At 45.6% G+C, this 263,860-nt stretch overlaps 3 protein-coding genes across 5 annotated transcripts; all 3 read left to right on the top strand.

Annotated features, from left to right (window-relative positions):
• Positions 1-23,400: 23,400 nt before the first annotated feature.
• On the top strand, positions 23,401-133,496 carry COL27A1 (collagen type XXVII alpha 1 chain). The gene is made up of 61 exons (XM_063316305.1): positions 23,401-24,043; positions 27,495-27,565; positions 32,535-34,018; positions 41,130-41,183; positions 42,311-42,364; positions 47,169-47,222; positions 47,938-47,991; positions 50,668-50,712; positions 51,424-51,477; positions 53,340-53,384; positions 56,423-56,476; positions 58,114-58,158; positions 68,219-68,272; positions 72,288-72,332; positions 74,498-74,551; positions 74,931-74,975; positions 76,691-76,744; positions 77,829-77,882; positions 78,741-78,794; positions 82,437-82,490; positions 82,866-82,919; positions 83,209-83,253; positions 83,502-83,555; positions 86,069-86,113; positions 89,454-89,507; positions 90,010-90,063; positions 91,478-91,531; positions 91,886-91,939; positions 97,697-97,750; positions 98,648-98,692; positions 98,801-98,845; positions 99,437-99,490; positions 99,965-100,018; positions 100,360-100,413; positions 101,933-101,986; positions 102,346-102,399; positions 103,348-103,455; positions 110,801-110,854; positions 111,223-111,330; positions 112,056-112,109; positions 112,468-112,521; positions 116,188-116,244; positions 116,600-116,653; positions 117,585-117,638; positions 118,381-118,434; positions 119,159-119,212; positions 120,123-120,230; positions 120,436-120,543; positions 122,246-122,353; positions 122,842-122,895; positions 123,398-123,460; positions 124,273-124,326; positions 125,399-125,434; positions 125,574-125,591; positions 126,122-126,157; positions 126,436-126,462; positions 127,697-127,762; positions 127,907-128,075; positions 128,798-128,907; positions 129,822-130,031; positions 131,681-133,496. The coding sequence occupies exons 1-61, from the start codon at positions 23,991-23,993 to the stop codon at positions 131,825-131,827; spliced, it is 5,274 nt and encodes a 1,757-aa protein (XP_063172375.1). The 5' UTR covers positions 23,401-23,990; the 3' UTR covers positions 131,828-133,496.
• A 7,870-nt stretch (positions 133,497-141,366) lies between these two features.
• On the top strand, positions 141,367-166,117 carry MEGF9 (multiple EGF like domains 9). Its single transcript, XM_063316161.1, has 6 exons — positions 141,367-142,055; positions 158,899-159,097; positions 162,686-162,825; positions 163,214-163,357; positions 164,086-164,358; positions 164,612-166,117. The coding sequence occupies exons 1-6, from the start codon at positions 141,542-141,544 to the stop codon at positions 165,055-165,057; spliced, it is 1,716 nt and encodes a 571-aa protein (XP_063172231.1). The 5' UTR covers positions 141,367-141,541; the 3' UTR covers positions 165,058-166,117.
• Positions 166,118-171,182: 5,065 nt separating this feature from the next.
• Positions 171,183-232,959, top strand: CDK5RAP2 (CDK5 regulatory subunit associated protein 2). 3 transcript variants are annotated; one of them, XM_063316501.1, is made up of 36 exons: positions 171,183-171,285; positions 172,081-172,148; positions 173,118-173,185; positions 175,248-175,358; positions 176,216-176,292; positions 176,526-176,649; positions 177,709-177,863; positions 178,084-178,222; positions 179,193-179,312; positions 179,782-179,874; positions 180,531-180,749; positions 187,633-187,803; positions 188,108-188,281; positions 188,851-188,948; positions 190,738-190,865; positions 194,108-194,226; positions 194,789-194,917; positions 201,921-202,016; positions 203,377-203,558; positions 206,608-207,064; positions 208,509-208,749; positions 211,630-211,743; positions 213,111-213,672; positions 215,026-215,252; positions 217,755-217,803; positions 218,137-218,255; positions 220,206-220,331; positions 221,924-222,040; positions 222,757-222,967; positions 223,397-223,518; positions 224,662-224,910; positions 226,168-226,403; positions 227,610-227,744; positions 228,789-228,927; positions 230,912-230,958; positions 231,834-232,959. In XM_063316501.1, exons 1-36 carry the CDS (start codon positions 171,233-171,235, stop codon positions 231,888-231,890), a joined length of 5,532 nt encoding a protein of 1,843 aa, XP_063172571.1. In that variant the 5' UTR covers positions 171,183-171,232; the 3' UTR covers positions 231,891-232,959. The 3 variants fall into 3 exon arrangements, with proteins under 3 accessions (XP_063172571.1, XP_063172570.1, XP_063172569.1); XM_063316500.1 differs by having other exon boundaries at positions 171,184-171,285; positions 206,611-207,064; positions 222,754-222,967; XM_063316499.1 differs by having other exon boundaries at positions 171,184-171,285; positions 222,754-222,967.
• The last annotated feature ends 30,901 nt before the right edge of the window (positions 232,960-263,860 follow it).

The raw sequence follows: 263,860 nt of genomic DNA, 5'->3' as shown, positions 1-263,860 counted from the left end.
AACCTGGGTGCTCTGTTTAGTCGGGCTTTCAATGTTTTACCCCAAAGTTCTTGCCTGATTAACTCCACTCTATAATGTGTGTTGATAATTCAGGAGAACCACCACCTTTCTCCATGGTTCCATGCCTTTAGGATGACTAATGGAACGACTCCAGGTCACCTCTGGCAGCAAGTCGGGGGTGTCAAATGCCACTCCATCACCGCAAGGACAAGGACCTTCATTCTTTACAGAACAAATTCCCTTCGAATCCACCTCTGAGGCTGATGCTAAAGGTGGTGCAGTTCCGTGTGGATTGAAATGACAGAAGCTGATCTATTTCATTGGTGGTTTCTAGTCTGCTGAACGTGGGGAGGGAGGGAGGGAGTTGGTGTGCAAATATTTGGCTCTGAAAATGTGTGGATTTCCCTTAGGTGAACTTCTGATGAAAGAGGTCCAGTGTGTTTGAAAGTGGGCAACTTTGGCTGAAGCGTGAAGATTTCCACCTAAAGAGCTTCAGGAGGGTGACTGTAAAAGGGTGTAAAGCCAAGCGTTGTATCTCTGAAGGGCAGGCTGTAGTAAGAGGTTGGCCGGTCCCTCAAGAAAACATTTTACAGAATGCTCCGCTTGAAGGTGGTGCCTTGCTGCAGAGACTGCTGTGGTGGCAATCAGATGCTGCCTTTAGGTTGTCTGTTCTATGAAAGAAAAGGGATAGGGACTTCTAGTGATAGATGAGTGATATTTGGGGGGTTGCTTTATTTTCCTCTCCCCCAACAGTTGCTTCTGGCAAAATGAATTGGTTGGAGTTTCTTGGAGGCATCTACAGCAACCCACACGGCACTGCAGATGAAATCCATCATGGAATTCAGTTGGAGTGGAATGGTGCGATTCACCCAAAGCTTTGTCCGTGAAGGTTGAGCAACGACAAATGCTGTTTGCTGACATCTACCTTGACTGATCTCAAAAAAAGCTAAGTGGTCAGTACTTAGGGGCAGACTACCAAGAAATCTTAGGTCTGTGGGCTAGACTGGGTCAAAATCCTACACAAAAACAAGGGTAAAGCCCTAGTATTGTTGCTAAGAAAACTGCCCAAATGTGTCCGCGTAGTTACCAGAATTCATTTCAAGGAAGGCGTTATCTTTTGTTGTCTGTTGCCTTCCGCTTAGCAACTGGCATACACCCCCTCCCCAAAAGTGCACATACTGTACTGTGTTTTGAGAAAAATGCCTTCCCCAAAGGCATATATTTTGGGAAAGCTGAGAACAACTTGCATGCAAGAGATCATCCTGTTTTTCAACAGCACACCTCAGCTGTAATAGGGTTTTTCAAAAAAGCATCAGCAATATTCATCTTCTGGCATGCAAAACACGGTGTGTAGGCAAATTGAGCAATATTGACCAACGAGAATTTTTCATTTCACTCCCAGTCTTAGTAACCTCCTCCCAGATAGGATCAACACCTCTGGGAGAAAGTTTCCCTCTGTATACAAAATAATCTAGTGATCTCATTTCCTCTGTTTCCTTGCAAATTCCACTCTAAGGATTGTGTTATATTTGTTAGCCATGATGTCAGTCCCACCTGTGCTTACAAAAGGCTACCTTGAATGGCTCCTGTTTCTCAAAGGATCTCTGTAGTGATTAACCATCTTGGAGATGAGTTTTAAAACCACAGGGGTCTTTTCAAATAAATAGAAAATTGCATGAACAAACTACGAAGGCCTGGGGAGCTGTCAACAGAAAGGGTGGTCCACCAAGCTTGCAGTTTGGACAAACCATTTCAAATTGCATGGAAAGCAATGCCTTTTGTCACACTCCATCTGTCTGCCAGCAGCTTCCACAGGTACCACAATGAGCATGCATGCTCTTAGACCATCATCATCATCTCCTCTTTTGGAAATCGTTTTCCCTTGATTATATAAGTTTTGCTCCCTTGTTAGGACCCAAGAGGCAATATTTTTTAAAGAGATAGAGGCAACAGATAGAATTGATCCAATGTGGGAATTGAGTGGCTTTTAAAACATTCATTGGCAGTTCTTCTCTCTCTTGGATCTCCTTGCTGAGAAACACTGTTTAGCACTGCATAGAAATATTTCTTTGCCACAACCACTTCTAGCTGCATCAAATTGCTCCAGGAAGGTTGCTGTTCTGTAATTTGCCCCCTTCAGAAGTCTATAATAGACCACATGTCCCACTGCCCTTAGGTGGCACCAGTCAGAGATGATGGGAGTTTCAGTGTAAGAAAGAAGAATCAAGGGATCTGAAGACCAAAAAGATATGGTTTCCAGGGACTGAACTTTTTTCTCAATGATGTCATTGTGAACTGTATGTCCTCCTGTGTATGTCTATATCCTTATGGAGCACGTGATGTTAGCAAAACTTCTAGGTGGCCTCCATTCTTGATTGTCCTGCTCTAGATGAATAAAGTCAATTTCACAGAATGAGACTACATGTCCTATGCTTGCATTCTTGATATTTACTTGAGCTTTTGAGGAAGATGAGCTCTAGAGATCTTCTTTTGTAATCTAATGATATTGCTTATTTTCCCATTGCCTGATCTATATGTGGGCCCCGATATTCTCCATCCAACTCACATACGGTCCTTGGCACTTCCCCAAACATTGTGTACTCATGATCTAACAGCTATTCAAACAGTAAGACCCATGGCTATGTTCTTTTCTTGGGAAAGTGGGATCCTTGAGGGTGCATATTTGCTGAGTGAAAGTCTAGCTTGGACTAGATTCCTGGTTAACTGAGTCCTTGATCCAATTCAGCGAAGTCTTATTTTAGATCTCAAGAACTGTGTTGTCTCTCAATCTTTTCCTGCAAGGTCACACGGTTTGTAAGTTGGCATTGACAAGGCTAGATCATTCATCCCACATGCTCAGGCACCTTTTTTGGGCTGCATGAATTGGAACAAAGGGAGGTCAGATTTTGGAAACTGCTCTCACCAATTCAACAATATTTTCCCCTTTTTATATACCTGAGGGACCACCTCTTCCCTGCTTCATCAGCCCATCCCACCTGATCGTGCAGAGAGGGCATGCTACGGACCCCGTCGGTAAGACAATTCCATCTGGCGGGGTCCAGGAGGCGGGCCTTCTCCGCAGTGGCACCCGCCCTCTGGAACATCTTGCCCCCGGAGGTGAGGTTGGCCCCATCGCTCCTGGCCTTTCGGCGGAGCCTGAAGACCTGGCTCTGCCGCCTCGCTTGGGGCAGGGAGGAGAATAGTCATACCTGGGGCTGGGTAGTGCCTTGAAGTGCCCCTCCTATGCAAGGACTGAATGAGACCACAGCCATCTGGATTTTGTTATATTTGGTAGTTCTTAAAATTGTTTTAGTCTATATTTTATATTGGAATTTTATTATACATTTATTGTTTTATGTTGTAAACTGCCCAGAGTCCCTCCGGTCAGAGGAGATGGGTGGTGACAAATTTGACAAATAAATAAATAAGACATTTTCTCCCCTTTGTTCCAAAACAATTGCCTCTGTTGTATGGCCTTGGTGTTGCAGGCAGATCTTGCAATAGGGTAGCCTTCCATTTCCAACAAATGCCTGGGATGTGGCAATCTGTCCAGAAGAATTGACAAGGGAGTGGGAAACTTCCAAGACAAAACAAATAGTCGCCTTTTCATCTCCTATGCTGGTTTTGTCAGCTAGAATGGGCTATTTTCCTCTCCAGCAATGCATTTCTCTCTGCTATCTTGAAAATCAGAGTGTTCTCCCCGCCTCTAGTTCAAATAACCCTGTTTTGACAAGTATATGTTTGGAGGGAATGACCCTTCTGTACAATGATGTAGCGTTTGTCTGTGAGACCTCTTAGACTTCTATAAGATCAACACTGCAGTGCCACGTTTTTTTCTTGGACAAGCTTCCGCAAAAGGTGCTTAATTCCCCATAGCCAGATTGGTCTACTGCTGCTTGAGGTTGGAAATGACCATCGAGAGGGCAAACTTTGAAGTTGGGTTGAGTTGGGTGGGATAGTTTGGAAGAGAGAGTAACTTCAGAATGGATTTAAATGGGGGATGTAGGACCTTCTAATCCAGCTGGTTGAATTAACGACCTCCTTGACTTGTGTTCTGCTCCAGAAAAGAAAACTGTGCTGCTGCTGAGACATGTCCTTATCTCAATCTTCTTTCTACCCCTCCCTAAAACAGCTGGTCTTTTGTATGTGTGTTGAGATCTGAATTTTATTACTGGATGGGTCAAAGAAGAAAAAATAGAAGGCAAGAAAGTAGAAGCGCGCCAGATGCTGATAGAAAAGTGTGTGTAGAGCAGAGGAAGGTAACGGTGTCTTCAAGATGTTTTGGGGGACAATTCTCTGCAATTCCTTTTTTTGGACCACACTTCTGGGTCCGAAGGGAGTCAGGCAATGTCTTAGGTTGCTGCATGGATTCTTTGCTCTTCACTAAACATGGAAAAACTCTGGATATTGTTTCCATCACTTCCAAGCCACATGGAAAATTCCTAAAAGGATGTTAACAATTGGAGTACTCAAAAAGGTGAAAGATCTAGAAATCCAACCCCACAAGGAACAATAAAAAAACCTGGGGATGTTTTAGCCCACAGAAGAAAAGGATTAGAGAAGCTAAGAAGCTGCTTCCTAAATATTTGAAAGGTTGCCATGCAAAAGATGGGGTAGATGAGTTCTCCAGTGCTCCAGATTTTGATTAAAACCTTAGAAGAATCTTCTGAACATGAAGAACGCCTGCTCTTCAAAACCTGCAGCTCAGCTTCTCAGAAGTTTTCTTCCTTTACAAAAGCAGCTTCTGATTTCCTACCTTACTCCCAAAGTGCTTGAGAACATCTTCCCAGATTCTCTGTTTTCCGTGACACATTTTTCATCACCCTGAACCCCCTGGGCTACCCACACTTTCCAGTCTGAACAACCCCACCCCCCAGAAGAAGTTCCTTCTTGCTGGGATGCCAAGTAGGCTACTAACCTTGGGAGACATGATTGGATGACGTTTGTACACACCCCTTGATCCTCTGACCTGTGAATAAATGCAAGGACACCATAATCCACCCACAATCGTTTCTCCAAAGTTCTCTTTCCTTCTGAAAAAAATGTTTTGGAAGCAAATTGTTTGTCCTCACATTGAAGGGGAACGGAGGGGAGGAAATGCAAGAGAAATTTCCTGCTTCACCCTAGTGGGAACACCTACCCACCCCCTGCTTCCAACAGGATCTCCTTGTTGGAAAGCCCTTTATCAGGCATACTTCAGCAGTGAGATTCCAACTCTGAGCAGGGCTGAGGTTGAATGACCTCGGAGGTACCCCACAATTCCAGGCAAAGAGCAGAAGTTTATGCAGCACACACTACAAGAACGCAACTGGTAACCCTTCCAAATTTCCGATGACCAACCTCCTTCAACCAGGGACCTTTTCACTCTGCATTCCAGCCCCGTCATCCTCCAACTCTTCCCAGGGCATGAATAGAGGTCTTCATCCTTCTAAATGCAAGAGGACAACACTGCCTCTCACCCCAGAAACACCCACAGCAAAAAGTCCTCTCTAACTTGGTCGCCCCACACTGCTCTGCCTTTGCTATTTAGAGTGGTGACGGGGAGAATAAATATGTGCATTTTCCACCCGTTTTTCTGTATGGAGATCTGTTCAAATCTGAACAGGAAGCCGTGGAGAGAAAGCAAGCATATAGGTAGAAATATTAATGAGGGCATTTCCCCCCCGCCCCCCTCTGTCTGTTATAAAGGACTCCATTGAAAAGGTTTAAGGGAAAGGAAAATATGAGTCCTGTGGGACCAGGCATTTATCGGCCAAACCCAAAGAAACAGCATGAATTTTAAACACCGTTCAATTGAACAGTCTTGTCTAAGAGGCAGAAGCTGAGATGGCCAAGGGCACTGAGATACTTTTGAAATGGACAATGCAGTGAATGACTGGCATGTGGGTTGGAAGGGGGCTTCTCTTCGCTTAGGGGCAAAGATTCATTTTGTTCAGCCTCCGGTCAGCCAGAAAGAGGATGAGCGATCTCAGCTTCTATGAACCCCCTTGAGATATGGCTCCAGAGGTCCTCAATTGTTGAAGGACAGCTGTTGTGAGTGAAAGAGGGAGGCCTTTCTAGAATGGTACCAACATTTGTGAACAGATCAGTCTTTCAGGACAGATCCAACAGTCTCTCCCTCACATGCCCCCTTTTAAGTCCATTTTTTCCTCCCCAGGGTGAGTGTTGCTTTCAGAATTGGGGGTGACTTTGTTATTTTATTTTAATTTGTGGGTGTCTTTGGAAATGGGGAGGAGCTTGAGCTGAATCCATCTATTAATTTAAAATGAGACATACTAGAGGCTATCCACTCCCATCAGATGCTCCGTCCGGCTTCCAAGCATTGATTTTGCTGGTTGCAGTACCACAGTGATGATATCTCTGGGTTTTGTTTTGATACGTTTGTTTTTGGTGCTTCAGACTGGAAAGCACTGCAGGGTGTTCACTCTTCAGAAGGAGGTCGTTGATGTTAAAAAGAAATCAAGTCACAAGGCCCTTCAGGTCACTCCTGTGGCTCTGTGTTTGACTGATGGGAGGAAGAATTGGAACATCAATTGGGCAACCAAGAAGAGGTGAAGCTCCAATCACCTGCTAAAGATTCTTGAAGGAATCCAGATATCAGCCCTGAGATCAGGGCAGGTGCTAAGAATACTCATTGAAAAATGAGCGCATGTGTGTGACACCCCCCCACACATGCTACGCTATGTAACTTGTGGCCCCTCGGACTTCCCAAACTTCCATTAAATCTCAGAAGAAGTCCTGATGGAGGCAACAAGGACAAAGAGGGAGGCTGCAGTGCTATGAAGTGCTATTTAATAGGAAGCCACACCCCATGCGCACCTCTGTGACCCAGGGGGAGGCTGAAAAAGACATGCCAAACATTTTCAAAAGCACTTTGAGAATGAGATATAAAAACAGAAATCTTTTCTAGATTTCAGGGAACCGGAAAACCAGATTTGGCCACCATGTTTCTTGAAAGGTCCTCCAGAGATGCCCAGCTGTTGCCTTGTGATGCAAAGATAGACCTCATACGAAGTTCTCAAGGCTAGGTCCCCCTCTAAACCTCCGTCTTCCTATTCACAAGTTCTTTGGGGTGCAGCCCTGATGGTGTAATTTCTTTTGGTTCAAACAGAGGTACCTATTATAGCCAGGAATGTTGAATTAGAAATGGGCTGGACACCGTGTGGATTTCTTCTTGTGCTTCCCCCTTCCATGTTCCTTAAGAAAGATTTGACACCAAACTGCTGTTTGCTGAAAATTTGGGGGGAAAAAACCGACGAAATGAGAAAGAGTTCTCCAGGAATGTTCTTTTTAAACTCCAGTCCAAAAATGTTACAAGCATGCATGGTTAAAAATACTCCTAAAACAAGCAAAGACTGGTTGGTGCTCGCCATGTGCGTGTTTCTGTTTATAAAGAAAATTAAGGAATCATTAAGATACTTTTCTGATGACCAAAGATGAAAACGATTAGTCTTGTAAAACTAAATTTTCTTTTTCTTTTTTTTGCTGAGACAGCCAATGGAGGTGACTTTGGCTCTTTTAACAAGTCTTTCTTAGCCTGGCTGGTGATTTCTGCATAGATTTGGCATTATTCATCACATGTAGGTGTTCTATTGAAAAAGCCACCCTGAGGAAGGCAAATAAATATTCTCAAGGTTAGGATGAAAAAAACCAGGGAAAGACAAAATTGTCACTAGAAGTCTAGTGGGGGGAGATCAGACTGACTTCAACTAAGTTGAGGAATCTTGTTCCTTGTTTCTTTTTAAATTATTATTATGGTTGATTGCACAGTCAGCCAGATGTTTAGACTGGATTGGCATTTTTGCCCATCTATTGAGTCATTCCCAAGGACCTGGGATAGGCAGATGTTGTGGTTTAATAATATTAAAGGTATCATTGCAGGATGTCAGCTGTTCCAAGTAAAGCTGCCTTTGCAACTGATCGATGGTAATGTTGATGAAGAAGGTGACGATGATGATGGTTAAAATCTCCACAGGTCGCCAGTAGATTTTATACTTCTACAGCTGATTTGCAACATATAAACCCTTTTCATATTGTATTTATAGATATGGCAGCGGTGGAGAAATGATGATCCTCTGGATATTGATAGATTGCGACATCGGGCAGATGAACCCATCCCCAAAGATTCAAATGTTAGAAACCGTAAGCTAGCTCACAGGCTAAGGATAGTTATTAACCAAACCATGTTTTACCTTTTCTATAATTCTTGCATCTGAAAGGAGCAATCTTGTCTGCAGCAACAAATTAGAAGGAATGTCAAAGGACTTCAGGATCACTTCTCTGCTGAAAGCTTGTGAGAAATGGAAAAGTCCTGTGGAGATGCCATCATCAGCAAGAGTAGAAAACAGGGTAGCGTTTAGGGGTTGGTAAAAGCTGAAGTGAAATGTGTAAACATATGGGAGACAGCGAAGAGGGAAGGAAATTAAAGTTATTGGCCACACTGGGAGTGGCTGATGGGAGCGGGATTCCGAAATACTTGTAGGCTATCACCATGTCTACACTTCATGGCATCGAGGGAAGCCTTGGCAAAGTGACTGCTGATTGCTTTAAATGGTCTTCTTGGATCTCAAGATCTCTGATCATTTCTGACCTCCTTTTACAGAAGAAAGAAAGAACTATTACCTACCATCTAGCTCTACAGCCACTTTTCATCATTCTTTTCTTTTGGGGCAGGGTCTCAAGGAACACAGAAGTTGGAAGGGGGAGGCCAAGGTCGAGAATGTGGCAGTTCCAGAACAAGAGAGCCACTGGGTACACCTGGGTGGAGACCTCCTTCTAAATCAATCTCTGTTTTGGGATTATGGAGCATCCCACTAACCCAATGGCAGGAGGCCAAGGTCAACTAGGGAATGTTGCTTGTGTGATTCTTGGTATAGTGTATTTAAAGAGCCCTTTCCCCCCCCCATGGGCTCTCTCCCGGTTTAATGTGTTAATCTGGCACATAAGAAGTCACACTGTGATATCCCGTTCCTTGGGACGCGATGCCAACCCAGGTAGACTGTAGCTTTATTGTTCCCACTGTGGTCTGACTTGCTATAATTAGAAGAAGAGGGGAAAAAAGCTCATTTCTTGAATCCCCCAATTAATGGAGTGAAGCCACACCTCTTGAAAAGATGTGAAAGGAACTTCTGTGATGGATGGGAAGGAAAGAGAAGAATGAGGATATGAAAGAGAAAGATAATAGACAGTATGATGGAGGTTGAATTTATCAGTTTGTGTCTGATGTCCTTCCTTCCTTCTTTCCTTTCGGAGGACTTGCTTGTTTCAAAACTTGCAGTCTCAGATTTAGCTGCAATGTGGGACTGGTTTATACAAATATGGCAGCTGGGTCCATGGGTCCTACCGTTTCATTTTTTTCTTGCATCAAAAGAGGCACTTTTTAAAGTTTTTCAGCACAGATGTGCTGCATGGAATTCTTAAAGCTGGCCCAGAAGGAAGAACTGAGGCAACCGTCTTGCTGCAAGCTGGGAAGAATATTGCACACGGAACGTGAAATACTGGACAATAACAGCCATTTTATTTCAGACCGAGCTCTGCTTCCCTTTCGTACAAATTGCAAGATGTAAAAAATAGTGTCTTGGCACTGCCAGCTTCTGGCCAAACAACTTTAAATCTCTCAGGAAGGACAAAATAATTTTGAGGAATAAATCACATTTTTCACCTCTAGCACTTGCAAATTAAATATTTGGCTAATAGATGATTAAGAAAAAGCGATCTGCTTGTGAACCAAGCAAAAGGCAGTGATTTTCTAATATTTATGAGAAAAGGCTCTTGAGACAGCAAAATAATTTAGCTGGAGACTTAGAATTGCCCGCACAGTCATGCTGACTGAAAGGGAAGCTAAATTTGATCAAAGGTTAGGACCCTGGATGTACAGTCTATGTGTAATTTGTGCCTCTATGTGTAATTTGGGAAACTTGCTTTTAATCTTCGATCCAACCTATTTTCCTTTTCCTAAATAGTAATCCCTTGTGAGATAGGAGAATGCTTGGCCATGGAAGGATGCTGGATCTTTGGGGAGAGGGATCCTGAAACTGCATAAGTAAAAAATTGTTTTGCAAGAATAACTTTTTTTTCATGCTGCAGATCCGGCTGATGAGAAGAAAGGCAAGTTCCTGAGTACCCTCCTGATCTTCCCTTCTGCCTGGGTCTGCACATGGCAAAGGATGGAGCGGATTTCTTTCCAGGTAGGGAACATGGGCAACTGTATGTGCAGCTCTGTGGTGAGTTGGCAAAGGCTGGCAGCTGGAAGGCTGAAGTGGGATTTGTGTGCCGTGAAAGCACCTTTCATCTGGGCATCTGGGGTGGCAGCTGGCTGGCACCAAGGGTTTGGAAGCCAAAAACAATCTGGGCTTTGGTCAGCCCCCATCTCGGGTCAACAGGGAACACACAGAGTTGGTCTGCCAAGATGCCAGAGGGCGATCCAACATCTACAGTTGGGCAACGCCTTTATTCACACCCACCCAAATATTGCAAAGTAATCAGAAGGCGTATGCTTTGGAATTTTATTCGGGGAAAGAGAATGATTTGGGGAAGAGAAGATGTAAGCTTGGGGCAGCCCTCTTTTCTCTTCCTTTCTTCCTCTGCAAGACTGAATGCCTTAGTCAGACAGAATCACCCTAGCTAGCTTGTCTTCTGCATGTAAAAGGAAGTGGGTGTAAATCTGTAACAAAGACAAAGACAAAGCTTAAAATTTTCCAGTGTAACTGACTGGCAGAGAGTTTAGGAACAGTTATGGGGAAACTTTGTGGAATTCATGGCCAACACAAGGTGGCTGAATAAGATTCAATGAGAATAGTGCATGAAGTTGCTATGAAGTTCATTTTTATCCCCATGTCTTATGCAGCCATATATAGCATTGTGCTTCTGTGCACTGGTTGTCGGGGAACAGTGGCAAGAAATGGTCCTGTGTATCCTGTGCAGATTCCTGGACTAGATAGGACTTTGGTTTGATCCATTTATAGGCTGGCTTAGATTCTTTGTGTTGGAGAAGCAGAGGCCTGCACTTGGGACCTTTGGAAAACACATGTCCAGATATCAAATGTTGGCCCTTACTTGAATGAAGAAACTAAATTCAGAATGCTCAACCCACCCAACTCAAAGCTTATTTTAGAAAGCTGTCTTCAAGGCAGAATTTTAAGAGAGATTACAGATGTCAACAGACTAATCATAGCTGGTGGTTAAAGACCATATGGCATCCAGAGGTGTCTTGAAAATGGTTGATCCCTCAGTACAAGATGGGAGAAGTTAAACCAACTTGGGGAGGGCATCTTGGAAAGCTTTTTCAGACATGATCCCAAAATAAATAATTTGGGAAAAATAAAAATACCTAATATAAAGAAAAGCTATATATTTATGGTGCAATCAGATGGGGCATCCTATGAACATATATTAAAGAAATGACATAAAAAGGGGCAAAATCTCCTTGCCCCTCCTTGCTCATCTGATGCAGGGTTTTGATGATTCCCCCCCCCCCTTTTTGTTGTCACCAAGTGGCCCATTCTTTTGAATGGCTTGGACGGGGCTGAAAACATCAGTGCTAACTGAACCCATATGTCTGGGAGTCAGGAGGCAATCATTAAAGGCAGAGGTGGGAGAAAACCTGCCCCCTTTTATTAAACTTTCAGAAGCTAAATCTAATCTGGATGTTAACAAGGGTGAGAGTGGTTCTTTGATCTTGGCTGGTGTGTTTGTGTCACATGTTTATCAATATTTACAGTCCTCGCTTAACAGTCATTTGTTTAGTTACTGTTTGGACTTATGACGGTGCTGGAAAAAACCAACTTATGACCGGTCTTCACACTTATGACCTTTGCAGCCTCCCCCTGGTCATATGATCACAATTTGGCACTTGGCAACTTGTGCGCATTTATGACTGTCACAGCATCCCGCAGTCAGGTGATTGGCAAGCAAAATCAATGGGGAACTGCGTGATTTGCTTACCAGCCACCTGGTTTGCTTACCGCCCACAGTGATTCACTTTACGACTGCCAGAAAAAAGGTTGTAAAATCAGCTCAGATTAGCTTCACGACTGCTTTGCTGAACAACTGAAATTCCAGTCCAATTGTCATCAAGTGAGTTTTTTGGAAGGCCGAGTTAAGCGCTTGGCATGAGAATGCACTAATGTTCTGAAATGCTTGTACTCTTCCCATTGCAGGATCTTCGCAGGTCATGCGTCTGCAGTAATATCATCTCAATCCATGGTTATTGCATTGGCATAGAAAGAGAGATGTCTAGCTCACCTAGCTTATTTTTGTTCTAGCTGCCCATTTGTCTAATTTCTCTGACTTGGAGAAGAAACCTAATTTGGAGTTCTCTGGTGGGCAGAGCCCCTGTTTCAATTGCACAACGTCTCCCTTGCTCTGAGTTCTGTCCCAGAAATAGCATGCTGTGATTAATCTATTCCTAGCTTTGTTTTCCTTCTGACAAGGGGTGTTTGTCTATAAAGCAGCTTGTTTTCTTGCTTAGGAAGAAGTTCCTGCAGCCAATAAAACAAAAGAAATCCTAACAACCCACAAATAGCTCCGGCTGTGGAGAGATGGAGCTGATAGCTTGGCTGGCTCCTCGGGGATGCAAATGAACGCCATCTTGGTGAGCTAGCCTCGCATCTCCTGCCTGTTCTAAAAATGCTCAGGCCAAGATGTGGGATGTACCTAGTCTTGGTTCAGCAGAAGAAAAGAAAAGAAAAAATGGATGCAACTTTGGAGATCATCACCATCTCCCTTCCTTCTCTTCCTGCTTGCATAATGAAATGAGTTGAGGATGGTTAGGGGTGGGTCTGGTTTCACAACCCCCTTTCCTATGTTTGGCCGGTTCTCATCCAAAGAGCTTTTGGCAGATGAGCAAAGGGACCCAAATTCTTCAGCAAAGTCCTGTATCCGTAGTAACTCTAAGGAGCATTGGACCCAAGAATGTCAAGATGGGGAGGTCCTACACAGGCAGCTGTAGTCCAGGTTCTCAGATACTTTTCTCCCTCTTTATCCAGTCATCCCCAGTGTCAGAGATTGTCAGAAGACTGAGAAAGTAATGGGAGGAACATTAGGCCACCCACAGATGGAAGAGAAGATGCTTAGTAGCCAGGTTCATAAGTGGCAGCTCAGTTTGACCTGTAAAAGGCCCAGGAAGAAGAGATGCAAATGTCCAAAGAGACTCCACTTTAATGAACTCACTAAGAAAAGGGTTCATTAAAGTGGAGTCTCTTTGGACATTTGCATCTCTTCTTTCTGGGCCTTTTATCTCTATTTTATCCTACTGTATTTTATCGTATTTCATCTTGCCACAGTATATTTTATCTAATTTTACTGTATTTTAGCTGTTTTACGGTATCATATTTTATATTTTATATCTTATAGTGGCTGATGCCCAACTTTCTGATATGGTCATCTGACTAATCAATAAAGTTATTCATTCATTCCCTAAAAAAAGGCCGGCGTGTCCTGTTACAGATTCCAAGATTCCGGACTTTATCCCCAATCCTTGTATTAACATTCTTCACCAAAATCTGTGTGATTCTTTCTTCCTAAATCGTGCCCTGTGGCACAGGGCTTGACACCCGGGATGGGTAGAACGAATGAGATGATGGGTCAAACGCAAGGGTTGGAGCTGTTGACCAAGTCCTGGCTAGCTGTTGTTCTGTTGGAAGGAGAAGTTCATGTGAACATCATTCTGGACCAGGTTGGCTGAGACTGAACACTTCCTATACAGCTCTTCTCTCTGAACAGTACCCCTTCTGAAATAACATCACTTTCCTGGTTATCGTGCAGAGATCTGGATTTGGAAGCAGAGATCTGGATTGGCTCCGCAGATAAGACGAACCTCCCCCTTCCCTCAAGCAGCAGGGCTGCTTCACCCCACGTTTAAATTAGTAGAGCCTAGAAATCTCTGCCAAGATGGGGAGGTCCCAGCTCTACGTTCATCTGAATGCTCTGTTCTCCCTTTCTGAACTGGGGAAGGAAAGCGTTAAACAAAGGAAGCTTTTGTGACACTTGGTTCCAAGTCACCTTCTTAGATTTTGTCTTCTGGAGGTGCCCAGAAGCTACATCCAAGTCTCCAGTGAACTGGAAAACTCAGAGAAAGGTTTTCTAAAAACCAGCCATGAAGCAACCATGAAAACGCCCTTCCTAATTCTTTTGATCAAACTGGACAGGCTATATTTCGGCAAAGCCTGGGTGTACAGTGTCAGATCATCTGATCAGAGTGTTGGGACCAAGGGCACCTGAAATGCTAAAAATGCAAGATTCTCAAGTTTAAAAAACAAAGCTAGCTTTGGCTGAAAGTAAGCATGTGTAGGGTGTCCAGGTTTTTAAAAAAATTGAATTAAAATATCCTTTTTAAAAAAAACAGAGCTGGAAAGAGATAGCCACTTCTTTATCCCATACGATGTGCAGTGGGCAGCTTTGATAGAGCATCCTGTAGTGGAATTTAATAAGTAGCTCCCAGTTTTGCCTGATTTAATGTTGGGTTTTTCAGCTCCCTTTTACTTTGGTTTGTTATTTCTGGCAAAGTGAAGACTAACCCTTCCATGGATGTTTGGCGTGTCCGGAACTATAATTATATTTTTCTGTAGCTCTTTGCAAGCTTGGTGAGCTGTAATTTCTAGCCAACTGTCCCCAAATGTCAACTTTCCAGAGGGTGGCCTTCTATTAGAATGGCAAAAACCAGTTTGTAAGAGGAAACACCTTGAAAATCCATCAATAAATTGGTGATCCATTGGCGTGGCAACCTCATTCATACATTTCTGTTTTAATGACACCGATCGCTAGAGATTTGGGCTACAAAATGTTTTTTTTCCCTCGCTCCTCCAATTTTTCATGATGAAACGAGTCAGGATTGAGTTGAGGATGGTGAAAGAGGAAGGCCAATAAATGCAATATTATTTTGTTCATTGGTAGTCTACAAAAATACAGCATCTAGGGCAGGAAGTTGGTGTTTGCAATCAGCAGAGTGGAGATTAAAAGGAAATACTGTAGATGCCCAGGAAAACAATCTACTCATGATTTGGGGAACTTACCAAACATTGAAAAGGCAGATGAATATTGGCAGAGGATCTCATAAGGTTTAATGCCTCACTGCTTTTCCAAGCCTCGGAGTTTGCTTTCCTAAAATAATCATAAGAGAGCAATATTTAGCAGATACAGAATTCTGTTTGCTTGCTAACAAGGAAAAAAAAAAGTGGGGGTGGGGAGAACTAATCTGTTATCTATCCATATTTACTTGGTTCGTCCATATTCAACTGGGTGCACATAGACCACAGCCAGTAGATCCAGGATCAAGGGAAAAAGGAGACACATGCAGAAGGAGACCTTGGTCTAAGATCAAGGAACAGAGAAAACTCAGATATTTTAATGACATTTTCTGTGTTTGAATCCATGTTTTGCAATAAGAGGCAGGGCACTCGGTTTTCTTACAGAAGGACAGGTTCTATTTCTTGGCATCCCCAGGAAAACAACTTGGTAGTAGATGATGGATGCAATCTTTTCTTCCCGACCCTTTGAAACAGCTGCCAATCCAAGTAAGAGAGACACCGGCTTAGGCAGAGGAAAAAATCTAAGTTCCTTTTCCAAGAAAACTAGCATTCAGAGGAGTGATGAGATGAAGCCCTGCTCTTCCATTAGAAGGAATTGAACGGAGATAAAACTGTTCTATTCTCCAAGGGGCTGGGTCAAAGCAAGGAGACAAAAGTCTTGACTATCTGCTTTCTTGGGCTGAAATGCTGCTCAGCTTCCAGCTCTTACAGCTGTGGCCTGAAAAGTTTAATGGCATAAACTCAATTTGGGTTGCTTTATTTTACTGGTGGGCTTTTTTGCTCATGGTGGGCTTCAAATGGGCTGCTATGACTCGAATTTGGGCTTTGGGTAAGGGCCTCTTGAATTGCAAATGCCAGTTACCCCTTCTATAGAAGGTCTTAGGGATAGCTTCTTTCTATTCCACTGGTCCAGCAAAACTGTATTTTATACCAAGTTCAATAAAATTGTTCATTCATGGCTTCTCTAGTTGGGAAGTCACTTCCCTGCTGTGATTGACATACTGTAGGAATGATGTGGAGGCTTCCTTCCTTCCTTCCTTCCTTCTGAAATGATTATTTCATTCCCTTTCATATTTTCATTTTTCTGTCTTCTGGGGGAGGAAAAGTTCCTTTCTGTTGGGTACCCAAATATTGACTTAATGTATTGCCTTAAAAAAAAACAAAGGAGAATCCAGTTGTTCCTTATGTGCAGTCCAAACATCAGCAAAATGTATCCCTTGGTTCCCCTGATTCATCCTTCTCTGATCGCTTATGTATTTCCCAAAGGGGAAACGCTACTAATTCTGGTATTTGGGGGGTGAAGAGCGCTCTGGAGTATTATAAACACAGTGCAGAGAGCAAGGAAGATGATCTTGGCAGAGATATGCAAGAACCATTCCCTGGGCAAAAGGGACTGAAATATTTTTAAGTCCTGGGAAATGAGATAACATTCGGAAGCAGTTCAGGCAGACACCTCCCTAATTCACATGAGTATAAGAAGGGGGAGGAGGCCCAGCACAATCAGACTTGCAAGGTACTATTATTATAGTCAATCTCAATAAAAGGAGTTTCAGCCTTTCTGTGGAGCTGATTTCCTGGACTGGTCTACCTAGAGGGGCTGACCCACAGTTGTGTATTTGGTTCTTGATAATGATTCAAGCAGAGAACTCTGAAAAGAAACAGAAATTCCTTTAGCATGCAGCATTCCCCCCATCCCCCGCCTTCCCCTGGATCTTCTTTGAGATGAACACAAACATTTTCCCCAGTAATCCCATGTGCCCCCCGCAGAGGGCAGCAGCAACATGGAAATGTTCTCCTTGCATTTCCTCTGGTGCACCACAAGAGGCAGCAACATGAGCCCTGTAGGTTGCCACTGGCATCCAAGACATGCCATATAGCTTTTTCATCTGCCCTGAGTTTCCCCCCCCCCCCCCAGAGTGGCCGTTATCTGAGCCTGCGTTCCATCCCAATTACAAAATGAAATAAAAACCTATGCAGGCAAATCCTGGATCCCTGCTAAGTCCTGCCGTGATTTTTTAATGGCTTCTGTTATCCCGATGATGGCTGTTCCTGATGGCATGAATCAAAAGGGCGACAGTTTAATGCATACCAAGTTTGGCCTTTTTTTTTTTAATTGAAGCAAAAACTCCAGATTGGGGAAGATTAATAGAGCTGACTGTTTTGAATGGACTTTTTAGAAACACCAGATTGGTTTTCTTGTTCCAACCTTTTCCCAAGAAGCTTTGAGCAACTTACTCAATGCATCTTCCTAGTTTATCCTTCTAGTGGCCCTGTCAGGGGCATTAGGCTGACAAATAGTGGCCATCCTGATGGCATTCAACCAACCCTGGGGCCAAGAACAGCGCTTGATATTCTCGCTCCCAAATCTTTTACTAAGCTCTCAGTTCCTAACAAATTACCCCTTCCCTGGAGAGGTCCTGAATTATGGTTTGCTCCAAAGTAACCCTGACTTACTGCTTTCTGGAAGCATGTTAATTCATCTCCTTTATTGGTTAGACTTTGTCTAACCATCTAAATCTTCTTAGATTCTTATCCTGCCTTTTCTGCAGGAACTCAAAGCAGTTTCTATGGAAGGATCTCTTTTCCTTTTCTCCCTACAACAACGTCCCTGTATGGTATATTGGAGCTGAGGATGAACGACTGGCCCAAAGTTATCCAGTGGGTTTCCATGATTGAGGGCAGATTTGAACTTCGTCCAACACCTTAATTACTACTAACTTGGCAACAACTAGAAGAAAATACATTCTTCTGTGCATAAAAATGCTTCTTGTAAGGGCTGCTGTAACCTTTTCCAGAAGGATGGAATGACTGGATTTCAATTGCAGTTCCAATCTGATCTTGTAAGTGAATCACACCGCAAGAAGCTATTATAATTAAGGAATAAAACAATTTTGGAATCCATTTCATTTATAGCAATGCTTTCTCGGCAGATGAGCATCGGTTTTCCCCTGCCTGAAACTTTACACATCTCTGTGGCTGTAATCTATTAATCTGTGGAACAGCTCCTGTGATTCATCTGTGCAGAATTCTTTAATTGGGGCCAGCCCTTCTAATTAATAACAGCAGAAGATGGAGAAGAGGAAGAAGGCCTGGCCAGAACAGACTTCTGCAATTGACCTATCCAGTCTGGTGCAAGGGAAGCATCTTTTAAGGCTCCGAAAGCAACTTTCTCTTGGGTGGTGTCTCCTAACTTTGGTGGTCAAGGAACAAAGGCCTTGAGTGTTCTGGGAAAGAATGCAAAACATTTGACATCAAACAGTGGCAGGGTCGAAACATGTCACCACTGGCACAGCCCAAAATGGGCTGTGTAATTTGTCAAAAGCCCATTGAAATGTTTCAGGGGTGCTGGGGACGGGGAATGGCAGAGGGGACAGAAGCAAACAAATTCCACTTTGATCTCCCTGGCTTTCTTCTTCACCACTAATCTGGGGATCATCTAAGTTGTTCCATTTCTGAACATGGCACTAGCACAGGAGGAGATATTTCTTCGCCTCTGTTAAGAAGGAATCCATGGCCAATCTGACAGCCATCCTAAATCTGGAATTTTAGGGGAAGGAAATGACAGTCATTTATATCCTGAACACTAAAAGGTGCTTCTATCCTACAGATCCATGATGCCAAGATTAGCAAAGTGGGTGTCATGATTTGGGGGCAAATCATGTATCACCCAGATGTTTGTATGTCCAGTTTTACAAAAGTCAGCCCTTGCCTTGAGGAATTCCAGAAACCGGTTGCCTCAGGAACCTGAAAAAGAGAAAAGTGGTATTTGGATTGCTGGAGAAATACAACCTTCACTATTTGTCTGGCTCTGGCTTTTCCTAGAAGAATGTGAGGGAGGATTCCCAAAAACGCATCTGCAGATAGTATCTCCCAAAGTTATGTCAATTTGAGGAATGAGAGATTCCTCCTTTTTTGAGCTAGGACAGAATCTAAGGCAGCTTCTGATCTGTGGTGATCCAAATTCTAACACTCGGAGAGAGAGATAAGGATCCTCTTCATTCACTTTCTCCTTTCCAGGTATTTTAATAGAACCTCCAAATTCCTCCTTAGATGGCCCTTTCTAAATTTTTTGTTTAAATCTCTCTCCTTTCCCCCGCAAGATTCACCCATGAAGAATGATCCACCTATGAAGAATCACATGCTAATAAACCCAATCTTCTCTTCCTCATCCCTTCTCCACCACGGTGACCTCTTTTCTTCAGATAGGCACTGTCCATTCGATGCTTGCTTATCTTCTTTGTTGCTTCTCGTCTTTAAAATAGAAAACACCAGGGCCTTGAGAACCAGGCAATGAATCTTCACTATTTGACCAAGCTGGGCTAGGAGCGAGAGGTCATCAAGGACCACTTTCGATTGGAGAATATGCCAACCACTATGGTCTGGTTTGATGCCACAAACCTTTCTTCATCCCACATCTTGTGGTTGCTTCAACTGCATCTGAGAATCTGAATGAGGCACTTTGCCCAGTTTTCCCCAACAATGTGATATTTCAGGATGCCCGTCATTGTCCAGCTTTCTGGACATCTTCCAGGTTTACCTTTTTTTTTTTTAAAAAAAAAAGGTGACTTGTGATGACATTTTTTCCTAGGAGGGAAAGGAGAGGAATTCTCATGGTGCTTATTTCTAAGTTAGTTGCACCTAGAGCAGATAAGTCCCATCTCTTGTGCAATGTGATTGATTCAGATCTGAATTTCTAGGTCCTCTGTTCCTCTTCTTCCTCATGCAGTGCCTGGACACGTCCTCACTGAATTCTTTCCTTCATCTAAAAGCATAAGTAAATACACCATGATAGCAATGAATCAACGACATTCAAACCATGTTGTCAAAGGCTGTTAGCTTAGAACCTCGAAGAACTGCATCACCCAGATTCCCACAGCTCCAGGTCTGCTGAGAATCGTAGTTCAGTCACACCAACTGGTGCCTGATACAAATCTCTGAGCTACACAATTCTCTTTTTCCAGTTAGAAAAAAAAAAAAAGGGAAACTGTGATACTCTGTGTTGATGGAGTGTTCTTCCTTCTACACCTTTGGGAAGGCACTCTTGCTGGAGACTGTTTCTGAACTTCATTCATTCATTCATTCCAGGAGCCATTTCTCAAGGACCTGCAGTGTACCTCTGTGGTCAAGTTAGATGGCTACTTTTAGTGTCAACCTGTAATTTGTGGGCTCTATTTCTGAGATACGTTTATGAGCTCAGAGAGATTTTCAAGCAAATGGTAGAGATGCCAGCTTGCCCAGATGAATTCAGATGCAACTGGGGGCAGGTGTGTGTGTGTGAAAGATGCATGCATGAGACAACAACCTGCTTGTCAGTTCAGGCTATAGAATTCCCTTCTGTTTCCTTAGGAAGAGAAGATGTGGCCTTAGACCTGGGCACCATCACAGGAATCAGCTATGCAGAAAAGTTCACGGGTCACTCCTAAAAGGACAGTGAACATGATCAGGATGCAACCTGACATTCTATGCAAGAAGAGCAGGAAAGGGAATGAGTCCCTTCTGCTTATAAAAAGAGGTGGTAGAATAACATTTCATATTAAAACAAGGACAACAATAAGGATGCATTTAGGAAAAAACGAATCGCTCCACCTTTTTTTTTTTGCAGCAGCAGCAGCAAAGAAAAAATTTAATGAAGCTTTCCTGCCTGTTCACTTGTAGAAAGACAACTAACAATTTTCAAGCCATTTCAGAACCATTTTGAATTCCTGGCCTGCCCCAGAGCAACCTCCCTCCCTCCAAGTTTGTTTTACAATGGAACAGAGAGTCAAACTGGGACCACAGCAAATCCTCTCTTACTGCTCCTACTGTGTTTACTGATTGCTTAAGTGGAGCCTAACGTATGGATTCTGGTTTTTAAGCCATAACTTATGTCTGTTTGGGTCTACCCAACAATTGTGGCTTCTTGGGTAAACTATGGTTAAACAAGGTACAGCCCAGATCAGTGAGTTGTTTTTTTTGTTTTGACTTGATTGCATAGAATTTGGGAGATTCCATGATCAATTATCAGTGTTGTCCGCTCAAGACAGTCAGCCAGTCGTCCATCAGCCATCCATCCATCCACCAGAGTGAAAAGAGTGGACATCTAGGAGAGGGAGAAGTTTGGTGGCCCATCCTGTAGAGATAAAATCTTCTATTGAGCGAAGTGCTGGGTTGGATGACCTTCAAAGTCCCTTCAGTCATCTCTTGTCTGATGGCAGGGTGATCTTACATTCTTTGCCCACCTTCTGCCCCCCAACCGCACCTCCCTTCTTTTCATGGTGGGGCATTTGCACCTTAGCAAGGTAAAACAGAGCAAGGCAAAGACTCAGTTGGTTCCTTGCACAGCCTGCAATTTTCGAAGGAGGCTGAGCTGCTGCTTACAGGAAGCAGCCTTCATACTCTTTAGCTTGGAAAGCTCACAGAAACCAGACACCTGGTTTCATGAGGTCTTTTTTTTTTAAAGGAAGCAAAGTCCTTGCAGCTATTTAAAAGCAACAGGAGGCGCCAGAGAAGAACCATCTTTTTGCAGCAGCATTGCCACCCTCTTCCTTCATCAGCTCCCTGTCTCTGCATTTTTTCAGCATCCCTGGATTGTGGGGAGAAACTAACTGCACCTATCCAAGCAGGGGGCTCAGCACCACTTTTTCCCCTTTGTTGGCTGTCTGACAACAGACCAAACCTTTGCATTTTTCAAGGCTTTTTAGCTCAGGAATTGAAAAAAAGAAAAGACCCCCCAAGTCTCCCAAGAAGGAAGACTACGAGAGATTTTTCTTTACTTTTTAAAAAATATTTTTTCAGAGAAATGACTTCCTCATCTTACCTGGATAAAGCGTGAGTATATCCATGATCAAAAATCCCTCTTTCTGTGTTGCTTTAAAGAGGAGCAGGGCTTAAAGATTTAAAGAGAGTCCAGCTGTATAAAAGCTCCTTGGCAGGTGAACTGAAATCCATTCTCTGTTTTGCTAGTGCAAATATAGGTGTTTTAAACTTTAATGGTAAACTGTAAAGTTGTGTTTGTTGGAAGTGAATTTCTCCTCTGTTCGAAATTTTGATTTTTGGGTTTGTTTTTTTTTAAGGGCAGGAATGATCACTTCTACAGGGAGCTTGGGGAGGTGGGCAATACTATTTTTTTTAGTAGCTATATGTCAAGGGATGTTTTATAATGGGGAGAAAAAGCTGTCCTTGATGGGGTCAGGGCATGGATTCCTGGTCTGGTTGAATTAGTAAATCACTTTAGAGAGTGGCATTCCAGTGCTTAAAATATCCAGTCAGGATAACCATTGCATGACTGTGTTTTACTACCCTGCTTTATTTATAAATTGAATTTGAGAAAGCAAAGCCACCTACTCATCCATTTTATTTTAGATAGCTGGGGAAAATTTTAAATAGCAGGACAGAATTCCTTTCCTAACTTCTGTGTTGTAGAGCGAGTGTGACCAATGGCTTAATACCACAATTCCAGTCTTTTCCCTAGCCAATTGGAGAAGAAATCTGCATTTTGGAAAACCTGGCCCTCTACTTGATCATTTAGCGACCTCCATTCCAGGGGGAAAAACAGCTGTGGCAGAAAGATGGAAACTGAGCATTTATATTGGCATTCAACGTTAAACTGGCCTAAGTGTGCACTGGGATTCTGCTGTAAATTCTCATAGGGACTAGCAGCTTTTCCATCAGATGCATTGTTCATCAGCTGCAACCCATTTGGGCAGCGTTTAAGGATTGCTAAAAAGTCCCCTTTTGCCCCAGACCCTTTCTTTTTCAGTTAAGGGGGCAAATTAACTGGGAGAAAACTTTTCCATTAACTACCCTTCTGTCCCCTGCTCACCAGTGCATCTGATCATCCCATGAAACTAACCTCAGACTTCGCTAACCCAATTTTTTAAGCCGCACGGTTGTGTTAGTCGGCCGCAGCAAAGCCACAACAACCAGGCTGAATGAACACAATGAATCACGTTAACACCAACCCATGCCCAGTCGGGTTGAGTGTGTCCGTGACCCCAGAGGCTTAGGGCCTGATAAAACCCACCGCATGATCACACCCCTTTTTGCGGATCGCTGAAAAGAATCTTGAGCTCGTTTAACCAAGCGGGTCGAATCGAAGCTGATGCCCTTGGAAGCCCGAAGGGTGGTCTGATTCGGCCCAAGCGGACTTGCTCGGTGGTGGTGAGCTGAGCGCTGCAGCTTTGGATGTTGCAAAGAGTTTAATTTTCTGCCCCTTTTCCATCCTCCCCCCTCCCCACCTTGCCACGAAAGGAAAACCTTTGCTTTGATTTTCAGTTTTCCAACAAGTCCGCCAGAGAGCAGCAAAACGCAGCGCCGGCAGCCGGGCGCTCGGGGAAAAGTCCTTTTTTTTCCCCATTCGTTTTCTCCGTTTCTTCTCCTTCTCTTCCCCCTTTCCTTTCCTTTCCTCCCCTCTTCCCTCACCAAATCCAGAGGCGGTTTTTCTTGTGGCGGAAGAGCCGCGTCGGTAGGGCAGCGTTTGTAAGCGGGCGCTACCTTCTGAATCCCTGCAGCCCAAAACGGGGGCAAAGTTTGCAGTGAACGAGAGGTTAAGTCCCGCTTGGTTCTCCCTAACCGAGTCCTTATTTATTATTTTTTATTTTTTTGCAAAGAGGAATTTTATCCAGAGAGCGACCCACGTTTCTAGGCTTTGAACACCCAGGAGGGTGGCGGCGGCGGCGGCGGCGATCGCTTGGGTGGGTGGGCGAGCATGGAGCCACCCGGCTGCCCAACTTGCTTTTTCTCTCCCCCCCATTGCTGTCCCCCAAGGCACCCGCGAGCGGAGACTTAAATGGGATTCGAAAACCTTCTGCCGGCCGAGCCAGGACTCCGGAGGCGAGAGCAAAGCGCGGGGTGAGCCGAAAAAGAGACTTTCCAACCGGGCTGCGGCGCTGAACCCCTCGGGGGGCGGGCGGCTGGAGCGGAAGATGCACCCCCGAGCCAGCTTTCTGAGGCTTTGCCGCGAAAGAGCCATGCACTGAGAACGGGATGACGCTGGTATTAGGGCCGGTTGCAAGACTCAAAGCCGCCGCGCTAAGGGGGTAAGCCAGCGAGGGAGGGCGAGCTCCCGGGGCCCCTCCTACGGGCTCTGGGGGGGGGGAGGCTGGGGGCGCCTTGAGCGCAGGGGGGCAATCCAGATGTGGGAGCAGGCCTGGAAGGAGCCCAATTTTGCTCCGGTGGGGAATCCAAGGGAAGAAAGGGAAAGGCATGTCCCGGGCAAGGGGGCGGGGAGGGAGGAGAAAGAGAAAGTTTGGGGTGGAAGAAAGTGAGGGTTTCTTTAAAAGAAGGGGTTCTCTCCTCCCCCCTCCTGAAGGTGCAAGGGGGCTGTCTTTAAAGATGACCTGAATATATAATGGACAGAAATTGCCCCCTTTTTGGAAAGGGGGTGTGGTGGGGGAACAGGGCAGCTGCGAGGAAGGGGGGGAGGCCAGAGCACAGGCACCAGGGGAGTGAGTGAGTGAGTGAGTGAGTTTATAAAACGGATGTATATAGCTTCCCACCTCCCCAATGCGCAAAAACAATCAAGGAGCTCAGAATAAACTCATTCATTTCTTTCCCACTCATTCATTTCTGGTCCCTGTTGGGGGATGGAAGAATCAAGTGTGGGAGGGAGGGCGTTCAATGGGCAAGAGAAAGAGAAAGAAAGAAAGAAAGAAAGAAAGAAAGAAAGAAAGGAAAAACACTGTTGTCTCTCCAGTTCCCTCTCTTTTTCTCCTTCCCTCTGGCTCTGCCCCACTCCTCCCCCACAGCCGTCAGCAAGGGGTTAAGTGAGTGGGCTTGACCTACCGCTGGAGGGAGATGATCATGCTTTGCAGATGCTCCCTTGGTGGAAGTCTGGCTTGTGGGGGAGATGGGTGGGAGGCGAGGAAGCCGGCCGGCCCACCCCCAGCCATGCATCCTGTTAGATTGGATGGACCTGTGAAAATGGCTGGAAGTGGGCCTGTGTGTGCGGAATGGGGAAAGTCTGAGGTGCGCCAAGGCTGAAGCCATCTCTCCCCAGCTGTCGGTCTAGTTCTGTCTGGAGGGACCAGATCTTTGTGCAGCCCGGGGCAAGGGGTCTATCCAGGGCTCCTCCTGGCTGAAAGATTGTGGCTAGTGAGTAAGTTGGTTCTCCAGGACTTGGCCAGGAAGAAGAGCAATATTGGGACACCCATTGTACGCACCTTGGTGGTCTGGCCGCTCTCCAATTTTCAGAGCTGCCCTCCTTTGCAAAGCTCTTGAGCTTTAAACTGGTCTGGGAATGGATTGTCTTTCCAACAGAGCAGCCCAACATCTTGGGGATGTGGGGTGCTCCCTTGTCCACTGCCCTGCCTGCTGGGATAGAGGAGAATGGAAGTGTCAAGCAGCTGTTAGGTGGCCACATCTGGAGAGACATTTGCTGGGCGTCAGAGAGTGGTGATCTGGATGGGCCTTCAGGGATGGGTGGCTCCTTGGCCTCAGCCCACTGGCCAGTTCTGCCAGTGCTGCTGGCCCTTAGCCTGAGATCCTGGATGGCAAGAATTATTCAGCCAATGCCTGCCAACTGTCTTCCTTGCAGCCTGAGCAAGGAGATGGGAAGACAAATACCTGAAGCAGGAGCCCAGGTGTGTGTGCAGGCAACATCTGCCTTTTAATTATCAGCAGGTAGATTAGTCTGCAGACTCTCTCTCTCCTTGTGTTTATCTGTGACTTTTTGCCTGTCTGTTTGCTTCATTTCTCCATAAATGGATCTTTGCTTCATTAGGAGGGACACTGAATCCTGCCCTCTCTCTTTCTGTTGTTTCTAAACAAGTCAAAGATTTACCATCTCAGTAGAAAACTGAACCTAGATTGATATGGAACAGTAGCAGAGAGTCCCTTCCTTCCTTCCTTCCTTCCTTCCTTCCTTCCTTCCTTCCTTCCTTCCTTCCTTCCTTCCTTCCTTCCTAAATATCAGGTTCCTGGGAGGTTAGATTTATCCTAGGCCTCCTCTTGAGTGTCTTTCTAAAATCAGTTGGCTTTTTCTCTCATTTTTGAACCCTCACCCAATCTTCATCTTCTCCTGAGTCAGAAGCTCAACCTGGTTTCCTAGGAAAGGTGCCCAGATGGGATTTTTATCCTCTCAACTCTCTGCACTAATATGTTTAGTTTTGCAAGGAATCATGCAATCCGTATTTAGTTTCTAACTTGTAAAGCATGAAACAGAAAAGAGAGGAGGTGGATAACCCCTACATCTCTGCTATCCTAATTACCACTTAACGTACACATCTCTCTGTGTCATGTTTTGTAATCAAATAATTGATGTTTAAGTCAGTTGTTTCATATGAGGCAATTGTTTAAATAAACCAGTATGTGCAGTCCAATTTTTAAGCGGTCTCCAATCAGAACTCTTGGTGATAAAATGCTGCTTCAGCTATAGAAAGAGGGCTAAATTCTCCAGTTGAAATTCCTCCCTATACTGATAGGTGGCCACGTGACCATTTCCTAAGAAGTTTGGCACAGCTTAGGTCTCCCAGTTCTGCTGCTTGGAAGACCCGGAAGGGCTCCTTAAAGATCATTAAGTCCAACCACAGCTGGATGCAGGACATCCAGAGTTAGTACATGCCCCCAACATCTGTTTCTCTCGCCTTTATTAGTATATTTATTATGTAATTTTCCAACGTCTTTGAAATCAGCATGAACTTGCTCTTCACCTCCCCTATTTTCTGCACACACGCTCCCTGTAATGTAGGCTAAGCAGCAAAGCAGCAACTGGTTTAAGGTTGCCATGGAGAGGACGCTGCGCAGAGAATGGTCTGGCATTTCTGCAAGTAGAGGAATAACCCTTAATGGCACCAGCTGCAGACTTGGAAAGCTGTGTCTGCTTTTTCCATGAAAAGGGGATGCTTTTTCTCCATGCGTGTGTGTGTTTTGGCCACCAATACTTTTTGGCTTTGCTCCCTTTTAAAAAAGTTGCACACACTTCTTGGCAGCTTACAAAAACTGCACTTGGAAAACCTAGGGCCGGTTGGACCTTGTTTCTGACTCCGTCCTGATGGCCCTGCCTTTCAATTCCACAGAACTTAGCTTGGGCTGGAACGAAGTTGGTCTGGAGGGACCTGGGAAAATGGCCCATTTCAAATTGTGATCATGCCCCTGGGAGAGGAGAAGGCGTGTGGGGGTCACTGGGGAGATGTGAACTGAAGGTGGTACCTTCCAGGCCAGGACAAATCCAGACAAGTTTGTAGAAGTCTCTAAAAGAGGGTTGAGAATCACAGAACGGTTCGAGTTGGGCCCAGAATGATTTTTTTTTTTAGGTGGAGGGGAAGATAGCAGGAAAGTGGTGGTGGAAGGAAAGAGATCAAACAGAACTTTCTTTAGAAAGGCACAACAGCTTGGTTGAGACCCTCCACCACACCATTTCATGCTGTAACATGATGTTGTGGCCTCATTTCTCTGTTTTAATTTAGCAGGTGGCTTATGTCTTCTCCCGATTCTGTCTGGAAAGGAAGTAAGGAATTAACTGGTATGTTTCTCCTTTCTTTCCCCTTTTAGGGGGTTCCCTTCTCTCTGGACAGTTTTCTGTTTGACTTGCTTCCTTGGATTCACTCATGGAAATCCTGAAGGTAATTTTTCTCCTCTTGGTGCTCCACCCCCACGTCTTCTGGGGAAGGGTGAACGGCCTCCGTGCTGCCAAATCCAGAACTGGAGAGTTGAGAGAAAAGTTAGAGGAAGGATTGCAGTGAATCAGTCATGATGGGTATCAAGTAGAGACAATATTGTTTCAGATGTTGGGCCGGAGAGGCCCAAGTTGTGTTCATCCTCAACCATGGGAAATCCCTTGGTGACTTTCTCCTATTGCAGAGTAACACAGAGAGGGATCCCCACAGAAATGCCCTTTTGCTTCTGGAAAAAAAAAGTGATGGGATAGAAATCTAATCAGTAGAAAAGGAAGGGCGGTCCAAAGAGGCATTTAATGAGTCCACTTGGCAGGAGCACGGCCTCTTCCTCAAATTGTGAATTAATTCTGGCCTTAGAAGGCTCAGCATGGTGGCTTTGAAGATGATGGTCTGCCTCTTGTGCACACACAGCCCTTTCCACGGGAGGTCCAGTAAAGAGCGTGTTCAGGCAGGTTCAGGAACATCCTTTGCAACGTCCTTTGGCACTTCTGAAGTATCACGCCCTGAACCATCTCTGGTTAGCAGACAGACCTTCTCTCTTGGGAGGGCTCAGAGATGGAATAGCTGCAGGACTCTTGAGAACCTTGATGGCGCCCTCAGCAACAGAACCAGCATATGATTTTTGGAGAAGCAAACACAGCTGGACAATCTTGGCCTCTCTAGGTCAGAATTGGCAGTCCTGCTTCTCTTCTAGGCCTCAGGCAAGAGTTTTCCAGCTGCGTCTGCAAACCCCCTTCCCTTTCCACTTCTCCAGCCTTTCCGTTCAACTCCCTTTATGTTTAAGCTTGCATGAAGTGCATGGCCTTCAAAAATGATGTCCTGATGACATCTCAGATCTTAGCCATGACTGGATTGGGTGAAGAGCTACTGTACACTTGGGGTGCAGTAATGATAAACAGGATTTGGAGATGGGGTAAGAGAAAAAATAGTGTGCTGCTTTGAAATCTTTGGGTGACAAAGGAGGGTTGTGGAGGATGCGTATGGTCCATGAATCACTCCTGATTTTTGGATCAACGCTAGACTCATAGTATCCCAGCAATGATGGCTCTGCCTTGCCATAGTTCCAGCTTAATGACTGCATGATTATTTCAGCTCTAAAGCAGGGATGAGAGATTTCCTTTCACTGCCACAATGCTCAATTGTTTCATTGGCCAGCACTTCCATTCTGTATGCGCGTTGGACAGCTCACGGGAAGAGAGCGTGCCAACATCTTACATTGTTTCCAGCAATCCTGGGTGCACTGATGCCTAGGCCCCTCCGCTTGAATGATTTTCTCATCAGGATGGTTTTCAGATTCTGTCAATCTCTTTTGTGGCTCAGCCTACAAGGGCAGAACCCAAAGGTGCCATTTTGGAAGAAGGCTGTGCGCCTCAGTTCCCCTGACCATCAAGCCGGGCCAAGATTTTCCACTCAGCCAACAGCAATGTCCTAATGTGTTTTGTCTATCGGTGGCATTTCTCTTGAGGGTGGGTAGTGTGCCCAAGAAACATCTGGCTCTGCAATCTTTCAAAGGTCATTCCGTGGGCCTGGTTGAAAACACAGAGGAAAAATCCCCATGCTGATGACGTGACCAGCTTTCGTTGGCTGGTTTTAACTCTGAACAACTCTTGAGAAGGATAAGAAGGGGAAGCTCATGCTCTTCAGAGGCTTCAGATCCCTGGAAATATTCAGCTGGAGGGCAGCCCTGGAGTCAAATGTGAATGTGGCTTTTTATGCTAAGTTCTGAATTTCTGCATCCTTCGTATATTAACTTAGGAGGCCCATGAGCAATAGTTGGGTCCAAATCATCCCTCTCCCAAGTCTTATTTTTATGATGCGTCAGTTGCTTTCCAAACTCTTCAGGATAGCAGACGTGGCCTCTCATTGTTCCCTTGCAAGAACCTTATGGGGTAGGTCCAGATGGGACGTTATGAGCAGGCCAGGGTTGGGCCGTAAGTGAACTGTGGGCCAAAGCGTGATTAAAAAGCCGCTGCACTGCCATTGTCAAAAGATGCTTGAAAGTCTCTTGAGCAACTCGACGCTGAAGGGCTTTTGGCTCTGGATAGATGGAATTTGCAGTAATTGGTTGTTTAGACTTACGGTGAATGAACTCTCGGAGAGGGGACTCCAGTGACAAAAGTGAACCCCAAGACCTTCCCTTTTAAGGATGACCAAAAAGGATCATTAAGCTACTGCCACAGCTGCTTGGTTGGAAAGCCATGTGGCTTCGACATCTGCTTATTGGCAATGGCCTCCTCTCTCCTAAAATAGTGGAACTCCTTTCCCAGGGTTTCCTTTGAATGACTTCCGCTGCCATTAGCAGAATATTTCAAACTCTCCAACCTGCTGGCGATGATGGCTCTCCATCTGGATAGCTTGCAAGGGGTGGGGGCTTTAGGTGAGACCCTTCCTTAAATCATGAACTTGTGTTGTGAATTTGTGGCATGCCTGGCATGGCCAGGCCTAGACAACTATTTTAACTCCCCACAGTGTCCTGAAGTGGTCTTCCCTGAAGTCTTGTGGGAAAGTAAAAAAGGTGCTTCAGAATTACAGCTCTCCGTACAAAGGGGCACACAGTGAGGAATGATGGGTTTTGTCAGTCGGTAACACATGGGCAGATAAAAATTAGCCATCTCTGGGTTACAGCCTCTGGGAGAACTAGGCTGTTGATTGGTAGTTTCAAATCCAAGTCTTCCTCCAAGAAATTCAATGCCATCTTCTTAACTTTGTTTGACAATAATGTGGTGAGATCGGTTGGGATGGGAAAGAGTCCTTGGCCAAGCAAGTACCAAGGTCTGAGGAAAGGTCTAAAGAGAATTCTTGCTGGTCCTAGCTCTGCTTTGGCTTCACATGTTGTGTGCTTTGTAACCCAGGTGTAGGGACTGACAAACCACTTTGCTCAATAAACCACAGATCAGCCTTGGCTTAGTGCAATATGCCAGCCTAGCCTGAAATGTAACCACTAGAGCTGGCTTTTTTCCATCAAGCATGGGTTGGTTAAGGAAGGAGAAGGCATTCGCTGGTCCTTATCTCCTTTGATCTAATAAAACTCTAATAATAGCCTGTGGGGGCATTTCAGATTGTAGGATCCCACTTTCAGACAATGAATGGGAAGAAGGACGACCCAGAGGTATGTGTCTGCGGGGAAATGAAAACAACGGAAGTTTATTAAAGCTGACACAGCACTTAGTGGCTTGGTAGGAGAGCATTAAGAGAGGGGAAAAAGCAGATTAGCAGAACTTGTACCATTCAATATTATGTTCCATTCCTCCATTGCTGCTCCATTTATTAATTGCTCATATAAGAGGCGAACATCTGTTGGAATCGCTCAAGCAAACCATGCTCAAGCTGAGTTGCATGCTCACTTGGAAGGAAGGGAAGAGAAAGGAAGGGAAGGAGGAAAGGAAGGAAGGAAGGAATATTCTACCAGACAGAAGTACAATTTGCTAAATTCCTCAGTAATTTTTTCCCCACACACAGGGGAATGGTAGAACGCTCACATGTTTCTGGTTTGGCATATGCTCAGGCCATCCTTGCTAAGTTGATCTTCTTCTTCACATCTCCTTTCTCGCGCAGCAGGTTTTATCAGTGAAAAATCTGAAACAAGAATGGTAACCATAATGCAGGAAAAAAGGAGATAACATGACATCACCAGATAGAAGTGGAGAGTTTGGGGCCAGTGAAGGGCTTCATTTCTAAAATCTGTCTGGCCCTGCAGCTAATAACAGTTGATCTTCGAAAAGTAGAAGGGAAGTTTGAACATTAGCAGTTCTGAGTTTCCAACTCAAGGAAGCCTGCCAAAACTAGCTGGGTGATCATCCAGAGTTGTGAAGCCATAATAGAGAAAGCTTCCTTCCTGGTAGAGCTGGGTCAAGTGAAGGTGGCAAAGGGTCCTCCAGAAGTTTTGGACTACAACTCCCATTTGCCGTGGCCAGTGTTCAAGGACAGGCTGGCAGGCTGAGTTCTCTTTGAAATTGAACTCCTCTAAGGTTGGTGGGAGTTGACCTCTGTGGTCAGCATCCTAAATGTTTATCAACCAGATGTTGGGATAAATGAAAGCCAATCCCTTGAGATGGTGGCTGGGATGTTCTTGGCTGGGCAGCATCCAAATGAGCAGAACCTCGAAAAAAATCAAGGTTGATTTCTATAAAGACCCTTGCAGAGCTTGGTGGGAAGAATTCCCCCCCCAAAAGAGGACCACATATGCAGGAGGAACTTCAAATGTTAAATCGTGACCTGTTCTACCCCAGAGTTGCGGGAGTTGGGCAGTATATACATTTAAGAAATTATTATTATTATTAATTGTTATTCTGTCCAGCCTAAAAAAGTAATAGAGCAAATCTTTCCACGCTCCTTTCTTTTGACCTTGGAACATGTCGGTGATTTCTCTTGGGGTGGGAGAGTCCCAGAAAGATTTAATTGCCTTTTTATTATTTGTAATATCATACCAGGCTTGCCAAAAGGAGAAATCTTCACTCCTGTTGGCCTGAGGAGATGAAAAACATAAGTTCTCTTGCAGTTGGCTGTTCTTCTCATTTGTTCTTACTTCTTTCTTTCACAACGGTGGGAGAAATACAGGACACTGTATCAGAGAGAAGGAAGAAGAATGTCGCATGCCCTGAAATATTTTGGAAGACTCCTTAAAAATACCCTACTGTTAAATTTTAGTTTCACATCATCATAATAGTGCTGCTGGCTAGAGCCAGCTCTAGTAATAGGTAGAGACCGATGATGACTTTTGGCCATGATTTGGGGTTGCCACGTCAAAACGGTGGATTGTTTGGAAAGAAGGAAGCAACCTTCTGTTTTTGTAACCAACAAATTAAGCCTCTTGTTGCAAGGAATAATAATGGAAAAGGAGACTTGACTTGCTCTTAACCTTCTTTTTAATAATTGGACAATGGTCTACATAACTCCCCTTTTCTCCTTCTTCCAGATGTGGACGTCCTTCAGAGGTTGGGCCTGGTGGGACCAAGAACCTTGGGCTTGTCACACTCTGTTCCTCAGGGAGTTGTCCCCTTCAAGCTGGGAGTCATCCTCACCCGGCAGGCACGTATCGAGGTGCCCTTCAGCTCAATTATTCCTATCCCTGTTGGCACAGACATGACTATTGTGTTAAGCCTGTGCTCCCACCGTGTCAGCAACGCTTTTTTATTCACTGTAAAGAGTAAAAAGAAAAAATTACAACTGGGTGTTCAGTTTCTTCCTGGTAAGGTTGTCGTCTACGTAGGTCACAAGCGCTCTGTATATTTTGATTACAACGTCCATGACGGACAATGGCACAACCTTGCTATTGATATCCGAAGCAGAACGGTCTCCTTGATTACCTCTTGTGGGAAAGAAAGGGTTCATGCGGATCTGTATTATAAAAAAGATAAGACGTTGGATCTGGCAGGGTCTTTCCTCTTGGGGAAACTCAATCAGCACTCAGTCCGGTTTGAAGGCGCCCTGTGCCAGTTTGATATTTATCTTTCTACCAAGGCAGCTCATAATTACTGTAAGTATCTGAAAAAACAATGCAGACAAGTGGATACCTTCCAGCCAAGCATCCTGCCTTCTTCTCCATTGCTGTCCAAAGATCCAAGAGCTTCTGAAATGACTCCAAAGCAGTTGGACCTTTCAACGATGGGCTTGGTGAACCTGACCACTATGGGTCGTCCTCCATCAACACTCTTCAAGACCACCACTTCTCAGAGGGACTGGAGGTTGCAGGCAGTGTCCACCACTGTTAGAACTCCTAAGGCACTATCTGCAACACCAGCCATAAAAGTTAGGACCATGGTGGCATTGTCTCCCTCTCGGACAATCACAGAAGCACTGCAACCCATCAGCATTCTCCAACAGGCTGCCATAGTGGCACATCCGACTTCCAGAACAGCTCACCGGAGTACCACTGCAGGTTTAGGTGGGTCTCACTCCACTTCCAGTGAGGATAGACCTCTTTTATCACCCCGCCCAAATGTCCTTGCCTTCCCAAACTCAACTGTGAACTTTGGCATGGTTCTTGATAAGAAAGGGATTAGGAAAGCATCTAAGAAGCCAATTAGCCAAGGACCAACCATCAGGTCCTCTCAGATACCAAGTACCACAAAACCAATGATGAAGAACAGAGGGAACTCATCAAGTAGCCATTCTCCAATCACCACAAAGCACAAGTTGGAAAAGGTCACCAGTGGCCCTGCACTAAAGGAGGTAATGATCCGGCCAGCAGTGAAGAAATCCAGTCCTACCATTGCTGCTGTCTTGTATACCAAACCAGTGCTTGGAGATGCTTATCCTGTTTATCAAACAGATGGACAGAACTCAAATTTAATCACTCTGGCTGCTACAGATGGCTATCAGGACTTTAACCCTATGGGGCCCACCCTACTTCCATTTGTTATAGGTCTTCCTGGATGGAAAGGAGATCCAGGTCCTCCGGTAAGTCAATTTTTCTTTCAATTATTGCTTGTCCAGGTGTGTAGCTGGCTGTGGATTATGGGGTTTTGTAGACTCAACCCACTTGGAGAGCCCCAAGATGAGGAAGGCTGATCTAAGCCATCCGATAATGTTGGTGAGAACCTTTCAAGATGTCATGCAAACAATTTTGTCTTATGACTTTTACCTGGTGCTTTCTTTTAGCCCCTAGTCCCTGGTCTGGAAAGCCAAGCGCTAGCCTGAAAAACACAGGTAGCTTGGGGGCTTCCTCAACCCCAAACTGAAATAACTGAGTCAGTTTGGAGACTGGCCCTGCTGGTTTGTGAAGGCTGGTCTGGCTCCTGATGCAAGCTGGAACTGCAGGGAAATGCCTGGATCTGAAGGACCAGGACATGACCCTTTGTGTGTGAGTCACAAACAGGGTTTTGGACATGGATGATGCTGATTTCTCCACAGTCTGTGGAACATCTCCACTGCCGAGCATGAGCTAGCCAGCCTTTCTATAGTTTTGACCTCCTGGGTACGAAGGGAGCTCAGTGGTGAAGGAAAGATCAGCGCTGCCCTGGTCAGGTTCTTTGACCTCTGTGATGACTCATCAGGAAGAATTTCTTTCTTTCTCTGTAGTGCTTTGTTGGATGGAGAGCAAGACGACTTCTTGAGAAACATAACTGCCTAACATTTATTCAGCCAGACAAGTGTGTTTTCAGAATGGAAATGCTGATGATGACTTGTTCACTGGCTGACTAAGGGCTCTGGAATTGCCTCCATGCTCTGCCTCAGGCGCTGTGGAAGAATGTGGCTTTCCCAATCTTGCATGTTCTATCCCAGCTTGCCCATCTTGCTTTGGTCAAGGTAACCATGGCCTGCTCTCTACGGTGCTGGACTTTCTGTTCCTTGCTCTGCTGCTGCCTGCTTTCCAAAGGAAGGGGACCTTTTGAGAAGGAGAAAAAGTGAATGAAATCGAAAGTGACTTTGCTGTTTGGCCTTTGACCCTCCAGATGTTGCTGACAGTCCCAGTATACTTCCTCTTTGGCTGCTGTATGTTGTAGTTCAGCAGCTTCTGGAAGGCTGCAGTGGCTTAGAAAGTGTGGTCAAATTATGCCCCCGCTTAAAAGTAATCACAAATTCCTTCTTCAGCTCTGCCTCCTGAACAAATGAATTGGATCAGTGGGTCATAAATCCAGGAGAAGTCCTCTGCTATCTTCTCTTAACCATCTAAAGGAAAAGGGAGTAGGACTTTGAAAAGATGTGCACATGCTTCTGGCTGTTCAACCCCTTCTTTTCACACGTCTTTCTCCCTGGTTCCCTACACCAGCATTTCCCCCTCATGACCTTCAAGCGTGCAGGGACCAAGAGAGATGCAGACTCCCTTGTTGGATTAATGTCTCCTTGCAGGGCATGCCAATATGCCACTGGTGATGTGTAGCTCAGCCCTGCCAGAACTGGTGGGCCATGCTAGAAATTCAGTGGACGGGAACGCTTTCCTGCCACGTCTCGAGCTGTGGAGCGACATGTAAGGTTGTGCTCTGGAATGAGAAGACTCTCTGGGGCCATTCTGGTTCTGCTTGAGACTCTACTCTTTTTAGCCAATTTCCTGACATCTCCTTCTTCTCCACCACCACCACCATCTCCTTCTTCTCCACCACCACCACCATCTCCTTCTCCACCACCACCACCATCTCATTCTTCTCCACCACCACCACCATCTCCTTCTTCTCCACCACCACCACCATCTCCTTCTTCTCCACCACCACCACCATCTCCTTCTTCTCCACCACCACCACCATCTCCTTCTTCTCCACCACCACCACCATCTCCTTCTTCTCCACCACCACCACCACTATCTCCTCCTTCTCCTTCTTCTCCATCATCTCCATCATCTCCATCTCCTTTCATTGCAGCTTTAATTTTTTCTAAGCCACCTTCCTGAAGGACAGGAATCCGTAAACAAAATAAATACAATGTCTGTTGCAGTTTTGCTCACAGCCTCACATTCAGGCTTCTGGTACAGCCAGATGAGTCCATAGGATTAGTATTGGTTGAATGGCCTCGAAGGGCTTTATCATTCTCATCACTAAGTCAACACCTTTGGATTCCATGACCCATCGTTTGTAACAGCTTCCATATTGGGGTGGTTGTTTCAGTATTCTGCTCCGTTGGACTAACATTGTGGCCAACTGGCAGCCACAACACTGGGTTAGCTGTGGAGCTGGGCTTTGATAGTGAGCAGGTTTGAACTGCTGGATGGACAGTGCAGTAGCCTTGAATAAAACCTTAGGGTATCTGTGCCTTCCCCAAGTGGGGTAGCACCAGATCTATTAGATGACGCATTGAATCGCCTCCTGCCAGCTGCAAAGACTGGGCGAGAATTGAGCAAATCACAGGAACAGAGGAATTGGGGGGTGAGGATTGTGGTCCAACCTGGGGGAACGCTGTGCAAAGAAATGGTTCTAATGTGTTTCGGCTTCACGTGTGAATGCAATTCTCTTTTTCCTCCCCCTCCTCTTCCTTTTTGGCCTTTTCCTCAAAGGAGACATTGGTGAGTCAAGCCTCTAAGTGCTGACTAACCCCTCTTTCCTGCAGCTATTTCCAATGCCCTGCGAGCGGGTTTTGCAATGCGAATTGTAAACCATTACCAAGCTGGGCTAAAATTGGAGTTTTGCTGAGCAATGCAAGATCATATTGACTCCCGACAGCATTTAGGTGAAATGGTTTCATAACACTGGCAAGTAAGCAAGCCTTTCCATGAATAGCAGATGTCAAATTTTAACCTTTGTTTTCCCCCATTCAATGGATGGAGGGAACTTGGAGATGTAGGGAGTGTTCCCCAAGAAGCACTGTTTGCTGCCAGGCCCCTCTTCCTGTCTTCCCCCTGTGGGGTCTGGAGTTTCAAACCACACCTTGCTTAGAGGGAGGCAAAAGGGGGTGTCTTTAAACCCTTCGATGCCATGCAGTCAGTAAAAATAGGCAATGTAGGGCTTTATGACTATATGTGGTGATGAAGTGGCCTGTGGACATGCATCCAAGCATCCAAGCATCCTCCTATATTGTTGTTGTTTATTTGTTTAGTCACTTCCGACTCTTCGTGACTTCATGGACCAGCCCACGCCAGAGTTTCCTGTCGGTCGTCAACACCCCCAGCTCTCCCAGGGACGAGTCCGTCACCTCTAGAATATCATCCATCCACCTTGCCCTTGGTCGGCCCCTCTTCCTTTTGCCCCCCACTCTCCCCAGCATCAGCATCTTCTCCAGGGTGTCCTGTCTTCTCATTATGTGGCCAAAGTATTTCAGTTTTGCCTTTAATATCACTCCCTCAAGTCAGCAGTCTGGCTTTATTTCCTGGAGGATGGACTGGTTTGATCTTCTTGCAGTCCAAGGCACTCTCAGAATTTTCCTCCAACACCACAGTTCAAAAGCATCGATCTTCCTTTGCTCAGCCTATATATTGAGAGTTTCTGAGGGTTAGACCTGCTTAGTTTCAGAAACTGGAGGTGGGGTGGGAATCCACTGTCAGTGTCCACAAGGTTTGGAGAGCTGGCCTCACATTATGTTCCTTTCCTCTGCATTTTCAACTTCCCATTCCTCCCCACCCCCGCCAGTATGGGTCTTTGAATTCCAGTGCATGTGTGTTGGGGGGAAGTGGAAGAATAGGACCAGCATGTCAGATTACCTTGGGAAGACCTATTGAGCCCTGTCTTGATGGGACCATCCACTGTTGATGGGAGCTGCCATTGGTCCAAGTCATCAAAAGGGGAAACAGTGAACCCTGCCCTGAATCTTTTCTCCAGCTCCTTGAATTTATTGTCCACTTAATGCTCCTTTGCCCAGCTTTGAAACCCGGGGGCTGGCAGAGAGCTATTTTAATAGCCCCCAAAGTAGAGCGCTGAAGCCCTGAAGTAGAGATTGGAGAGACAGAGCTTGTGGTCTGGACAAGGATTTTATTGCTGTGACGGTCAAGAGCTCCACCAAGCCACGGTTGGTGAGCTAAAGAGAAAGGGTGATGGCTTGAAAACAGGCCATTGCTCCATCCTTCCCAGCCAAACGTTTTTCTCACACATGTAAGGATTAAGCAAGAACAGGGAGGTGGAATTTGGAACCTGAATATGCAGGGAAATTGTACTCTGCTTCTGTGTCTCAAGCTGAATGCCTTGTTTTGGAGGCTGGTCCACTAATGGCTTTAATTCTATTCCTGCTCAAAAATGGGAATACAGAGCCATTGGCTGCAAAGGAAACCTCTATGGTTCATCACTGTTCCAAACCAGCGTACTGGCTTTAAATTCCTGCAATCCACATGAGGCATGTTTAAGCCTTGGCTGGTCATCCCCATAACGGTCAGCAGCGTAGGTCATTCTTGATGCTTCCAGCAAACAGACGAGTTGATTCTTTGACCCAATTGGAGTCCAAGCGGTTAGGAAATAGAGCAGCTGGGATGATAGACAGAGGCAACTTCTTCAGTTGGTGTGGGTGTGTATGGTTGATAGCAGAATTCAGATCCTCTTAGCATTTCTTTCTTTCTTGATATAGGCATCTTCCTTTTTCTTAGGATTACAATTTCTTACAGTAGGTAGAAGAAGCAAGTGTCTTTACAGATGTGGCTGAACTTCAACTCCCATCAATCACAGCGACGTAGCATTCCCAGCCAATCAGGAGGCTGCAGGGACAACAAATATCAGTCTGTATGAAGTCCTGGGCAGTTTGACTAACCCCACCTGCCTTGGTCTTTCCATCTCAGTGTGCAGATTCAAAGTCAAATACACACACACAAAGTTGTTTTGGTGTGGGTTAAAGTCCCCCACGGCCACTTTTTTTGGGGATGCAGTTTTCCCTGAACAACATTTTCCATTTTCTATCCCCTCTAAATATAACACAACACAACACAACACAACACAAATATACAATACAATCTTTTCTGAGTTGCAATTTTGCCCCAAGAGCTATGTGGCAAGGCTTGGAGATGTGTGCAATGCACAGAATTAATCTGGCCTGTTCATCATGTTAGTTTTGAAAGTCAGTTGGCTTAAAAATGCAACTCCAGTGCAAGTCTCCCAAATCCACTGAATCGGAGGCTGGATCCAACTGAACCCATTTCGAAAGGTAGAGAGTAAACTTTTTCAACCTGATCTCTCCAGCTATCAATCTACACCTTGGGCATTGTTCATTCTGCTTGTGGATGATGGGATTTGTACTCTAGAATCCTGGAGATCAGCACTGGGAAGGGCAAATGCAGAGGACTGAAAATGGGCAATTCATCAGAAGTTGCTGGAAAAAGGTTTGAACCCAGGACCGGAGACCTTTTCTTGCCTGAGCAAGACAATTCCTGGCTTAGCTATGCCCACTTGTTAATTTTGGCCCTGTACACACCTGCTGCCTTGACGATTGCAGCCACTTTTAGAATCAAGGTCCACTTTTGGTAAAAGCTGCCTGGTCTCTCTGGAGATGTGAGGGCCAGCTTCCAAGCATTCTTGAGTCTTCTGCTCTCTCTCACTGAGTCTCTCCTCTTACAAAGGAAAAATACCATCATTCACAATGAGCTACTTGATCATCAATCTTGCAGGAGACACCTTAGTTTATTCTCAGTGCTGAGGCTGCCAAAAGAGTAGAGGAGAAAATTCAAGAATAATTAAGACTCCAGTAGTTTTTCAAGAGATTTGGACATTCTGGTGCAGCTGGAAAGCCTAAACCTGAAGAATTTAACTGTTTGACCTCGGACATCCTTAAGCCTTCAGATGTGTAAATTTTTAAGCTAGCCTTGAACTGCTCCCCAAACTGTGCAAATAAATAGCTGGGGGATCACGTCACTGGGAGAGGGATTATTTCCCAGCCAGGCAAATCATGTAGGGGTCAACTCTGCCCTTCCACATTATCCTGTCTGCTTTTTAAAGCAGGGGGTGGACACTGTTGGGTAGGAGAGCAATATATACAGCTAGAAGTCCAGCCTAGGGAAATGTTACAGGATGATAGTAGGTCAAAAGTCCCATTTGGCTTTTCCACCAATGCAGAGAATGGCATCTTATGCTGCTTTCACACTGGAGGTCCACTTGGAGCATGGAGAGAGTGGTGCAATGAAGGCAATGTAGGAGGGTGGTGCAATGCAGTAATTTTAGGATGGGTGAGTCCCTCACAATATCACTTCCCCTCTGCCCATTTGGATATCCTGTCTCTCATTCTGCTGCATTGGAGTCCCAGACTGGTTGGTGTCTCAAAATCCAACTGTTTGGCACCACTGTGTAGATAGAAGGAAGGGGACTAATGCTTTGCTCTAAGACTGCTTGATGTAGAGTTCTATTTTGTGGCTAACTTGCCATCGATTGGCTCATGTTGGATACAGAACAGATGCTTCTGCTGATGATTCACTCATGCCTTGGTCACTTCCTGCTTGGACTACTGCAACACAATCCACATGGGGCTGCCCTGGAAGACCACCAGGAAGTTACAACAGGTCCAGAATGCGGCAGTGCACGCAGTGATGGGTGCCCCTAGGTTCACCCATGTTACACCCCTGTTGTGCATGCTGCACTGGCTCCCAGTTTCCTTCCAGGTGCAATTCAAGGTGCTGGTTATCACCTTTAAAGCCCTAAATGGCCTGGGACCAGGTTATCTGCAGGACTGCTTCCCCCTAAGGATATCTGCCCATCTTACCAGATTGGATAGGGTGGGCACGCTCCTAGGCCCCTCCCTTAAATGATGTCATCTTATGGAACCTAGGAAGTGTGCCTTTTCTGTGGCAGCCCCGTCCTATGGAAGACCCTTCCCTCTGGAGTTCGGCAGCCCCTCCCCATGTTTAACCTTCTAAAAAGCACTCAAGTCTGGGCATGTTCCCCCAAGCACTGGGATCGGGTGAGCTCTGTGAGATGAACCTGTTGTGGGCTGTGTGGGAAGGCTTAGCTGTGATGTCTTTTTGTTCTAATGTTTTTGGTTTTCACCCAGCTAGAGTTGGGAATGCAACTTTCAGAATTCTGAACTGTGGATATTGCAGTTCCAAAACTGGGTGAAAGTGGATCAGACAAGGCTTCTCTTAGAGCAGTAGTCCTGGGAAGCTATGTGCTCATGTCTGTTTTAACATTAAGCAATTTGTATTCTTCCTTCCTTCCTTCCTTCCTTCCTTCCTTCCTAGGGTCCCCCTGGTTTGCCTGGGATCCTGGGCCTTCCTGGCAAGCGAGGACCACGGGTAAGTCCAAGTTCCATGGGCAATGGAGAGGAGGAAGGGGAGGTGGAACAGCAACCGTATCCTCAGGCCAGGGGGACATTGAGCTTCCCATGTGTCCAGCACCCTCTACTTTTTGCTGTTGAATGTTCTGCAGAGTCAGAAAGGCAGGCGTGGAGGGGAAGGACTGTGGACAGTGGGGTGTGTATGTGAAAAGGGCTCTATTTCTCACTGGCATTTTCCAGCACCCCCAGTTGGAAATTCTGGGCTTGGTAGCCCAACGCTTGGCCGAGGCCAGACTGGAGAAGGTGGCTGTTTATTTGGCTTGCCCTCAGTGGAGCTGCTCCTTCTCCAGCCAGCCCGAGGTCAGGGTGAGGTCCCTAAAGGGAAAAGAGGAAAGCTGCCATTCCTTCTGCAAATGAAGGACCCTTTTTGAGACAAGGGAGGTAGACATAGTTTGCCTGCTGGCTGCTGCCTCTCTCTCCTCGGTGGTATTCCACCCGGACTGTGAACTCCAGCACTTTTGGAATTGTTTTCCTTTTCCTACTTTTCCTACTGAACAGACTGTGGGCTTGTTCTTTCTCTCTCTTTCTCTTTCTTTCTTTCTCTTGCTTCCCTATCAACTTTGGTGTCCAGTGGCTTCTTGAGATAAAACTTTCAAGGTACAAATGGCAACCCCAGTTTTGGAAGGGTGGTTTTCACTCACGGTGTTGTAGCCCTGCTAAAGCCCGTTAAGTCAGGGACCGTCTTCCATCAGGCCCGACCCCAGTCTTGCCCAGATGTGTTGGGACTGCTACTCCCATCACGAACTGGAGTGCCAACCTTGGAGGCCGCCTTCTTGTCTAGATGGTGCCTTTTTGGCAACACAAATCAGCACCCACAGCCCCACCCTTGGAAATCAAGGGGCAATGCTCTCATCCCTAGGAAAGTAGGAATCACGGTGGCATAACCTATGGCCCTTTATGGAGAAGAAGAGTCTCTTCTCAGCTTGGAAGCCGCACTTCTTTCAACCATAGATCGCCTTCTGAAGTCCCCCCATGTTGGCTGAGGATAGCAGTTCCTGTGCATTACCAGGTTCCAGAAGATAGGGCTGAGGTCACACGCTTGCTGCAAGCTCAGCACATCTTCACCCAGACTTTGTCTTTTTTTAGGGACCTCCCGGACCCCACGGAAACCCTGGCCGCTCTGGACCACCTGGCTCAAAGGTAAGGGAGAAAACGCCCAGGTGGGGTAGACTTGAGTATCTGCTGCAGCATTGCTAATGAAGAGCGAAGGCTTCCGTTCCAAGGTTGAGGTGGGGTGTACCATGGAGGTGGGTGGTGATCACCCACATGGGCTGCTTCTCTGCTTCCATCATTAATAAGACATTTATGACGAGATCCACCCAAGAGAAGATTGCTATGGATGCTGCAGGTTCTCTGGAAGTTCTTAAAAGGCTGGTCAGTTGCACATGACCTGGTTCTATTTGTTTTCCTGCACACTGCAAAGGGTTGGACTAGCTGATCCTCTTGGGCGCTTCCAACTCCACAATTCCGGGATTTGTTTAAGAACAACTGAGTGAGCTGCTTCTGCCAACAAAGTAGAAGTCTTGCAAATTTGGGACCAAGGAGACGAAAGCAATATTTTTTCTTAGCAGCCTTCCTTCCTTCCTTTTCCGTTCCTGTCCTTTCTTCCTCCCCTCCCTTCTTCGTTTCCCTCTAACTGTGTGATGTCTTCAGTGCTCTTGATGATTTTGGAAAAAGATTTCCACTAATCTGGCTTCTTGCCTCTCGCCTGATTGAGAATTAGGCGCGAGAGAGATGGGTTGGCAGGCGGAGAGCTGTGCTGTACTTAAAGGAACAGTTACAGAGTTTGAAGAAGAGAGGCCGTTAAAAAAAACCCAGCCTTCTAAACTCTTGCATGTATATTTATGTTTTTTGGCAAGGCCTTCCAGCTCACACTTTCTCATGCGGTTTCTTTTTTTTAAAGTATCCCCTCGAAAGTCAAAAGCTTTAAACTTCACTCCTGGCTCTGTAAATCCCACCTGGCATTTCTCAAAAAAGGGGAGAGGTATGCAACATTTGGGTTAACCTGCCAGGTATTGGTCAGGGGTCTTAATGGAAAAAGACAGCTAAGATGAAAAATAAACTCCCCCCCCCCTTTTGGACCTAGGAGAAAGTGGGAGTGGGGACGACAACTGGAAAAGGGACATCAAAATGCTTTACATTTAAAGAGCAGCACTGGAGGGGATAGAAAAGGAAGAAGGAATTTATCATTGGATCTTTTTGAAATACACACCTATTCTATTCCTGAACTAGACAGCTTAGGAAAAGTGCATTGTTCTCTCGGGCTGGAGAGGCAGTCTTGACGTCCACCCCACCATCCAGGTCTTATTGAACTGGGTTCCCATCAGCCCATCCTTAACTGGAAGTGATGGAAAATGCAAGGGTGTGTTAGCTGCATGCTGGGCATGCAGGTTGAAATCCTTCAGAACTGCCAGGTTGCAGGTTTCACTGTTGGGTGAACATCTGGCTATGAATTGGGTGCACATTTCCCCCAGGTTGAACTTCCTAGTATGTTCACTGCATTGAATGGTTGCATCTGGGCTTTCTTCGAATGCAGGACCCAGAAGACTGGTAGGAGACCACTGTTGGGGAAGGGGTTATTTGGGGGGGGATTTTTTTTTTATTGCTGTGGTTTAGGTCTGGCTCACATGTCTGGTTGCTCTTTGTCACCCCACTTCCAAACTGCTTGGTTGTTGTGGGTCTCTCTTCTTCCCATTGGTGACTTCTCGCAGCCTTATGTCCTGGGGGTTTTGTGCAGCATCTGAGTTTTAAATTGGAACATCTGCTGGAGTCTGAGATGGGCTTTCCTGCTGATGAGTTGCGAGGAAGGAAGAGCTTTGCTTCTGGAAAGCCCCACCGAGTGAGGAAGGTCCATCTTGGGGATGCAAACTTCTCTGCTACTGAGAAAGGAACAGCTGCAGGGACTAAATTTATGATTCCTCTGTAGATGCCTCAAATCACTCCTCCTTGGCTTTTTGGTGGCGAGGAGTATGACGTTTTCAACCAGCTTTGGAATTAGCATGTTTTAGATTCCCGAGTTCCTTTCCAGAGGAAGACAATTCTCCAGGGAAACACCAGGGGATTGGGAGAATGCCTCTTTCAGAAGCTTGGATGCTATTTTGAGGACAGAAGTGGGAGTCCTCACAAGAGAAGGTCGAACATGTTGCATGAAAACAAAGCTGAGTGATCTTGTAGCAAATACTTATAGCTCAGCGGCATGGCTAGCCAAGACCCCAATGCAAGGAAATAAAAAGAAAATCTAACTTAGCTCAAAGCTCTTTATTTGGTTCGAGGCAGAAATAGTATAGAAGGTTAAGTTGCCCTTGTTTGTTAAAGGCATGAAAGAATAGAGAACCAATTTCCATTCCATAAAGTGAGGACAGCTGGGAAAGAAAACCTCAAGGCTGAAGTAATCATTCCCCAGCTTGGTGTGCTCCAAAATATTGGATTATCATTCCTGTTGTCTGGCCCATCTCTGCCTGGGGAAGGTTGATATTTTGCCCTTGCAGGTTTTCCATTGAAGATGGGGGTCCATTTTGGGACTTTAGAAAAACACCCCAAATTTCATCTCGGAAACTTATCGGAAACCGATGTGGCCAGTTTTATAAGCCAAGTGCCATCCAGGGGCTCAGCTACCCTTTCAGGACAGATGTTGTTTCTTCACCCTTTAATCCTGGGGAAAAATGACCTGCCAAAGATGCTTGGTAGCAACAAATGTGAGAAGATCCATCACATATGCCTTTTTAGAACTCCAGATTCAAGTGCTCTTTAAACTGGCTTCCCCAGAGGGAGTGGATCCTTGGAGATCCATGCGTATCTGGATTGGTTTTGCAAATGTCTCCCTTCCCAGGGCCCTTCCCTCCCAATTCTGAACATTTTCCTGCTGTTTCTGGATCCAGCCCAGCCAGCAATTTGGTGCTGCTGAACAGAGATCTGCCTTTGACAATAGCTGCAGAGTGAAATTATCAGCACGGCTTCATCTAGCGCTTGGCCTTGCTGGTCCATCTTCATTCAGAAATTGGGCAGTCATGTCTGTGCTGAATCCCCAGGGTTCTTGGCCATCTTCTGCCAAGAATTTTCCCCAGCTAACTGATCTCCACTTGGCCGGGATTAGTGTGTGTGCATGTGTCACTGTATAAAGAGTGGGATGCACCGATAAAAATGGGAGAATACATGGGAAGCGGAAGGAAATATGAACCAAAGGCAAACTGAGATGGCATCACCACACATGCAGCTGGTGCTGTCTCCCACCACCCACTGTTGGAGAAGCTGTCATTTTTGACTGATGCCCCCAAGCAGAGTCAGACCAGGTTCCTGTGGGATGTGAGACCACCAATTAATCCTGGGATGGTAAACTAGGAAGTTAAAAAAAAAACAACACCCAGGGGAAACACCAATAACAGAAGAAGTCTGGTGGCTCATGAAATGTATGCCTTTTAATAAAATTTGTTAGGCTGAAAAGGTGCTCTCAGACTCTGTAGACCAGTGTTTCTCAACCTTGGCAACCTTAAGATGTGTGGGCTTCAATTCCCAGAATTCCCCAGTGACTGGAGAAGATCCAATAATTGTGTTATTATTTCTACAGTTAGTAGGTTGTAGTGAGTCATTGGTTTCTTGCACTCAGATGAGCCCCCAGATTAAACAGATCTTATACAGAATGGTGACCAAAGATGGTTCAAGCAAGCAGGCCTCTATAGAGACTCCAAATACAGGAGAAGATGTAAGCCGGCCAGAAGGGAGACACGGGGATCACTCATCTGCAGAAGCTAACTGCAGAAAGAGGAGTCACAAGGAAGCATCACCACACAGCCTTGCGGCCCTTCACTAAATACATACATTCTGCAGGGATCATGAGAACCATTTTGGTCTGGTGGCCAACACACTGGACTAGGAGCAGGAGACCTGAGTTCTAGGCCTGCCTTAAGCTCAGTAGCCAAAAGCGTGAGCTGGAGCCAGTCTCTCAGCTCTAGGAAGAAGGCAAGGGCAAACCACTTCCTAAAAATGTTGTCTAGAAAATTGCATGGACTTGTTCTTGTACTTGCTAGGAATCAAGGCTGATTCAAAGGCAAAAAAAAATTGGAGTCATCAAAAGAACATTGGCACAACTATAAAGAATCCTACAATTAGATGAACACATGACACTTTGGTCACATGTTCTAAAGTAAACTACAACGATGAAGTTAACTACTAAAACATGCTTAACTCATTTTAGTCTTGTAGAGTCTTATTTCATCCCTCCACGTTGAAGAAGGCAACGGCAAGCCATTTCCATACTGTTGCCAAGAAATCTCGATGAGTCCATGAAGTCACCGGGAGTTTATTTGATGGACTTTGCTTTTTTGGCTAAACAGAGAGAGGGAGAAAAAAAAAGGGGCAGATCTTCCCAAGTATAGAGGAGAGCTGGATTACCCACCCGGCATAATTGGCACTGTGCCCAAGACCTAGAAAGCTGCTAAAGGCATATTTAAAAGTTTTAGGTGTTGAAAACTTACATTGGAAAGCTCTCTAATTATATTATGGGATCTATATATGTTTAAGGCAGGAATATTTAACTGTAGAGCTCTCTTGGAAGCCAACAAGGATGAGAGAACCCAACTGTAATCCAACGCTGGCAGAGAAGCGACAAGCCAACATTGCTGGGCCAAAAATGTTTCTTCTGTTGCTCTTCCTCCCTTGCTGGCTGGGGAATTCTGGGAGTTGAAGTCCACACATCTGAAAGTGGCCAAGGTTGAGAAACACTGCTATAAATTGTTGATTCCTTCACTTAGTGAAAAAAGAAATCTACAGGCCAAGAAGTGTGTATGCATTCTTCCTGGAAGCCAGTGTAGGCCCTACAATTCATTTGTTCAGCTTGGTCTACTGAGAGAAGGTCAACGTTTTAGAAAACATCTCCCAGTTGCTCAAACATCCTTGCAGCATTCTGTATTCCCTTGCAGTGGAGCTAAGTTTTGTTCTGTGTTTTCAGGGTCAGAAAGGGGATCCTGGATTATCGCCTGGAAAAGCACGGAATGGTCAGAAGGTAAACCGGTGCTCAGTCTTGGATTTAGTGTGGCTACGGTGTGGGACAGTGCCCTGTGCCACGAGGATTTTGCATCCCTCCTCCCCTGTTCTGAATGAAGTAGGAAAAATCAGAAATATTTATGATAGTTAGCTTGATTTATATGCTGTTGGGCTGTTCCAAGCTATCCAGCCCTCAGTGGAAATGGAAGAAAATTCTGCTTCTCTTCTGACCTTCGGAATGTGCCAGAAACTCAGAAGAGAGGACAAGGTCTTTGGCAATTGTAGACAAACACCAGATTAGCTAACATTTAGAGAGCCATGCTTAAATAGTCACCAGGGATTAGCGTGGGGTGGGAATGCTCCTGGAAATTATCTGACATTAGTTTATGATGTTTCTAATCCTCCCAATGGCAGATGTTTTCTGCTGTTACCTTGTACAAAAATATCAAACGAAGGAAGTCAGTCTGCCTATTATACAAGGAAAATCAGTGCACACAAATGCCTAGAAGCCATCTTCCTGATGTAATATGGGTAGCCAACATGTCAAAATTGAATGACAAAAAAGGAGAAGCTCAGTTGGCTTTGCAATCACTATCCTTCACTCTCTTCCCTATTACCATGGGAGGTCTCTGAGATGACCTTTGCAGTCGTGAAGACTAGCCGTGTGAAGTTCATTCATGCTAAGATTTCTGGTGGCCGGACCAAATAAAATCCAGTCATTCTTCTGGTTACAGGGTGATGTGGGTTTACCTGGGTTGACAGGACTTCCTGGATCACCTGGTAGGAAGGTAAGCACTTTTTATTCTGGGTTGGATCCTACTGGGTGGTTCTTCTGAGATAGAGTGGAGATAACGTCAGTTGATGTTTCTGCCCTTCAACCCAAGAACTGCCTGAGAAATGCAGTAATTCTTTAGCCTTTAATTATACGGCTTCATCCGTGTATCCTGGAAGAGATTTCTCAAGAACAATTTCAGTAGATACTCCAGCTGTTTCATCATTATGCTGCAGGAACATTGACTGGTTGGAAATATTATTCTGCCCCTACAAAGCAGCCTATGTCCTCTACCTTTGGCCCAACTTTACGTGATAGGCCCCAGAACAAGGGTGTTGATCCTGTGGTACCTATATAGAGATGGTTGAATGTCAACTTCCAACTGCCCCACTGGATGCTGGGAGTTGTAGTTCAGTAGCATCAACAGGAGACCAGGTTGTCCATCCTGTTATGGAAGCTAAATCAGTAATTTTTCAAAAAGGTTCATGGGAAGGGTAGCGGTCACTGTACAGACTCCTAAATTCAAAGAGAGAGAGAGAATGTGTATGGAAATTTGGGAATGGAAGGTTGTAACTTCTCTGTTGGCATTGCCCTACTGCAAACACCTTTGGTTTAGAAACACTTCTCTATTTTCCTATATGCTTTTTGGAAGTGAGACTAATAAAAGCCAAAAGTGTGGGGAACTGATGTTCTTTGGGAGAAGGCTAGAAAGGGGCCTCCTGTCCTACAAAGCAATCTTAGAAGTGTTGCGTGGCAAGGCAGGAGCACTGTTGGGTCACGTTTTGGCATAATTGGACAACTGCCAAGGCCCACGTCTCCCTAGCTCATGAGTTGGCTGTGCGCGTATTTTCTGCTGCTAATGCTGAGACACGAGTCCAGTTTTCCTCCAGCTCTTTGGGTTTTATGAGACAAGGGAAATAGAAGAAAAAGTCACACTCTCTGTGCTACAGTTCACACCCTGTGACTTCTTCAGATCTTTGTTCCAGCCAGGAATTTACCCACAGTGCCTTGAGAAGGGTATCTGAAACAGCTGACCAAACCATGCAGAGATGTCTTCAAAACGGACCTCAATTTCAGCAGTTGCTTCTGGTGGCAGTTGGTTGGTCTGCTGTTTCAATAGCCATCCTTCAACATCTTCACCAGATGTGGGAGGATTAGCACCATGAAGTTGCACGTGGGCCGTTGTGTGTGAACCACCTAAAAATGGATCACCTTTGCCATTGCATCTGGTAAGCAGGATTCTCCCTGCTGATGTAGCCCAGGAACAGTTCAGTTATGGGTCTGAACCTGAAGAACCCAGTGGTGTCTGGAACAAAGTTGCCAACAACTGCTCTGTAGGAATCTGCAAGTAGGTTTTTCCCGAGTTGGAGGCGCCTGACCCTTTTTGTGTTGTCAGAACTGCAAAGTACTTTTTTGGATCTCAATCAACTCCTGGAAAGTTTTCAGCTCACTATTAAACAAGGCTGCGTTTGCGGTCTTTAGTCCTTGGCGGGGGTACAGGGCTGTTTGCCTTGGTCATCATTTCCTCCCTTCTGGTCTGTCATTCTGGCCATCAGGTGGGGGATTAAGCCTGCCACCTGAGATGAGAGATTAGTTCTATAAAGTGTCCTCCTCTTCCAGGAGAAAGCTGGTTTGTGATTGAGAGCCCTGGAATTCCCCGGAAGCTTATGAAAGAGAGTGAACCCAGATGGTAGTTCTCCTCCTGTCTCTTGTCATTTCCAGCTCTGCTTGAAGAGACTCCCCCACGGAGGCCCATGGGAATGTCTATCAGCATTGCTTAAAACCTGATTTGCCCTCCCCTCTTCATCACGGTCCCATCTTCCTTTGGCAACGCAAGGCTGCCGTTGCTTGTTAATTAAAAAAAAAAGCATGGTTAAATCAAGCAGCCTAGGGGATGGTTAAGTTTGCCTAAAGTTTTTCAGGGTGATCTGAACAAATTGTGGGACAGTTATGTGGATGGACAAGAGGTGGGTGGTCTGATTGGGGAGCAAAAGCTGCAATTGCAATGAATCAAGCTTGGCACTGACTTTAGGATTGACTGAGGGAACCTTCTGCTAAGATGAGATTGGGCTCTGGAAACGTGGGGGTGAGGTTAGCAAAATCTACATTGGTTCAGCCAGATGTGCTGTGCTTCTATGCTAAGCAAGGTCAGAAGCCACATGCTCAATTAGGCAACTGGCCTATCCAACTGCAGAATTATCTGTTGTGATTGACAGCTGGCCTGTCTCCTGGGCATAAAGAAAGAATCTGGCACATGAGGAGGCAAAGGATGGGCTTCACTTCTGTTTCATACATTTCTTATGCTGCTTAAGAGGATAAAGCCATATGCAGTGTAACCACAGAAGGAATCACCAATGATTCCTTCCATGGCAATTTTTTAGTAGTGGAAACTGGCAAAAAAACGTACTTTGGTATATGGCAGCTCCACCTCACCCAAGATGGTCTGGACTTCTCCTTCTGCTGTCCTCACTCAACACAAAGAAGGCTTGCTTGCTTGCTTATTTATTTATATCCCACCTTTATTATTTTTATACAGTAAATACCTAGTGAGCCATAATACTCCTGCTTTGTCATCTCAGCAGGTTAAATCATATTGCTCCTGGTCTGAATCTACCTTCTTGCATTTTGAGGATGACTGTTCCCTAGATAAATGAATAAATATTTATATGTGCATGTTTATTCTTTTATACAGGGGCAGAAAGGATATCTGGGCCCAACAGGCCATCCTGGAGACCCGGTGAGTGTGTGTCCTGGTTTTCAGATTTTCATAAATCTAGGGTGGGATGTCCAGCCTGTGGCTGGCTCAGAAGTGAACCGCCTTCTGCTCTCTGACTCAGAAGTGGGGGGTACCTTAGCAATTCCTGGGGTGGTCCAAATTTCCTACTGAAATAGGCAGGTGCACCTCTATCGAGTTGATACAAGAAGGTCATTGAAAGTGCAATTCTGTGTGTACTGGCCTAGATGAAAGTCCCTTGAAGTTCATTGGGATGTAATTTTCAGTAGACATGCTGATGAGGAGGCAAGTCTCGTGAGAGAGGCAATCACAACTGCACGTCCTCAAGGAAATGGGCTTCCAGGACACGAGGATAATTTCAGTGATCTGAGCAAAGTGGGAAGAAATCAGGGAGATCTGTGAGAAGCACGGGATAGGAATTGCCTGGGCCATGGGAAAATAGGCAGGAAAGATAACCAGGATGGAAATCAAGGAAAATTGGATGTCACGAGGTGGTGAGTTTCGCTGTTGGAGAAGGGGGCCAGCAGAACAGGACAGCGGGAAAGACAAGGCTGTCTTAATTGGATGGATGGAAAAATCGCACGCTCTCTGTTGAAATCTCAGGTCTTCACCAGCATGGCAGCCATCCTGCCAAGACCATTTATGATTTATGAACTGGGCTTAACTCTGTCCACTCTCCCCCCCCCTTCCTCTTTGTGTTTTCATTTTGGACAGGGTGAACGAGGAGCGCAGGGAAACCCAGGCGCCAAAGGTTATCCTGGCAGGCAGGTGCAGTAAATCTTTTATTGTGCTGAACGCAGCACAGGGTAGGGGGAAAGGCTGGTAGGTGATCTGGATCTATCAGGAGGGGTTTGAAGGTGGGGCAGTTGCCTCTTCCTTTCTTCTCTGCATGGAGAAAGCTAGCAGGTCAGGGAGAAGGCCTTCCAACCCTAAGCTTCTTCCTGAGATGCTATGCTTCCAGGGACGAGGCAATGCCCAGATCATGTTTGACATGCAAAGTGATTTGATCAGGTGAGTTCCTGTCTCACACCAAATTCCCGAATCTTGGGTGTCTGGCACCATCCTTCATACTTTTGCAAGGTTTTAAATGTCTTTGGGACTCGGGAAGGTGCCTTTGGTCAATGCATGGTGGGGGGACTTGTCTATGTGAGAAGATCTAACCATTTCTAGCAACTTCCCTTGATTCAGGGCAGAACCCGTTCGATGTGTTTTTCTCTGCCTGAACGGAAAAAAGTTTGCGTGTGCACATCTGCGTGCAAATAAACCTCATTTCATGCGGGGAAGGGGCGACATCAAGCCAACATTTGGTAGAGCGCAGGCAGCCATAGGGATCTGCTGCAAATTTTTTCTACAAGGAAAAAGAAGGATCATTTCACAGTGGCTCAAACCCTGAACTGATTCTTTTGCATGGAAAAAGAGGATGGAGAAATCCTGTCTTAGATTTAAAAGAAAGAAAAGAACCAAGATTTTTTTTCTTTTTCTTTTTTTAAAAAAACTGTTATTCGCATAAAGTTTTCAACCTTGTGGATTCTGCCAGAGGTAAATCCTTCAGAATCAACAGGCTGGGGAAGGTAAACCTGTTCTCTGCCTGGCTGGTGAGTGCCCATCCCCGCTGCAGTGGGAAAATACTCCAATGCACCGGTTTGCCTGCTGTGACATCCTTGCGGAGTTTACTTTTCTTTGAACCGGGTCTGGAGTTGCCCCTTGGCGAGATGAGTGGGGCCAATTATCTATCGATTTGCTTCTGTTTTTTTTTTTGTTCAGGGCAAACAGCTCTGCCTTTCTATAAAAACCAGAGCCGAAGCACAGTAAAACATGGTGAGCTCTCTAGTTATGAAAAACACACGGGGGAAAACATAAATAATTTTTCTAGATCCATCACTGTCTCTCCAACGGGGGCTGGCCAGATTCTTCTGACGTTCAGTCAGCCAGGACTTGTGAGCAAAGAATCAGGCTGGACCGAAAGCTTTACAGCCTTTCCAAGTTGCAGGGAGAGCCAACTAGAAGCCCTGCGGGCGCTGGTTTGGAAACCATGTTGGCACGGCAGCTTTGTACCCTCTAGCTCTCCCCCCATGAGAAGGCAATGCTTAGCTTCTGCCTTCCTGTTCTGGATCCAGGGGCTGCCAACCTCTGCCAAACAGGGAAGGTCTCGTCAAAAGTTCAAAAAGTTCCCAATAAGAGCGATTGATAAGTGGGTCACATCTTGGCCAGAGGTTTCAGGGCACCTGTATTTTCAAGTAAGAGGGCAAATGACTTCTAACCTGTTGGATCCTGGCAGTGGGGCTGTGCTTTGGGATTTCAGGATGCCTTCTCCTCTGGTCCCTGGGCAGCTGTTTTGGATTGAAGTTGGGACAAACGCCTGAGAGCACAGACGGATTTTTTTGCGGAGTCATCTCCCTCCAGCAATTAGCTGATTCGTGTTAGGATGCCTATTATGTTTTAGATTTTTGAAAATTATTATTATTTGCCTCCCCTCGCCTTTTGAAATTCCTTTCTAACGCTTCCTTGGCCAGCCTGCCAACTCACAGCGGCGTGCCCCCCTCTCCTTTGCAAAGATGCACCAAGCCTGAACGTCTCCAAATTGATCTGTCTTTTGTTTGTTTCTCTCTCTCTTCCCTCTTGTATTTTAGGGATTACCTGGACCTATAGGGGAACCTGGGCCAAAAGGGAACCGGGTAAGTGGGTGGGAAAGTCTTTCCTTTGCCAGTCTGTGTTTTGAGTTAGAAGCTGCAAGTGTGTTAGCACAGCTGCTGTTCTGCTCTTTCTCTCTTTTAATTAAGATGCAGGGGAAGAGATCAGACCTGAGGGGGGCAAAATGGGGGAGAGGGGCTTAACTCCATCTCTGCCACCTGGTAAGCTCACCTAATTCTCCAGACATCACTTGGGTCTCGGTGGTGAGGCTAAGCAGAGAACCCATGGACTTCCCTCCTTGTGTTTGTGCCCAAACTTGCCCTAGGCCCTTCTGATATACCCAGATCCTTTATCTGTTCCTCACAGGACCTCCTTTCCAGACCCATTACAATCTTGGTCCCCCTCCTCTGAATTTTTCCAGTTTCTCACTGTCCGTCTTGAACGATGGTACCCAAAATGGGACACAGTCCTCCAAGTGAGGTCTAATGAAAGCAGAATAGAGTGGAACAATTACTTCTGGAGATCCAGACTCTGTGCTTCTGTTAATGCACCCCTGGGTAGCATTTGCCTTTTTAGCAGCTGCTTCATGTTCCTGGCTCATGTTTACCTTATGGTCTTTTTTCTTGGATAGGCCGAGTTTGATTTTGTAAGGTGGTAGAGATCATCCTCATCCTCATCATTTCCATTTGTACCTCTTACCTTTGCTGTGCAATCTCCCTACTTCCACTTCTAAAAGAAGCAAATGCCCTGGTTATCTCAAAATGTAGGGAGGAATCAGAAGTAGCCCCCCTCCCCAAGAGGGATAAAAATCAGTGGCAGAATGAAGCATAAAGAAACTAAGATTAACAATCCTTCCCCATGGAGACACTAGGAAGGACTCTAGGAAGGGGTCTTCACTATTTTTTTTAAATGAAGATAGGTGAACTTCCTGCAGTTAGGATTTCCTAACACTTGGAGTAACTACTAAAATGCCCTGGATTTATTCTCTTCAGTTCAGTGGCAGTCTTCACAAATCAGACATCCAATGGACCTCTGTGTCACAAGGTTTGATGGCTGTGACCTGCTTCACACGTGCAGCTGATTTAAGGCCCTTTGCTGGTGTGAAGTTTCTCCCAGTTTGATTTACAACGAGGCAGTTTTCCCTGCTGTAGCTGAACATTCAAATATATGTTCTCCTCCCCTTTTCTTACCTGAAACTGAATTCAGCCCATTTTTAGATGGGTAAGAATTGGAGGTACCTCAATATCCAAAAATCTGATGTACCAGGATTAACATATTGAACAGCCACCATGTAGCTGTGCCCAGTTTTGGAGATGGGTATAAATCACAGTGACAGTTGCCACTCTGTTTACATACTGAGGACTGCTGTTCCATGAAAAAGCTGCAAAGCTTGGAGATTTTGCTCAGATTTCCTTCTCTAGCTTGAGTGCTTGAAGCCTCCTTTTCCCCCCCTGAGATTCCTTCTCCTTTTTCCCCTCCTTCTATCTCCATTTTCTTCCTCGTATTTTGCCCAAATAAGTCAGACTGCAGGATCATTACCTTGTCCTGCTCCTCTTCCTTCTCTCCATCTTCAGTCATAAATCACAGCAATGCTCTGCGCCAGTAAATCCACCTCCTCTCTCTTGTAATGTGCTCTATTCCTTTTGAGCAGTAAAAAGCTACTAGCAGGGTTTTATTGCCAGGAAACTTGTGAGCAATAAACAAAAAGTTAACCTGGCAGCAGTTTTTATATAGTGCATGGGGAAAAGATGGGGGTGGGGGTACAAATGGGTCAGCTTGCTAATAGCTTGCAGCAGTAGGCTCAAGCTGTAACAGAGCCTGTCCCCTCTTGAGAGCCCTTTGGAAAACCCTAAGTCTCAAAGAGTTCCATTTCCATTCCATAGGGATTGGAGGAAATGGTTGTTACTTTACAAAAGCCACCAGGTTCCTTACAGCATATTCGCAGAGGGGAGGGGGCATTATTCAGTATTGGTAAAAAATGAATTTTGCACACTTGTTTTTTTTTAAATGTTCTTGCTTCTTCTAACTGGGGTGGTAAGTGTAAAGAAGATTGGAGGCTTTGGCAAACAAGAGGGTGGTACGGGGAATGGTAACATTTGCAGAAGTACCCCCCTCCCCAAATCTATTGAAAATAAATAAAGCCAGAAGGATCTGTTTGCACAACCATGGGTGACCAGGTCTGTTAGAGATTTAGGGGCTGCATTCATACCACCTGCTAAGCTGGATTAGATTATTTTGTGCTTAGTGTGAAGTGCTTAGCTTATGGTTCCACGCATAGAATAAAACCAGAAAATGGATTAATTCAGTACCGAGTTAAATGTGTTATCAGAATGCAGCCAGGAATACCTAATGAGAGTGTTGACAAGGAAATGTGGAAGTGATGGAAACAAGAAGAGGCTAATTGGCTATTAATATTATTATTATTATTATCATTATCATTATTAGCCAAATTGGTTACATTGATTCCAAACACTTCTCCTGCCAACATCAAATAGCACAGCAAAGGAAACTGCATTGGAGGAACAAATATGTGTGTGCGTGCACACACACACGCACGCACGCACACACACACACAGATGCTTAACCTATACAGCCAAGCCAGACTGTTGGGTTGATTGACCAGAAACGGATTCTAGACTCTCAAGTTGCCAGTCCTTTTTGGCTCCTTGGATCTTCCATAGCTGCCGAGGTTATGATGCCAATGCTATTACTGGTAGGAAACCTTGTTTTTTTTTTAAAAAAAAAACACAACTGGACCAAGCTCCACGATGCTTCTGCTGCCCCCCGAGCCAGGTGAGGACACCGTCTGTCTGTCTGTCTGTCTGTCTGTCTGTCTGTCTGTCTGTCTGTCTGTCTGTCGGTGCCTCCTCCCTGCAAAGCACGCGATCCCTGGTGTGAGGGTATGTGCCCCTGGACTACATCGTGGAAAATGTCACCATGCAGTCCATGGGCATATACACTTGCCCCAAGGTTTCTTTCATCATGGCCGCCTAGACCCAGCGCTGGACAGTGACCTGCTCTGGCCCCCCCACCTTCCGAAGACACAAAATGCTCTTTGTTTTTCTCTCCATGCTTCCCGCAGGGGTACATTGGCCCACCAGGATTGTTGGGAATGCCAGGGGCTGATGGGGAAAGAGTGAGTATTAGCGACTCTTGCTTTATTGTTGTGGGGTCTGGGTTTGGGGGCCTCCCCTTTGTTGCAAAGAGGAACACGGCTTGACCGCGGAGCTCATTTCTCCTTCCCATCTTTGCACCCTTCTGGTCTTGCTGTAGAGGTGGGCAACCCAACTCTACGTACACCTTCATCTGTTAGATCAGCGTCTTGCATTTCACTCAAGGGGTCCAGCTAGAGAAAGCTGGGCTCCTCCTCCTCATCTTGTCCCCCCAACAACAACCCTGAGAGGTATAGGCCGGGGGGTGGGGAAAAAGAAGGTGATGGGCTTCCAGTCATCTTGTGAGCTTCCAGGGTAGAAGATGACTCTCTAGATTCTGGCCCAGCATAGCCTCATCTTTACACCATGGTGGTGTTCATCATGGTTGATAGTTGAACTACCTGCAGTCTCTTGCATGAGATCCATTGAGTGGTGGGTGGGGATGAAGCAAGCTGTGGGTAGGGTCCTAAGTCTCCGAAGTGGATAGAGCCACCCATTCTTGAACTTCCTCCCTCCCCAGAAGATGGAAGATGGTGGGAAACGGAGATCTAACATGTTCATTTCCAGGAAGCTTTTGAACTTGAGAATGAGAACAGCTTATGCCTGTAAGATTGCAACTGGCCCACCCCTCTTGTTTCCCTTCTTATAAAACCAGTGTGCAGGAATAAATGATTTCACCTCACTTCCATTGGCTTTCCCTATTTTCTAATCCATTAGCAATGAGGTCAGGGCTGAACCGTCAGCAGCTGGAGGGTCAAACTGGGGCCAGAAAAGTCTACCACTGGCCAACCAAAACAGGAAACTGATTGAGTTCTTCCTGTACAGTTGGGAGCTTTGATGAAGAGAGCGCCACTGAGATTAGAGCTAAATCTGTGTACTGTATATGCTTCCTTTCTTCCCCTAAGAGACTTCAGACAGGGTACACAGCCCAGGCCCTTGTATATCTGAAAAAGTTCCTGCCCCTTTCCCACCTCCCAGACACTCCCTTGAGACAGGAGAACAAGCCCCAGGCTCATCATGATCCAGAAGGCTTCATGGCCAAGCAAGATTGGACTTTGAGTCTCTGTAGGCTTCACTAGAAAGCTCTCTCCATGGCCCCAACTCCGCCCTGCTGAGCCAGCTCCTCTGCTCTGGGCTGTTGGCAGTTCCTAGACATCTTGCAAGATGACACAGCCTGTGACTGTCTGTGTATATATTACAAGAGGAATGTGCTAATGCTTGGGAGATGCTAATTTAAGGTTTGTGTGTAACCAGATCAGAAATATAAACAGAGGTTCTCCAGCAAGCCCTGCTGGCTTGAATCTCCCCTTGGTTCCAGATCAGTAGCTTAATTATCCCTCCGGCTAAGCGCTGACTCCAATTCCTGGACTTGGTTGGGGACAAGCCTTGAGGGTGTGTGTGTGTGTCTTCCTGAGACTCAAGAAGGAAAGGATTTCAGGGCAGAACTGAGCTCTTTCCCATTTCCCCTTGCTCTCACATGCTGACATTCTGGCCCACCACCCTCCTGAGTTGTTCCACATTTTGATTTCTCTTTTTTGTTTAGGTTCAGATTTCTCCTTTCTGGCCATCTAGCCTTTCTCCAGTTTTTAATTTTTTTCTCCTTTTTCTCTTTGTTTTGTAGGGAATCCCCGGAGTTCCTGGGAAGAAGGGCAAGATGGGTAGGCCGGTAAAGTTTTTCCTTGTCTATTATGCAGACTTTGTTCAAAATTAAACAGGAGAGGGATGGCAGTGGTGGTGGTGGGGACATTCAAAGTGGGATCTTGAGAACTTTGTAGTTCTTGATTGTGCCTCTCTCTTTTGGTTGATTGATGATGTGCCGTCAAGTTGTTGACTCTTAGTGGCCACACAGATAGATTTTCTCCATGATGACCTGACCTGGTCCCTCAGCTCTTCCGATGGTGCACTCATCCCCACTGTAACTGAGTCCATCCACCTTGCTGCTGGTCATCCCCTTTCCTTCCACCTTACCCACCACTGGAGCCTTCTCCAGACAGCTAGGTCTTCACTTAACATGTCTGAAGTAGGATAATTTGAGCCTGGTCATTCATGTCTTGAGTGAAAACTCTGAGTTGAGTTGTTCAATGATCCATTGGTTTGTTTTCTTGGATGTCTATGGTATGCTTAGAAGTCTTCTCCAACACCAGAGTTCAAAAGCGTCAATACTCTTCCATCCTGCTTCTTCAAAGTCTAACTTGTGCCTCTCTCTAGTGTATCTAATACAGGTAGTCCTCGGTTAATGACCACTGGAATTTTGGTCGCTAAGCTATGCGATTGTTAAGCAAATCCAACCCAATTTTATGATCATTTTTGCAGCAGTTAAGCAAAGCACCATGGTTGTTAAGTGAATCACATGGCTGTTATGTGAACCACATGGTTTTTAAGCAAATCATGTGGTTCCCGATTGATTTTGCTTGTCAGAAGCTGGTTGGGAAGGTCAAAAATGGCGATCATGTGACTGCGGGATGCTATGACAGTTGTAAACGTGAACCAGTGGCCAAGTACCAGAATCGCTATCACCTGACTGTGGGGATGCTGTGACGATCGTAAGTGCGAGGATCAGTCACAAGTTGAGTTTTAGCACCATTGTAAGTCCGAATTGTTGCTAAATGTATGGTTGTTAAGTGAGGACTACCTGTATATGATAGCATTACCCCATCTAGTGGGACTTGGGGCTTGTTCCCCAAGTATTAAACACAGTAAGCCCTTGATTTAACAGATGCATGAAGGGAAGGGCTATCTGTTAGACCTGAACATGCATTAAACAGAAAATAGGATTTTATGCAGGTGAATCCAACATTAGCATAAAACAGCGAACGGATTTTGTCCGCCGTGGCTGAAATCCACTAAACTCAACCCCTGGTGTACGAGATAGCGCAAACCCATCCAATGCTGCTTTTTAAAAAAATTATTTATTTCTTAAAATCTTTCCCACAGTGAGTGAGCACTGCCAATGCACTTTATGTTTTATCATTTGAAAAGGAAACTGGTTACAACTCCCAGAGTTGGTAATTGCTGGTTACATGACAGACTTTATGTTCATAACTCTTAAAAAAAAAAAAAAGGCAAAAGGGAGGTTTGTGATCCAAAAATGAACTAAACAAAGCAACGGTTGTTAAGTATAGCAGTCTGGTTGGGGATTTTGATGCAGCTTCACATATATTGTAGCATTGCTCCCAATGTTTTCCAGCTGTTTCAGTCTCACAGTCTTCCACTCCAAAACCTCGTAGTTCCCTCCTCTTTTCCGTATAGCCCTTACTTTGATTTTCTTTTCTTTTTTATGGAATCACCCCCCTCCGAAAGAGAAGGGCGTGATTCTCTGTTGCAAATATTCCTCGCTCACGTTGGGATTTTCTGCGCAAACAAATCAAACCAAACTTTCCATTTCTAAACCATTCACATTACAGCGTAAAAAAACACAGAACCATAACCTGCAATTAAAGGCAACCCGTTACAAATATTTTAGACGGCTTTTGAGTACGCTTAATCTTAGCGTGCGTTTGCTGAGGGATATAATTACAGGAGAAAGCCTGTAGTGGAAAATAAACTAGGAGGGGTGGGGGCGGAAGCCCATGTTTCCCCAGATTGGTGGCATCAGTCCGATTTGCTCAGGATGGATTGGCCGGTGATTGTGCCATTCAGAGGACTGACTTCCCCTCTATGGAAGGTATTGACAGAATGAAAATAGAAGAAGAGAAAAAAAAATTAGGGGAGAAATGGATGCTCAGGCTGGCTAGTACAGCAAGCTGATTGTTGCCACTGTGATGTTTCTACTTTAATGTTCAGTTTGCCAAGTTTTTCAGTTTCTTGACCATTCATTTTGTTGTTTATTTGTTCAGTCGCTTCCGATCATAGATCTGAAAAAATGTGTTACTTATAACTGGGTGTCCTCAGATTAGGATTATGTTAATCAGAGAGTGGTTTAGGAGCCTTCCTTCCTTCATAAATGGTTGGCCTCCAGATTATAGGTAGTCGTCACTTAATGACCACAACTGAGACTGACATTTTGGTTGCTAAGCGAAGCAGTCATTAAGTGAATCCAAACAAATTTTTACAACCTTTTTTGCAGTGTTCATTAAGTGAATCACTGAGGCTGTGAAGTGAACCGGGGGCCCGAGTTTTAAGAAGTGGAAAATTCAGCTCTTGTGACTTGAGACTTTTTGACTCACATGATTTGGTCAAGTCCTGTCGTGGCTCCCTTTTGGTTTCCAGTTACAGTATATGCTCATATAGTCTTGAGGACAAGAAAATAATGCAGTGTTGAATTATACTCCCAAAGATAGAAACTGGACATTTGATGAAGGGCCTTATCAAGCCTGGTTAATAATCCCAAGGCAGAGCTTTGATAGCCCGGATATCAGATGTACCTTAAGAACAGCTGCAACAGTGTTCTGGAGACTGACTTACCTGTATCCCTTGATCAGCATTTGGTCCATGTGCCAGATCTTTTGAAATGCTGTCTAAGCAAGTCTGTCTCTATAAAAGGATTGATGGGGGTCTCTCAAAGCAGATGTTTCTACATCTGGGCTTTCAATTGCTGCAAAGCCTCCTTCCATGAAGCCATGGATGAATGGATGGATGGATGGATAGATAGATAGAGAGAGAGATTTCATTTGCTCCATTGTGTAGGCCTCCTGGAATGATGTAAGAATGTTAAAAAAAGGAGGGGATTAAAATAGATGTGCTGGACGTGAGTCAGACCTTGAAACCCTTCCAAGGGAGCTCAGCTCAGCAGGGGCGGGAAGGGAACACGATGAATCGGTGTTGGAAATGGACTTTTGACAATTCCACTCCTCGTCCATGCTGCTCTCTTCCAATGAATCCAAGGCACAAAGCTGCATGGGGAAGTGGTGATTGGAAGGCAGTAGCAAGTGGGGTAGTGCGTCAGTAGGAAGGAGGTCTATCTCACCCTTCTATAAGCTGTGGGAAATCCTGGGTAATGTTGACCCATTCCAGAGGGAGAATTAAGATGCTTAGGGTGTGAAAGAAATCTTTTACAAAAGAGCACACTGTTGAGGGACCCAGGAGAAACACCCCCCCCCCATCCACATAAGACGTCATTCAGTCCTTGGCCCAGTTGGTTGAGCTCCACGCTTTGGCACAGAACACACTTGGTTGCAGGCCACACTGAGCTGAAATCTCTCTGATTTCCCCCACTTTTTTCCCCCCTCCCTGCAGAGCCAACTTCTGTTTTCCTTCTTCATGCTCAAAGTGATTTAGAACCTCCGTCGGTGGTGTCTATGAACAGACTGGTCACATGATGGTGGCATGATGCCATTGCTGTCACTTCTATTCTTGTTCTAAGTCTCTCCCTTACTTTCCACCCTGCCCACCAACCCAGATGTCCCTGTTTGAAAAAGCCACATGGAGGGCAGCTCTCTGGGGTATTCCCTTGGGGTTGAAGAGAAAGGTGGGAAGCCATGGAGGCAGCAGATCATGGCAGGGAGATTGCGCAATAGAAGACAGGATCTTTACATGCTTTTCAGCCATCTCATAACCAAGAACTCCAGTTTTCATAAGAGTTCCATTTTGGGGGCGGCGGGGGGGGGGGGGGGGAGAGCTAAATTGCACCTCCAAACAAATGAAACATGGAATGTCTAAAAAAATGCAGAATATCCGAAATCCTAGCTCCACTGCTAGACCATGTGGTACGCTCCATAGTTGGGTGGGAATGAGAACTTTAGTAGAAGAACATTTAAGGTTCAGAAAGCCCTTGGTTCTCCAAAAGTCATTTATCTTTCTGCAATCTGTCATTTGGAAGAGAAGATATGCTTTGCCCAGGTTCCATGTGACTTTTTCAGAGCTTCCCAGTTGGCAAAGCTTGGAGGCAAAAGAAGGCTCTTGGGTGACTGCCGTTCCTTAGCCACCCTGCTCTGTGTTTGTCAACTTCTGGACCAAACCAATGCCTAACCCAGGGAAAGGAAACATGTACAGTAGTAGTCCTCTGTGTGACTTGGACTACAACTCCCATCAACCCAGCCTGAAAAGATGCTGGGGGGTGTAGTCTCTCAACAAGCAAGAATGGGGCATCACCAGCTCCATAACATCTGAATCAGGTCTTGCCCCATCAAAGGACTATTTCCCACCCCTTTCTGAGTTTTGAAGATCTCGTCTTTGGACAAGGCATTCCCAAGGCAGCGCGGTCAGGTTACAGATGTAGAGGTCTGTCTCTCAATGAAAGGGCTGCGTGAATGGATCTCGCACTTGTTGGCTATGGCTTTCTGCTCGGCGTTTGTGCAGAGCGTTCGTAGCATCCCAAGCTCCAGCTGGCTGTGGACTGCTCTCTCCTGACCACCCCTTTTTAATTTGGCAAGGCAGAAAGAGACGTTGATTCACAGTGCAGGATTTCCAAGATCTCAGCAGCCAACATAAATTTTAGGAGTGGGTTGCTCGGTTTATTTCTCCTCTGTCTCCCTCTATCCCCCTCACATTTCTGCTTTAAATGAATCCTGACTTGATGCCCCTTCTGCAATTTTTCTTTCCTTTTCTTGTGCGTGTGAGTTTTTTAAAAGATTTGATTTGCAAATCCTTCACCCATTGGGAACATCCCCCCCAGGCACTGGTTCACCTGTTTGGAGCCAATTTCTCTGAGCTTTTCTCAAACAAGGACTTAAGACTGAGCATCAACACTTGAGCCAAGAGGAAAATAAAGGAAAAAAAAAAACCTTATTTTTGGAGAGCGCGCCAAATGGCTGGAAAATTCCTTTCCACGATGGTTGGAGGTATTTGCCAGATAGTCTCTTTTACTCTAGCAAAGAAAAAAAAGCTTTAAGTAGGATTCAGATGCTTCAGCTCTGCCTGAGCATCATTTTTTTGAAGATCCTAAACCATTTCATTGCTATTCACTTGGCTTTTCTGTTTGGGAGGCATGTTGCCCACCCTGCATATGTGGCCATCTGTGTTTCCTCCAGTCCTGGTGAAAAATAGTATTTTCTCAAGGATGGTGAGAGTAGAGCTGCCAGACTGAGAGAAGATGTACTCCTGATTATCAGATGCCCACAAGCAGCAAGGAGAAAAAAGAAAGTAATTGGTGCAAAACGTATCACTTTAGTTCTGCAATCTACCACGCTTGGAGAATAGAGCTGGGAAATGGTTTATCTTCAGCACAGAATCAGAATTAGGAAGTGGGATGGGCCCTCTGAGGTCATTTAATCTATCCCCCATCCAGTGCTAGGCTATTGCAACTGATCCATGACTGATAGCTGGCCATTTGGCCTCTGTTTACACATTTCCATGAAGGACAGGCCACCACCTCCTGATGGTCCATATCCGACCATCCATGATCAACTGCTTGGGCCTCCTCTATAAGATACAAATTATGATTTTAGGTCAGACTCTGGACGTCCCCGCAAATTTCTTGTTCCCTTTTTGACAAGTGTGGTCAATACAATATGAGGTTTCCTTGACGTGGGGAAGACATGGCTTGCCACTCGCTCTCTTATTCCACGATGCCCTGTTGAGAAGCTGCCTAGCTTTCCTCTTTGCAGCAAAATGCAGAATCCTGCAGAAGCTGGACCTAAAAAAGCAGGCGTTTAGTTTCTTCCTGCCAGTGCACCACAGGAGGAGAACAAACATTGCTGAAATGTTTGGAATGTCAGCCTCAGTGGTCACAATTGTTGTGAGGCCAGCTGTTGGCCGAATCGGTAAACAAGGGACAGATTTGTGAGAGGAGATGGATTGGGGCTGCAAGGTAAAAAGAGGGTTCTCTGAGGTGGCTTGTAGCAGGAGACTTCTGACCTGGAACCCTGGATAAAAAATAGTCCACATTTTCCCATCTCGCTCACTGTCGCCATTCCCAACTGCAAGCTTCTAATGTGTTTCCCATCATCTCTCTCTGTTTCTTTTAACTGGAGGACTTAATTAGGAACTTAAATTCTTCTTGCATGCAGAGCATCTACTGCATCTTCAAAAATGTCCTCACCACAACACTTCCCTTCTTCCTTTCTTCACTCTCCTCTGTTCACTCCCCAAGACTGCTTCCTACAATTTTCCTCTCCTTTCACTGCCTTCCTCTGGGGCCTTTTTAAGACTCAGAGAAGTTCTGAGTCAGGAACTTCCTTTGATCTCCTGCGCTGGTGTCTTCTTATTGCGTCCTGGGTCAATGTCACGTCTTCCTCCATTTCTCTTTTCCATTGAGGTCTCCGTCCCCATAAATGGGAGGGCAAAATATTTGGAAGGGTTCATGGGCTTTCATTTGACCTGATCAGTTGAACTCCCTTAGATGAAAATAATATACATTTTATGCATTGTTCCAAATTCTTTGCCATATGATGGACGGGTCCCTTCCAGTGCCTCTGCTTCTCCTCTAAAAAGGGCTTTTCTTTAAAAGGTGAAAGAGGCAGATTTCATGCAGCCTCAGAGGGTAATCCTACGCTGAGAGTTTGGCTCCTGAGTTATCTTCATACACACCTTCTTCTCTGTCTTGTATATTAATTTTAATGCATGTGAAAATGGTGTGGAATCAAAGCCAAATACTTTCTCTCTCACAGATCTGGAACAATGCACTTTAAGTGGGCTGATATATTGGGTGAGGTGAGCCAGACCAAAAAATAAATAAACGAACACTCTTGATTAAATCCAACAGTGTAATATTGTGTTGAATTATGTTCCAAGTTGAACAAATCACAACTGTTTGTTCAATGTCAATGAATGCTGGAATTAAACAATTCTTGATGATCATTCAAGTTTTTAAAACCCAGTTCCCAGGTTAGACTCTCCAGATTACAATACTCATTGCGTTCAGTTTGGTCTAGTGGTTAAGGTGCTGGGCTAGAAACCAGGAGTCTGTGAGTTCTAGTCCCGCCTTAGGCATGACAGCCGGCTGGGTGACCTTGGGCCAGTCCCTCTCTCTCACCCCAAGAGCCAATCAGGCGTGGTTTGAGAGTTCTAGTCCCGCCTTAGGCATGACAGCCGGCTGGGTGACCTTGGGCCGGTCCCTCTCTCTCAGCCCAAGAGCCAATCAGGCGTGGTTTGAGAGTTCTAGTCCCGCCTTAGGCATGACAGCCGGCTGGGTGACCTTGGGCCGGTCCCTCTCTCTCAGCCCAAGAGCCAATCAGGCGTGGTTTGAGAGTTCTAGTCCCGCCTTAGGCATGACAGCCGGCTGGGTGACCTTGGGCCGGTCCCTCTCTCTCAGCCCAAGAGCCAATCAGGCGTGGTTTGAGAGTTCTAGTCCCGCCTTAGGCATGACAGCTGGCTGGGTGACCTTGGGCCGGTCCCTCTCTCTCAGCCCAAGAGCCAATCAGGCGTGGTTTGAGAGTTCTAGTCCCGCCTTAGGCATGACAGCCGGCTGGGTGACCTTGAGCCAGTCACTCCCTCTCAGCCCAACTCAGTGCAATGTAGACTAGCCTCCTTGTGGTGCCCCCCGGGCAACGTGACTTGTCATGGCTAAATAGTCTACACATCTGGCTGCTGGACCTCACAAGGATTTCCCAGCAAGAAAAAGCAGCATGAACACTGAACTGCTATGCCATACGATTAAAAAAAAAACTGTGTTCAGAGATGACAGGAGGGCTAGGAGGGCGATGAGGTTAAACAAACGAACAGAATTGGAAGATGGTTCATTCAAGGTGGTAGAACCTCCCAAGGATGAAATCTGATGAGATAGTCTGTTAGGAAGGTGATGTTAATGTGAATTCTCAACTTTAGATCTTTTACAGAGCAGCTGTATGAAAGAGGGAGACTATCATTATTTTGATAGTCAAAAGCCATCTTCAGCTGAGAACATCATGAAATGTAGCATAGTTAGCAACCAGAGGCTGAACCATGTTGGAAGTAAGGGTAATCTTCATTAGGGGTGCGCAGAACATTTTGAATTTAAATGTTTGAATTGTTCTGATTGTTCCAGAAGTATTTTGAGCTTGGAACAGCCTCACAGGTTCACCTTAGAGCTGAACCACCTAGTTAAGGGCACGGGATGGAGTTCCTGTGCCCTTCCAAAAGCTGTTGGAGGACACTTCCCAATAGAGTTGTCTCCCCAGCTTCAAAAGTGTTGAATCAGTGGCTCCTGTGCTGTTGTAGATTTCCTGACTTTGCCCTAATTTTAAAAAAAGTACCTAAACCGTGCCAGGGAAGAATCGCTTTGATGAGACAGTTAACCAAATGACTCATAATTCAAGTCGGTAGATCCTGCTGGAAGCTCCTGCTAATTCCATGGAGCTGGAATGTTTAATTGGCTTTGAGGCTGGAGCTAAAAGCCCAGTGAAGCTGGGATTCTATCTGAATGTTGAGAAAGCAGAGCATGCTGAGGACCCTGTCCTTAAGAGAATTCCACCTGGCGGGGTCCAGGAGGCGGGCCTTCTCTGCAGCAGCTCCCGCCCTCTGGAACATCCTTCCCCCGGAAGTGAGGTTAGCCCCCTCCCTCCTGGACTTCAGAAAACAGCTGAAGACCTGGTTTTGCCACCAGGCTTGCAGTGGGGAGGGGAAGAGCCATTCTTGGGGCTGGTTGATTCCCTAGCTCTGCGGGGATCCGTTTTATGCCCTTACGGTTTGAATTAGATCCGCCATGGCTTGGATTTTATTGCATTTTATGCTGACTGATTAACGGTGGTGTTTATGATTTCATTGAAATTTTAATTGCTTTTATCGTGAACCGCCCAGGGCCCCCCATGTGGGGAGATGGGTGGCGATAAAAATTTGGTAGATAAATAAATAAATAAAGCAAACCGGATTCCGATGATCGCATCTCACTGCCTCAGTGCGGAGCACGTGCTATTCCTATCTCTAAGAAAGGTGACCAAATCCATTCCAGTAGCTTGGTGGCCTGACAGCTTGGTTGACACCACTGATAATATGATATCATCATATTATCATGTATCACGGAGGCATGATTGATTCATGTATCTGTGACAAAGACTGCATTTTGGTCCACAAGACCAACTTCAAGAAGCAGGCCAGGCGTAAATCGTCCTTCCCCTTGCACAATGGATGATGCGTTCACACTTGCTTGCCTGATTAAAGAAAAGATTACTTGCCTGCATTAGTCTGAATGTTGCTTTTAATTCTATAGAAATGTGATAAACTCTGAGCAAAGCGTCAAAACTCTAATCTTGGTTGCGGATCATCCTCGTTGAGTTGGCAACCTGTCAGTCAAAATCCTTTTGGGACTGCTTTTCCCTAAAATCTCTGCAAAAAGTCTACATGGCTTCTGGGTGTAGGAGAAGTAGTCCATGGGTCATATCTGAGATAGCCATCTTTCTCCTTTCCTTCTTCCAGTTAGCCTTCTGTGGACATGAGGTAAGGAGGCTCAGGCTGTGCAGAAAAGGGCTGTGGGAACCAGGCGGATCCTTATAGGGCAATGTTGCGTACATGAGCAGAATTGTGCACATGGGATGCACAAAAGGAGCTGGGGTTCCTTATGGTATGCATAGAGATACTTTACATTCACATAACTCCATGATTCATGATGCTTATGAGTGAATTACTATGGCATGACTGTAGTCCCAGCCTCATCCCATTGAATTATCTTTTTCTCAGTCTTTGTAATTGTTTGATTTACAGTTTAGGGTGTGAACTGCCTGGAAATGCGTGATAGGGAAGGTGAATTAGCAAATGATGCTCATTGATACTCAGGGAAAATCACTCTTTACGCATCCAGGTTCTTTCCCTTTTGTGAAAGGGAGCCAGACCTTTTAATGCAATGCATTTACCTCCTGAAACATATTCTGTTCTTGTCCTGCCTTGCCACAGAAAAATAATGGATTTTTTTTTTCCTCCTTTCCTCCACCCCTCAGGGTTTTCTGGGCGAAATGGGGGAACGTGGACCACCAGGTATTGATGGCAACCCGGTAAGTTGGTAGAACATCTTTCTTGTGGGTTTTGGATTGGCATCCTGCAAACAGCCACTGGTTTCTACTGGGGTTTGATGTTCCTCTTGAAATTAAGCCCGTCTCTTTTGTAAAGTGTGCAAAACCCTTGAGGAGCAAGGGGGGTGGGTGGGTAAGATCCACTTTCTTTCTCCTCTTTGGTTTCATGGCAGCCCTGCCAAGGATCTTATTGGCTGGAGGGAGCAATGGTGTGTTGCTTATAGCCCTCATGCCAACTTCTCCATCCCAAAGTAGATATATTCCCTTCATGTCTAGGATGGAGCAACCAAGCGCCAATGTTCTGTTCTGTTCAGTTCAATTTTATTACGGTCACTGACCAGTACCTGATACAATTCTATAAAGATATACACATTAGCCTTAAAATATGAACCATCTGATCTGAAATAATTTTAAATCTGAATGTACAAGTTCCAATTAAATATTAAAATACGTTTAGATCACAATGTAAATGAGCCCCTTCATCAAATTTAAAAACAATCCTATTAATTTACATTATCATGACTAATAGTCTATCAAATACAAGTATCTATAAAAATATGATACGTAAACTATTTAAAAGAGTAATAACAAGAGTAAAATATGATATATAGACCACTTAAAGTTATTACAAGGGGTACATTGAACTGAACTGAACACCAATGCTCTGTTGTTGGAAAGGTTTTATTCTGGAAGGAAGTCCTGAGGGGTAGGATCATCATACATTTTGGACTTGCCTTGCACCCCTCATTGAATCTTCAAAATGGTTAGTGCAAGGATCAAAGTATTCCTTGTTCTATTTTTTTCCTCCCCCTTTTTATTTATGCACAGATAGCCTTCACTGCTCTCAGTAAAGTCACAGCTTCCCTGTGTAAGTGTGATTTGGGGTCCAAAAATTCCGTTTACTGTTCAAGAGACAAGCCTTCCCAGTTGACCGAGGGTTTCCTGCACTTCAGCCCATCAGTTTGTTTTTATGGATTTTATTAAACATAAAAAATTCCAAGCCCAAGTTTCCCTAATGTATGGATGGAGAAGGTGTGGTCTTCTGATAGGGCTGACCTGCATTTCTTAGCAGTCCTGCTGACATGGTCAATTATCATGGATGCTTGGAGTTGAGCCATATCTGGAGGCCCCAGGTTTCTCATTCCTGCCCGGATGTATGTAGATATTAATGTAAACATCACTACACATTTTCTCTTTTAGCACACATTTCTTCAATATAGGTCTTGGCAACGTAAATTCCCCTTATGCAGGCTTTTAAAAAATGCACTTTCCCCCCAGGCCACATTCTCTTTTATTTCACCAATCTACTTTCAAAAACATGCATTCTTTTTTCAGATGCATATTTTATAAAGGATTGCTTTTTTTTTTTTAAAAAAAAGGATTTTGACCAGAGAGGAATGGATTATATTGGATGCCATCCTGTGGTACTGTCTAGGTTCCTTGTCAGTTCAAAGAATGGTGGTGGTCAGCAGAGGGTTGGACGGAAGGCAGAAGATCAAAAGATGGTCTCCAAGGCTTGGCTGGAGTGGAGAGGGCTAAATTAAGCAGTTGTCTTCTCTGTGGAAACGTGACGAGGCAGATGTACCCTCTGTTTTGTCATCCAGATGATTCCAGCTGTTGATGTTGATCCCAACGATATCCCAGAATTGTTACACTGGGGCAGGATAAAAATTAGGTCGATAAATAATAAATAATATGGACAAATGAATAGGATTGAGACATGCTTTGGAATCAGATCAGTTCTGCTGAAGGATTGCCAAAAGCGTCCAGAACCACATGATTTGCTTGAGATAGCACGGATTTTTTTCACCAACCTACATGGAATTTTTTCCACCAACCTACAACAGAAGTTAATAATCAGGATGTAGAGGCATCATGCCTGGATCAGTTCACAGGAGGCAAAATGCTGTCATGATTTCAAATATAGACTGTTCCATGGGAACTACAGGTAGTCCTCACTTAACAACCATTCATTTAGTGATGGTTCAGACTTACGAAAGTGCTGGAAAAATGACTTACGACTGATCCTCACACTTGCGACCATCGCAGTGTCCCCACAGTTCCATGATCATGATTTGATCACTTGGCAACCAGTTCGCATTTATGGCCATCACAGCATCCCGTGGTCACATGATCACCATTTTCAACCTTCCTGGCTGGCTTCTGACAAGCAAAATCAGTGGGGAAACCTCGTAATTCACTTAATGACCACATGGTTCGCTTAACACCCATGGTGATTTGCTTAACGATGCCACAGAAAAGGTCGTGAAATCAGGTCGGATTTGCTTAATGACCGCTTTGCTTAGCAACCGAAATTCTCATCCCAATTGTGGTCGTTAAGTGAGGACTACCTGTAATGTTGAGAAAGCCAAGACTATGTGGAATTTCTTTTCATTTCCCCAATTTCAAGGTTCCCAAGAATCAGATTCCCCCCACCCCCCAATTCCCCCTGAAACATCTTGGGCTCATTAAAAAAAACAAAAAAAAGGAGATTAACCCAATGCAGAGCTCGAGGTCAGTTTTTGGAAGATCTTTTTGAGAAAACAGGAGATGGGACTTTTCCCTTGAAACGGCTTCATTTGGTTTTTTTCACGGCCCCCGTGTGCCGAATAAAAACAGAAGGTCCCAGCTTGTTTGAAAAGGAGACGTTCGGCAGGGGCGAGGAAGGAGCCCCTGACGGAGCAAATTCCAGGAGAGGAACATGGATGGAACGGAGTCTGAATGTCTAAGGGGGAGGCGTGCTCGAAAGAGCAGCAGTTAACCCAGAGCCAGCCCTGCCAAACAGGGTGCCCGCTTTGGCGTCGCTGCCTTCTCCTGTTGAGGGTGGGCAGGGAAGGTTATCTGTGTCTGGTCAGTCTGGGGACAAGGCACTCCCCTGCCAGGGATATTTCTTCTCCCAAGCCATTCAGGGGCAGAGTGTTTCACTTCATCCACCACCGGCTTGTTTTTCTCATGGCAGGCTGGGTCCCATCCAAGTCATCCCCCACCCACCCTTGGATGGTGTCCATCGAGGTTAATAGTCCAATAAAACCCAACCGTGGTGGGAACAAGAAGGGAGCAAAGTACTTGTGAGGACTTCATTTTCATGGATTTGAGCGACCTCCCCTCCCACCGCCTCCCATAAGGCAGTATTCTGGTTGCGCACACACACCTTTTTTAACGAGGTACCTTCAGAAGGTTCCCTAAAACCAACTGGCACAGCAACTTGCTGTCCAAATGTTTCCTTAATGGATGGAGGGTTTTGATATCCTTTTTTTCCCCCAAACCTGTAAGATCCTGAGGTCATGTCCATGTTCTCGCTTCCCTGTAGATGCCAATTTCTCCAGAGGAAAGCTGTTTTGTTTTATGTCACAACCCTAATATTTACGTGCTGTGTGTGTATGTGTGTAGATAAGCATATTTCCTCCCACACCCCCTCCTCTCTCCATTACAAATCTGGCATCATTTCTTGGTCTCAGTTGGGTGAAAAGGTCCAGTTTCCAAGCTCTACCTGGGAAACAAATACCTGGCAGTTGTCCTCATTCAGCCCCAGTTCTGGAGTCTCTAAAAGGGGTGCAGGAACAGCTGCTTTGTAGGGTTGTGTTGAACTCAAGAAGAGATATTGGATGGAAGGGCAGGAATGACACTGCTTTCTTCTCTCTCTCTCTTTCATTCCCATTGCTATTTCCTCCCCTCCCCTTCCTTTCCCTTTCCCCCTTTGCTTCTCCTTCCTCCCTCCCTCCCTTCCCTTCCCTCTGTTTCTCCCTTTCCCCCCTTCCTGGCATATGGAATTCCTCCTTCGCTCCTGCCATTTCCTGGGAGGGTGGGGGAGGACCACTTTCAGCCTTTCTGCTTAGCTGGCACGGTGAGAACAAGCCATCTGGGGTTTGCAAGGTGCCCCTGCTGCTGCTTTTCTGGCCCCGAGCGATAACCACCGGTCCTGGCCACGCCGAGGGTCTCTGCCCCAGCCTCGCCCTGCAAATAGGCCTTAACCGTGTTGATCTTTCTTTCCATTTAGGGAGCCCTGGGAGCCCTCGGTCCCCCTGGAGTCCCTGGCCTCCTTGTAAGTACCGAAAGGCAGACAATCCTTTCATCCCACTTCCAAGAGGAAGCCTTTTGCTCTTTCCAAGGAACAATGAAGCTACTATGCATGTATTCAGCTGCTGGGGTTGGGGAGGGGGCAGTGGGACAAGAAGGCAGAATCACCACCCAGCCTCTCCTGAATCAAAGGTGGCCAGGGGCAGGTGCTCTGTTCTTCTAAACGAAGATGAGGCTATGCCACATTCCACCGATGACTTCCCTGAGATGAGGCTATGCCACATTCCATGATGACTTCCCTGTGTCTGGGCTGGGCCCCTTTTGACTGTGGTTGGGGGCTTCCTAGAACAAATTCCCTTTTCGGTGCTGAAGATCCTTTCCTTCCAAACATCATGTGAAGCCTTCCTGCGTGCAATGCAGGCATGTGATGTTTAATATTTTACACTCGCTGAGTTGAAAAAGTATCCTGTTGTGTGGTCTGGTGTTGTATAAACCATGCTGTGTTTCGGAGGGGAGGGGAGGGGCGTGGGGCAGCTCTCCGGAAGCTGATCTCTTTGGGGGAAGGTGGGGAGGAAAATCCAGGAGAGAGGAGATTCCACGTTGCCAGCACTTTCTGATAAAGGGTCCCAGAAAAGAACTCCAAGGAACTGGAGGAGGAATGATTCCCATGCTCATAGTGGCAGATGCAGTTGTAGGGCCCTATTTTAATTGAAAATCTCATAATCTACAGCCTCCAGTCTCCACGTGCCTCTAAGACTTCTCTGCCCGCTTGACTAGCCTGCAACGGTGGATCCAGGCTGGAGGCAATCTTTCAGAAAGTGTATCATTAACTAAGTGGGGTTTGAGAGAACCACGTGATCTATGCGGATCAGGGCCTGCCCATTTTCCCCGACGTGGTTCCTCCTGGACATATATGTCCATATATTAAAAAAAAACAAACAGCTGCTGAGTAGCTGAAGGACGGGCCCTTTTCGTCCAGAGCCCCAAGGATCACTTCTCACCGAAACAGGCAGAGGTGTTGGGTTTCAACTCCCATAATCCCCAGCCAGAATGGCCAGCAGGTTAGGGAGAGCTGTCCTACGCTCTTTTCCTATGTTACATGTTATTTTATAAACGTGGTTCTCTTGTTCCAAGACCCTGAGCTACATCTCCCCATTCTGTTCCCTCCTGATGTGGTGGACTCTACCTTCCAGAATTACTCTTGGCTGTGCCAGTGGGGCATTCTGGGAGATGAAGCTCCCCATATCTGGAGAGCCCCCAAGAACAAGGGCTGTCCATTTTCTTCACAACGCACCTGGTTTCTAGCGCTTTTCCTAATCTAAAAGCCGCAAGGATTGCATGCTTCTCTGTTACTGCAAAGTCTTCTGGCCCCCAAGTCATGTGGGCTGTCTTCTTCTGCCCTTCTTGAAGCCCTGTGCTATCTATTCTGAGCTCAACTACATCACTCTTCCCAAAATGAAATTGTCTGAACTTATGTCCGTGCCTTTTTGCATCCGACAGCCATGGGTAATCTGAACGTCTTCAGAGTGTGCCCCCTCTCTTCCTGAAAAATATTTAGACATTCACTGCAATACCCCACCGGATGAGTTCCCCCATTTCCTCCTCTTGAATCTGAATATCCCACTGGCTGTGGTTTGAGTTATATCTTTCCATGTGGGCATTCAGTATTGTTTGATCAGACCACGTGCTGTAACCTGAAACAGCCAGCTCTATTCTGGCTAATTTATCCCGGCCAGCTTCGTGAAGCGGACTCTTTCTTGCAAGGAGGCCTCTGTGAAAATTGCATGAAGAAAGGGTCTGTTCTTTGGAAGGCTGCAACTCAGTGTACACACAACACCTTCACCCACGTGACCTCCCCGTGTGAGAGTATCCTGTTTATTCATCCCAAGCTGGAGGCAATCTGAAGACGCAGAGTTAACTTGCTCCAGTCTGTGTGTGCAAGTGTGCATGTGTGGGAAAAGCAAGAAAGAGATTGCTTTGGTATTGAACTCTGGGAACTTTGCAGTGCTGTTCATACAATGCAGATCCCCAGGAGGGCCATTGCTTTGCAGCATGGAATAACCTAGATTTGTTATTGGGCAGTTCCACCTCAAAAAGATCTCACCTAGAAAAATTGGAAGGAGTAGCACTTGAAGGCACCAGAAGGTGTTTCTGTCTGTCCTCCAGCTTAAATCTCCTCTCTCTCGCCAGGGTGATATAGGTGTTCTTGGAGAAATGGGCTTCCCAGGACCCAAAGGACTCAAGGTGAGCAGAAGTCCTTTTTCCCAGCTGACTCCAGATCTGCTCTGGAGGAAACTCAGCAGTCTGAACCACAAAAACAACAGGAGCAATAACATGAAGCAGAATAGCAAGGGAAATCCAGTGCTACGTTCAGCCAAGAAGAGCCCATTCAGTTCCAAGTCCACATTTTTGAAGTCCAGCTGACCAGCTTTAATTCCGGTTGTGTCCTTGGCCAGTGGGTTGGATCTGAATTTCCCCCACGCTTAGGTGAAGCCCAAGCAACATTTCTGCTTGGATTCTGTTGTAGATTTGCTCACCTTTCCCCTCCAGGGAAGGGCTGCTAGAGATCTTGACAACTGGAGGGAAGGTTATATGAGATTCTTTCTCTTTTTTTTTTAATCAGGGGTTGATGGGAAATCCAGGAGAACATGGACTGAAAGGTGATAAGGTGATCTGAATATTCCCTTATTGTTTGTTGTGATTTCTTTGCACGCAAAATCTTGTTGCCGTCATATACTCCTGCTCTGTTCCCTCCCCTCCCCTCCCCTTCCCTAAATCGTCCCCTCTTTCTTTCCAGAGCTACAGCATGGATCTGCACATTTTCTACAACTAATATGCTCTTGGTTGTTCAGTAGCTGTTGGTGGCAAAAAAAAAAAGGGGGGGGGACATAAGTTTGGGGAGAAACCTGGGGTTTACCTCTACAGCTAAGATGCACCAACTTGGTTAAGTGGCTTCTGTGGTTGTGGCTGGTGGGAACTGAAGTGCAAACCATGTGGTGGCCACCAGGGTGTAAACCTCTGGGCTTGAGAAAGCTCAGGTGTCTCAGGATACATGAAGGCAGGAGGGTCTTCTGGAATCCCCCTTGTTCTGGGACAATTGGGGTTGGCATTTCTTCCTCCCCCTGCAAGAAGGGAGTCAGCCCTGGTGGCATCTGAAGCCCCCCGTCCTGCTTCAGATGGAGCAAGGCATGGCAATCCAGGTCCTGCTCTGTTGCCAAGGACTCAACCCATCCTGAAATACTAACTCAAATCAGATGAAAAGGCTTTTGCTGGACTGTAACATATTCTATCTGCTGCTTCTTGCTGACTTGCAAAATAGGAGGAGGAGGAGGGGGGGGGGGAGGAGGAGGAATGCTGTTGAAGGAATCCCATGGTGCCAGTCTCTCTCCTTGCCTTGGAGCACACCAGAGCTTTCCTTTGGTGATGAGCTCTGGAGATGTGACATCTTTAGGCATTTTTCCTAGCGCATGATGCCCATCCAAGTCAGTGGCCCTTATACAGGAGATGCACCCCTTTGATGCCCACATTTGTTTGGGTATGAGTTAGTTGAAGGGAAGGGGGAAGATAATGTTTTCAGTGCAATACCACTCTTGGAAATAACAACAGCAACAACAGTGATGGTGGTGTACAATATTTTAAACCATGATTTAATGAATATCCATATTGACTGGCATAACACTAATCCATAAATCATCGTTTACAAATCATGGCTCAAGCAGTTATTTTGACAACCTAGCCCTTCTGGTTCGTCAACTGTGCTTTATGGTTTAACATGGAGTTGAAACCCACCCTTTAGGATTATTCTATCAACCATGGTCAAAGGAAACCATGGCTTTGAAGCCAACTGGGTGGGGGGGAACAGATGGTCTTTGGTTGAGCTAACTCTTGAGGTGGCCTTGCTTCAGCTGCTTTAAACAGAGGTGTAAGACCTCAGTCCTGTTTTCATTAGTTGGGGTGCTTCAAAAGGACATTAAACTTCTCAGCTCCTTTGCACACCAGGTTTGCGGTGGCCTAGAAGTTCTGATAAATTCTGCCAAAATTGCAGCTATTTCCTTTCATGGTGTGTATTTTTGAGAATTAATGACTTCACATGCCCCATTCTTTCCAGCTAGTTACTCCTCCACCTTCATTTATTTGTATAAGATTAATTATATTTGTTGTGCAATAATCTAAAGTCCACAGATTCTGAAAAAACACACCTGATCCATCAACTATCCTTCCTGGTCATGTTCTAATCCTTTTTTTTTTGCCACCAATCCTGGCTGGGAAACAACCTGAAAAAGACCCACTTCCTTGTACCCTAAAATCCCTCTTGGGCCCTGGGCATGTGTTGTGTTCTTGGTGTGACACCTGTTGTAACTTTCTTTGATGATGTACATCCAGGGTGAGGAAGGCGTGGCAGGCATTCCTGGAGAAGTTGGTTTCCAAGGGGACAAGGTAAACCTGATGATTTTCCCTCCTCTCTCTCCCTTTCCACCCTGCGTATCTATGGAGGGCCTGTCTACATTTTTCAGATGATGTCTTGATTTTGTTTTGAGTGGATAAAGTGTGGATAAAGAGTGGTGGGAAAGCGAGACTTGTGAGATTGCTGTGGCAGATCATTGTCCAAACAATGCAGAAAGTGCAATTTGGCAGCCTACCAGATGGCCAAGGCAGATGTGGAACAATTGAACTTGGAGTGAGCAATCATCTGATGGAAAGGGATACATGGAAGATTCTTGGGAAGGAGACTGAAGGCTACAGGGGGTAGAGCAGAGGATGATCACATTTTGCCCATTTTGATTTTGAATAGTGTTAAACCAACATTATCCAGTTTCATGGCGCTTCTCCTCACAAAATAGTAGGAATCCACAGTGCCAATTTTTGTGTCCTTGCAAACATGGCCAGAATCCAAGACAAGGAGTCTAAGGTTCTGACATGGCTCCTTCATTTTTGGTCAAAATGTCTGGTTTGTTCTTGGTGGGTTTTCTTCCTAGATCTTTATTTGTTCCTGTTTGCAAAGTTTAAGATTTATGAAATTGGAGAGCAAACGAAGCCCCTTGGTGACCATGCTTGAGGCCCCATTCTTAGAGATTGTAGTTGACTCTACTCCCTGATGTGGCAGCTTCTGGAGGGTATAGGTATTTTTATTTATTTATTTTGAAGAAAGGAGCATTTGACCATGGGAGCTCCCTTCATGCAGCTAGGAGAAGGGCCACCTTAATAGTTGCACTTGTTCTTCTGCCATTACTTACCTTCACCAACCTTCACTTCATTTATTTTGAAATAGAGGAAACTGCACATGCTAGTAATTCTCCAGGGCCAAGAAATACCTTTCCCATAATCTGCTACCAGGCAGAACTTGTACTGTAGTTGCTGGGTGCCAACCATCCTCAGCACATAACTCCACGGAAGTGACGTTTGGCTAGATAATGTCATGTCTGGCTCATGCACTAAAAGTGTATTGGATCCAAGGCAATTTCTTGCATTTGGTCCTCTAGATGGCTTTACCGATTCTGAATTTTTCTGCTCCCTATTTCAGGGTAGCCAAGGATTGCCTGGGATACAAGGATTACGAGGAAAGCCAGGCCCAATGGTAAGTAATTGCTGAGTTCCACATTGTATTGGTTAGAGCAAGGAGGAGAAAGCTGAGGTCCTTCAGATCTTACTTGGATGCAACTCCTATCAACCATCAGCACAGCCAAAGGTGAAGGAAGTTGTAATTCAACACAGAAGCAGGACGTCCTGGGGAAGACCTTTCCCACTTTTAAAAATCAATTGTCCCCTTGAATCTCCATAAAAATGATTCATGAGTATTTGGAGGACCACATTGGTTGGAAGATCTGGTGAGGTCAGGGTTCAAATTCCCACTTGGACACAACATTACTGGGGTAAACGTAAGATTGCCCCATAGGATTGTTGTGAGAATGAAAAACAAGTAAGTAGAGAAGAATTGGAGATCTTGGTCAATTCCATGGAGGAAAAGTGAGGGTATAAATGCATTCAGGTTAATTAACAAAGAAGGTGCAATGTGTCTGGGAAAAACTGAAATAGATTCTGGCTGTTATCCATGATTGCTTTGTTATAAGCAAAACGTCTTTGGATCTTCTTGATGTAGCAATTAAGATGATAGATTAGGACTGGGACGGTCCATGTTCAAGTCCATTGATACCCACCAAAGCTCATATGGTGATACTGAGCTAGTCATTCTCTCAATCCCACAGAGGTGTTATGGTGGAGAAAACTGAGTAGGGAGTGCTGGGTAGGTTGCATTGACTTTCTGGAGAAAATACAAGATAGAAATCGAATGAATGAATGAACGAACGAATGAACCAACATGGCCAATGGAGAGGGGAGCTAGGAGATGGTTAGCCACATCTGGAGGATGTTATCTTCCATATTCCCTCCCTAGGCTGGATTAAGTCAGCCTCACACATGTGTTTGTTTTCTGCAGGGAAGGGTTGGTGACAAAGGTCCAGTCGGAATTCCAGGGCCACCTGGCCCAGAGGTAAGTTCTGGCCCCAACTTGGCTTCCTCCTTTGAAGACCCGTATTATTTAGAGGTGTGCAAACTATTTCAAGGCTGAAATATTCCAGACTCAGAATATGCCATTCCTTTATCAGAAGGAGCCATTCCAACTGTACCAAAAGTAGCATGCTTCCTCTCGAAAGTGAAACACTTCTTCTTTACCACCCTTCTCTTCTATCTATGAGGACTCTAAATACTACTACTACTACTACTACTAATAATAATAATAAAGCTTCATTTCTAAAACTCTAAATTGTCCTTCGAACCCATTTTGGTTTGCTGAGAAAACCCTTTCAATAACCCCTTACTTTCCACTCTTCCACGCAGAGACTCAGCACTAATAATGCATATCTGGGTCCAGACAAAAGGAAGTGGAAATTGTGGTAATGTTGGAAGCCTTCCCATCATGTGGATTGCATGTAATTCCTTCAGTTCGGGACTTAGCAACTTGTGTAAATCCAGCCAGTTGTGGCTTTTTGGCAAAATACGATGAAAACCGTGGTTTAATGCAGTAGATGAATCCAGTAAATCCAGACCATAGTGGTGACTTTCCAAGAGTGCTGGATATGGTTGTGTCAAGGGTGTTTTACTCACTGGTAAAATGCCTAAAATGTCCTAAATGGTCAATTCCTGGCAGCCCTTCCCAATGGGGTGGGAAAAACTGGAGATCTGGTGATATCTGGGATCGATGGGCAGATACTCTGACACGACAGATGGCAGTTTCTAAGAATAATGTTTTGTGAATACTGAATTCCATCAGAGGAAAGCCAGGGCTATTTAAGTACTTGGACCCTGTCATGATGGTTAAAGTAACATCCTACAAACTTGGCAAGAGAGGTGAGGGAGAAAAATGGGAGAAAGTATTGGTTGGTCTCCATCCGTTACGCACAGCAAAAACCATTTGTGTCCTAGTCAAAATGAGTGTTTTAAGAACTCGTGACGAGATTCTGGAATGAGTTGCAATGAATGAGCGATAACTTTTGGCACACCTTTTGGTCTTACTGCTTTCTCTTCCTTTGTTTCTGCTTACCTATCAGTCTGTCTAAGGACTGTTATCCATTGGGGTAAAGTTAAATAAAAAACTTTTTTTGAAAGAAAAAAAGCCACCATCCCTCTTTCTTCTGACAGAAGAACCAGTTCATTCTTTTTTCTGTTAGGATCATATAGTTAATCTGGGGGTTTCCTATTTTGTTGGCTAGATAGTGACAGACTTAGAGATAAGAAGAATCCCTGTGGTCTGGATTTAACTATACCACGTTTTTATTAATGGTGCAACACAAGAGGACATTTGCTGAATTGATCGCACACTCCAGTGTATACAGGTGTCTGATTTAAAGTACTCTGTTGCTTTCTAGTTTCCTTTGCAAATAAATGTGCAACTGAGATTTCTGCTCCCCAAATTCTTGACCAGCATAACTTTTGGCACTGTTGGAAGACCTGAAAGACCAGGTTAGCGATAGATCATCCTGGAGTGTATCTATCAATGTGGTCGCTAAGGTTTGACAATGACTTGGTGGCACATAATCCATCCCTCAGTGATTATTTGATGAAAATGCTGGGGATTATAGCCTTGGGACATCTGAAGGTGGCCATTGAGGATGACTCTAAAGACTCTGGAATTTGGATTCAGCCAATGGCCTAAAGGAAGCCCTCAACTGCATAACTAATACAAGGACCTCCAAACTTAGAAACGGTGGTTTCATAGCTTTCTAATTTATGGAGCATTACATTGGTCAAATGCTGTGAGCTGTGAGAACATAGTCCAAGGGGGCTTCAAACATTTTCAAGCCACGGAAGCTGTTAGTTGAGAAAGAATAATTCCTGGAGCTCCTGATCAAGAAGCAAAGCTCTAGAGATGGAAAAGTGGCTGTGCTGGAGCAAACTGTCTCATGCTCCATCCACTTCTCATGGAGCCCTAGGTTCAGCAGAACACAGTTTGAAAAGCTCTGACATTGGAGGGAAGAGGCCAACGACTAGGAACAAGAGCTGAGCACCTTTCTGGAGCTTTAGAAGAAGGGAGGTGATCCATCCTGGCCCAGTCTCTCTTCAGTGACTAAAGAAAGATGCGTGTCTAATTTGCAAGATTGCTGAAGATGGTGTTCTTCCTTACTCTCCACATCCTCGATCAGAGTTCTGGTATTCTCCTAATGCCTGGAACAGCTTTTGGTTGGATTGCCTTCTCTTAGTCATCTTTCCTCTTTGTTAACCTTGGACTGGACTGTGTCTCCCTTTGCTTCTTTAGCTGAATGGATTGTGGGTGGAAAGAACGGGTAGGTGTCCAATGTCAAATTGCTGAGGCTAAGCAGTATGTCGTCCACCTTTCCCTTCTTCATGCCAAGCTTGTTTCCCCCTTCAGTCAGGACTGCTGATTTATTTTCCCAGGAAAAAAGTGGTAGAGTGGCTGTCTCAGAAGTCATGGAGAACCACGCTGGGTGAAAACACCACATATTCTGACCCCAAGCCCATCCTTGGCTGGAGGGCAAAGAAAATTGCAATCCATAGCACCTCCTTTTCCTGCAACCATCTTTTCCCTTTGGATCCTTCCCCATCAGTTCATACGGCAGTTGAGCCCAAGTCCAATGGCAACACAATTAAGGTCGTATCTGGTTCCGTCTCTGCTTTTCCAGATTTCTGTTTTGTATGGTTATTTCCCTGAATGCAGCAGAGACCTGCTTTGTGTGTCCTTTGCAAATTCTGGGGAATGCCGATGGCAGCAGTACAACCAATAAGACTGTCTTAATGGAGATGCATAAGAAGAAAATTCTTTTGACAGAACCTGGAGAGATTGGAATTCTCTTATACTATATATTGTGGCCCTTATTCAGATTCAGTCATCAAAGCCTTGATTGATTGATTATGTGCTATTAAGTCAGTGACGACTCTCACACACCACATAGATGTTCTCCAGGACAATCTGCCCTGACCCTGGTCCTTCAGATCTTCTAACAGTGTACCTCTTGCTGCAAGAATCGAGTCCATCCACCTTGTGGCTGGTCATCTGCTTCTTCTCCTTCCTTCTACCTTTCCCAGCCTTATAGACTCCTCCAAAGAGCTAGGTCTTTACATAATCTGTTCAAAATATGATCATTTGAGCTTCAAAAGATCTTATATACAGTAAGTAACAAATGAAGCACAGGAGACCACAAGATGCGTTCTATGCCATTTAGTTCACCCAGAACTGGACAGCTCCTGAAATGGTTGGGTGTGGTGCCTCTGTTGCTCTGAATGTGATTGTCCCAGGCTGGTCATTTGGTCAATGGGTCAATTGTCCCCATTGCTAGGGTGCAGGAGAAGATGGGAATGGAAATGCGATAGGAGGAATCTGAATGCCCCACATCTGCATTCTCCCTTTGACACTTCAATCAGCAGTCTTACATCTGCTTGAGCGAATTCCCTCTTGGAAACAGGTTGTGCCTCGTATTAGGAGCCAACTTATCCTGGCTCAGTTTAGGCCTGAGAGTTGAATATGGTGCTAATTAAAGTCCAAAACAAAATCACAATCAACGCTTAGACATTTGGTGGGCCCCTTAAACTTTGCAGGAAACCATCTCTCTCCCTCCCAAGATTTGGCACTGGACTTCTGCCTTGTCACTTATTCCCCTCTCCATTTGATTTTCTCCAGGGCTTCCCAGGCAGCATCGGCCTTCCGGGAGAAAACGGCCCCGAAGGTATTAAGGTGAGGGGTGCTGGAAAGAGACGGCCTTGGGTTGGTTTGGCAGCTGTCAATAAAAGAGGTAAAGGAAACTGGGAGGGCAGGGAGGGAGAGAGAGAAACCCAGGAGATCCCTGCGGATAATTCTGGCCCACATGCCGGCTTTAAGATTTCATTTGGATTGCAACACCTCCAAAAACTGGAGTTCCTTTCTCTATTTCTTTTTGTGTGTGTGTGCTGTTGTTCTCCCCCCATTCCCTTCTGCAATAGAATTGATGTTGGACGCTCTCCCACAGCAGCACATGCTGGCAGGAGCCTTTTGTTCCGTGTTTTGTAGGCCCACCGTAGTCTGTCTGCCTCTCTGTTTTGCTGAGCCTTTTCTCCTTCTGCCCCGTTTCAGGGAAAGCCTGGCGCGAGGGGTTTGCCTGGTCCCAGAGGAATGCCTGGCCAAGAGGTGAGAGGTGGGCTAGGGAAGCAAAGGACGGGGCCCGGGTTGAAGCAAGCACCTTGGATGCTGCTCCCTCAATGTGCATCTTTTTAAAAAAATGTATTTTAGAGAAGATTACAAAGATTAATTTCCAATAAGGCACTGCCTGACTCACTTGCAGATTAAGTCTGTTCATGAATGGATTAAAATTGTCTTAGGCACCGGCTGGGGTTCTTTCTCCTGACTGGGCAAAAGCTTTGTATTAAATGTGTCTTTCTTTCTTCCCTCCCTCCGTCCCTCCCTCCCTCCCTTCCAGGGCGATGAAGGACCAGTGGGCCCCTATGGTCCTCCAGGGGAAGAGGTAAGAGGGGGAAAGCAGGTTGTGCTTCTGGAGGGGAGCGTTGCCTATTGTGCTGCCATGCTGCTCCCCATCTTGAATTTTGCCAGTTCCCCCCTTGCAGCCCCATCTCAAGTTCCCTTCTGGAAGAAGAACTTGGGGACAGGTCTAGCGAATTTGTCCACACCTTTTGCCCAAGTCTGGTTCAGCTTCCTGCTCTTGAGGACAGTTTCCTTCCCTATGATGTCTACATGCATTTTTTCTCTTTCTAGGGTCCTCAGGGACAAAAGGGGTTTCCTGGCAAACCGGGCCCGGAGGGTTTAAAGGTAAGGAGATACAACGGTGTGGGATTCAAACCTGTTGTAAAACTCGCCTGGTTTTGGTTTTCCCAAGCTGTGAATCTGAAAAGTGGTATTTTCGCTCACTTTTCTGAAACTCTTTTTTTCCTCCCCTTCTTTTTGCTCTGGAAATTCCGACTCACGGTGGTTGCTGGGGCAGAAAGAACGATGTGCATACTTTTGCAAACCACAGCGAATTTTATTATTAACCAGTCCCCCTTGCTTGTTCCTTTCTGTCAAAAATTGGTTAATTGTCTGATAGAGGACAGCCCTCCAGAGAGAGAGAAAGAGAGAGGAAAGGAGAAAACTCATGGAACATTATGCAATTGGAAAAGCTGCTAAAAGCTGTAGAGGGCCTTCCCCACCCCCCACGCCCCGACCCCCACACACAAACAGCTCAGAAATGCCACATGTTAATGCACCTCTTTTCTGAATTTGAGATGAAACTGCCTCTTCTTTCCCTCCCTGTTTGTCTTTGGCCTAATTGGCTGCAGTATCACTAAACAGTATTGGTTTTGCCACTCCCTCCAGCCGGCCATTCTTTCAAAAGTTTCTTCTTTTCTTTTCTTTTCTTTTCTTTTCTTTTCTTTTCTTTTCTTTTCTTTTCTTTTTTAATGCACTTTTGAAGCTGAGACACCACAAATGTCCACACAGCCCAGGAGTAACTTTGCGATGCAGCATCGGAGAGAAGGCAGCTGTTTCTGACCCAGACTTCTTCCTTTCCCCCCGCCGTCCCCCGCCCCTCCATTGCCAGAATATTGTGTGCAAATGTTTTGCTCCTTGGATGCTATTCTGCAGCCAAAGCTTCCTTCCCTTGTATGTTTTCCTCCTGACTGCCTTCTCCTTCTCCATGGCCCGATGCATTATTGCACAAGGTGGCTAGCTTGGCGTTGCCTGAATCTAACCCATCCTGGCTTATGCAGCAAACTACCTCTCACAAAGAAAGATTTAGTGTCCTTTGCAATCCATCCCAGCCCCAAATTGGAAAAGGGCTGAGAAATGCAACAATTATTCAGTTCAACAATTGGGGAACAATTCAACCGTTTTTCAGTTCAACAATTGGGGAACAATTCAACCATTTTTCAATTCCACCCTGAGCCCTTGTGGGAATCTCACGGCCTTTTGCAGATCCCAAGAGAATCAAGAAGTTGGGCCCCTGGCTCTCAAATGTTACCCACTGTGTGGCTGTACCTAATTGATCTTTACTGCCTGCCCACCATTCATCATTTGTTCAGTTCAGATGTCACATCCATCTGTCGCTGGGGGGTGGCTGCCAACCATGCCAGGTTTTACATGAGGATGTAAAGCATGGTTTACATCAATCACCATTCTTTGTGATGTCTAAATCAAGCAACTGATTTCTGTGCATTGCTTTGGCTCTGTGGTCAAAGATTTTGGACCAGAAACGAGGAGTGAAACTGTCTTCTTTAACCATGTTTTGCCTAAGGGTTTCACTGCCAAATGTAGATTTTAAAAATAAAAAATCCCCTTCTTGAGGTATTTGTGTGAGAAATTGTAAGGCTCTTCCCCACTCCAAAAAGATCCACAAAGGAAATTTCAGACTGAGAGGGTACCCTTATAGGTTTCAGCTTTATGGTTTTCCTTTTTAGATATTTTTGCATGCAGGCTTAGCTGGTGGAATTAGCTCTTCTGCTACATGTCCATCATCAGATTTTTACAGAAGTTACTATTAGTTACATGGTTTAGATATTCAGTAAAGATGGAGGAAACCCATCTGTGTTGTGGAAGCAAATGGTCCTGTCTGGAGAAGATGAGACCTTGAGAAAAAAAACCAGTCACCACCGTGGGAAGAACTTTTGTGCAGCTGAAGACAACTGAACGCCTTCAATTCCTATTTGTTCTGCTACCCACAGTCTATTTGGACGTGATCTGAGGTTAATCCGTTAATTAACAAGCTTGAAACAAACCTAAAAACATTCCTATATGGGTTGCTCCTTGCCCAACCTCTTTACAAAACTTAGAGCCTTCTCCAACCCAGCCCTCTCCAGATGTCTTGGATTACATCTCCCATCATCCATACCCATTGGCCTCCCTTTACTGGTTTTGCTGGGATTTGTAACCTCCACATTTGAAGAGGATCATGTTGGACAAGGCAAGAAAGAAAAAGAAGGGAAATGAAAGGGGGGGGATTAATGAAGTAGACAACCTGGTGCCCCCCAGATGTTTTGAACCATAGCTCCCATAAATTCCAGTGAACATGCTCCTGATAGGCTTTGTGTTCCAAATATCTAGAGGGCTCTTGGTTATTCACTTCTCCTCAAGTCTTGGGAATGATGAATTTGACTTGAAATGAAGTGGAGCAAACTAGAAGTTTGGACAAGTTAAGATTCATGGCCTCAGGTCTTCTACCTGTAGAACAGGACCATCTCTGGCTTTTTTGAGGGCAAATTAAGAAGTTGATATGCACATCGCAAAACTGCAGGGACTATGTCACGAGCAAGCCATAAGCATGTACTGGGATTGTTCTCTGTTTCACGCAGGGTGAACCAGGAAATCGAGGACGGCCAGGAAAAGTTGGCGAAGAGGTAACCCCCCATCACTTCTGTCCTTCTTTTATATGATCACCTTTGTCCTTGCTGACTGATACCTGCCAGCAGTGGGACTTCCTTTGTCCAAGGTAACTTTGACCACTGCTGGCATCCCTCTTTCTGGATTTGCGGTCCCTCCTTTGTTACAGCCATTCCCCAAAGGGTAGAAAATTCTCTTTCAAAGATGTTCATGTGCAGATGGAAGGACTCATATATCAGAAAACATTACGATTATTGTCAATGCACTTCATAGTTCTGGACCTGGATGAATGCCAGCGTGCCTGGATGATACCAGGTGGGGCCCACAGGCCAGTTTCCACGTTAGTTGCTGTTCCAGCATAGTTTTGGCAACTTCTCTGCCTTGCAATGCCTGGTGAGATTCTGTAGGAAGAACCCACTGCTCTGGGAAATACGGGAAGAAGAATCAGACTCACCTCCCTTGAAATACGCCCCAAATCGTCAAACTGACCAATGTGGTGTGACCTCAAAGCTTCCATATGTTTATCTCATTCCTGAATGACCACACGGGACAGCACTGGTGGCTTCGGCTAGACCAATCTTGGTCTCCTCAATTGTTGGCTAAGAGGCCCACAACCCCTCCTGAAAATCTCTTTCCTAGCTCTTTCCTTGGCAGGCATTGCTCTTTTATGGACTGCACATTTTTATTATTATTATAGTCTAGCCTAGAGCTAGGTATCCAAAGGGGCCCTTGAAATCCCCTCCTTGTGGGCAGAAAAATTGAGAGGACATTTCAGTGCATTATTTTTCCTCTGGAGGAGGAGAAATTCTCCAGAGTATTTATTGAGACAGCATGTGCTGATCAAGACTCTTCGAATAGTCTCCATTTTTCCCTAAAACTTTTTTTTAAAGTGATTTTTGGGTGCGGGCACCAGTGACAGTCGAAGCAATGGCGTTTGGTGGCCTGCTTGTCATTTCATATTCTCCACAATGTCCAGAAGAAGTGGTAGTGACTTCCTCCTTGTCCTGGGGAAACATTTGGGGGAAATCCTGCATAATAGCCTTCTTTTCCTAGAAGGGGGAGAAATCAGGAGAATCCCACACATTTCCTTAGGAAAATTGAAAAACATTGCCTCAGCTGAAGTTCTTTTAATTCCATCCACCAGAGATCCCAACTCCCCCCAGTTTCTGTAGGAAAGGCAGTATGATCTGCCTTTCTTTAGCACTTATTCATTATATTAATTTCACTATTTGGATTTGCCATCGCTGAACAGCCTGGAGCTAAATTCCACTCCATTGGCCCAGGTTGAGAATGTGAGAATATTAAGGGACCCGATTAGTTGCTGTTATTTCTTTTTCCCCTTAGCTACTCCAGACATACTCTGAGCAGGAAACTGGGTCCCGGTGGGATTGAAAGAAAACACAACCGGTCCTTTCACCACCCTTTGCCAATGGCCTGGGCCAGAAGAACATTAGGCTCTCTTATTTTTATTCTGCTCGTTTCTGCCTAGAAATATTGCCGTGGAAGATTTCCATCTCGTCGCCAATTATGCCATTAGAAAAAGAACCCTGTGCCAGCCATCAGGGAAACATCTTCCCTCTTCTTTTCTCCCACTCTGCACCATTGCAGGATCTGTGCTTGCTTTTAGTTATCCTGGAGATTTGGAAAATATCAGCATCAAGAAGCAATTTCCATATAGATAGGGAGAGTTGTATTCCAGAGCAGGACTGTTCAGACTGTGTACTGCGGAAAGGTTCCTTGAGAACTGAATGGGGTTCCATGGAAATCTGGGTGGGGTGGGGGGGAGTTCAAACATGAATAGCTTTCTATCGCAAGAGCTTTGCCCCTTGATCAGGGACTCCAGATCTTTTTCGTCTTCTTCTTGAGGTTAACTAACAGGTTCCATGATCTGAAAAAGTTTGAAACCCCCTGGTCTAGATCATCAGAGGCCCTTGGTCCACTGAGGTCAGGAGAGGGCAGCTCAAGGTATCCATTTTATAGAGGTTCACCATCAATCAAGATAACCACTTTCTGCTATTCTGTGGCAGGGAATGATGGTTTGCTCTAAGCACCAAAATACAAGTTAGCTTCTAGGTAGGTAGGAGGGTGGATGGATGGATGGATGGATGGATGGATGGACGGATGGATGGGTGGATGGATAGAATAGATGATAGATGATAGATGATAGATGATAGATGTATTTATTTATTATTCAAATTTAATTACCACCCATCTCCCCCAAAAGAGGGGAGATGATAGATGATAGATGATAGAAAGACAGACAGACATTTAGATAGATATAGTTAGGTAGGTAGGTAGGTAGGTAGGTAGGTAGATAGATAGATAGATAGATAGATAGATAGATAGGATGGAAGATAGATGGATGGATGGAAGATGGATGGATGGATAGATGGATAGATCTTTACTGCAGTCTTAAACCAGTACAAATAAGACAATAAAAGCAACGGATCCCATTTACCCACCAGGTCACAGTTAAAATGCAGTAGAAGTGCCAGGCCTTTATGCCCTACTATGGGCTGGAATGCACAAAGCAGTAGAAAACATCCAGAGCTGGGGGGGAGGGGCTCTGTGAAAGTTAAAAGGGAATGAGCCTAAAACTGATACAGCAACAAAAGAAAGGGAAGTGTGTAATCAATGTATTTAACTAGTGCCATGTTCAGTTCGCACCTGCCAAATTTGGCAAGCAGCTGCGCAGAATCTTGTGATGTTGGCTTAAAAAAAAAAACTCTCCAAAATTGGGGGTGGGGTGTTGAAAATCCTGACTCTACTTGTCCTGCTTGCATGGCAGCATTGTCTCAATCCTCTGGGATTCTCTTCCAGCTGCCAAAACCTCCTGGTTTAGATTTTTGGCAATGGCAAGGCTGGATTGCAGTCTTGGCTCTTGTGTCCTTGAAGCAGGGCCTCCAGCTTCTTGACCAGAGCATCACCCAAGGTCTAGTCTACATGGTCCTCAGTAAAGCACCTTTTTCTGCTTAAGACAGTTTTGGAACCCATCCAATTGTGTTGTTCTTCCCCCCCACATTTTGCTTTTGCTCTAAGCTGGGAGGAGACTGGAGGAAAAGGTCACAGGGGAAGGTCCTAAATGTTAGCTCTCTCTCTGACCTTCACATCACGGGGTTGTCTGTAATTTGTTCCTGGGTTGGGATCACTTTGAAGTGTCAGGCTTCAAAGTCCCATGTGTGGTTTTACAACAGAGAACAGCTCCTTGCTCTGGGGAGGCCCAATCTGTAAGCCAGGAAGACATTCTGGGCAGTTTGCAGAAGATGCTGGTCCTAATTCAGCCAACAAGGAAATACCTTCTTCTTTCTCTGCTGCTTTGAGGCAAATAAATTCAGCTCTTTTTCTCTCTCTTTCCAGGGTCTGACAGGTTTTATTGGTCCAATTGGGGAGCCTGGAAGTGTCGGGGAGAAGGTACGAAGAGATGGCAAGATGGATTAAGTTGAGGAGACTTTCTACTAAGAGCCTTCAGGATTTGTGGGGGGCTATCACACAGAGAAAGTCCCAAAGTAATCCCTTGCAAGTTCTGATGGTCACCTTTTGTTCAGAACTTCCCTCATCCCTCTGCTGCATCTTTTTCTGGGATCCCTTAGCAGCTGCATTGGGCAACCATGAGATCCTTGGAAAAGACTTGATTGCTTCCCGGAGTTGCTTGCAACCTCAAGCAAAGTTTCTCAGCTATTTCAGTCCTAATATTTACACACTGCATACAGTTTACCTCCTCCGCTTTTGTCCTCGCAGCCATCCTATAAGGTGGGCAAGCTTGAGAAATCACAGTTGGCCCAAGTTTGCTTCAAGCAAGTGGCACTGAGGGCTGGTGGGTCACCCAGTTGCATGACTTCTCTGCAATGACGTGGCACATGTTTTGTGAATGGGATGGTTTACTTCTGCTTCTGTGCACGATTCTGTCTCCTAGGGGGACCGGGGCACAGTTGGATCACCGGGACCAATGGGCATCAAGGGGTCGATGGTAAGGAGTAAGTCTGCATTCCCTCGCTCCTCCTTTGCCTTGAGAAACTCTGTTCTCACTGCTATTTAGATGACATTTCTGTTCTACTCAGTGATCTCACTTTTCCCCTCCTTCTCCTTCTCCTTCTCCTTCTCCTTCTCCTTCTCCTCCTTCTCCTCCTTCTCCTCCTTCTCCTTCTCCTTCTCCTTCTCCTTCTCCTTCTCCTTCTCCTTCTCCTTCTCCTTCTCCATCAACATCAACATCATCCCTTCTTCTCCTTCTCCTTCTCCTTCTCCTTCTCCTTCTCCTTCTCCTTCTCCTTCTCCTTCTCCTTCTCTATCAACATCATCCCTTCTCCTTCTCCTTCTCCTACTCCTTCTCCCCTCCTTCTCCCCTCCTTCTCCTTCTCCTTCTCCTTCTCTATCAACATCATCCCTTCTTCTCCTTCTCCTTCTCCTTCTCCTTCTCTATCAACATCATCCCTTCTTCTCCTTCTCCTTCTCCTACTCCTTCTCCCCTCCTTCTCCCCTCCTTCTCCTTCTCCTTCTCCTTCTCCTTCTCCATCAACATCATCCCTTCTTCTCCTTCTCCTTCTCCTTCTCCATCAACATCATCCCTTCTTCTCCTTCTCCTTCTCCTACTCCTTCTCCCCTCCTTCTCCCCTCCTTCTCCTTCTCCTTCTCCTTCTTCTCCCCCTTCTCCCCCTCCTCCCCCTCCTCCTTTTTTGCCTTTCTTTGCTTGACCTAAAGTCAAATTGTAATAACTTCACACTCATCTCCCCAGAGCAGAATTAAGCGCCTACTGTCTACCTTCCCAGTCTGCCTTCCCAATCACAGCAGCTTGGCAAGCCTGAGAAAAACATTGTTTGTCTTTGATTAGGCCAGCTTTGAAGTTTCTCTGTGGGCCATTTTAAGGTCATTAACCATGAATGGCCACCACTTACTGCCTGGTTTTCTCATAAGGTGGTCAGAAAAATGTGGGGGCTCCTCCATAGAAAAACAAGGAAAGGCCCTGGGGCAAAAGGAGAAAGCGAATTCAGTGATGCAAGCTAACACTTTCCATCCTGAAGTTGCACCACCCAAAGTTTAGCACTTGAGAGAGAATGAGGCCAAATGTTTGCAATTTTTCTCAACCCGCCCCCCAACCCCATGGTATGAATTTTACCATGTAACAGATTGGGAAGCAATTGTCTCTGTTTAGAAATGGTCTCAAGGCTTCTTTTAAATAACTGTAGCTCAGGGGTGAACCTTTAATTTGCCTGCATTTTATACCAAGTGAGCCAATGCGTTCCATGTTAAAGATCCTTTGGGCATGTTCTGAGTGCAATGCATCTACCTAGAAAATTCATAGTGTTTGTCTTGGTGAAGGTGATTATTTTGGTTGCATTTGCATAAGAAAGGAGGCCCTTTTCATTGATCATCCTTTGATGTTGCAGGGCCATCCTGGAATATCAGGAGAAGTTGGCACACCTGGGCCCCCTGGCCCACCAGTAAGTGACATCCTTTTTCCTTGCAACAGCCCAAAGTCTTCTCACTCCGTTTTTGATACCCACTAATCGTATTCAAAGGGATAAAACTCTGTCCAGGATAGAGTGAATCTTGGAGAACATGGCTTGTGAATTAGTTTCCCCGTGCCGTATAAAAGTAAAATCTCACCAATTAAAAAAAAGTTTATTAAGGAAGATGCCTAATGTGTTTCCCTAAAGCCTTGTTCAGTTTCTTTTGACTTTGCCAACTAGAGGTCACCTCTGAATGAACTTCCCAGTCAAATCACCTGAAAAATCCCATCTCACAAGACCTGATTGTGAGTCCCAAGTTAAGGACGTTGTCTTATCATTTTCAAGGGACCACTAGGAGTTCGTGGCCCTCCAGGAATAAGAGGCCCAAAAGGTCGCCGGGTAAGTGAAATTTACTATATTTTCTACAGGATTTCGAGCAGAATCAATCCTTTGCTGTTTGAAATGGAACTGTTAACCATCATCTCATAAGGCCAACACTGTATTGTTATTCCTGGTGAGACATGGAGCAAAGTTTTGGTGACTTCTTTCTTTTTTACAAGGGAAAGAGGCAGTCCCTTAAATATCCTGATATAAAACTGCTTAAATTTAGGCTGGCCTGCAAACCTAATTAGGCATGAAGAGGTACCCATTCTGCCCTACCAGCAGCATAGGAAGCCTCAACCTCCCCTTCTGATGCCTTCTCTACTAGAGATGTGATACCAATTTTGGAATCTCCTGATGCTTGAGGGGCTACAGAACCAATGGCTAGGACTGTTGATGAAACAACCCCCAACAGAATTTAAAAATGCAGCGCGGCGTTGACCCATCTCTGTAGCTTTGAACTATTCGTTCTAGTTCTGTTCTAGTTCTTTGAACTATTTTTTCTAGCTTGAGAATTCTCATGGGTAGTTGTGACAACTGCCACTTCAAACCATCCACAGCAAAAGCCATTAAAGTTTAAAAAATCTGGATGTTCCGGCTGCTTCTGTGCTGGTCTTCCATGTTTCACTTTGGCCTTCTAGAGGTTAAAGCCCACCCAGTTTGAACTTCACCCTGCTGGTACGAGGCCCCGTATTCCATTAAACCCAAAGCTGGAACTGTTAAAGAAGGAGGGTTGGTTGGAACAGAGGGAAATAACCATGGGAGGGCCTTAAAACACGCTTTCCGCACAGCCGGTTGGCTGAGATTTTGCAGTTGCCAATCAGAAACTGAACAAGTTTATTTATTTATTAATCAAATTTATCACCGCCCATCTCCCCGGAAAAGGGACTCTGGGCGGTTTACAATGGAACATAGATAAAAGACATAAAACTATAGAATACACACACACACACACATACATACAGACATACATATAAATATATACTGTATATAAATAAAGTTATTGATTGGTGGGAGGTCTCAGGGCCGCAACTGGGGTGGGGGGCAAGCAGGGCATGTGCCCCGGGCGCCATGCTGGGGGGGGGGGCGCTAAAATGGGTGCTGGTGGTGTCATGAGTGAGGACAGGTGAGGTGCCAAAATGGGCGCGGAATCCATGTTTGCCCCGGGTGACACAGAACCAAGTTGCGGCCCTGGGAGGTCTTGTGCACAGCCGGTTGCCTTGGTTCTTGATTATTTTTTTTAGAAAAGGGAGATGCCCAGTTTATTCCCCCTACCATCAGAGCATTGAGCATCATGATGTAGTCAGGGGCTTTCCCCTCATATTCCCAGCATCTGGAAGAACTACGTTGGAGGAATGAATGACAGAGAGGAACCCAGATCTGTGGAGCAGGGATTCATGGAAAAAATATTCTGCCGCAAATCCACCCGGGCCAAGAATCATCTCTGTTCAATGACGTTTAAAACTTGAGTATTTTTCACCACAAAGAGGTAGTGGAGCCAGAAGGAAGCCTCTCTTTGGCTCCTGTTTGCTCGCTCTGTTCCCTTCCTTTTTAATAACTCTTCCCCCCCAGAGCCAAGTCTGTATTTCCAGCAGCAACTTTTCTGCAACTGTGTTTTTTTCCGGCAACTTCTCTGCCAAACGTTCCCAACTGTGTACAGCTCCTGTGCTTGGCTTCCCTTCCCATGGAGCTGGGACGAAGCGGTCCAGGGCCGAGGCATGGCGCCGGTGGCAATGTTTCCCAGCTGCCCTCACCCCAAAAGTTTTGGAAAATTGGTTTTAATAAGGTAGAAATAAGACCCAGCGGGTGTCTGCCTTGGTGTGGGGTAACAGGCTGGATTCTAAACAAGCACGGCATTTTGGCTTTTTGGATCATCAACTCTGCTTTAGTCTACAGCAGACCAAGGTTTCTGGAGACCCCCCCACAATTCAGCAAAGACCTTTGGGAATTGCTCTGCATTTATCAATTGAGGCCAGACGACGCACTGAAGGCCAAACTCCATACACCACAGTCTTTCCATATGCTTCAATTAATCACTATTATTTTGAAGGAAAGAATTGGAAGTCTTCCCCCATCATCCCAACTCCCTGTTGGAAACTGCTGTCTTCTTTCCCACTTTTGAATACCCTGGGATTTTCAAAACGAGATCCTCTGAGCAGGCTGGCCCTTCCTTGCCTCTGAACGGCTCCATGTTGGCTCTAATTCCACCTGCATTTGTGATCCGAGTGCATTTTTTTTCAAGAACTTGGGTCTCCTGCTTATGAGACCCCTTAAGCATCAACGAATGCTTCCTTGTGCCTCATCAAAATATTGTCTGCCATTTTTGGAGAGGGGTGATGGAAAAAAATAATACTGGGTTAAGGCTTTGTTTAGATTAAATATAACGAACGAATGCATTCATCGATCGGGGAAAAGACCCATCGATTTCACTCACTTTAGAGGTAGGAATGCTCTTGGTTGCTGCTGAAATGAAGAAGAAGAGGAAGAGGAAGAGGAAGAGGAAGAAGAAGAAGAAACAACGGATGAAACCCTGCCCATTCCTGATTCGGACTAATATAGTTGATCCTGACTGGCATTGTCCTCTAGGCTTTCAGACAATGGTTTTTTGCAGTCCTTCTTGAAATCCTTTCTAAATCTTTGCCAGGACATTGTGCAACATTGCCTTTCCCATCTCTGTATAGATTCTGCCATGGTTCCCAAAAATGATTTTCTTGGATTGCTGGATTTCCCACGGACCCTGAAGGGTTATGTATGGGTTTCCACGTCAGTGGAGAACAGCTGAACTTGTGGCTTTGGCCAGTCACTTGCCCTTTTCAGAAACAGCATTCCCTGCAGAGCATCCCCCAACTTGGGGCATTAGGGAAAATTTAAAGGTATCCTCTTTTTAAGTCACCCTATACATTTCCTACAATTCCCCTAAGAGAGCGACGTCTGTCTGTGCCTTGTGGGTAATTAAGATGGCAGGAGGCTGGCTGGAACCAGCCAACCTGAGATAGTTCCAGCCTATTCTGTTCTTGAATTTATATTTTCCTGTCACTCGGAAAAGAATTGCATAAGTCTTTTCCAACGGGCACCCAAATGGCTCTCTTTGACCCACCCTTTGTGTAATTATCTCATGAGAACAAGTCCTTAATTTTATTGACATTCCTCTTCCCCCCCCCTTCTTTTTGGTTTTGTTAAGTTTCTGAGGAAATAAGCCTCCAGCTATAATTTTAGATCCTGTCGCTCTCTGCCTGCCCTCTGTGTCTGATCTTGCATCCAAAAACATAATTCAAGTCAGAATGGAAAGACGTTCCTCTTGTTTCTTTTCTTGCTGCTGTTGTTGCCGTTGATCCCACGTTGCGCTCTTTCGTAGTCTTTTCAATTTTAGAAGGCAAAAGGATGACTAATCTGGTTCTGATTCAGAAGCACTGTTGTGATTTATGAGGGTCTCAAATTTAGCAATTATAGTGTTGGGATGGAAAAGGCTCCATGTCAACTTCTGGGGGAAAAAAACCCAACCCAAACTAAAAACAGACTTTTTAGATCACTCTTCCTCCTGGGTCAAAAATGGAACTTGGTTCTCATTTAGCCTGCATCCTATTTCTTGTGTGTTTGCACCATGGAGGGATGTTTGTTGTTCAGTCCTTTGCAAGTTGTCATTTGTAATGAGCCCTTGATTTTTTTTTTGGGTGCATGGATTTTAATCCCCCAAATTAATTCCCAACACACGCGAAAGATTGTGCATTGTTCAACATGGGTTCTTTGCTTATGTATTGTAGTCTCAGCGCAATTAAATCCATGTGCTTGGAAAATGTTACCCAGTCATTGCAGGATCAGTTCCTTTGCTGGATAGAAACCTGGGTTGCTCTGCTGGCAGGATAAGAACTCTGTCAAACTGACAAAAGTCAGATGGGCTGAAGACACTCATGGAACTCACATACATCACCCCACCCTGGAGAACTTCTTTTAAGTTGTGCTTTTCGAACCGTTGAGCAGACAGAAGACAGTGTGAAGAAACCATTTGGTGTGGCGGCTTTTTGCCAGAAAGAGCTGTAGTCCACTTCAACTGCAAGGCCTCCATTTCCTGTTGTGGATTGATTGATTGATTGCTGATTGATCAATCACATGCCATCAAGTTAGTGTCGTCTCTTAGTGACCACACAGATAGAACTTCTCCAGGAGGATCTGTCCCCAGCCTGGCCCTTCTGGCCTTCTAATGGTGTACCCATCCATGCTGTACAGGTAGTCCTCACTTAACAACTATTTGTTTAGTGATGGTTTGGACTTATGACAGTGCTGGAAAAACCAGTCCTCACACCTACGACCATCACAGCATCACGTGGTCATGTGATCACCATTATCGACCTTCCCAGCCAGCTTCTGGTGAACAAAATCACCACAATTGATTGTTGTAAACAGCCCAGAGTCCCCCAATGGGAGGAGATGGGCGGGGATAAATTAGATAAATAAATAAATAAAATCAATGGGGAACTGCATGATGTGCTTAATGCCTGCAGTGATTCGCTTAACGCCTGCTGCATAAAAGATTGTAAAATTGGGTCAGGTTCGCTTCATGAGCACTTCACTTAGCAACCACAATTCTGGTCCCAATTGTGGTCGTTAAGCGAGGACTGCCTGTAATCCAATCCATCCACCTTGCTCTGGCTCATCTCTTCTTCTATTCCTTCAACCCTTCCCAGCGTTAAAGGAGATTTTGCTCTTCAGTTATTTAATTATTTGGCATTGCTGCTGCTGAGTTCTTGACTCCAGCTGCCAGCGAGTGGATGAATAATCCCAGGAGGAAACCAAGAGGAAATGATGAGATGACAGGCAGTAGGTTTCTGATTGCCAAAATGGAGCTGCAAGTCAGGGTTTTGCTTGTTTTAGCAAGCTGGTGCTCTTCTCCCATGTCCTAAACCATCCCTCTGCTGCTCCGCACTCTCCCTTTCTCTCTCTCCCACCCTTCAGCAAATTTGGTCAAACGCTGATGTTCAGATCATTTTCTGGCTCCGAACTTGAGCCCTGTCTAGGAAACCTGGTTCTGTCTCCTCCTTCCCTGCAGGCCAGTCTCTACATTAATAGTTTGCCAGGTTCTAAACGCTGGCTGAGAAGCCTCCTTCCATGAAAGGGGCCATCTGGGAAGAAGACGCTGCAGGAACTTGCTGAGGGAGAAGACATTCTGCTCTTAGAACCCATAAGGGCTGATATAGCTCATTTCCTTTACTCTGGATAATGTTGTGACTGAACTTTTGGACTCCTGGGGGACTGGATTCAAAGGCCCTCTTGACCAGGATGCCCATGGGGGATTCTGGGCTGCTTTCTCTGTACCTAATGCAGCTCACGTAGACAAGAGGGAGCCTTCAGCTTTCAAGAGGGAAATGCAGGATAGAAGTGGAATATTAAAGGAATACGTAGAAGGAAAAAAGGGGCTGCAAGTGCTCCCCAATTCAGACTGCCAGTAAAAGGAGGTTGCCAATATAAAATAGGTGGGTTAAGGTTCTGGTGGGCTTAATATACCTATAAAATGTTGCAGCATGGTAGACCCATTCAAAATGGAAAAAAAGGTGAAAATCTCCCTTCTTCCCTTTGGTGATATTGAACGGTCATTGCATGGCAGCCAGATGTTGATGGTGATAGTAGTAGTAATCAGCATCAGCATCTCATAGCCAGTTAACAACCTGGATTAGATTTCTAGCAACTACCTGTTGTTAGACTTCCTTTGTTCCTTTTTCTTTCTGGCATGTGAAGGGTATGCTTATGTCTGTGTCATGGGTGTTTTTCCTACCCCTCAAGGGCGCTCGAGGTCTTGATGGCACAGCGGGTGAAGCAGGACCCCAAGGTCCCAAGGTGAGTGCCCCCAAGTCAAAAATGCAACCATTGTGGCAGGATCATTCTTGGGCATGTGCTGCGGTTGGCCCATTGCATTGCTGGAAAGCAGGGACCAGACATTTTCCAGGTTTCTGTGCCAGACCACTGGAATCATCCACAGGAAGTGTGAACATCAAGTGTCTTTGCTACTCCAGCCATTCCATGAGCGATGATTTGATTCTACTGCTAAGTTCTGATGAGGCTTTGAATCGACTTGAGGGGTGGGCAAAGCCAGTCAAATTTGACTCAGGGTTGAATCATCATCAGGTCTGAATCATCTCTCCAATTCAGAGGCATCAGATTCAATGAGTCAGTCTGAAGGATCAGTCTGATTTGGAAAGTTGATTCAGTCTGGAGATTTGATTGAACTGCCTTCAAATCGGATCTCTGAATCAATGTGTCCCAAAGCCCTATGAGACAAGGATAACGTTCCAGATACTCCTACATAGCATGGACAATTAGGAAGTCTTTGAGGAAGAGGTTTAGCATTTCCTTCCACGCAGGAAGAGGAATCAGTCACTGAGCACAGACTGGCCCATATTATTAATACAGCTTCCCATTTCTGTATATGGTCCATTAGAGAGATGACTGGCCCAGAACTCAACTCCCTGACGTTCTAATTTTTTGCATGAAGGCAAGTCGAGATAGAGGGTTCTAGGTACTACATTTGTCCTCTAGCCTTTGGCCAACTGGGAGAATTCCACCATGTGTCCCTTTCCCCCATGGCCTTTAATTGTAGAGTGGATCTTCTCTTCTGCTTTTGGGAAGATAGAAGCATGTGCCTTGTAACCTGTAAATGGCTGAGAGGACAGGTGAAGAAAGTGAACCTTTCTTGCATTTTTTAAAGTTTCCCTTTTGTTATAATTTTATTAACAGGGCCTTCCAGGAGATCCAGGTAAACCAGGACTGGATGGTCAAGAGGTATGTTCAATACTTTTGGAGGAATCCAAAAGTGTCTGAGATGTTTTGCGATATCTTGGCAGGACTCATACTGACCTTCCATCTGAATTCAAGCCTTTGTATTTGTAGGGAAAGATCGGTGAAATGGGAGAGACCGGTTCTAATGGCTTCCTTGTAAGTCCCTCCTGCATCTTGCTTCATACCAAGAACAATTAATATTTTGTCAGAGACAGCAGTGGAGAGAATCCATAGGAGACGATTCCCACTTCTTATGGACTTACCAATTCAGGGGAAATATTTTCCCCTCCTTTTTTATTGCTATTTTTCTGATTTTTAATTCTTCTTTTTCTTCCCCTGGGCCTTGCTGGTAGTGTCTGTGAGTTTCAGTTTTACCCCATTTCTGATTTCCACCATCTTTGAAAAGCTTCTTTCATCCCACCTCCATATTAGTTTGGATTTTTTTTTAAAGTTCTCACTAAGTTTTGTGCACATTTCTCTGATCAGTTTTGCCTTACATGTGAAGATTTTGAAAGCAAATTTCCCTGATGATATAATTCATTTTTATGCATTATTTTAATTGTGGTGGTGGCTAGCTCTTTGAAAACTCATTCATTTTTCCCCCTCTCTTCTTCCCTCTCTCACACACAATTATAAAGCTGAATTATTTCATTTGGAGAAGTGGAAATATTGAAGGGCAACCAAATTTATGAGAGAGGTTGCGTCTAGTTTGGAGTTTGGACTCTTCATGGACTTGTTTAATTGCAGGGCCTCCAAGGATCTTCTGGACCACAAGGAGCAAAAGGACCCCCAGGAGATTTGGCAAGTAACACAAGCAAATTTCTGCCTTTGTATCCACTCCTGTCCACTCCTCAATCCCTCTCTTGACCTCCTATCTGAGCCGCTTGGAGAGAGGCCATGTGGAGGAACACGAGAAGTCTTCTTCAAATGAGCCACCGTGTTGATGCATCTCTGTCCGCCTTGTCCACTCCCTTAGCTCTTTGGACAAAATGGGGTCTTCCCTGAAGATGCCAGGGTTGAACCCAGGTCCTGTATTTGATATAATTTGATGAAAAGCAATGAATTAAATACAGTTATTATGATAAACTGAAACTGCAATTTGACTGGAAGTTTTGGAGGGATGGCCAGAAATGTTTCTTTGTATGTTGAATCTCCAGGCAACTAGGAACTTAGGCCAATCACTCAACCAACTCACCAATCATATACATTTAAGATCCTGGCCTAGTCTAGAAAGATGCTTTGTATGTTTTTAACTTTGTGTGTCTGTCTTTTCAGGGACCTCAAGGTCCACCAGGTCCACCCGGCCCTTTGGGAGAAATTGGACATAAGGTAGGATATGATCCCCCCCCTCGCTTTCATTTTTGTACAATGCTGTTAGAATTTTCTGGAATCCACCCAGCTTTTGGGAATCCCCAAAAGTCTGAACTGGGGGATGCACCCTGGATTAGAAAGTCAGGGAGGACAGAAGGTGGTTGATATCAGGAGAAGGTTTCCAGAGCAGAAAACCATCATAACAAACCTGAAAGTTTTATTATCCTGGAAATGAAAGATTTGCTTTTTGGCTCTTTTTATCTTAAATCTGGGTAAAAAGAAGCAATCTCGTTGCTCCTTTCCAGCATGTCCTGACCTGGATTGTTTTCTCCATTTATTTTTCTTCCATCCTCCTTCAGGGACCACCTGGTGCAGCAGGGCAGCGAGGACTTCCAGGGGAACCTGGCATGAAGGTAAGGGAGAGAGAAGATCATCCCTTCTCTTTAGGTGACCATGACTCTGCTATCCCGGCTAATGCTGGGTTTGTTGTTGCTGATGACTGTATGAAGGTAGGGGATCTCATATCTCATTTATGGGCCAAGATCTCATCCAAGAATTTGATCCATTTTTTAATGTAAATCAGGGATGGATTGGGCGGAAGGAAGGAAGGAAGGAAGGAAGGAAGGAAGGGCTATTGCTATTGTTCTTCTCTCTCTTAAGTGACAAAAGGTATTATCAAGCGCATCAGCCCAAAGATGGGTAGGAATTTCAAGGCAGACTGATAGAATCCTAGGATTGGGAAGTAGTGGTTAGTGTCTGGGAAGTAGTCTGGACTGGGACCTGCTAATGTATTGCTGGAGAGAGTTTTACAGTAAAAGATAGGATGACCCAGATATATTCATACAACTTGGTCCCCCAGTGTTATGTAAAATGCCAGTGCCGTGCAGCTTAATCATGAGATCCCATCCCATCCCATCCCATCCCATCCCATCCCATCCCATTCTTAGGAATTAAATTCAGTTTTCTTTCAGCTTCTTGTGTCTTCTCATCCATCTGGTCTGTTTGCTTTGGAAAGCCTTCCAAGGCATTGCTGGAGCTACTGTGTCTTCAGACCTCTGAGGGTCTCTCTCTCTTTTAATCTCCACTGGTCCTGCCTGAAGTTTGGCCACCCCCTCCTTTGCCATCTCAGGAATGAAAAAACCCCTTTATCTGCCTGGCTTTCTGACTTTTCTAGCAGACTCCTGGGGAGTGAGCTCATGTTTCAAGCAGGAAGAGGATTCTGCATCTGCTGGAGAAGTCTTCAGCCGTGCTCCTAAAAATGGTGTGCCCAAGGTTAGGATTAGCTGAACAGCTGCTCCTTCAAGGAACTGCATTTTGGAGGTGGGGGGGGGGAAGAGAAACTTATTAAAAGAAAGCATTGAAGCAAACAAACCATTTTTACATCTCCCAAGATGGTCACAACTTCATTCTACATTGGTCAGATGATCCCTTCCACCTTCCCAGCACGGCCACTTGCCCGGTCAATTTCCTTTGGATGTGCCTTCTTTATTTCTTCATTTAACTTATGACATTCCTGTCCTATTGCAGCAGCTAAATCAGTCTTCAGTTCTTGTATTTTGCGATATGAAAAGATGTATCTTTGCTTTTATCACACAAAAATGAGGGATTTAGCTTCTCTTAGAGTTTCAAGGAGAAATGAGGACGTTTCAGAGTGAGGGTCCAGAAGCAAGGATGGCATGGTTTGACTTGGATGTAAGTCCATTTTTGCTACATGGCAGACTTTAGTTTGCCCTTTGATTATCAGTTGCACCCTCTTATATTATAGGCTGCATCACTGTCTTATAGGTTCTACCCCTTGTATTATAGGCCCCACCTCTTATGCCAAGAATCTGACATTCTGAGATCCTTGCAGTTGTGCTTCATACAATTTCCTCACTCTTCTTGTTTCTAAAGCTAACTTCAAATATCTCTTCTCCTTTTTGCTGTTCCTAGGGTGATCTTGGTCCACTTGGGGTTCCTGGAGAACAAGGGTTGATTGGTCAACGGGTAAGTACAAACCCACCCATGTCTCCCTCTCTCTGGCTGCATGGGCGTATTGACATTTATTGTCCCAATAAGGTATATAGATTCCATGACAATTCTGAAATAAGCTCCCTGCTCCTGCCAAATTTGATTTCAGCCCTGGGGGCAGGTTGAGAAATGCTGGTCTTTTTTTTTTTTTTGGCATTGAAGGACATTGAGGGCAAGACTGACCTAAACTAGGAATGTTACAAGTAGGTTCCAAACAAATGAAACTTTGGGGTTTGCTAATGTAGAACCTGTCATGGTGAGAACTTCAAGACTTGAGATTATGTCTTGTTGTAGATGATGGCGCCTCCCAATGATCTTTCTATGTTTCTTTCTAGGGAGAGCCTGGCCTTGAAGGAGACAGTGGTCCAGCAGGGCCAGATGGGCTCAAGGTACATTGCATTCTTCCATTCTTATTATCTGTTTAGAACCATATCCTGTTTCTCTGACTCTCACTTTCCCAGGGCCTTTCTTCTCTAGGAGGGATCTGAAGAAATCCTCTTCTTAGAAAGGGTCGCTCTAGAATGCATGGGTATCTGTTGCTCTGTGCTGTTTCCATTTTTGTTGGATTAGAGGAACTGAGCAGCTCCATTCCAGGGGGGGAAAAAAGTCAGTTTACAACATCCTGCCCAATAAATTAAAAAAAAGAAAAGAAATTCCTTCAGTAGCATGTTATGTTACTCCATCCAGGTCTTTTGCTGTTCTATCACTGAAGGTTAGACCAAGAGAAAATCCCTTTTTAAGAGAATTTTCTATTTTTGCTTTTTTCCCCCTTCCGTTCAAATGGATTTCATCTGTGAATGTCCCTGCAGGTAGAAAAACTGGCGTCTCAAGGAGAGAAAAGATCTACCCATGTGTACCTTTTTTATTTTACACTTGCAGGGAGTTTTTACTTTCCATTATTTTGCTGAGCCTGTAGACCAGTGTTTGCCAACCTTGGCAACTTTCAGACGTGTGGACTTCAACTCCCAGAATTCCCCATGCTGGCTGGGGGATTCTGGGAGTTGAAGTCCACACATCTGAAAGTTGCAAAGGTTGGCCAATACTGCTGTAGACCCAGCGGTCAAATCTCCTTTGCTGTCATATACATTTTGTGGTAGGGATGCGAGAATTCCCTGTTTTTGCTCTTAAATCCTTCTCATCTCTCTATGCACATGTAAAGGAGAAAGTGGTCGATTCAGAGGAAGAGAAAAGCTTTCCCATTTCCTTTCCTGCTTCCTCCTCCACCCTGTTCCTCCCCCAGCTCCATTGCTTTCTAGCTCAGCTGCGAGATCGTACTGTGGTTCTCATTGTTATTCCCGAGCCAACGGGAAAGCGTGTTACCCATTTGTCTCTTTCAGGGAGACAAAGGACAACCCGGCCTGGAAGGAGAACGTGGGGACAAGGGGCAAGAGGGGGTCCAAGGAAAAGAAGGGCACCCTGGCGATCCTGGAGTCACAGGCATCCGAGTGAGTTTGAAATGTTGGTTGATGTTCCTTCTGCCTTGTTGAACTGGCATTGACCCTTGCGGGAGATGCCATGCTGCTGTTTGTGACTCTGGGGATTTTGCAAGCCTAGCAAAGGGAGATCATGCTAGGGAGACTTGCTTGGGTAGCATGAGATACAACGCTGTCTTTGCCTCTAAGATTGTCCTAACAGCCAGGAACCACCCTGAGATGAGGAGCAGGTCTCTAGTGTTTATTACTGCTACATAAGACCGAAAATCCTAACAAACTGAAGAAGCGTGGGAAAAACCCAGACAGATAAACCCCAAAAGTCAAGGCGGGTCTGATCTGTGTCTCTTTGAATGGCTGCTTAATTCCTCACTACTACGCATGCGTTTTCCCCCCTGGATAGGGGCCCCCTCCTGCTCGCCATCAGTACTCATGACAAAGATAGAGGTTGCGTGACATGCAACTCACATCAGCATATGTGCGAGGAGTGGTAACTCATAGACCCAGCCTAAGTGGTGGAAGATAGCTCTCTTGAGGCAAATCCTTTTTTATTAAACTGATCTCTGCTGGAGTTGGGGGAATCTCCCATTGCTTCCTTGGACATTTATTATTTGTGGTTTGATCTACTGATCTAAACCAGGGTTCTCCAAAGTGGTCAGCATCGACCCCTAAGGGTTGATGAGACCATCTAAGGGGCTGATAAATGTCTGGGGGTCAAAAGGGGCTCAGTAAATGTTTGGGGGTCAATAGGGGGTTGATAAATGATGGAAGATCAATTGGAGCCAATCTTTTGGGGTTCTTTTGGGGTTCCTAGTCCCTAGTCCTAAAGGCTAGCAGCGAGACAGTGTTACCCAGGTTTAGATGGTCAGCTTCCAGTGAGAGTGACCTTGAGTTGTCATTATTATTGTTGTTGTTATTAGTACTATTAGTTGAAGTGGTATTTATTAAATTTATTTTCATATAATAAATGTTTGGGGGGTCGATGAACGATCTGAAACTTCATGAAGGGGTTGATAAGCAGAAGAGTTTGGGGACCCCTGATCTAAACTATAAGTTTAGACTAAATCTCCCCAGTTTCTACAGGTCACAAAACTTGAGTTTTGCAAGGGGCAGATTTGTGTCTCTGGCCCGGGGCCATCTTTTTGCCTTTTTATCCAATCATTGTGCAGTCACAATAAAATATGCGCCTATTCAGATCTGGATGCAGCTCTTTAGAACTCTAATCTGGATCGCGGGAAGCGCCACCCACGTGAACAGCTACTCCCCATGTGGATTCGGGGCTGAGAAGAAACCAAGTCACAGGCAGACAGGCTCCCTCCACCTTTTTTCCGAGAGCCAAGACAAGGAATGCTTCAAAACATACATGCATACGACTTTAAGTTAGATTGAGTTATACAGCCTTATTCAAGCGGCTTGAATGGATGCTGTGTCCCCTCTGCCAAGCTGAGTGGTGCCGTGGCATGCATCTAATTTCATTTTTAAATGCAAAAAGGAGCCAATATAATTTTGCTGGCTCGCAATCGCTTTCTTCTGCTATTATTTTTGGTGGGGTTACAGCACCATCTCCAATTTCAGGATAGAACGTTGAAAAGGAAAAGCACGCAGGCCAGCATGCAAGCATGCTAAACAATAAGGACGATTCCTGGTGATTTCAGATGATGTCCATGTCATTTTTAAAGCAATAACATGGAACCACTTTGCCGTTGTTTGAAACTTCCTGATGGTCTCCCATCCAAGTACCAGTCAGAAGTAAAGCCTTCGATCCCTCACATGGCTCTGGGTGACTTCAGGGGCCCATGCGTGTAGCTTTCTTGGCCATAAAACTGGCTGGCCACGATCTTCTTCCAGAATATTTTTCAACTTCCCAGTCTACCTGCAATCTTGAGATATCCTGGTGGACACATGTATCCTGATGAAACACTGATCCAGGCTGGATCTGTTGTAACTGGTGCAGGTTGCTTTCTGCATCGCAACACACACTTGCAAACATGTCTTCTGGTTTCAGCATCATGTCCTTTGCAACCTCCTCCCTTTTCATCCCCATTTCCCAATTCTGTCCTTGCTTTGCAGGAGTTGGTCATTTGGCCACAGATTCCACCTCCAATCCCTCCCTCCCTCTGTGTTGTTTCCTTCTTTCTGGATTCCCGTGGACGGTCTGGAGCCAGAAATGGGTTACCTGGGATGGCTGTGGCCTCTGTGGGCACTGCTATTCCTTTTGATCCAAACATTGGAGAGATATTTGATCAGCAAGACTGGAGAAAAAGAGGGAAGAAGGAAGAAACAGGGTGGAGGGGGAAGACCAGGAAGAATTAAGGAGGCAAAAAGCTGAAGAGGAGGAGAAAGAGAAGTAAAGGTGGAAGAGGAGAATGGAATAATAGAGAAGGAGGAAGTAAGTACAGGCAGAAGAAGAATTAGAGAAGGATGACAGAAAAAGTAGAGGAGGAGGAGGAGAGAGGAAGGATTTTGAAGAGAAGGAAGGGGAAGAGGAGAGATGGCCAGCTCAGCTGAAAGTCTGGATGCCATGCAGAAGTTATGATGAGCCTTTACAGGAGGAGATATGGAGAGATGATTGAACTTAGCTGGTGGGCCACCTTGACTACAAGCATGCCTATCTCGGCTCCATCCTCTGCAGAATCCTCAGCAGCGATTCATTCACGGTCCCACGGTCAAGATCAACCAAAGAGTCCATTCTACACCCATCAGTGACTTGCCAGCTGCCAGATCCAGCCCACCAGGGGCCACTAGATGTTTCTCCATAAATCTTGCTGCAAGGGGGCAAGTCTTTCATGTTACTCCCTCTGTAGTAGATTCGGGGAGCCAGGAGTTGTGCGCCGAGGGGTGCCAACTGGCAAACCCAGGCTGAAGGCTTTTCAATGGCTCTCTGTTGCTGAGCACTGTGGTTTTTTCGTAATGTGCTGCCTTTCGTATGCCGTGAGTATGAACTAAGCCGACTTTTGCCGTCCCAAGAAAGCAATTGTGGAGCCTGTCTGTAATGAAACACATCATGCCGGGGAAAATAACAGTTCCTTGACTTGGTCGCAAGGAAGGGAGCTCAGTTCTTCCTTTTTAAATGGCTTCTCTCATCTTCCTCGCCGTGTATTTAAGGAACATTTCATAATTGACCCTACCATCAGCTGGAGCTCTTTGATACTAGAGGAGCTGCAAGATCATCTGGGCATCTTCAGCTGTGGAGATTCGCAAGTTTCTGGTCTTCCCCGCTGCGCTTCTTTTCAAGGCACAGAGGCTCCTTGTGATGGAAAACGTCGCCACGGCTTGGCAAGGCATGTTGGCAGCAAGAGCTGTGGTTTACAAAAGATAATTTCTGTTTTGCCATCTGTGGTTTGGGGTGATGAATGGACAAGCAGAGCTATGTCTTAGTGGAGACAGGAGTCAAATTATGCAGCTGAGAGTGAAGGGGCAAAGTCAACTTTGAAGTCTCTTCCTGTTTCCAGCCCGGAGCATTCTCCTTTGCGTTCCTTTTTATTATAGATTTATTTTCTGCCTTTTCTTCCCTTTTTTATAATGCACATTTTGGTCCACGTTTTAGGCTCGCCTGAGAATCTTCATGTGCATTTTATCTTCCAAACAGGCTCATTAACTGGAAATCTGCATTTTTCTCTTATCTATGGATTTATTTATTTTTTTTGGTCAAGTACTGTTAGCAGAACATTTGGATAATGTTGGACATTTGCACAAGTCAATGATCATGGTGATCCCATCTGCATATTATTTGCGGAAGTGTACTTTGGGTTGGTTCCCGTGAAAATGGGGAAGAAATTAAATCTTTTGGGCATCCCTAGCCAGGATGGGTGTAATAAGATGTTGAACTTGGGTTCTTGACAACCTCATGTTTGTGGAAGAATAGGAGCCAAATAATAGTTAAGTCTGAGACACGAGTGAGCCAAATCTCTCTCTTTTTACCATTTCTGTGTGAAGTGTGCATAGAGTCTAGGGAAGATTGAAGGCCATCAAGAAAACAGTCTTTTTCATGTCTTCAGTAGGCGTTAAAAGTCTTGGTGAAGGTGTCCTGACCTTCTCCAACCCGAAACATCCTTCCGATGTGTTAGATAACAATGGCGAGATTCTGGGAACCATCATACCGCCCATCTCGAAGGCCACAAATTGTGGGAGATAGCTTTATCTTCTGCCCATCCATGAAATGTAAACTTTGGAGACTTATGGAAAGTTTCCTAGGTGATAAATCCACGGGATATATGAGGGGAAAAAAAACTATATTATTAATGGAACTGAACTCCATTGCACTCTAGCAACTCTATTTTTTTTTTAATCCGAAATGTTTGGCTTTCGTCTCTGATCTTAGGATGAGCAACTTTTTTATGACAGCGTTGATTTTTCATCTTGGTCAGCTGTTTCGGCCCTTGTGACTCACTCTTCAGTCCATTCAGTGCGTTTTGATCTGCTGAATAGAAATTAGTTTCTCCCCCCTGCCCCCCCGCCGTCTGGGGCCCACCCTTGTGGCAGGCGTCCTGTAGCAATTCATGAGAATTCTCCAGAGGGAACTCCCAAGAATTTGTTGAACAAATTAAAAATGGCTCCTAAATAAATAAATAAGACATCCTTCTGTGAATGGGGCTGGGAAATCTTCCTTTAGCAATACAGAGGAGGAGAAAATGGCCATAGCACTTCTTCCTTCGGTGTTTAATTGGCAGGAGTTTTTGCTTGTTCGACATTTGGGATGGCGAGCTTCATCCAGCTGGCATTTGGTTTTGAATTAATTCAAGCTGGAAGGAGAACAAATCTGAAATGAATCTGTAAGATTTAGCATGTCCTCTCCATGGATTCCAATGTAAGGGTCCCTGTCTTTTTCTCCCTGTCCCCAAATTCCTGGAAGGAGACAATGATCTAGAATTAGTGTAAGGAAGGCGGTAAATGATTGGCCTTGAACAGAATTGTATGTGCACAATTTCCCAGGACAGTGACTTTATCTCCGTTAAATCCGTTCTCCATCCCACTGAAATCCGAAGGAAAGATTAAAGGTCCATGTCATAGTTTTCTTGGAGAGCTGCTACCATTGTAGGCATTATCAGATTGGAGAAGCAAATGGTCTGATCTGCTCTGGCATCTTCAGTCTTCTTAGGGTCTTCCAGGACTTAGAACCATGTTGAGGTTTTCTGCCGAATTTGATCAAAGTATGAAGGACCAATTCTAGATTTTTTCCTCTTCCTGTTTTGGATAATCCTCCTTTCTATGACTCTCTCAGTCCAGATCCTCATGAGTCTTAGATGGCTTTGATTATTAGATGGACCATCATCTTCTAGGGACAGAGAAGATCTTATGTGTTGCCTCTTATTTATTGTACTGGAGATTGCTTCTCCTTTGAGGAGCACATACAGTCTCCTCTTATTCTCCTGGTAGGTTTCCCATCTGCTTCTTGTGTGCTCAAAAGAAGCCCATCTGTGTTTCTCCTATAAACACCCATTCTCTTTTTAGAAATGTTGGGAACTTATCTCCTAGTGTCTCCTTATCTAGAGATTAAATGGTCAATAGCGAGGACTGGCGCTTGCTATGATTTTGTAGGAAAACCACTGGTAGAAATTTCCTTGGTGTATTTTCCTCCATGTAACAATGGCTTCGGATGTCCCACCCTTCCAATTTCCTTTGACTGCATATGGAAACACTGGAAGTGAATTGGGAATTGGACACAAGAGACTATTGCAAGCACTGGAGCTAAGGACCTTGGTACTGAAGGGGGAAGAAGCTCTTCTACTGAGTTAAGCTGGCTGGGAATTTTGGAAGTTGGAGTCCAAACATTTGGAGGGTGCCCAGTTGGGGAAGGCTGTTCAGTGTCTTGAGGATTCATATGGCCACAGTGGAATAAGTACTTCCCACATTCAGCAATTGCATTTTTTTCCTTTCCCATCTGAAGTTATGAATCCTTAATTCCCCACCGAGGGCTTAGTCAGAGTGAGTGAGAGAATGCAGATGAAATGTGTTTCTGATAAGTTGGAAAGGACTTAGATAATTGGGGGCCAGCTCTCTAATTCTGCAAATTTCCTGGAGACATTCTAGCTGTCATCTGTGTGGCCAAGGGTTTTTCTTGGACAGTCTTTGATTAAGGGATGTTCTTCTAGGACTGGCTGGAATGTCATAGAAAATGACAGGGAATCTGGTGAGCATCTCCTTGTATCTGTATTTATGTTGACTACATGGATGCTTTACATGAGCCCCTTTCTTTGTTCAGGTGTCAGTAATACATCCAGATCTTACATTTGTGATTGCAACGTGTTCCTGTATCTTGGGTCCTTCTAAGCATTCTCTCTGGACTTGCTTCCTCCCATTGTCCCATATCTTACCCATGTCTAGTCTAGAACTGCAGAAGGTTCTCCCATCCAGACAGACGTATCTGGAGATAAACCAAGTGTAAGTTTCCTCAGCATCTGTCTTCCGCTTCTAAAATCAAGAGATCTGAAGAAGAGCAAGGTTTTGCCCAATGGGATAACATAAAAGCCCTCTTGAAAGATCCAGCTCCTCGTCTGCAAGAACATTGTATAAATTCGTTATTTCGTCTACTCTCCAGCAGCTGTTGTGCTCTGTCCCACCAATTCCTTGGCCCCGCGCCTGAGGACTGCAGGACTCATCATGAAACAGAGGCCCTTGGCTTCCCTATTCAAAGTGATGAAATGGAGATGAGTCATCTCACATCCCTGGGAAAATACCTAGCAGCTTTCCCTCTCTTCTTCCCTCCCCCCATTTTTTTTTTTTTTTTTTTGCTTCAGGGCATTTGTGCACACGTTTGCTGGTGGAAATTGGGCGTTATCTGGACCTATTCTCTCACTTCCCCGATCATGGAGGAACCTTTGTAATCTTGTTTCCTTTTTGCTTTATTTTTAAGTGGATCCGTTGTATCCCTTACTTAATTCCTAAATAGTATAAGCCTAAGTAACACAAATTAAAATGATAAATTAGGGGGATTTCTCACTAATCCCCAGATGTCCTGAATGGGAATAAATAATGAGGTGGAAGGAAACTTTTAGTTAAAGGCACAGTTGCACCAGAAAGTCTCAGTAATGCTTCATCTGTCCACATCAGATAAGCTGGTTCTGTAACTGCTTTCTGCTGAGCAGGGAAAAAATGTATTGCAACATTTGGGCAGTGTGGGACTGGAAAGAGCCTTGTGTTCCAGCTCTCAAAGTAACCGTGGAAATATATACTGTACTAGATTACTGTATTTTGCTTTGAAATGTGAGTCAAGGTAGAAAGGTGGTAGCAGGACTGCAGATAGTAATCCCAGTGATAAAAAAACATGGTGGTGTGAAATGGGTTCTAGTGCGAAAAAGCCTGTCTAATAAAACTCTTGACTTTGGGAGGTCTTGAACTTTGATGTCCCACTTCTTCTCAGGGCCCAGAAGGAAAACCAGGCCATCAAGGAGAAAGGGGCAAAACTGGACTTAAGGTATGGACGACTCCATGTTTTTCATTCCTATGATAATCTCCTGTGCTTTCTGTTGGGCCTTTTCTCACGGAGTTGACAGCCTGGGAGGATTCAGATGATAGCAGTGGATTAATTGAATTGTTTCATATAGAAGCATCCTCAGAATGCAGAGAACAAGCCTTTCAAGGAGAGATCTCAGCTGGCTTCTTCTGTGACATGTTAAATATTCCTTTTTTCTAAAAAGTAAGAATTAATTTGTGTTGCTTTGTTGGGAGAAGCTTTCTGACCTGTGCTCTCCTCCCCTTTCAGTTTAATGGAATAGTCATGGCCTAGACAAAAGTTTAGGGATTTGCATGGTTTCAATCGCTGACGTGTCTGCTCTTTTTCAGGGCAGCAAAGGTCACGAGGGACAACTTGGAGAGACTGGCCCACCAGGACCTTTGGGCTCAAAGGGGACTCAAGGCCCCAAAGGATCAAGAGGTACCCTTGGACCTACGGTGAGAGTTAGCACTTTAATTAATTTAATTAACTTAACTCTTGAGGCATAATCCATTAAAACTTTTTTTTCCCCAGTTACCTGTGATCTACCCAGTCATTTTTTTTTTTTTTTTTGCCTTGGGGAATCTCTCACTTGTTTGGGTCTCTTCCCATCCCGTCACCCAAATGGGATCTTTTGTAAGCCTCAGGGCAGGGTTGTACCAGATGACTCAATCAGTCAGGTGCTGATTGTTCAGAGGCAAGGTTTTATTGATATATTCTAATAAAATACAATAAACCACATTCTTTCCCCTCTCTACCTACCTGAGCACTGAAGTAATATTACTTTGACTCACCAATCTCAGGGTACCAATGTAAGTTGGGTTCCCTTCTTAAGGGTCAAAGATGATCATATGTTTTGTCTAGGAGTAGCCTGAGGTTCAGTCCAGTTGGTGATGAGCCTCAATGAGACAAGGTGTTTTTTTCCCCCCATTATTGGGACCACTGTGAGAATGAGATGCTGGTCTAGAAAAGCCCCAGGTCCTCTTGGGTATCATCCCTCTGGATTCTGAAATCCAGGTTCCCCAGGGAAAAGCCTTGAGAATATGAATATTTAGAGGCTAAAAACAGAGCTTTAAAGAGGGTGGATGGAGAAGAAATAAAGAAAAAACATTTTCCCTAGTAGAAATTCTGGACCAATGCTAGGAAGAACAAGGATGGAACTGTCCCTCTGTTGTCTTTGCAGGGAGCTCCTGGCCGAATGGGTGTCCAAGGAGAGATGGGATTAAAAGGATATCAGGTAACCATTGTTTGGGACTGTCTTGGCTACACTAGACTACCTTTTAACAGCCATACAGTGGTCTCTGTGTTATTTACCTTGCTGCCTTTTGGTAATCAGCAGCTGATTTTTTGCTTGGGACATCCCACCTTTTTCTCAAATTTGCCCCCTTTCTCCACCACTGGAGCTTCAAAACCCATAGGATGAGGGGTGGGATGGAGTACGGGGAGGTAGGTGGGAGTCCTGGAGTCCAGGAACAGATGGCCAAATCAGGCCATTGGTCCGTGTTGCTGAAGACCATTTGCTAAGGCCCCTGTGCCAGGGTAGACTTCCATGAAGGATGGGATTTCATTGTCATTCCCTTTCTTCTCTTCTGCAGGGACACCCAGGATCACCAGGCCCCATTGGGTTCCCTGGGGCTAAGGGGGAAAAGGTAAATGGGCAGAATGGATGCTGTGTAGGAGAGTTCAAAAGAAGGGAAGGGGATTAATATGGTCCATCTTGGAAACACTTCCTTTGTTGCGATGAGCATTCGATAGAGCTATTTTTCACTCTGCCTTTTAAGCCTGGCAATTTCTACACTGGCATCATCCAACCATTGCTGTGGTGAGATATCAGGAATGAAGGAGATAGGCAGGTATTATAACAATAGTGGCTGGGTGGTCAATCACTAGTGAGGAAATAATTAGGGTTTCAGGCAGGGACCCTTTTTCTGGGCTGGGAAGCTAAGCAGGGTCAGACCTGGTCATCCTTGGATGGGAGGGCTGTCAACTAGACTGTGAAGTGGAACAAACATCTCAGAAGAAGATGGTGGCAAGCTACTTCTGTACTGGTGCCAGGAGAACAACACTGAGGTTTCCACAGAGCTGCCAGAAGTCAAACTTGACTTAAGGGCATCTTCACCTTCTTTGCACACAATTGTTTAAGTGGGGGACGGGGACACTGTCTCAGACAAACGTTGCCAACCATCTGGTGCTCCTCAGATTTTTTTTGCAGTGGAATGCATCCTTCCTCTGCTAACCTCCTCCTCAAAATCTCGAGCTCCACACCTGCTTCTGTAGGGAGTCCATGCCAGTTGGGTGTTTTCTTCTTCTTCCCTCATGCTCCAGCCCCAGACTTTTGCTTCATTGATTGAACAGTAACCAAGTCCAGAACCACTCAGTGACTCGTATTTTTTCCCTCCTGCTTTTCAATGGCATCTTGTCCAGAGCTTGGGGACAATTCCCAGCAACTTTTGGGTTTCTACTTGTGCTTTTGAGGGAACCCAACTTCTTTTCTTGACTTTCTCAGTGTGGGAGGAAAGAAGAAAGGAGACACACAGATGTTCAGGGCAGAACCTGCAGTTGTGAATCTGTTCACTGCATGGAATGGCTTCCTGCACCATCAGGAGTCCCAGCCATGTGCGGCATCTTGGATGCTCCTTTTCAGAGGTCACACAGAAAGGATGGACAGACAGCAAGGGTGAAGCATCACCCATGCCTTTGAGACAGGGCCCAGCTGGACACTCCATTTCTTCCTTCCCCATGCATTTGGAAAAAGTTTGAAGAAAGGCCAGATCGTTGTTTTCCTCATGTTTTCATCGCTTTTATTACACATCCCTTTATCCTTTCTTCCAAGGGCACCATGCCCACCCCACCGATTACTCTCCCAACCATCCAAGGGTGGCTAAGCTGTGAAAGTATAAGAGTGTATATTAGATTTATAATATGGGGTAGGTGGGTGGGGAATTTGAACCCAACTCTTTCCCAGCTACTTTCTTTGATACATTGTCCTGACTTTCTCAGAATACACACCAGGCTTCCCCGTGCTGGTTGGGAATTATGGTAGCTGTAGTACCAACCATTCTGGAGGCTCCCTAGGAGGAGGATGTCCAACAGACCCTTTTGGGAAAGAACCAAAGAGAATGTCTTCATGCAGATACAAACAGGGAACTTCATGAGTTAAAATATCAAGGGATTAGATACTTCAGTGTCCTAGAGAGACGGTTTGTTCTTGGCTAGCTGATCCTCCCAACGTTGGCATGTTGTAGTGCTGTGGTGTATCCCAGTCAACGATTCTTCTTGGATTAGTATATCTGCAGCTCTTTAAACGGTCCTTGCCAAGCAAAGGGATTGTCCAGCTGGAAATCCACATTTTTCTCTCTTCCAGACTGCAGAATGATGCTTCCCACCCCTATCCTTTTCCATTTATAGCTGCTTCAGGTTCCTGATCCTGGACTTTTTTTTTCCCCATTAACTTTTCAAAACATGTAACTTATTCTTTAGGCCAGTGGGGAGCTGATACCGAGACATGGAGGTGGGGTCCACGTTGAGAGAGTTAAATCCATCCTTTCACACATGCCTTCTTCAGACATACACCCTCAATTTCACCCCCAGTTTACATATTTGCACTGCACAGGCTGGGGTGTTCTGCAATAGTAAGTCAAAACAGGGGCAAAAGCGTTTTCTTTTCCGTGAGATGATGGAATCTCACCATACTCCCAAATACGCATCACAGTTCCTTTTGTGCTGGGGGGAAAAAAATGGCTCGCTTTCCTTTTTAAGGCTGATCCGATGCCAAAACTTCCAGTTTTCCGCCACCCTACTCCGAATCATTAAAGGCAAAACTGAAATACTTTGGCCACATAATGAGAAGACAGGACACCCTGGAGAAGATGCTGATGCTGGGGAGAGTGGGAGGCAAAAGGAAGAGGGGCCGACCAAGGGCAAGGTGGATGGATGATATTCTAGAGGTGATGGGCTCATCCCTGGGGAAGCTGGGGGTGTCAACAACCGACAGGAAGCTCTGGCGTGGCTGGTCCATGTAGTCACGAAGAGTCGGAAGCGACTAAACGAATAAACAACAACAAAACTCCGAATCAAATGGCTCTTCTGCTTTCCATTATTCTCGTGTACACTTAAGCCATTATCAATTCATTGGACGCCTTATTTTGAGAAGAAGATAACGTGGGGAAAAGACCACAGGAAGAAGAATGGAATGGCATACAGTAGGTGTGGAAAACTGGGTGAGGAACAGGAGAACTTTCCTGAACGATAGCGTGGCGTGGTTTTAGAGGCTGTGCCTGCAACTCTGCCGTGATCTGTCGCAATGGCAAGGCAGGAGTGTAATTGTTTTCAGGACTGGCTTGTCTTCGTAGAAAGGAAGTGTGCGTGATTCTGACTTTATTAGTTTTTCTCAAAGCACCTTCAGCAAATTTTTTCCCCCTGCCAACCTGCCTTTTATGAGAAGTGTGGTCAGCTGGCCTTTCTGATCTCTCTCGCAAACAGCTGCTACGTCTAGTCTTGCAGCCTGATTCATTTTTTTTTCCTATATATTTTGGAGCATCGCTTTCTGCTTTAAATTCTTTTTGGACCCAGCCCAAAGGTGTCCTTTTACTCCAGCTGGTGTTGGGTATTGGATTATACGAGCGACAACAGCATTTTTGTTTGCTGCTTTTAATGGTCGCTATTGTTTGCGAGACTTCCCCCCCCCTTAAACTGCATTTTCTTTTATAAACTTGCTTTTTCTAATTGAGCAAGCTCTGCTCCCATTCTGAATAGAGCACGCTGTGCAATTATTGGTTGTAGAGGGGGGGGGGGAGTGTTTGCAATAAGAAGTTAGCCACCATGGTCATTGTATTGATAATAAAATAGTTATAGGAAAAATGCCATGTCCCATTCTGTTTTCTGCATTTTAAGCAGTGTTCAAGCTTGAGCAGGGAAGAGCAGTAAGGATGATCAGGGAATCAGAGATGAAGAGATCAAAGCAAAGGAGGATGTCTGAGTTGGGGAACTTGGGCCAGAGCAGTGCTCTTCAAACAGGGGGATGGATGTCTTACAGAAAACCAGTTCTCCATTGTTCTTGAATGCAAGTCAGGGAAAGGTGGATGTATGTTCAAAGAAGGCAGGTGCTGATGGGATGCTAGGAAAAAATGCAAGTGTTCCACATCCCTAGAGGTGCTGGGGTCCTCCTCCCTGGATGTGTTCAAGGAAGGGTAAGATGGCCATTGGTTGGGGGTGCATGGATTTGGATTCCAGTTGTGTGAGTCTTTACATCCATGCTGATCTAGCAATCTTTGGCAGGCGACCTGTCCTGTAAACCAAGTGTTTCCTGTTTGCAGGGAGAACAAGGCGATGATGGGAAGATGGAGGGACCTCCTGGAGCCCCTGGAGAGAGAGTAAGCTATCTGTTCTTCTCAGGGTTACTTATAAATTGGAGGTCTTCCCAAGGCAAACCAAAGTCTTGTGGCCATTGGTGGGCCTGTGCATGCAGGTGACTGAAAGCCTAACAGGTGGTCAGATGGACTTCCCACCTTGGGAAGAAGAGAAGGGATGGAACCAGCTGGACCTCTCTTGAGAGATACTTCATTAACTGGAGGGCATCACCCCAAAGTCCTTGCTCCTCTTGATAGTTATGGCCTCACCGTGAATGAAAACATGAAGCAAGAATTTGAAACACAAGGAGATATCTCATGTGGAACACAAGGGTGTATCTCATGTGGCTTTTGCATTTTTCTCACACTCTCTTTTTAGGGTCCCATTGGCAACCAGGGAGATCGTGGGGAGTCTGGAGACCCTGGTTATCCTGTGAGTCCTTCTCCAAATACCTGGTTAGGAAATTACCCATCTTGGGAATAGTCCTTGCTTCTCTCTGCAACCTTCTCTAGTAGCCTTGATCATGAGCAGCCTCTACTTGTTCCAACAAGATGCCAGTCCATTGCGGTCTACAAGTCCCATCATTGCCATTGACCATGATGGCTGGGGATGATGGGAATTCTAACCCAACACTTCTGGAGAGGGCCTGTTTGGGGGAAGGATAGTTTTGACATAGCTTAGCAGAAGAGCGGTGGCAGAAGGATGGAGGGACTGAGTGAGGAAAGAGTCACTGTTGCATTGAGTCATCCATCACATGTGCTGGAAGTATAGCGCTTGAAGCTTTCTCTGGGCATGGAAGCAGCAATTAGATGATGCAGCATCCCACTGTTCCTGGTCTTGCATTTTTGCCTATGATGGCTTTTTTCTATTACAGCTCATAATCTCTGGAGGCTTTCTCTCCTCCTTCTAATCATTTACATAGATGCTAATATAAATTAACCAAGGAACTTTTTTTTTTAAAGCTAAGCCAACCTGCTTTTATTCTTTGACACATTTTCCCCAGGGTAGACTTGTAAAATGCAGATGCCCCTGGTGTAATTCCTTTTTTAAAATGCAGTTCACTGCTGTTTGCATGGAATCTTCTGAGTGTACCTTTTCTCGAAAGCCTCTTTCACCAGAGGCACCAGGACTGTGTTTTATGCTAACACCCCCTCACACCCACACTGCAACATGGGGGGGGGGGGGGAGGGATCAGAATGCCCAAACTGACTTCCAGCAGATTTCATGGGGTGGGGCAGAAGAAGTTCCTTTACTCTTCTAGCAAGGGCAGAAGATAAGAGGGCAAGGGAAACTCTGCTTTGGGAAACATTCAAGTTTGTTGAATGAATAATTCACTTGGATTCTCTACGTGGTTTTCCTTTAGGGCCAGGAAGGACTTGATGGAGAACGAGGAAAACCTGGTCAGCAAGGCTTGCCTGTAAGGAAGTCCCTGTTGTTGTTGTTTTTGCTCCTCTACTGGGGGTCACAGTGGCATCCAAGGAGAGACTCCAGAATCCAAATTCCTTCTCACGCTGTGCTGACACTTCCTTTTCCTTCCCGGGGATCAGAGATGTAAAAGATGGTTTGCAATTCTGGAATCAGTTCTGACATGCTGGTGGTGCCACTGAGGTTCAGCAGGAGCTAGTGACTCTCCCACCTCCGGCCGAGTGGGGAATGCAAAGACTGTTCTTCCCCTAAGTGGCTCCCTCCAACTACAGGTAGTTCTCGACTTACGACCACAACCGGGACTGGAACTTCCATTGCTAACCAAGACAGTTGTTAAGTGAGTCATGCTCAATTTTATGACCTTTTTGGCTGTGGTCGTTAAGCGAATCCAGCTTCTCCCCATTGACTTTGCTTGTTGGAAGTTGGCTGGGAAGGTTGCAAATGACAATCACCTGACCCTGGAATGCCGTAACCATCGTAAGAGCGAGCCGGTTGCCAAGCACCTGAATTTTGATAATATGACCACAGGGATGCTGCGACAGTTGTTAAGTGTGAGGACCAGGTGTAAGTCACTTTTTCCAGCACCATCGTAACTTCGAACAGTCGCTAAATGAATGGTTGTAAGTCGAGGACTACCTGTAGTGTCCTGCTCAGCTCAGTCTTGGTGCTCTGTGAAAGATATTCGCCAGAGAGGTGTTTTCAAGGGTATAGTTTTTGTTCTTTTCTTTTCTCAGGGACATCCAGGACCGCCAGGCCGCCCTGGACCAAAAGGATCCAAAGGCAATCCAGTATGTTTGGAAAGCAGACGTGGCTAGTGGCTTTCTTGTGGCAGTTCTGATTTAGTGGGAGAGATAGTTATCTTGGACTCTGCTGTATCGCTTGGCTGAAGGCTACTTAACATCTGTTAAAAAAAAAAAGGCAGTCTCTGCATGCAGAATTTTAGCATACCTATGATCTGCTACATGTCTATGTCAGGAGATTTTTATTACTTATTTGTTTATAGCATGGAGGCATATTCAGCCTTGTAGACTTAGAGTGGGTGAGTTCAAGAGCAAGCTGTGTTTTCACCTTGGTCAGGAAAGATCTGAAGTCTCAACTGAAGGATGGTACCAGTTGGTTCTGGGCAAGTGCGCATTGAAGAACCTCAGTAGCTGAGGGACTATTGGGTGGATGAGGGAACTGGGGGACTCCAAGGAAGGGTTGGGCAGAAGGATAATCAGGGATGAATGGGAATTCCATTCCCGTTTTAGCGAGACCTTTCCCAATTTGCCTGCTCTAAATGTCTATACAAAGCAGGATCCACTTTGCACTGCAATCTGCCCCTTTTCGATATTTTTCAATTCATTAAAGACACAAGTACCCCCAAACACACCATAAACAAATGCGGAGATGGGGCAGGACAAATTTAACATTGGCAAAGATGAGAATCTGAGATCAGCTCTGCCTGACAGGGAGGTACTGCATGTTGAAATGATCTTTGTGTCTTTCCTTTTTTTCTTTTTTCCTTCTAAGGGTCAGAAAGGAAAACAGGCGCTGCGGGGTGCCAGAGGAAGTCGAGGGTCACCGGTAGGTGATCAATGGATTGCGTATACTGATCTGGGATAGCAGGTAGCCACCATATACCCACCACCTGCTGTGCATTTGCTGCACCTGATTACACCTCCCGAAAGGTCCAAGATCTTCCATCATACAGAATCCTAGAGCTGAGATGGTCCATTAAGTCCAACCCTCTGTTCAGGGCAAGAATCTAAATGAAGCTGTCTCAGACAGATGATTCTCCAACCTCCACTTGAACATGTATAGTGAAAAGAAGTCCACCACCTTTCTAGATGATTAATACTACTACTGAATTGTCCTTACTGGGAGCTGGTGGTCCCTAAGAGGTCTTGATCCTCTTGTGGACAACATCCTTTCAAGTACTCCAAAGATGCTACCAGGTTTATTTATTTATTTATTTATATTTCAAATTTCTATTACCGCCCATCTCTCCCCAAAGTGGGACTCTGGGCGGTTTACAATAAAATCAAAATTAAAAGCATATAAATTACAATGCAACAGACCAATAAATAAAGATAAAATAGATATAAAATCCAAGAGGTGAAGATCTTATTCGTTGGGGAGAGATCTATGGTACTAGCCACCCCCAAGAAGAACTGATGCCCCTCCTACCCCAAGCCTTCCCTTCCTGAGGCTCCAGAATCCATCACCCTCTCATCATCAGACTAATTTTAAACTCTCCAATCATCTTTGTAGCCTTTTTCTACACCTGTCCCAGTTTGTCTGGAATTCTTCTGAAAATGGGACACCTAGAATTAGACACAGTTCACCCTGACCCCAACCAGTGTAGGATGAAGTGGAACAATTACTTCCCGCAGTTCAGAAGCTGTATTGTTGATGCAGCCACATTGGCCCTGTTTTGCAGCCACGTTACACTGCCGACCCATGTCCACTTTGTAACCAAGCCCTGTTCTCGTAGGGTTCTCTTGGCCTGCCAGGTCCCCGAGGAGTCATCGGGCGAGAGGGACAAGAAGGCGCTCCTGGTGTTGATGGGATTCCTGGGAAAGATGGCAGCAGTGGGCAAAAAGTAAGCGCAAGGTTTTGGAGAGCAGCTTGTGGAAATATGGCTGTGGTCTAGTGGCACTGGTAGAAGTACCGCCATAACGATTCACCACTATCATGCTCATTGATAGGAACTCAACTCCTGCTATGATGAATATAGTAAGCGTAATAACAGCATGCAGTATATGTACCTACATCGATGTTCTTTCTCCTCTCCTCCCCCAAATTAGGGTGAACAAGGTGAAGATGGGGAAGAAGGCACCCCAGGAATGCCAGGGAAAAGAGGGAATCTCGGGGTCTCTGGCTTACCTGGAGCACAAGGCCCCACAGGATTTAAGGTTGGCTCCCCCTACTCTTTGTCAGCAGAGTATTTACAGCCTGGAGTCTGTGCACCAACATTCTTGGAATGTTCATTAACATATTTTATTTTTCACAAAGTACCCATTTTTCTGCCATATATTCTGGCTTGAACTGAGCGCCTTGGCATGCACCTTTATCATCAAACACCTCTTTCTGCATTCATTTTAAGCTAACATATGTATCTTTCTGTATGGGCTTGGAGGTGTTCTTGGAGCCAAGAAACGTGTCACAAGTGGAGATGGGTCCAATGCCCATGTCTGAAGCCCTGTGTTAGCCCAAGAACTGCAAAATAGATCCTAGATAGATCCTAACATTGGGTCTTGAAAATGCTGAGGCCAACAAACTACTCAGCACCATACTTCAGATTAAAGCATCCCTGACAGGTGGTTATCCATCTTCTTCTTGAATGCATATCTCAAAGGAGAGCCCACCATATCTCCTTCACCCCATGAGGTTCCACTGTTGAACTGCTCTTCCTGTTAGGAAGTTCTTCCTAACATTCATGGATGCTACATCCATGGAGAGGGATGCGCTCCTCCTTGCCAAATGCAATAAATAGGTGTGTGGAAAAGCGGGGTCTTTTCAGCAGTGGGCCCATCTCTGAAGAGCTCCATTCCATGGGACATATGTTTTTTCAACCTGCCTTAAAGACCTAGTTATTCCAAGTTTACCTGCTGGCGGTGGTTAGGAGCTGAAAAATGGTGAGGGAGGGGGTGATGAGTTTTTTCCCTCCGCTAGTGTGGATTGAGGGCATTCTGATGCTCCTGTCTTGCATTCAGATTTCAAATTCTTTTGATGACGTTGGGTAGATGGTTTGAAAATGTATTTTATGTTTGAGTTACTGCCATGAACCATTTGGTGAAGGCAGTGTGCCTTCAATCAATCGTTTCAGCTGGCAACATCCCATCACTGCAAGCCTTAAAAGCAAGCAGAACCCTCCTCCCCACCAACACATCTACTGGGAAGCATTGGAAAAGACTTTCAACATTGATGACCCTCCAGAGTTTCAGAGAACGGTTCAGTCTTTTTTGGAAATGCTGCAGATTGAATGTCCTCAGAGCTGGTGGCTTAGAGGTTCATGGCCTGAAGGCAGACCTTGTCATGTCTGCTTTTCTTTGGTTCTTTTGCTTGCATTTTGTTAAAAAAAAAAAAAAAACTTGCTAAGAAGAGAGATGCCAAGTAGGTTGTAGAACAGTTGGGGGCTGGGTGAATAGGGATCTAATTATCCCTCAATGAGGGATGCTTCAATTGACCATCACTGCCCCCTAATGACCAGAGTTGAGAATGACAGGCTGGTCTAGGATGATGCAAATCTTGCCAGCTTTACCAGGGAAGATGCCCTTTTCCAGGTTAAGTTTAGAATCAATCCTACTCTGGAAGGGGAGGTTGAGGATGTGGCATTTTTGAAGCTCCTGCCCCTTTCTTGGTACACCAGTCTCAAATTAAGCATGTAGCCTGGAGTGGTGAGGTTTTCACATGGGGGACACAGCATGCCTCTTTTTTTTTTTTAATGGCACCATCTAAAGGTTGCAGATGTTGGTGATGGCAGCAAAATCTTTGTCCTTTTCTCAGATTTTTGGAGATTTGGGTTAAAAAGAAGGATGGCAAAGAACTTCAGTCTAGGTGGCTGGAGGACTTCTGGAATCTGGACGTTGATGGAATATTTTGGTGGCTTTTTAGGGAGAAAGAGGTTTGCCTGGGCAGGCTGGCCCATTGGGGAAAAGAGGTCCTCAAGGTGGAATGGGACTCCCTGGAAGCTCCGGTGATCCAGGGCCCAAAGGGCAGCCGGTGAGTAGATGCTGAGCTGGTTGCTGAAATCAGTTGGTTGAGACTCCGGCCAAGAAAAGACAGTCCATTCAGAGTCCTCTGCAGTGTAACTGATGCAGCAGGCATGGGGAATTGGCCTGTCAAACATCTGAGCTTCTGCATTCAATTGCCTGAAGTAACTTGGCTGGCTGTGCCAGGTTCCTTCTTCAGCTATTCCTGGAGACTAACCTCTGCCAAATAGGCTCAAATTAAGACATCAAGTGCAGCAAAACTCATTGTTCTTCAGGAGCTGGAAGAGAGGAGCAAACATATGTACAAGCCAAGCTACAATGGAGGAAAAGGAGATGATTTTGTTCTGAGAGCTAAAATCTATCTGGGTTTCTCTGGCTCTTTTTCTTTTGCAAATTTCACAAAGGATGAAAGGGGAGGGAAGTTCATGCTGTTCCTTCCCCCTCCCCCTCATCTCTGTATTGTTGTTTCTGCTTCTCCTCTTTGAAAAAACTTTCTAGGGAGACTTTGGTGAATCAGGATTTCCAGGGATTGCTGGAGTCTTTGGCCCAAAGGTGAGATTGTGGCAGCCCTAACATTGTCATGCAAAGGTTCTTTAAATCGGAGACAGGCCATATTTTGGCGGCAGCTGTGTTGAGCATGCGTGATGGGCCCTCTCACAAAATGGCAGCTGCAGATGGCTGATCGGTGCACAGGTTGGGTGGGACCAGTCGTGAACTACCTCCCATCGTCTAGCGATGGGCTTCATCTGCTTCCTGCCGCCTGCTTCTGGCACAGCTTTAATTTCCCATTTTTGTTTTGTTCTGAGGCAGGGCACAATTCAGAAGAAACCCTTTTTATTTTTGAGCAATGTCCCTTGGGCCAACAATGGGGAAGCTGAGAAAACTAACAGCGGGGTGTAGGGCTTCATCATCCCGCTTCTGGATCTTTTTAAAATACTATTGAAATTGTTTTACTTTTTAAAATAGCCATGTTATGGCAGAAGGAGATGAAGCCCAGTGGGTGGATAGCGATCTTACCTGACGTTTTTGCCCAATATTTTTTCTCTCTCAATAGGGACCGCCTGGAGATCTTGGCTTCAAAGGCATCCAGGGCCCCAAAGGGCCCCAGGGACTCTGGGTGAGTGTAAAGATCTTGACTTCACCATCCTTGTCTTGATCTTCAGCTCTCTGAAGCTGGATTCTCCTCAGCTAAAAGATGGTGAGCAGCATCTAGCCCCTCACCGGTGTCTTCTACGCAGCCCAGGATTGAGCTGCTGAAATTGGGCAGCGAAAGGTCCAAATTTTGGCCAGTTCGGTGGTAATGATGACGGAGACAGCTTTCCTCTTGGAGGCCAAAACATTTTGCCATATCCTACCAGGTAGTCTCCACTTCACCACATCCCTCCATTCTGTCCCATCCAGCCCTTCAGTGTTGCTTGCTTTGGGCTAAGCTGTCAGCCTTGAGTGCTGGAATCAGTCTAAAGAATCAGCATAAGAGTAAGTGGTCTGCTGAGGAAGCAGGAGGTTTAGGCCAAGAGATGGGTTGGTAGGAAGTGGGTGGCCGTCTTCTCCACCTGCCTTACCTGAAAACCTTTCCTCTACCCAGAAAAGATGAAATGCTTGGAATGACAAACAGCTCCTATTCTGGGTCTGGTGACCTTTGCTGAGCCAGCTGAGATTAAAATCTGCATGCCTTAGGTTGCTCCTGCTGTGAACTTCTGAATATGAGGAAGCTCTTTGATACTCATCTGGTGCTATTAGTTAAAAGGCAAGGTGGCATTGTTTCAGCCTCATCTGGACTCAGAAGCTAGGGAGGACTGGAACTGGCTAGAAGCTGGAGGGACATCACCAGGAAAATTCAGGGCTGGGAAAGGGAAGTAGAAGTTCTTGGTGGTGGTATGTCATGTACTATCCGTTGAATGAATGTGCAACCCTGTTTTCTTTTTGTAGGGCAAAGAAGGCGCTATTGGCCCACTTGGGATGCTAGGTCCACCAGGAAACCCCGTAGGTGTCTCTCCTGCTCCTTCACTCCTCTTCTAAAGATTAGCAGCTTTCTCCCAAGCTCTTCCCATGGAATTTCCCAGGGCCACTGGCAGGTTCTTGTCACTCAGCTATCCCTGACGTGGACATGCCCCTTTGTAAAAAACTAAACAAAACCCAAAATCCACATGCGTTCTCCACTTAGCTTGAGACTGTGACTGCTCTGCTCTAATGAAAGTGGACTCTCTTCAGAAGCTGGTTCAGGAGGAAAGGTTTAAATCCCCTTACAGCTAAGCTCAGCATGATCCAGGAGACCCCACCACTGTGGCTCTGATTCACTGGTTTCTTTCATTATTGCAACCACAGGAGTCAATGACTTCGATGTTGCATTGCCTTTGGATCCCCTATGGTGGTGCCCTGATGCAACTGCGCAACCTGAGAAAGGCATTCCCAGGAAGATCTTGATCATGCACAGCTTGGGGTCCTTATATTTCAGAACTAGGGTTTGATCATTGGTCCATTTGGACACTGAAACTAAGGCCAAGATTTTCCCTCTGGGCTTCATTACCTGCACGTAGAAAAGAAATATTTACACTAGGGATGGGCACCTTGAAGCCTACAGATGTTCTGGACAACAGTCTCTTGATACTGGGCCAAGCTGTTGGAGGTGATATGAGCTGAAGCCCAAACATCTGGAAGGCACCATTTTCCCTGCTTCTCAGTCAGCAAAGTTGGCCAACTTGACTTTGTCGCCAGAGTCCTCTTTTCACGAGAGTGTTTTCTAGACAAATTTTAACCCTTCAGTCCAGGGCCGCAACTAGGGTCTGTGTCACCCGGGGCAAACATGGATTCCACGCCCATTTTGGTGCCCCCCTCAGCGTGGTGCCCAGGGCACATGCCCTGGTTGTCCCCCCCCCCCCCCAGTTGCGGCCCTGCTTCAGTCCAGCAACTTACTGCCTGCATCTCCCAGAAGGATAATTCTCTTTCTCTCACTGATTCACACATGCTTCAGTGAGTTTTGAGTTTTTCATTGTACTGGAATGTGCAGATGTCATGCACCGTGTAATAGGTGTGCATGTCCCCCCTTCCTTTTCAGGGCCCTAAAGGAGAAAAAGGCAGCCGGGGTGAAACGGTGAGTGTTGCACATCCCGTACAATGGGTGTGAAAATCATTCTAGATCCCACTCGCTTAGATCTCAAGTCTTCTGTGAAGGATCTATTTGCATCTCCTTTTTCTTTTAAATAAAATAAAAATTTCTTTTAATATTCCAGGGTCTCCAAGGTCCAAGGGTAAGTATGTTTGTGCTCCCATCAAGACTGCTCCTTCCACCCTGTAATTTGAAAACTGCTCTGCCGTTCTTAAAGAAAAGTTTCCTGTATTGGGGAAAAAAACCTTTTAAGTCACAGTCCAAATGTTGAAGCTAAAACCAGACGTGCATAAAGTTGCTCAGATTAAATGGTGGGAATCAAACCGTTCTGATTTTGCCTTTGGGAAGTGCAAATTGGGAATTAACACATCCGTGTGAAAATGTGGAGCTTGTTTTAAGAGAATGAAGTGGAACATTTTACCCCTCCTCCAAGGGCTTTTGCTGACTGCCAGGGAACAGAATAACAGGTGCAGTGCAGAGATGAAAGGGCCTTGGAAACCTAGTGAAAAAAGTCTGTGTGTGTGTGTGTGTGTGTGTGTGTGTAAAAAGGAGGAAAAGAGCTTGGGAAAAGATCCCCCCCCCACTGTTTTAGGTTTTTGCATCTCCAGTTCAGCCACCGGCTGTTCAGATTAAAGGACCATTCTTGGTTTATCTTGACCCTTGTCTTCCTAGGGTTTCCCAGGGCCCCGAGGACCTCCTGGCCTTCCGGTATGTATTTAGAACATTATTATTTGGGCTTTGTTGTGTTTGTCTTTAAAAAAAAAAAACACCAAACAATGATGGTCTAACCCTTTCTGCATCTGGACTGTACAGTGCGGAAGCTGAATGCAAAAAATGCCCTTTCTTTACAAACTAAAGCATCGGGCAGAGAGATTTTCACTTAGCCTTTTACTTGACAGGCTAATCATCTATGGTTACCAATAGCCAGGAATTTGCTGTTGATTTAACTTACCTAATGTGTTATATCCCATCTCTTATCTTTACAGGGCCCACCAGGAATTCAAGCTGCGTTTGTAAGTTTACTGGAGCTTCATTTACCTTAGAATTCGGCAGATTTGGGGACTTAGCTGAGAGAAAACATGGGAGATTGTGTGACAGTAGACAGTACAGTTCTTATTTCACTTTAGTATCACAAACTCCACTTTGGTTGCCTTGAAGGTTGAAAGAGAGAAACACAACTACTTATAGGTAGTCCTCGCTTAACGACCACAATTGGGACCAGAATTTCAGTTGCTAAGCAAAGCAGTCATTAAGCGAATCCAACCCAAATTTATGACCTTTTTTGCAGTGGTTGTTAAGTGAAACACATGGTTCCCCATTGATTTTGCTTGCCAGAAGCCAGCCGGGAAGGTTGAAAATGGTGATCACATGACCATGGGATGCTGCGACGGTCATAAATGTGAACTGGTTGCCAAGTGGCCAAATTGTGATCTGTGGTGATACTGTGACAGTCACGAGTTCCGGTCATAAGTTGTTTTTTTCAGCACTTTTGTAAGTCCAAACCATCACTAAATGAATGGTTGTTAAGCGAGGACTACCTGTAAATGTCTCTCTTAACACGTAACTCTGCCTTTCCAGCAAATTACCGCTTTATTTCACTCCATTCAAAGGGCAAAGAAGCAGAAACAATGTATGGAAATGTATTGCCTTGTAACATGCAGGATCTTTCCCCTTCTGGATTTTTATGTAAACGAGATCTTGAATCCTCACCTTGATGGACCCTAACCAAAACTCTGGTCTATCCAGCTAAGAGTACCATATCTCAGCACTGTGCCCAGGTTGGAATATACAGTGGAGTTGACTCCCTCATTGTGGTGGTGGTGATGGTGGTGGTGGTGATGATGATGATAGGGTGAGCTTTAGAGTTAAGGCAAAGGGGCACGTGGGCATTTTAGCTGAATTTTGTTAAGCTAGGGTGCTTGGGAGAAAGGCCTACTGAGAAAGGCCCAATAGGAGCAACGCTGGAGGCAGAGGAACGATTTCAACCCTTAGCCCATGCCAAAGTTGGTGACCTTCATTCCTTTGCAAATAGCAAGGGGGAATCCCAAACATGAATGGAAATGTGGCTCTTCAGCTGACTCCCCTCAGTTCCTAACCCTAACCCTTTCTTCCTGAGATCAGGTGTGCATCACCAAACTAGTTACCAATGTGTGACATGGTTGCATCGTCAGCACTGGTTTTGTAGAGAGACAGAGCAAGTATTTGGTATGGACTTTCTCCGACCATTTCTATTTCTTCTCTCCCCAGGGGCGAGATGATTTTGGAGCAGCATTCCACTCCATGACGAGCGCCAGTGCTGTCTTCAGGTCTGAGGTGAGCCGTGGGAGCTTCTGAAACCTTTAAGGAGATTTTCCAAAATATCTATGGGAAAAAGGATCAGCCCCTGCAGGGAATCCATCAGTGGGCTGTTGATGGATTACTTGACTTTCATTCCTCTTTCTCCTTTTTCCTGGGCAGAGCTATCAACAGATGGATCTTCCAGTGATGGACCCAGGAGGGGAGATCTTTAAGACTCTGCACTACCTCAGTGACCTCATCCAGAGCATCAAGAGACCCATGGGAACAAAGGAGAACCCTACCCGCATTTGTAGAGACCTCATGAACTGTGAACAAAAGATGCAGGATGGTAAGCCCTCATCTGCTCCAGGATGGACAGGCAGCAGATAAATGTCCTCCAAGATTGTACATCTACCATGATGCATTACAAGAGGAGGAGGAGGATGGATTTCATGCTCTATCTAAATGTTCATCTATTTGGGCCAAAGCTGAACAAAGCATGAGGCCTAGATTTCATTCCTTCATGAAATTTCTGCCCAAATCTAACTACTCTTGACAGTACGCAGAAGAATCTTAACATGAGGCATCTCCTGGTAAACAGAAAAAAAAAAAAGAACAAAACAATAGAGAAAAACAACAACAATAGAGTTGGGTAAGATGGCCACTTGCCCCTTCCTTATTAGGTGTCAATGTAATCAAAGACCCATCTAAAGAAAATTTTGACTACTCTCCTAAAAGCCGTGGGCAACAGGTCCATCAGATCTCCATGATCAGCCTATTCCACAATGTTCTGGTCTTTCACCTCCCTCTTCACATGGGGGTGAGACCTCAAGCAGGCCTTCTCTAGATGATCTGAGAGGATGGACAGAATCATTCTGGAACTGAAGTTGTAAATACAAGGACCCTGATAGCTAGTGCTCAAAGTTGGAGCAAAAGAGGACTAATCTTGGAGGTCTGCGTGATGGTGGTTCCCATACTGTTCTTCTCCAGAACATCAATGGAATTCTCAGAGTTATCACTATGGCTGGATTTGGTTTCACTTGCTGTTCCTCTCTCACCTTTTTCTTTCAGGCGTGTACTGGATTGACCCAAATCTTGGCTGTTCTTCAGATAGCATTCAGGTCACCTGCAACTTCACCCAAGGGGGTCAAACTTGCCTCAACCCTGTCACAGCATCAAAGGTACAGTAAGAACACATGCTGTTTCCGGGAAATACCCTGGAATGTGACATTTCACGTGTGTAGCCCATTGAATGGCTAAAAAAAACACTTTTTATTTTCTGAGAATGCCTGTGGTTCTTCATGGGGCACAGACATTCTTAGAAAGACAGATAATGTATCTGGGGCTTGGCTGCACAGCTTCCCATTTAATTGTTTTAATTAAAAAAAAAATCTTTGCAAAAATTAAAGACAGGCGGATAGGGAGCTCAAGCGCCCAGAAGCGACACGTTGCTTATCCTTGTCTTAAGAACTATGTTCCAAACTGTTCTAAGCTTCTAAAAATAAGAAACAGCATCTTAAGCTGAGCCTGGAAGTGAAGAAATAGCTAATGACATTTTTTAAAGGCTGGAGTCATGTTTTGGCCTGGCTGAAAATGATGCCTTCTTTTCAGGGGTAACCTCAGGCAACTGCAGTCTTGCCTGGAGGAAAACATTATGTGAGTCAGCACGGCCATCATTTTCTGTCTGAACAGAATTGGGATCAAGAATTTGAGGTTCTGCTGATGCAAGTTATTGCCCAGAATTTCAGGCACGTCATCTCTCTTTCCAAGGATCAAGCAGCAAGTAATGCCTCCATTTTTGTGAATGAGTTTTGTTGGTTTTGTAGCCAGAGCAAAAGACCCATTCACAAAAATGGAGGCATTACCAAGGTTGGCTGCAGGAAGCTATTTTCTCCATGCGAAGGGTGACTCTTAGTGCAAATTCTGTGCTGATCTGTAATTTTGTAGTTTTGTATATCTCCTGTGCATGGCTGCTTAGGTGTTCTTGAAGGTCTCTGGAATGGTTATGATTTATGCATGAAGGTTGCAAGATGTTTCTCCTGGCCTCAGTGTGGAGTCCAGTCTTTATCCTAAATTTGTCCTTCTCCTTAACCAGCTGGACTTCGATGTCGGAAGAGTACAGATGAATTTCCTTCATCTCCTGAGCTCTGAAGTTGTTCAGAACATCACCGTCCATTGCTTGAACATGCCGATATGGCCAGAAGGACCATCCGAAGGGGCCACTGTACGCTTCAAGGCCTGGAACGGGCAGTTCTTTGAACAAGGAGGGCAGCTCACACCGGATGTTGTGGTGAACAATTGTAAGGTATGGAAACTGCCCATGATGTTCTCCAGGAAAAAGAGTTGGAAGCGTTGAAGACAGCCCCTCTCCATGAGCCTTATATTTTTCTGCTGTTTTATTTTGACTTCATGTCTTAAATATTGCTGCTTCCTGTGAAAAATAAGGAGGTGGTTTACAAAACTAAGGTACTACCACCACATGATGAAGACAGCAGAGTTGCATAATCAATAGCTGGAAGCGTCCGCTTGAATACACACGTTTTGACAGATCTCCTTCCCCAGACTGCAGATGTTTACATGTTGAATTTGATTTCGCCTTGGAGTAGTTTTATTATCCAGAGCAGAGGTGGGCAACTCAGTTTCAAACCCCGGTAACCCAAATCAGCATGGCCAGTTGCAAAAAAATTGTGGGAGCTGTAACCTAAAACATCTGCATGGCCTCAGGTTGTCCACCTGTGATGCCAAGAAGTGGAGATAAGACTTTTTGATAAAAGCAAAAGCGCCCCCTGCTGGTAGTTTGAATGAACTGAATGCCCCGCTCAGCTCTAAAAATGAAATTTGATATGATGCAAGAGATCTGTTTGCGTCTGTTGTTGTTGTTGTTTATTTAATTTTTATCCCACCTTTATTATTTTTATAAATAACTCAAGGCAGCGAACATACCTAATACTCCTTCCTCCTCCTATTCTATTACTGTTGTCGTTACTACCTCGCTACTTACTGTTATACATTAAGCATCTTGGGGGAGTAAGTTTGACTAGCGTATGGGAGCAACAGATCTGTAGCATTTTTTCTCTTCTGTTTGTATGTGTTTGATTTCAATCACTAGCAACTTTGGGAGGGGAAGAACAGATCCTCCCCACCCAGGTAAACATGGCTGCTCCAAGAAAGAGACAGTGAGGTGCAATGGCTAAGCCGTTTGGTCCTTGCACTGCCTTGCCTCAAGGCTTTCTGGATGATGGCCGAACTCATCAGCTGCCTTTGGTATAAGTCACCTTGCAGGATTTTTATCAGGAGAAAGGAATAGGGAGGCGGAGAGAGGAGAGGAGAGACGTGTAAATGGAGTATCTGTGGTTCTGTGGATCACAGGGTCAACTTTAAGGCTGTTTAGGCTGCCAGGAAAATTGGTGGAACTCAGGATCATTGTGGACACTACCTTAGCCTTCATGTGGACCCTCATGTTGGAACTTTTGATTGATTGATTGATTGATTGATTATGCACCATCAAGTCATTGTTGATTCTTCGTGGCCACTTAGATAGATTTTCTCCAGGAGGATCTGTCCCCAACCTGGTCCTTCAGATCTTCCAACAGTGCCCCCATCGCCACCATAATCAGGTCCCCCCCCTTCCTGCTGGTCACCCTTTTCTTCTCCTTCCTTCCATCTTTCCCAGCATCACGGCCTTCCCCAGAGTGATTCTTCGACAATTGGTCCTTAATGTGACAATTAGAGCCTGGTCATTTGTGCCTCAAGGGAGGACTTCTGGGTTGAGTTGTTGGATGATCCTCTTGGGGGCAGAGGGCAGAAGGAAACATTTGTCGGGGAAAACAAAAAGAGGGAGGGGTTTTGCAATGAGTTTTCCATTTTTTCCTCCTTTTTGGGAGGGCTGAGTCTTCCTGTCTCCAGCCCCACCCGATGGCGAGGACATAAGCCTTTTGTTTCCTTTTCGGTCAGATTCAAGACGGCCAGTGGCATCACACCCTGTTTACTTTCCGGACACATGACGTCCAGCGGCTGCCAATCATCGGCATCTATAACCTTCCACCGAGCAAGCCAGGGAAGGAATACCTCCTTGAGGTTGGACCAGTGTGTTTTCTCTAGCAGGCAGCTTCCTCGGTGCTCCAGACTTTGGCTTCCTTCGGAATAGAGGCCGCATCTTTGGCTGGGCTACTTGGCCACCTGAACCTCTTTCAGACCCAATATCCGGGGCTTCAGCACCAGGACCCCGTCAAACGGGGAGCATCTGCAGATCCAGCAGCCTCTCATTCTTGGTGCAGAGAGAAAACGGCGTCCGTTTCAGAAGACCGAGGGGGCAATGGGTGGGCCTGAAGCAACTGCAGAGGCGGCCAGCTGAACTGGACAGTTTCTACCCAAGGGTGTACTCATTCCCCCTCTTCTTTGGCCAAAGAAAACGTTACTGTATTGCTTGCAAAAAACCCAAATCTTTCGTGCAGTTTTTGGGTGACCAAGCGTGGCATTCCGTGAACCCAGGTCATTTAAACAGGCAGAGGTTTTGCTGGACAAGACAAGGAAGGTGACTTGGAAAAACAACTTTGCCGTCTTATTATTATTAATATGATATTAATTATTTTTTATCTGCTCACTGTTCTGGAACAGAAAGGATTTTGATGTGCAATATTAGAGAGAGAGAGAGAGAGAGAGAAATATAGATACAGATATATATATATATATATTATTTAAGGCACTAGATAAATAAATAAATAAAAGCAAGTGAGATTCTTCTTCCTTTTGGAAATGAAAACATCCCTTTGGATGTTGGGTGTTAAGGGAGATATCCCCCCCAAAGAGGAAAGGGGTGAGTGAAGTTTGGTGCTAAATAGATGAAAAGAGAGAAAAAGAGAGAGAGAGAGAGAGGGACAGGCCTTTTCAATTTGATTCTACCTCTCGCTATGAAAATACTTGGTGCTCTTTTATTTTTTAAAGAAGTTGTAATTATATATATGAGTAAAACTATTTAAAAATTCTCAGAGGTGCTCTAATGTCTCTTAAGAGACCCCACTTCGCCCTGAACCCTCCGTTTTGGCGCATTTCCTTTGCAGGAAGAGACGGCAGGGCACGATCTGGGTATTGGTACAGCAATGCCAAGCCAAGGCTTAATTTAAAAGCACATTAAATATTCTCCAGATTTTTCTTTGGGCCTCCTTTGGAATCCTGGTTTCATTACCAACTTATGCCTGCGGGGGGTGGGGGGGAGGTAGGGTGTAAAAATGAAGAGTAGTTTTTAGTGAACACACGTGTGTGTGTGTGTGTGTGTGTGTGTGCAAGTGTATTTGGGCTTTGGGGTTTTCTCAAGCAAGACCAGAGCTTATACCAAAAAGAGGAAAGAAGTGGGTATCTCTGTGAGTGCATGCGTTGGGCCAGCTTCCTCACCAGGACTCTCGGCCGCAAGGACACCATGATGGAAGAAAGATGTTTTCAAAAGTAAGCCGATCTGCTGTAGCTTTTCTGTAGATAGGGGGACCGCGTTTCGGCATGGACTCTGGGTCGGTCAACGGGGCCTTGGGATTTTTGAACAGGAGGAAGAAAAACCAGACCAAGATCAGAGGTATATTGGAGTCATTGACATCCACTTCGTCTTGGATTTTGTTGTTGTTGTTGTTGTTGTTGTTGTTGCTGTTTCTCGTTTTGTGCGTTGTGTTCTGTAGAAAGCCAGACTCTGTATATGTAAATTTGGAACTTAAAGAAACAGGAGGGTTGATAATATGGTAACCGTTTTCTTCTATATAAAGAATGTCGTATTGATGTAAGCAAGGTCACGCTGTCTTGTGCTTGTTGACTTTTCCCGTTTTTCCTAAGAGAAGAGACATAGGAGACCGATGTGTGTTTTTTGGAAGGGGGGGAGGGAAAAGCCATCTCCTGCTCCTGGTTCAATGAGCAAAAAGGTAATTTGAGCTTGTTGCCAAGGCTTCCTCTTTCTTTTTTCTTTTTCTGTGCCAAGTCCAAATTTTGCAATTGAGCGAACCCAGTATAAATTACCTTTCTCCAGCCTCGTGCATCCTATATAGGATTCCAGCCATATAGGATTCCAGCTTCTAGCGTTCCCCATAGGGATTGTTGGCTCATTGCAGTTTCAAGATGCCACGTTGAAGAGGGTTCTGCCCATGTGTAAAATCTTCCCTGGGTCACCTCCCTTTCCTTCTCAAGCGCCATCCAGCCCTTCCTTCTAACCATGCAGCAAGGCTTTGAAAGCCCTGCCTCTCCTGGTCTCCTGGTGCCTTTGCAGACCAAGACAATGAAGCAAACATGTGGCATGAATTCTCCAGGGCGTGGCAACAGCTGACTCCCATTGACAAAAATCAAAGGCACACACAGAATCCTCCCAAGCTTCCTCTGCCAAGACGTGACACAGCTTGTTCTCATCGCAAAGACCAGCACAACGGGTGGGCAACGAATGGGGAAAGCTGCAAAAGCACGGAGGGAATTCCAGTCTGAATTGCACCGGGTTCCAATAGATTGTCCCCTGCACTGGAGAATAATCAGATCACCCACCGTTATGTTTCTTTCATTAAACATAAAGAACCCCCTGCTGGATCATACCAAAGACCCATATTTATTCATTTATTTATTTATCGAATTTTGCCACTGCCCATCTCCCCCCAAAGGGGGGACTCTGGGCACTTTACAACCAGAATAAAACATTAAAATACCATAAAAAATATAAATACAAATATAATAAAATAAATAAATACAATATGAAATCCAGAAGCTGAGGCGAGTTGGAACATCGGTCACATATACCTAAGAGGCCATTTGGGGTGCTAACCATCTCCAGGAGTGATTACTCCCCCTCCCGCCCCAAGCGAGGTGGCAAAGCCAGGTTTTTAGTTGTTTACGAAAAGCCACCAGAGATGGAACCTGCCTTATCTCTGGGGGAAGAATGTTCCAAAGGGCGGGCACCCCTGCAGAGACGGCATGCTTCCTGGACCCCGCCAGATGGAATTCTTTTAAAGATGGGGTCCGTAACTTGCCCTCTGCATGATTGGGTGGGACAGGTTGATGCAATGGGATGAGACGGTCCCTCAGGTATCCTGGCCCCATGCCATGAAGGGCTCTAAAGGTGATAACCATATGGCCTAGCATTCAGGGAGTAAGATGCATTTGGGAAGCTGGCAGAAATGGAAAAGAGGTGGATGCTTTCTAGTAAGTCATTATCATTACTGGTGAGTCAATATCAATCTGAGCTCAATTCAATTCCCATCCAAAGGTCTTCATACTATTTATAAAACAGGGTTGCTGCTAAATGAAGATAGTAAGGAAGACACAGCACCCTGGTGGTCTTCCAGAGATGACCTATTTCTTCAACCCCGTTAACCAGATGGATGATCAGTCTCTCCTCATTTGCTGAGATGAAAATGGAGCCGGGCCAAGGATTAGGTTAAATGGGACCCGAGGGCCTTCCGTTGCCAAACAGTGAATCAGCATTTTTATAGGGCTCCTGAACATCATAAAGGGTGGATAAATGTGTACTTATGAAAAGAAAGAAGCTGTTGATTTAGCAAAATGGAAGCCCAAAGGAACAAAAACAAACCAGCCAAATTGGGGGAGGGGGGATTGAATTATTACCACAAAGTTTGGGTGATTGTTCGTGGAATTTGGGAAGATGGTTATTGTATTAATCAGCCCAGAAGCAGGCATGAGATTTTGAGAAAGAAGAAGGTACATTACTTGCATTTCTCCTAATCGATTCTCCAGTGATTTCCCTTTCCACTTCTTTATTTTTTCTGTGTAGCCAGTAGCTCTCACCAGGGGGCAATAAAAGCATGACTAAAAAATCCAGCCCTCCATTGCATTTCCAGTTGTAGTCCATAAATGTTATTTCTCCCACCCCTTCTTTTCTCAGCTTTGTGCCATTTTCCCGTGGGGTGTTTCAAGCTGCAACCCCCTTAGCTGGGAGCAAGTCCTGTTAATAAATCTCATCAGGCCCTACCTGTGAGTAGACATAATTTCCATCTTCCTCTCCCAGCTGATGGACCCCAACTCTGGCATCTGGCATTAATTCAAAGAAGCAATCAAGCCAGGTTTCAAGAACTGAATCGATTTTGGATATGTGTCTTACTCTTCCTAAAAACGATAATAAAAAAGCATAGTTTGCATGCTTTCCCCTGAATACCTGCCCATTTCTTTAAAACAGCTGCTTTTCTCTGCTCTCATGACTTCCCAGAACACGTAAGTTTATGTGATGATGGGAATGCAAAATAGAAACATGGAATTCTAGGTAATCTGCTCTGGCTACCAGCTGAGGAGGTGGAGGAGGAGAAATGATGATGATAATGATGATGATGGAGGAAGAGAAGGAGGACAAAGGATGATGATCATGATCATGATGAAGGAGGAGGAGGAGGAGGGGGAGAGAAAACTATTGCCATTGCCTGGAAAAAGACCTCCACCCAAAATTGTGGGAGAATTTCTCTCCTCTTTGACAGCTTATCTTCCTTCCCCTTGATCTTATAGCCCAAAGGTTGAGAAGTAATATTATTTCCATTGCCACTTTGCAACCCAACAGTTGAAGCAATCCATTCCAGAATATGTTCTTTGGTTCAGTGTGGCTGCCTAAAGTACCTGGGGACTACAACTCCCATCACTGGAGAGCTCTGGACATGCTGGTCAGGGATGATGGGAATGGTCGTTCAAAGCCTTGGAAACAACACCAGCTTCCCAACACTGCTGACGTGATTAATTTAACAGCTTTGCTTACTCGAGTTATCTTTAAGGAAGCTGGTACTGAAATAGGTTCTTCGATGCCCATCTCAGGACTTCAGCACTTAGTTTTTACCACCAGCTTGTGGAAGGGAATGCCCTTTCCTTCCTAGAAACCAGAAAACCTCATCTAGAAAAAAATGGTGTCGAAGGATTTGCCACATCCCTTGCCTTGGCCAATCTGTGCTATGCCCAACCAGAAATTTGGAGCTTGGGCTGGTATGGAGCGAGGGAGAGAGAAAAAAATTGAACTATCCAAGGCAAAATCTGCTTCTGAAATTCCCTGCTGTTCAACTAATGTTTAGTTTGTATGCAACCTTAATTATAGCTCGTAGGCATATTGCAAGAGAGAATCGTTCTGAACCGTTTTGCTGGACTGGTAAGTGATAGTTACGTTTGTCAACGATGGGAATGCAAAGACTCGCTTCTCCTGGCTTCTGTCTCGATTGATTTTCGTTTCTCATGGCAAGGGCAGCTGATGACTGCAGTACTCTATATTTAAGCTGTTCGGCTTTTGCAAAGCTGCAAGAAAGATCTGGAAATGTCGAACGTGCAAAAGAAAAAAAAAAGACTTGGTTTTTCCTTTAATTATAAGCATTAAGGCACTTCTTTGAATGGTGCCATTTTCTCCGACCTGGGAGCTAGATTTCATTTCCCAGAGTGCCCTAGCTTGGCTCCAGACCATCTGGAGGGCGCTAACTTAGGGGCTGGGAAAACTTTCCACCACAGAGTTCCCTTGCCCGTTTCTTGCAGAAAGAACACAGAAACCCCCCACTGAACAGAGGACCCGAGTTTGGTGGCCCTGTGTAATGTGGTCAACAACCACATTAGTTGTGCAGTAGCGGAAGGGAGGGGGGAGAAGGGCAAGATGCAACTCCATCCCAAATTCTCTGTAATTTGAGGCTCAGCCATTCGCTTGGCTTTCTAAAAGCAATCATTAAGAGGCCCCAGCAAATTGCAAGCGGGGGGGGGGGGGCAGCCTCTTTTTTGAGTGTCCTGGCAAGCTGAGTATTGAGTTGGAAATGTTATCGCGGTCTTCCGAACTAGCCGGGACGTTATTTCGCTCTTGCCTTGAGAAACCCTAACTTCCCAAGATTTTAAAGACCAATGTACAGTGGAAACCAGAGGCTTTTCTCTGGGGATTAATGGACAGACAGCTGAAAAAAAGTCATGGAACTTTGTTTTTATATAGGGCAACTGCAGCAAGATTATTATAGGCTCAAAAGCGGAAAGATCTGGCACTCCCCACAACGGAGCGATGGTTGGTGAAGGTGATGGAGCTTTCAGAGATGGCTAAATTGGCTTTCTTGATTGGAGAAAAGGCAATATCTACGTTTATGGCTGACTGGAAACCCCTTATGGACTTTTTTGTGGAAAACAGAAAAAAAACAGACTCATGATTTATGATTTGGATGATTAGAAAATATTTGATAATAGAAAAAACATTTTTTTTTTGGTAACTATGGAGTAAGATAATTTTGTAATCATAGTTGCATTGGCTGCAAAGGAAATCAGAAGCCCCTTCTTTCTATTTCTATTTCTTTTTATCTTTTCTTTCTGCACTTTTTTCGCTCTTTTTTCCTTTATTTTCTCTCTTCACTTTATAGTATTTTTTGTTAGTTTCTAATCTTCTTTTTAATACTTTTACAGGTAGCCCTTGCTTAACAACCATTCGTTTAGTAGCGGTTCAGACTCACGACAGTGCTGAAACCATCGCAGTGTCCCTGCAGTCATGTGATCACGATTTGAGTGCTTGGCAACTGGTTCACATTTATGACCGTGGTCATATGATCGCCACTTTCGACTTTCCAAGATGGCTTCTGGCAAGAAAATCAATGAGGAATTGCATGATTCGCTTAACGACCACATAGTTCACTTAACACCTGTGGCTATTTGCTTAATGACTGCTGCAAAAAAGGTCGTAAAATTGGGTCATATTTACTTAATGACTGCTTCACTTAGCAACCAAAATTCCGGTCTCAACTGTGGTCATTAAGCGAGGACTACCTGGAATAAAAAAAGAGAAACCATAACTCCCAGATAGAATATGGCAGCTTCCCACAAGTGAAGTGAGGCCCTCTGAACACATCGGACTCGAATTTCTGGCTACGTATAATGGCCACGATAGTTAAACACATCGGGGGCACCTAGTTGGGGAAGGCTGGTGTTCAGCAAAAGTGGGCAGACTGTGGCTGTGTGGATTTTCTCTTTGTTTCCTGGAAATGGAGACCAAATACTGTCGCACCTTGTGATGCTGAACCCCGCAGTCCAGATACTAGGAAGACAAGTGACTATAGACCAAGAATTCTAACACAGAATTCATGACCCAACATGCTGAACTGTGGCTTCCCTTTCTTGCATAAACAACGGCCTGGCTTCATACAAGACGTTACACCACAGACCTTGGTTGCCATACCACACCACCTCAGGAGGGCTGCCCGAAGACGTCTGACTCAAGGAAGAGTGAAAATGCGGCTGCAGAAGTAACCACCACCCAACGGCTGCATTCACAGAGCATGTCTGCTTACGGTTAAGTGAATCATGGTTTATTCAAGCAACCCAGGATTATTTGGGTGGGCGGGGGCTGTACACCTCCATGAACCGAACAGAGAGGCTGGATTAACACAACATGCTGGGCTAAACTGTGAGGAAGTGCATTTTTCTCTCCACCCAATTATTTATTCATTTGGCCCCAGAAGTACGATTTTGCAGGGAAAGACTAGTTAAAGGCCTCCAGCCGAAGGCTTCAGTAAACTTTAGCGTGGGCCTCCAGGGTTCAAGCAGCCAAACAGTTCTGACTACAGTCTCCAGAAGCCCCAGCCAAGGTGGCCTGTGGTCACGGATGCTGGGAACTTGGCCGGGCTCCAGTGGGGGAAGGCTGTTCCAAAGACTGATTTTCAAAATAAAGAGTGGTTAGCTTGACTCCCTCGGTTAGCTATGGTTAAAAATGATGGCCTGGGGACAATCCAGGCAAAAATTGTCAGAATCCAACCCTGCTACCTGCAGAATTCCCTTCCTACTGTTTCTCAGGCTGGGGCTGCTGAGAATTCCAGTTCCTTGGAATCTGGACATCTGCACATCCTCCCTGTCTTTGCCTTGTTCTCGGACAACAGCAGACAGACTGATTTAGAACAGAGAGGGAGCGTTATGCCAGGCCCCATCTGATTGTTCCTGCCCTCTATAATCCAGCATTATCAAAACTGGCTTCTGCCACAGGCTGGGAGTTCCGGAGTACTGGTGGAAAAGAAGAAGTGGAAAAAAAAAAAAACTTGCATTGCATGTTTGTTGATTCACCTTGGATATTTCCATCTGGCCCTGCCAACGAGATTCTCCGGTTGATTCTCCCGTTATCTTCCGGAAACAACTGCATCATTACCCTTGGCCTCCGATGGTTGGCAGCCTGCCGTGAGATCACAGTCACTGGCCACACCCAGCTGGCCTTCAAAGCCAGGTCTGTCTAGCTAACCGGCTGGGCACACCTGGGAATCCCAACCACCTACTTCCGAGGGATGTTTTCTTGGCAGGTGACAAAGGAGAAGAAAGCTGTGGGCGTCTCTGCTGGGCTGTGCGTCCAGTCCCTGCATCACCGCCTTGCAAGGAAAGAAATGGGAATGGAGATACGAAATTGGGCTGTCTGAATATCTCAGTGAAACCCGAGGCTGTCCCGTTGCGGTGTAATGAGAAATAAGGCTTCTGTCGATACTGCAACCTAATTCTAAAAAGATGATTTGTTGGAAAGCCCTCCATCCCTGTAGGCTTGCTAATATTTTGCAGAGGTTAAACTAGAACCATAAAAGGACAAATTACTTCAACAGTTGCGTTCTCTGTGTCTGTTTCACTCAATGTCACCCCAGAATTTCTAACAAGCTTTCATTCATTAGGAGGTCCTCTGAAGAACCACCATCTCTTGGTTCACATGTCTAGGCCACCAGGAACCCAAATCTGGGGGGCATGCCCAGTTGTCCCATGTGCATCCCATGGCCATAACACATCCCAGCAAATCAATCAATCAAATCAATCAATCTGCTGGTCTTTGACTGTATTAAAGATTGGATTGATCATCTCAGCCAAGGGACTTGGTGTGGATGACCCAATATTCTAGGCTTCTCAGGAGACCACCCCACCCCACAATCTGGCTTCCCCAACACGGGAGGCTGAAATGTGATCGGCCACATGCCCAGCCTAGCCACCCCCAGCCACCTTTCTTAACTTGGCGTCCATCATAAACACTTTTGGGAATCTACCACCCCAAGAGACCTCTGGCTGCCACCACGACAGACGGGGCCACCTCATCCTCTGGCGGCGAGCCTCCGTGGTTTCTTCTAAGCATGGGCAGAGTGGCTTCCTCCCCAGAAGAAAGTGGTGGGGAGAGAGCTTTCCGTGATCTCGGGAGGACTGCTAGAAGGAACCCAACTCCCGCAGAGAGGCACAGGTTGCCGCGTTGGGCTCCCCCCTTCTCCAAAGGCGGATTGCAATTGAAGCGATGCGGGGGGCGGGGGGTCGGCGGCGAGCGAGCCCTGGGCGCGATCCTCCTTTGTTTGCTGCCGCCGCCGCCGTTCACGCCGCTGGGGCGAGCATCTCCTGGTCGCTCGGGAAACGCACCGTGCGGGCACCCCCTTCCTCCAGCTGTTGGAGACCCGGGAGAGGCGGGCCTTGGCCCTCCCAACCCTGTCGTCATTGGCCGAGCGGGGCCCCCAGGAGCCCGGTCGGCCCTGTCACGTGGGCCAGCCGGCTTCCCATTGGCTCGGCCCCGTCCGTTCCCTTTCACTCCTTCTTTTCGCCTGCTTCTTTCTCTCGCTTTTCTTGCGCTGCCTGGGCGGGGGGCGGCCGCTCGCCCTCATTGTTGTTCTGGGCTCCGAGCGGGCGGGGGAGGAGGAGGAGGAGGAGGAGGAGGAGGAGGAGGAGGCGCGCTTCTCCTGTCCATGGAGGAAAAGATGCGATGGTGCCCCCCGCTCGCCTTCTGCCTGGAAGCCGGTTCCCTGCTCGCGGCAGCCCGCGCCTAAGCCAGCCGGAGGGACGCGCCTCCCACCAGCACCAGCAGCCCCCGCCGCGGCGAGGCTCGCGGGCTCCCCGGCTGGCTAGGCGGCCGGTGGATGGATGGCTGGATGGACGGGCGGCGGCCGAGCCATGATGCCCGGGGAACCCTCCCGGCGGCGGCTGCCGCTGCCGCCGCTGCTGCTGCTGCTCTGGCTGGGCTCGGCGGGCGCCCTGCAGCCCCGGAACGCCACCGCCGGCTCCGAGCAGGGGGCCCGCGCCTCCCCCGCGCCTACGGCCGCTCCCGCCTGGCCCCGGCGAGGCGAGGGCAGCGGCGAGAACGACCTGGCAGCCTGGGCGCCCAACGCCACGCGCCCGCCCCCGGATGAGCCGCGGGCCGCCCCCGCGCTGCCGGGGGCGCGGGGCACCGGGAGCGGACCCGGCCCGGCCGTCACCCTCACCCTCACCCGGCCGCCTCCGGCCCCTTCCTCGCCGCCGCCCTCTCCGGCCACCGCCGCCACCGCCTCGCCTGCCCCGCAGGAGGCGACCCCCGGCGCCAGCTACGGCCCCCCGACCGCTGGCCCTCCCTCGCCGGCGGAGGAGGAGGAGGAGGACGCGCCGGTCCACAGCGGAGCAGGTGAGCTGAGGCGAGAGCTACGCCGGCGCGCCGGTTGGGGATGGGGGCAGCCAGGTTGTGTGAGCGAAGTGTCAAGGCGATCCGGCTGCCCAGTCGCCGTAAGGGGTGGGTGGGCTGTAAGCTGAAGGCGTGTGGGTGGGTGTGGGTGGGTGTGTGGCAGGATTGTGCCACGCTTGGTCCGCCTCGGCTGCTTCCCCCATCCTCCGCGGCCGACGTGAGCTATGGGAGAATGGCAACGGCAGGCCGGCACGTCTGGAGGAATTCTGGATGGGGAGGCCGGAGGCTGCCTCTCTGGCCGACTCTGCTCGCGAAGGGCCCTTTTGTATTTGGGGGGGGGAACTCGGGTGGGGAAAAGCACTCCCTGGAGAATGAGGCCAGCAAGAGGCTTTGACGTGCTAGCTTTCTGCATGCAGCGCTGCAGGTTGGGAAACGCCTGGCTTAGCCCAGCTCCGACCTTTGTGTGGAGAAAGACTTTGCACGTTGGTTCGCTGGGCCAGGCTTCCAAGGCCAGGGACTTCTTCTTCGTTTGGGGCATCTGCTTGGAAAAGGGGAGCTCTGCTGCATTCCCCAGTTGTGTCCTCCAGATGTGTCCAGCTCCAAATCGCACCATCCCCAGTGGAGCTGTGGCCCAACATAACTGAAGGGCGCCAGGTTGGAGAAATACTGGTTTGGAGGCTTGAGTGTGGAAAGGTCATGGAGACATATTTCATCTGGTGGGGCTGCATTTCCACATGCATGGAGTTATTGTCTTTTCTTCCATTAAGGAACCGTGGGGTACAACACTGTTGATGCCTGGCAGCTTCAATAGCCGTGGACACTTGGACTTGTAGTCCAATATAAGTGGATAGCCAGACTTGCTTCCCATATGCCCAGAATCATCTTGAAAACTTTCAAGGGGGAGCAAGGGGGATGAAGAATTGCTCACCCTTGGGGTTATAACTTCAGGAGCTACCCCAACATCTCTGAAGGATGGCAAAGATTGGACCGAAAGGCAGGCCAGATGGAAACATTTGAGTTGGCCTCTTAGCTTGGCACACACAAGGTTGAGCCATCCAGTGTGTTGCTCTTTTCAACATCTGCATCAGTACAATTAATGTATCCATTTGCATTTCTCCTGTAATTGTTCTTAATTACTGTAGCTTGGTTTATTTGGGGTTGAACCTGAAGGAAACAAGATGATGGGAAGGTGAGATCATCTTCCCTTTGGCCCAGAAGGATCTTCTAGGTGAGCTAGACTTCCTGCTTCCATAATTGCCAACTAGCACCACCCTTGCAGGCAGGGAATTATGGGAGCTGAGGTTCAACACAACCAGGCTAGGGTAATTAGGGGGTGCAGATCTTGTTATGCCTTTTGGTTGCCGTTTGACAGCTCCGTTTAGGAAGCCATTCAGAAGCAGGGCCCATCAAAAAAGAAAAACAGAAAGCAGAAGTGAAACTGAAGATAGTTTTCTGAGTGATGGATTTTGTATAGGATACTGCGGTGACCCATCTTGTCTGTCCTGTCACATTTGGCCTCATCTTCCAGTGCATTCTTTTTCATCTTAAGTCACTTCCCTTCCTTTTGCAATTCTGGTTTCTTTCTGACACCGGCACAGCTCATAGCTGGTTCGATAAGATTATTATTACTCAGGACTGGTGATTATTTATGAGGTATGAAGAAGAATCACCACCCAGCAGAAGGCTCTTACAATGGCCTGGGCCATTAGATAAACACACACCTTCAGACAGGACTGTAAGATTTTACCCAACTTTCATCTGATGCCTTAAGCAATTAAAAGTGGTTGGCTAAAGTGTTTCCTTCAGGTTTTGTCCTGTGAGTGGCAGATGGAAAATTTAGGCGGGGTACCCTCTTTCCTCTCTCCTACAAGAGAGAACCCTTTTGCTAAGTCACGGCAACTGTGATGGATGCCATCTGAAAGTATACTTTCCCCCCTTTAGAACCAGGGTTTTATTAGTGGCCCAATTGAAGAGGGCTCCTTCTATGAAAATGACATTCTTAATCACCTGCTTCCTGTGGACCGGATGGCAGATTGGGAGTGAAGGAATGGCTCCCTCCCCCTTTCATCGTGCTAAGTCATAGTGTTTTAACTCTGGTTTGTTGTATAAGCCACAGTTGGTGGTTCTGCACATGACACATTATGCCTCAGAGAACTGTTTATAGAAGTGGGTGGTTTTTGTTTCTGTTTTTTTAATGCTTTCTCTTGCCATCACTTCTGTTTATGATAAATGAACGTTCTTAAGGAAACCTCAACCCCAAGGATGCATTTAAAGCTCAGGACAGCTGTTTGATCTTCTGGGACCTTAGAAAATAATAAATGTGAGTGATGCTGAACTTGATGGCAGTGAGCATTTTTGCTGACAGCAGGTGGGAGCTCAGACGTTTTTAAGAATGAAAGATGTTCTCATTGCTCTCTTATATTAATTTGAAATTCACTTGGATGTGGCAGCCACAGGCTTTTCCACCCCTAGTATCTATCTTCTTCTTCCTTTTCAATAATGGCTTCATAATTAGTCTTATTACAAAATGAATCAAATGTGGTTAATTCGTTTTTAAGCAGATCCTCTGTATTTTGTGATTGTTAGATCCAGGCTTACGTGTGACTTAATTTTGAAGATTTTTGTGCACCTAACCTACCAAACATGGCCAAGTGTTGGCTTTCTTTGTTTCCCTGTTTTCCTTCTGCAACACGACATGCAGCCGTTGCATTTTAAGAGAAGCATCACATTCTGCAGGTGCACATCTGGAATTCACATTGGACCAGTTGCTCTTTGTTCTGACTTCCCTCCTTTGTATTAATTTGGCACTGAGACAAAGGCAATCGTATTTTTATCTATCTCACCTGTTGTACTGGCTTCTGGAAACACAACTGACCCTTTTTTAATGTGGCTCTAATGTCACTGACTCTGACTTGTTGGTCAGTCTTGCAAAGCCTCTATGATGCTTTCTCTCCTAGGATATTGACCATTTCTGACCCTTGATTTCAGATTTATTCTCCCACTCCTAAATACTTCCCTGTCCATATTTATTTATTTATTTGTTTGTTTCCCACTCATATTTCTACACCGCCCATCTTGCAAGCGACTCTGGGCGGTATGCAATTCATATATCTGCTCCTGTAACTTTGAAACCTCTCTTAAGAATGAAACTGACTCAATCAGAGACCAGGGCTTCTCCCTGGTTTCAAGTAAGGCTTTTTAAAAAAAATAGTTATAGCGGTCAAATGTCTTCCTTTCCTCATTAGTTGGTTATTACTGGGGTAGACTTTTTGGATTGGAACTTACTGATGTGTCCCGTCCCCCCCAATTCTTTGGAATGCCAGCTTTTCTTGCTTAAACATTTGGCTGTTTTGAGAAGCTGATGCTTTTGCATTCTTCAGTCCTACCTTTACTTCTTTGTTTTCCGCGTTTTTTTTTTTAAGTTTATGCTGCTTCTGCTTCAGGCAGGTTAGACATGCTGTTTCTCTGACTGTTCCCTCACACAGAACCCTCCACCCCCACGGAATCATATGGAATTGTGGTTTGTGCAGCTAAAACCACAGTTGATCTCCATCTTTCGCTTTCGTTGTGATCTGAACGCACGGCAAAGATGCATTCGAAGGAGAAGGGGAAATTGAAATTGAAATTGGATTGAGTCAACATCCAACCGGCCTTGGACTATTTAATTTTGTAGGAAAGGGATCCTGTTGAGCTCCTTCTCCCTTGCAAATGCTGTACACCCCATGCCTGATAATACCTCCTCTGTACACACAGCTCAGGGGCTGCTAACATTTGAGCTACGCGAAGATGTTGGGAACAGAAAACCAGACGCAGATGAGGCTGTTGAGAAAGTAGGCGAGGGGCTATTTAATTAATGCCATAAATCAGCCCCGGCGTATGGAGGAAGAATCTGGCCGACATACAAGATGCCATACGGATGGAGGAGTGTCTTACTTTTGATTAGAAACCTAGGAAACGGCAGGTTATATATAGGCCTTGAGCCAGATTGTGGTAGGCGTCCCTCAAAGAGGAGAACGAGAAGGCTTCCAGCTCATCTGAAGGCCTCTCTGATCAAGAGGATGAGCAATAGCTGGCTGTCTGCTTCACAACTGTTGTGGTGGGGGGCCCGGAGAAGGTTTCATGGATGTCCTCACAAAATTGCTGCCATGTCTCAGAAAGTGACTGGTGGGGTTTGTACTAGCCTGGTTTAACTGGTGCTTCACCTCTTGGCTCCTTACAGCGGAGGTCCCAAGGGGCTAATCACCAATGCAATTGGGAGGGAATGGCCATGATTCTTCCCCAGGCATTTAATTCAGTTTCTTCTTCATGCAAGGTGGGGCCATCACACCTGGTGTGATGTATCAACAACCTAGAGGCCTCTCTAAGAATTCTGAGAACACCATGCTGTCTAATCTCAGCCTGCATACACATGAGGGCTGAAATCTTCTCTCCCCCATATTGCTGCCCAAAACTCCATGCAATGTCTGTGTAGTCAGTCACGCATGATTTGAGGGAATCTTGAAAATGTACAGATACAAGTTTGCAGTTTTTTTTTTAATGGAGTGATTTCTCACTGGGGGCAATATAAAGGGGGGAAAAATGGTGCACACTCTCTGGCAAGGCCAGTGGTTCAGCCACCAGCAGCCCATTGGAGTCCCCTTGAATTTATTTGTGAAGTGTAACCCCTGAAGGAACTAAATTTCCGCATTTTTGGCATGCATATAGGTATGCACGGACACACACATACACTTTTGCAGGGTGCTGGTTTGCGACACCGTTTTTCTTCATCTGGATTTCTAAGAGAAAGGATTCTGAAATGTGAGATGCCATGCCAGATGCATCGGGACGTTGGCTGACTCGTTTTGTGGTGATGGATGATGCCAGCAGCCAGGATCATTTGATAGCATCAGCCTTTTATTTTATCTTATTGATCTTATTCATTTACAGGATTTATAGCTTCCTTTCATTGGGAGCATCCTCACCGTGGCTCACAGCCATGAAACACTAAATGCACAATGGTAAAAACAGCAGTAAATTACATAATAGGGGAAAAAAGGACACAAAGAGGAACTAGAAATCTTAGAATTTGGGGAAATAGTTCAGGGTGTGACAGACTAAACCACCTTGTGCCTAAATGACACAGAGAAAAGTGCATATATTTAGAGGGGAAGCAGGACAAGGAATCTGTGGAGATGCTCAGCAGCTTATCACTGGCAAGTGTGTCCCTTGCTTTGGCTGGTATGAGATAGCCCAAGCGTACAGTAGAAATAGCCTCCCCCAGATCTTCTGCCACTTTCTTACTTAAGAAGATTCCTTGTCAAAGTTCCTGCCGCTCTTTGAAGTTTAGAAATGCTAATTACAATGATTAATGCCCATCTGTGCTTGATGCTGGTTAACTCTACTTTGACTCCTTGCCAAGGAGGACATGATCAGCTTGCTGAAGCTCTGGATGCCTGAGGAGGCTTCTTGGAAACCTCATGAATCTTGTTCTGACTCTTCACCGATTTGAGTAGTTTCATTTCTGAAGTGGAAGGAAGGTGCTGAGAATCTCCCCTAGTGCCCTTCTTTCTTTCAGAAGCCCAAATTCTGACAGTGTTGTACCTGTGTTAGAGCTTGTGATTTCCACCGGTTGCCCGTGTCACCTTCTCCATGGCTGATGAATAATCTGCTAAGCAATCCTCAAGGCCACTCTAGAAGTGATGGCACTGAAATGCTTTGGGTGTGGTCCTTTGTCAATGCTCCATATTTCTTGTAGTCTCTGCTATAGAGCCCATGATGTGGAGTCACCTGGAAGTTGCTGAGAAATTTGCCTTCTCTTTGGTGGCATCCACTCCCTGGAATGCTCTATCCCTTGGTATTTCAGAGGTGCCAACTCTGACGTGTTTAGTGCCTATAAAAAGGCTTCATCAAGACTTTGACAGGACACATTTAGGTTCTCTCTGTTGCCCTCTAGCCAATATTTTTGAGTGAATCATCTCTCAGAAGATATGCCAAGAGTCCTCTTTAGTTGTACAAGGAATGCAATCTTGTTGACTTATATAATATAGTAGGTGTTGTTTAGGAACGCCCAAGCCTATCTTCAGAATCTCTTGTTCATAATTCATACCTTTTCTTATACAGCAGGCCCGTGCATGCTTACTTCAAGGTGAGCCCTTTTTAATTCAGTGAGAATGCCATGGATAGCCAAGGAAACAAACCAATGGATCATCAAACAAATCAGTCCAGAGTCCTGACTCAAGGCACAAATGTCCAGCCTCCCATTATCATCGTCTGGACACATTACGCAAAGGCCTGGAGAAGTCTATAGTGCTGGGAAAATATATTGTGAAGGTTTGACAGAGCTCGGAGAAGCCCTGTGGATGCTTTTTCCAACCTGGCCTCTTCCAGATGTGTTGGGATGGCAGTTTACAGAACCCCAGATGAGATGACATTGGGAACAAGATTGCCGCCATTTTCCCCCTTGGGTGGGTCCACCTATGGTTAAGAAGAAACGATTCATCCCGGGACTGTTGGAGCTGTCAGTTGTTGATATGAGGACCATCTCTGCATTACAAAGGCAGAGGGGATTGAGAGGCTCCTGAACAGTTGGGTCCGGTCCTACATGGCTGCCACTTCCTCTCAGGTGTTTTCCAAGCTCAGGGAAGCTTTGTAAACATTTTCCAGGCAAGTGCAAGGAACCCAAGTGGTCTTGGTGTGAGAGATTCCTTTTTACTGAAACCACGAGCTGATGGGCTCTTACAAATCGACAGCCTCTTTCATGGAAGCAGCTGGCTGCCTCTTACAACACAGGGCTGAATGCAGCTGCACCGAAGCGTCTTACAAAGGTCACCGGGGGAAAGGAACGCACCCTTGCAATAAGCAACCTGCGCTGCTAAGAGCAAAATGCACTCAGGCTGTCAGTGTGTTTGCACGAGTCATTGTTTGCAGACGGGCCCACATGACGTTAGTGGGAAGTCATGCCAGCCACGCTTTTTTTTAATCATCTCCCTCCCCACCCCCTTAGGTAGAGAATGCCACTGTTCGGGTTGGGCACCACGTGCACCAACAAGCCAAGCTTTTCTCTGACCCTCAAGGGAGCAAATTTCTCAATGGGAGGGTTGTGGAAGAGGCCGGCTTGCACGGTTCGGTCCTGCCGTGACCTGTGCCGAAATATGTGTTTGCTTACCATGCTGTTCCCTACAAGAATAGTCCTCTTGTCCAAATTGTTCTGCCTGTCAGTTAAGGCCTTCTGGGGAGATTCTACTTGACTGGCCAACAGCAAATGAGAAGAATCTCCTCTCTCTAATTTTCACAGTTGCACAGAAAAGAGAAAAAGAGAACCCTGCAACACTTGTGTGGGATCAGGCTAAAGGCCTTCAGCATCTCCTCCGCATTCTGATTCTGTAGTAGAATGTGGTGCCTCTTGGGAGACTCACAAGCAAGACAACAGATTTTTCTGTTCCCCAGCAACCTGCTTTGGTTCCAAGAAGTCACAACGAGCTTGCTTGTTTAGTCACTGATTTATTTGATTTATGTGGCTGCCCAACTCACGAATAGTGATTCAGGCCAGCTAACGTAGGGTTAGAAATGTCAAAACATAACAACAACAAAGACACGCCATGATATAACACAACGGGGGCCGAACCACGAACATATTCCAATCTAAAAACCATTACAAGACGGGCACATCCAACCCTTTGGTCTAATGGAGATAACCCAGATTTTAAGACCTAATGAAAGGCCAACAGGGTCAAGATGATACGAATTTTGGGGTCATGGGTATGCTGTTCCCAAGGGCAATTGAAGTGACAGAGAAGGGCCCAAACTGTAGTTGATAATTATAGGTATGCCTGCCAGAAATGTCTCTAATTGCCTTTTAAAGCTATTGGGGCACTTCCATTGTAATGCCGTACCCAACATTGCTCTCAGGTTCCCTGAAAGCCTATCGTGTTCTCAAGGTATCCCAGAATGTCGTTCCTTCTGGAGGTGCTATGGAATAAGTGGAAGACACCAGACTTCACTTAGGAGAATGTTACCAAGATTTCTCTGTTTTCAGGGAGAGGAGGATTCAAAGGTGTTTTTCCTACCAAATGGTTAAAGAATATGCAGAATATTTTTCCCCTGTACAATTCTGATACCCACAGGTTGCCAAACATCCTATCTCAGTTGCCGTTGGCACCCTAGAAGAGAATTCATTGGACGCTGGCGATGAAAGGACGAATTTGTATGTCGGAATAAGATGGGGGAAAGGGAACTTCCAGATGGCAGTTGGCTGCAAGGGTACATCTCAACTGCAAGTTTCAAAATGCCCTTCCTCATTTGATCACTTCTGCAAACATCGGAAGCCTGTTGCTGTGAGTTGGAAAATCCTTGGCAAGGAGTCCTTGGCTCATTCCTTTAATCTGAGAGTCATTAAAATAGGTTTATCCTTCTGGGTTGTCCAGAAGGGAGGCAAAGATCCTACCTGTAAACTGCTCTCTGTAGATGTGGTGCAAGTGCCAGGCAGAAATGTTTCTTGAGAAGGCATTCCAGAAGGCGATGCTGTTGATCCTATATGCTATGTATGTCCTAATTATTTTTAAGTGAGGAATCGGATTCGTTGCCCAATGAACCACAGGGCTTTGTGAAATCCTAAGGTTTACAAAAAAGCTTTAGAGTGCGCTGAGGGAGAGAAGCTCTCACCACCGTGGGTGGAATTGTGTAGCTGGGAACAGGCGCTCAGTACAGGCCCTCTGACTTCAGCAGGTACATTCCTATCTGTGGAGGCATCAGAATGAAAAAACAAAACAAAGCAAGGGAGATTCAGGAAATGCAAAACACCTTTCGCAATGGGTGACCCATGTTAGATCACCCTCCCCCGGACCTGAATCTTCAGAATTCTCAGTGATGGCCCTGCTGGTGGGTTATGGCAGGCTACCTTAGATGTGCAGACAGAAACAATGGTTTATTTTAGTTACTGTAATTGGGGTTATCAAGCCTCACGTGGTGCAGAGTGGTAGGCGGCAGTATTGCAGTCGAAACTCTCCCCACAACCCGAGTTCGATCCCAGGGGAAGCTGGATTCTCTCTCGGGCAGCCGGCTCAGGTCGACCCATCCTTCCATCCTTCCAAGGTCGGTAAAATGAGCACCCGGCTTGCTGGGGAAGGTGGCGACTGGGGAAGGCAATGGCAAACCACCCCGCTCTATAGTCTGCCAAGAAAATGTCGCAAAAGCGGCGTCCCCCCAAAGGGTCAGACTTGACTTGGTGCTGGCACAGGGGACCTTTCAGCTTTTTGCAATTGGGGTTAGGGTGTCAAGGCAAGGCCCTGAGGTGGTTTGCTCCTTCCTAGACTTATTCCAGCCCCTTTTTCTGCCCAAGAAAGTTTTAGGGTATCTTCTTTATGAATACCGTGGAGGCTTTTAAAATATACCCTTGAATGCTGCTTCAACGTTATCTGTCCAGTTTGGCTGACCTCTGCCTGCTTGACCGGTTAATCTTCCTTAACCAGTTATTACCCCACCCCTCTCATTTTAAACTCTACAGCATCCAGCCTTGTTTCTGCTGCCTGCCTAATGTTAACCGATAACTTTATTGTGCGTGTTTTGATTGTGATTTACGAAAAACAAGTAAGGCTGTGTGAATGATACATGCTTGATTGACTTGCTTTTTAGCAGTGTGATCTCTGCTGAATTTTGCTGTTGCTGTTCCAGCCTTTTTTTTTTTTTTTCAAAAAAAGCTCATTTGTATGTCCCCCTCCCTCTGGAGTTAATTTCACATACCACACAACTTCTCGTTGTTGTTGTCGGATGCAGAATGGCTTTCTTACAATGCTTGATGAGGGTGTATATATCTGCCAACTGAAGAACAGCACACGCCCCACCCAACACAGTGACCCTTGGACCAGGGCTGATTAGCACAATTAAGTCACAGCCTAGAGTACCTTTTTACAATCTTGGACGGAGAATCCAAGAAAATCAGGTCACAAAGCAGAGCTTGGTGCTGATCATGAAATCCAAGCCAAACTCTATAGCTTCTTCCAATTTGAACTAAATCACGTCTTCATGTCTCCATTTTTTCGTCCCTTTCAACGCAACTAAATCAACAGGAGTCAGGTGGCATATACATTTAAAATTATTATTATTATTATTATTATTATTATTATTATTATTGACACACATGGGTTTTTCATCCTTACAGATAATACGAAACTGATTTCAGTTATGCATATAGAGAGTAAATTAGCAAGGGTTTTTTTTTTTTGGTATCCTATTTTGCTAGAACAAGATTTTGCTACAGCCTTTACACGCAGCAATGGCTTTCTCAATTAATTGAAACAGACACTTCTGGATTCTTGGGGCCACTGAAATGAACCGCCTTGACTTCTCACGCATACGGTTGTCTTTTAAGGCAGGCCACATTAGAACGAGCAGCTTTCATAATCAATAGTTAATGATTTAGGATGTTCTCTCTGGCTCCAATGGTTCTGTTTTGAAACATACTGTCTTGGGAGCTTTGAGTATCCTGGCCTCTCCCAAAACAACATTTTCTTGTCTGTTATGGGTGACCTTGTTTGTTCTCTATCAGTCTTCATATACGCCAGTCATCCCCAAGCCGTGTTTTTCAGATGTCTTGGACTACAACTCCCATTACTTCAAGCCAGAATGGCTGGTTGGCCTGAACTATTTCTGTAAATAATAGGACTGTGCAGCTCTTTGGATCTGAGGAATCCCTTCGCTGCAGCTCTTTAAAGCAGCTGCATCTTCTCTGGGATCATGAAAGGTACAAATTCCAAGCTATAGATGGTGGCTGCAGAAGTGCTGTTGGTTCTGCCACAGACATTTTTGCACCAGTGAACGGATTAACACAGGAAGGGGGAATAAGGAATGGAAAAGTTCCCTGCTGAAACAGAATTTCAGCCCAAGGCTGCTCCAGGCTTAAGCCAATGTCTGTTTGCACGCCAGGCTCTGGTTTAGACCAAGAATGCTAGAAGATAAACTGTGAATGTGTGGAGAAGAAGACCACTTCCTGACCATTCACTTGACCAAATTGTTTTTTTCCCCCGATAGCCAGATGTCTCTGTGTATTCTGAACCCAAAGCTTTCCTTGTTTCAGCTGGACCTTGATGCCAATGCCTTTTCCTCCACCCGACTTGGTTCCTATGTAAATGTAAAAAAAAAGCTTATGTATGTATGTATGTATGTATGTATTTATTTATCAAATTTCATCACCACCCATCTCCCCCCAAAGAGGGACTTGCATGATATACAACATGAGTTATTTTTTTCCCATGGTTACTGGATGAATGGCCTCTCATAAATTATATGGGGGCAAAGATGAGGCATGTCCTGCCCACCCCCCGATGTAAAATTAAACATCTCAGCTACTTCTAATGGAAATCTGAAGGTAAATGTATCGGTGTGCTTCTTCAGTGCCTTGGAAAAAAACAAAACAGTTTAGGTCTGGGCCACTGGGGAGACCTAGTGTCTATAAATAGGAAAAAAGGGCTCTAGGGAAGAAGCAGGAGATATTAGAACAAAGGGGAAAGAAAGTGGAACAAGCCAACAGGTCTGTTCAGGAACTTTTGTTCACCAAGTTGTGAAAACAGAACTGTTTTTCTTTCCTGGAGCCTTTTGTTGAAAGGTTAAAGTGAAAACGCTTGATAAACGGATAAACCCAATCCCACGCCCCTTTAATCTCAGAGTTTTGGAAAGACATCCAAGGGTGGCAAGAATTAAGGAAGAGGGAAGTGCTATAAAGAAGGGTTGTTTGGCCTGCATTGGCTTCCGTGGTGTATAGAACCCATGCGATTTAGGAGTCTCCCGTTTCCTTTCCCTGCATTAGAATTGCCGCTTTACCACTTTTCCAACTGGATTTCTTTTCTTAACCTATGATCTGACCACGTGCTCAGTTGTGATCCTCTTCTTCGCCTGGTTGATGAAAAGGATGAGCAGAGAAAAACTGCCCTTGCTGGTGGAGGATGGGGAGGCAGTTGTTGGCCAGCAGATCTGAAAGGCTCTGGGGTTGAGAATGTTGGTATAGAACTGTCCGCTGTTCCTGGATATAAGGAACATCCTGGTTGGTTGTATACATTGCTGGACATATAGCTTTTTTAGTTTTATATTGGCACTGCCTGGCGGGAGTTTTCCCAGCCAAACACCTATTGGCTCTACCACTAAGCTATTGCTTTTGTTCCTGGTTACTGAAATTAGTGCATTGTAAATTTATTTATTCATTCATTCATTCATTCATTCATTCATTCATTCATTCATTCATTCACATTTTTAACACCACCCATCTCCCCCCACAAGGAGGGACTCCTTTGTGCTAAGGACAAAAATCCTTAGCGACTAGCAGAACATCCATTGATTTTCATGACCAAAGGGAAGCAGGGAGTGGGCCCAACGTTTTGCAAAAATGGCCTTTTTCCTGGTCTTGCAGATGGCTGAGTGGAGTTCAGTGTGCAAATGTTGAACGCAGAAGTTCATTTGGTTGCCTTCGGTGGGATCACAATGTCTTGCGCCTCAAGGTTCTGTGCTGTGCTGGAATCACTGGTGGAGTCCAGCAGATGCATCCGAGCATCGTAAGATGAGAGAGAATCAAGTCTTTGAGACACAATGTAGCCCATTGTATTTCCTGAGAGGGGATGTGGCAGCTGATCCTTAATGGAGAGCTGGTGTGATACAGATTAGAGCAATGGGCTTCAGCAGGTTTTGGCCTGTTCCACCCAGTTCTTCAGTTTTCCCCTGAAGACTAGGATTGTGTGTGTGTGTGTGTGTGTGTGTGAGATCCAACCCTCCCAAGCTTTGAAGCTTGTTAGATGACCTTGAGCCTTTGCCACCTCTCGGCCTGACTTCTTCCCAAGGCTAGTATGAGAATGAAATGAGGACTCCTGTGTATCACTCTGGACTTCTTGGAAGAAGCTGAGATTTCCTGGGAACAGAGGCCAAAGATGGACATTCTTCTGACTGCAAACATTAGCTTTGGACTTCAGGGGAGGAGGGAAGAGTGAAGCCTCATTCCCTGCTCCTTCTGAAGAAGGATCCACCCTACAGTTTGGATGACAGAAGGCTTGGCACTTTGATGGCAGGGATATAGTTAACCCCCATGCATTTCACTGGATCCTGTAATTGCCAGGAGCCGTTGTTTGTGGGTACACAAAGCTAGAAAATGCCAATCATTTCCCAGGGAGGAGCATCTCTGGTCAATCTGAACCTGTCTGTAGCAGCTGCCACCATTCAAGCCTCCTTTTACGGGTGGAACAGAGAAGAAACCGGGAATCATTTAAAGCAATGTCTTTGATAAGAAAATCCACAAGAGGAAGGACTTAGATTTTCTATCAGTTGGTAACTTCCGTCTGCAAAGGCTGTCAATGCATTTTTGTGTTATCTTTCTTGAAGGGCAAGTTGGCTACCCCAGGTAGTAGCTGAATGTTGCCACTCAAGGCTCACAACTGCAAATAATGAGGTGTGTGTGTGTGTGTGTGTGGTCTGATCTGAAGTATGTTCTCTGGGCATTCCCCCCTCGCCCTTGTCTCTCGCCTTAGGAGGCCTTGATTTCCTAGAAGTTTATGACTGCTTGACAGCCAAACACATTCTGACATTTGTAAATTCCCTTTGGTGTCAGTCTGATTTGTGTGCTTTCGCCCCCACAACCTTTCAGCACTTGCCTTTTCCAGAGGCTTTTTTGCGCCAAGAATGGGGGGGGGGGGACATGATAGTAAAAATGAACTCCTTAGGAAAAAAAAAAAAGGTAGCCGCACAGTTCTGGGAAGATAACTGAGCCTGTCATGGCCACTTACATCTCAGGCAGGAGAAGAGGACCAAAGGAAGAGCAGGATGGAAGGATGACCTCAAGCTTCATAAATTGGGCTCTCTTAATGCTCTTGTCCAATGCCCCAGGGAAGAGGCAGGTTTTTGATGCCTTGTGAAAGGTCAGCAGTCCTTTGTTCCAGAAGGCGTGCCACTCAATGGTCCCCCAAATTTGCCTTGCCTTGGCAGACACTTTTGAGTGCCAGTGCAGAACTGTATTTCACCTTGTGGAGGCGATGCTGTTTGTGTCCTTTAGATGAAGCAATGAAGGATTCCCCTTATTGAGGTGTTTTGCTTAGCTGTTGTGTCCTCTGACACTTCTAGTGACTGGAAGAGGCTTCTGGAGATGTCCACCTGGGACTTCTGGAGAGGCCATCAGAATGATGTGAAGCATCACGGCAGCTTTGCAGGCGTGCTTCACCCGAAGCATCTCCAACCGGTCGGGGACTCCAGACCAACTTTATATGGAAGTGCTGGCTTGTAGATATGCATGAATCTTTGTTAAAAGGGAACCACAGCCTTGTGGGGTTGTGTTTCCTTTGAAGTTAGCAAGGACCTAGGAGGGGCGAAGGAGACACACTGTCCCTGGACCTTGCCTCCACTCTCAGCCAGCAGCCAGGCTTGGCTCACTGTGCAAAACAATGCTGGCAGAGCTGTTCTGGCACAGGCATCCATCCAAGGAGAGGACAGCGTTGCAGAAAGGGAAGCAAGCGATGATGCTGCTGTTGGTAGACCACAGACTGACATTGAGGGAGCAGTGCTGTGGGCATAATTAGAGGATAGATGCCCACCAAACCACCGTCTGTGGCTTTCCAAAAGTCCGTGTTAATCAGCGAGAGGGCTGCACTGTGGAGAGGGCATCAAAAATTTTGTTTGGCATCATGTGGTGAGCCAGACTTGCATAACTAGCTTTTCTGGTCCTTGGGTTTGCTTAGGGATTCACAACTGATGAACAAAACAGATTTGACAGGGACGTCCTGGATTAGTTGGCTAGTTGGAAAAAATATATATTAAATGACGGAGAAGCCTGGTGGATGGGTTGTGGAAAGATTTCAGCTGAAAGGACATAGGAAGAAGCAATCCTGGCAAATAGGTTTTTAGGTGGACCTTTAAGGTGGATTCCTTTCCGTCTCCCCAAAAGTCAGAATAGGGCATCTCAGCTTACCAGGAGAACCGTATTCTCACAGTTTCAAAGTAAGGTTAATCTTGTCCCCAGAAGTGCTAGTTCTTTGATATAATCTAGTTCAGCCTCAAGCAGGAGGAAAATCTTGAAGATCATCCCCGTTTCCGCTTCCTTCAAGGTCGCTTCATTTATATCACCCCAGATTTTTCCCCCCTCGATCTATTCCACCTCTTTCCTCCCTACTGTTCTACCTCTGACTCTTTCTAGCCATCGGGTCCCACATCTTCTAGTATCTGTCCCCTGCTTGTCTTTCCCAATAGCTGCTACCACAGGACTTGGCTCGAGGTTTTCATCCCAGTCAAGAAGACGATTGGCTTCTCATTTTCTTAAATAAGTTGAGGGCAAGCAGACTGCTTGGCTCACTAAGTATCATCCCGTGGAGTTGCCCCACCAACCTGTGGCAAAAGCATTAGTGTCTCTGCTCATCATACAACATGGTAATGCACGGCCAAGGCTGGTTTAAGCTGCTTGCATTTCCGTATGCTGCTCAGAACTTTTCAAAGATGAGCAGGAAAAAGTATTGTATTAGGTTTACAAAGACCTGGAAATCCAGACTGGGATTTCACCTGCTGGGATCAATTCCTGGCCACCACACTTTTCCTACAGCAGAGAAGTTGAACATTGGAAAGTGTCTTCATTGAGCAACAAGGCTGCTCAACAACACAGCCATGTTCTCCAGGCAAAAAAACATATAGGGCAGCGGTAGATAAGAGAATCCCTATTTCATCTCCTTTCTCCAGACAAGAAATATAATCCTTCTAGAGCGCCAGTTGGTTTGAGTAAGCTAGCATCAGACCTTCCTTGTTTTGAAAGCTTGGTTTAATAGCCAAAGCATTTCAGAATCACTGCAATGGTGGAACTGGTTGGTTATGACCAACAGGATGGCTTTTTCAGTGCAGAGATGATGGCGATGGACACTGGAAACCCTGGGGCAGAAGAGCAGATCCTGTTCCCTTGGAAGAGAAGCCCTTGGATGAGTCTCTTAGGATGCAGGGAGTTCCCTTGCTGGTGCCATCCTGTTAACTTAGTCATGTGCCCCTCCCAGGGAGGGTAGGCAGCAGAGAAAAAAGCATAGTCTCATCAGACAGGTGGTGCTCTGCTTACAATAAGGGTGTCCTTATACGTAAGAACATTCCAAGACAACTGGGTGGAACAAGAGAGTCCCTTCTTGAAAAATCTTGGTTTCAGGGTTCCGGGGATAGGCAAAGCATTTGCTTCTCAGAGTTGTACCTGGGCTTCCCCAGCTGGGTCTCTTTTCTTGATGGACGTCCAGTGCTTCGTTTTGAGTTTTTGCTGATCACGCGCATCTTTGTCCCTAGGCAAAACAATGGGGTTTGGAGCTGATGGCAGGGCGCTTTTTGAGCAGGCATGCCAGGGGATGAATTTTTGAATCTATCCTTCTTCTGCACGGGCCGGGCCCCCCAGGCTGAGTTTTGCTGGCGCTCCTGGATATACTGGGCAGGCCCATTCTGGACAGTAAGGAAGGAATTCGGCACTACGTTGCCTCTGAGTATGTTCCCTTCTTGTAGAATTGTGGGGTATTTTTAGGAAGGGCCGTTTAATTTTCCCCCCTTTTATTTTCCCCCCAGCTTTCCCCGATATTAGGGAAATACTTCTGCAGGCCCAGAAACATTTCCCTCATCCAAACCGGTTGGGTGGTTCGGAGTTGGACGCTTCAAGTCAACTCGCTAATTTGGTGCAGACCTCCAAGTTGGAGATTTGATCGAACCGCCGTTCTTCAAATTCGCGTTCTGATCTGAGCCTTTCGACGCTGTCCAAATTTATGTCTGAGGCAGCGTGTGTTGCCTGCAATTACTTGATGGAAGGGAGGGGGAAGGAAATACGATCCCCCTTTTTACTATCCGCCCGTAATTAATTCCAGGTTTCCTTTTCTTTTGCTTTTAACTTCTCTTGCAGACGTCTTCTGTAATTGCAGCTCTGTTGGAAGCACAAGCCTGAGTGAGTGCAACGCAACGGGTCACTGTCAGTGCCACCCAGGTTACACGGGCCCCTCCTGTGACAGATGCGGAGACGGCTATTACCTCAGTCTACCCCACAGACGTTGCCTGCCTTGTGACTGTGACCCCGAGGACTCGGTCTCTTCGTCCTGCGACAAGTAAGGAGCGTGCCTTTAAATGCTTGCTGTGTTCCTTGTCCTTCGCTCGCCAGGGCTGTTGGGAATTGTAGTTCTGGGAAATGTGACCTGTCAGCTTGCTTGCTCTTGCCATCCAAGCATTTGGCAGGGCCCCAAATGCAGCACCGACCCACAGGTTGCCCAGTTTTGTGGCTGAGAATTGGACAAATGCAACCCCATCAGGCATGAATGGAGACCACTTGCCCATTTTGTTTTTAGGGGTGTCCTTTTGGTGACACTCCCCCCTCCCTGCTTCCCCAGTCTTGGCCAGTATGCAATAATACAGTGGTCGATGGATTTTTGTTCTCCGTTTGCAAAACTCCACTCAAACCCTGCAAGCTGCATAGGCATTTCTGGATGGCCAGGCTGTTGGTCCAGGAAGCCTGATGGGGCCTGCGATGCATCCAGAATGGAAGGGATGGTCTTGTGAAGGCGTTGCGATGGGGGCCAGATGTGCTTGGCACTTTGACATTTCGCCCAGTGCCTCTTTGGAGTTCTTGAAGGTTTTGGCCCCTGCTGGAGATTTCATGCAGACAGATCCCATTTGCAAGCATGGAGTGAGGAATGTGGCATGCACAATGCGCCAGTGTTTGGGGGGAAGAAAGCTCTCATTTTCCTCCTCCACTTCCCACCACAGAGGGGGCTTTGCTGGCATTGCGTAATGGAGACGGTGGTTACCAAGATGCTGGAATGGGGTGGGGGGTGGGGGGTGGCGCTGTGCAGTGGCGACTTCCTCAGAACACAGAAGCCGTTATTAAATTCAGAGTTTCAAGATGGGCCTGGGAGAAACAATATGAAATTGAAACATTTTGCTAACGGGCATTTCTGCCTCTTGATTTCCCCATCTCCTAATGTCTAGATTAATTGAGCTGAAAATCAACATATAGGTTATGATGTCTTCACTCGAGCTCGGTTGAAAGGTTGGCGGATATGGATGGTGATGGCTCCCCATGGAACCATCTTGTATGGTTGTTTCTCTGCGGTCTCGTTGAACCCTTTTGTAAGGCTGATGGAAGGAAAGTTAAAAAAAAAAAAGGGACTGTTTCAGGCATTAAATCCTATTGAATGGATTTTTTTTTTAAAAAAATGTGCTGCTTCAGTATAGGACATTGCTGTCTTTGTCCAACACATGCAAGGACTAAGGTGGGGTGAAAATGTGCATCGCACAGAAGGAGGGCATCACACTTCTCATGGCCCAAAGGCAAAACAGGAGCAAAACCCCCTAAAAATGAAAAATTAAGGGAATGAGAGAAAATGAATTTACTTTTATGTTCTGCCGGTCTCTGAGCCACCGTTCCATGATTAATTGACCACGGTTTACTCAATTAACCCAATTCTTTGGGTCTGTACACCACAGTGAGCCATAAGCTAATCCCATAGGCTGGTTTTCACTCTGCACTTGGCTGAAATGTGACAGGCTGAGGCTCATTTGTGGTTCATTGTGTTGTGTGAGCAGAGCTGTTTCGTTGACAGAGTCAGTCCCTCCATTTTTACACACAGTTTCTTTCTACCAAGGTGAAAAAAAATAGAGCCCGCATCAGATCGAGAACGAGTGTTACTGCTGACTTGGTTTTTCAGAATATCCAAGGCAGGCCAATGCCAGGTCAATGAATACAGAATAATCTAGGTGGTGCTTTGCTTCCAGCATTTTGTAATAGGGAGGGACACAGGGGGAGGGTTGGACAATGGGCTTGGGCTGTGAAAGGAGAGAATTTCATTGGGGTGATAATAAATGGTGCCATCAATAAATGCGTGTCCCAGTTGCCATTCAAGTCTTTGCTGCCTTGTTGTTTTCTGCTTTCGTTCAGAAAACAGAGTATCGGCAGCCGCTGGGAAGCACCATTATTCCCTTTGTGAAGAATATTTTGTGTCCCAGTTCGGCTGGACTTCAACACAAAGGGCTCCTGCTCTCCAGAATTGTTCCAGTCCTCAGCTGGTCTTTGGCCTTGTGCTCTGGGTGGCTCTCTTTCCACCCTCCTGTTTTGCTGGTTGGACTTGATTTTGGCTTCTCCCCTAGTTGCTGGCTCGCTTCGGAGTGACGCCTGTGGCTTAGGTTACCATTGTGAGGCGTTTGCTAGGGGCCATGTCAAAAAGGCGCCAGTGACCGTCTCTCAGGCTCCTGTCTCTATGACCTGTTTGTCTGATGACTCCAAAGAAGTGTGAGGTGAGATCTGTCCAATGGAAGAGTAGAAGCCACCATCAGAACTGTCCCCAAGACCTGGAAGGGAAGGGGTGATGGGCCCTTAGCTGTCCATGTACCCGCATGCCATCTCTCCTGCTTCGACCAAAAATGTGTCTGCAAGTAAGGCATGCCATTTCCTCTTATTCTGGCAGGATGGTACCTCTGACCTTCTCTTGCAGTTCATTCATGCTTTGGATTTAGAGCATCTCGATGCCTGTTCTCCTACCTGCCTAGAACTTGAACCCCGTAGGCTGCATCACACCCAACGTGGGAACTTGTCCTAGATCTCATCACCTGTACAGGTCGTGTGGCCAGCAGGGATGCCCTCACCTGGCAGCAGCAGCTCTCTGGATATCTCTGCAGTTTTTTAGACCAGAGGCCGGAGGAGAAGGCTTGAAGTCTCCCGAAAGAGAAAGGGAGCCTGTAATCTTGCAGAAAAGGGGCACGTACCACAGAAAGAAGAACGTTCGGAGGGCTTTGGGGTCTCAAATTGAAATAGCTTAGTCATCAAGGGACAAAATTGTCAGCCCTCCCTCCCTCCCTCCCTTTTCTCATATCTGTCCTGTTCCCCAATTCTCCTTTCCTTCTCTGTGGCCTTATACCCTCCCTCCCTTCCTAAAGGGATATAATCATTTTTGGACAGCCCTATGTGTATATGATCTGAGCTTGTTTAAATTGTTGAGCTTTTGCTGCGGCGGTGGTGGTGGGGGGGGGGGAGAAGCATTAATTGAGAAGCTTTTGAGATATGGGAGCTGTGAAAGAGGATTTTGTAATACGCTTCATTCTATAGAGGCATTGAGCAGAGGCAAAGTGAGGATTTCTCTCTCTGATGAAAGATCTCATTCTCGCGCGGGCCTGGCCCATGGCTTCAAGCCATCTGTATTGAATTGAACATCCTGCCAGACCGGCATTAAATTCGAACTTTCAGGCACCCAAATTCCCTTTAAAATGCTTAATAACTTCCTTCCCTGCTCTGTGTCAACTGAGAAGTTAAGAATTTGGAAGCACAGAAAGCCAGAGGGGGCCTCCTACGGATGGAAGATTTTGGAAGTCTGATTTCTAGCAGGATGCCCGTATCACGTTAAGCCAAAGCTTGCCCTCCCTTCCCTTCAGCTTGTGGAATAAACTATAGTTTAGTCTACAAGCTGTACTCTGCTAAACAATTAATGTTGGGGCTTCTTTAGAGCATTTCTCTCCCTCTTTTTTTTAAGGAAGCCCTTAACCCCAGAGAAATAGTGGGATATAAACACCAGTCTGAATTCTTTATCTTTGAGGCCACAAGTCTAATCCTAACCCTAACCCAAATTCAATTTATCGAAATAATGTTGCTTTGGAAGGAGCCTCCGCAATGCCTCCTGCGTGAGCCGTCATTCTGTGTTTCCAAACAGCCTTGGAAGATGTGAGTGCAAAGCCGGAGCCACGGGGATTAAATGTGCCCAGTGCCGGGAAGGGTCCTACAAGTTCAACGGGACCACCTGCCAGCCCTGTCAGTGCAATAATCATTCTCTGCAGTGTGATCCTTTGACAGGTAAAATGGGGATGCCATGGAGGGGTGTCCATGTGGGGAAGGGCTACCCAGGAGCAACGACTACAGGGCAAAATCTGAGTGTGCTGGCCCAGATCATAGAGGAGGAGAGGGGCCTGGTGGGAAGCAGGACCATCCTTCCTTTGGTCACTGGACGTCTATCTCACCATCCTCTGACAGAACCTAAGGCAGCTTAGATTGCCCAGGTCACCTGACCAGGAGCTTAACTTGAGGAAGCATGCTGCTTTGTGCATCTTCGACTCACTAACCCAAACCCAAGTTCAGAGATGCGCAGTTTGATCTCAAACTTGTCCACACGAAGCGTTGCTTCTTCTCCGTTCTGCTTCACCGTTTCTGCCTTGTTTGTTTGTTTGTTTGTTTTTGCATACAGGCACTTGCCTCAACTGTCAAGGCAACACAGAAGGCACTTACTGTGAGAAATGCAAAGGGCAATTTTATCGAAACAACTCCCAGCTGCAGGAGTGCCTCCGCTGCCCATGCTCCACTGCATCTTCCAGCGGGAGCTGTCAAATAAGTAAGGCGGTTTTCTTGAAAGGCTGAAGAGCAGTGGGGTGCTATCACTCTCCTATCCAGTTGGCATCTGGTGAGAGTTGTGCTGGCGGTGACGGGCTTTGGGTCTGATCTAGTCTGAGCTTATAGAAACTAGGAAGACGCAGCTACTCTCTGGTTATTGATCAACCCAGGATGGGGAAGTGGCAGGTAAAGTTCTGTAGGCAAGTTAGTCCTTGCTCAACAGAGTAGTTGAAGCGGCTCGTTGGGTCTGCGACTCCCTCTGCTGGCCACTTGCTTTGGTTGCGCTGACCGATAGCAGGGTTCACCCTTGATGGAGAAATGTCTCCCTCTTCTGGCCAGCCAGCTCAGCTGTGTGGGGAATGATCACCCCCAACTGGGCTGCTGAGACCCTGCAGAACCAGCTAGTTTCTGCCCAGATGCCTCCTGAGGACCAATCTCTTGTCTGTTATCTCAAGATCTGCATTTAACTGGAGGTACATGCATGCACATCAAAGCATCAAGTACATATACAGATATGGCCTTGGACTTTTCAGTTGACTTCTCCTTCTCCTTCTCCCCCATTCCACATTCCTCCTTCTCCTTCTCACTGCACCTTCCCAACTGGTAACACTAGAACTTAGATATTCTGCTTGGTTGACCATGGAATTCAGCAGGAGGTGCTGGAGACATGCAGCATTCATGTAGCAAATGTTGGCGATTGAACTAACTAATATCGTCTTCCCCAATCAGAGCCCGGTCAGCAGACACCAACCTGTGACAAGTGCCGACCTGGCTATATTGGCCCTCTCTGTAACCAATGTGACGATGGCTACTTTAGCTCTGATAGCGTCTGCATCAAATGCCAATGCAACGGGAATGTTGACCCAGCCCGTTCACCAAGAGTCTGCAGGGCAGATACAGGGGAATGCATCGGCTGTCTGTATCACACAGCAGGGTTTCATTGTGGGGAATGTCGAGAAGGATACGTCACACTTGTGGAAGGAGGGAACTGCACCAAGGAAGGTATGTATTTTCTCCAGTTGGACTCACACGTTCTAGTCGTGTGCTTAACTCACCACTTGGTTCGATGGGTTGAATAAGCTACAGTGGTTTGATTCCAAACAACAATGGCTTAGACCAAGCAATACTTTAATGTGATTTGTGAACCTGGTCACTGAACGCGAATTGATACCCTTACACTGAAGAGCTGAATTTAGTGTTGAGTTACCTGCATAGTCTAATAACATTTAACTCTGCTATGTTTTTTAAAATATAGAGTATACGCCAACCCCAAGGCTCATCCCTTCAGCTCCAAACATTAATGTGTCCACCACTTCACCCACGGTGGCCTTCAACAGCACGTTGGCACAGACAACAGTAGAGACGGCTTTCCCAGGCACGCCCTCTGACAACAGCACGTCGCCTTTCGCTGATGTCTCATGGGCCCAGTTCAACATCATCATTCTCACAGTGATCATTATCCTGATTGTCCTGCTGATGGGCTTTGTAGGGGCAGTCTATATGTACCGTGAGTATCAAAACCGGAAGCTGAATGCTCCCTTTTGGACCATTGAACTTAAGGAGGACAACATTAGTTTCAGCAGCTACCACGACAGCATCCCCAACGCAGACATCTCTGGCTTGTTAGAAGATGATGGAAATGAGGTGGCGCCCAACGGCCAGTTGACACTGGCAACTCCCATGCACAACTACAAAGCGTGACCAATCCAGGGAGGAACTGACTGCAAGCTTTCTGACTTGAACAAATCAGTGCAGGGCCCTTTGGGGGAATACTGGACGATTCCTGTGTTTCAGGAATAAGGTACTAGATACTTTTCCTGCGTTCGCCTAGCTTCGTGTCAATTGTCCAGGAAGATGAGCATCAGGCAATGACAGTAACAGAGGCGAGTCAAGTAAAATTGTGGGTTGGATTCAGCTCACCATTTCTGATGCCACAGTGGATATCCACTTGTATTTTTTTAAAAAAAGCAGCCGCTTTGAATATATATTTTTGTATGGAACAATGGAGAAGTAACTAAGAAATCATCTCATTGCTACTCAGAAAACCTAGGCTGACACTGGAACTGAATTTTTAAGCTCACGTTGGAGAAGCGATCGGCGATGTAGGACAGAGTGGTAAAAATGGATCTCTGGTTTTGGAAAAGAAGGATAAACCGTGTTTCTTGTTCTGAGTTCTGCTTTTTAAAACGATTTGTGGATTGGCTGGAGATACAGACTGACGGCTACCAAAGTTTTTCGTAACTCCTTCTTGTTCCTCTCTTTATTTTTGAGAAAGCTTTCCTCCTTTTGGTGAACGCTTCCTCCCAAGCTGGTGACGATATTTAAAACTTAGAAATGGCTTTTTATTTTCCTACCTTTCTTGAACCTAGATTCATTCCCCTATAGGGAACGCAAGAGATGTTTTAAGGTATCTTTCAGGAGCCTCCTATCCAGTGCAGAAATGGTATGTATATATACAGAATGTAAACAGAGATTCATTAGCACTGTGTTTGGAGCTCTTTGTACAAAGTATCAGGTGTCGAATTTTAACTGCTGAGATTTTTATCTGTACAGGGGTTCATGGCACTGTAAAAACAAGGCCAAACCAAGCCAAACTCAAACTAAAAAATGGGTGGGTGGGTGGGGGGAAGCAACTATTGTATTAAAGTGCTGTAAATTCAGAGGGCGATATCTGGAGCTGGGTCTCCAGCAAAAAAAAAAGAAAAAAAAAGTGTGTTGCTAATTTCCCCTCTTCTAACAATACACACCGTTCGCATCTTAAGTTTTTCCTGCTTGTTATTTCAAGTATTTACAGGTTTTCTTGCCCCCTAACAAATCCTTCCCAAGATTTTGTGATTTTTATTTTTGGCAAGTATATGGGATACTGGGACAGATTTGGTTCATAGGACTATTCCCCGGAACACAAAGATGGTCTCGGAAATGGGAGGGGAATATAGATTTCTCCAGGACTAATTATAGAATCTGGATTAAATTTGGAACCCCGCCCTCTTGCCAACTCTATCTCTTATTTGGGAGTAGGAACGTCTTGGTTGCATAAAAACCCACTAATCAAACAAAACACCTTGAAATAGGAATAATAACAATAACAACAACAACAACAACAACAACAACAATAATAATAATAATAAATGATAAGCCAGGAGGGGGGCATCCCGCTTTCCGCTATCATTTCAGATACTGATATTGATCACTGCACTTGTCATCTGCCGTTTTCTGGGTGGTAACCTAGAGCTGGCTTGGATTTCTAGCAGTTCCTTGCTTTAAAAAAAATGAGGGCATCCTCCTCTTTCAAATATTCCTTGTTCCACGTAGGCAGGACATACGCATTACACCTTCCTGGCCTGAAGTTCTAGACCAGGATGTCCTTATGATGATGGTTAGAACGTCTGTAGAACATGGTCTAGAAGAAGTATACAGAGGTTGCTGTTAGAATGGGGGTATTAAGGACTTCCTGCTGAACAGCTGTCAAGACTGTAGTGCTCTCCAGATGTGGCTCTGTTCGGACTGGTTCCTCACAGTATTTCTATCAGCTGGCGAGCCAGGATCAAAAGGCTATGAACATTCTTCTCCAAAAGGTCGGTGCATCTCTCCAAACGACTGCGTTCAACATCATTTTGAGCAGGAGTTGGAAAGCTGATACCTTGCAGGGTTGGAAAGGACAATGTCCCAGGAACTCACACCAACTAAAACACCCACCGGTGTTTTATGTCCTTTACTGAAAGGTTTTTTAATAGCTGTTGCCTTGTTCTGCTTCCTCCTGAAGCCAGGAGTCCTGAGTGAATTTGCACATCAGAGTCGTGTTTGTTCCACGTGCACATCTTGTTAACTTTTCATTAGCCTTCAGGGGCAGAGGAATTGCAGAACCGTGGGTCGCTGATGGCTTGGAGAGGGAAATGGTGTGAAATCACTCGCAGCACAATGTAACACTTATCTGACAAAGGAAAAGCAACTGTCAGAGACACAGTTGGTATAGAAAGGGACTGCACTGTAGGCTGAGTGGAATTTGATACTTGGAGCATTTGCAGGTTGGCTGGATTTTAGTTGACTGAGCAAGAAGCAAAACAGAACTGAACAAAAATAAAACCATACTCTTGGGCTTTGATTTTTTTAAATAGTAGATCAGAGGAAGGAATCTCTTCTCAGCACTTGGAGGCTTGCAGAGTGGCTAAGATACGTTATCCTGGAAAGGATGACAGTCCCCAAGTGGGACAATTCATACCAAGAGTATTTTTGGCCTGCAATTTCAGCGTCTGCTGAACTGAACCTGGATTCCTGTTTAGAGCACTTTTTGGTTTTAAAGTCAGTGGCTATCGTCGGTCAAATGTTGCGCATTACTCCACAGGCACAGCATATTTGCTTTCCATGGTTAAAATTGCCTCATTTTTTGTCCTGAGCAGCTTTGCCCAGTCATACCTGCTCCTTTTGACCACCCCAATGCTGTGATGACTCATGAGATAGTATGTGGGTGACATCCCTTCCAAATTTAGGTGCATGGGGCTGGGTGGTAACAACTGTATCAAAAGTCCTTATTTTTTGCAAAAGAAGGGTGAGGCAGCTTTGTGCAGGAGGTAGATGCTGAACGCTGTCATTTAGGAGGATTTGGAAGAAGAAGGGTCTCCATCATTGAATGAAGTCCCCAAGCTGTCCTGCTATCCTCAGCTGCAGTTGAGAGAACATATGTTTATTGGGTACGATGTTTTATTTAGCCCCAAGAAAGGCAGGATGAAAAACTCCTTTCTTCAAAAGACTTCGACAGGCTCCTAAAGCAGCCGACAAGCTTGAGAGTGTGCCCTTTTTGAAAGTCTTGGAATGGTGTGTAAAGCTTTTTAAGTTTAACACCCTAAGTAATCTTGAATGAGTCTCACGCAGAGGAGTCATGTATGGGTTTATCCCCACGGGATCAAAGAGTCAAAGAGTAGGTGATGCCTCTGCGGTGTAAAAACTGTCACAGTTCCTTAAAAGAGCCCGTGGAAAATTAAATCACTTGGATTTGGAGCGGAGATGTGTCCCCGAGGGGTGCCAGTAGATATGTGTTCAAGGAAATGCACATGAAGTAGAAACAGATAGGTAAGCTATGATTTAAACCACATCAATGAGAATTGTGAGCGATTTCAATCCCTGACCTTCTGGGTTGAACAATGGTGACCTTCACGCTACAGTGTTGAGCAGCTGGCCTTTACAAAAAATATTGTTCAAAAGGTAATTTTTATGATTCTGAGAAGCGGGCCAGTTAAGGCACGAACTGGCAATGCCGCTCCACAGCCACCTGGGAAACACTTGCGTCCAAACATAAATAGAGAGGCTTTGTGTATGTGTGTGTGCGTGTGCGCGTGTGATTTTTTTTTTTTAAAAAACTTAAATCTAATGAAGAACCATAGCTAGAAATAATTGCATGAAGTTTAACTGTAGAGAGATGGCATGAATTGTATAATGAAATAGGAACCCTGTTGCACCAGGCAAAATAATATGTTTAAATTTATGAAGCAAGTATGATGGTTTTAGCATGATTTGACAAGCCCTTTGGACTCTTAAGCATATGTGAGGTATAGCATACATCCAACAGACATAATCCAATTAAAAGAAGATTGAAGCCTGAAATACATATCTGTTAAATGCAGCACTCTAAATGTGTCATAATCTCCAACATTTGTGCCTCTGACTCTTTGAATTAAGATCTGGACTTACAATTTGAATACAAGTTATATGCGTTCTAACATGACATGCCAACTATGTTTTAGGGCCTTTTATCCTAAGCCTATGTTAAGCTTATGAAATGCATTTATTTGGGGGAAAAATGTCCCTGTGAGTGAGCGTGTGTGTGTGTGAGGGGTGAATGTATGATCTGAATTTATCTGGAATTTATACTGAAGAATGTTATTTAAAATCAAATAAAATGTAGATAATTTGTATTTATCCCAGTTTGGCTGTTCATAATTTATTTTATGGCATGCAACTTTGTCATCATCCCTCATTTCTATAGAAAACCGTAAACCACGTGCAGAGAATTAATATAACCCATGAGAAAGAGGCAAATGAAAAATAGCATGGGTCTCCAGCTGTTAAAAAAAAGCATTGATTCTGCCCGTTACTTTAGATCTACAGGGAGTCCTTGTTTAACGACCACAATTGGGACTGGCAACTTGGTTGCTAAGCAAAGTGGTTGCTAAGTGAAACCACCACTGTGCTTACCATCTTACTTCAGCTTTATTTTATTTTATAGACCTGCGAAGGTCATAAATGCAAGGATTGGTTGCAAAGTCACTTTTTCGTCACTGCCGTAACTGCGAACAGTCACTAAATGAGGCAGTGGCTAAGAGAGGTCTACCTGTGTTTCCCTCTTAAAAAGTGGTACCTAGGATCAGTCAGTAACTCCACCCTTTGCTTGCATATTCCCTTTTGAATGCAATGAGGTAGAGGTTCACAGTATTCCCTAACACATCTCTCCCTAAGTGTAAACTTTTACAGTTTGCATCTGCCCATTATATAACATTCTTCTTGCCACTGAAAGATTTAAGAAGGCTGCAATGGCCAGCTCATTAAGAAAAGGCTGAACAAAGCTAACCTGATTAGGGATGTCTAAGCTGATTAGGGAAGTCTTTCATGGCCTCAAAAAAAAAGTTCTTTGTTATCTAATGTCTTACAGGTACTCTTATAGGTATAAATCTCCATAGCAAGTATAGTAATGGGTTTTCCAAGGCTTTTGGACTTCTACCATCTCTGGCTGATTGGGGTTGGTGGGATTTGGAGGCCAAAACATCGTTCATTCATTCATTCATTCATTCATTCATTCATTCATTCATTCATTCAGGACCTGCCCAACTTTGGGTGGCTTACAACTTTAAAAGCAAGAAACTAACAACCAGAACGCAGAACATGAGCGACTAGAAGAAGGCAAGATGGATCTCTGGGTTAGAATTAGGAGGGAGCCTGTCACAGAAATGTGCTAGGCGTACAAGGAACACAGATCTGGAAGGCCACAAGGTCCTCCTTTCTGGTTCATGAGAAATGGAGACGGATGTGATCAACAGCGGTAGGATGGAACTGCGTAGCTGGGATGCAGTTATGTGGAGAACAGTGCCTCTAGGCATGTAAAGAGTACCTTGGCCGCCTACAATACCAGCTCTTCTTGTAGGCAGTCAGGAGGTGGGATGTCTTAGAGGAGAAGAAGCCAAAACTGGGCTTGTTTCTTGTACCCAGCTGGCTTTGTAGCCCCAAGGACAAGGAGCGTTCTTCCAATCTGGAGAGGAGAGAAGCATTCACATGAAATAGTGGAAAGTTACATGGACTCCAACTCCCATCAGCTAAGCAACAGGAGTGGAGAATGGGAGTTGTGGTCCAGCCCTATCCATCCTGATGGAGCTGACCTACCCCAATCGTTTTGGAGAGCTACCCTCATCCAACGCAACTTTATTTTGCATCTCCACCGCCCGTTCCCAAAGGGTTTTAATTGGCCCATCCTTTCCTCCCTCCTTCCCAATCTTGGGTACCAAGGAGGCCTCCCAAGCCCCGCCCCTGCCCGAGGAACATGGCGCCCGCCGCGCCGCCCTCACTCCCTCTCACTGCGCAGGCGCGCCAGGAGTCCACCGGACTGCCCCACCCCGCCGCCGGCCGTGCCACATCTCTTCCCTCGACCAAGATGGCGCCCGGACAGGCTTCGCGGCGCGCTTCCCCGGCCCAAGATGGCGCCCGCGCGCTGGGCCGCGCACGGCGCTCGGCGCCTGCCCTTCTCCGGGCGGCTTCGTCGGCGTCGCCAAGATGGCCGCGCGGGCGGCCGGAGCGCTCGCTGCGGCCGTTTAAATTCCGAGCCAGCCGCCAAACTCGGCGAAGAAGAGCTTGCGCCGCCTCCCGCCCTCCCGCTCCCTCCCCGGGCCGCGCCATGGACTCGATGCCGGGGGAAGACCCCACCTTGCCGCTGGAGCTGAACAGCAGGTGCCGCGGCGCGGGCGGCCGTTGGGGCCGTTGGCGGGAGGGGAGGGGAGGGGAGGGGAGGGGAGGGGAGGGGGGTTAACCCCTTCCCGGCCGTGCGCGGGCGGACAAAGCGCAAGCCTCCCCAAGGGGGCGGGGCCAGGAGCGCATCTCCCCCTCGCCCCTCCCTCCCTCCCTCCCGCGGTGGAGCCTCCAGCGCCCGGGGCAGTTTATCCGAGGACGGCCCGCGGGTGGGCAGCGCGTTCCCCGAGCCGTGCCTGCCTTTGCCGATCCCATGGGCGACCCTGCAGCAGGAGGGTCGTCACAGAGGGGTCGGCGGGGAAGGTGCTCGGAGCAGACTTGGGGTGCCTTTTCCCAGCTAGCTCGGAACGGGGGGGGCCTTCAGCAGACCAGGCTGGGGGCGTGGGGGGGCCCTCCTTCATCCTGAGGAGGGGGCACTACGACTCCCATCCTCGGAGGCAGGACAGCGGGAGTCAGCTGAGATTTCCCCACCCTGGCTGTGCACCCTTCTCCCCTCCGCTTAGCAGCTTGCCTTGGACTACAGGTCCCATCACTCGCCTTGACGGTGCGGGTGGGGGATGCAAAAGGCCCCCAGAGGCTGGGGGAAAGTGCACGGAGGAAGGACGACGGGGGGCATGACTGAGACTGGGTGAGCCCCCTGTGTCAGACTCTAAATCCCATTGGCTCCACCGCTGATGATGGGAGATGGAGTCCCACACCCTTGGGGGCTGTAAAGGGGGCACATCCTACCGGCTTGGGGCCCCGAGGCTGAACTTCTCAAAACTTGCTTCCTCCCAGCGTCGATGTTTCCCGGCTTCCAGATGTCTCGGGAGATGAGATTCGCAATCGAGTGGGAGGTGGTGGAGGTAAAACCCCCTTTTTAAAAAATCCCCTAAATGCAAATTAAATCCACCTTTACGACCCTCCTATCATGGCATAAATACATTGTTGCCTTTCAAACCACAAAGGTTTGACTAAGTAGAAAAAACAAAACAAATAGTTGGAAAAGAGAAAAAGAAGCAACTAAAACCCCAACCGAAACTTTGTTGCCTTCCAAGTTTCTTTCTGTAAGTGATTCCAAAGCCCGTTGAAGAAGGGGGGGGGGAAAATCATCTGAGAATTGGACTCTCTCTTCAAACCACAAAGAATTTGTTTGTTTCCCCCAAACCCTATTTTTGTGCCCCCCAGAATTATTCTCCAACTGTATTTGTTGAAAATGGATGGTGATTTTGTGTGTGTGTGTGTGTTTTCAGCCTGGAAACAAATGAAAAAATTACGTACAACTAACATAGTTTAAACCCAAGCCTAGGCTTAATGTGGTTTATTAGCATTTTCCCCAAACCCAGGGAAAGAAAAACAAAACTCTTATGGGGGAGTTTGATTCAGCTCCAACATAATTGTTGCTTTGCCAAATCGCCCCAGAGTTCCCTGCCTTTGATTGAACTGTGTATTTCTGTACGGTGAAGAATATTGGGCGCTTGCTAATCTGAGAAACACAGGGCACCACTTAATCCTTCCTAACAAGCAACTGCTTTCTAAATCTGAAATGCTTATATATTTGTGGGTACTTTAAAAACAGGTTGTGAAAATGGCTGGAGAGAAAAAAGAAAAAAAAAAGTGGATTTATTTGGCCTATCCATGCTGAGTCCCCCTCTTTAGATCTTGCTGTTCCAAATTTTAAAATGTTCTAAATTTAAAATAATGTTGCTGCTGCTGCTTGGGCACCCCCTCTTTCTTTTTCAGAATGGGGTGTAAATCATTTCTCCCCCCCGCCATAGTTAGCGCAGCATGAGTTTTTATGCAAAGGTTTACTGTTTATTTGGATTGCTTTGTAGTATTACCTGAGGTGGCAGAAGACACCGTTTCACCAACCAGAGCGCGGACCATGAAGGATTTTGAAAACGTAAGTTTTGGGGGCATGGCTGCGAGAAAAGGATTGTGACTAGAAGCGTGCGCCGTTTGGATCTGGATCGGGCACAGTTTGTTTGGGTTTTTTTTAGCAAAGTTTAGAAATGGCCTATTAAATGTAACGCAGGACAGTTCATAAGATGAATCCCCGAGGGTTGCAGAATTAAATATTGTGCTGCGGAGCTGTTCGGCTTGCGTATAAAACTTGAAAGGACTGCGATGCACCCTAAATTCTCATATGTGATTGATTTCATGTGGTTATGAGTTACTATATAGGTAAAGGTGTTGCTTGGGAGATAGTGATGGATGGGGATATTAACAGCCCAATGTTAATAATAATAATAATAATAATAATAATAATAATAATAATAATAATTTTATTAAACGTATATGCCACCTGACTCCCAGCAATTCTGGGACTTGCAGTTGGCCAGCCTCTGTTAGCACTCTTGGTCCCATTTTGATAGCATCCTTACATCCATGACCTCAAGCAACTGATCCCTAGAGCCACTGTGTTTGATCCTGAGGATCCCACAGAGCCTCCGGTCGCCGAGGGCTGCTTTTTCCTTTACAAATCTACTCGACTTTCTTTTGAAACCAAGTTGGCAGCTGTTCCGCCATCCCTGTGGAGACTCTTTGGAAGGCTGAAACTTTCCCCGAGGGGATCCAACGAGCTCACTGTTTGGGAAGTTGTACGGCTGATGCTGCTTCGGTTGAGTTCTTGCAGGCACATGCTTGTTTACCTGGGAGAAAAGCTGGGTGTACATGTAGGTCTGCAACTTTTCTTGCTTGTAAGTTGAGTAGCTGATCCATCCTTTCATTCTACAAAGACACAAGCATCAATATTTTATTAGCCCCGTATGAGATTTCTCCAGGCTGGCAAAGGTGGGCAGGTGGTGGGTGGTGGATTGTGACAGCTGGTTTATTTGAATGAATATTCCATATTTGTTGCTTTTCCTGGGGGTGGGTTAAGTTGGAAGGTTGTGCAGGAAAATTGGACAACTTGTTTTCTTAGGGGTGCTGGCTGGGCCTTTAGCTACCAACAGTTGAAGTTTTGGGTTTTCAGACAAAAGATCAATTTACCTGCTGTAGGTTTTCTTCTTCCTGTGAATTTTCTGCCGTGTCTTCAAGTGGTTTTTGCTGGGCCTTGACAGGAAATCCGAGTCTCGTGACCAATTAGGTCTTGAAATGAGCTTTCTTAATTAGGAACAGCTTTGCTGAGTTTGGGGCAACTGCGGGGAGGGAATGGGAGATGAGGCTGAGGGAGAAAAAAAGTTGATTTTCTGTTCCCTAAATGCTACAATTGCCCAAGTATGATCCTGCTTTCGTTTTGTCAAACTTGCCGAGGTCATGCCACCAAAATTCACCATCAAAATTCCGAAAACCAGAGGTGGGATCTCTGCTTTCTAAAATAGAGCCTGTGAGTGGGATGGGTTGAATAGCTTCCCAGTGAGAAACAGCTAACATTTCACCCTCCTTTCCTTATAATGACATTGTGTCCCCTTCAGTTCCCGTCCAAATTCATCTTGGGCCAAAAATGGCTGACTGCCTGATGAATGTACGTGTCTGCGCAAAGCGTGTCTGTGTGATTTTGGCTTTGCTCACTATCTGCATGTTGTCTCTGGAAGGCTACTTCCAAGGGACTCTTTTGATAAAAAGCTTTCCAGCTGTAACTTAACGTAATGCCATGGTACAGATGTAACTCCATCGGTCTGGTAATACCATGTCATACAATACTTGCGAGCCCTATGTCTGGCATGTGGTCTCTGGCAGATTTCAAAGTGCTTGTAATGTGACATGCACTGTTTATTTTTCTCTCCAAACTCTTTCTGCTTAGGCAAAAGCCTGCAAGGGTTTTCCAGATTTAATGCTGACCTCATTCTGGCTTGCATTCAGAAAGCTGTTTCGGCCGAGCAGCCAGCTTCCTTCTTGACAGACAAACACGGTTTTGCTCTAATCGTGGCCCGCCAAAGTTTACTTTGGGGAACTGATTGCTGTTGTGTGAACCTGGCCTCCCCAGAGAACCGTTCACGTATCTTCTCCTCCTCTTTCACCAGCAAATCACTGAGCTGCGGAAAGAGAACTTCAACTTGAAGCTGCGAATCTATTTCTTGGAAGACCGTATGCAGCAGAAGTTTGATGGGCCGAACGACGACGTCTACCGGATTGTAAGTGTCGGGTGTCGCTGTGGTTCCTGGTCATTGTACAGGTACTTGGGCACACCGTGTTCCCAGTGTGTTCATCCCTTGCCTGCGAGTACTTCTGGGCCTGCTCGGAGGCTGACCCGCACAACGGAAGCCAAAGCTTGCCCTGTTGAGTGGTGAAGGAGAAAACTGGCATGCCAAGGTCCAGCTCAACCCCACTCCTCAAAAGTTCTGCAGTTGAGGCCTGGGACCCACCCCTTTTTCCTGGTAATCGATTGGCTGCTTTTTGAAAGCCCAGTACTGTCCATGAAAGCAGTAGCAGTTTTCTACTCCCCCCACCCCCAATATCCCTGGTACGTTGCCTCTAACGCCGATATTGAAAGTCTCTGAAAAAGGCTGCCCTGGGAGTGCAGCTCAATGGGGTGCAAAGCCTGGGGCGGGATCCGGGCTGAGGCCACAAAGCTAATGAAAGCCACCAGCGGTTGTGAGAACGGTGGCTTGGGTCCAAAGATGCGGCTTCTCTAATTCTTCTCTCCTATCTGTCTTCCTATCTGTCTTCCTATCTCTCTCTCTCTGTCATCCTATCCATCTACCTTCTTCTTCTTCCTCCCTATTCTATCCTATCCTATCCTATCCATCAGATTTGCACAGCCACACATCTTATGTAACATAACCCTGGGTGGCTCACAATTACAATTCAACAACAATAAAAAAAGCATAGGAGCCAACAAAAACAGAACGTTCCCCGCCCGGCGCCCCAGACACAGCGCACGCTCACCTCTGCATCCTCTAGAGCGTGTCCCCGGGCTCCGGCCTCGCACCGCCCTGAGGCTCGCGGGAAAAGGCCGGTCTTTACAGCGTTTTTTCTCTTCTCCCGTCAGAACATTGAGCTCAAAGTTGAACTGGAGAGCGTAAAGCGAGACCTGCAGGAGCGAGAGCAGCTGCTCAGGAAGGCGTCGTGAGTATCTCCCTGCTGCTGCGGGCGATGACCCTCCTCGTTCGGTCGCATTTGAGACGCACGGCTTGGCTTTCCTTCCGCAGGCCGGGTGGGGGGGGCCAGTGCCTCCACCCCGGGTGGGGTGGGTGGAGATGGGGGTTCTGGCCGGGCAGCGGCTCCATCGCTTGGTCCGCCTGCATAAGCCCCTCCGCTGCCTTTCTCCCCCCCGACGGACCGGCGTCCGGCCTTTGCAGGAAAGCGGTCGAAAGCCTGGCCCAGGGTGGTGACGCCGAGATCCAGCGCCTGAAGGAAGAGGCGCAGAAGAAAGTCCAGGAGGTGGAAGCGAGCTTGACCGGCAGGATCCGACTGTTAGAGGAGGCATGTCACGGGGTTTCCTGGGGTTCTTGGGAATGGTGGGCATGGCGGGAAGGTCCAGTTGGAGTTTGCCGGTGGTGGGAAAAACGTCGTTATCTGAGCTAGGAGGGCCAGATTCAAGAAAAGCCTCTCCTCTCCCGCCCCGCGTCGTGGGCACCAAGGCCGGGACAGTATCTAAGTACGCGGCTGTCGCCAGCTGCATGGGATCTTCTGCACAGCACACGACCTTTTTGCCCCGAGGGCCGTGCTTGACCTGAGAGGTGTGCCGGCTCCCAGCAACGGGCCGGGCAAATTTTGTTTTTATTGCTCTTTATGATGGTTGAGCTCTTAAGATTGCACTGCATGTGTTTGAAATTATATTATTTAGTCTACATAAGCTGTCCTAAGTCTTTGGATTGCGATGGAACAGAAATGCATTTAATAACGCCCCCCCCCCCCATACACACACACACAGGTGGTCCTCGACTTATGACCACAATTGGGACCGGAACTTCTGTTGCTAAGCAAGGCGGCTGTAAAGTCACGCCCAATTTTACGACCTTTTTTGCCGTGGCGGTTAAGTAAATCACATGGTCGTTAAGTGAATTCGGCTTCCCCCATTGACTTTGCTTGTCGGAAACTGGCTGGGAAGGTTGCAGATGGTGTTCATGTGACCCTGGGATGTCGCAACTGTCGTAAATACATGCCGGTTGCCAAGGGCCTGAATTTTGATCCCATGACGGTCACAAGTGCGAAGACCAGCCGTGAATCGCTGTTTCCAGCAGTGTCTTAACTTTGAGCAGTGGCTAAATGAACGGCCGTAAGTCGAGGACTGCCTGTATATAGGCCCTGGACTTTAGGTTTTATTTATTCATCATATTTCTTTACCTCCCAACTCGTATCGTTATATTATCGTTTTGTCTGGAGTTTGGGGAAAAGGGCTGGAACTATCTTCATGGTGGAGCCCACTCAGTATTGGGCGGGCACCTTTTCAGAGCTGAGCGGTGGAGCCTACGGGCTGGCTTTAAAGATGGTCTGACTGCCCCCCGGCCTCCGCGTCCCTCTTTTGCTTTCCAAACGCAGGATCTTAGAACAGCCCAGGAAGAAGCAGAGAAGGCGCTTGCTCTGACGGAGAGGGAGCAAGTCCAGAGGTTGGCCGCTGAGCAGCAGCTCTCCTTGATCATCGCTGCCCAGCCCAAGGATCTAGATGTCCCGGCAGTGCTGGAAGAAAAGGACAGGTTAGGCTGCTGCTCTTGACGCCCAGAGTTTGCTCTCTCTGGACCGGGTGGGTTTATCTGTCGTCCCCGATAAGGCCAGCTCGGGGCACCCACCCCACCGCCTGCCGACAGAGGCTGGAGAGCCATAATAAAGGAGCTCCCTCCTGAACGGGAATCGGCCTTCGGTCGCGCCTTGCTTTCTCCCTGCCTGGTCTGTAAGATGCTGGTGGTGTCCTTCTAGGTGCATAGAGCAACTGAGGCTCTCTTTGGAAAGGAGAAACGCTGCAATCCAGCACTTGGAGGATGCCCAGAGAAGAACATCAGAAGAAAGCCAAGACCCCACGGCTGCGCTGAATGATGAAAAGGAGAAGGCCTTCAGGGTGAGGGAAGCATGCGCTGAGAGGTTGCTAAGGACCATCTGTTCATTCATTCATTCGTTCAATTCTTATGGCCACCCATCTCACTATCGGTGACTCTGGGTGGTGAACAATCACAAAACAAACTAAAACAAGTTACCATCCCATTACAAAAATTAGAAGACATGCAGCAGCCGAGGAGGATATTATAATCCACAGCGAAGCATCTTGAAGGCATTTTGTTTTGCCTCCCTCTCTGTCCACTGTTAGACAGCTGGGGATGCCTGCATATCCTCCTCCCCCTTCCCACATTGATGGAATTGGTGAAGGGAGGCAGCTATAATCTCTTGAATCCTGGGATTTGTATTCCAAGATTCAAGTCCTCGTGAATTCACACATGGTTCTCTCCCTCCGCTCCCATTCCCTCGGTTTTTGCATGCTGATAAGCCGCGGTAGCGAAGAGGCATCTCTCGTTCTTTATTTTTTTAATGCTGAAGTTGAAACAAAAGCGTTCCTTGGAGATTCTCAGGACAGAATTCAGCAGTGAAAAAAAAGGCCTTGAAAAAAGGATTGAAATATGGCAATTTCAGTTGTTTTCCCTGCACTTAGAACCCCAGCATGTCTGGGAAGGGAATTCTAGGGGAGCGTTTTCCCTTACAAATCAGTTTTCCAGATGCAAGGAAAATAATTTTCTGGAGGCAGAGAAGCATTTAGCTGTGGGCAGGTCTTCTGCAGCCCAAAGAATTCTCCCCTGTCTTTTTTGGAGCAGTAAACCTGGAGAAACGATGCACCCCCGGGTCTTGTAAGACAAAATCCCCTGTAGTGGAAATTCCATAATCTGGATGCAGGTGGTAACGGAGGACAGATGCTGTAGCAATTTCCCCCCATTGTCTGCTTTTGTTTGACATTGGTGAAAGTATTCTAATACATACAGCCTGGGTGTGTTAAAATAGAGCTGCTGTGTGCATCTACATTTTTTGTTTTTAATCTTCAGCATCTCCAGGAGGATCTTCATGAACGGGAAACGGAGCTTTCTGCGGAAAAGAGAAACGCTCTGAAACGAGACAAAACTATCCAGGGATTAACCCTTGCTCTAAAAACCAAGGAAAACGAGGTACGTAGATAATTCCTCCTCCTGCCAGAAACAGATCTGAAGAAACCAAATGAAGTCTTGGGGCTGAAGAATATATCAAAACATAAAAGTCTGCCCTGCTGGATCAAACTGAAAGTTCCCCTTTCTACAGAGGCAGGCAATCTCCTTCAGAGAACTGACAGGCAGGAAGCTGAACACCTTTGTCTGATGCCATTGGTCTCTGAGGGCCAGGCTTAAGAAATCTGGACCTCCGTGTTCCTCCCTGCGGCCTTGTACGTTTTCCCCCCCGATCGTGCTAGAAAACCCAAGCGGGGTTCCTCTGTTGCTAAGAACAAAGATTAGCCCAACGCCGGCCTTTGCGAGAAGATGCCAAGGATGCTTTCCCCCAAAATGCCTTCTTTCTCTGGAGGAAGGTGCCCGCTCTGCCTCGTGATCACTGCTGGTTTGTACCTGTGCATAGTTTTTCTTTCTTTCTTTCGTCTTGTTCTAGAATGAAGAGCTCTCTTCTGAAATAGAAAGTCTGAAAGCACGGTTGGCCAAGGCTAGGGAGACCAGCCACAAAGCTCAGATGCAGAATTTAAAGGTTCGCTCTTGGGCCCTGGGCTAGGGGGTTGGACTGGAGGGGTCCCAAATACTTTCAACCCTTTCCTTTGCTTTAAGGGAAACACAGTGACCGAACACTGCCAAATCTTACAGAGGTGGACAACTTACGAGAGGGCTGTACCGCTTCGGAGTGTGGGAGAAGGTTGGGGTTGCAAGGCAGAATGTTTTGCCATGCATCTATAAACATGCTGCCACTGTTAAAAGCGAGTATAGATAGTCCTCATTTAACGACCACAATTGGGACCAGGAATTCAGTCATTAAGCAAATCTGACCTGATTTCACAACTTTTTTGTGGTGGTCGTTAAGTGAATCACTGCAGATGTTAAGTGAACCACATGGTCGTTAAGCAAATCATGTGGTTCCCCATTGATTTTGCTTGCCAGAAGCTGGCTGGGAAGGTCAAAAATGGCAACCCTGTGACTACAGGATTCCGTGATGGTCATAAATGCAAACTGGTTGCCAAGCACCCGAATTGTGATTACATGGCGATAGTTGTAAGTGTGAGGACTGGCCGCAAGTTGATTTTCCCAGCACTGTCATAAGTCTGAACCATCACTAAAGGAATGGTCATTAAGTGAGGACTACCTGTATATACGAGTGAAGGCTGATCTGGCCATTTTGTTTTCTTGTCCTAGGGCGCCGAAGATTCTCAGGAGATGTTGTTTGAGAAAGAGAGCCTCCTGGCAGACTTGCGTTCGCAGAACCTGACCAAGGACACGGAGAACAGGAAACTCCAGCGGAAGGTGAAGAGGATCGAACAAGAGCTGGGCGAGCTGCTTCTTGAGAAGGAGAAGCTGGTGGGAGAACTAGAGGAAGCTCAGCTGCAGAAAAGCAGGAGCGACAAAACCATCAACGTGAGCATGCCATTTTCTTGCCCTTCTAAGAAACAGGGTTGCTGGGGCGGGTAGCTAGCCGGTTTGAACGTTTTGGTACTTGGCGTTCGCTGCTCAGGGCCAGGCAGAAGGTCCAAGGCCTGCAGGGCAAAGGCTGGCAGTGAATTAGCGGTCCAGCTAATATCGTTGACACCCGAATTGCTGCTGAGGTTATCCCTGGCATCAATAGGCCTTTGTCCCACCAAAACATCATAACCCCCTTAGGGAGGGAGCGATTCAGGTGCCAAAGATATTAATCTTTGCCCGACGTGATTTTGGGCAAGACTGTCAGAATCATCCAGCATTTCTCTCCCTTAGCTATTTTACAACCTTGCAGCCTTTATCCACCCACCCACCTACCTACCTACACACTGTTCATAAATGAAATGTCTGTCATCGTTTCAGGCCTTGTCCCCTGGAATGATGACAAGTCTCCTTAAAGGCTGGCCGGGGAATTCTGGGAGTTGAAGTCCACACACCCGAAGTTGCTGAGGTTGAGAAACACTGGATTAGACATTCCCACGTTACGTGTGATTCAGGAGGACCCAGGCCAGCCTATAGGTTTCGTCCTGTAATATCACTTAAAGCCAGCAGAGGGGTGTCTCTCTCCACAAAGGGCCATGGCATTTTCACCCTCTTTTGCGTGACTAAATTACAGATGTGGTGCTCTCCCCCACCATTCCTCTGATTCTCCCCCCCTTCCCCCCCCGTTGGGGGAGCCTGCTAAAACCTATTGAGACGGTGTCTGCTATTCCTGCAGGTGTGGGCAACAGGAAAGCTCGCTCTGGCCTGGAGCTCATTTTCAGCATCTGTAATTAGCAGAGCCAGCGTGTGTGTCGATAGAGCGGGCCCCAAACTCTCCGGTTTTCCAGAATCATCTCCTTCTGGCTGTATTCTCTTCCGATGTTAAGAGCTTTCAGTTGTCCCTGGGTTGATGAACTTGGAAAAAAATTGTTATATATTTTTTAAAGAACTCCAGATGTATATAACATGAATTACTATTTTTCTGGTGGTTTTTAAGAAGAAACGGTCTGTATTAGGACCGAAGACCTGGGCTTATTTTTCCTGGGCAGATGCCCTGAGAAATAATGTCCAACTTTCTTGATTGGTCTGTGCAAAACAGCAGAACTAAGAGTCAGGCAGGATAGCTTGGGACAGAGGCCAAAAGTCTTGGGGCCAATTGAGGCTCCCCAGAAACATTTTGAGGGCTTCCAGATTTATAGATCTTCCAGATCTACTGCTTCTGGAATCCCACTGCTGAAACTGGGCAACGAAACTCAATTGCGTCTGCCTGATTTTTCCTCTTTTAAGAACACTTCCCCAATGAATCTCTGGAAAAGCGGGTTGAAGGTTTTGGCCCCCACCCCTCTGGACAAGTCATCATTTGGCCTTTGGTGGCCAAAAGTAATCGAAAACTGACAATAAAGTGCACCCCTCCTCCCCCTGCTGAAGAAACCTGCTTGTCCTTGGCTTGGAACCGCACCCAAACAGGGATTTCTGGTTTGTTGCTTCTCCTGGTTTGGCTTCCACATGCAGGATTATTAGAGGGGTGACAAGCCAGGTTGTGGTTGGGTTGTGACACTACCGCATTTCTGCCGTAGTATGTTCCTGATGAGATCAGTCCAGAGTTGGGGGACTGTTGGCCTCCTAGGTGTTGCTGATGTAGAGTCTGCAGCATCCTTCACTATTGGCCCCATTGACCTGGACTGTAGTATATTGCATTTAGGAACATCTGGAGAACCCCATGTTCCCATTTCCTCTTGTTTGCAAGAGGATCTAGATGAGAGTGATTGGATAGCCTGTTTGTTCTGGAGGAGGGAGTGAAGTGAGTGGGCCAGAGTCATCTTCAAATGTGTACAATATAATACAAGTGTATATTTGGAACATAGACACACTCTGTGTCTTCCTCTCCATCTTTCTTTGCGCTCTCTTCTGCGTTATGTCACTAGTGCCACCAGTTCAGCTCAGGCTGGCAAGCATCCAGCTGTGAACCCACTGCTGCTTGTTCCAGCCGAAGGTGTCCCTCACCTGACATCCCCGGCGTTTATTTTCTGCATTGGTCTTTTTATGAATTGTCAGCTGGCAGAAAGACGGATGCGTGGATGGCGTCTGGGCCAAGAGCACACCATAAAGCCGCTTCCGTGGGGAGCCAGCATGGTGCCACTGAGTTAGAATGGCTAATTCAATCCTATAGATTTTCAGCTGCCTCTCTTTGCGGCAGCAAAGTGGAAGTGGCTAAAGTTCAGTTTAAAAATAGCTTGAGGACCATCTTTGTGAGTCAGAGTTCACCCGGCCTGCTGAAGCGAGGATTGCTTTGTGGCATTACTTGTGTAAAACCAGGGAGTGGACTGAAAGCTTTTCCTCCTCTGTGGTGCTGCCTAGGAGAGGCTGTTCCAGTGTTCAGCAGACCTCTTGACTGGCAAATGGGTTGAACTGCATCTCCATCGTTCCCCACCAGCTTGCCTGTGCTGAATAGGGATGATGTGAGTTGTAATCTTGGTGCGATTCAAGGGGCTGGTCAGCATGGCCTTGGTCCAGGTTGGATCTGCCCGGCGAGGGCATTCCTGCAGAGAATGATGGGAGTGTGACAGAAGGAGATTCAGAGAGAGGTTCTTTTTGCTGTCTCTTCACTCCTACCATTTAGGAAGCGACTGACAGCTCACCCATTCCAATGAACGTTCAAGATGGCAGAGTGAAAGGTTGCCCCTGGAATGAACGGTGACTCCATCTGAACAAACACGGAATGGGATTATGGATTAGGATATTGGCTTTATATTCAGATAGTGTTCTTCTGACTTAGCTGAAGCGAATATTGTTTGAGGAGGGAGCTGTGTGGTGCTTAGAGTTATGTAACCGAAGGAGCATCAAAGCATCCAGTGGGAACATCCCCCATTGCTACTGTGTGCTGAATACAATCTTTGTTGCCCTGTCCATTTATGTCTCAGTGGGCGGTAGGCCTGTGAACTGCATTTAGCTAGATGGGCTGGATCGACCAAGCATTATGTATGCTGACTTAAATCCTTCTTGGGGGATCCTTCTTGGGAGAAACACCTACCCTCCCCACAGTCCTGGGACCCGATTCCAGATTTTGATCCTACTACAATACCTTCCTTTGTATTGTTATTTATCTCCTTATTTCACTAGCTTGCTGGAAGTAGCAAAACTTTGCTTTAAGGAGTGAAGTAGAAATAGAATCCTGAGTATTACTGACATAAGAGAGAAATCTCAGGTTGTCGATCGCAGTTCAGAAGGGGCCCAATCTTGCTGGTTTAAAGCCTGCAAAATATGTTTCATTAAGGCAAATGAAGCACTTGAGCTCCTGCCCCCACTAGTTCGTTTTCTAACGTTTTCCAATCCAGGACTCACATTTTTGTCCCTATCTTAAAATAATCAAACCCAATATTCGGTCCTGCTCTGTTTTTTTTCTTCTTGCTTGCCCGACTAATTAACCTGCTGTATTTTCAGAATTTGCCACCTTTGGTTCCTAACATTAAATACATTTCACCGGAGCCCTGGATGTAGAATCTTTGCCTGTCCAGCAGGCAAGGGGGAGTTAAAAGCACACAACAATATTTTCTTAGAGCAATCTATTTGGGGGCTGTGATTCAAAGCTTTTGTGAACGCGCTTAGCTGCTTTCCCATTCTATTAATGGGAGGCAAGAGACAGCTGCTCCGTTGGGTTGCCAGTCCATAAAAACTAACAAAATGAACTGTACCAATTTTTGCTTCTTTTTATCTAATTCAGAAGATGGAGGGAATAATCCAAACTACTGGCTGGGAAATTAAATGATCTCTAAAATAGAATAATGGTAGGGATGGCAGGCTCCATACATTGTTAGATAGCAAGAAGCTTCAATGAACAAGAAGCTCATGGGGATGCTAATGCCACCTGTGGTTTAATTGTGGGTAGCACTATGCGCATGCTCCCTTCGACGAGTCACATGTGGCTTTCCCTTGTTGAATGTCTTTGGCCACCTGAGCCGAGTAATGGAAGCTTTGTTTTGCTTAATACTGTTCTGGTTTATTTACTTGCCCGATTTCTATTCTACCTTTACTCCAGGAGTTACAGGCAGCATATATAGTGCTCCCTCCTCTCATTTTTCCCCACATCACAACTCTATGGGGCAGGTTAGGCTGAGAGAGGGACTGACCCAGATTAATTCCTAAGCTTCCACAGCTGAGAATGGACTTGACCCAATTTGTGTGCACTGCTCATGGGGAGCCATAGAGGCCTTTGGCTTCTACCCTTTCTTCAGCTCATGCTTATTTGTTTTGGCAATCAGCTGAGTGAGGGAGAGGACTGACAGGGGGTCCAGAAAATGACAGTATCCTCCTGTTGAGAAATAGACCCCAGCAGTGTCCTGCACCATCCAAACAGATGTCCTCAAAGTTGAGGTGTCCACTCAGGCAAACAGTGAGATAGCACGGCTGATGGCATACACAGGTTCAGCACCTTGGACAGCTGCCATAGCTTCAGGACTGAGGAAGCGAGTTTAGGGACAATAAAAAATAGGTATTCTAACTGGTTTGTAGAATTTGCAGAGTCTGGGCCATGAAAATCTTCCCAGGTGGACCACCACGCCAGATCCCGTACGCATGTTGTTGAAGCATTGGCACATCATCTTTGTAGTTTCTGACATTTTTGCGGGTGGTGAGCCAGGTCTCTGATGACTTGCACCCTCGTAGGGAATGCATTTCAGGATTTTCTGGGTGAATCTGACACCCACTCTTTAAAGTCAGATTGCAGATATCACCGAACCGGGGATTTATGTGGCCGTAGTCCAAAGGTATTAAACATTCCTCTTGCCCTCGCTCTTGCATGCTGGAAAATCCAGTGATGCCTATGTAAAACATCAGTAATAAAGAATTTTTAAAAAGCCACGCAAAAAGAGTGGATTTAATGTGCTGCCTGGAAAAAATGGCAGCAACTGTGCTCAGAGAAGAGAGGGGACTTGCCATTTGGAATGCCAATACCGAACAGGCACTGTCTTCAATACTTGGTTCATCCAGAGAAGAGTGTTGGGTGAAGTTCTTAATTAACGGGCTTGTTGCAGTTGTTTCCGGTGCTACAGAATAGCTTCATGAATCTGAACGTGAGTTTTCTCTTTCCCAATGCAACTCACATTGGCTTCATGAGTTCATCTCTCTTTCAGGCCACTATTAAAGTCCCATCTGTAAAAAAAAAAAAAAAAAAAGTAAGCTGGAAGGACTGTTGAGCATCTGGCTGTGTGTTTATCTAAAAAACCTGTTGTTGGCATTTCTTAATGTGCAAAAATGTTTTCGGTCTGAGGAGGACACATTTGATCTTACCAGACAGGTCCCCAAGTTTTGCAGATTTGACCCAGAACCACGATTCTCTAGGGCTACATCTGTGTGACATGTGGGAGATTATTTTTATTTTTCCTACTGCACTTGTTACATTTCAGGGCTTTCACCAGATTTCACACCTATTACGAAATCCCCAGACAGCCAGAAGCTAATACAGATTTCCAAATGAGATCAGGCTTCTCCGACAAAATGTTTACAAACTGAACAGGGAAATAAAGTGAATTTTTGAACGTATAGAATGTATGGAACAGAGATTTAGCTGTAGTCAACCCCTCAAATTCCAGACTTTTTCCAGGCTACCAAAATAATAATAATTCTTTTGTGACTTATTTCATCTTAACCTAAAGGTCTTTTAGGTGCATGTACTGGGAGATCATTGGGTCAAATTGGTCCCATTCTCAAATTTAAAAAGAAAGGGAGTTTTATGTTTTAATTATTCATCTTTGAGCGAAGAGGGAAGGGGCCATCTCTGACCCTCATCTGGCTTTTGTGAAGCCTGGCTTTCCTGTTCCTTTTCTAAGTCCAACAGTTATTAATCATTGCATAGTCCCCGAAGGACTATTTGATAGAAGCTATGCCTGAGTTGGAGAAAGGGGAATTGAAATGTACTGGACAGCATCACACTTCTTTCAAAGTGCTGTGACGGTGAATAGTTTGGGGTGCTCCACTCAAGTCCAACCCACGAGAAGAAAAAGAATCTTTCAGTTAAGACTAAATAGGAACTTGATGGAAGAAGCATCTGTGAAATCACTCGGATTGTTCAATCCTCTAATCCAGATTGTGTAGTTGGGATAAACCCATTATCTGTCAGGGCCCCGTCATTCTTCCATCATGGTGCCTGAAGTGTTGTATGTGGTGTTCCAGACAACTGCTGGTTCAGCGCAGTGCCATGGCTTAACTTGACTTACAGGCTATTATTTTATTTATTTATTTAAATGTATTGGCTGCCCAACTCCAGGGGATTCTTAACTGTACAATTAATGCCACCTAAGTCAGTGGATTCATTCAGGGACTGATTTAATGAGTGACGCTATGCTACAAGTTGGGGACGGTCTGCCTTTGAATCTTACTTATTGCAGTGCCCTGTCTAACATTTCTGGTAACTGTGAAGTCCTTATTAAAATAGCATCCAACGCTTGAATGTTTTTGATCTCCCAGATTTCTAAAGCTGTGATAAAGTTCACCTCATTGTGAGCTGGTGCTTGAAAAAGCAGCATTTTTGGACAATTTTCTTGATGTGGTATTTTCTTGATCTCTTTTATTTAAGTCACTTAGTGCTGTGCTTCCCAAACTTTTTTCCTACATTCCCCAAAACCGCTTATCAGAAAGTCCTTTTTACCAAATGTAGGTAAAGCACTTTAAGTCAATTTAAATGTCCCTGTTGTGATTGGGTAATGGGCTTGTGTGTTGTTACCCAAAGAAGAACCACTTTTACCCAAATTTGCGTAGTTTACCCAGGTTTGGGAAGCACGGAGTTAATGTATCTAGATCTCTTGCAAAGCGTTTAGTGTTCTCCATTTTTCCCTCCCCTGGTCAGGACCTTCGAAACCAGTTGGAAAAAACCCACAATGAGATGGCTGAGAAAGAAAAGGCGATTGAGCATCATTATGAGGTCCTCTTGAGCGAAGGGGATCGGAAGTTGCAGAACCAGGAACTGGTCATCGTGCGCCTGACAGACAGCGTTGCTCAGAAAGATGAGCTTCTCCAGGTAGGAGAACATGAGCTGAATGCAAGGCGGGGTGTCAGTAAAGAGGAAATGGCATTGTTTACTTTTTCCCCTTGTTGATTCAACCTTCCGGATTTTCTTGAGTGGTCCAAGGCTTTTGAAGATATTGCAAAGCTGTGGTGCATTTCACGAGGCTCCTTTCCTGGAGCTGTGAAGATGTGCCAAGGTTGACATCCATTATTTTGGTCTTCTCAAATAAAGACACAAAGAAAATGCCTTTCTTTTTAGAGATCTGTCTGCTAAATGCAAGTAACGCATTGGGATCGTTTGTTTTGTTTTTGCTCAGACCCTTGATGGGGTCGTTAAGGAAAAAGATCTGGCGCTGCAGGAATGGTCCGCTGAGTTTCAAAGCTTGGCAAAAGATAAAGAGAGTCTCCAGAGGCAGAATGAAATCTTGATTGAAGAAAAGTGCGCAGTCCAGTCTGAGCAGCTGGTGACCAAAACGATGAATGAACTGGAGGTAGGATTGACCTGTTTTGCTGAACTTCTCCCCAATTAAAAAACATTCCTGGGAAATCAGTGCCCAGTGTTGTATTTAGATGGTATTTTAGAGTTAGTCTTAAACCCTAAGCCCAGTGAGAAGATCCCCTAAATCAGAGGATTGCGATATCTTCTGAAGAACATATGACATCTCATTCTGCTGAGAGTCATATTTGATCACAGCGAGATATAATAAGTAAGTATGATATATCTCCATGGACTAGAGATATGATCTTCTTAAAAGTTCCCCATTCCATCTCGCGTGGCTGATTGGTTGACCTGCAGGGGTCTGACAGTGGTGTCCCCTGACTGTATTTACTCAGCCGGGGTTGCTGAATAAACCACAAGTAGCTGGGTTGGTGTTGTTGAAGGAAGGTGAGATGATGCTGTGGAGTTGACTGGTATTGTTCAGAGTGGTCCAGCTGGCGCATCCCTAGATTAGAACTGCCGTCCTTGTTGCATGTTGCAGATGGGCTGATTGAAACAGGAGCTCCCAAAAGCCATCAGTCATTTTGCTTAAGATAAACAGGCTGTATTTTTTTAACACAGAGAACAAAGGAATCCGAATATGCAGGTATGCTCGAAGCACTTCGAAAAGAGCATGATGTGTTTTCAACTCTGATCAAGTCCCTGAAGGATGCAAATGGGTGAGCATCCAGCTTTGCCTCTGAATGTAAAGATGGCAAGAGGTCCAGACTCACGTTGTGGGTGACATCCGGGCAATGCTTCCCACCACACACACACACACACACACACACACAGCCCACCCAAGAAGCCCCAGCAACAACAAAAGATAAAATACTGGCCTAACCTAATTTGCATTACCTCCCCCCCAACTTCAGTGTGGCCCTGGCCCCAAATGGCTGGTCTGCTCATTAAAGAAAGTGCTGAGCATCCCAAATATATCCAACTGGCCTTTACGGGTGAGAAAGGGTGGACTAGGTGGGCTGAAGACCTGTCCCAGAAGGACTCTTCTGATGTTCATGAGTGCTGGTCCTGCTAGGAAGACTTTCCTTTTTATTTCTCAATTCAGAAATAACCATGTTATTTGTTACAATTGTAAAGCAGGACCGTGGGAAGGAGGACAGAGGAACCTTCAGTGGCTCAACAGTATCTTGGTGAAGGTCATTAATTTGTCCACAATGTAGTGCTAAGCTTAAAGGACATCAGATTTTGTTCCTTTGTTTGGGACTGTCTCCCCTCCCCGTTGTGCCTCCATGTGATGGAGCAAATCTTGGGTGCAGCCTTTCTTTCCCAACTGTGCCTTCTGCCAAGAGCTGAATCCTACCAGCGTCACCTTTAATCAAGTAATGCCCTTCATTAAGGAAATGAATTTACAGCCTCTTGGCATTTAAGTATTTATGCACTTAACTCATTTTCCAAGCACTGCTCAGTTCTGGGATCTGCCATTTTTGGGCCCCTTCTTTTCTTTCCTTCCTTGACTCTCTCCTCCCAGATCTCCCTCCAAGCTGACCGGCTGTTACTTCAAACAACTGTTTTGGCTCGTTTCAAAAATAAAAGGGGGTGGGGAGGTTATTTCATGGAGGATCAGGAAGCAGGCTTTGAAAAATTGCCTTTGTGTTTGTTTTTTGAAAGAACTGAGCATTTAATGGTATTAAAAGTCCTTTGTGGTTTTTTTCCCCCCTTTCTAAAAATTTCTTCCCTGGATGAAGGAACTTTAGTTAAAAAGCGTCCCCAACAGCTGCTGTTTCCCCCCCCCCCCCGCCCCTTATCTGAAGAAGGCTGGGCAAACCCTTTAGGTATTTTAGCCTTTCATGTCTCTCCTTTGATTGTAGAAATGTGCATAACATCTAGAGGTTTGCCTACCAGCCTAAATTGCTGGCCGCAGTGGCCAAATCTATCTTCAGGGAGATGCGGGCAAATTCTCATTTGGTTGTAAAGCTTATTCAGCACATTGGGCTCTGCAATGCATCCTGGGTTTAACCTACCTCGCCCGATTGTTGTGAAGATAAAATAAATGAAGGAGAAAGGCTGAGATCTTGGAAGCCTGGGGAGAATATCAATGCTTTATCTGCTGAAAGAGATTAACTGATCTCCCCGAAGGCTTTAGAAATTCTAGACAGATTTATGTCAATGTGGTTTTCCTTGCTGGGAGAAAAATAAATCTGAAGCTAAGGATGTCATAAAAGTTTGAAAGATGCCACAATGGGGACAGGTGAAGCATTTGTTTCTAACTTTATTTTAATCTTCTATAAAGATTTGTTTATCCTGTCCTTTCAAGATGAGAGCATGGAATGCTTTAAAAGCGACTTTAGTTCTTTCTCCTTTGGAGCAAGTTCTTTTATGTATGAACAAATGGTGCCAGAGGTCCAGAGCAAAATTTTTCCAAATATTTGATGAGCTTTGTGCTTGGTCTCTTTCTGACTTCAATTAAAAAAAAATTCTCCTTTTTTTCTTTTCTTTTTAAAAAATTAGCATAAACAACCTGCAGGGGGAGCTGAACACCATCTTTGCCTTGCGCCAGCGGCTTGAAGAGGGCATCCTGGAGAACTGGAATTTGCGGAAAGCGTTGGAAGAGCAAGTCCGGGAGAACAGGAAAGGAGGTGAGCAGAAGAGGTGCCAGAGTACCCCTTTCCCTTTGAACAGAAAGCCACAGGTGAATGGCTGAGCTCCAGGTGGGCTGTGCAAAATGTAATTCGCATAACATTTAGGGTAATGTGTCAAAGCTGTCCTCAGCTCAGCAGGATAACTGAAGGCCCTTCGTATGAACGAGCTGCTGCCCTGGCGAGGTATGTCAGGAGAGCATTTTATGAGCGCCAGAAGAGCATTTTATGAAGTCCTCTTGGAGAGGAACCAAGGCAGCAAATCTCTTTCAGTGTTTGTTGTCTATTGGCTGGGCTTTGAAGAGTATCCCGCATCTGAATTTGGAGGTCTTATTCTTGGGATACAACACTTGTCTTACAAGTTTTGCTGCCCCTTTTTTGGGTGGGTGGGTATCAGGATGACTGACCATGCATCCTGTGGTAGCCATTTTGTGAAAGGGAAGCTTTCTGACTGCAACCAGAGAAGCCACTGTGCTAAGCCAGCATTGAGTGGATGATCTGCGCTACCAGTTGGCCTTGTTTGCTCCCTGGTTGTTCTGTATGAGTCTACATGAAGCAGCGATGGGATCCTCTTAGTTTCCTTCCATCCCTTTTCTGCCAAACAAGGCTGCTACCTTCCAGCTTCCCACCTGCCCTGATGTAGGGAAGACAGAACTGGTCCTTGCATCTCAGGAATTATGTTGTAGATCTGGAGAAGCTGCTGAAATGGTGAGGAAACTGGGATTTTGAGGCTTAGAATGCAGGTCAGAAGGAGACGGGCATAGTGTGGAAAGCACGGATGGAAGTTCCATTTTCTCCCTCTTTCATTGTGTAGGAACGCAAAACATTGATGTAAAATGCAGGTAGCTTTGGAACTAACAAATGGAAGATCTACTCTATCTAGAATCTGAATTGTGGAATTTGCTATCTTCACATGCAGGGCCTGCTGCCACATGGATAGTTTTCAAAGAGAATAGATAGATCCGTGGAGGAAGGGCTGCGCAGGGCTAACCATCTTCATGGCTGCATCGTAGGTAGCATCCATGCCATGTCACCCTCTTGTGAATTTCCTGGATGCATTTGGTCAGCCAGCTTGGGACAAAGAACACCAACCAGGTGGACCTTTGGCTTCATCGAGCAGGGCTGTGTCTTCTCAGCTGGCATATGCTTTATACGTCTGTTTGGAGGAGATACCCAAGGAGCTCACTGGCTTAGTGGTAGCCTCCACACCTTCTGGTTGCCCGGGCCTGGAGTTGTGAGACGAACTGGAAGTAGGAAAGAGATATTGAATAGAAAAATGGTAGATTGAAGAGTGGGCAGCTCAGATTAGTATAAATAGGGAGGACTGAGGAGTGGTGAAATTGCCAGTGGGGAAAAAAAATCTTTAGGATTTGGTGTCACGTAGCACCATTTGCCACCAGATGGATCCCCTGTAAAAGTACCTGTGGAAGATAGAAGATCTGCTCAACTAACTGGTTATTTTCTTGTGATCTGCTGGCTTCGCCGAGCTTGGTAACTAGAGATGGAAGGTCTTGCTAGTTTCCAGTCTCCTCTCCCTTCCCCCTTGCCTACGGAGCGTAATCTGGATTTGAAATAAGCTGCTTATGACAGGTTTCCTTCCCACAAATTGTCCTGTTAAGCAACATAAGCCACTCTTTTCGATTCAGTTCCTGCAGTCTGTTGTGCCAACAGCAAAATAAAAATTCGGCGCTGTTATTTAACCTGGCTTTCCCTTGTTCCCCTCGAGACCTTGGTCTCGTTTTCACAAAATCCAACTACAGAAGAATAATTCACATCTCCCTGTCTCGCGCTCTCCTCCGTGCCAACCCCCCGCTGTTTTTCTTGCACCTGCTTAAAAGTTATTTTAAAAACACAATGCTGTGTATGCAAATTACAATTCTGCATCGGATCCACAAGGCGTGCTGATGGCTAGTGGGAAAGCTTGTGGGTCTTCAGATGTCAGGAAGGGAAACAAAAAATCTGAAGGTAGAAGTTCTTTCACTTAAAGGGAACACATGGGTGGGATAGAAAAGGGAGCTGCTGTTTCCCCCGTTTTTGCAGTCTTTTTCATGTCTGCATTATTTTCAGGATGTATCAGCTAAATGCAGACCGTGTTGCTTCGTAAAAAATGAGAAACAAACAGCTTTTTGCCCGGCATGACTCAGAATCTAAAATAGAAAGGACCTCAAGGTGGTACCTTCTGAGCCAGTGTTTCTCAGCCTTGGCAACTTTAAGATGTATGGACTTAAACTCCCAGAATTCCCCAGCCAGCATGGCTGGCTGGGGAATTCTGGGAGTTGAAGTCCACACATCTTGAAGTTGCCAAGGCTGAGAAACCCTGTTTTAAGGTAATTGTCAAGTAGTGGATCGTAGACATGATTCCTGCTGGTCAGAGATTGAGGCAATGGGGTGAACTTGCTGCTTCCAGCTGTAGGATCATGAAGTTCCCTCAACTTCAGACTGAATCTGCTCAGGGCTCAGCCCTTGGTTCTTCTCCGAGTGCGAGCCTAGCCTGGGAAGAGCATCTCCGGTCGGAGGAGATGGGCGGTGACAAATTTGATAAATAAATAAATCTCCGTATCTGTTTAACTCACTCTGGGCAAATATCAAGCTTAGCTACGGGCCCTCAGATTCTGCTCAGTTCTCTGTGGAGCAAGCATCGGTAGTTAGCAGAAGGCAGCTTGGCTCAGCAGGTTTTCTTGTTCTCCCACCTGAGAAAAGGTTTTCCAGCTGAAAGGGGAAGCAGGGCCTTATTCTTCAGGCATTTGGCTTTGACACCTGGGCAACTCTGGTAGCGGGTCCTCCTACACCATGGAAGGTCCAAGGAGAAGATGTCCTCAGAGTGAGAGGAGATAGACAGAATCCTACCTTTAGGGGGGGAAATGCCAGTGGTATCTACTGCATTGGTGGTTCTGTCCTTATCGGAATCTTGAACAGAGTGGGCTTTTCCAAGATGCCTTCCAGCCACAAATCTGGGCAAATTTCTTCCCTCCTACCCAAGATTTCCTTATTTCTTTCTTGGTCTCTGTGCTCTGTGCAACGCCCGTGATGTTACTGAGAAGACAGGAAAGTGTCTTTCCCTCCAGCAACTGTGGTATTGCCAAGCCTCGATCATACAAATCTGACTGAGAGTCTGTGTGCTGTTTTAAAAGAAGTGCTGAATTCAGCATATAATTTCAAATGGGCAGGATCACATAGTGGCCTTTCCCATGAAAGTGTATGAATTCTGAAATAAACACTGTTCTTTCTTCTTTTTTCATTAGAAGAAACCCCTTTATCTTGGACCAATCAGACGTCCTACATGAGCATTTGTCTAAGAGACCAGGATCATCGGTGGGACTTTCAGGTAGACCAGCTGTCTCTGGAGGAGCTTAAAAAGAAGGTATGGTCATCTTGTTGCAGTCCTCTCTATACGTGGCTAAGAGGAAGCTCATTGACATCACTGGATCTTACTTTGGAGTAGCCATTTCTGAGATTGCACTGTCAGTACTGTTTTATGCCTGCCTGCCTTCTTGCAAGGAATCCAGATGTAGGAGATCTTTGGAGGAACAAGCCTGGGGTGACCTTCAGGATCCAAGCACCAGTTCTACAAGGTTCTATAAGAATCAAGAGAGATCAAGAGGAATGTCAGATTCTAGACTAAAAGAGCTCAAACATGTAGTCTACCTCATGCTTTGGATGGGACTAGTTCTCCCATCCTTTTCTAAGCCGCCTCTGCATGAAACTAGTAGCCTACCTAATTGTTTAGCACCCTGTTAACCCAGTGCCTGCAGATAGATAGATCGGATAGTCCTTTCCAACATGTATTTCCTGGGTTGTGGGAAAGATGAGAGTCAGGCAGTACAATTTGGCCATGTGCCACCAGTGCAAATTGGAGCCTGTGAACTTTGCGGAAGAATGTAAGGGTCCCACCAGTCTTTAAGGGCTTCTCTTCATGTTCTCAGTTTCTTGAACTCCTCGTGGTGGTGAAGGACATGCATTGGGTAATCCAAGAACTGAAAAAGAAGCCACTTGATTTCTCCATGTCGGATCCTTCAGGAAATGAAAAACAGAAATCGTTCAACACAAGCGAGGTGAGACTTGGGCTTCCTGTTCCTCTTAAAACTAACGTGATTCCCTGAAACGGAGGCAGTTCCAGATTTTATAGACAACTTGAAAACTGATTAGTAGATCAAGATTGTATTATCTGAGAGTTTTTAGAAAGTCAGGTATGAAATTGTTGATAGCATAACAGAAATAGGGGGCAATTTTCTAAAATCAGCTTCGGTCCCAAGGACTGGAATATGCCTTTTGGAAAAGGGGTCCATGGAAGAACCGGGAATCAGAAGTCTTCCTTTGTAGGGGAAATTAATGGAGATCAATAGTTAAGCATAAGTAAGTATTCCCAGCACATAGAAGGACAAGCCTTCATCAAGAATCATGGCTTCTTCCAAAGTTAATGCTGCTGACCCTTCTATAGCTTTTAAAGAGAGATTGGATTAACCCCCCAGTAAACACAGGGATGGGGTTAATCCTATACACGCTGCTTCCTTGGATTTCCGAAGCCCAAGATTGCTGCTGAAGGCTTCAGAAGAAAGTTTAGCAGCTACAAGTTAAGAAGAGAGGGCTTTTTGTAGATAAGGAACGGGTGGAAGAACTAAACGCAGAATACCAATGGCCAGTGGTAGTGAAGCTTACATATCAATGAATATTAAAAACGCAACAATTCCCAGTAATTCATTGTGCCCACTCAGATTGGTACATTGGCCTGCAGTTGGTGAGGGGATAAAGCAGCTGAACTGTTTGCACAGGCCTGCAGTTGGTGAATTTCTGAAATTCACCTACCTCCATTTTTGTTGGGTAGGCTTGGGCGGCCCTCCAAAATTTCAGATGGGGAGGCTTTCTCAACCTTATCTGGGGATGGGAAGATCTGGCCCTGGAACGCTTTGATGAGAAGTATGTTGTACTGCCTTTAAGTTCTTCCTTGAGGGATTTAACAAGTTGAGCTGTTGTTCTATCCCCTTGACTCCCCCCCCTCCATCTTTCTGGGCCTGTTTGCCCAGTTAGTCTGTTGGAAGTTTAGAGTTTGCTATTTTTTAAAGAGCAGTAGTTGGATTTTTCTTTTTCTGGATCAAAAACCAAGCGTGCAGCACAAGAATGACATTTTCCACCTTGTGTGCTTAAATTGGACTTCTGCCTCAGAGAGCTGGAAAATGAAATGTTTGCAGAACCTGATTTTTGTCTGTTTCTAGCAGATTCAGGGGCTGAGGGGATAAAGCAGCTGAACTGTTTGCACAGGCCTGATGAGGTGCACCTTTGTGCCTCTCTTGGCCCTCTGGCATTAAGGAGGCTGACAGTTCATGGGAAACAGAGGGAGGCACTGCCCTGGTGGTGCTTTTTAAAATTATTATTTCCCTGAGCAGATGTTTCAGAATTGCAGAAAGTTACCTGATCCAGGCGACATTGCAGGAAATTCTGTCTACAGGGTCTTCTGGCCGTCTTGTAAAAGCACCTGAAAAAAACAACCACTCACAGTCTTTGAAGTCCCGTGACTGCCAAAGGCCAAATCAGAGAATGCTTAATGCAGGGAAGCCTCTTCTGTCCATTGAAAAGGCCTTGAGCCCTTCTCTCAGTTAGATAGCAATGTTGACTCACCACTTGAACTCTAAGACAGGTTAAGAAATCCTGGGTTGCTCCGATTTCCAGTTGGAACGGTACCTAAAGGGCCCACGTTCTCATCCAGATAAGCTCCTTGGCTCCACCTGGTGAACTATGCGCTGTAGCTGCTGGAGGCAATTCAGGAACGAATGTTATGGCTCTTTGGTCTGGATTAGTCCATGGAGAGGCTAGAGGGCCAATGATTCTGAGAGAGAGGAGAGGATGGGAAGATTGGAGGCAAATTTTTCAGGACCTTGGACAGAACTCAAAGTGCACTAGAGTTGGTGCAATCCATCCTGCTCAGACCTTGTTTGGGGTAGAGCGGCACAAAAATATTAGCAGTCAATCTTTTTCCCTGGGACTATCAGGCACTGAGGGATGCAGAGACTTTAGTTTGAGGTCTTCTAGGACCCCATACTATATAAGGTACTTGCATTGGGGAGCGGATTTTGTAGAGTGTAAAGCCCCTTGGAGTGGGGAGAGAGCAGGCTGTTGGGTGGGGTTCCCTGGGCTGAAATTCATAACTGCTAGGTCTCTGACCTTTCTGTCCTGGGGACCAGGTTGATACCAACTATCAGAATCTTGACCTTATAAAAGCAAGTGGGCAAGTTAGAACTTTTGGGACGGTGGTGAGAAACCCACCCACCACTTGCCACCCAGTCTTCTCTTGGTGAATAGTATCAGTACGATGATTGGTTGGCAGGCAAGTTTTGAAAATATTTTAATGGAAACTGTAAGAGATGCCTCCCTCCCACTCCTGAATCCTACGCTGACTCAGAGTATGCTGTAATTGTGGATGTAAAATGACTTCCACAACGCATTCCAAAATACCACTTGACCTTTCTGGTATTGTTTTGTAACATTCTAATTTATGGACTTAAAAGATGTACGTGATTAGCCTGTGTGTTTGTGTGCCTGTGTGTTCGTGTGCTTAAAATAGGATTGCTGTTTTTTCAAAAGTTGGATCTGCCTTTTTCTTTGCATCTGCAGCAGAGAGAGAAAGGTGTTGTTGTTTTTTTTTGGTACAATTTGCATTGTTGTCTGCTAGAGGGAAACATTGATAAACATAATTAATAACAACAGATCCACCAGTAATGGATACAGCAGTTCTATCCTCATTGCACTTTTTTTTCCTTTTGGTAGAGAATGCATAGGTATGTAGCTGATACCAACTTGTTTTGCTCTGTGAGGCAAACTGGAATTCTGAGGCAGTTTTTTTAACAGGGACATCCTCTTCCTGACTAATCAAGTGCTATTAATATTACAGGAAAAAAAAATCAGTGCACTGTATGGTCTCGTCCCTTGAATCTTGCTTGCTCCTTGGTTGGAACATATTATCTGGCTTATAAAATTAAGATTCGAGCACTGAATTGTGGCAGGGCTCAGATAATGGGTTTTATTGGCCCTCTTCCAAAATTTCTTCACGTCCCTCATCTGGGACATGTTTTTCTATCAAGGCATCACAACCATGCCCAGGACGAGCTGTTTTCTCAACTGTTTTGAAGTACGCTGGTCCCACACGCTCCTTCCCACCCCACCACCCACTTTCTAGAAAGAGGCCACGGTAGCAGTCCTGTTCACCTCTCACCGTAAGTTCTTCTAACTTAGGTCTCCTTGGGGTCCCAGGACACCTGGAACAGCTGTGGACTTCGAAGAAACAGACTGAAAAGGCTTGCTTTTCTATTGTCCTCTGAACATCTGCTTTCAGCCTGAGAGCTGCTGTGCTGAGCCCAGCCTCTGTTACAAAACCCAGCGTATCAGCAGTTCATTGAGGAAAAGCTCATTCTCAAGGTTTTTGGTCACCAGGGTGAAATTCGAACAAGGCAGCTTTATCCGCTGAAGACCTTCTCTTAACCTTGAGCTGTGCCTTTTCACAGATTGGACAGTTTCAGCACCAGGCAGAAGCTAACGCTCAGTCTTACTGGAAATGTGTGCATTCCCCTTTCCCCCCCTCTTTCTATTCACCCCAGCATTCAGCTGGAGTCTTTAAGCTAGCACCGTGTTCTGCCTTGTGTGCTAGGGGCCTTGAAGAGCGCTACTACATCTCCCCCCTGTCATCTCTGTTCCAGGCTGTCCCATTTCCTCAACCCATAGGCTTAGTTTCCAATCCCATTTATCTTTATTGCTTCTTGATCACAGAAACGTGTTGCCCATAGTTGCTCAAAGTCCTTGCGGCAAGATCTGACTATACGGTGCATCGGAGAATTGCATTGTTTGGCATTCTCAGTCTGGTGGTAGGACTACAATTCAAACACTGGAACCTTTTCCTGCTCTTTCCTAAATCCTCCTCTTCTCCTTTCAGCCTGCTTTTCCTACAGCATTTCCCCTTGAGCCAGCCTGCATGCCTGTCCACCCTGCTTTTTGCTGAGTGAGCTCATTGTTTGTTTGTGCTCGGCTCCTTCGTTGACCGTGAAGGCATTGTCCCTTTCTTCTGAAACGCTGCTTTGGACCCCCCAGATCAAAATGAGAACACTTTGGGTGCTGTTTTTCACCTTCACCCACCTTGCTGCAAGACCTGACCCAAAAAGGTGGAAGAACGAGGCAGCCAGGAGGAAGATCAAATCATTTTCTCATAACGTCCTCTATGCAGCTGCCAACGGGAGTGTGAAATCAGTAAAGTGTCTTTGGCTCAGGCCATCCATTAAGAGCTGGGACTGGATGTAGAAATGTCATTGATCTAAGCTGGCTGAATCATCATGTCAGCTGCAACACAGATGAAGAATCTGAGGCCGAGCTGACATTTCCCCCCTCTTATCTGCAAGGGGAGCGAAAGGGTCCAGGAGCCGAGATTATCTTCCGAATTGCCTTGGACATCTTTGATCACTTTGTAGAAATGCTTCCTGATGCTAGAGAGAATTCATGACCCTGCTTTACGTCGGGGTACCAAGTTAAATGTGACTGGGATGCCCAGGTGAAACAAATGCCCTTCCTCTTTACTTGGAGAAAGGAACAAGCAATTTAAGCCAGAAGTCCACTCTTAGAGCTCTAACTAAGGGTTGCTGCTGACCCCCCCCACCATTAATATCAGATTGATTTTAGCATCACTGTATTCTCTGTGTAAGCTCCTTTCTTGAAAGATGAGAACGTGGCTGCCGGTGGGATGTGATTTTTTTTTTTAAAGATGGCTGATCATCTGCCACAAGCCTCTTTTGCCTCCAGCAAAATTTGAGAATTTTGCGGAATTCTCTCCAGAATTTGCCTAGTTGTTTTCTCTGAGATGGTGACTTGTTTTCAAAACAACTCAGGGGTCCCATCTCTCAGGCAGGCAGGGACCCTGCACCATAGCTGGGATGCATTTCATGCTTCATCACATGAAATGCATCCCAGGATGTGTCCTGGGATGCAGAAAATTAACATCCTAGCTTCCTTAGTTTGTAAGGAATTTTGCATTTTGGGAAAGAGGCAGACCTGTGAATCCCCAGCGGCCATGATGGATTCTGCAGACAGGCTTAAGTGCCTGGAAAGAGACCCCAAGCGTGTGTCCTCTGCCCGAAAAAAGGGGTTGGTTAATGAATCTTGTAGAGATCTGGTAAGGCCTTAGGGGTTCAAGATGGGTTGTATCTACTTTTTCTTTGCATCCACAGCTGAACCGCTTTCAAAATAAAACTTTGGGAGAACAGCTCACTTAATTTTATTGGAATTTCATTAAGGGAGTGGGGAAACGGCTCTCCGGGGAATTGGTTTCGCTTAAGCAGCGCCTGGTAAAGTTTCTATTAATCTCTAAACGCTGTAATATGCTGAGGAATTCCAGCGGGGGTAGATATGTTAGTCTTTTGAAGTAAGTGCTGGGGAAAAAAAAGGGTCTGAGTTTCTTTTGGCACCTTAAAGATCAGTCGATTTATTATTGTAGTATCAGATCAAGGAAAACATCCTTTTGTTAGTTGGTGGTGGCGGGTAACAGCTCCTTCCCTTCACCAGCTGGAAGGCTGCAGGAAGTTTTCTAGGGGTGCAGTGACTTAACAGAAGTGGTAAGGAAGTTTGTTTTACTATATTTGGCTTTTGGGGGGTTAAGGGGGTGGAAATGGGAGTAGAAGACCTCTGGGAGGCAACCCCCCCCCCAAGCGCTCTGAAATTATGTTGCTGAAATTTCATTTGGGGAGTGAAGATTGGGGCCTCTGGCAGTGAAGGACGGACAAGGGGCAGTTTCACCCACCAAAGGACTCTTGTTCCCATCTGTTGCCTCTGAAGATGGGCGTTTGTTTTCAAAGCAGCTTCAAGGTCCCTTCTCCCACCCAGGGGAGGAACCTGTGTTGCACCCGGATGCCTTGTGGTGGGGTGCTGAAAAACCATGCTGTTGAAAATGGAGCATGTACCCAATTTTGAGGATATGATCTTGGGGTGCTGGGGTGTTCCCCTCTTTCTACCAGAGGATGTCTTTCAGCTCTGTTTGGCCTCTGCTTCCCTCTGCATCCCTCCAAGAGGAGCCCAGCTAATGCCCACTTGATTCCAAATCTGTGCTCTGGGTCTCCACATCCTTCTGCTCTTCCTTTGAGTTGAAGCATAAGCTCAGCAGAGCTGGGCAGGTTGAGCCAAGTAGGTGGAACAGCTGGACTTCCCCGCCTAGTCCAGAACTTGAAAAGGAAGAGAAATGAAGGGAAAAAGGCACGTCTGTTTTCTGCTGCTCTGGTGATTTAGTTAACTTATTTTTTTAGTCTTTAAGGATCTTTTTGGCTCCCACCCCATCATGCAGAATTGCATGAGGATTACCTGCCCTTGCTCTGGTCTTTGAAAACTTACATCCTGATAGATCTGTGGGGGGTGGTGCAGAGGAATTGCTCTTGAAATTGCTTCCATGGTTTTGCAAAATACTTCTCTTCTGCCCAGTGATGCAGTTGCTGCTCTTCTCCTTCTGCCAAGGCTTGCCTGCACCACTCCAGATGTGATTGGGCTTGGAAACTGTACTTGTCTCCCTTCCCCTGCCATCTTGTAGATTGACAAACGCTTTATTGCCCATGTCTACCCATGGCTGGTATGCCATGTAGCGACCAAGGCCAGAGCCTTGTTTCATTCTGCTGTCTCTTATAGCACCTGTGGACCTGTAGCGACTACAGGTCCATGGGCTGGGCAAGCAGGTTGGGAAAGAAGTGTATTTATTCACTTGGTGAGGCCGCTAGACTCCATGTGAACACAAAAGTGTATCCCCAGTACATTTTCTCCCCAAATCCGGGCTTCATCTGAGCCAGTCCTGTCTGAACAGAGGGACGTTTGCTCTTCCTAGCAGGGAGAACTTGTGTCTCTGCAACCATTGTGAATCAATGACTTTTTTTTTTTTTTAGTATCTTTTGGGATTCTACTGACGCTTAATAACCTAATATCTGTTACTCTGTTGCAGGCATGTCTTTATTTTCCTTTTACATTACTTGATTATACATGTGTCATATCACCTGGTTTCCTTTGACAAATGCAGCCTTTTTCATATCATTCCATACTTTTGTGTAGCTTCTTGAAAGGACAGAAGAAAGCCAGACTCTGACGGGTGCTTTTGATGAAGAGGCAAGCGCACCGAGCTGTGACTGTCCTGAGATGTTGAGTGAGGTGGGAGATTATTGATACAGCTGCGTGTTTTATGGCTCTCTCACCTGTGGGTATATGAAGCTCTGAATTTCTAGTGAATTGCTGAGATGGTCCTTCAAGAATAGGTGGCTTGGCTTGGTTTGAATCTCAGCTCTCTTTGGTGGCATGAAGACAGTGCCCTGCAAGGAGTCATAGGTTTACAATCCCATGGGTACCACACTGAAGTCACGGGTTGACTAGAGGAAACACTCCAGTTTTTTGCCATTGCTCCACTAGTGTTCCTCCTGCTCTCTTCTCCCATCCCAGGCTTGGCCCCAAGGGGCAGCCATCACTGCTGGCCGTTTTTGCTTTGGCTGTTGAGCAGAGTCACAAACCCCGCATGTTGGCTCAACCAGGATGGTGCCACCTTCTCCATGTTGAAATCCCTGTCATGGTCCTCTGCGAGGCGGGATTTCATTGTAAATGTCCCAGTGCTGGCATCCAGGAAAATCCCAGGTTTTCTTGAGTTTTGTTGGTTTAGGCCAGAATGGGCACCCTTTTATGGACAGGGGTCTGCAGTTTTTCTCCATAGCATCTGAAGACCCCCAGGGGCATAGCTGGAGAAGTGATGATGTTACTGAGTATGGGCAAGGCTGAACATTTTCAGCTTTTTCTTTCTTTTTCAAATTCTGGGGGAGTTTGAAGGATGAAAATAGATGAGCCTTTGAGTCTTGCAGAATTTAATTTTCAACCTTTCAAGAGCGACAGTGCCTCTTCCCCCAAGAATCTTGGTTCACTAAATGGTCCTGGCTTGCATGTCTGTCTTTAAGCACTTACAAAAGCAACTACTAAAGATGCAACCCTTTGTAAGGGGAGAAAGGAGCACCTTTCTTCAGAAACTCAACGATTCAATTAAGATCGTGCTTCAGATAGATCTCAGGCTTGATCCTTTTAATATGGCGTCTGTTCCAACCTGAGTTTTACTAGATGGAACAGCTCTTTCTACAAAAAGAAAATACCTTCCTTTTTCTTTTCTCATTTCCTAAAATATAGACAATAATTTGACCGACCGGTTTCAAACAGTAGATGAATCCCACAACCTCTTCAAACCCTACCGTGTATCAGAATTGCATTTTTCTTTTGGCACCTCCTTGGGTGGATAGCGTCTAGTGACTCACTCTAAAGTCCGTTCCCTTTTCCCACCTGAAATTAAATAACCTCACCAAATTGGTGTGTGTTGATCTCTGTATGAGTGAGTTTTATGGAAGACATTATTGCAGGGGCTTATTTTTCAGCAAGAGCTGATGGCTGTTCTCAAGTCATCCTGTCTCTAGATTTGTGGATAGATATGCACGATTTCTTCCCACCAGCAAAAAAGCAATGCACGTTTTCTTTTCATCAGATAATTCCTTTAGACTCATTGGATCCACCACATAAGAATCTGAATCAGCCCGAGTTTGAACCTGAGCCGGTGGCTGGCAAGTACTTTGGCGGGAGCCCAGCGGCCAGTAAATGTGATGCTCAGGAAAAGACTTCGCTCGTGTGTCTTTTAAATGAAAATGGAGCGGCAGAATTTGGATCTCGGTAAGTGGGCAGCTTAGACACGGCATTTTTGACAGCCATCCTATTGGAGAAAGGAAGAAAGCAATTGCATTTAAAGTGAATTTAGATAATGGCCCTCTCTAATTTACCTGGGAGAGATTGGCGAGCTGCCTTCGGAACGGTTTCAGCCCATCATGCAATTAAGTAATTAGGAGATGCAAAGCTTGATCAGAGCCATCGTTTATGGAGCGAGTTTCCTTCCTGGCGATTCGGCAGCATGTAGGGAATGTGCTTCCTCTGGGGGAGGGGGGCAAGCAGGTGAGACCACCCATGTAAAATGCCTTGAAAGGTGCTCCAGGCGTGTAAAAGGGTTACACCGATGAGCGAGAATTGCAAAGTAATGAAATTAGTCTCACCATTCTGTGTCTGGAGAAATTGGATGTTGCTGCACTTTAACTCTCCAGTAGGGTTAGCCCCCCTGCCCCAAACTGTTTGGCTGTCTGGCAGGATCCCAGAAGGACAGGGGAGACCCCAGACATTGCCCCTCCCTAACCTGTCTTCCAGACAGGGCCACGGACCACCAGTTGCCCCAGAAGAACCCTCATCATTTCTGACGTTGCTCCCAGTTTGCTGAAATGCATTTGGAAATTACCTACCCGCCATCCTGGAAAGGTGGGGTGTTGGCCATTATATAAATAGTAGCGATAAATATATCATTCCTCATCAGCTGTTTATGGACTAGAGAGAGATTTTCACTCTCAGCCAAACGTTGACACTTCTTTCGAAGGAGGCATGAAAATTAGTGGGCGGTGGGCCACGTTCGACATGTTTGAGAAACCTCACCCTCTTCCATCTTTGCTTGATCTGCTCTAATTTACTTATTTATTTATTCATCATTCAAACTTATTCAAATTTAATTTCTGCCCATCTCCCCCAAAAGAGGGGGAATTCATCTCTCTTTCATCTCACCCGTAGCAGATTAGCTCCTAAAGGCTCCTGCTGGGCCAGTCCCTTTATTTGTGCCAACAGCCGTTCTCTGGTGGCCTTAGTAGTGGGTGGGGGACCACCTAGGGATTCCTAAAAGGTACGGTGGATCCTGAGATGTTGGGTGTTTGAAGGGGTCCACCCTTTCTACTGTATAGCCAACAAAACTGTGTTTTGCTCTTCCATTGTGGGTCTTCAAGCCGGGGGAACACACAAAAGGGCAGGAGCCGCAGCTGCGTGGCATGCCAGATGAGAAGAGATCTTAAAATGTGGATCTGGAATATTTTCCTCCTTTCCCAATCTTACTTAAAAGTTCGCTAACGAGCCTTCCCTTCCCTCCCCCGCCCCCATGCCTTTTAACACTGTGGCGCATGGCGCTTTCTAATGTCTCGCTGTAAATTCTCCCAGCTTGATTGGTGCCAAGACAATAGGGCTGGGTAACTTAATTCTCACAAATGGCATTAGACGCCAGTGCAGTGGCATTAAAACGCACATTCCCTTTCAAATGCCAGCCTTCTTAAATGCCTCTGTCTTCAGCAGATTGTATTTCAAATGGCACGAAGCATTCCTTTATTGACACACATGAAATTAACGGCAGGCTTAGCTTGGAAGCGGAACGCTCCATCTTTAGTTCCCAGCAAAGGCTCTCTGGTGCCGCTAATGGCTTATGGGCTGTCGCTCAGAAAGCCATTTTGCAGGCTGACCAAAGTTGGCTGTTGCTTGCTAGGGAGGACGCCCCTGGCGTGGTTTGGGATTGATTTCTGCCATTGCGAGATTCCGGCATGCTCAGCGTTTCAAATTGGAATGCAGGGGTGGAAATTGGATCTCCACCCCTGCGTTCAGCTAAGGACTGATTGTCCCACGGGGATGTCTGTCAGCCACATGTAGTTGGATTCTCCCAGCTGGTAGAAAAGGTATTCCTCTGTTGAAATAAGCTGGGGCTTATTACCTGTTCCATGGAAGTAGTTAGCGTAGCTCAGCATCCTGTCTTCCTATCAATCAGCCTCCTTCCTGAAGGAGGGCCTGGTGAAATTCTCTGTCAGTTTCTGTCAGCCTCTGGAGATCATGGCCAACACACAAACACACACATTTTTGTGCTTGTGAATCTAGAGTCTTACAATGTGTTATGGCTGATTTCCTTGCTCTAGATCTCCATGGGTTTAGACAGGGTTTTTTTCCACCCCTATTTAACAGGACAGGTGCTCCATCAGCATCCAGCGCCCTCCTCTTATAGTTTATTGGTCCCTGGTTGACTAAATAGCCAGTTAAATAGTCACTGCATCAATCCATCTAGCTCCATGTTGTCTCTACCAAGACTCTGGGTATCAGACAGGGATCTCGCTCAGCTGGAGGAGAGACCAGGATGGACTCAAGTTCTTCCCTTCCTCTGTCACCCAAAAGTAAGGTCTGTGTGGTTCAGGCTGGATAAAATAGGAACATACGCAGGCTGAGCTCAGACAGCATTTGACCTGGTTAACAGAATGTGGTTATTGTACTTATAGAATGTTCCTTGACTAAATCACATTTCCAAAAATAAGACAAGCAGCGTGTGAGCCCGTCTGCATTCGTAAGCGCTGCTTGGCGTCTAGCAGGGCGCCCTGTTCTTGCGTCGGATGGGTTGCTCCTGCATTCCAGAAAAAGAGCAAGGCTGCCTCTGCCCTTGGCCACCAACTCCGAAGCCTTTGAGTTTCGTCTGGGCCCTTTGTGCCCACGCTGAACCTGCACGGCTGTGATAAGTGAGAAAATTATTCCCATTTTCTAGGGGGAAAACAGCAGCTCCCATGAAATGGCTTTTGACCAGCCTGCTCTTTATTTTTAAACTGTCGCTAAATTATACGTAATCATTCTTTGGTAACTGTTGGATTAAGTTTGCTTCTGAATCTCCGGCTTAGTTTTGTTTCTCTCTCTTTTTTAGCAACTCCTACTGTTTTGTTAATCTTCTGCCTTGAGATTTCTCATCTGGCTCTCTTTGAGGTTGTGAACATGAAAAGGTTCATTCATGCTTCATGATGAGTCTAGAAACTGTTGTGCAGAAGGTAAATTTGTTTTCTTAACAAATGTTTGTTTTTGTTATTTTTTTCCCCCTCCCCACCCTCCGGATGAAAAGCAGACAAGAACAGATGAAAATTGCAAATAAGCCGTCAGATCCTCAGAAGACAGCCGAGCGAGACGGTTTAACTGATGATCTGGAGAATAAAGATGAGGAAGATCTTAAGCAGCTGATTATTCAGCTGAGAGCTGAACTCAGGCAGCTTACGCAAGCCAACACCTCGCTGGAGCCGCGAGGTGAACCGCATCCTACGCTGAGCCGAAATGAAGGGCTCGGTCCCAAAGCCGTGCCAGAGTTGAATGTGGAGATTGAATTGTTGAAAGTGGACGCGAAGGATGCGGCCACCCAAACGACAGCGGTGCTGGATGACATCACGAGGCCGAAGCACGAAGGCGAAAGAACGGCAGTCTCCGAAGATGGAGTGACCATCTTTGACAAAGCTTGCTGGCAAAGGAACGCCTCTGCCCAGAGCAAGCTCCAGAAGTCTCTCCTTCAGATGAGCAGAGCAAACAAAGTGAGTACGTGCCAACTTCTCCAGGCAGGCCTTGGAAGAGGAAATGGAGGAGAGCCTTGCTGACCTGGTTGCCTCAGTGTCCGAAACACCCTGTTAAAGACAACGCAGGCCTTAAGGCACGTGTCTAGTTGACCTTGTTTCACGGAGGCTGGGCCTCTGCTTTGGAAGGCGCCAGACCCATTTTGTGCTCTGGCCCAGCCATGCTAAGTACGTGCAGGAAGGTGAGCAAGTCAATAGACCTTGTCTTAAGCGTGTGTAATGGTAGCTACCTCCCCATGAGACACGGACTGTTCGTGGACCGCCTGAAAGATCTGTAGAGGTTCCGATCTCGCTACGGAGGGCCCTTTGCTCCGTCTGTTTCTCCTTCCCCATCTTGCTCAGCGGGTAACTTAGTAGCTCTTCCTAGAGACCTTCACTTGGTGTGTCTGCAAGTCGCAGACTTGTCCCCTCCCCCACCACCCCAAGAGGGAATCCTTAGGCAGTTGGGCTAACATTGCCTCTACGGACGGTGCTTTTGTTATGATTCACTATTACAGCTAATAAGTCACTGGTAGACCATCGTTCCCGAATATGCTTCGTGTGCGGAAGTAACCAATAGTGTTCAGAATTATCGCAGCATTCAGTGACAATTTCTTGAGTTAATGATGCATGGTGTGTAGATGTGCTTCCTTATCTTTAAAAAAAAAACACAGAAAAATTCTGAACTTGCAAGGGTTCATAAGGAAGGCAGGAAGGAAAGAGCTAAATACGAATTACATTTTAAAATCTATAGAAATCCAGTTTGTTAAGCTTACTGTTCCAAGTCTTCCAGTCACAACTGGGGTGATTTTTGTCACCTTTAGAGAAGCTGCTTAACCTGCTCACAGGTCCTTCCTTCCCTCCCTGTGAGCTGAGTCAATTTTGCACCAAACGTTTTCTTGGACTTAAAAATATAAAGCAAGAAGGGCTAGAATATTTTCCAAAGGGCACCCCACCCCACTTTTGCTTCCTTGTTTCATTTTATATATATATATATATATATATATATATATATATATATATATATATATATATAAAAGTTAAATTTATAAGGCTGCCTAGCTCTGTATTTTACACGATTTCACTGCCGCTTTCAACAGGCTGCTTGCCAACTCCACGATCCAGCTGTGAAGCCAATGAAATCTGGCCACCTAATACTGGAAAGCCAAATCAGAGTGAATGGGTAAATGTTTTTGCCCTATTTTGCAGCACCGCACGACTGAATTTTTTTCTTTTTCGCTTGGGGTGTGTCTTCCCTCACCCGCACCCCCAGACACAAAATGTACCCCGTTCTTCTCCCTCCCAGCTTTGTCTGCAAGGTTCCCATGGTTGGATTGGATTACGTCAGCCTGAGCATCTGTTTTATTCTCATTCTGGTCTTTATCGATGCTCCATTTAATTCCTCCTTGACTTGTGTTTTGTCCAGAGCGACTCTTGCTATCCAGCCAAGAAATCCCGCTTACCTATTTTACTGAAACCTTCAAGATCCCTGGGAAGCATCTCCGTAGGTACCACCCTGCCCAGACCAGATCTGCATCTTCCACGTTGCATCTTCACCCTGGACGAAGGCCTGAAGGGAAGGCCATTTAGCGAAGAATCCCAGCAGAGTGAGGCTGAGAGTGATGGGTCCAGTCAGAAGGAGGTATCAGAAGACGACAAACCAGCAGGTATGCTGAGGAATTGTGCCCCAGGCCCAGTCAGACCTTCTCCTCTTCCTCTGAACTTACAAGATGAGGCCCAGTATGCATGCTGCAGCAACACCTAGCGCAGCTGTACAAAGTTAGAGATGCTCAGCTTGAGGCCTGAGCTCCATGCTCAGTCTTTGAAGGCAGTCCCCAGGAGAGTGCTGAAGCATGCAGCGAGGGAGCAGAGCCCAAAGTGGGCAGAGGCCTCCATTCTCTGCCTTCTCAGCATCCCTTTCCCCCTCTTCTTCTGACACCTTCTGTGCTCCTCTCCCTCCTTCTCCCTGGACACCCCCCTCTTGCAAAGGATCGAAACGCCTTTCAGCGAGGCTGAGGGCTTGCCCGTTTGCTCCCCACCCCGTTCTTCCTGCTAAGCAGAGAGCAGTTGCGGTCCAGGTCTCCTGCCGTGCAAGCAAAGCCAGTCCCCAACTAATTCCTTGGCTCAGCCTTCCCAGTTAAAACGCGTCACACAGGAGAGAAGCAACGGCAAAGCAGAAAAGTGGGACGGTGGCGCGCACAGATTTCTGCAAGTGTGAAACAGCTGTCTGTCGTCCACCTGCCAGCAAACGTCCAAGACATGTTATGAGCATTGGCTTGCAAATTTGCAAAGGGTGGGGGACGCTGCCCGTCCTACAACTGCACAAGGAAGTTGACACCCCACTTAAAAATGCTAGCCGAAGTACCCTCAAATGTAATCCAGCCTCCATCCTGCTGTGCAACAGCTGCGCTTCTCCGGGCCCAGCGAGGCATTAAATCTTTCCCGCTCACCCCCATCAGCGGCGCTGAAATGATCTACTTGATCTGTCCCCCAGCAAACAAGTGTCTCCGTAGCATGTTTTTTAGTTTTCAGCAAGCCTTTTTTAAATAGAACCTATTCTCTTATGTACCGCTTGACCCATGCAGAAAGTTCACTGGGGAACCCAAGAGATGGTAGCTGATATACCAGCGATGGGTATTAAATTTTCTCGGTGGTGAAAATTTGCACAGCGTGTGCTGCTGCTGGTGCTCAGGGACAGCACGGGACATTTAAGGATGAGGGGAATGTGCTCAAGGCGAGGGAAACCAGGAATTTAGATTCTTATTAATACTACTTGAATGAAAAACAGTCCTGTTGGCTTGATCCAAAGGTTTATGTAGCATCTGGCTCCCTACGGTATCCAACCAGATGCCACGGGCAGAGGTGGGCAACTAATTTATTTCACTGATCTTTATTTTAGAAAAGTTTAAAAAAAAAAAAGCAAAATACCAAGATACACTGAAACGACAGAATTAAACAAAACCAACTTTTAAACATGATAGAAACTGGAAAAAGGAAAAAAAGGTGGGTAACCTGCCTTTTTGCAGCCCCTGGCCTCTGTTCTCTCGACAGGTTCTGGTTGCTGAAAAGTGGCAACACTGTTTTCTGCCCTTGGAGACGGAAGATGCAGAAATGCTAGAAGTACCCTAAAATAGAGATAAGATGCTTAAAACAAAAAGGAAAAACTCAGGATTGGAAAACCGGGCTCATCAGCTGGCCCTGTCTGCTTGCCTGTGTTAATCTGGAGGCTTTGCCTCATTTCCTGAGCCAAGACAGCCTTTTCCTCCTGAAAATATACGGAAAGGTGGCCAGGCCAGGCTCCTGGGGTTTTGCCCTTGTTCCTGCCCTGCTCCAGTCTCCTGCAAGAATTTTGGTATTGGTTGAAACCTCCTTCCTGCACAATCAGGCCCTGCTGGGTGCCCCCCCAGGTTCAGGGGCTTCATAGGAGTTGCAGCAGTGGCCTCTGTCCCCTTAAGATGCAACAGGGGTGTCTAAGGAGAGGGTTGTCATTGTGGTGGAACACCTGCCCATTATGTTGACTGGGGACTGTCATTTGGGAACATGGTTCTGCCACTTTGTCTTTGTTCACACAGCAATCTCAGTCTGGTCTCAGAGCTGACCTATTTTCTAGATCTGGACACTCACACGGAACATGAATGAGGCCGGTGGCTGCGTTCGCCAAGTGCAGAGACGGTCCCTCCATTGTTTAGAATGTCAAAAACTCCATTATCCTGAGTTGGAGGATTGGGTCATCTCGTTCAGGGCTGGGTGGCCTGCATGCAAAACCCCCAGCACCCATTTTGGCTCTCCTTCTGACTTCGTTGTTTTCAGAGGGGGTTAAGAGGGAAAATAGGCTCCGTACGCCTTGCAGAACATCCCTTAAAAAACGCAAACACAACATCCCTTAAAGGCCCAAGGTGTCTGCTTTGCTCCTTAAGATGGTCTGCTTCACTGATGGTCTGAAGATGGTCTGCTTCACTGATGCCATTTGCAGCCCCTTGGGCAGGGCAGCAGAAGTTTGCACATCCCCTGCCCCAAACAAACCATTTTTCAACGCTGATTGGTAGAACTTCAAGCCAGCTCTCCTTGGAGATCCCAGAGATTGAAGCTGTGGCTGTGATATGCAGAACTGATTCTCGGCTGTTGACTTGCAGCCACCTTGGTGTGACTTCCAAGATGTTCTAAAATGCAAATGCCCGTGAATGACCTTTCTAGTCAGAATGTTTCTCCTTTACCCCTGGTAATTATCTTCTAACTCTGATGGTGCCCAGAAACCTCCTTGTGACAACGCTCTATTACCGTAGGGCATTCAGCGCCAAAGGAAGCAAGATCTTTTCCATGTTGGAAAACTTCTGGACCAAACTCCCATGAGATACATGGCTTCTAAAAGAGGGCTTAAATCCCACCTTCCTTCAAAGGTTTTGAAACAATGAAAAAACAAACGAACGAACTAGATATAGCTCATGAAATCGTCAAGAATTTCGCAGGGTTTGTTGAATTTTCTTTTCAGTTTTAACACGCTATTGCCAGGCCGTTTAAATTCAAAATGTTGCCTACCTTTTCTCCAGAAGTGTCAGCAATCAAGCCAGGGGTCCCTGAAGCAGAAGATAGATTGCTCAGTATCCAAAGCACCGGCCAAAAAGACAAAGCAGAGCAGAGCATCAGCGAAGGGACCCAATTAGGTACAGTTTCCCTTTTATGAATTTCCTACAGCTTATGCAATTTGATACAGGTGCAATTTGCAGCGTGCAAAAACGAGCTAGCCGTGTTACCGCTGTTAAAATATTCTGCCTAATAGTTCATTTGCTGGAGTTAATTGTTCTTCTCTGACCACTGTTGGTAGTTTGGAAAAGCAGCTCCCGAGAATTAACATTTTGAGGTGTCAGTGGGATTTGCGAAGATGGCTTATGTATAATTAGAGATACAGCTTCCCTCTGAGCTGGAAGCTATGAAATTTCTCTGATACTCACTGTAATTTTACTTTTAAATGGCGATCAATGCCTGCTAACAAGCTCACATTTTGAAAGCTACAACATGCCTCCCCTCGTTCCCCTTCTCTGTCTGAATTTTTTAGGATGTAGCTGAAAAGCTTAATGTGGTTGATACATATGATTAATGATCATGGTGTGAATCTGGTACCCAAAGCTTCAATTCCCTCTTTCTTGAGATCAAAGAGACCTCCAAAGTTACTCACTCCATCAATAATTTCTTCCGTTGCAAAATGGAATAATAAATAGGAACCAGGGAGAAGGAGTCGTTGCATACAAACTGCGGCAAAATTAGGGCTTTTTATATGTGCGCGGGGAGATTTATTATAATTAAAGACCTAGTGTGGTCCTAGACAACAGATTAGAACTAGAAAGGTTCAGGGTGAAGCCTGCACCCCACCATGGAAACTCACTAAGTGAGCTTGCGCCATTCGTCCTCCTTTAGCTGAGCGTACAGCCCAGGGTTGGCACTGGTGGAAAAAAAATGGTGGCAAAATGTGATAGATGCTGCTTTGAGCTCCTGCAGGCAAGCTGGGATATAAATCTAAGACATAAAGACATGTAAAATGATTTGCGTCCCTTCTTTCTTCAACAAAATGTAATTCGTGTTCAGTTGTTGGATGTTCAGATGCTGAAACAATCCATGGGAAGAACGAATTCCTCCCCATTCAAGTCCTAGTAGTTGTAGGGTTTGGGGGTGTGGGTTGAAATCACCAATTTTTTTGGGGGGGAGGTACAGTCTGTTTGACATGCAAGTCAGATGATGTCCTCATTGCTGGAATTCATGAGTCACTAGATTTGGGAATGTAAATCCAAAACTTCAGAATCTCAAAGAAATGCATTGCCGTGTCTTCAGAATGGTAATTCTCATTTACGCCAGGGGAAATGGAGCCTTTCCACACGGATTCTTCCTGCTGGGTTAACGCGGTGAAGTCTCTGAGTCATTGCAGGTGGTTTGCTGATGGACGGGAGGGCAAATGCGGCTTGCCGTGCAGACGTTTTTAACGCAACCGAAACCTGTCCTTGGTTAAACGCTTTTGCGCACATGCGTTCCTTTTCAGAAACCGAAGGGAACACCTCTGAGTCAAACCAGTCTGCTTTGCAGGAGCTCAGTCACCCATCCGATTCCTCCGAGAAGCAGCCTGGGGGCGTGAAGACCCCATCCTTGGATAGCAAGAGTGTGTTTTCTCTTAAGCCGAGCACGATAAGCATCGATGGGTTCGACTGCGAAGCGGCGGACAACGTTGAGGAGCTGAGGCAAAGGATCAAGGATCTGAGGTCCGAAGTGGCGAAGTACCAAATGCTGCTGATCCAGTTTGACCTGGCTGAACAGCTTCCCCCCACTATTCTTTTGGGCCACGATGGGGAGAGTCCCTCCCCTGCAGGGCTTAAAGGAAGTGGCCCCAAGTTGCCAGCCTACTCTGACGTATTGCAGCTGAGGGAGCACGCTGAGGATCCTGCAGCTCCCGGATCTGGACTCTCAGATGAACAAGCCCTACACAGGCTCAAGGAGCTGTTGCTGGAAAATGAGGCAGAGCTCGAGAAAGAGCAGATGGCCAACATGCGGCTCCTCGATGAGGTCTATCGCCTGCACAGCAAGCTGAAAAGCGTGTCCCGGGCCGAGTGAGTAGCAGCCACCCACCTTTGGGGAAAGGGGTGGGAAGGAGGGTATGGCTCCTTGGGACTCTTGCTAGGAGGCCACGTTGGCCTCAGCTGGCTGCGAAAGTGCCCACCTTGGTTTCACTCAAGAGGGATTTGATTCGGTAGCACCACAAGGGAAGAGATGTGTAGGCAGTTGATAGATCAATAAGCAAGACGTTTGCAAACAAACAAGGCTGGGGGTCCATGAGTGTGTGGGTGTGTGTGTGTGGCTGGGTGCAGAGTTAATCATGGTGGGGTAGGAGCCCTCATCTAGAATCCAACGGGGTCATCCCGTGAAACTGACTTGCAGGGAATTTGGGACACCAGGGAAGCGTCAACGTCCTACCCAAGAGAGCCCACTATGGCACTGGGGAACGCAGCATCCGGCAATGCTCACCCACTTGACTGGCCTTAAAGCAGAATCAGATGTACCCCTGAAGGATGAAACTATCATTCGCCTTTGGTTTCAGAAACACGGGGTCACCTCCGGTGGGCCTGGAGATGCGGTGCCCCAGCCTTAAAGGGAGAACCCTGGGCCCCACATTTCTTGGTCGGCAGCTGTAACTCAGCTTTTGGTGCGGCTCCAACCATGCTGCCTTGTCGTGGTTCAGAGTGCCTGCAAAAAAACCATGGATATAACAAAATAATTGCTTCTAATCTCCAGAGGGCTGGCTGGCGCATCTTTTGTGCCAGCGTGAAAACTCAGAAACTCTGTTGCCCGTGGCTGCGTTTTGGGGAGGGGGAGAGGACACTAGCTACCAACAATCCATCTATCCAGTTTATTCCCGTTAGGCTTTTTCTTTCTTGGTATGCAGTATCTTCCAATGGTGGAAAATCAGAATTTTATTAGCACTTGTCACAGCACAAGATAGGAGCGGGGAAAGAACTCAGCCCCCTGTCTCTGTAGATGAAGTACAGAAATGTATCAAAGAGGTAAGGGAATGGAAAGCTCATCCCGAACCACAGCGTGAAACCTTTCTCAATTTATTTCTGTGTTAAAGCACATTTGGTTAGGTTTGCATTAGCCAAGCTGATCTGAGAAGTGAAAATGGGTTTGGAAACAAAAAGTGTCATCTTCCGTAACAGGTGTCGAGCTCTTGAGCATCCCCATCTCTGAACAATCGATACAGGAAGAAAAGGGCATCAAATGCTTGGCATGATCAATTCAAGGATTTGTTGTTGTTATTTTTATTTTTGGTCTAACTTTGCAGAGAGCACTCAAACACCCCCTGGTAATTCTGGAAGGGGTGAAATCTGAATTTTGATTTCCCTGCCAAGCAGTTGCAGGGAATGTTGGGAGGGGTGTTTTAGAAAGCTGCAGCTTCTGTTTTGCAGGCAAGATTTCTCCATCTGCCCATTGGCGCATGAACAGTCCCGCCAGCGAATCCACGAGAGCCACAGCATTTGTGCCACCTACCGCCAACACCTGTCCAACCTGATCCGAGCTTTTGAGGAGCTCCTGCGGGACAGCGAAGTGGATTATTATGTGGCCGAGAGCTTTCGGGAGCAGCTCAACCAGAGCGCCCAGCTGTTTGAGAGGCTGGAGCACCAGTGTCTCTATGGTGAGTAGCTGTCACCTTCTTGATTTTGTGCCATCATAGCTTTTCTGATTTTCCTGAAGGAGTTTTGCTGGTGGTGGTGTCCATCCCCTGAGACAGTGCTGTGATTTTTCTCTCCAAGCTCCATCGCACCCCATCATGACTTTTTCCTGTTCCTACCATCCTGTTTCCCTCTCCTGTCTTGAAAGGGAACTAACTTCCTGTTGATTGAGAAAGGAGGAGAAGGCCAGTGGTCAATTTACACCTTGGCTCCCAACCCTGTGCTTTTGTCTTCCCCAACCTGATGCCGTTTAGAGACATCGAACTACAGTTCCTACCATCCTGAGCCAGCAGGGCGGTGTCAGGCTGCCTGGAAACAATGAGAGGCATACCGTGGGATAACTAGAGGAATCTGCAGTTCCTATTTCTTTAGAAGCAAACCACATTCAATTCCACATGCGCTGGATTGTAGCGTCACCCACAGCATAATGCCAGTTACTTTTTCCCTTTAAGTTCCACATTCTTCCTGTTTTTCGGTCTTGGCCCCACCCTTTCTCCTTGTTTGGTGGGCATCTCTTCCACGGGTGCAGCAGGGCAGCACATCTGCAGATGAAGGACGTTCATGCCAGACCTTCTGGGATAGAACAAAGGTGGTGGTGGGAGTCTGCACGTCACCTGTGGCCTCCAAGCCCTGCTGCTGTTGTGGCCCTTGAGCCCACCCCAGCTTGCATGGTTGCAATTCAGCCACCAGCCATGTTACTGTAGAAAGGAAGGCCGAGGAAGGAATGCCTTGAGCCATCCAAGAGGTTAGTAAAATCTCTCAAAATGCAGAACAGAGCCCAAATGTTCTGATCCTGGGGCTTCGGTTGATGTTATTAAGCACTATTGTGCCCCCGGAGCTCCTGGCTATCCAAAAAAGCTGCTTAAGGAAAAGAATCACAGCCCTGGCCGCAGAAAGATCTCCCAGATTAGCAAGCTGGTCTAATGTCAGTTTTGTTGTGGATCCCAAGACGTTTTCATCTGAGAGACAATACGACGGGTTGCGGTTTGTAACCGGCTCTCAAAAGACCGAGTAGATTCAATTATGGTACATCCTTCTTTTGTTGTTGTTTCAGCTTTTGCATTGGAAATCAGTCTCTCCAGCAAATCAACATTAAAATGCCTTTCTGTTCAAATCAGCAGATGGTATCATATATACTAATGAAGCAGCTGACAACGGAGACAATTCAATATATCTTGGCACAAGAGAGTTGCATTGAATCACAGTTAAAAATAAAACTGAATTTTTAACTGAATCGCAGTTAAAAATAAAAATCAGGCCTGGAGCTGAATGTTGGATGGGGCCTTGTCCACTGGTTGGTGAATGGCTGCTGGTTGGGGCAATTTGGGCTTTCCTGGGCTTTTCCGTCTGCCTCCACCATTTCTTTTAACGTTTTTGTTCTAAGCAAGGAGGCGATTTTACCGAAGCAATTTCAGGAGTCCAGTTCTTGTTTCCGGTACTCCCCAGCTCAGCCGTTCTTTTTAACACTCAACCACAATTTGCGGAAAACACGGGCTTCTGCAAGGGATGATTTTGTTGCCTCCTGGAAGAGCGAAACGCAAAGAAATCTCCTAGTACAAAAACGAAATCCTGGAAAAATTCAGCGTGGGGAGAAAACTCGGGGGAACAGTGAATGCACAAAAAGGCCATGTTTCCCCTCTCTGAGTTCACCTCCCTGGAACAGCCTCTTCCCCTTCCAGGGGAAAAGATTTTCTGAAGTCTGGGCCAACTAGAAGAGTAGAAATGATCTGAGCCTGCAGAGGAATGTCTACTTTCTCCTTCCTTTGCCAAAATGCAAACTAAAGTCCAAGTTGCTCCTTCAAATCCTAGGAGCCACTAGGAGATGTCGGAGAACATCTACCTACTGTTTCATGCTATGCCAGGTTTTTGGAGGAGGCCAACTCTGCAAGTGTTGGTCCTGTCGGTAAGGAACGAGGCAGTCGCCTTATCCAAGGGCAGATGGTTTGTTCTTCTTACTTGGAATTGTCTATTCTCCCGGGGTTCTACCAGATAGAGAAGGTTCTTCCCTGTGATCTGCTCCCTCGCCCTTCTGACAGGAGATGGAACCTGGAGAGACAATGTGGCTGTCCATGCATAAAGTGTGCGCTCTGTCCCCTTTGCTTCCCAGACGTTGTTTCCTTGCTGAATGTCTTCTTTGAGCCTGGCCAAGCTCAGAACTAACAACTCAAGGATTCCCTGTCATAGTCTACCCAGGTTGGGCCACCTCCAGATCCATGGAGTTCACTCCCAGAATTTTCAACAACGGCTTCGACTGGGAACAGAAGTTGGACAAGCGTGCCCCGGGAATGGATTGCTGTCTATTGATGAATGTAATTCCTGAATGTTAGCTCTTTTTCACAGAACGTTGGGAGTGGTGGTTCTTTCTATGACTAGGATTCCAGGTTGGGTTCTCTTGGTAAATCCCTTTGGCAGACTGCTAGATTTTCCTGGCTAATTGTGATTATTTTTCCTTCCCTGCTTTTCAGGAGAGTCAGCAGATGATGAAATGACAAAACTTTGCAACCTTGCACAGAGGTAGGTGCTAGGATAGCTTCCAGTCACATTTCCTTCTGTCAGGGCCCTACCTTATTTTTAAATGTTGAGATGGAATTGCACATGGAGCACACATCAAGCCGAGTGCTCAGACCACTACACTGGAACTTGGGCATTTTGTTGAGATCTGCCAACAAAATTATCAATATGTAACTGCTATAGTGCCATTTGTTTAGCTTTTGGGGGGCGTTCGGTCCTTTCCTTGCTCAGGGCACCCCTTCCCTTGATGGTGCATCACGATAAAGCAGCTTTCCCTGGCGACGTGTGGACCTTCCAGTAAAATCTTTAAACCTTCCCCGTTTTCTTTTCTTGCAGCTTGTCTGGCTTTGAGATAGCCCAACAGCTGTCCTCTTTAGAAGTGCCCACTCAGAGAAAAGAAGAAGCGGAGAGTGGCAAGGGGAAACCAACTGCCACCCCAACCAAGTTTCCCCCAGGTAAACCTCCATCTGTCGGGCTGGTGCTCAGCCGTGCTGCAGAAGTGACAGTCCTGCGTGGTCAGCAGTCTGGACTTTGTCGTAAAACTTTGGGATTTCCTGCCATCAGATACGGGGATATGAGGAGTTTTCAAAAGGGACTGTATGAATTCATGGAGGGTTGGGCTCATTGGCAGTGACTGGTCTTGAGGCCTATAAAATATCTCCTCCAGTCTCAGGCCAAATGCTATTAGTATCATCCACCGGGTGAGGTGACCACCCTTTGGGCATATTTGTGAGTTTCTTGGATGCATCTGATTGGCCACTGAGTGATGCAGAATGTTAATCAGGTCCTTGGCCTGATCCAGCCTGGGGCATCTTCTTAGCTTCTGACGTGGCCTCCAAAGGCAGCTTTGGTTTGACTCTTGAAGGCTCAGCAATATGCTAAACATTCCACCCAGTAGTTTAACCTTCCATTCTGCCTGTGATTCAGTGGGTTTCTTTTTAACAAACACCTGCTCTAAAAAAGTGTCCACAAACTGCTAATCAAATCCTTAGCAGGCGATTATTAAATTCTATGGTTACCAGCTTAATAGAAACCAGTGTAGGGTTTCCTGCCCTGCATAATTGATGGAGGATTGACCTTGAAATGCACACCCTGTGCAATTGATGCCTTCAGGCTGGAATCTGGAGGCTCAGGTGAAAACGGGGCAGCTCTGAGAAGTATTCGGCAAAAGCCAGAGAAGTTTGGAGGGTGGGTGGGTAGAACAGGCCAAGCTGCCGAATGAAGCACATGTGGGGCTGAGTGGTTCCCGAGCAGTGCAGAAATGCATGGCAGGTGGAGCACAATCCATTGCTTCACACACTGCACCCTCAAAGGTACTTGAGCGCAACGGGGCAGAAGAACAGACGTCCCTGGTGCTTCATTTTAGGTGACGCATGAATCAAACGCATTGTCTCCTGGTGGAATTATTCTTTTATGCGGGGTCAACTGAATGCAGAGCATATTGCAAAGTAACGTGACGGAAACAGGAAGAGTCCCTTTAGATCCATTGGAATTCTGGATTTTCCAGCCAGCCCGGCTGGGAATGCTCGGGATGGGAGACCAATACTTTTGGAAGGTGGCAGTCTGGGATGGCTGATGACGAGTCTGCATTTCAAGGGCAGATCCTGGACTGAATTAAAAAGGAGGAGGTGGAAGAAGGATGCAGAAAGGATGCCCAAGGGAAGGGTTTCGTGGGATGAATTGGGTTATTATGGTCTGTGCAGATTTGTCTTAGTTCCTGATGAGAATCTGGAGAAAAGATTGGAAGGTTTTTCTTACACAGTTGTGCCCACCAGTTGAAATGTTTTATGTTAGATGATTTTTATTTTTTTTTTGGTACCCCATAATTCATGAGTTCGGTAAGTAGCTAAGCTTGGAAACAGACTGCTTTGGTCATGTTGAACTCCTTCTCTAGAGGAATTTTAATAGCAACTAATACTGATCGGCTTCAGCTGCCTTTCTGCAGTCATCTTGCTCTGTCTCTTAACCCAGCTTTGTTTAATATATTTTCTTCCTTGGTTTTATATGCCACTTCAATCCAAAGACTCTAAGTGGCTCCACTTCTTCATTTACTAGCAATTCTCCTAAGGCTCCGATAAGGCTCCAGGCAGTTTTCTCCCGCCTCCTGGCCTCCATCCTGATTAGTTGGTGCTTTTTCTTCTGAAGGGAGGTGGCATCAAAGAAAGGACCTGCTTGAGCAGAAGGTTTTTTAGGTGGTCAAGATGAAGTTGGGTCTGTTGCACGAAGCACTTCAGGAACGTCAGGGTTGTCCCACATGGCCTGGGGGGTGATGGTACTGTTTTTGAAGGTTTCCTCCCAATATCTGGAGGGCCACAACTGGTCATCGAGGATCTGCAGCACCCTTAACTCACCATGCTACCCCCACCCCCCTAAGCTGATCCAGCCAATCTCTGGAATTTCTTCAGAGCTGCTGATGGAGCATCTCCAAGAAATACGCCTGCTGAGGCACCGGCTAGAAGAATCCATCAAAACCAACAACCAGCTGAGAAAGCAGCTTGAGCAACAGATCTCGGATCCTGTCCCAGACCAAGGTAAAACGTTTTGATGTACAAGTCCCCAGAGGCACGTGGCATCTCCTCCAGTGGCAGGCTGCTGCTCACAGGTGCCGGCTTTACACCTTTAGTGCTCCCCACCACCCCACACAAGTCATCCAGAGGACACCAGCTTTAGAGAAGTGGATCTAAGACACATTTGCTATTGCCTATCAAGTGGTTGTGAAGATTGACCATGTTCTCCCAAGCTAGTAAGGCATAGTTCCAGCCTTTCTTCCTTCATCACAGGTTACCTGGTTTACTGCACCCTCCCTGCTCCAGCACACATGAGAACACGCCTCCTTCATACTCTCATTTTAATCCTGCTCCTTCTGAGTTGCAGGTTTCTTGAATCAATGGGCCATCCATTTGGGGGGTTTCAGGCTAATACTGTATAGAAATGGCATTCCATCCCCGGAGTCACGATGGCAAAGCGTATCCCTGATTTGGGTTGTGAAGTAGTCACACCCAGCTGGAGAAGGCGGCCATGCTCACCAGAGGATTGCATCTTCAGTGGCTCCTGCAGTGTTAAGGCTTCATCATGTTTTGGTGGATGGATGCCTGTTCATGCGGGAAATAGACATTAGCTCCAGATTTTCAGATCCATCTTTCTGCTACTTTAGCAAATGCATCACCTCCTGATAGGAATACAAAATGGAGAGGAAAAGGGACAGGACGTTGGCTAGTGACAGGAGGGGGATCTTCCCAGTTCTGGACGAGAGGGACGTTTTTGCACGGCTCCTGTGCCTCTTTGTAAACCCAAAAGCAGTATGTGGGTAAAGATCCCAGAAACGCATGGGGTTCAACTTCTCTTTCTCCCCGTCCCCATCATTTGATTTAGTTCCCCTGTGATAGAGAAGGATGGACCACTTCGGGCTTGGCTTCTGTCTCTCTTGGTTTCCCATATCAGAGAAGGTTGCATCCTGAAAGAGGGGGGAGGTTTTTTGCATCCCTATACTATCTGTGGTGCAGATGGCAATTTATGGAGCCAACGTGCCTGTGTTTGCATTTTGGCTGGACCAGCCCCACCCCCCCATCTAAAGTAGCCTATATTGTTTTGGCTCTGCTGAAACTGCCATCTTGCAGAAGTGGCCTCAGTACAGCCCCCTCTGAGGGCCCCCCCCAAGCTCCTGTTGAGACAGCTGTAATCCCGTGTCAGCAGAGAGCCCAAATGCCAGCCGCCAAGCATGAAACCAACACCCTTCTTCCTTTTTTTTTCTTTCTAAAAAAGCAATTTACTGGGGTGTTGAAAATGACAGCAAAGCTGTCTGTTCACAGTCTCTGGCTGGCAGCCCAGGATAAACATGGCAGCATCATCCCCCACCGCCATTATCGGCAAAGGATAATATGCGGTTTGGCTGATATTAGCTGGGGATCCAAAACGTGTTTGGGATGACTTGCTTGAAGTCCAGCTGGATTCCCTTCTGCGCTGTAGCAGGGATATCCTTCAGAATTTATAGGGGATAAATAGCCTTTGTAGCAGGTCTCTATTTTCCCCTCCCTGCTTTGTTTAAATTGTTCTTGTCTGGGAAAGCTTAATCTTTACTGACCCAGAGATGACTCCTAAATCATTTTTATGTATATATTTATAGATGTACTGACCGCTTGCATCCGTGGCTCAGAGCAGCTTAATTCCCTGACTCCTGAAATTCATTTCCTGAGGAAGCAGAACCAGGTTTTGAATGCAATGCTGGTAAAAGGATCCCAAGGTGAGATAAGGCACATGCTGTTAAAGGGAAAGGGCAAAAGCAGAGAGATGCCTGTTTTTGTTGTTGTTGTTTGTTTAAGTTGGAAAACAGTAAAAGCAATATTGGCAAAAAAATGCATGTTTTGGAGGAAAATGCATGCAATTCCATGTTGATTTTCATGTTTTGCATCAGTGACTTGGGGCAGACTGATGATCAGCTCTTGTAAACCTGAGACTGGAAATGGCTTGATCCATTTAACTCTGAGTTACACGGTGGAAAGAAACTTTTCTCTGCTCATAACTCTCTAGGCTATTGCAGGGGTTACATTTTTATCCTTTTATGCAAGTTGTCTTTTTAGCAGTACTACCAAAGAAAATTGGAAATGCTAAAGTCTCAAATGACAGATGAGCTTCCTGTCTGTTTGCTGGACGTATTTCTGTGTCTCACATTTAAAAACAAATCTCTAATTCCTAGGGCAGTGTTGCCTTCTAGATATGGAACACCTTGTCCCTTACAGTAAGCATAGCTCCATCTTGCCTGCATTTTGCAAAGCAGTGGGAACCATCCTATCCAAAGGACTTTCAGGATGGATGGCCACCCTGGATTGCATTTGTGATGTTATCACGTGTGCTTCCATGTTTTGTTTTTATTGCCTTGAATCACGAGAGGTGGGGTGGTGTGGAAGCACGGTAAGAAATGAAACAAAGTGACTAATGCAAATTGTGGACATTCAGAAGGACTTGAGATCCATCTTGCAGAGAAGCAAAAGGAAAATGAAATGCTGCGAGAATCCCTGTCTCAGAAGCACCTGGCCATTGAGTGCCTTCAGAAAGACCATGAGCATCTCAAGAAGGACAACGAGAAGTTGCGGGAACAAGTGGGAAAGCGAGAGGTTGAAAATGAGGGTCTGACCCATGAAATTTACAATGTCAGGAATGAACTGAACAGGTAATTCTGGTGTAGCTTAAATCCATGATGGGAAACCTCTAGAGAACTTCTACTTTGCAGGATGGGGATGGTGAACTTGTTGTTCCTCAGATGTTATTGAACAAAAACTCCCAATGTCCTTCCTCATTGGCTATGCCAAGAGGGCATTTGGACAGCCACAGCTTGCTCCCCTGTGGGGTTGAATTTTATACTCCTCAAGCATGAGAACTAAAGTTAGGATGCAATCAGTGCTGTGGACCTGTATGGACTTGAAGGCCAAACTGGATGAATAACCCCAGCATCGGCTTCCTTTATGGAAAATCAGGTTTCAGGGGAAAAGGTTTGAATGGGACTGCTCACGATAACGAGGGTGGTGTTAGTGTGGTCAGGTCGCCCCTTGCGATGCTGAATTCTAAACCCACACTGACTAGTTTGCTTGGGATGTCACAGGTTGCAGATGGAACTGTCCACCAAAGAGCATCAGCTGTCAGAGAGTGACAAATTGTTGTGCTCGCTGCGAGTGGAACTCAAGGTGTACGAAAAGTTAGACGAAGCTCTCCAGAATGAAAAAGGTAAATGGACAGATGCGAACCAAAGACTGTTAAGTTTGTCTTCAGTGAGTTAGTTCAGAAGGCTATTAGAACATGGTGTTAGAGTTTCTTTCAAGTGCTTGACCATCCCTAATGGCTTGGGTCAGGGGACATGAGGCAGACAACTTCTGGCAGGCTGGTGTTTTAATAGGCCCTCTTTCTCCATCCTTTGGTGCACATTCAAGTCCCTATCAATTTAGAACAGCCCATAGAGGAGGGCATGATCTCACGGTAAATAGCCACATCATCATGGAGGGCCAGAGAGCAAGGCAGAAGTAAAGGTATCTTTCCTCCGAGCCCTTGGTGAATTTCATGGAGGAGCAGGGAACAAGATCTGGATTTTCCCCCAAATGAAGCCTGTTCAATTACTCACCCTGGAGAACTCTCCAGAGTTTTAGGAGGAGAAAAAGAGGTATGGCTCATCCTGATGTGAAACCGTTACTCTGAGGTCTGCAACTTTTAATACATCATGTGTTACTCCACGTTCTGCAATCGCTGGTGGGGTTTTGCTAGCTCATGAACTTTTGCAAGATTGAAGTGGATTTTTTTTTAATGGAGTAGGGCATTGGAGAACATGTTGGTGGCCTCTGGCGTAAAATCTGCTGCTTGCCCGATTCAGAAGATTTGAGTGCCTTGATTTCAATGATAAGGGGATGTCCAGGTTTCAAGAATGAAGCTGCCTTTATTCGTAGCCTCTGTTCTCACGCTCCAGTTCAGTGTCTCATAATTAAGACATTTTCTTATTGTTATTTAATCTTCTGCTGGATTCTCTTCTCACCACACTTTCAAACGTCCTTCAGAATTTATAAATCTCCTTCACTCCGGTCCTTTAATATATGTAATTTTGCTTTGGGTATGCAACATTAGCTTTTATAGTCAAAGTGAAAAATAATTTTTGGCTCTTATGAAATCTTTGGGGAATAGAAGCAATTACCAGAGAGGGTTATGCGTGCACACGCACACACACGTGTGCTTGCGTGCACACTTTTTGTTGCCTGTAAAATCATTATCTACCTGCTCTTCGGAGTTGGCTCAGTATCTGGCTTAGTCAGCATTTTAATAACAGCTATTTTAATTGTAACAGTAATGATTTCTTTCCTTAAAAAAAACAACTAAAACCTTCAGAACGCAGCCAGAACAGAGCAGATGAATGTTGGAAAGATCAGAATCCGCTCCTTGACTTGAGGGAACTGTTGGCGGAAATACAGAACCTGAGGACGCAGCTTGAGCACAGCATCAAGGCAAACCAGATGTTGCATGAAAAGGTCGAAGAACAGCTGCGCAGAGGAAAGGCGGAGAAGAGCTGCTCAGGGCCTGCCATGCAGATCAGCTACCTTTTCAGTCGGGAGTCACACCACCAGACCGGGCTCAACGGTAGGGACAAGCACTCAGGCATGCCTGTTTTGGTTTGAAAAGGTCCCCTCAGATCAAAGCCACCACTGAAATGAGCATTCCCACGAGCTGGGCAGGAGGTGTTACCCATCACTCCGACCTGCAGGGCGTGTGAGATTTGGGGTGGGCGAGGCTCATAAGGGCTGCCACTGCTTGAGCTGGGAGTGATTGTGAAAGGGGGTTCATGCTGTCCCTTAAGGTACCGCTTGGGGTTATTTCTAGTTACGTAGCAGCTTGGTATGATCAATAGGTGGGAAGTCATCCTGTCCTCTTGCATCTGCTTTTCCCTTTCCCCCCCTTCTCTAAGCTATATTTTGCTCAAGGAAATTGGCAGAGGAGCTGCCCTCCAAGCAGTTTTGTTTCCCCCCAAAGTAGACCGAGCCTCTTTTAATTTTGGAAGAATTCAGCGGGTGCATGCAAGGTGGTTAGATGGTTTTGGGGGGCAAGCTGTAGACTGATTGAGTTCATGTAGTGTTTACCCTTCCTTGGTAATTCAGAATTTTGAAAGCTGCTCCTTGGATTGGATTTTTCTGTGGGGGAGATACCTCAGAAACCTCCAACTGTTGCCTCTTTAAGCAAAAATGGTGGCAGTGAAGCCCAGCTTGCAGCCTTTACCATAAGGGAAAAGTGTTGCGTTCCATTTCTGTAAACTTTACCTTATCTGAATAGCTTATTTAAGGCAAGAGTGTTGGCTGTGTGTTACTTGGGAATGATCAATATGTATTCTGGATGTCTGTGAGTAAATCAGTGCAATATATTTTGTGCCCTAAAGGGACATTCTCCTACTTCCCCCTCCCCCGCATCACTGTTAAGTCAAGGGTTCTGACCATTTAAAGCTTAAGGGAAGACAGAAATATCTGCATGCCATGCAAATCTGAATTGGAAGGGAACATCTAGTGCCACAGAACATAATGTATGTCCCTTAGCTCACTTACAGAATAAATATTCCCACTTTGATGGCTAGCTTCATCTTCTACTTTTGACCTTGTTGAGCACAGCTGAAAAAATACCTAGATGAAACAAGCCGTCTTAAAGCAATGCAAAAATAGGAGAGGGGCTGTCTTTCAACCAGCAGAGAAGGAGTAGTGAAAATGTATGGGGCAGAGGTTAACAATCTAGGAGCTAGAAAAGTCTCCACACCCCCCCCCCCCCCCCGTGTGCAGGAAGGGTATTGATCGTCACCTGTAGATGATGTCCAGATGGATGGTATCTAATCAACAACCTCTCCGATATCTGCAGAGTTAAGTTGCAGCACCTTGGACAGTTCCTCCCATTGCAGCTTGTTTGCCAGTAAGACCCATGAGATTTGCCCCATCCCCAGTCACTGCGTGTGGGCAGACAAAAACGGCCAACATATTCTTGGCTTGATCGAAGATTACAACTGTCTACGGAAGCAGGTCACAGAAGGGCTGAAGTGGTTGTCTGACCTGGAGCTTCCTCTGAAAGAGGCAGCAGCTCTGGATTCTGCAGTGACAGTAAGTGGCATGGCTGAGAACCTGAACGGGTGTGTTGGTTATGGAACCAGAGATTCCTAGAAGAGAGGAGGACAGAGTGTAAGGTGGCAGTGGTCCAGGAGATTTTTCCATAGCAGGGAGGAAGGGCACAGCAAGTTGCTCTTTTTCCAGCAGATCAGTGGAACCAGGCTCATATCTTCCTTGCCCTGATGCTCTTCCTAGAAGGCGGTAGGAGCAGTTCTCCAGAAATCTTTGATTCCACAAGCCAAGGAGCACTTTCAGCAATGCAGCAGTTCTTATTTGGAGCTGAGTATTTTTCAGGAAGGAAGCAAGAAACATCCTCCAACTGCTCTGGGTTGTAGTCCTACCAGTCAGGACCTTGGGGTCCTACGCCCCAAGAGAACCCTACCTTTGCTTACAGAAAGTTCCAAGGTTGGTCCATGGAACTCCCAGTAAAAAAAGATGCCCAGAACTGAGGCAAGAAAAGTGAGATGAAAAATAGAAGCTGCATGCCTGCTATGCAGTTCATTATTTCATTTGGGTAGCCCACAGCAGACTCTTCCCAGCAGGTGACTCGCATCAAATCAAATCCTTTTTCAAAGGGACGTGCATCAAAACCAGAACATTTCTAGCTACTGTAAGAGGAAGCCCCCCACCCCAAGTCTTGGCCACGCTCAGTCTCTCCGGCTTATGTTCTCTCTTGTTGAGTCCCTGCCCATTTCTCACTTTGGCAGCTCCTTTCATTTGCTTCCTCGTCTGTCTGCCGAGGAAAACATTTTGCCTTGACCCCCCGATAGTTAGCTCACCATTAAATGGAAGAGTTTCAAGGGCCTGCTAAGGGAGAAGCATCTGTATTGCCAAAATTGAAGTCGGGAATCATTTGCCTTTCAAATGGCAAGACGAGTAATGCAAAGCGGGGGGAATGGAGGGAATTTTTCCAAGAGCCACAGAGAGCCTAGTAAATGTAACCCATTATTAATTATCATTATTGATTAGGCTGCATCCCTGCTCCTCCAATACCACCCCCCTTCTTGAATAATGCATAACTTTGCTGCCTTTTTGACTGAATAAATTAGTTTTGCCCGACTCACAATATTCACGCTCATCAGCCCAAAACGGAAAATTGTAGCAAATTGGATTTGTGCCATTAATTCAAGCTGACGTGTTTGTTTTTTAAGGATTAAAAATCTTTCTCATCTTCGCTTCTTTCTCCAAATTCTACCCCAGGCCCCTCTGAGCAGCTTGTCTGCCACCTTCAGGGCTGTCCAGCAGAACTTGGAGGAAGCTGCCCGCCTGTTGAACCTCCTCTGGAGAGTCTCCCTGCCGATGAAAGTGGTCCATGCTGCTGCTTACTCACTTCAGGTTAGGATCTGGGCATGTAGGAACCGGGAAGGGCGGCTTCTCAAGCGTCCAAAAAGCTGGAGAGAGGGCAACTCTCTCCTTCTCACAGTGCTGTGACTCGGGGTCTTCCTTTGAAGATAACCCCGGGTCATGCTGGGCTGATAGAAGGAAACCTCTCTTTAACCTGTAGTTAAAGGACTTGCTGCCATCAGATGCGGCGAAGGCCAGTTGAAAAGGCTTTGCAAGGGAGGGGATGACCATTTCCATCAGCTGTTACTGCTTCAGCAGAGTGCTGGGCAGAACTTCACTGGTAAACTCAGCGTCCTGTGGAAGTGGTGGGTTGAAAGCAGAGACTTGACAGCCATCCATCAGGGACGCTCGGCTTACGAAGTTGGTCCTGAGATCTTCAAAAGCCTCTTCCAGTTCTCAGGCTTGGTGATTTGTTATAAATCATTATTAAACTTCTGATCAACCCAGGAACTGAAGAACTCTAGGTAGCTCGCAGGGACCGATAAAATGCAGTTTCAAAATAGGACGGGAAAAATATAAAATGCAGACAAGCCACTGTCCCTGTGAACACTTAAAACTGAATGAGGCTCTAAACCTAGAGGCACGCTTGGATGGATATGGGTTTTATACCCATCTTGATGGTTGTGCGCACTGTCAGAATAGAAGCCGTCAAGCTGTAAATAGCAGCTGCTTAGGAGGAATGGTGGAAGAGGGCAGCTGCCTTTTTAACATGCTTAGGAATTTCTTCAGTGAGTGAGCCAGGACAGCGAATGCTGGCCGAACCAGACTGAGGTCTCTTAATTTTTTTATCCCTCTGCTTTGGCTACCCAGATGGGAGGTGGGTAGACTGCAGTTACTTAAGCATTTTAATGCAGGTGGATTCCCACCAAAGCAAGCCCCAGGGGTTGAGGGAGAAGCTGGGGCACATTCCAGGCCAGGAAGAGGGACATGTGCGCAGCATTCTCATATGCAGCCATGGTTGCTTCTGGCCCAGTATCAGGAAGCCCACGCCAGTCATTTGGAGGAGGACCATTAACCCTTCTCCTTGCCCTGCAGGATGAAAACCTGAAGTCTGAACTCTACAGGCTCCGTCGGAAACTGGCCGAACAGGAGAAGCAGCTGCACAGCATGGCCAAGCGCCTGTACTCCACCAACCGGCTAAAAGAAAACATGGAGAGGGTCATCATCAATCAGTGTGAGTGGGTGCCTTCCCTCTTCCCTGCTCCTTGTCCTGCTGAGAGCTTCTCCTTGGCCTCTGTGGGGACAGAAGGCTGAACTAGATCAGCTCCTGGTCCAACCCAGCACCTTTCCCCTTCTCTTCTTTCCAAACCCCAGCTTCGTTTCTGGCTCCAAGTGGCAAGCTAGATCTCAGCTGGGGAAGCGGGTGGGAAGTTTACTTGCTACACCATCAACACAAGCTCTACTTCGGCAACGCTCAACTTAAAGTTGGGAGCGTTGCCAGGATCCCTGTGAAGCCTTGACAAGCTTGAGCACAGATCCTAAAGCCCACCTTCCCTCTCTCCCTCCCTCCCCCGGCCAGGTTGTCATCAAACTGGAGCTTTCAGGCTGTGGTTACACAGGAGAGCTTACCTAACCTCACTTTGGAATTAACCCTTTTCTGACATTGCACAACACACTGAAAAAGAAACACGCCAACTGGGTCAATTTTACCTAACACACTAAGCTAAGCCCAAGGTTAACCATAATGAAGGTTACAAGTGGTGCTTTGCCTAACTGACTCAGCTAAGGGTCAGACCTGTAGGGAATGAAGGGGAGACTATTAATTACATGGAGTAGTATTCATCAGTATGGTATTAATGACACCTAATTGCAAATTAAGTCCTAACTTAGATGCTCTCCTGGCCCTGTTTTTTCAAGGGCAGCCCTCAGCACATTATTCCTGGGCTAAGCACAGCCCACAGCCTTGGGGGATCTATGAGCCTGGCTCCTTAGCTTGGGTGCCCGGGTGACCCAGAGACCCTCTTGAACTGGCAGAGACTGATGCACACACTTTGCTGATGCTGCCTCCCAGAGAGCAGACACTTGGACCCCACCATCAAATCCAACCCCCCCTCTTCTTTTTAACCAGATGCCCTAGGAAGGCTCACCTGCTGCAGTACGGAGGCAGGGGTCACCTTGGGGAGAGCTGCCACTGGAATTGCCCAAGATAAAAGTCCCCTTCCCCACCCCCCATCAATTGCCTTGAGTCACTGATGAAGCTGAATCTGTTTTCATTGGCATTTGATGGAAGTGGGTTGTGTGTCCTTACAGGCAGAAGTAAATCAGTACATAGGTAACTTGGATATGCAGTGTGCACATTTGTTCTGATGTGGGAGCATCAAGGTGTGCATATATATGTCTGTGAGAGTGCAGAAGAGCCCCCCTTTAAAAAAAAAAAACCTGGTCCACAGCTGAGGAAGACCCCACCGCCTTTCCTTCACTTGCTGCCTTTTGATGAAGGGGCTCGGCAGCTGAGAACTGGCCGGCAGGGCTGGTGTGTGTGAAGGCGTAATTAATCTAGCCTTGAAAATGCCAGATTAGCTTCCTCCCCAAAAGGGGCAGGAAACAGGCCCGAGAAATGTCACACGCTGTTCATGCCGCCACAGCCAAGCTGTGCTTTGACGTCGGGTTATTGCAGTCAAAACCCTCACAAATACACCTTTTTTTAAAGGTTACCACGCAGCCTTCGCACGAGGATCATCATTTATAGCTCTGCCCCCTCCCCCTCCCAAGAAGTTTTTAACAAATGAGTCAGTTTTCGTGCCTGTGTTTAGTTTTGTCCCCAGGCTGGGACTGGAGCCAGGAGATTCCCCTAAAAAAGTGCTTTGTGTTATTGGTTTTGCATAACCATTCGACAGTTTGAAGAGGGGGGAGACAACACAATGTGATTTAGAGCCACCTTGCCCAATCTAGCATCCTCCAGGGAGCCTGGATCCTACCCCATCATCCCTAGTCATGGTGGGGTGCTCCTGGCTGGGCATAAGGGACGTTGAGTCCAACCAGCATTTGAGATGCGTCCGGTTGGGAATCTGGAACATGCCTGCTGATGCCTCCAGAGCATATTTTGCAAGGCTTAGCTTCCAAGCAACGTTTTTCTTACCAAAGGCCATTACTGCTGCTAGAAGCCTTGGGGAAATGCGCAGTCTCAAGCCAATCCAATGCTTTCTTTCCCTTTGCAGTGGCGTTAACACACGATGTTTTAAAAAAAGCCAGAGGAAATCTTGAAGTAAGTAGAAATACCCCCCCCCCCCAAATCTCCTATAATCAGGCCTCGATTGACTTTTTTCCTTCCTACCGGTTCATTTTCTATAAGCCATGTGGCCTCACTAATCACCCATCTTGCAAAAAACAAAACAAAACAAAACTGGCAGTTTGGATCTGGAGAACTGTTTGGCAACTCCCATGTTGGGAAGATGCTTCAGATTCTCCCCATTCAACTGAACCATGGGCCTCGGTATTCTGGTCACGGAAATGGGTCCATAATTGGTCAATTTCTGATTAGTCTGTAATGGCGACAGTTGTAAACTGGCTCAGCCTTCCAGGTCCTCATGCCTGCCGTCTTTTCTGCCCCCTTCTTTGGCGGTCATTCCGCATCAACGCAGGGCGGGTCTTTCAGCCCATCAGTCAAATCACCAACTCTGGCAAGAAGAGAAGACAGAACAGGGGGGGTGGGGAGAGGAAGCTGTTACAGAGTCCCTTGGACTAGACTTCTAGGGGCTGGTATGCTCAAAAACTAGCATGCCAGAAAGATCAAAGCTTAGAAATCTAGCCCATCAGGAAAAAGCAATGCTTTTTTCATATTTTCGCTGATTTTTTATGCAGGTTTGCCTTTCCTGTACAGGAACTCCCTGGGACAGCCCCATCCCTGTTTGGGGTGGAGCTGTTTATGGGCAGGGTTCTCAAGCCTGAGATGGGAAAGCTTGTCTTCTCCTGGACAAGCTAGATTTCTGGGCACGGGGAATTTTTCCACACGGAGGCACAACTTGCCATAGGATACCCAACTCTTGCAGTCCAAAATGCAACACGGAGGACAGAGCTTATCTGGCCCCAGTTGCAGCCGCGATTGCGCCTGTTAATGCCAAGCCCTGCTTTATTCCCTAGGTCCAGCCGCCTGAAAACAAGGTCATCCCTCCCAGCCTCATCAAGAAAAGGGTTTAGTGAAGGCTCCAGTCCCCACAATAAAGGCCATTTTTCCTTTGCTGAGCCGAAGCTTGTGACTACTTCTTTACATCCACAGCCTTAAGATTTCTCTCACTTCCACCCTGTCACTCCAGTGTTTTCCAACCCGATGCCTTTGGGACGCCCAGACTGTAACGTCTGTCTTCACCGGCCCTGAGGCTGGGAAGCGGTACCATTTTCCTCTCCGGCTTCCTCTGGCTGGGCCAGCCTCGGCACGGGGAAGAAGAAGTGGCAGGCTGGTTTCGTTCTGTTAAAGGGGGGTGCTGTGTGTGTTAACGGCAGGGATCACAGGGCAGAAGCCCGATCGGCTGCCAGTGCGACGAAATGGCAACAAAGGCTGAGTTAATTGAGTTTTGGCTGAGTTTTTGGAGTGCGGGAAGCTTGCAAGGGTGTGCGTGCGTGCATGCACACACCCAGAATAAAAAGCATTGTGATTATTTGCTTGAAGGCCTTGGCTGAAAGCTACCTGATGCAGCTTGCCGGATTTTAATCTAGATCATCCCAGCCACCCAAGACACCACCATGAAATGAAAACGAAATCGAGACATTTGTTTGCAGAGCAACAGCAAGTTGCTCTAACACCTCCCCCCCCCACCTTAATGGCAGAATCCTGCATCTTTCCTTGGAAGCCCAGGTGAAGGGGTAGAGCCATTTCAGCTGCAAGAATTGGCTGGTTTACTCCTGACCACATTTGGAAAGGTCACCTGTTGAGTGAGGAGGAAGGGAGATGTTTGTTTCTGGCATCCCTTTCAGGTGGCAGCATCCCTGCTGACCTCAGTGGATTGTGGGTAGGGCTTTTCCTCCCCTAAACTGCATAGGATACTCTGCTCCCCACTTTCTGGGCAGAGCAACTGCATTCAGATTGCTGCTCCCCATCTTCTCCTTGGACAGTGTGCAACTTTACCAAGTTTCCCATGGACTGGAAAAATAGGCACAAGGATGAGGAGACATCCTTCTTTAGATGTCCTCCTTCCCAAACTGGAGAGCAGATTCCAGTTGGGTTTTAAGATGTTGTCCTTTGAAAAGGCACAGAGCACCCCCTCCCATCTTCCCAGATAGCACAGTTGAAACTTGGGAGCAACATCAGGACCCCTTTTTACCTGACTCAAAGCAACAGGAACCAAACTCCTCCAAAACAAGGGCAGAAGGTCCAAAGATTCCTGGTCCCTCTCCGGCGATCACCTCATGTGGTCGTCATGTCCTTGCTAAGCTGTTAAAAAAAGTAATTAGAAGTGTGATTCCCATTTTAAAAAATGCCGTAGTTTGTCGTGTAACATTCATTAAAAGCATTCTTGCATCTAAAAAAACCCTGTAGCCTATTTTAGGAAGCTTTTGTTCTCTGTGATACATTTCCTGTTTACATCAGGCTTCTGAATTACTGTTTTAGAGATTGCCCTGAGCTCCTTTTAAGGTGGGATTTAAAAGAAGTATTCGTATGTCTGTGTCTTGGTTGGGTGCACCTGGTGGCCAGTGGGAGACTGGTGACCCAGCTAGATAAGACCTTTATTCTGATCCACCTTGGTGTTTCTCAGAGTCTTATCAGAAGGTAATTTCCATTCCAGAATATTTTTTCTGCTACCCTCTCTTCTCCATCCAAAACTGATAACTTCTTTCATATTAGGGAAAAGTAACAGTGAAACAGCCCTTAGGAATATAGCTAGATTAAACTGACCTAGGCAAGAAAATGTCTTAATTTTTTCTTAAACCCCTCCAGTCAATTAGTGCCAGCGGAAATACTAAACGGAATAATTCAAGTGATAACTGGATGTTCGGTTAGGTTTTTCAGACAGCCAAGGAAATGTATAAGGTTTTAACTCCGGGTGATTTTCTTCTGATCAGTAGATAGTAGTTTCTTTGAGAGGAAAAGGACAATCTGGTGGTACAAAGATTGTCCTTCAAGCTAGATTGGTCCATGGTTCTGGAATTTGCCAGGTTTCTGAATTGCATTAGTAGCCTCGATCAAGGGATCTACACTTGGCTTGGGGGCAAATGCTGCTGGACCATCGGTCCCATCATCTCGTCACTGGCCTCACTGGTGGGGGCTGATTGAAATGGGAGCTGCAATGACATCTGGCAGCTTATATGTCTTCCATCTGGTTGAGGCTTTGAGCTACTAAGAACAGAATAAGAACACTGGCATTTCTATAAGTATTAGAGCCACTTGATCAGAGGAACCACCTTGTTCATCAAAGAGGTGGATTCTCTCCAGAGGCCACTAAGAACTAGCAGGATTAGCAGTTATTGAAAAAAATGAACCAGGGCTTCCAGATAAATAAATCCAGAGCAGGCATTCAACATTCAACCCATGAACCAAAGGTTTGGCTCAGGCGGGGAATAAATTATCTTCCCATAAAACCACTCCCCTTTCTGGCTTTGCTCATGTCTGGACCTCTTGATTCCAGCATTTTTCATTGATTCATTTTATACGGTACACAGCTAATGTTTTTTTTTTCCTAACTTAAATGTTAAAATGTGTGTGCGTATGGAGGGGTGGTTTATGTTTAAGCTGAGTTGTATGTAGTAAAGTGTGAGGCGGGAAATTGATTTCAGAAACAAGATGTTATGATCCAAGTTTCCAGTTCAATAAATGGATCTTTGTTTTAAAAAGTTGTGTGTTTTTGCCCGGAACAACTACCACTTACCATCTTGAACTTCTCAAAGTCAGTATTTTATTCCTTCACTTTTATTCCTTTATAAAGACTTGAAGCCACCTCAGTCTTAAAAGTTTCTAAAGATTGAAAAGATGTTTCCTCTAAAATTTTGGGGGTCCCAATTTTTTTTGTTTGTGATTTTCAGCCTTTTGAGTAGTCCATGGGATATCTGCATCCCTTAATTTCTAGGATCATGGGAAGAACAGCTGGACAGCTGTGCCCCATTTACCTTTAGGAATGGTATGACATGGATTATATACTTTTATTCCACCTTCATTTCCCCCAAGAATGCTTATTTTAATACCTTTTTCACTAAGGTGGTACTTTGACTCATGCAGTGCTCCAATTTAAAGGTTGGGGATCAAGGAACTTGCTTGCTAAATTCCAGATGTGAACATTGAAGGCAACCGAGGTTGAACTTGCCTGTTGTTCAATGGGTCCAAGTTTGGCTTCATGAGGCTGAAGCCTAATATATGTATTTAATGGCCAAACCGAAGTTTAATTTTAGACACACATTAAAATTCTGTCTTGCCAGAGATGTCAGGTTAATTTCACTCAGTAGCTAAATTATAGATACTTGGAGCTAATCAAAAACGGTATCAATTGCAACTTTCTGAATTAATCGCACTGATCCCTCCTTTACTGAAGGCGCTCACAACACCTGAAACATCTGCATTGCTATATATAGCACACCAGTCGCTTCCTTTGCATCCTTTATTCATGCCCATCTGTACTTTGTTTATGCTCCTTTTTTGGGGGTGGGAGGGAGACATGGAAACCTATTTTTCATTTCTCTTCTTTCTACAACTTTTCCACTCTCCTTGGCCTTTTGCCCCCAATAAAAAGATTCATCGGGCCTACAGATATTGCAAGATGGCCTGGAGGGTGGGCTTTGCAAATTCCCATGTCCTTGGGTCAGCCAGAGCGAGCCAGTAGTTCAACCTCCATTACCTTAGTTTTGAAAGAGTAAGAAACCAAATTTGTAGCAGAAAACTGCTAATGAACCCAGCCTTTGTAATTGCCCAGGAAATAAGGGAAGTACTTTACAGAGGGAAAAGTTAGCCCAAAGAACTTTTTCTTCCTCCCCAGCAAAATTTTGACCTAATTAATTTAAATAGTGCCTTGGAAATCACTCCCACCCCCAGTTAAGGCCCTGGGGGAACAAGAATTCTCTAAGAAAAGCAATATTTTAATGATTCTAACCTAGAATCATTTGACGTTGAGACCAGAAAGGAGTGGTTAGGGAATGAAACTAGGTTTATGATCCAGACACTTGAGATAGGACAAGTGATGGGGAGTTTCTTGCCGTGCCTTCTGCTGGTCTGTTTTTTAAACCTTGAAATGCAGGACTTGGATTCATCCAAGCTAATGCACAGAATGACACGAGGCCATTTCCTCCCAGGATCTATTAACAGCACCTTTAAATGCCAAACAGCCCAGGACTCAAATCTGTAAATAGTTGCCTCCTTCACACCGAACCTGCTGGAGCTTTAACATCAGAGAAGATTCCTGTTCTTTGAGCAAATGGGCAAGAGCAGTTGGACTATTTCAGGGCTGGTGTCAAAAACTTTGGGATGGACTTTTTGGAGAACTCTCTTCCACTTTCCTTGGGGTCACCATCTTTGCTCCATCCACTCTGATGGGAATGGTGTGACCCCATTCTCCAGATAAGACGACGATGGGCCAGATCAACTCAAGCTGGACACGGTCCAAGATAAATGGTACCTGACCTTCAAGACTTATGTAGGTATCTTCTGCTGAGCCTTTACTTAGAGCACCTCTGGCTAATACCCTCAACATACAGTCAGGCACTTCCATGCACAGAGTTAACATCTCATAATCTGGGTGAGAGCTCTATGTAACAAGAGCCATACAGTTGGCAAGAGATTTTGGGTTGTAATTTGACAAGTGTGTTTCCTTCCACAGTGGCTACTTTCCCATTTAAGAGGGCATCCTCAGTGCCTCTGATAGCACCTCCTGGAGGCAAACTCACACATGTGCGCCCTTCTGTCAGGCTCATTGAAAACCAGCCTTTTAGGGTTTTAAGCTCCTGTTTAGGGAACAGCTCCCACACCCTGGATCACATCTGGATTGGGCTTATAAAATAAATATCTATCTATCTATCTATCTATATCTGGGGGTTAACCCAGGTTCAGTTGAATTCACATGGGAGTCTCTAATCATGAGGCTGGTGTGCAGATGCAAAATGCCAATCAACTGCTTCCCTCCCACCATTGCTTAAGGGGAAGGGGGCTTATATTGATGAATATAATTTGAATGGCTATAAGGACCACAAAGCTGGGAAAATTTGGTAAGTAGCCCACTTATGCCTCTATTTCACTTGCTTATCTCAATGGCTCGAGCAACTCTTCCCTTGTTTCTTGAACCTGTTGGTTCCAAACACACAATTCCTTTGGATCACTGCCCTTAAGGGGACAACTTGGGACCAGTGGCAATTGTTTGGGGCCACATGATGGCACCAAGGAATGGAGTCAAAGCGAAAAGGGGGATCCAAGGGAAGGACTAGCATCCACATTCTTCTCTAGTCACTTTCCCCTCTATTTGCAAGGCTGGCTTTGGGGGAGAAATCGGGGAACCCAGAAAATGCAAATACTGTCAGAAATCTCACTCCAATTCTATTAACTGACTGTATCATTTTAAAGTTGCAACCTGCTTTGAGATAAAGCTTTACTATATTTCTCTTGTATAACACACACACACCTATTTGTATTTGGGTATGGGCTGTGTAGAAGTGATCAGAGAAAATACCACAAAGAAGACATGCCTTTTAACATTCCTGCTTGAAAATGCAAATTGCTACCTGAAGAGCTTAGGCATTAGAATATCCAACAATTTTACGCCCTTGGAAATTAAGCCTGGATCTTTGATTAATCAAATAACCAACCAATGGGGGTTGTTGGAAAACAGTTCTGATTAGTTGGAAGTGAAAACATCACAAAAATATTCAGAAACATTCCAACATATTCATATTTAAAAGCATGGCAGGCACAGGCTTTTATAAACGCCCATTTCTGTGATAACAGTGAGCTTCTCAGGACCAATAAAAGTGCTGAGCAGAGGTGGACCATATTGGTGAAGAGAGAGAAGAACATTATGGACAGAGAGGTGGGTTGCTAATAAGCATGAAAGCAAACACTGGATTCTCCACAGGTGTAGAGAACCTGCTGGAGCTGATTTCCCCAGTCCCTTGGGCATTCAAGAGCAAGGTTTTGAAAACCAATGCAGACTCTTTGGAGCCTAGGCAGTCCAGGCTACAAACTCAAAGTAACATGCAAAATAAAGTGCCTCCCCTAAAGAGATCTGGCAACAGCCTTTTGAGGCTTGTTCACCCATTCTCTCTCCAACTCACTGGATAAGCCTTCCAGCCTCAGCTGGGGGAGCATTGAAGCTCCTTCTTCATGTGGTGTCTGACTCCCTGTCTTCCTCCTGACTTCGTCTGAGGAACCAGCTCTCTTCTGCCTGGGCAATAAATTAAACCAAAGCCAAGCAGCATAGAAGGGTGGAGGAGTGAGTTTATACAGACCTGATAAGGGTAATCCAACTTCAACATCCACCATCTTCTCCACACCTGCTCCTTCGCCAAAGCAGCTTTTATAGTCAGCAGACACTGGATCTGCAAACACTCATTCCCTGCTGATGTGGCTTACTCAGGAGGATGCTGGGGGTTTTCCTCCTCCCCAGCTCTTTTATACTGTTGGCAGCTCCATGCTCTTGTCCATGAAACCATTAGGAGTGAAGGTCAACTCACCCTTTCCTGCCCTGTATAATTTATATGCTCCTTTCGAAGACCGCGGTACTGAGCCCCACCCGTTGACACCCATGGAAGCATCCAACTTTGGAGAATTAGGATGTTTCCAGAAGTGCCAATGGAAGCTATTTTCAGTCACCTTGTTTGCAGTGGTAGGAAGCTACCATAGGTGCCAGTGAGAGCTTTCTGCTAGCATCATTACTGGCATTAGGAAGGTCTCATCAGATAGATGGGGAACCTTCTTAATGCTGGTAATAACGCTAGCAAAAAACGCTCCCCTGGCCTCTCCAGAAGCATGCAGGGAGTACAGCTTTTAACGGGGTGAAACTAGTGGAGGAAAATTGCACTCACACAGGAAAACCCATCTCCAGACAAATATTGGTAGTATCTGGGCTTGACAGTAATGCTTTAAAAAAAATCAAAAGACCCCAGAAAAAAATATATTGATGGAGGTATTGCCAAGTGCTCTGGATCGCACGCACCAACTATTCCAGAGTGCCCTGGGCTGAAACAAAAGCATTCATTTTCTCCTTTAATGTAAAAAGCAACACAGTTGCTGGTAATATAAGGAGAAGTTCTCTGTATTGGATTTATTTGGTTTTGAATATATCACCCCCATCCCCATCCCCATCCCTACTTTCATAGCCCCTACATTAGAGGTGGGGGAATTTTCTGGATGCCTTTTGTGGTGTTTTCCCTGTTGAAAGACTGACAATGGGCACAAATGTCTTTATTTGATTATCCCCTAGGTTCCAGGCTGCATGGGCACACACAATATAATCCAGATGGCTGTTTGTAGCCTTTTTAATTGTTTTTCTTCTTTAAGCTGGAGGTCCTGGAATTGAAAGCAGAAGCCTTTTGCAAGCCACAGAGCTATGGACAGGTGGTTGGTGAGGATGTCCGCATGCAGACACCCGAGCCAGTGTTCTGCCTTCAGGCCCTCCTAGCTGCGCAGAGGATCGTATTTGCAAATCAGGCTGGATGAGCCAAAAGACATTGCCATTCTAGATAAGCTTGTATCCAGCAAAGCTTTAGGACACAAGCTGAGCTCTGCATAATTCGAGGAAAGGACAGGCTTGGCTTCTAATGGGAGTTATTGTCAGTGCAGACACAACAACGTCAGAACCGTAGAATGGCAATCTTTAAATTATATTCCAGAAAAGATGCTTAGAGCTTATATCATTGAATTATAAAGAGATCTGGCAGCTTTATTGATGATGTGGAATCTGGCTGACAGATGCATTTACACCAGATAAGCATTCAAGTAGCTGGCGTAATTGCTTATTAGTCTAGTCGTGAGGCAAAACAGCAGATTGAATGAATAGGGGTGTAGGAATGTAGGATTTTGCTGCCTTTCCCCCCCTCTTTTTTGGGGGGGTTGTTCTTTTCCCCCATGCTTACCATCTGCTAAGCATCTGGGATTTCCAAAAAAGAGAAGAAAGAAAAAATCCATGTCAAACACAGGTGGGAATTCTAGATGATCCGCAGGATGAAAGAAGGAGAGAGGATCATCATTTTCAGTTCAACACTGATTATAACACGTGGAAAGGAACATATTTCAAATAAGTTATGGTCAGATTTTTTTGCATCTCTGGACCTTGTGGCTCATGTCACATCGTTGATTAACTGTTGCCCTGTAACCAGATTTTGCTCATTTCTGAAACACAACATCTAAGATAACTTCTGGTTGCAACCCCAAATCACTAGAGCACCTGGTTGGGTCCTACCTGAACATACGTAAACATTTGCAGCTTCATCAGCAAGCACCGGGGCGGGTTGGGGATAGAGCATCTGTTTGATGGTGAAAACAAAAAGTTGGACTGGGTATGTCTTTGCTGTGATCTAACTGGGCTGTTAACGTTCTTAAATTTTCAATAGTTAGCCCAATTAAGCCACTGGAAGGATGACAGGCAATTTTCCACCTCGAGCTGGAGCGAAGTCCCCACGGTGGTTTAATTTAACGTTGCTCGAAAACCTTTGCCTGGAGTTTTCTACTCAAAGCTGTAAACAACAACAACTTCCCCATTGCACAGATGTAAGTTGCAATTTTAATGTTGGATGGAGGAGCACCTTCTGGCATTTTCCAGGAGGTCATTCTTTATAAATACACGTTTCTGTGAGCAATCACAGCAATTAGTTGCTTATTTGGAGAGGATGTCATATTTATTAGGAGACGCTTCTGGTTATTTATCCTATTAAAGATTGGTAAGCGGTTTACAAAAGTGGGTCTCACTAATAAAAACACTTGACGATGTTAATTTTGAGCCAGTTGGGAGCACAGAAAAGAAAGTGTGTGATTATATTACATTAATTGTATTGTATTGTATTGTATTGTATTGTATTGTATTGTATTGTATTGTATTGTATTGTATTGTATTGTATTGTATTGTATTGTAATATAGTATAGTATAGTATAGTATAGTATAGTATAGTATAGTATAGTATAGTATAGTATAGTATAATAATATATATTCCAACATTTCATACATTGAGTTAATAGGGGGAAGATGTCTAGATTTATTCCCTTTAGTTATCATGTTGGCTGTTTCCAAAATGCTCTCTTTTTCGTTTGGAACTGTGGCCATTGTCATTAAAAATACATTGTATTTGTTTTTCAGTTGGCCAACTGCCCATCCATGACACTGTGCTCCATTACAATGTGTTCAATTCAATCCTAGTAATATTGATTCAAAAGTCCATCTCTTTACATGCCCCTTAGGGTGTTGTTGTTATTGTCGTTTTTGCCATGCCTCCTCTGCAGGACTTTTTCATGGAAGAAAGTCTGGTGTTCTGAAGGTTGAACTTCCATGAGAAGGCAGTTTGTTCCAAGCTGACCTTGAGGCTCAGGCTGACCGGGATGAGCCTAATTCCCCAGGCAGACATTCTCAGAACCACCTCTTCAGGATACGGTGTTGCTGGTTTCTAATTCCATGAAAGAAACTGGGCTCCCATCCAGTCCTAGATGCAAGTCTCAAAATGCAAGTTGTCCAGTGTGGGAATGTTTGCTAAAGTAGCCCAAATATGATTCCCCACGATTAAATCTCCCTTAATGTGTAAAAACTCTGTAGAGACCTTTTGGTTAAGATCTTGGGCTCTACATTCTAGGATGCTGCTTGGTGGAACCTCATCTGGTACACTGTTGGACTTCACACGTTCTGTGCCCTTGGACTTCCTTTAGACCTCTTACCTGGAAAAATGCTTGAATAAAACCAGACATTTGTTCTTTCTTGTGCACGGTTTCTCAGCCAGGGTTCCGTGGAAACCTCGGGTTCCACGAGAGGTCACTGGGGGTTCCCTGGGAGATCATGATTTGTTTAAAATATTATTTCAAATTTGGGCAAGTTCACATTAAAGAAATGTTTCGTTCTTTATTTTTAGCTTAAGAACGCTGTTCATGCATATAGACAGGCCTACCCATGAAATGAATGTAGTAATTTTGTGACTTCTGGCCTAGATTTGAGCCTGACTGTGCAGGGGTTCCCCAAGTCCTGGAAAATATTTCAAGGGTTCCTCCAGGGTCAAAAGTTTGAGAAAGGCTGCTCTAGTGGTTCATTAGTGGGGCACCCAAAACAACTGGCTGGCAAAGGGTTCAGCTTGAAACAGAAACATTTGGGGAGGAATTGCATGCGGATTCTTGCAAGAGATCATCTCGAAAACGTAACAGTGGATATACCACTAAATCATCCAACTTGAAGCTATTTAAGTGATAGCAAAGGCTGTGTATTCCTTTACAGATTGGTTCCTGTATCTCAGCTGCACATTTTAAGTCTGATCTTCTCTAAAGAGAAAAATCCTCCAGAAATAAAGGCAGAAAGGAAAAGATAACGGAGCAGGTTACTTAAAAGGTTTTTCCATCCCCCTTGCTGTTGTAAAGAGAGAGAGAGGGAGAGGAAAAAAATGTTTGGTTTTGGAAGCTGAGAAAAACCTCACATCCCCCAAAGTTGGAAAAAGTGTCCTCAGCCAGAATTTTGGCTTCAAACTAGCTGATCAGTGAGACTTGGGCTTTCTTGTTTTGAGTGTCCTCAAAGCACAAGGCATTTCTGTTCCAGAAATGGGGAAATTGTGCTGGCCTTCTCCATAGGTTCTGAATGGCGCCTCCCAGCAATAGAAATCAGCCTAGTTAGGTCTCTCTGCTCCAGGGTAATCTCCTGGACACCCCCGTAAAGTCACTTGGGCTGAGAGTGAGTGGCACCTCGTGAGCTTCATATCCAATGGGGACTTCAACCTGGGATCAAAATAGTGATAATCATTTAAAAGTCTGCAGGCCCTGATGATGTTCAGCCTACTTGGGTAAAACTGTGTAAAGGGCTGCCTTATTGGGGTCAACACATACACCAACAAACGGATCTTGACCAGGATGAACACTTTCAGAAGCAATGTCAGGTTTCTTTGGAACAGAACCCCTGGGGTGGAAAGGTGGTGCATGCCATCAGTTTTCATCAGGCGTGCATATATGTCGAAAAAGGATAAGCAACTTTTATTTGGCTCAATTTATATGCAATAAAAAAATTCTGCAGAAGAGGTTCCATGATGGACTCTCTGTGTTGGTCTCAGCTATCAGTGCCTGGGGAGGGGAAAGTTCCCAGCGTGTGCCGCTGTTGAATCCCACACACACCTGCATGCTGTTTGCACAGAAGCACGGTTTCATGCCAATTCCCCATAGCATATTGATTTCTCCTTTTAGTAATTATCTGGGTTTTTTTTAAAAAAAGGTCAAATATTTGCTTTATCTTATAATTCAATTTCAGGGATGTTTCCGGGAATCAAATTAACTCCTTTGTAATATCTTCATTGGAGAAGGAGATTAATTATGCTTACAAGGAACCTAATTTAACTTATCGGACCTTTAATGTTTCAGGGATCAGTAATGCATTTAAATTTAGGATTAGGAGGGTGATCTGGCTCCATTAGAGTTTAGCCACCATAATGTTTGCCTTAATTTTTATGAATTAGGATGGATTTTTTTCCCCCTTTGCTCCATACCCTTACAAGTAAAATTAAAATATCCATTACAAAGGCAATAATTACTCTTCTGGAGTTTTAAGAGTGCGTTAAGCAGAAAGATTTGTGAAGGGCATCAAAATTCGAAACCCTTCATATTGGAAAGGCGTGAACTGGACTTGCTGAAAAGTAGATCTCCAAACAGCGTTTCTCTCTCTCTCACCCAAAGACGTATATCAATTAAAACTTTGAGAAGGACTCACCAATTCCGTTCTGGGAACCAAAGTCTGCTAGAATATTCTTGCTGGAGGTAAAACATCCAGAGCAATCTCTGAAAATGAATTGGATAGGTCAGAGTTTTGCACTGATGTGGGAAATGAGAGCCAGTCTGGTCCAGTGGTTAAGGTGCTGGGCTAGAAACCAGGAGTCTGTGAGTTCTAGTCCTGCCTTAGGCATGAAAGCAGGCTGGGTGACCTTGGGCCAGTCCCTCTCTCTCAGCCCAAGAGCCAATCAGGTGTGGTAGGAGAGTTCTAGTCCCGCCTTAGGCATGAAAGCCGGCTGGGTGACCTTGGGCCAGTCCCTCTCTCTCAGCCCAAGAGCCAATCAGGTGTGGTAGGAGAGTTCTAGTCCCGCCTTAGGCATGAAAGCCGGCTGGGTGACCTTGGGCCAGTCCCTCTCTCTCAGCCCAAGAGCCAATCAGGCGCGGTAGGAGAGTTCTAGTCCCGCCTTAGGCATGAAAGCCGGCTGGGAGACCTTGGGCCAGTCACTCCCTCTCAACCCAACTCACCTCAGAGGGTGGTTGTGGTGGGGAAAATAGGAGGAGGAAGTAGTATTAGGTCTGTTCGCCACCTAGAGTTATTTGTAGAAATAATAAAGGCAGGATAAAAATTAAATAAATAATAAAATGATACCCAGAAGTTGGAGAAACGACAGCCACCTACAAATATCCATACAAATCTTGTGCAGAAGGCTGAGTTGTTCTTTATTATTCCAGAGAGGTAGAACTTAAAGCAATGGGTGGAAATTGCAGAGATCCATGTTGATCCATGGTGTTAGGGAAAAATCTGTCTCAAGAAGAGCTGGGTTGGTGGATGGATGTGGTTGTGTGTTACCTTTTAACCTTGCTGGAATTCTTTAAGCAGAGATTGAAGGTCTATCTATCAAGGATGATGTTGCTACATCCTCTGTTCTAGATCCTGTTTTGGGCAGGGTAGTGTTTTTCAACCTGAGCAACTTTGGTTGTGTGGATTTCAAGTCTCAGAACTGTAGTAATGGGCCATGCTGGCAGGGGAATTCTGGGAGCTGAAGTCCACACATCTGGAAGTAGCTAAGTTTGGGAATCAACTGAATCAGGTCACCAAGGTGTCTTCCAGTGCATGATCTCATATCTGTCAAATGATGCTGCCTCTCCAAATCTCTTCAGTGCACTCCACCATGTACATGTCTTGAGTGTATTTTAGGACAGGCACAGAACTGGAGACTGGATGATGATTACCTTTGGCAGGAGCAATCCAAGCAATGATTCTTGGGAGATGCTGGGCCTGTAATCGCAGCGCTGCACTTTTAATGCATCCTGTGGACAAACCGTACGGTCTTGTTGTTGTTTTTTCATTTGGCCTGCTGAGAGGTTTGCTGATTCAGCAGCGAACCAGACGTTGGGCCATCTGCGTGGTTCTCATTAGCTTCCGTTTTGCTTCCCTGGCCCTCCTCTTCAGAACGAGATCCTGGTTGAAAGAGAAGAGGCTGTGATAGCTGCCGGCACACAAGAGCTCCAGGGAAGAAGTTATGAAATCTACAAGTCAGAAGAAGCAGATGGGAACCAACTCAGCTCAGGATCAAAGGCTGGTTCTTCAAAAGGCCTTATTAGGAAGTCAGGAATCCGCTGGGGAAGGAGAGTCCTACAGATTATCCATACAATTATGCTAACTAAAGAAAGGGCAGCTGATGGACTGCCTGCTCTTGGGCAGATCCAGCGATTAAAAAAGCTTGTAACTGTTGGCACCAACAAGCATAGTATCCAACCTGGCTATGGCGTGCCAAACCCTCCATAGAGAATGGAGCCAGACCATGGAAATGGGCAGGGCCAGGACAAACACTACATTGGATTGCTTTTAAATTTAATGAAAACATTACATTAACAGGATTGATCCCATGTATTTAAGAAGTTCCTTCTTCCACATTCAGTCTGATAATAAAGTTGGGAGAGGCCGTGGTTTGCTTAAGTATCCTGATACATTTGACACCAACAACTTCAATTTAGATTTTTTTGCACGAGGATGGGAATGGAAGCAGACCCACTCTTTATTACAGTTACAGTTGAGCTCAAAAGATATTGGTTTTCCCAAGCTTTTAATGCCCTTCTTGGTGTTTTGTAATGTTGATAGTGTGGTAAGTTTAAATTATTAGAGATGTTTACACAGTATATTGTAAGCTGTCCAGTTCTGTTAAGGGACTGGGCAGCATATTAACATCCTCAATCAATCAATCAATCAATCAATCAAAATATCTTCCAATGATCACTCTGGCCCATGAATCAAATAAAGAATGATGAACTGCATCTCTCCATTCCCTTTGGGGGACTGATTCATACATTTTACCTCTGCCCCTTTCTCCAAGGAAATTAGGCATTTGTTTTAGAGGAGCTGCACAATCCCCCCCCCTTTCTTTATTGTTAGAATATTTGTTTCCAGCCTGTTGCTTCTGTAGGTTTTATTAGCACTTTTCGATGGAGTAGATTTGCTCTGAAGTGATAAAAAGCTGACTTTAATCAGAAAGCTTTTGTTATCAGGCGGCAACTGGTAGTAAATGCTACCTTGGAAAGGGCTCCCCTTCAGTGCCTTTATTGCAGTGATTAGTCTGAGACACTAAGCAACAAACCTCAAGCTTAACTGATTAGACTTGGTTAAGAGGGCTTTCTAGATTGCGATAAAAACAGAAGCTCTTTGGGCAGGACTAGATTCCAGAGGAAAGCAATCATTAGGGAAAACAGTTTAGAGCAAGGTCCTGAAGAGATCATAAGAACATAAGCAGTGCCCTGTTGGATCACACTGCTGGCCCATCTGGTCCAGCAGTCTCTTCTCACAGTATCCCACCACTTGCACCAGGAAGCCCTCAAGTCTCCCAGCAGATGGCCTTTGAAAGCAGTCCATGGCCCTCAAGGCTAAAAGCCATTGATTCCAGGCCTTCCAAGAATTGGTCCAACCCTCTTTGGAAGCTAGCCAAGTTGGTAGCCAACACCACATCTCATCGTTGCACAGTCCAAAGTTGAATTATGCGTTGTGTATAAAAATATTTCCTTTGGTCTCTCCTGACTCTTCCAAGATTCAGTTTCAGATCGTGGTGCCATCCCTTGATTCCGTAAGACCCAGTTTCAGAAATTAAAAAAATGCTTCTGCAGCAAATGTTGCCGTCTGGGCCATGTGAACCCATAGGTGGTAGCAGCAGTGGGGTTATGATAGCAAGGTCCTCTCTGTGCCCTCCTCTACATTTCTATCGGGCTTTAATTGGCCATATACATAAAGACTCTATCACAGATATATACAATAGAATAAAAGGTTGAGTAAATTCAGGTACCTTCCATCCTTCTGAAGTTGGTAAAATGAGCACCCAGCTTGCTGGGCAAGGTGACAGCTGGGGAAGGCACTGGCAAACCACCCCGCTCTATAGTCTGCCAAGAAAATGTCATGAAAGTGGCATCCCTCAAAGGGTCAGACATGACTCGGTGCTGGCACAGGGGACCCTTCACTTTCACAAATTTAGGTAAGAATGGCTTCCCTATATATTACATATCACACAACAAGGCATACTTAGAGTACATTTTTAAAGAGGAAAACATTCGCTGTAAAGATGGTAGAAGCAGTTTTAATGTTTATAAATCATTTGATGCAATCATCAGTTGGGTACGAAGGGAGGAGAGTTAGACCTTAATCCTGCTGTTACGGATTGTATTTTGGTGTTTATTTTTTGTTTTTATGTTTCTCTTTGCATAAGATCACGTGCATTTATTTTAGATAACGATAAAGAGTGGTGACATCAATATAAATATTACAGTCTAGAGGAGTGATTTGCAATCATTTCTCAAGACGATAACAGCGATTTTAGTTTAATATATTCAATGAGTTATGTAATCAATGAAATAATGTATTCTATGTTTTGCAACAATTGTAAATCCTCTGTTTATTTACTGATACTTTATTTTCCAGCCACTACGCCTTTTCCCATTTTCTTCTTTTTTCTATTATGTAGTCATTTATTTTATTCTTCGAATGTTTTACAATAAATATATATTAAAAATGCTTTACTTAGAAGACTATGTCATCTCTACATCAACATAGCTTGGGATGGTATAACCTCCTTTTATGTATTCAGACAACCCAGACTGGGAAGTAAAATAGGTGGCCTTCACATTTTTATTCTGCATTGTTGCCAGTCTTAAATGCCTTATAAAACCTATTTTTCTAGGCTTTGCTCCATCTGTGTGATAAAATACAATGAAATGGTGATGATGATGATGGGGGAGAAACCATAATATAAAATGAATGCAAGAAGAACTGAAAGCACAACCAGAGGATAAACTACAGAGATTGCAATCAAGGAACAAACTGGGCATGATAGGCTTCCCTGCTTCCCTTCCCATTCTTATGGGATCCCTGATTGTTTTGACCGAGAGCCAATTTACATGCTATGTGATTCAGCTGTCTAGGCAATATGCAATTAATCTTTGTTGTTGCTGCTGCTTTTACTACATTGCTGCAAAAAAGGAGAAAGTGTGCGGTGAAATCAAGTCAGCTGGAATGAATGGAGTGTCTCGGGAGAAGAATTTTTTTGTGATCTTGCTCAGAACTCAGTTGCCCCCTCCTCTCTGCAACAGCCTCCTGCTTTTTGCAGTAGGCATTTCTCATTTCCTCATCGTTTATGCCTTCCTTCTAACTCATTGATTTGCTTAATGAGGATCTCACATTCTGCGCTTGACCTTTTTAAGTGTTAGCAGCTTCCTCTCTTAGATGGTCTCCGATTACAACTTTTGCAAATTGTGGCTGGGGACAGCTTATCTGTCAGATTAGTTAGAAAATATCCACTCTGCTCATTACCCGCCAGGTCTACGTTTCCTCCACTGAGTAACAGAAGCTAGTTTGCCACAAAGACTTGTGGGATTTATTCCATAATAAGCTTATTGTCAGAGGGGGTAAAGTCCAAAGAGAACTGAGCTGCCAACTTTGTTCATCCATGAAGTCCTTTGGATGTCACTTCCAATGGCCCTAACTCTCAGGGTTGTTGTTTTTTCAAAAGGATGGAGGGGTGAGTAGAACAGGGATGACATACTGAACTTCCTTGGATAGAGCAGGATATAAATACCCATTGATTATCAAGCAAAAATTAGTTCTACAAACTTCTTAAAAAGTTGGAGAGAATTGTGGGTGGCAAAAAGAGGTTGAACCAAGTGGGGCCAGCCTATCATCAATGGAGGTCATGAAGCTTCCTGTGAGAAGTTCTGACAGGAATTTCATTCTAGTTCATCAATAATAGTCAACTGGCCTTCAACTCACCACCCAAATATATTTTCCTGAGTAGTTCGGAGACAAGACAAAGCAAGGGGTTAAGCATCTTGTTACTCATTGTTACTAGACTGGAAAGAAAGCTGAAGTGGACCAGAGTGCTTCTCCCCAGTCCTTTTGTGTCTTGCCCACCCCCTTCATGAATGATAGTCTGTGTCCCTCTTGGGACGAACCAAATAGCATTTGACTATACAGCTTGCACTTGCAAACTGTTGGGCTACACCAGAGCTGGTCCTACTGTTTGGTAGTGAGGCTACCAGTCCAGACAGGTGTCACTAACAACGAGAAAACATTTGGTTTGATTGGTTACCTGGTAAGTTTTTTCTAGAGGGAGGGTGTGTAATGGTATGTGGGAATGACCTTGGGAGACAGGTAGAAGAGCCACAGCCAAGGGAGTGGTTGGATAAGAGGCAGATGAGCCCACAAAAGAAATATGGGCAGGGCAAATGTCTCAAAAGGGACCGCCCCTAGTTTCTTGGGCTGTAAAGTGGATGGGGAGGAGTTGTACTTTCAGACTTGCAAGATTCTGTTAATGTAACCTGACAAATAAAGTTAGAGCTTGTACTTCTGGGTGTGCTTCTTGGCTGGACTACCACGTACCTTTACAGTCCAAGAAACTAACTAGGAAGGGTCCCTTCTGAGATATTTGCCCTACCCACATTCCCTCTGTGGGCTCAGCTGCCATTTATCCAACTGTTGTCTAGTCTGTGGCTCTTCCATCTGTCTCCAAGGTAATTCCCACACACCATTACATGGTGTCAGAATAATTGAGAACTGGGAACCTTCTTTTGGAGAGGGAGCTCGCATAATTTGGGCTCACCACAAAGTCACAGTAGGTCTTGAGGATAGCTCTGAAAAGGTCTTCATGGGTTACTTATGCTACTTTGCAGAAGACAGCTCTTCCTTTGAAGGCAGCCTCTTAAAAGTGAAATAATGTTATGAAAGAAGAGCAAGGACAGCCCTAATCTGCTGCACTTGGAGTGAAGTTGAATCCACATTGCATCTCTTGCAAGGGACAATGTGTAAGTGTTGAGATATTTAGAAAGGTGTTCAACAATGCCAGGCATTGAGTTCAAAAGCAGGCAATTTTCTCTTTTCTGGAGCATTATGCTTGCTTGTTTGTTTTTCCTCACAGGGACTTAAAAAAAAAAAGACATCTCTTTCCACCACAAAACCCAAACTCCGACACTGAACGATCATCCTTCCCCTAAAAATAACCCAGCAATTTAGTTCACAGGGTTCTGAATGAAAGAATAAATTAAATAGAAGCTTCAGAAGGACCCAACTGAGTGAGATTGTTGGCCATTTAGTCTCGTGCATTTGGGGCTGATTGGTGGCAGCAACCCAGGAATCAGACCAGAGTCTCCCCAATTGACCTGGACTTAAATTTGGAACAGAAACAGGGACAGAAGCTGTGAGCCACAGCGCTTGTCCTAAGGAGAAAATAATTTGAGCGGAAAAGACACACCAACTGAGTACTAAGATGCACAAATCTTTATTGCAAAGGTCAAGTAGCAATTTTGTTACCAACTTTTTCCTCTTCCCAACTCAGCAAGGATTCTGTGCTTTTAATAGCTGACGACAAACCAACTTCTCCCCCCTTTTTAAAAAGAAGCATTTTGCTGCTCGGCAGCTGCAGGCTGAAAGGGTTCAGGTTCAGTTGCCCCATTTGAAATGTTTAGCGATGGTCCAGAAGACGGTGTAGCCTCCCTAAAGCTCTGAACCAGTCCCTTTCTCTTTCCCCTTTTCTGTGTTCACTGTGGACGGGGCCGGGAAAGAAAGGGATGATGGCTCCTGACAGGGAGTGACATCCAGTTTTGCAGTGGGAATAGGCAATATTTTATGAGCCAAGATTAATTGCATTTGTCCATAACAATTACTACTCCAGGCTGGCACGGCTGGGCAGCCGGAGGGCTGGAGGAAACTCATTAAACTGGGTTGCAAAATAATGATTCAGCCAAAGTGGCTGTAAGAGGGGGGAAAAAACACAGCCAGGAGAATTGGTTTTCAGAGACTTGTGAGATGTTCAGTGGTCGCAATGCTTATATTAAATAAAGAAATAGATAAATAAATTCTGCTTAGAATTTATGTCACTCTGTTTCAGCTTTTTTTTTTTTTTGGTAGCAGCCAGATTGGTTTCTTATGCTGTCTTCTACCTCCCCTCCCCCCCCCCCCATGTTGGACCTGTCTTCAATGGGGCTTTTACCATTTCCCCTTTTCATTTTCTGCTGTCATAAAATCCTTCTTATTTTGCTTAAGTTCATTAAAACCTGTTCTCTGGAGACCTGGAGTATGCATTTGCCTCCATTCCCCTTCCTTTTCCCTGAATGACATTCCAGCATTTCACAGACTTTTCCTCAAAGTTCTTGCTGTTTCCACTTGATTCTTATGTCTTCCCCGTTATTTAGGATCCGATTAAACTCCCTTGTGCCCATTTCAAGGGCATTGATACTGGGTTGCCATTCAATATTAATTGATGGGAAGCAAACACATATAACAGGGGACAGATTCATGGAAACGTTGACTGGTTATCATGGGAAGGAAGAGCCGATGAATTATAAGAACGCCTGATCCAATCCAGCAGCATTTCTCTTACCAAAAAAAGCCTATATCAGAACAGATCTAAAGTAGCCTAGTAGTAGAATTGGATTTCAGGTTCTCTGTTCCATACATGGAGCCAACACTGTCCTTGGACTGACCTTGAAGAATGCCAAATAGGTGAGCTCTGGAGGGTCGCCCAGGTATATTTTGTCATATTTGTCACCAACCAAACAAAGAAAGACAAACAGCGTTGCTCAAACCAACAAGCTCCTAAGCCAATTTTTGTCTCTCTGGATGCTCAGCTCAGCTGTGAGATCCTTACCATGTCCTTCCCCTCCCTCTGGCCTTGGAAGATCAACCATCAGCAGTTAAGAGGGGAGATGCTGATGAGTCATTTGTGCCCTCTTTCCTGTCATGATCTCCCCGAGAAAGATTGGAGTGAGGTTATGAAATAATAAAACAAAGCCCAAAGGAAGGTGGGAGATGGAGAAAAAGGACAGTTCAGCTTGGCATGGGACCATCAAAATCCAGTCCAGATTTATTTTCATTGCTTTCCACTGGAGGTCAGTACAACATCGCAGTTCCAGGGATTGGTGGCATGCATGTTCTTAAAACGGCGGCTCCTTCATTTTAATTGAGTGCATATCTAAATATGCTCCACGTCATCATCCAAGCTTGATTTTGAGGGCTTTAGGCTTTGCAACGGTGGGGTGTGATTTGCAAGGACCTCAGTTAGGCTGGGAAAATTGACCAAAGTTGAGGGATTATTCTGCTGCTGCTGCGGTGTTTGGCCCACCTTGGGGGAGGGGAGGAGGGCAGAGGAATGAAAATGGCATTGGGTCGTCTCTTCCCTTGCATCCCACCTTCTGTCAATGTTCCAAGCTCTGAAAGAAAACTCATCTGTCCAATAAATGGGTCGGGAACAAATGAGTCCATGCGATAGGATGGAGGGGTAGAAGGTTGCAGTGAGCAATCATAATCTTGAGCCAACTCTTCTCTGGGGAAAACAAGTAGCCTTTAAGACGTCACTGTGCTCGATAATGACTGTGGATACATTCAGGGTGAGTAGAGAAATAGTGAGGTGTTGCAAATATTTCTCAAGCATTCTCCCCTTTGTTGAGTTTTTATGCCTGCTGTGAATGGATTCCTCACCCTGAACCTCCATTGTCTTTCAGCAGGCACTATTATGCAGTCACAGATGGGTTTATGCTTATTCCATTAAGGCAAGTCAGTTCAGAATCATGCTTTCACTAACAGGAGATAAAGCCACCTGAGAGTGCTATTACCGAAGCCAGCTCTGGATCATGCTGCCCTGCTAGATCTCAAAATCAGGATCACTGGGCTACGCTTGAAAATACAACTGATGCTTCTAAGCTGAGCAAAAAACATGAGGCGGCTATTGCCTAACCTGTCCTAACTGGTAATATCTCCAAGGGCAAAATGAAGCCTATTCGGAGAGAGGGAAATATTTGGGCTATGTCTGCCCTCACTCTGAACTACCTTAGTGCCCTTTGCTGATCTTGGATGGTAATAATAAATTTGATTTGATTTGTCTTTTGCTTGCTCACTGAAAGCATGGAAGTTTTATGCAGGGGAATGGAAGGGTTCTCTGAAAAGGGGTACCCTGCTTTAGATCAGCTGTATAAGTTCTGTACTCTATGAACCATCTAGGCAAATAACGGGATGTATGTTAAAACATGGACAGATCTAGGGAGCCTTAAGCAACCCTGCTTTGCTTTGCTTTGCTTTGCTTTGCTTTGCTTTGCTATTTTATTTTATTTTATTTTATTCAGACAAGAATAATTACACTGAGACAGTTCTCTTCTCCGTCCAAACATATGCCCAGAGTCAGTGGGAGTCGGGAGATGCACAAATCAATTTAGACAAACAGACAAATAAATAAATAATTTGAGTGAGACAGACCAATGCCTCCTGAATTACAAAGAGGTATAGGAGACGTTATTTACATTTGTGATGAGAACCAAGCTAAATAAAGTAAAATCAAATACTGCTGCCCTGAAACAAGCTCCATTAAAATCAATATGATAAATATTGTTCAAATGATAGCCACCCAAAAGCAGCAAGCTGAATTGTTTAATGAACAGATAAGAACCCTGATCTTGCTTCGGGTGCAACGTATCATAAAGGAAATTTTAAGCTGTTCTCCCCCACCCCCCACCCCTTTCGTGGGATCTATTTTTCAAAAAGAGTCATATTCTTCTCAGCACAGAGATCCCTCATTCATAAATATCATTACATATTTTGCTTTCTTCCTTTTAAACTGTTATTTCCATGCTAATGGTCTCTCAAAGCGTTTTAATTGGATTTTTCTTTGGAAAAAGAAAGTTCTTCAAAGTTAATTAAAAGTTATCCCCCTTTAATTGTGGAAAAGCAGACTTTCTGCTCTGAAAATTAACTCCCATAATTAAAATCCTATATCTGTTGCGGATAAAAAATGGTATGTTTATTGCTCATTTATTATCATTGGTGATACAAAGCAATTTACATTTGTTGACACACAGAGAGGGGGAATATTATTCATAAATCATTATGTATATATAGGCAAACACACACACACTTATGAGTAAGATTCCCCTCCTCTCTGTATGTATGTGTGTTTATTTGCTTGTTTATTAATTTATTTCCATGTGGGAATCTTCCTAACATTTGGAGAAATAAGTGCAGAAGAGATGTCCCCCTCACTCACACCCCCTGGCAATAGCATTGTGTTATTTCTTTCACGGAGATGACAAATGTAACATGAATATACAGCATTGCAGATTCATACACACACACTTGCTAGCTTAAGGCCAATATACCAGGGGCACCTTCCTCTACAGGAAGTCCTCACTTAACAACCATTTGTTTAGTGACAGTTCAGATTTATGACAGGGCTGGAAAAACCAACTTATGACTGGTCCTCACATGACTGTCGCAGTGTCCCCGTGGTCACATGATCACAGTTTTGGCTCTTGGCAACTATTTCGCATTTCTGACCACCACGGCATCCTGTAGTCATGCGATCGCCATTTTTGACCTTCCTGGCTGGCTTCTGGCAAGCAAAATCAATGGGGAACTATGTGATTCGCTTAGCATCCACTTGGTTCTCTTAATGCCTGTGGTGATTGCTTAACAACCACTGCAAAAACGGTTATAAAATCAGGTCAGATTCACTTAATGACCATTTTGCTTAGCAGCCAAAATTCTGGTCCCAATTGTGATAATTAAGCGAGGACTATCTGTATTCTGGTTTAATTCTTTCCTTCCTGTCCCCAGCCCCCTGCTCCAGAACTCTGAGGACTAGCCTCTTGACTTCCTTTTTATCTTTTTAAAGTGCGGTCTAAAAATCTGCACTTAAATCTGTGGCAATGTCAGTGAAGGCTCAGAAACAGCTCCTCTCTGAAACTTTGGGGTACCTCTACCAATCCATGCAAATGACACCCAGGTAGTTGAATCCATGATGGGATTTGGGGACTTGCAGGATTGCTGAGCAAGTAGAAGGAAGTGGCAACAGAAGGAGAAAAATGAAGGGATGTAAGAGAAATGAGGAGATAAGAGCAGCTTTGCTCCATGCTTCATCCCTTTCATTGCTGAACAATGAAATCAGGGTGTGAGGTCCTAAATCTGGCCTGGACCACTTAGAACTTCTCAGAGGGCTGAAACCAAAAGAGGTGGAGAAGCAAACTAGAAGGTGATGTCATGAGTAAGGATGGCGAGCAGGGGGCTCCCATCCAGACTGTCAAGCGCATGCGTAGCACTGAGGAATTGGTCAGCCATTCAAAGAGACACAGATCGGGACCGCCTTAACCTTTGGGGTTTATATGTCTGGGTTTTCCCACGCTTCTTCAGTTTGTTAGGATTCCTGTTAAGTACTAGCAATAAAATATTAGAGACCAGTTCCTTGTCTCAGCGTGTTTCCTGGCTGTTAGGACAGGTGCAGAGCAAAAGAAACAGATGTAATGGCATGTGGGAATGACCTTGGGAGACAGGACAAAGAGATGCAGCCAAGGGAACAGTCAGATAAAAGGCAGCTGAGCCTGCAGCAAGAAAGCGGGTGTGGCAAATGTCCAGAAGGGACCTCCTTAGTTTCTTGGGCTGTAAAGGAAATGGGGGGCAGGGAGAGATACGTCATTTCAGACTTGCAAGATTGTGTTAACGTAACCTTATAATAAAGTAGAATTTGGCCATCTGGCCATACTTCCGGCGCCGTGCCAAAATCTCTCCTCCATCTTAAAAGAAAATCTCCTGCAAAAGAGGCTTCTGTTTTTCTACCTCATTTTCCAGGGGCTTTAGAACACCTTCTGATGTCTCGAGATGTCTCTGAGCTGATTTTTCTGGTGGGACATGACTGCTTAAGGTGCTTTGCCCCATCCTTCTTCCCAACCCGAAGAAAACCTACTTGGAGGAGTTTGGAAATTCAAAGCATGGGTAGCCAGAGAGAGTCCAGACTTCTAGGGACATGGTCTCACAACGAACGGTAGGACTTGGCACCACCCTCCCCAGCCCACCTTATCATTCAATAGGGGCAAAATTCTACTGTTGAGAAGTTCATACCCTCCAAGCTCCTTTCACCTATTCAGGAGAGCGGTCAACACCTTGAATCTTGTCTTTGAAGGGACAATGCTGGGTGGTGTTTGCTGCTATCCATTTGAGAGCACCCCCAATTGTTTTGAGAAAAAGTCTTCTTGCTGCCACTTTAAAGCCAACACAATCTTTGCAGCTGGTGTAAAGCAGCTGGTGGAACCATCACACTTCTGCTATTATAGAGGTAAGGTTTTTAAAAAGTGTAAAAACCACACTCAAGAAGGAGACCTGCTTCCTATCCAAACATTTACTGAATAAACAGATTTGTGCGCCCCCTTTTCTCTGTGAGTTTTTGTTCCTTCAAGGCTGCAGGGAGTGACCTTTTAATCCGAGACAACACACTGCGTGAGCAGCTGGAATGGAAAAAATGAGGCATCTTTCTTTGCCTCTTCATCTCACAGAGCTTTTCATCCCGGTTACAAAAAAAAAGGGCCAGCTTCTATTTTGCTTTCTGTTTTGAAATCGCTGCCAGATTGGGAGGTGCTCGTGATAATCCCCTCCTTGCACTGTAACCCTCCAGCCTACAACACACATGTGATTTCATATGGAGAAGAATATGGCAGCGGTGTTAATAAATGCATAAGCAACACCCATAACATTGGTTGTTCCTGCGGGGCGTTCTTATGCTTCCAGCTGCAAATTGTCCTGAGTTTGGGATGAAGCCAGCATCAGAGACGGTGCCAGCAGTCCACCTTTGTCACCAAGATCAACCCTTCTGGAGATCCCTATGTTGATAATGATCTGTCTCCTTCTTGAAGAACACTTCAAAGATCCTAGAGGAGAATGCACCTTAATTTCTAGTTCTATTTTGGTCTTCTTGTTCTCTATTTGATGGGAACTTTCAAACCCATGGATTCCATTCCTGAATAAAGGTTTAGACTCACTGGAGATGCATTGGGTGAGAAACTGATCCTAATTTTTTTTGGAAAAAAAAAATCCATTCCCAGCAATCATTGTTGAAGCAATGTCTGAATTCATTTCTTACGTTTGACCCACTTGGCTACTTTCTTGCATTCCTGACTTGCCAACCACAGGAGGAACCACTAATATCCTGGACTGGTTTATTTTCCTGTTTTCTAACTGTTGGGATTCACCTAACCTTCTTTCCTGCTTGTGCTTCCAATTGATTATGAATTTTTGCTGCCCCTGTCTCAATGTTCTTGCAGAAGGACGCCCCACTGGGATGACCAGCAGGGTTTCCAGATGTTGAAAAAAACCACCTGGCCCCACTTGCAGCTGAGTGTACAGAGGCCAAGGATGATGGGAACCATCCATCAAGAACATCTTTCCAGACAGTGATGTTTTTGCCATGCTCTGTATCTTTGCCACACCCACTCATTTTCACACTGTCCGTCTTTCTGTTGTTAAGTGTTTCTTTGGAAAATTGGGTTAAAAAAACCAACATCTTGACCTTACTGAAGCATAGCAATGATATGTCTTTATCTTCTACCCTGTCAGTTCTTCCCCCTGGTTATATATATATTCCTCCTCCTGGTTATATCCCAATGAAAATGACCCTGCTCTTAAAAGTATTTATACCAATAATTTCTAGGTGGGGTGGACAGATTCGCAGCGCACTGAATAAACACTTTAGCATTTACTGCATGGACACTAATGTGCTCAAAATAATTGCTTAGAGTCCCTGCTCCAGAGAAATAATGCAGACTTTGCATTACTACCACACAAGCAAAGAGGCTCGGGGTGGGGGCTCGGGGGGAAGGAAAATATGCCACTGGACAAAATTTCATCTCTCCCTCCCTCTCTGTGCACCTTCTGCACAGATCCGTTTTGATTAGCAGTGTAAGGAATGGTGCACTTGGAAATCAGCTCTAACAGTGTAGTCCCATAAGTGTTTGCAAAGTTTTGCCAATGTAAGCAATTTGATATTCCCTCCCTGCTTGGCACTCTGTCAGTTATTTGGGGCAATGGACATGGAATTCAATACGCCTACATTTCAGTTGATATTCAAAGATGGCAAAACTGGTTGAGACCCAACAGATCAATCGCACATGTAAAAATATGCACCAGGTCTTGCATTTCTCCTTGCTTTAGAGAAATTTGGGTGGGTGCCCTGTTCTAAGGTTTGACCTGAAAGCTGCTAGGAGGAAGGGTGGACAGCTTTCTTTTGAGGCTGAGGGCGATGTTGGCTTCTGAATGGCATGCTGGAAGATACCTTCGAAAGGTAGGTTGGACAAGCCTACATGCAATGATTATATTTTGTTATGTGTGTGTGTGTGTCTGTTTGTCTACACACACAAACACACCCTTAACCATAGTCAAATTCCATTCATTATATATAGCTAATGCAATTATTCCTCCTGAATTTTATTTTCTCCCCTTCTATTACAATTTGATGGCAACTGTCATGTTCACATGCTAATGTCTGGTTAACATTGTAACGTTTCACATGTCATTCTTCGAGGTGGCATCTATTCTCGATTCCAGACGCCAGCGCTCTACTCTACAGTACCTCGTCCGCTGGAAACATTTCCCTCATCCTGAATGGGTTGCTGCTCCAGACGTGCATTCTCCTCGTCTCGTAGCCCAATTTCACTCTGCCTATCCTGACAAACCGGCTCCCTGATTTCTTTTGGGGGGGCAATATGTCATGTTCACATTCTAATGTCTGGTTAACATTGTAACGTTTCACATGTCATTCTCTGTTCCGTATCCCTTCACCCGGGGTTTTTCCATTCTGTTGCCCTCCCTTGTTTTGAGGGCTTGGAATGCATGTTTGGGTTTGCGCTCCTGTTCAAGGTTACTTTCCCAGGCGCGTCTAACGGCATTCAGCACCTGGGAGGGGGAGCGTCCTGACGGGCGACGGGGCGGGACCTGCCCACAAGCAAGGCTTTTAAGTTTGTATTTGGCGCGCTTTTGCTCATTCTCAGCTTTCTCTGTATTTGCATACTATTCCTTTAATAAATCAGTTATCTTTAAGCCCGAGCTTGTGAGACTGAGTATTTGGGTTTAGGCAATCATTACAGCAACTCTTGATAGATCTCCAGGGGTTCCATCCAAGGCATTTGGCAGGCTGCATATGACCCAAGGACCTCTGTTGTATGCTTCTGCAGTAAGCCTCCAGGAGGGAATCTAGGATATCATGGGTGGGAACCAGAATGAAAGAGGGAAGGGTGAATTCTGGCTTGCAAATGGGCTGATTCCTGAAGCCAGCCCACTGTAGGTTATTCTAGAACTGATGACAAAACCCACTATGGTTTAGTGTGATATTGAACTCTATGGGAGATGCAGCATAGAGTTGCATAGATGCAGCTCTCTGGTTTGTTTAGCAGCTGGGATCAATTGTGTCAATCCAGAATTCTCAATAATTTGGACTTAGAGTGGTGTCCAAATATGTCAATTTTCTGCCCAAGAGGCATCTGGTTTTATCAGTGACCAAGATGGATCAAAGGATCCAGCCAGCTTCCCTCTCCCCAAACCTGTGAATCTGTTCCTTGTAGGGGACTCACCCGCCCACAACATTTACAATTTATTGAGGTTGAAGTATGGTTTAAATCAGTGTTTTTTCAAACTTGGCAACTTTAAGATGTGTGGACTTCAACTCCCAGAACTCCCCAGATCTGTGACATCACAAGCTCCTTCCTCATTGGCCAGGCAGGAGCCAACCTCAGGGCCAATTAGAGTTTGAGAGGGGGAAGACCAGGGGAATTCTGGGCGTTGAAGTCCACACATCTTAAAGTTACCAAGTTTGAAAAACACTGGTTTAAATGATCCATATGCAGTCCATTACCAACACTGTTTTTCAGCTCTCCAGGATTCATTCATTCAATTTCCATCAACCCTAGACAGTTTCTGCTACATATCAAAAGGTAAGGAGCCTGTTTTTTTTTTTAATTTTTTTTTAAATGCACTAAAAATTACACAAATTACTGTAGCTGGGCTTAAATATTCAGCCATTAAAAAAAGGGCTGCATTTTCATTTATGCAAATAATTGCTTTCGCTGTCATCCAGAGTGCTCTTCTTCTAATGGTGTTTATTAATTAGAGATGGCAATATATTTAAATGGAAAACTAATTTGAGCCATTTTCCTCATTATTTACAAAATAAACAAAACAAAACAAAACAAACCCTCTCCCCGATATTCTGAGCTTCATTGTAATTGAGAAATCTTTTATTGATTATCTCCACCCCCTCCTCATGTAACAAATGATCCTTGAGAGCAATTAATGCCGTATTGGCCTTTATGTAAGATGCTGATGGTTACATTTAGAGAGAGAGAAACAAACAAGTTTCAATTCCTGTTCTTCCCCCACATCAGAGGATGAAAATAAAATGAAAAGACCAATGCTGCCAATGTATTATTAATACCAATAAATGGGAGCTGGCAAAATTTAAGAGTCAGGGCATAATGCATTTTCCTGGAGCATTGGGGGTTTAAACAAGTTCCAGTTATTGAAAATGTGTTGTGAGAAAAACAGAACCCCAACCCAGCTAAAATTAAATATCCTTTTTTTTTTAAAAAGGGGCTATAATAAAATATGGGATATATTAACTAAGTTTGCCCCGAAAGCTTGACTAGAAGTGGCTGAACTCTTAGACCAGTTTGAAGGTGGTAGAAATATTTCTTAGGGGTGGGATTTATAATGAAAAATTTCAGTTTACCTTTACTCCCTAGGAACTAGAATATTGTAGCTTCCCCTTGGGTATGATAATACATTGGTTATTCTTCTCCTCCATTTCTCCGTTTTCTTCAATATTTCATGGTGTAGCGTGAATGAAACTTTTGTGGGACGTTGTCCCATCAAAATCAGGTTGTGATCCTGTTGTATAGTTTAGAATGAGAAGTTTGCCTTGAGGTCAACCTAGATCCCATTGTTTGGGATGGCTAAATTCTGAAGGGGATGGAAGAGCACTCTTCAAACCATCTCATGAACCATGAATGGCCATCACAGAAGCTATAAGGCAGCTAATCATGTCTGGTAAATGACGACTGTAAATGAAGCATGGTGTTGGGTCATGTAGTCTTATATGTTTAACCCATAAAATCCTAAGCAAATGGGTGGAGCGCAGAGATTCACCCATGTGCTCTAGAGCTGAGGACCCTGTTTAGCACTTCCATCTTATCCAATACCCTGGATCTCCCTTGCCAGACAGAGGGGTGAGGATTTAATGCACATAAAATCTGCTTCTTCTCCTCTTATTTAAGTGTGTCTGTGGTCTTGGAATTGTTCAAACTGGGTTGAAAGGGCTTCCTTTCCCTGCCTTGTTCCACATGGCTTCTGAATGTGTTAACACCCAGCTGGAGTGCTTTTCATGAACACTTGGCCTTGCAGGATTTTTCTTGCTATGATGCTTTGGAACTAAGCAGCACACCCAGGAGTACCAGCTCTGTCTTTATTGTAAGGTTTCATTAACAGAACCTTGCAAGCCTGGAAGTACATCTCTCCCCCTCACCTTTACAGCCAAGGAACTAGGGAAGGTTCCTTCTGAGATGTTTGCTATGCCCCCATTCTTTCGCTGGGCTCAGCTGCCTCTTAGCTGACTGTTGTCTCAAGGACATTCCCACATACCATGACATTGCCTTTGTAAAAATGCTCAGCATGGTTAAACCTTGGTTTATTGGGGAGGGTCCTTGCATATTGAGCAAAATTAGCCTGCTTGGTGAAGTCTCAGCCCAACATGATGTAATCCCCGAAAATGGGTTAATTTGGTGCCCAGGTTGAGTGTGCTGTGCGAATGCAGCCATTTTAAGACTTTAGTCAAGCAGCTGCTCCATATATCAGGAGAGGAAATGTACAGAAATGTGTTAAATTTATTTATTGAACACATTGATTCACTGCCTTCCTATGCAAGTGGTTTGTTATATTCATAGCAAGCATTCAGACCAAGATACTCACATGGAAATGAAAGCAATTTACTTATTCTGATTAATTGTTTCCGTGGTGTTTCTCATGGGTAACTTAGGCTGAATGCTAGACTCATAATAAAGATGGCAGGTTAAACTTAAATTACTTTTTTCACTTCTCAGTCATCTCCCACCTCTACAGAAAGGGTGGAGGTGCAAAGCGGCGCTACATTTTTGTCACACCAGCCATAAACTGCAGAATGCTTTATCGGAGAGCGACGTAAAATTTATAATCTTCTGGGTAACCTTTTTCTCGCTCTAAGAGTTGCTGTATCCCATTTTTATTCCCTGCAAGCTGGAGGTTCTGGGTATGGTGGTCATATTCTGGGGGTACAATTTTGAGGAAGTCTAGTGTTAACTTCACCAGCACGAGAATGGGATGATGCTTTTTGTTTTTTTGTTTTGGTAAGGCTCAAGAAAACCTAGATGATGCAATAAAAAGAGGACGCAGTCAGTTAATTAATGGTGTAATTAAATGTGCATAAATATTTGTAAGTCAGCATATTCATCACAAACGTTGGTGAGTGGATGTGTTTGCAGAAAGCCCTAATTCAGATAATTGCAGGCTGGTATGGAAACAGCATGGAACAGAATTAGGAATGAATATTTGAAAAACTAACCCAGACCAGGGAGTGACAAATCTATCCATCCCAATTTACAATCTGAGAAATTTAGAGAAGTTAATAAGGCAGTTTAAGAAATCCTACCTTCCTTGTTCCAGAATGTACTCTTTTCTGTTTCTCATGCATGTACGGAAATATTTTCCGGGTTCCATCAATATTTTGTGCATTCAACTCCAATTGGGCATTTAGCAACTTCAGGTGAGATTCCCGTGGGATTCACAGCAGAAGGAGTGCTTAAATCTTATCTTGGCTCTGTGAAGTACTAAATGTTAAATATATGTTCATATGATAAAGGAAGATTGTCTTGGATACAGTGCTGACTTCTTTTGATACCATCCATCCAAGGCAATTGATGTTGAGGAAGCAAACCATTGGTTAGAGTTTTGTTCTTTCAACATGGATGTTTAATGTTTATCTATCTTCTGTGGAATTGATGGATGCTGTGTCATTATTTTGTTGGTTTGGTTTGAGCCATGCATCTGCTTGTGGGCAGGTTGCAAACAGCAAATCTGGGAAGTTGGACTGGGAAGGATGCTGTGTTGGCAGCTACTGAATCTGCCCAGTTGTTAGTAATAATATTTTCATGGCCTTTCACTCTAAGACGTGCTTCTTTCTGGTACCTGTGGCCCTTCCCACTGCAGCTTGGGCTGAAGGAAACAGCTCAGTAACGATTGCTGATTGCACGTGTAGCTTCCTCAAAAATGTAGGATTATTTCTCTTGTTGCTTACCTCTTTTTATTGTGCACCATTATTTTCTCTGTTTTAGACTTGGAAGAAGAAGAGTATTGATGCTTTTGAGCTTGGGTGTTGGAGAAGACTCCTGAGAAGTCCATGGACGGCCAAAAAAATCAGACAAATGGACCACTAATCATTTCTCAAACTGGCTCGCCTGTCTGGTTTGTGATGAACATAAAATGGGAAATGCTGGCTGGGGATGCTGGGTTTTGAAGCATCCAGACAGCATCAAGTTGGCTTCTCCTTAGTGTGTGCTATCTTGCAAGTAGATAAAAGAACAATGCAAAATAACAAGAAGTAAACAAAATGAAATTTTTAAGGAAGGCATGCTTTCATTCAGTTTTGCCAAGAGACACTGGGCCTGGGACTATCTCAGTGTGTCAAACTATGTTCTGTCTCTTCTGTGTGTTCCTTTGCGTTCGAAAACAGGAACAGAACAAACAGTGGATGACATAAATTTTATGTCTGTGTGCGTGTATCACATGTCACATTTTGCAAATGCAGTAGACTTGTTGATCTCAGCACTCTGCTGTCGACATCAACACAATGCTTGAATTTTTCATGAACAAAATGTTCTGCTGAAGTTCTGAATTCAACCCTCTTTCCTCCTTCGAAAGAAAGAAAAAGAAAGAAAGAAAGAAAGAAAGAAAGGCTGCAGAACCATAACTCCAATCAGCTTTCCACTG

This window comes from Candoia aspera, chromosome 16 (assembly GCF_035149785.1).
Source record: "Candoia aspera isolate rCanAsp1 chromosome 16, rCanAsp1.hap2, whole genome shotgun sequence".
NCBI classification, from domain to species: Eukaryota; Metazoa; Chordata; class Lepidosauria; order Squamata; family Boidae; genus Candoia; species Candoia aspera.
Note: the sequence above shows the minus strand (reverse complement) of the source record. Positions and strands in the feature narration are given on the sequence as shown.

Excerpts from the sequence above, each read along its gene's own strand:
- CDK5RAP2 (XM_063316499.1), top strand. The coding sequence starts at position 171,233 with ATGGACTCGATGCCGGGGGAAGACCCCACCTTGCCGCTGGAGCTGAAC. Across the intron at positions 188,949-190,737 it reads TCCCTGAAGGATGCAAATGG|CATAAACAACCTGCAGGGGG; the intron begins GTGAGCATCCAG and ends TTAAAAAATTAG. Across the intron at positions 215,253-217,754 it reads GGAGCACCAGTGTCTCTATG|GAGAGTCAGCAGATGATGAA; the intron begins GTGAGTAGCTGT and ends CCTGCTTTTCAG.
- COL27A1 (XM_063316305.1), top strand. The coding sequence starts at position 23,991 with ATGACGCTGGTATTAGGGCCGGTTGCAAGACTCAAAGCCGCCGCGCTA. Across the intron at positions 42,365-47,168 it reads CTGGACCACCTGGCTCAAAG|GGTCAGAAAGGGGATCCTGG; the intron begins GTAAGGGAGAAA and ends CTGTGTTTTCAG. Across the intron at positions 77,883-78,740 it reads GAGGAAAGCCAGGCCCAATG|GGAAGGGTTGGTGACAAAGG; the intron begins GTAAGTAATTGC and ends TGTTTTCTGCAG.
- MEGF9 (XM_063316161.1), top strand. The coding sequence starts at position 141,542 with ATGGCTGGATGGACGGGCGGCGGCCGAGCCATGATGCCCGGGGAACCC. Across the intron at positions 142,056-158,898 it reads GCCGGTCCACAGCGGAGCAG|ACGTCTTCTGTAATTGCAGC; the intron begins GTGAGCTGAGGC and ends CTTCTCTTGCAG. Across the intron at positions 159,098-162,685 it reads GTCTCTTCGTCCTGCGACAA|CCTTGGAAGATGTGAGTGCA; the intron begins GTAAGGAGCGTG and ends GTTTCCAAACAG.